We start from the raw sequence: 288,358 nt of genomic DNA on the forward strand, positions 1-288,358 counted from the left end.
GAAGAAGAAGAAGAAGAAGAAAAATTGCATTGAAAATTGAGAATTCATGATTTCAAAAATTGAGAAAAGAAGTTTCAAATTTAGAAGCTGTTCCCTAAAAGCTAAGGCAAATGGTGACTGAAAAAGCAACCCTCAAAATTATTCCCAAAGAAAAAAGAAAAGAAAAGAAACTCTTTAGTTTCTTCTCTCTTCAAAATTGTAATTGTAAAAAGGACATTTTATCACATCCTATAATTATTTTGCCTTCTTCTTCTTCTTCTTCTTCTTCTGTCCTTTTTTTCTTTTTTTCTTTTTTTTAATGCGGAGACCAAAGAGAATGGAAGGGGAAAAAAAGAGTTGAAGTTGAAATTGAAATTTTAGTTTGCTTTTTATGAAATAAGGAACGTTTAACGTTGGAATTATACAAGATTATGATAACAACCTCTACCTATAGTAAATATTATTTAAAAATTCTCAATTAGTTTCGATAAATACTATTTCAAAACCCTTCATTTGTTATAGTGTTTACTATTATAATTAAAATAATATACACCACAAAAACATATTATTATAACTCAAACTAAAATAAACTATACTCTAAACAAAACTATTATAACTCAGCTATAATAACTTAGAATTATAATAACTCACTACTTACTTCAAACACACCAAAATGTTTATAATTAGTATTTAAATAGTCTCTAAAGTAAGGAGTACGTTATTATAGTTGAATTTTAATGTCTTGTTTTTTTTTTCTTTTTTGGGTAAAAAAGATACAACTATCAACAAAAGGTTAAAAATCTATGTATTAGACATAAAATTTGAAAATTTAAAAACATATGAAATGAAAAATTAAAGACTTATTTGATACTATATATAAAGAAAGTTGAAAGATTGAATTTGTAGTGTAAAGAAAAACAAAATATTGATTATTGAAAAGTTGATTAAAAGGAGTGATGTTATTGATAGAGATGTAGGTTGAATAGTGGAAATTAAAAGTGTGTATAGAGGATAGGGGAGAGGAATGGAATTGTTGAATAATTGGTGATGGTTGGAGGAGTGTGTGTGTGTGTGTGTGTGTTATAGTATAGTATAAGGACAGTTTATAATAATTTTGATGCCTTTCTCACTCTCCATAATGCAAACAAAGTCAAGGGAGGAATCATTTATTTATTGTCAAAAATGCCTTAAGAATTGTCTCCAAAGTGATAGCTCTTGTTTGGATATGTTTTTCTTTCCTTTCTTTTTAATAATTTTATTTTACTTATTTATTTTTGGCATATAGCATCTTTTTAAACAATTTGTAAACTATAGTAAATTTTTTATTTCTTTTTTCTTTATTCCTAAAATACCTTTGTTTCAATTGTAATTGTAATGAGTAGCATTTTTAGAATAATTAATAAATGATATGGCAATTTTTAAAACAAATTGAAAATTTTATTTATATTATTTTTTTGTTTATTTCAAAAAATTATAGTTTTGATTTCACATGAAAATATCTAACGTGATTTTTTTACTTTTTAGGAGAATAAGTTCAATTTTCTTTCGGTCTATCAATGATAGAAATCGGAAATCTAACACTATCAAATACACAACAAAAACATAATAATTGAAACTATATATTTTCTTATTTTGTAGGAAAAGAAATTCAACTTTCTTCGATTCTATCACTAATTGAAACTAATCTCTAAAATGTAAAACGGTTAGTTAACTTGATTAAGAATGATTTCTATTTAACTAAATTGATTAATTTGATATTTAGGATCATTGGCTAGCTTTTATAATCAATTGGACTAGACATAGGTAAGAAGCTAAAATCATACATCGATAATTCGATGATCAAAATTGCATTTGGCAATTCTATTATATTACTCTAATCTAGAATGTTTTGATTGTTTGCACTTTTATCTTTATCTTTTTAGCACTTTATTCATTTGAATCTCAAACCACGCTAAAACCCACATTTATCACTTTAACTAAAGAATTAACTTTGAGAAACTTAGGGTGTGTTTTTGAAGTCTTTAATTTTTAAAATAATAAGTATTTAATAGGAATCCCCTCCCAAATCTCAATTTTTAATATGCCTTTTTCTATAGGGCCATAACCATGAACTTGATTAAGCAGTACGTTTCAGAGTGTGCTTCCTCTCTTTTTTCTTATTTTTTTCCTATCTATTTTTCATCCGGTCATTCCTTTTGTTTATTTGATTTTTAAATAACTTGAATATTTTTTTTAATGTTTTCATTAACATTTAGATATAAGAGTTTGCAAATGTTCATTTCTCAACCAAATCTAATCCACCTTAACACTTGTGAAATAAATCATGAATACGTCAATGGAGAACATGATCGTTCAATTCGTGAAACGAAGATAAATGAAAAATGTGATCAAATTGCACATATTTTATTTGTCTAGTTGATATTATACTGTCTCAAAAAAATTATTAATCTTATTTATATTTTATTGTTGGAAATTAATTATATTTTTTATGGTTATGTATTTACCTTTCTAGATATTTGTGCTTTTAAAATTGAACTGTCCAAAAAAATGAAATTAATGTTTAGTTTAAACTTCAAGTAGCTAAAAAAATTAATAATTTCAAAAAATAATTGCGATTAATTTCAAAATATATTTAAAAAAAAGATTCAAAATGTTTATTTCTTTGTGAAATTAGTTTATAATGTTTAATAGTCATTTTATAGTAATTTGCCTAAGTATAAACATTGTTAGCATGTGACAAAACAAACACAATTTTACATATAAACATTTATAAAGAGGTTGAACCAAAAAAATGTTTAGATTTTAAACTCATTTTATAAAGAATATTTAAAAAAAAAACGTATTCTTAAGAAACAGTTTTTTCAATGACAATCCAAATGCACTCTTAATCTTCGTGATTTTTTATGTGGATCAATCTGGTTTTGCCACTTATAAATCTTAGTACTTAGTAGTAGAGGATGTATAGATAAGTGTAATACAAATTTTATTTGATTGACCATTTACATGACTACATCAACTATTTTGAGCGTGGGACTTTGTCTCTTCTTAAACATGATGTTATTTGTTTATAAAAATAATCTCTACAATTTAAGTTTTTTTTTTAAAATCTAACTTTTTTCAAGGATAAAAATTAAATAAGAAATTCAATTAGAAAAATATAGTTCTATTTCATATTCTTAGAATTCATATTAAGGTTAAAGATTTTGATCGCTACGAAATTTGTCCTCTCTTTTCACATTGAAACAAGGTGTTTATCTTGTAACACAAAGATTAAGACCCATATGCAGTTCAATGGACCACCTTATATATATAACCACATTTTTTATATGTTGAATATGACTAAACTGAAATCTCGTGACACGAGTTCCCAAAAATTAAATTAATTTTTTCTTTCTAATGTACAGTCGTTAAGTAATTCGTTAAGTAATTCTTAATTAAAAACGAACTTGTATAATTATATTTAATCCCACCTCAATATTAAACCATTACTACCCTAGAAATAAAAAGTACTCCTTATAATTAATTAAATTCCTAAAAAGTAGAAGAGAAGAACTTAAAAAAAAGGGCAACTTTGATAAGAACAAAAGAAAACACAAAGGATTATTTGAAACTTAGAAAGTAGTTTTTCCAAAATCAACTTTATGTTTTATGTTTATGTTGTTGAGAACAAAAGTTGCATAAACATGTTTTGTAATGACATTTTTAATTTGAATATTCTTTCACAAATAACATTATTATTTGAATTTAATTAAAGATAAATTACATATGCACACAACAATCTCAATTCTTTATCTCAATTAATTTCTAAAAATAGTTAGGTAAAATATAAATTAATTAGTTTAACAAATTTAAAAAAGTTGTTAACATTTTTATATAAAATATATTTGTCAAGAAGAATTGAGAGAGAGAGAGAGAGAGAGAGAGAGAGAGAGAGAGAGAGAGAGAGAGAGAGAGAGAGAGAGAGAGAGAGAGAGAGAGAGAGAGAGAGAGAGAAGATGTTTGAAACAAAGGGTAAAGATTTATGGGTAAAAAGAAGAAAAGAAAAGGTATATTGTAATGAAGAAGTAGTGGAAGAATCTTTTGGGCAGACAATGCAAAAAGTTGTTGTTATCAATGGAAGCCAAAATAAAATGAAAGAGTTTGTTGAAAAATAGTGATTTAGATTGGACATATAGTGATGATGATGATGTTGGTGGGATTCTCATACCTAAGAGACACACTACAACACACTACACAATACACAATGCCCATCTCATCTTACATATAATTGCTTTGTAAAACTTTTATATAATTTTTTTTTTTTTTTTTTGGGCAAAGTTCTTACCTCTCATCTCTCAAATGGCCCCTCCCGTCACCACTTCTTAATATTCTACCCTTCCATCACCATTTCAGCGGACCCTTTACCATCCAGCAATGCCCCTTTCATTACTTCTCTACTCTTTTCTTGTTATATCCAACATCGTCTGTAATCTTATATTTATTCCCATCTGTTTAGATTCCACAAATGACTATATGTACTCTTGAAAATATCAAGTCTCGTCCATTTTGAAGGCTCACTCTCTGTGTGCCCACTTATTACTCGTATACTCCCGCACATCACGCGAACAAACAAAAAGATAAACTATGGGGTTTGAATATTCCTACACACATACAGTCAAAGACAACCATGATGGGTTTCTGATCAATGACAAGGCCAGTGTGAGTTGCCAGCAGATTCATGAGCGACAATATTTTCTTCATACTTTGACAAATAAGAATAACACATATGGATAAAAACCACTGCATTAATTGTTTTGAACAAAAAACTTTGAATCATTAAATTCAAAAATACCTATCCTGACCTGTCAAATGTTTCCTAGAGAATCCATTTGTCTGCCCACTACCGTTGATCATACACTCGTAGTTCATAATTGGAAAATATAGTAAGAAAAATATTTTACTATATATGTTAGAAAGAGACCACATGTTGTGTGTTGTAGAGATTTTCATATCATCAAATTATCAACGTAAATATAGAGATTTAGGAGGAAAAGGCTAAGAGTTTTTAAAAACATTATTAACACACGTAAAAGACTTTAATTTTTGTTTTATATTAAAAAAGTATATAATTCATTGTATCGAAAACATGTTCTTATCTGGTTGTAGATTATAAATTATGTGAGTCAAAATATAATGGACATAAAGATGAACAAAGAAAAGAGAAACTTTGATACTAAAAATCATTGATTAAATGGCACAATTCCTTTTAGACCAAATCCCAAACAAAAACAAAAATTATTCATTTAGAAAAATTAAGAAAATCCGCACATCAAAGGTAAAAGGAAATTGACCCATAAAATTAAAATAAAAATTGCCTTCTAAGATTTTCTTGGGAAATTGCCAAAAAATAGGTTAAAAAAAAGGTTTAAATGACTTTTGGCACAAGTTTTCAAAAGAAAGACTTTTAGGACAAGTTGGGTGTGAATGGACAAAAATACCCTTCTTTTCCTTTCCCTCTTCCACGTTTGCTTTCCCTTCTCTCCACGATCGATTCCTTCTCTTTCGCGTATAGTTCCCTTTCCCTTCTCTTTTCTTTCACGTAGAACACCTGAACCTACTCCACCCATCGTCGCTTGCCCTTCGTCGGTCGTTGTCCAGTGCATTTCGTCGCTCCTCTTCGAACCATTGAATCAACTTCGAGCATTTTCTCTTATTTGGGTGAGTTTCATGTCTAACCCATTTTCAATTTATTTGTTGTAAGTAAATGTTTGGTTGGGGTATTTGTTGCTATTTTCATCCGTAATTGTCTGGTTTTTGGAATTGGACTTATTTGCTGTAAATTAATTTAGTCAAAGTTTGGTTTTAGGTTCTTAGAAAGTTCAATGGGTAGTGAAAAATGAATTGAACTAGAGGATGAGGATTTAGTTGGATCAAATAGAGAAGGAGTAAGCAATAGGAATAGAAGGAATGAAGTTTTTTTATCTCGCACGTTTTTTTTTATCTCGCATGTATCTCGCACGCATCTCGTATACGTTCCAAACTTTCACTATTTATTTCAAAATCAAATTGGTACACCTCCTAATCCATTTAGAGCTATTATTTGCATGTTTAGTAACTCTCTTAGGCCCTCATGCTTTATCTCGCACGTATCTCGCACACATCTCGCACGTATCTCGCACGTTCCAAACTTTCACTATTTATTTCAAAATGAAATTCGTACACCTCCTAATTCATTTAGAGCTATTCTTTGCATGTTTAGTAACTCTCTTAGGCCCTTATGCTTTATCTCGTACGTATCTCGCACGTATCTTGCACATATCTCGCACATATCTCACACATTCCAAACTTTCACTATTTATTTCAAAATCAACTTGGTACACCTTCTAATCCATTTAGAGCTATTCTTTGCATGTTTAGTAACTCTTTTAGGCCCTCATGCTTTATCTCGCACGTATCTCGCACACATCTCGCACGTATCTCGCACGTTCCAAACTTTCACTATTTATTTCAAAATCAAATTGGTACATCTCCTAATCCATTTAGAGCTATTCTTTGCATGTTTAGCCAACTCTCTTAGGCCCACACACATCTTGCAGTTATTTTTGTTATTTCTTTACATCTTGCAGGCATCTTGTAAGTTCTTAAGTTCAAATCAATTTTTGAAGATAAAAAACTACTTAAGGTAGTTTAAGGATGACACATGTTTGGATTTTAGTGCGTCACGGTGGTGCATGGGATGAGGGACAAAGAAAATATGAAGGAGTAGTGTTAAAAGGCATTGTTGTCAGTAAAGAAATAACGCATAAAGATTTATAGTATGAATTATATGACCTTGCAGAAGTTGACCCTATAAAGTTCGACATAAAGATAAAATGTATATATGAGATAAAAGGGGAAAAGGAAGCTCCTCCATTTGAGTTAAGCAATGACCATGATTTAAAGTTTTATATTCTTAGTGAAAATCCATTGGAGGTCCCCCTATACCTATCATTTGAGCCTACAAGCAACCGAAGCATGAAAGTGTTAAACAAAGGTTACAATTCAGTATCTGGGAGCAACCAAGTTCAAAATTTAAACCCTCATCCTCTAATTAGAATGGATACATTAGATGAGAATGAAGTTGATATTGGTGAAGTTCAGGTTGGCTTGTGTGATAACATGATAGGGACTAATTCGGCTATATGGGAATCATATGAGTCATTACATTTAAAAGATGATACTTTTACATGGGAGTCAGTTGAGATGTACAATGAATTGTTTGACATCCCAGAACAAAGAGATGCTCCTACAAAAGATTGCAAAGGAAAATGTAAAGTTGACTACAGCTCCTCTAGTCGGAAGTTGAAGACAAAAGGAAGTGGCTGGTCCGAAGAAAGCTGTACAAGTGAAGAGTTGGATGTAGGACAAATCTTTTTTTGCAAGAGAGATTTGTCAATGAGATTATGTGTGTTGGCAATGAAATTTTTTTTCAGTTTGTTGTAAAAAAGTCTACAAAAGAGGTTTTTTTCGTTAGATGCATCGACAACAAGTGTGGTTGGAGATTGCAAGCGGTTAGACTGAAGGATTCAAATATATTCAAGATTAAAAAGTATGTGAAAGTTCATTCATGTTCCCTTGAGTTTTTGAATCGTGACCATAGGCAAGCAAAATCTTGGGTTGTTGGAGAATTAATAAAGTGCAAATTCAAGGAAGCCGATCGCATATACAAACCACGTGATATCATAGAAGATATGAGACAAAACTATGGCATAAATATGAGTTATGAGAAAGCATGGCGTGCCAGAGAAAATGCATATGAACGAGTGCGAGGGTCTCCTGAAGAGTCATATAATCTTTTGCGTAGATATGGTGAAGCACTCAAATTTACAAATCCAGGTACAATATTTCACATGGAACTCGAAGATGATTGTTTATTTAAATATCTTTTTATGGTTGTTGGTCCATGTGTTAGAGGATTCTTAAATTGCATTAGACCGGTCATAGTCATGGGCGGAACATTTCTTAAGAACAAATATCGGGGTCAGTTGATAGTGGTCATTTGCTTAGATGGTAACAATCAGATCTATCCTCTAGCCTTTGGAGTAGTTGATAGAGAAACAGATGACTCAATACAGTGGTTCTTAGAAAAATTGAAAGGTGCAATAGGGGAGGTGCCTAATCTAGGCTTCGTGACAGATCGGAAAACATGCTTCTCCAAGGGTATTTCATCAGTTTTTCCCTCTGCATTCCACGACCTTTGTGTCCAACATTTGAGTTAAAATTTGCATGATAAATATAAGAATGACACGGTTGCTACTTTGTTTTATAATGCATCAAGAACATATCGTGAATCAACGTTTGTAGAAGCGTGGAGACATCTTCTTGCATTTCCTAATGGTTCAGGAAAATATTTAAATGATGTTGGAATAGCACGGTGGTCTCGTGTTCACTGCCCAGGAAGACGATATAACATGATGACAACAAATATAGCAGAGTCCATGAATTCTATACTGAAAGAACCTAGAGATTTATCTATTGCTTCATTCCTTGAACATGCTCGAGCTTTGCTACAACGTTGGTTTTGGGAGCGTCGAGAAGAAGACATTAAAGTGACGTCTACATTGACCAAATGGGCAGAGTTAGTTATTCAAAAGAAACAAGAAGGAGCTTTGACAATGAAGGTCAACCCAATTGACTGTTACCAATTTCATGTCAAAGATTTAGATAAGGAGGAGGTCGTAAATCTTCAGACTAAAGAATGCACTTGCAAGGAGTTTCAAGCTGAGCAACTACCATGCTCACATGCCATTGCTGCAGCACGGGATCGTAATATAAATGTTTATAGTTTATGTGCTAATTATTACACTAATGAATGTTTGTTGGCTGCATATGCGGAGGCCGTGTATCTAGTTGGGAATCAGTCAAATTGGAAGACAGGCGAAGACTACGTACATATGACTGTTTTACCTCCGAAAGTAGTCAAAAGAGTTGGTCGACCGAAGAAAAAGAGGATTCCAAGTGTTGGTGAAGCTCCGAAATTGCATAAGTGTGGTCGGTGTAAACAAATAGGTCACAACAGATTAACGTGTACCAATCCAATTTCATATACCGACAAGTCGAGCATACAAGATTAGAAATTTCTCTACCAATGTACTAATTATTACACCAATTAATGAATGTTTGTTAATGATGTGTCCCAACATTCTTACTCTCTGTGCTTCCAGATGGATGAAGAAGACGAAAATAACAATTGGCTTATTCATTTAGGAACACAAGAAACTGGTTTTAGGATCGTTTAAAAATAACTAAACGTTCGTTTAAAAATATCTAAATGATCGTTTAAAAATAACTAAACGATCGGTTAAAAACAACCAAACCATCGTGTAAAAACAACCAAACGATCGTTTGAAAACAACTAAACGATCGGTTAAACAAAACTAAAGTAAATGATCGTTTGATAACAACTAAACGATCGGTTGAACAAAACTAAACGATCGGTTAAAAACAACCAAAACGTCGTGTAAAAAAAACCAAACGATCGTTTGAAAACAACTAAACGATCAGTTAAACAAAACTAAACGATCGTTTAAAACAACCAATCGATCGTTTCAAATTAACTAAACAATCGATTATAAAAAACTAAACGATCGTTTTAGTTTTAAGTGATATTTTAAAACAACGAAACACAACCGTGAATTATTTACAACTGCGATTCAGCATTTTAAAAAAAGTATGCGAATTTACAATATTGCCCCTTTAGTAAAAACAACCGATATATACGTTCCGCCTTCTTTGTTCGTTTTTCGTCACTTCGCAATACACAACTGCACTGATCACTCACCTTCGTTTTCTCTCAGTCCATTGTTCTCTCAGACCATTTTTGTCTCAGTCTATATTTTTCGTCAACGTCAAAAGGTATTTTCCCGAACTTTTCCTACTATAACGTTACACTTTTCCTTTCTTTATATTTCAAACGTTTCGGCTTCTGTCTTGAAAAACTATCATTGTGTTCTTAAATTATTATCGTGAAGCATTTAGGGTTTCGGATTCGACTTCTGTCTTCAATATAGTTCTCCAGATTGTTCTATATTTTCAGGATGGCTGTACCTAGCGACAAGTATTTTCCTGCCACTGTGTCATGCCAAGTGCACAAGATCGACAGTCTTATTAAGGATAAACTAACCAAGGAACAGCTGCAAATGTTCGACAAAACAATTTTTGGTCCATTGCTGAATGTGAACATGGTCTTCAACGGCCAGTTGATCCATCATTTCTTGCTGAGGCAGATACCTGAAGACGGTAATGCAGATGGAATCTGTTTCTCAGTTTTGAGAAGAACGTCCATTTTACCCAAAAGGAATTCAACATCATAACTGGATTGTGGCCAACAAATAATCCATTGGAGAAAGATTGCGATAGCAAGCGCCTATAAAGCCTTCTATTCGGATCAGAAAATAAGAAACTAATAACATGCTTGGAAATTAAGGAAATTTTCAAGAATTTTGAATTTACAAATGATGACGATGCTATGGTCGCCTTGGTTGTCTTTATAGAAACTGTGATGGTCGGGAAGGATAAGAAAACACAATTTGACATGGATATTTTGGGAAGAGTTGATGATGAAGAAGCATTTAAAAGCTTCGATTAGTCAACTTTCTTCTACACTCGTCTGCTCAATAGTTTAAAGACAAGTCTCCAAGGAAAAAAAGAAGCATACGAGCTGAAGAAGACAACAAGTTCCAAAGCAGTGTCATACTACAACATCAAAGGCTACGTGCTTGCTTTTCAGGTTATTTTTATTTGTTCATACACTTTAAGTAAATGCCAATTGAACATCAAAGTTTAACATGTTTGTTTAAATGTTGTAGGTGTGGGCTTATGAAGTACTCTCAACTGCAAATGAGCACCTGACCACAAGAAACAGTAAGGGATTAATCCCTAGGATATTGAGATAGAATTGTACACAAGCTCCATCTTACAAAATGCTGCAGAAGAACACATATTCAACAACAAAAATGTAAGTAAAACTTGTCAGCGATCGTTTAATACAATTACACGATCGTTTAATACAATTACATTGCAGACTGTTGTTCAACCTAAACTGAAGATGTCAACCCAAGAGAAGGCTTTCATGGAGAGTCAAATTCGAGGGGACGATAACATGCAAATGGAGGATGATGAATCCATTGGAGCAATGAACAACAAATCATTGGAGCAATAAGACTCATCTCCACAATTGTCACCCCAAAGAGAACAAAGTCAAACAGTGGCTGACCAGTCTGAAATGCATCCAATCACCAAGAAGAAACGTTGCAAATCAAAGAAGTCCAATGACAAATAAGAACAAAGTCATTCAAAATCCTACAAGAAACTGAAGAAGGAAATAAAAGAAGTTCGTAAGGATTTATCCACACTGACTTCTATAATCTGTAGGATGGATGACACAATCACAAAGCAGTCATTGAAGCTGTATGAAATGAAGCAGATGCTCGAAAGATTGGTCCAGGTAAAATTTATTTTCATAATACATTAGTTACACGATCGTTTAACTTTGATAGACGATCGTTTATCAAAGTTACGCGATCATTTACTTTTATATACACGATCGTTTAACAATACATTATTTTTTTAATTTTATGTTCGTTTTTATTTGTTTATTAGAATCAAACTGAAAATCAAGGGAATGATCATACTCATCAGAATGACAATGAGTATGTTGTTCAAGAACAACATACTGAACAACAACATATTGCACATGAAGAGGAAACCCAAAGGTTAGCATTTCATTCATTGTTTACTAGTTTATAAATACCTAACAATTGTATTTTTTTTTTCTTATTCTCATTTTTTTCTCATTTTGTTTAGGGAATATCAACAGGAATGTGGTAGTGATATAAGCATAGACGGAAGTGATGCAGACTTGCTAATGATTATAAGAGATATATCGGATAATTTAACTGCTAAAATTCAGAAAGAAAAAGACCTGTCACAAATGATTACTACCCTTCCACTTGTGAGCCAACCTCTTGCACTTTGTGAATTGGCTCCATTGGATCAAATTGTACAAATTGTAAATGAAGAATCTCAACTGGTATGTATACACAACAAATTTGTAGTCGTTTGAATTAATAGTTTGTTACTTGTTTAATACGATTACATTGCAGGAAACAACAAAACAACAGGTTGAGATTCAAAAAAATGAAGAAGCAGTTACTTTGGTTGAAAAAGAACAAGTAAATGTGCCTGATAAAGATGAACAAGAAAAACCAATAAAGAGAAGAAAGCTATGTAAAATAGAAAATAAAAAGGTGCCTGATGAAGATGAACAAGGCAATCCACCCACAACATCTACTAAGATCATATCAGAATCTACAATACCTGTCCCAGATGTGGAAATCAGAGAAGTAGATAAATATAATTCGATGTGGCAAGTGGATCCAAAATTATGGAAGGAATACTTACAATGGAAAAGATCAAGAAAAACAACCCATGAAGAAAGGAAAGTAGTCTCCACAACCAGAAAGAAAGACTTTTTCAGATAGCTTGAAGAAAACACATGGGTACTTGGAGACGTAAGTACTCTTCCCAAATTTCATTTTATATGTAAACGATCACTCGTATTTTCTAAACAATCGCTTCTATTAACTAAACGATCGCTTCTATTAACTAAATGATCGCTTCTATTAACTAAACGATCGTTAAGTTAATATTACACGATCGCTTAGTAAGTAAACGATCACATGTACATTTCTTAAGCGATCGCTTATACTCTCCTTTCATTCACTAAACTATCGTTTATTTTTTCTTTGTAGACAATGGATTTGCTATTATCCCACTTGCAGAAAAAAATGTGGCATCTCAAGCAACTTTGCAAGCGTTCTTTTAGAATATTACATTACTCGTTTATAGTAAGTTGTTATTCTTTAATTTTTTTCTTTTAAATAGAAGTTAAACTGCATCATTATATTCTAACTAAATTTTTCTACTTGTTCTTCAAGACTGGAATCAATAAACCAGATTGCATTGTTTGGAACCATATTTTCGATACTCATCTGGTGACACCAGATAATAACAAAGCTGAATGGACATACCCAACAGCACACCTAACTATATAAACAGAAAAAGATGTGGAATACTATTTCAACACAGCTGTTGCTGATTACGAACAAATACCATGGTGGGGAGATGTCAACTACGTGATTAGCTGCATCAACATAAAAGAACACTGGTTGGCTATTGCAGCTGATATGAGAAAATGCAAGATCTACGTGTTCGACTCAATGCAAAATTATGTTGAGCAAAAACTTGTTGATGAAGCTCGTCAAATGCCTGCACGATGCATCGCCTCACTCGTAATCGCAATTGGAGTCAACCTCCATTCATATCATTTCACATATGGCCATTGGCCAGTACGCAGATCGAATGCCACATTACAGAAAGGGCGTTCATTGGATTGTGGAATTTTCTGTTCTAAATTTATTGAATGTCTTGTAACTGGTAATGACCTTGGTTGTCTAACTGTGCCAAACATGAAACTGTTTAGACAGCAATATGTGCTGGAACTTTGGGCGAATAAATACTTTTGGTAAATAAATATATATATATTTGGTTCTTGTACTTTTGAGTTAATATTTGTATTCGTTTAGATACATATCACAAAACATTCGTGTAGAGAAATACTCATCGCGCACATATGTTTAAGCGATCGTTTAGTAAAGTCTAAACGATCTTCTTAATAAACATCAAAATATTAAACGATCATTTAGAGAAACCACATTGATATCTAAAAGAATATTAAGCGATTTCCTAAACGTTCAGGTGAAGAGTATTAAGTGATCGTTTATATGTATGACACTAATGTAAAAGATCGTGCACATATCTTTACACGATCGTTTAGTAAAGTCTTAACGATCTTCTTAAAATCATAAAAAATATTAAGCGATCGTTTAGCTGCAAGTAGTTTTGCAACATAGAGAATAATCGATACTACTAATTGAAATGTCAATTGATACTAATTGAAATGCAACATAGAGAATAATCGAAAAGCTAATTGATACTTTTGATTTATGTAAATATTTCAATACATAGGAGTGTTGGTCCATAATTGAAATGCTAATTGTTTTCTGAAGTAGGACATGTTTTCTTGACATAATGTATCTAAACCACACCAGCAGCTATGTACTCAAAATACTTAATTGCGAATACGCCACAATCACTATTATTTCGTTGAAGTGGAATTGAGTCAACAATGACAACTGGCCAAGGTTCCTTGTATGTCGATGATCTACCTCTCCTATCAAAGAAGCCAGTACTATCTAACAACTTTGACACCAACTCTCGAATGGGCAGTAATATGTTTGTCATCTCTTCGGCAGTTGTAAGTGACGGAAGCGAATCCCATACCTTGACTTGACAACTTACCAAGTCCAAGCATAATATAACCCAATGGTTGGCATGGACATTGAATGGAGAGTAAACGTAATCAACACTTACCCAAGGATCTTGGAAGTCCTCTTTTGACTCGACAACATAGTCAACCAACCTATACTCTTCCTCCTAGTCAAACAGACGATTCTCTTTAATACATTCTTTGTATAGGAGCCACTTCACAACTAAAATGCGCTACAAAGAAAAACATACAAACGCAAATATCAGACCGAAAGACAAATATCAAATGCAAATACATACATAAAGTAACGTGACGATTCCAAATCATAAAGATTGTGTCTGCAGTTATGAAGTTCTGAGAAGAAGGTATCCCGACTGCCTTAATCTTCAAGCGAATGAAAAGAAAAAGTGCATCCAAATGCTAATAGAAACAAAAGTAAGCAGTAAATGTATAGAACCATAATAATAAAAAAATTATAATGGCATAAATGATAAGATAATCCCTTACCTCATCCGCCAACCACCTGCGACACATAAATAAGTCTCTGAAAAAAACCTTCGATTTTTTCCCATGAAAGGTTTCACGTACCTCATCGTCTGTACGCTTGTCTGTAATCCAAGCTCGAAGTCTATCAAAATGAACGTCAAGTATTTTGTGCATAGGATCATAAACAATTGGTTCAGACTGAGAGGTGGTGGTGGTTGATGTCATAGATCGTTTAGGTAGAGTTGTGAATGGGGTTGATAGGTAAACACTTGCACGCTTCCTACGGGCGGGCCGAACGTGTGGTTGTTGAGTGGGAAATGGTTATATCTCTGTGACGTCTTCATCAAAATGAGTACGAAATTTTTTCCCATTGTCGTCAATTTCAACCTCATCGTCAACGATATCTATTGGCTCCTCTAAACCAATATCAACCTTCTTCTCCAACACATCGATTGACTTCTCTAACTCAATATTAAACCTCAACCAAGGAGGTGTACCGACGGTGTGAACATCTTCGTCGTCCTATGGAAGCTCATAATGCATTAGTGTGGATAATGATAGAAATTAAACATCAATATTAGTAAGAACATGGAACCAAACCTTCTTTTTAAGTTCAATGTGTTCATCCTCCTTTGGCATCCTCAACCAATTAGGGGTACCGCTTGTGTCAATATCTTCGGTCTTAGCATATCCACTTCTTCACTTTCTAATGTATGATCTATTAAGCCTTCAAACACCTTGCGGTCTCCTTTGTCACCCTATGGAACCTCAAAATGAATTAGCGAGAACATGCAACTTAACGTATGAGTAATTACCAAATATGAAACAGCTAACGTCAATACACTTAACAATTTCATTCCTAACCTTTCTTTGAAGTCCAATGTGCTTCAATATGGTTGACATCATGCCATTCAATTCGTCAATATCTGATTTTATACTAGTAAGTTGTCCTTCAACAACCGCTACTCGATCTTGGAGATTCCGAATAGCCTTTTTCATCTTAGTCTTGGACTTCTGTTTCTTACTCTTTTTGAAGTCATCTTCATCATTAACAGCTTCTCTTCCTCTTTTTGAACCACCATTCTTCGACTGAACAATGGTAGATAGGCGGAGGTTTTCAAAAAGTTCACCTGAAGCAATTTTTAACTGCTCCTCTTCAGGTGTCATCTCAATGACCGCCTTAATTATCAACTGCAAATAGAAAAAGGCAAATGTATTTAGGACAAAGAAATAAGCACAAAATCATGCGATACTTAAGTTAGTTACTATTGCTTCCAATCATCAGCAATCTTGAAAAAATCAATGTCGACTTTGGTTCGCCTATCTTTCTTAACAAAGATATCTCTATAAAGTAGACTAAAGCTAATTTCACAACATCATCGTCATCACCCTCGTATTCCAAAAATATATCCTCTAAGTCGCTAACATAAATACACTCCTTGTCTTTGAAAAACTTCTCCAACAGTCCACTATTCCCAACCAACTGAATATAGTCCTCTTTAGGACCCCATAGTCCAGTTATGATGTTAAACTCTCTCCTATCGAAAGTACAAACAACGCCCCCTAGTAAGAAACTTATAGAATCCTTTCCTTCATCTTCCACCTACCTTAACAGTAAGTAGTGGATGAGTGGCCCATTAAAGACAATATTTAGGTCCAAAAAGTGTCCAAACTTTGTTTTCCTAAATAAGGCTAATTGATCGGGTTTGAGTTTGGCCTTAATATTATGTGTTGTCTTTCCTAAATGAGACAAACAACTTACTAGGGAATAAAAATGATGGGAAGGATTAATCTTGTACAAGGGTTCGTCGGTCGATGTCGATGTCATGATTGAAGCCTGAAGAAAAAGGAACAAATTCCAACAAATAAGTCTATTCCAAAACCAAACATTTACAGCAAATATATTGAAAATGTGTTACAGATAAAACTCACTGAAATAAGAGAAAACGCTCAAAGTTGATTGAATGGTTCGAAAAGGAGAAGCGACGAAATGCACTGGAGGACCGACGAACAGTTAGAGTATCTTCGAAGAGCAGAGTCGGAAATTTCAAAAGCCAACGAAAGGAGAAGTTTTTTTTTTTTTTTTTACTTCAGGTGTTCTACGCGAAAGAGAAGGGAAAGCGAACGTGGGTAGTCGAAAAATTCAATGAAGAGGGATAGAAATTTAATGAAGGGCATTTTTGTCCATTCACCTAAATTGTCCTAAAAGTCTTTCTTTTGAAAACTTGTCCCAAAAGTCATTTAAAGCTCTTCTTTTAACCTATTTTTGGCAATTTGTCTTTATAAAAATTTGGATCTAAAATGAAAAACCGAAAATTCATCTATTTTTATGTATTTCATCGATTATTCGATTACAATAAAGTTTGTTATTTAAAAAACAAATAATTTTTTTCTTGAATATAAATAATGAGAACTAGACTATATTTTTCTCGAAAATAGAAAATTCTTATTTAAAATTAAATAAATGAGAATAATAGTATTTACCATATCCTTCTTCCTTTTTCTTTCCTTTTATTTTTATCATTGTTACTATTTTGGTTTTGCTTTTTCTCTTGTTTTTGGTTTTTCCGTAAACGATTATGGTAGAAGTTGAAAAAGAAATGCACTTATTGATGGTGAACATGAGCATTCTATTCAATTGTTTCCAAGTAGTGTAATAATCCTAATCTATACACCACATTTCTATTGGAAAAAGAACAAAAAGAGTGGGGTACAGTTGCCTCACATGCACAATAAAATTTCATGATTTTTTTTCTTTTCTTAAAATATTCAAATTGCATATTTGGTTGTTGCTTATAATTTTTCTAAAAAATTATCTTCAATAAATTAAATAGGATCGATTAGTATTTTAAAATCCAAAATATGTATTAAAATTAAATTTAGGGAAGGTAATATAACAAAATTAAAAATTTCAAAATTATTTTGTACTTCTCCAAAACTATGTAAAGAATCACCCCAACCAAAAACAATGCATCATAGTTGAAACCGACCATATTTTCAACACTCAATTAGTAGATCATGCAACAAAGTGGCTGTGGATTTAAGTTTTCAAGTTGAAAAGGTTAGCCAAAGTGAGCTTATTAATTTAGTGGCGATCAACGCATATTGATATTTTTCATGAGGTAGTCGGTTCAAATTATCATACTTCACTTACTAGAGATGCTTAGTTTACAAGTTAAGTTTGAGAATTTCAAGATTAAAAATGCTAAGCCAATATATATAATAAAAAAGTCTATCGATGATAATAGATTCTATATCATTGATAGATTTTAATAATAATAGAATCTATCTATATAAAATTTACTATATTTACACATTTAGGTGAAATTTGGGTGAAGTGTGCAATATCTACTAAAATGGAAAACTTACCCTGAAAATGTGTAACCTTAAAATGGTGAGAATTGGATAAAAAAAATAAAATACCTCCACTATATAATGATTTATAAAATGCATTACAAAGAAGTACATACATGACATCTGCAACGCTTTTGAGCATACAATATATAAATACACACTTGAGAACTTAGGACGTATCACCAATTGTATTTGTTTTTACATGCTGGCTGGGGATGGAAAAATAAAAATCAAATTCCCGAGCCAACTAGAAAAACCTTAAAACTCAAAAAGAAATTTGAAAGAAGAAACAAAAAGAGGCTCATGAAGAGGAAAAAAAAGAAAAAAAAAAACAAGGGGGGGAAGATTGAAAAAAAAAAAAAGGAAAAAAAAAATCGAAAACCACAAATGTTTAATACCTTTTCCCCAGATATATACCAAGTATAACGGATACGAGAGCTACTACCAAAACTAACTTCAAAGAGGAGACTGAAGAAACCTCAGCAATTTGAGTATGTGTTTCGGCAGCAGATGCAGATGGAGATGGAGATGGTGTTGATGCTGATGATGCCTCTCTGTTCTTCTTGTGTTTCCTTTTTGTTGGAGTTGAAAAGTTTAATCCAATGTCTCGAGATTTGATTTCTACTCCGTCCTTCGACTCCGTCGAGCTGCCTCCGTCAGCCTGCAAACATAGTTCAACACAACATCAATGCCTACACACTTTGCTTAACAACAGACATTCATAGTTTCTTAAAATTCAAGATTGTGAATAACTAGTGTTTCTTTGGCTGTTTTTATACTTTTTCATTGGTTAGAAAGTCACATGTTGGAATGTGTTGAATCTGTTGTCTATCTTTTCAAAGATCGAATTTAGAAAAGTGTGCTGTGTAAACTCTAACAGATGCGTCAATTTCATACTCACGATCTATTGTTATCCCTCCATCTGTGGATGTAGCTCCACTGTTATATGTTTGATTTCATAGCGCAATACTTACATACACACAATAGGAAAAAAGATGGAAATATTTAGAACAGACCGCGATCCAAACTGTGGTTAGATCATTGAGGGTAATCACGTCTAAGATAGGAAGACTTGAAGTCGGTTCATAAAAATAGGATTCTTTTAAGATTGTATATATATGAGAAAAACAAACCTTTTCTATAGGCTTAGCCTCAGCCAGGAGCAATTTCTGCTGGAGGTCCTTGATTTGTGTTTCTAGAGCAAGAATTTCTTTGCCCTTCGCTTCCAGATCTTGAAGAGACCGCTTAAGTGAATCCTCTCGTTCGAACTCTTTTTGAGAATCTTTCTCTTTCTGTTGAAGACAGCGTCCTAAGAAATTAAACTAAATTCATTGTTGATACAATCCAAGCAATTCAACTTGATTGTAACAGCATGTTTTTTCAGAAATATAAAGTTTATTTTCTGATTTGAAGAAAAAAGAAAGAGTCACGACGACTAACCTGTTCAGCAATTTCCGCCTTTGCTACCTGCAATTCTTTCTGAAGTTGAAGTACTTGTTCATTGAGTTGATCTCTATCTTGGACTTTTAGTCCATAATCTTCCAATTTGGAAATCAATTCTGACTCTTTTCCAGCAGCGGTTGCCCGGACACTTTCAACCTAATAACATAATTCAATATAAACAATCATTAAAGTTTCAGAACTAGAATTTTATCAAATGAGAAAATTAATGAAATCTTCATTTTGATGTACCTCATCTTTCCGTAGAGCTTCAGATTTACTTAGCTCGTCTTCAAGCTCCTTGTGGCGTATTTTTAAACCATTATTCTCCGCAATATCTGCCTTGAGATTTTCAATTTCAGATCTTAATGATTCTTCTACTTTGCTCTGTTCTTTCAATTTTTCTTCTAGCCGTAATATCTCTGACTGAAAATCGTTTTTGGTCTTCTGGTATGTCTCATTGAGGACGTTGTTGTCTTCCACAATTGAAGCGATCTGTAAACATGAGAAAGAATTCATTGCACTATCCGAAAATAACATTTTAACTAGCACCAATTAATTGAAAGATAAGCTTTTCTACAAACCTGAGACTGTAGCCTTTGTTCTTCAGAAGCCAGTTGTGATTTCAACTCATTTACAGTCTTCTCTGCAAGCTGAAGTCGTTCAGTAGTTTCATCCTTTTCAGCATTTGCAGCAGATAACTTGTTCTGAAGATCACTCAAATTAGATTCATATGAAGCTAATTCCTGTGAAAGTCTCAAATTTGCTTCATTCAATCCTGCATTCTCCTTTTCAGCACTAATTGCCTTGGTTTGCAGCTCTTCTAATATGCTTTCGAGATTCTTTACTTTCAAAACGCGCTCTTCGAGTTGACTCTTGTGAGCTTCAACGTCTGAAGAAGCTTCCAGAGCCTTAGCTTCAACCAATTTGATATGGCCCTCTGCTGTCTGAAGTCGTTCAGCAGTTTCATCCCTTTCAATGTTTGCAGCGGATAACTTGGTCTGGAGATCACTAAAATTAGATTCATATGAGGCTAATTCCTGAGTAAGTCTCAAATTTGCCTCACTTAATCCTGCATTCTCCTTTTCAGCATTGACTGCCTTGGTTTGCAGCTCTTCTACTGTGCTTTCTAGATGCTTGACTTTCAAAAGAGTCTCTTCGAGCTGACTCTTATGAGCTTCTGCATTTGTAGAAGCTTCCAGAGCGTTTGCTTCAACCAATTTAATCTGACCCTCTGCTATCTGAAGCCGCTCAGCAGTTTCATCTCTTTCAACGTTTGCAGCTGACAACTTGGTCTGGAGATCACTCAAATTAGATTCAATTAAGGCCAGTTCTTGAGTTAGCTTCAACTTCGTCTCGTTTAGCCCTGCACTCTCCTGTTCAGCATCAATTTTCTTGGTTTGCAACTCTTCCACTATGCTTTCAAGTTGCTTTACTTTCAAAAGAGTCTCTTCTAGCTGACTCTTGTGAGCTTCAGCGTCTGCAGAAGCTTCCAGACTCTTTGCTTCAAACAATTTTATCTGCTCCTCAGCTGTCTTCAGTTTCTCACTCAAGTCTTTAGCCTCGAAATCTCTCTGATCAAACTTTTGAATGGCTTCCTGTAATTTCTGGTCCATCTCCACTTGACGTGCTTCCGTAACAGACTGGAACTCTATGGCTCTCGAGTGCTTTTCTGTTAATTCATCAATAGAGCTCTTGTGAGAAGCAAGCTCTTGAGCAGAAGTTTCCTTTTCAGAAAGAGCAGAGCTCAGTAACTCCTGAAGTTCATTAACCTTTGTTTTCAGTTGAATGTTTGTATCTACTAATAATTCATTCTCCGAAGAAATCTGAGCAACTTTGTTTTCAATTTCCGAACTATACTTCTTGAGTTCACCATTCGTACTATCTAAAGAAGTCAATTTTGTTAAAGTCTGATCCAATTCTTCCTTCAATGCTACAGATCTTCCATTGGTTTCAGATATCTGATCTTCATAAGCTTTTATTTGTTCTTCAAGAACTTTGATTTTCTCCACTAGAGAGGTAGCTTCAGATTCTTTGTTGGTGAACTTCGCTACAGCTTCCAGCATTTTAGTTTCAGAGTCCTTGGCTAATGACTCATGTAACGACTGAAGTTCTAAGTTTCTTGTAGTAGTTTGCTCTATTGTTTGTAATTGGTGTTCTAGTTTCTCCTCCGCAGATTTCAGCTTTTCCAGCACTTCAGTCTCCCTGATACCAGTAGCTTGGAGATCGCTCTCAATACTTTCAAGTTTCTTTTGAGTAATGTTCAGATCGTTTCTTATAACTTCCACCAAATTTTCTGATTCAGCCAGCCTACTGCTGGACAAGTTCAATGCATCTTCCAATTTTTTCTTCTCTTCTGTTGCTATATCCAGCGATTCAGTTATTTCTTTTTCCTTTACATTGGCCGCATGCAATGCAGTCTCAAGGCTTGCTACTTGTTCTTCATATGACTTGATTTCAGATGCCAGGACAGCTGCCTGGTCAAAATTTTTCTTGGTTTCTGCTTCAGCATCCCCACATTTCTTTTCTAAAGTACTTACCTGTTCCTCAAGCTCTTGAATTCTGTACTTTTCTGCTTCAAGCAACAACTCCAACTCACTCACCCTTTTATCTGCTGCTTCAATTTTGTTGTGAGATGTCTGGATAAGTTCTTCAAGTTCAATGCTACGTTGATGATTCATGTTAGCTCGTTCTTCGTGCTCAGAACATTTCCCAATTGTGGTTTTCAGCTCCTTCTCCAGCTCTTGATGCTGTGACGTTGACTTCTCTATTGCAGATTCCAGTTGAAGTACTTTATCCTGATATGCCAACTTTTGGTCATTCAACTGCTGCTTTTCTTCCTCGACATCGATCAACTTAGTACTAAGTTTTTTTATTTTCTCAGATAATTCAGTCACTTCTCTCTCAGCATCATTGTTTTTCAATTGTAACAAATTTAGCTGTTGTTCAAGCTCCACATTCTTTTGTTCTGCTGATATAAATCGGGTCTCGAGTTCTCTTAATTTTGAATTTGCATCTTCCACTGAGGCAGTTGAAGCACGGACAATCTCCTCAAGTTCAAGATTCTTCTGAGTGGCAGTTTGAGCGACAACTCCAGTTTCATTATGGAGATCCTCCAAATTCCTCAACTTCTCTTCCAACTCCTTATTGTTGGACAGAGCTTGAGACAAAAGAGAATCAGATTTCCCAAAATTCTCATCTGAAAGCTTCAGTTTTTCCTCAAGATCGTTGCATAAATCTTTCAATTGTTTGGCATTGCTAGAGAGATCTGCTACAGTCACTTCAAGCTCTTCTTTATCTTTGATAGCTGCAGCAAGTTCCTTTTGAATATCAGAGACTTGTGCTTCCAGTGTTTTTATAGCAGATTCAGCAGATTCCTTTTGGTTAATTTCTTCCTGAAGCTTCAACCTTATTTCTTCCAGTTCAGACATCTTTACACGAAGATCCTCTTTAGCTGAAGCAAAATGACTTTCAACGGCTGAAATATCTTCCTTTATCTTAGATTCTGAAGCCCTTCGGGTTTCCAGTTCCTGAGTCAATTCTTCAACTAAACCTTCCTTTGTAGAAAGTTTCTTCTCCAAGTCTAGCACTTGAGTTCTTGAAAGCTCTAGATCTCCCTGGACAGCAGAAAGCTCAGTTGCTGTAGTTCTAAGTGCTTCTTCGACCTTTTGGCTTTCAGCAATCTTGTCATTTAAGTCCTTGATTTTTTCTTGCAGGGAAGAGATTTGATCTTCTTTTTCTTTTGCACTCAGTTTTTCTGATTCAAGAAGCCTCTCAAACTCTAATGCTCTGTTTGCCTCCGCTTCAGCATTCAAGCCACTTTGTTTATGAAGCTCTTCAAATTTCGATGCATCATCTCCAGAGACCTTCAGTTTTTGTTCCAACTCTTGAATCTGCTTGCGCGAATTCTCAAAATCATTGGTTAAACTTTCAAATGCTTCTTTCACCGCTATCAACTCCTTGTTCTTCGCTTCTTGAGCTTGCAATGCTTCTTGCAAACTGTTGAGCTGCGAACTATGTTTTTCTTCAGATTCAACAATTTGCTCTTTTGATTTCTTGTGATCGAGTTCAAGAACTTCAAACTTCTTTTCACTTTCCTCAAGCTTCTGCTTTGTGAGTGATACCTCATTCTGCAGCCTTGAATTATCTGACTCTAAATCTTTCAAACTTCCAGCTAATCTCTCAATTTCAAGCTCAAGATCTCTTGACTTCTCTTGGGCCTCCAATAATTCTCTGCTTGAATTGCTTGAAGTTCTTTCAACAATAGTTGGTTTATCTTCCTCTGAGGATGATGTTTTGGCTGGATGAGTATCCTTCGCGTCCAGAGGCTCCTTTTCTACTTTTATGAACTCCCCGTCCAGAGCATTGTCCTCCTCATCGTTCTTAATTTCTTTTCCTACTTGAGTAACCCCATTCGTTATCTGTCATAAGATTTTGGGAAACCATGTATGACTATCAAGAACTTCTAAGAATGAATAATCGTAATTTTAGTATGATATTTGTAGACCTAAATATTTCTATCAAGTTCACATATGGAGTTAAACAAAGCTCCATTAGTCATGATACCACAACACTAACATGGTTTGCTTTTGATAGAAAATAAAAAACAAAATCAAAGAAGTTGTGCGCATAACATGTCATCTGATTCATCACACAAAATTATATGAAAGTGAACATGTTACATAAATGTGTACACACACAGATAACCACTTGCTAAATTCATTATATTCCGCTTCAGTCATCAAGCTCAAACCAGATTGAAAGCTATTAGAATAACACAAAAGAATGCATTCCTCACCTTATCGCCATTGGCATCATTTCCAGTATCCTCAACTACCTTTGTAACAGGGACTTCCGAATTCTGAGGTTCGACTTCCATGATTAAGCCTATCTATAATATCTATTAAACAGGAAAAAAGAAAAGGTCAATTAGTCACCATATAGTAAAGCAAGCAAACGTTTCTTACTCATAGTTTTCAGTATTATTATGTGTTGAGTATCCCACCTTAAAAAGATGGAGACCTTACGATCTTTACAATATATATGAGTCAATCATTTCATAAACAGTTGACTTCGAAATGAAACGTTATACTTGTCAATAGGTTCTAGAGTCGATGAAACAGAGAGGTAAGCAAAAAAATTGCACAAAAATAAATATGAAACGAAGATGAAGAGCGGCTGACAAAACCAAAAACTCACACGTTTCTCTATCACTGTGGCATTCAGCAATACTTTACCAACACATCCAACTTTCAATTACATTTAGATCCATCGAATTTATCAGGACACTTACTGAGATCTAAAATTTTAACCCCTATCTTTTTAAAAAAAAAAACAATAGTTACCGAGCTACTTGATGGTTTTTGAACATGCAAAAAATTTGCGACACAAAGTACTAAAAGTAAATATTTAAAAACTATTCTGCCTTTTATTCAAAACCATGGGTCGTTGCACTATTTTGCTTTGGATTCTTAATTTGCATAAAAACAAAAGTTGGTCATATTTTAAAGAAGAGATCAAGTATCCTTCTAGGAAAGAGAACGTGGAGGTTTCAGCTTTAATTGATTACAATTAGACAATTGTTGCTTACTACTAGGCCTAGCCGGCTAAAATTAAAAACCTCATTATTACTAACTTATATTTCTGTCAATCTGATGATAATTACTAACCAACGATACTATAACTAATATAATGTAGTCATTATTGCAATTTATCATCTCCATCAACTAATATTCTAAGAGATACTCTATCTGTCTCTTTAAGAAAAGTTAAAGGCAACACGTTTTCTAGACTATTTTTTTACAAAGAACAAAGTTCTATATATTATAAAATTGAACATATCATACAAAAAGTCACCTGCTAACTAAAAAAGAAATTCATTTTTCACTAAAAATTTATTAAATAATAATTTAGTCTTTATACTATATAAATATAATAATTTAATGCCGTATACGTAGTTAAGTTGAAACAAATAAAATAAGATGAGATCAGATGATGGAGGAGGTGAAATAACACTACTTTACTTTGACCTTGAATAGATTTGGAACGATACAAGTAATTTTAAAAAAAAAAAGATAAAAATAAAATATTACAATAAAAGCATTTTTGTAGCATACTTATAATTTTAAATAAAAAACATCACACAATATAATTTTAAAGAGGTACAAAAATGATAATATATATTTTAAAAAGATGCAATATTTTAAATAAAAAACAATTGGGTATTTATTTTGCTACTTCAAGGCAAATCAAGACATGCTTCCAACAAAGACATTGGGGGTACAAATTAAGAAATACTAACATGAATATAGTTGCATTGAAATATACTTAAACAATCAACCTCAAAAAACAAAATCATATTTTATTTTCTTAAGAGATTAAAAAAACCCAAAAGAATTATGAACTACATTTGGAATAAAAAACGAAAAACAAAAACTAGAAATGTTTTATTTTCATCTATTATTGTCCCTATGGAGCAAAATAAATAAAAACCAAAACAATTTCCAACCTAGCTTGTGGGGCCATAAGCATTGTTTTTTGTGCTTAACAAGCTTTCAATTAAAGTATAACGCGAGTCAGGACCGTTAGCTAAAGATGGGACCCATTAAGTGGGTTTTGCCACTTGCCAGCCAATCAAAGTAAGAAGCCTTGTCATCACAATTTTACCATAAAATTCGTACGAAGTCTCTAAAAATATGGATCAGATGAGATCAGACGGTAGGAAATGAACATCTATTTTGTAGAACGTAGTCTAGGTGGCCCCCACCACGAAAACAGCCTATCGCCGGTTAACTGGTTGCTTGTTTCCGATAGGCACCAGCAGTAGCACCACTACGGCACTACCACCAAACGCATTACTCTCTCCCTTCCCTTTGTTCGGACAGCTCAATCAACGCCGTCCAAATCAGGTACCTTTTTCTTTTCTTTTTCCATTCTTCTAAATTTTAATAATTATCTCGCGAAATTACGACTGGGCCCTTCTCTTCTTTTATGTAATTACATACTTTATAGAAGGGCAAGTGTGACATTTCAATTTACCAGACCGGAAAAAGGCAATGGTTTTGTCAAAATGATTGATCATCATAATGGCATCTTTTTATTTTACCAAGTCCACTAATTTATTTACTGGCTGTCAAACTTTTAACTTTTTTTTTCAGAAAAAGAATTAAGTAATTAATGGGCTGAATTGATATTCACATTTATCTGACGTGGTAATCCACGTCATCATGTTAAGAATGTTAATCCATGCCACGTGGATATGAGTCAGATATTTAGTATAAATTATTCTCGTGTTTGAGCTTCTACCTAAAATTATATGTGCAGTAGATCACACAGTGAAAGCAACCAAAAAGAATGAGGGAGAAAATTGGGGGAATAAACTTATAATTTTCTGGAGCTTTCATCTTTAAAGATCTAAAGACGGAAGAGGAATGATATTTCACGATAAAATTATTGAAGATTGAAATTTAATTCAATTGATTATGAATTACGAGAAGGATTTATTCTATGCGACAGAAGTTACCGTACCGATGAATCAGCAAAAATGAAAAAAAAAAATCATAATAATCCTTAGATCAAAGTTATCGAATCGATGATTTGGTGAAGAGTAAAGGCGAAACGGAAATCTCATATGATCTGATGAAATTCTACCTTGATCCTTAAGAAAGCGATGAATTGACTTAACTAACAGTGATTAACACACGGCGATAATACTGTAAATTTTCAATTCAGCGAAGCAAAATTCAAGGAGAAATGAAGCACGAAAACGATCGTCAGAGGAAACCACGAGTTGCAGTATTTAACATGAGATTGAACAAGATCCAATTGCAGTAAAAAATTAAGCGGAGAATTAAAAAGAATTATCTAAAGAACGACGCACATCAACGAGACGGCTGCTCAACATCATCAATCAATATATCGATTCACCACTATACAACGAAGAGGAGATCAAGTGCAAAGAAAACAACATAATAAAGTGGAACAAAACAGAAAGTCGCCGATCTTCTCATGAGAGAGAAAACAGAGGTAAAAAAGAGAAGAGAGCGCGGTGGAGACTGAAGCAGCAGTTGCAGAAATTAATTAATTAAAGTGTAGCAAAGCCAGCAGAGAAGTGAAGCATCAAGACAAAACGAGTAAACAAGAAAGCAAGATGACGAAAAGAGAGGGAAAGATAGGGAAGTAAAGTTACCGGAAATTATGGTCGACGGTTGCGTTTTCAATACGATTTGTAAGGTTTCTGCGCCGTGGAAAATGGGGGAACGGCGGAGGAGATACCGATCGATGACGGCGGTTAGAGAGAGAGAAAGAGATTCTTTCTAGTAAATGAGTTTCTGAATGGGCTAGAATTGTTAATATATGGTTAATTATAAATATTAATATATATATGTGTATATTAATTAGGATGTGGGACCCGAGAAGTGGGTCCACATTAACAAAGAGAAGGGAGAATAGTTATAGGTCCAATTAGAGCAGCCGCGTTGGATATTTCATCCACATCAGCCCTTAACTTCGAGTTATATTACAACCCTACCATCTAACTCATCTCTCTAATTTTCTCCATTTAAAATTAAAACTACTTTTTTAGCCCTTTTGTTTTCTATGATTATCATTATTTTCTTTTGCTAAATATCTGTTTAAAGCCTTAATTTATCTTAATTTTTAATTAAATAATTTTTTGTTGTTGAATATTAAGAAAGTTGTTAGGCAAAAATTATGGAGTGTAATTGAAATTTCTACTAATTTTTTAATTAAAAATTATCAATACAACATAATTTCTCTGCTTATAAATCTTTATATTCCACTCATTGTATAACATAAAAGAAATTAAATAACTTCTGATCTTCAATCATAACTTAATTGAAGAAACACTCGGATGTAAAATTATACATATATGGTAATATTTGGAATATTTATATAAGATTAAGCTTTTAATAATTAAGTTTTTTTATATAAAAAAAAGCCTTTAATTAAGACAGGATAGAAGTATTTATTGACTTTTTAGATTTTTCTACCGAGAGGAATGTTATTTTTCAAGAAATTCTTGCGGATAGAAAAGAATTAAAACTATTTACCAAACATAGAAAAAAAGTCTTAAATGATCTATGAAAAATATGATAGGTTTTGCTATATTTTGTAAATAATTTTAATTTCTTTTCCTATATTTAAAAGTGCCTTTTTTTTTTCATTGATTTTTTTACATATATTGTCAATAATTCCATAGCAATGAATAGAAAAAGGTGGAGTTATTTTATAAAAACTTAAACCCTTCGAAAATAGAATATAGAACCTAATGTTTTAACATCCATTCAGTCGTAAAGTTTTTATTAAATTGTTTTTTAATTCAAACATAGGGTGGATGGATATCAAAGTGAATTATTCATTCTCTCATATGAATTGAGATACTCAACTATTGAATTTATTTAACATGCTGAAGCTAACATGATTGGTTAATTACAATGATGCTACAATTAATACATTCAAATCGTCATTAAGGAAATAATAAACATAAGGACAAAGTATAATTAGCCTTAAAAGTATATATAACATATATATGGCTTATGGGTGTATATGCACAATTATAGATCGATTACTTCTCAACGTAGAGAATACAATTATATGATATTGTTGACTTTGGACAAAAATCTTTCTCAACTTTATTTTTGGTACAACTTAAAAGATCTCATATGGTCAATAGAGATAATCGTCACCGTTCACATACCTATGATCTCTTTCTTTTCTAATAAGGACTTTGTTTACACTCCTAGCTAGTAGTGATGAGCCAAGGCAATATATACCTTGTTACCAACGGTGGAAAGTATATTACAAAATACGGTAATAAAAATGTGGTTCAATAATGTATGTATTGGTTTGCTTAGTACAATTATAACTTTCCTATATATTACGACAAAATATTGTCTTTCTTTGAGTTGTGGAAATTTGTCATTTGTAGTTTTCAAGAATGTCATGTGGAGTAGATGTGTAAAATACTATTGTTTATTTGATTTAATTTTTAAAGATTATTCCTATTTATTAGTTAATACATTTTTCTTTATGAAAGAAGAAAAACACAAGGACTAAAATACCCCTCACTAATAGCAATTGAGGGTTTGGAAAATGTTTTAGTTGAGTAAAACTTTTCCATTTAGATGCATTCCTCACACATCTACTTAACAATTTCTTCCTATACGAGCATATGTTATAGTTGAGTAAACCTACTTAGTACGTACGTAGGAACAATTCCTTTGCTAGAAGGTGAATTCAAGCATGCATATGGCTCCATCCATAAGATATCAATTATATATATATAATATTCACTTTCACATTTTAGTGAACTAAAAGAAACATATAAAAAATAAAATACATTAATCAAAAGTTTGACTTCTAACTTGAAATAGTTGAATAGATGTATGGATTCAAATCCAAATAAACCACAGTTACATTACAAAACTAAAAGAATACAATATTGTAAAGTCACAAATTATACCATATTTTCAATTTTAAAAAGAAAAACTCTATAATGTTATAATACAATTTAATAGACATTATCGGTCGATCAACAAATTAAAAAGGTTTGAACTTTCTCCCTCTTTGTCGTCGAATTAAAAAAGGTTACACAAACACATAAAAAATATATAAAGTAAATTATTGTAAATGATAAAATTATTGTCAATTAATAATAAATATGAAACTTTTACTATATTTTAATTTATTTTGTTATATTAAAAAAATTTTATATATAAATTATTGGAAATGTAAACGAAAAATGTATTCTATATTTGAATTTACTAACCAAGATTAAAAAAAGAAAGAAGTCGATTAAGACATCATTATTATTATTAATTTGCAATTTGAATGGAAGTAAGTAAAGGGAGAGGTCAGAAAGGTCAATGTGAGGAAAGGGTAAAGGGGTAGGCTTTTTGGTCTCAAAGTGGCGGCGACAAGCGTTGGCATAGTCCACCGACCAAACCGCCCATTGTATGTGTGCAAACATGACGACTCTGTCGTTTCTTTCCCTATGATATTGACGTTTACAATTTTGAATTTCCCTTTTGGCCACCTTCTCATTTTTCATATTCCCACCCCTATACTTTCTTCATATTCCATTTCTTTCCCCCAATTCCTGGGCTGCTTCTTCTCTAAATTGCTTTCGCAACCCTAACCCATTTATATCCAAGTTTGGAATTCGGGCAAACATCTATTTATTTACTTACCATACTAATAATAATACTTCTATCAATTTATATTTAATTTTGAACTTTTGCCCACAACTTAAACTTACATAATAGGTTACTTATTTATGAACATATTTTCACTTTATTCACAAAAATTATTGTTCTTTCTTTAAGGGTTGAGTAGTACATTCGCTTTATTAATTACTTTTCTTGTTTAAGGAATGACTTTCTGATTGCCTTAGTCTCCCTTTCATTTAGGAGTAGGTGGCGAAAGTGTATACAAAAATAAGTAAAAAAAGTAGAGAAAGGTGAACGAATGAAAATTGCTTAAATTCTATTGGATGTGTTTTTGATCAATTTTAAATTTATTCATTTTAAATAAATTTTTATCAAATTAATTAAACAAGAATTGATTTAATGTAAAAAGACACTGTATAAAAGTACATTTTCAGTTTGCAAAAAGAATGGAAATATAAACTAATTTTTTTAATGAATAGAAAACAACAATAAGCTAATTGCATGGATCAATTTTAAAATGTATTAAAAATGAAGGGATTACAAATTAGAAAACCCAAAAAAGAAAAAAACTCAAATGACAAGAAACAAAATAAATTTCTACCGAAGAAAATAAACTATTTACGATTAAATATTGTAGTTTGTGATTTTCTTTCTTAAAAAAATTGAAATAGATAGAATTGGAAAATAAAAAGGAAATGAAAGTGGTACTAAATGATTTGCTCTTTTGGATGGTTAAAAATGGAATGTTGTTAATTTTTAATTTGCACCTTTTGGGTTACTTTCCTGGTACATGCAATCATCGATAGGAAGTTTTAACTACAGATTTGGTGGTTATTAATACTCTCAGTTAGATATCTATTGAGTTAAGCTATTGTTACTTCTAGGTATAGTTTATAAGTTAGTTTTGTTCAACTTTCTTTTCTATAATTGTCTTCAAAGTGACCTATTAATTAAATGTGTAAACACCGAACCCTAGGAAAACTTGAGTCCTTTGAAAGTTTGGAAGATTAGGTTTGAATGAGTTAAGATGGACAATTTACTTAAAGAAGGTATTTGAGGGTGTGTTATGGTTGATGGAAGGAGGAAGAAAAATTAAGTTAATATTTCTAAGTTGAGTTTGGTTTTAAAGTTAAAAAGATTAGGAAATTTTGGCCAAGTCCATAAGTAGGCATTTTTGGCTTGAGTGGGCGACCAAGATGAAGTAAATTAACCTCTAAAAGGATGCTATGCCTAGGCGGCCAAGACTGATAATTAGTGTAGCATTAAGCGAGGAAACCCTCCAAGTACAAAGGTTAGGCAGCCAAAGTTAAGTGCGAGTGTGTGGTTGAGAAAGGTTGGGAGACCAAATTACCTCTAAGTGTGTTTAGGCAAGATGATCGATCATGGCTAAGCATTGAAGACTTGCTTGAGAGGTTATTTGGGCAGTGAAGAAGCACTAGCAAGGTGTTTTGCCTAGGTGGCCATGAGGCTGGCGAGAATCCTTGCATGCAAGGAAGGGGCTTGCGACCATGTATAGGGGTTAGTTGGGCATTATGTACTTTTAGGCGTTTTGCTTGAGCAAGATGGTGAAGAGATGGCCTACCAAGGCAATTCGGTTGAGTGTTTTCCATGCATTATTTGCATGCTTGAGTTAAATTTCGGCAAGCTGGAGGTGTAAAGAAATTTTCATGCAAGGTTCACTATAAATATGTCACTTTAGAAGGGAATTTCTCTCTTTTTATTCGTGTATTTTAGCTTAAATTACTCTTAACCGTTTCTAAATTGAGTCTAGTTTATATGTTGGAGCAGTCGGTCAATTTTGAGGTGAGTAAGATAAGGTTTGAACTAAAGAAAGGACAAAATGTCATTTTAAAGAGAATTTGAGCGGTTTTGATTTCCAGAAGGCTATAGAACGCATTTTGTGGAACTTTTGGCTGAAATTTGAACAAAAGCAAGTTAAGACCAATTTCAAGTAACTTTGTAGAAGAAAATTTTTCCAAAAGAGTTATGGATTTTTAGTTATGATTTTTCGTAAAGGAGTTAAGTTTCTGAACGAAAACGGATTATGGGCAGTGTTGGTGGCTGGAAGAGAGTGTCAAGGATTTCAAGGCAAAATGGGTATGCATGTTGATGGAGAAAGAGGTTAGTGGTGTGCTAAGTAGCCTGTGTTGGATGCATGGCCAAGGGTTGTGCGACACGACCTGCGCACGAAGGTAGGTAATGCGCAAGGCGTGCACGACCAAGTAGGCGTGCAACAACCCTACACACGAGGCATCATGCAAGTGGTTGAATGAGGCACGTTGCACACGAGATTAGCACGCGACAAGGCTGGACAAGCCTTGCATGCGTGTACCAAGCCCCGTTGCCCATGTTTGTGCTCCAACCTATGTTATTGAGCATTTTTGGGCTATTTCAGTGGTTTTTGGGAATGATAAGTTAAGTTTTAACATTTTCATGACCAAAGGGAATTAACTGGACTTATTTTCTATTATTTCAAGTCAAGAAGAGATTGAGCAAATTTACAAGCCAATGACCTAGCTACCATCTGTGAGTTACAAAAATGAGTTGTTCAAAGTTGATTTCTAAACATGATTTACTATCAAATATTTTAAACATGCATAGATGTTTGAATATTTGAGTATACTGATTTAGAAAGTGTTTATAAAGCATGCGTTTAGAAGTATTTTGACAAGCATGTGTATTATTTGATGAGTTTACTGATGAGATTTACAAGCAAGCATGCAATTATGCTAAGTTTCCAAAGCATTTAAGCTTGAGAATATTTTTTAGCATGTTTTAGTCTATACCAAGATTTTCTAAGATATATAGCAATCCTTCGGGGGAGATTTTCCTGTGCACATAGGTCCTTTCATGAAGGTATTCATTAGATACCTAGTTTTCCATCACTAGTACTAGTTTAGAGATGAGAGCTTCTACAAATGCCTAGATTCTCATCCCATGTTTACAGATGAGGGCATGTACGAATGCCTAGTTTTTCATCTCATAATAGCTATAACGAGATAGGACACTATTGATGCCCAGTTTTTCGTCTCGTAAGTATTATATCATGGGATAGGGCTTCTATGCCGAGTTTATCGTTTTCATCCCAGTGATTATTTATGTTTGAGTTTTAGATAAAGAGAAAGTTCTAGATAAGTTGTTTGAGTTTAATAAATTAGGTCAAAAGTTAAGCTTTAAAAATTTACTGTTTCAAAAGCATGTTTTATAAAACCGTCACTCATTGGGCTATTTAGCTCACCCTTTCCAAATGTTTTACACTTTCCAAGAAGAGATTGTGATCCGCGAATCTGACCTGTTGTCGCTAGTTTGTTGTGCCAGTTTGTTGTTAGATTTTGTCTACTTAGTGGTTAGTACTTCAAGATAAAGCTACATCATATACATATGGCTTAAGTTAAGTTAGTCAAGTTGTTTTAGTTTTCATTTTATTTTTGAAACGTTGATCTATATTTAATTGCATATAGCCTTAACTTGTTTCCAGGATTGTGTAATAAAATTTGTTTAATCTACAAGTTAGTATTTGCCCACTAATTAAATTCTAAAAATGTTAAGTTACTTTATTCCGTTAAAAGTCATAAGTTAAGGGTCAACTAGTGTTGTTCAGAAAGGGAAACGATATCACCTTTAATTCTATGTTCGGTTTATCAAATTTTAAACAAACCTTCTAAAATATTTATAAAGTTTGAAAAATGAATAGTCTCTACAAATTTTAGGATTTATAGATGACTAATATTTAAATGATATGATGGTTAAAAATAATGATGAGTTTTGTATTAAAGTTATTACCAAGTTTAATACAAAATTTCCTTTTTAAATACTTTACATAAATATAGGGCTCCTATTATTAGTTAGTTTATTAATTAGTAGAGTTATTTGGTCACATTGTACGATTTAAGTGTTTCTATGTTCTAAGTAGGTTGAGACTTCTTTATTGAGGAAATTCAAGGGAGTTTGTTTATTTTTTTTTTCTTTCGTTTGTTACATCAAGAAGTTGTATGGTCTAATCTTATATTACTTTTCAATATATATGATTATATATTTTTATTAATTAGTGGATAGCATATTGTGTAGAATTAAATACAATTTTGATTTTTTTTTTTTAAAAAAGATCAATGTATTAAATAAAAATGAAAATGCAATTAAAGAAAGCAAAGGTCATTATCCAAACAGCCCATAAGGCATAAGGCATAAGGAAACTTTTATAACGTAACGTCTTCTCACACCCAAACATCTCTTTCTACAAATTAACAATTTTTATTTTTAAAGAAGATAATGACAAAGAGAATGAAAAGGGGACTTAGAGACTTAATTAAACCATCCATGTTGATTGGGAACAAAATTAAATACAATTTATTTTCTCTGCTTACTTTTTAAATTAAATAATTAAGTTTGAAACTTATTTTATTTTTTTAGAAAAGGATACAATTAAACAGCTAAAGGTAATGTAGAAATCTAGTTTCACACAATGACTTCTAAAAATAGTTTTAGAACATAAAGAAAAACAGAGTACTATTAAAACAAAATATATTTATTTGTAGAACAAACTTAGATTTTATGTATATTTTCTTATATAAATGTTTTAAATTAACATGAGGAAGAAGCAAATAAAAAAAGGAAAGCAAACTATATCATTCAAAATTATTAAAACAAATTTAAAAGTTAACTTATTCGAAAGTTTATAGAGCCGAAGATTAAAAATCAATACTCAAAGTCAATGATAAAAATTTTATAAATTCGACTATATGGATTCATGTTCGCTAAATTAAACTATTTATTCAAACATCTTAACCTAACAAAACAAATATACTTCCTTTTATAACAAAACAAAAGAAAGAAAAAGAGAAGAAAATTGCAAGGTCTCAGGAATTTATTTGGTTAGGGCAAATAATGTATTGGGAAGTTTGACTTTGAAGGTTGAATTGGAAATTACCAACGTTAGACGGGGTAGTTATGGAAATTCGGCCAACTGGTACGCTAATTTTTCAACTTTCTCGTCATATCCTTATAATTTTCGTGTCTTCCAAATAATTTTACTAGTTGAACTATGGAAACATCAAATTGTATGATTTTAATTTTAATAATTATTGGCAAATTTAATATTTAATAGACTAAAAAATACGGTTGTTTTTCAAAAATATAACACAAAATATTTATACTAGAACAATTCTAGAAATGGAAAAAAATCAGAAACCTATCATAGAAAATACAAAAAATGTCTCGCATAATATATTTGGTACACTATTGTTTAGATTTATTTTTTCAATTCTATCATTTAATTTAGTTACACGATCGTTTATTAATTGAGTTATGCGATCGTTTAGATTTGGCTAACCAAAATCTAAAAGAATTTGATGATTATTTAGATTTCGCTAAACGATTTTTTTCAAAATTCTTTATACACAATCTTTCATATTTGGTTACATTAGTCTAAATGACCTACTAAATATAGATTTTTATATTTATGAAAATTTTTCTAAAAAAATAAAAAGTTGTGTTTGAATTAGAATCGTTATTTTATAATTTATTGTTACGTCTTAATTTAGTGTTTTAGTTAATATGAGAACAATATATGTCGCTATTATTAATATATATATATATATAGATATATATATATATATATATATAGATGCATTCTAGATTTGTTTTTAAAGGGTTGTATCAAATCTTTTAATTCAAATAATTTTAGAAAAAACTTTTATGAACAAAAGTTTATTCTTGGATACTTCATATAATTAAAAAGGTGAAATATCAACTCATTAATCATATATATTAATATGTATTGTGGGACCCACAAATATAAGGTAGGTTGTTGAAGTTGCCTAATTTTATTTACTCCAAACATTAATTAATGTCGAAAAGAAATATACTTGAAATGAAACCGTAAATCTAACAAAAACATCAACCTATTCACGGCTCGTATAACAAAATCTATCAAATTAATCATTTTTAAATATTCTAATTTTGTCTTCCCATCTTTTTTTGCGATTCGTCTTTCTCCTACTATTTCGTCTCGATTTCGTCTTTCTTCTTTCCTATTTTTTTTGCAAGTTCTTTCCATCGTCTTTCTTATTTTTCAATTAAAGATTTACGTCATTTAATCTTTTCTTCGTTTTTCTTATTTTCTTCGTTTTTCTTCTTTTCTTCCTTTTTTTTTTGTTTTTCCATCATCTTTCTATTTTTCCACTTCTTTTTTTTTCGCTGCGATTTCTTTCCATCGTCTTTCTTCTTTTCCTTTTTTTACGTTGTGTACAAAAAATAGCAAAATCTAAAAGATCGTGTATAAAAAATCTTGAAAAAAATCATTTAGATTAGAGTAGCCAAATGTAAAATATATATAAAAAAAAAATGTGTATAAAGAATCTTGAAAAAAATCATTTAGATTGGAGTAGCCAAATGTAAACGATTGTGTAAAAAAAAATAAAAGATCGTGTATAAAGAATCTTGAAAAAAAGATCATTTAGTTTGAAGTAGACAAATATAAACGATTGTGTAAAAAAAAAAGTAAACGATCATATAAAAAAAAAAGTAAACGATCGTGTAAAAAAATCTAAGCGATCGTGTACCAAAAGAATTAAAAAAATCGTTTACCAAATCTAAACGATCATGTAATTAACCAAATTAAATGACCGTGTAACAAAATTAAACAATGGAATTGAAAAGATAAATTGTAGTTATATTTAAACGATCGTGTATAAATTGTAGCCATATCTAAAAGTTGCAAATATATTAGGCGTCTATTATTGACGGTGTGATTGACGGGGCATTTTTGGTAGTTTACACGGTGAGCCCCTCTAGGCTTTTTCCATTTTTAGAATTGTTCTATAAAATGTAAATATTTTATCACTTTTTTATATTTTTGAAAAGACCATCCATGTAATGCAGTAAAATGTAAAACCATTTTTAAAACACAGCAATCAACATTAAATACCAGTCAAGTGATAATTAAAAACTAGGGACAATACTATTTTCTTTTTTATGATTATATAGATTTTCCAAGTTGCTTTATGTCATAAAATTCAAATATATACCTTTAATAGTTCTTATTATCATCAATTGTCTTGATAAGACTTTTAATTTTTTACTTTTGGACTACAAGTACAAGGAGGTCAAACCACTTGTTACTAATATTTCCTTTTTCTTAAGGGTTAGGATTAAACTTCCTTTATTTGTAGCAATTTTGAAATATTGTAATTGATCAAATAATTTAAATATTATTTATATATAATTAGGTTCATCGTGGATATTAAAAATTATTTAATATCAATAATTTTTAATGATGATTCTAAATAAATAAATAAATATCTATAAAACAAATCATTTACCTTTTGTAAAAAAATCGTTAAAATGACAAAAAAAAAAAAAAAAAAAAGAGATTAGATTTTAAAATCTACTACGAATAAACACTTTGTTTATTTTACAATTTTGAATAATTTCTTCCGATTCAAGTACAAATTATCATCTATTAATTTCAGTATAATATAAATACAAATAATGTAACTTATAATTTAGGTTAGGAGTGAATGTCTGGACCGATTTAGTGTTGAATTAATAATGATATCGTCTTTAAGAGATGGAAAAAATCAACCTTTGACAATTGACCGCCGGCGATTACAAGTCAGCGTCCACGTCGGCAGGCTGTGTAATTGGTCCAATATGGCACGCGGTACGTGTAGGACGTGGCCAAGTGAAGATTGACACGTGGAAATTCTAGAAATTGCCAAGTGGATGAAAAAGTCAACTTTGTATGAATTCAATCCAAAGTGGTTTGAAACTTCCAAAATTGAACGGCGATCCATTAATTTGCTTAAGCCTAAGGTAATCTAGAAGGAAAAAAAAAAGATCAATTTATACCGTCGAAGTTTTAGATTTGTATATATTTTGATGTTAAATTAATAATTGTATCAATTTAAATCTTAAATTTTAAAAGTTATATTTATTTAAATTCTAAATTAATAATTATATCAATTTAGATTCCAAACTTTTACAATTGTATTAATTTAAATCTTGAACTTATATAAATGTATATATTTAAACATTCAATTATGTTTTACTTGAATACACTTATGAGAACTGAGGGTTTAAATTGATGTCTATATGAAGGTTTTGATAGATTTTCGTCATGCACAATGAAAACCAAATCAAAATTTTACCTTAATTGCTCTTAATTAACATGAAACCCTAAATTAAATTGAATTAGGGTTAAGGAAAATTCTACGTTTGTACCCTTATTTACTCAAAATTCTTCACATGAACTCGATCGGACCACTACTAGAATTGACCTACTATCCTTCGGACTCAGAACTGGATTGTGGGACCCAATGAACAAAGAAAATCGAGAGAGATAAAAAGATGGAAAACTTAGATTAGGGTTGAATGTTGAGAGATAATCAAATTGACTTGTGAAGAAATTTTAAGAAGAAAATGGATAACCCAATTTCTATGAGAGCCCAAAATTCCAACCCATAAAATGAATTGTAATACTCTTTTTATAAGAAATTGACATGGTTCATGCAACACTATAGTCCAACAACACACAACCCATTAACTTAGTGGACTCAATGTCAACTTCTCAAGTCAATACATAGAACACTAAAGTTACTAGGATTATCCAATAAAATGTTAGGGTTTTCCTACTAACGTTAGTCAAAGGTCAAAATGATCATTTCCTTAAATTTAGTCAAGTCAAACTTTAACCAAAAAGTCAACATTTGATTTTTTACCATTTTTATTCGCATTGACTAATTTCGACCTCTTGAGCATGAATCTGCATTCATTTTCAAAAGTTTACCATTTGACTTTTTATAACTTTGATCATTTTCATCAATTTCAAGCTTCCGAATATGAATCCGCATTCATATTTTTTATATTTAAATGGGGTCTTTTAAAAAATATAAAAAAGCAGCAAAGTATTTACACTGTATAGAACAATTTCGAAAATGAAAAAAGCTCAGAGGTCCACTGTGTAAAATACCAAAAATGTGAGTCAACAATGCGTGTAATCTATTTGGTAACACGATTTGGTACACGATCGTTTAGATTTGACTATTATTTGGTACACGATCATTTAGATTTGTATTTTCAATTCAATCGTTTAATTTGGTTACACGATCGTTTAATTAATTTGGTTACACGATCGTTTAGATTTCTCTACACGATCGTTTAGATTTGGCTACCCTAAATCTAAATTTTTTTTTTCAAAATTTGGTATACGATCGTTTATATTTAGCTACACGATCGTTTAGATTTGGGATTCCAAATCTAAATGATTTTTTTTTTTAATTTTGGTATACGATCGTTTAAATTTGGCTACATGATCGTAAATGATTTTTTTTTCAAAATTTGGTATAAACGATTTTTTTTTCAATATTCTTTATACACAATCTTTTAGTTTTGATTACCTAATTTATTTCAAGATTCTTTAATTTGATTACCTAATCTAAACGTAAAAAAGAAAAGAAGAAAGACGATAGGATGCATACAATGAATGAAAAAAAGGAAAAAGAAGAAAGATGAAGAAAGACGTGCATGTACCTAAAAAAAGAGAGAAAAACAAGAAAGACGATAGAAAGAAATGGATTTGATTACCCAAATCTAAAAACAGAAAAAAAAAAAAAGAAAGATGGAAGAAATCGCATGAAGAGTATAGAAGAAGACGATAAAAAAATCGCAGAGAAAAGAAAAAGATGGAAAGATAAATCTAGAATATTTAAAAAATGACTAAATTTATGAACTTTGTTATACGAGCCGTAAATATTTCAGTAGTTTGTTATATTTAGGAAAGTTCACTAGAAGAAATTTGACCTTTAATGTCACTTGGCAACCGACATCTTTGCAAGCGTTATTAAAGGCCTTTAATGTCGGTTTTAAATCGACATTAAAGGTCTTTAATGTCGATTTTGAACCGACATCTTTGATAGTGTTATTGAAGCCCTTTAATGTCGATTGGACTGTGATGTCGTTTTAAAACCGACATTAAAGAGGCCAATAATGTCAGTTTAAAACCGACATTAAAGACTTGTTTTTGTCCATTTTTAGAAATTTATATTCATTTAATTGTTGTATTATTGTCCATTTTTTATAAACCAACATTGGATCCATATAGATAAATATTTTTTTCTCGCTCCAACAAATCAATAAAATTAATATTATCTTAGAAACTATAATATTTATCTTTTACATTTGTATACACAAAATGAAAACTTAATATTGTGTTTATATGTACATTCTACAACAGTACATGAAAAAAGATCCTAATACAAGACGTAAATAAGAAACATTCTAAACGTCTTCTCAATCTTCAATTTTCAACCTTCAACGATCGTCTGGCTATCTACACAATCGCTCAGCTTTCAACTCGATATAACTTCAATCATTCTACAAACAATACCAAAACAAAGCTAAATGTACGTTAGAGAATTTGGTAATGTCGTACAATATATTAACTTTAGAGAATACTGTTACCTCTGTCTCTGTTCATCAGTAGATTCCCTAAACTCAATGTCAAGTTGCCTCTACTGAAGCAAAAAAATATACAAATACACAATTGCAAGTCCTTGCAACCGAAACCTACGTAACTAGGTACCCATATCACAAACAAAACAAAAATGTAAAAAACAGAAACCAACTTATTTAAGAAAAAAAGGTCGTTCAAAGCAAGCAAACCACATATCACAAAGATTTTTTTAAAAAATCTTTAAAAGAAAAAATACCACACTAGGGCCATCGGTATTTCCTCCTTGCCATAACCTGACTGAAAAATATGGCAACAAACTATAAACAACAAATGAACTTTGTGAATAAATAATAAATATGGCATCCTGTTGGTTGTTACATGAAAAATATTTCCAGTATGCCTAAGGTAAATAGCTACAAAACATGAAAATGAAAAGGAAAAAGCCAAGGTTATCAACAACTGGGAATGAGAAATGGGGAGAAAACATAGCCAAGAATGATAAGTTCTTCAAATTTTTCTATGAATAGAGTGATATATTGCATTTGGCAATGAAGAGTTAAAATATTACTGGAAACCAAAATCTACACAAACTAAATTAGCTAAAGAATTGCAATTGGATGCACAAATGGTGATCTTTGGACAAGAAAATATGGGAAGACTGGGACTTTAAAATATTAAACAAGAGTGACATAAGGTGCAAAAACCTGTTCGTTGGCTGTTGGTGGTAGCGTGCCCACATAAACACGTCGTTTTTATTTTTTTCCAACTGACATCGAAGCCCATATTTCTAGTGCCTATAACCATAAGAAGTTATTTGAGAAATATCAATATATATACTTTATCATAATAGTGCAACAATGAAACTGTAAGTGGTAAAACTTCACTTTTCATTCCCTCACTAAAATCGCCTTCAAAATCATTAGGTTTGGAACTAAATTAAACAAAATTAAGGGAGGAAAAATAATACAGACAAAGTGTGATAAATAACGGGCAGAATCAATATCTAACATCATCATCAATTAATAAACCACTGCTCATTGCTGTGAAATAAATGCATCAATCCTAAAAGTAAATGTAAAGAAAAGACATACTCTCCCAAAAGAAAATATTCTTAAAAGTTAAAACTAAATGCAAAGATAATATGAATAATCTCAAGTCTCAGTTATGTTATGTATCATCTCCAATCCTTTTACCTTAAACTAGGTCGTTATGAGCTTAAGCTTTAGCATTAGGTTCCCTACTCGAAGAACCAGGCTCATTAACAGGCCTTGCAAGAGTTGTTCGATCAACTTTTTGTAATATACTTTTTACGAATGTACAAAAATATCAAAAAGAAATTTGAAAATTTAAAAAACAAAAAGTAGCATAACTTGAAGTTAATGTAAAAATAAAATACAACCTGCACCAAGTCTCAAGTTAAAATACCTTTGAGAAGCACCATCATTTCCAGAACTTGAAGCCACCTTTCCACTCTTCCTACCGCCAGCTGAAGCAGTATTTCCTAACATGCCCTTGGATTTTTTTAGGCCCTTTCTTTTCCATCAAGGGATTTCCCTTCATATTCAACATTGATTAGGAGTCTACAAAAGGAAAAAAAAAAAAGAACAATTATATCAAGGACTAACTTAATCCTTCTATTTCGGTCTAATGATTTTGTGAGTATTTAAGAAGGAATGGTCAGGTAAAGAGCAAATGATATTGATACGAAACCATGGAGAAAAAAAGATTCATTGATTTGAATATAAATATGCCTACAGTTACAGAAGAGGCTAAACTTTAAGCCATTAGTATTCATCGACATCTTCGTTACTATTCTAAGTGTTTGAATTATACTATTCTAGGTGTTTATGAATCCAAACAACAATTAGTATGAAATCAAAAAACCATATAGATAGACCTGCACTGAGCTTGACCAATCAGGATATGAAGGTGTTGGAGCTATTTCTTATGCGTAACAAGTAAAAAAATATCAAGGTATCAACAACTTGGGAATGAAAATAGGCAAAAGTAAGGAAGGTTAATTATATCACCTGGGATGAAGAGGGAGGTTTCAGAGTTTTAGAAGGTGTGCCCTCTTCCCTTGTCTCCATCAACCAAAGCTGAAATCAAACCACTATAATCCTCGCTAATCATAGAAATTAATATCATTCTGTCTTAAGGTTCAATTCTTCCAAATTCCTAATCGTAAGTTTTAGGAAAACTACTAAAAAATAATGTGATCGATCATATTTCTACATATGTAATTTACATCCCAAATCGGAAATCTAACATATAATACCTACACCTACCTATTAGAACACAACTTCCAATCTACTACAATCCCAAAACATATAGGTAAAATCACTCGAGCAAAACAAAAAATTACCACTGAATGAACGCTGCTAGATCGAAGAACTAGTGGACTTGCGAACATTATAGAACTCAATCAAGGAACAGTACAGAACTCTTATTACGGATATGGTCTAATACTAATAGATTCCAAGAAGGGCTAGCTAGATCTAAATTTTTTTATAATTGCAAATTCTTTTGCATTGAGTTGATTACTTTATTTGTAACTATCCCTACATCAAAATAGATTCATCCAACTAATTGCAATCCAATAAAATAGCAAACAAACTTAACTTGAACAAGATAGCAAAAATTTCACTTTATTACTGTTGGGTAAAAAAGTTTCCAATAGCAAGATCAATGGAAGCTCCACTTAATTATAGATCCAAAATAAAACTTGTTCTCACCTGCTACAATGGATCCACCATCACCCTTTAATTGCAAGCTATAACCTGCAAAAGTGAAATTTTAATTTCCTTACATATATACTAAATCACAAAGGAAAATATACACTAAACCGCCATCTTCCGCAACAAATCTCTATACAATTAGTAGCCACACAAAGGAAAATAGAAGATAGTTAAGAAAATTGTATAATCCAAACTTGGTGTCTAAACACGTTAGGTTATTCAATTCCGTGCATTTATATCCCTTAAATTGATAGTAAAATTAAAAGACATCAGCTACCATCTTACTCAATATGCCATGAAGGAAAACATTAACTTACCAAACAAATCACTATCTTGATATTCTATTCCATTTATATCCCTTTAAATTGTCTGTTAATATTAAACACATTAGGTTATTTTTTTCCTACATTGAACACGGAACCTTGGGAAGGACATAGGGAACATTCTCCTCAAGGACAACATCCCACCGTTTCCTAGCAATAGCAGTATTTAGAACACTAAATGAGCTTTTAGAATAGTCTCTAGCAATATAAAGAGAAAAAAATACAAGTGGACCTTTTTTTTTCAAGAAGAAGAGAGATAATATACTATCAACTTAAGAACATGAAGAATTTACTACTATTCTGCTAATTTTACCAAGTTTCTAAAATATGAATAACTGGATCATTAATAATGGTAATACATTAACATTTTAAAGGGTCACAACTTAGCGCTAGAAGCTAAATATGGAAGTCAAAACAATGTAATTAAGAAAAATTTTCAATCCTATAATTTCAAAATAGAGGATACCACAAAAGTTGAATCAATTACTCAACACTAAGACAAATCATGCCAAATTCTTCAAAAACAGTAACAAAAGTAGAAAAACACCATCAGAAAACTTAATTCTAAAAAAATAATATGCATATAAAAAGCAAACACTGTGGAGATAAATCTGAACAGCAATTGGAAAGCCACACATATCAAACACAGAATTCAGATATGATTATGCGCACCTGTAAGCCGTGTAAGAGAGAGCAACATAGGCTCCTCGTTTGGTCATGGAGGATCCTCTAGAGAGCTTCTCATCGCCTCTGATCAATGTTGCGAGGAGGATCCGACACCGGCAGCATCAAATTCTTCTCGAAATTTGATGGCTTCAATGATATCTTTGAGCTTGCCTTGGCTGTGAAGAGTAGAAATGGATTAGGAATTGGGATTTGGTAGAAGAACACGGCGATGTGGAGCGCGAAAATCATTTGGGAGACACAAAATCCTCAAAATCAAACGTCATTACGTTGTAAGGACCTAAGGAGGAAGAAAATATTGAGAATAAGCAAAACCCAGAGTCAGAAATTTCTTTACAACTTATAGGCATTTCTTCTCAGAACAAAGATGGAAGAAATTACCTGAAACTCTTCATTTATGTTATTCCTTTCTACCATCTTTCCAATCTCTTATTTGCTGAGAAAAAAATTGAAAACCATAAAAAAAAGGTTAGATCGAAACAAAAAGGGGAAAAGGAATGAAAATATAGAGGATAGAAGATAAAAAGAAAAATGGCCAGATTCGACGCTGTGGTCAGATTGAGCGCAGTTGGGAGACACGGCGACCGGCGAACGGATGTTCGATGGCAAGGAGAAGTGTCGGCGCTGGGTCTTCCTTCGGCTGAAGAAGATGAAGGAAAGGGGAAGGGAAAGGGAAATGGAAAGGGTAAGAGAAATGGAAAGCGGCAGGAGAGATGGTGATTTGGGGTTTGAAACCCTAAATATATCTTTTACGATGTATATGAGACTCCAAAAAACTTAAAACTATTATGTTTAATATATCCATAATGTCGGTTTGAAAAAAACAGATCTTTAATGTCGGTTTAAAACCGACATTAATCCTTCATCTTTGATGTCGGTTTAAAACTGACATTAAACATCCGCATTTTAAAAAGCGACATTAAAGATCCGTTTCCATTTTTTACAACCGACATTAAAGGTCATATTTCTTCTAGTGGTTTCCCTATTTAAATCATATTTAAACATAAAGTTTTATCTCTCAATTGATAACCGAGGGGTATATCACATATACTTTTTGGTTTCTCTTTCCTCACTTGATTTGAACAATTTTGAATCATTCCATCATACTGTTCTAAGTTAGTTCTATATGAGCCACCAGGGGAACCTAATGGACTTATAGATCATGAGCTCCAACGAACTGAGATTAACTAGCTAAACCCTTTTAGTTCGAACTAATTAACATTATTCGTTAACTAACAAATCATTCCACTATAGTGGTAGTTGCACTCATCTCACTATGGATACATTTGTGTCCATCTCATATAACCATGATTAGTAAGTTAATCATTCACAGATTGTTCGTGATTTCTATTGGATTAAAATTATCGTTTTATCCCCAAGATTACATCTTATTCCTTAAGTCTCACTGATCCATTATTGAACAATTGGTTTAAGGTTCATCCTATTAAACTGAATCGCTCCCGATTCAATGAGAAGGTGTGACCCCTTGCTCAAGACTTGAATTCAGTTTTTAAGAGAACAACATATCTATTATCCCTATAATGGGAATGAGTGAAAAATTTGTCTTGCACTATATGTCTCCAACTATCTACTTGGTCTTATCTTTGAAATGGGAGGCTTATTCAGCGCTAATGAGCTGTTTTCATCTATGCAGATCTAAGGATATTTTTCTGTGAACAGAAGTTCATAGTTAGGTCAGAATTAAGATTAAGTTACCTAGGTCATCAATAAACTAAATAGTTAATTTTATACAGTAAACAATGTTATAACGTAAAAGTGACTATTTGATGGTTCAGTTTTATGTAAACTCTTTACATAGGGTGCCCCCACTTTCATGTCTTCACATAAATGATTCAGGATCTCATTGTTTGTACTAACTGGAAAGAGTGACGCATCCATAGTGTTCCCAGAATGAGGCACCCAACATTATTCATATACTATAGATTGCTTAAGCTATATACTCGAACTTGATCTACGTTTATGTCTCTACATAAAGTTCAAATTTACTCAAGATAGCCTCGAGACCTTAGTTTATTGAATTCAAGATTATATTATTCAATTTCACTGATAATTTCTCAATAACAACCTTATTAAATAGAATATGATTTTAAACTATAAACTACGAGTTTTAGGACATAAATTTCAACAAGTTTAAGTTTAAATTGATGCATTTATGGAAGTTTATAATTTAGATTGTATTAGTTTAAAGTTTAAATTGATACAACCTCAAAATTCAATTTAAATTGATACAACATCTAAAGTTCATGGGTGTAAAATGATGTTTGAACTAATATTAATTATGTCAACATAAACTTTTAAATATTTAGCTCGTTTGGGGACTATTTTTTTAAAAAATAAAAACCTATAAATATTACTTTTATTTTCCAATTTTCTTCTTTTGTTATCTATATAAGTTATTTTTTGTTTTTGAATTTTTGCTAATAATTAAACAATAGGACATTTTAAAAAAAAGTAAAATATTGAAGTTATTTACCAAATATAGCAAAATCCAACAAACCTCCATAACTTATTTAAAATTTTGCTATATTTTGTAAACAATTTCATTTTTTTTTTTTGTTATCTATGACAATTCTCTGTCAACAGACCAACTTATTTAAATTGATATATGTATGAAAGTTTTGATGGATTTTAGTCATGCACAACAGAAACCAGATCAAAATTTTACCCTAATTACTCTTAATTAACATGAAACACCCAAAATTAAATTGAATTAGGGTTAAGTGAAATTTTACCTTTGCAGCTTTGTTTACTTGAAATTCTTCACATGAACTTGATTAGACCACCACTAAAATTGACTTACGTACTATCCTTTAGATTCAGAATTGGGTTGCCGAGAGCGAAGAAAACCAAGTGAGAGAAAAATATGGAAAACTTAGATTAAGGTTGAATGTGGGGAGAAATCAAATTGCCTTTTATAGTGAAGAAATTTTAAGAAGAAAATAGACAGCCAATTTCTGTGAGAGCCTAAAATTTCAAGGGCTGATAAGAAAAATAGCAAAATAGAAGGTTTATTTTGGATAAATGGCAAATTTTATTTAAATTGATAAAATAGTAAAATAAAAAAAATGGAAAACTAATTGTTGGAATAATGTCCTAAATGCCCCTATCTAACTGAAAAAATTGAATCCTAAATACAATTATTCAAGAAACTACAAATACCCTATGATTAAAATCAAACTCCCAATACATGATTGCCACATCAAAATCAAACTTTCATCTTGCAGAAACTATTGGAACTTCCAGTTCATCTCCTTCAAATTATCGTCTTGCTCCTTCTTCCCCCTGATTTCTTCCTTTTTGAACCCTTCTCAAATCACTCCCTCACCATCCTCCAATCCTTCAATTCCTTCAATCCCAACAACCCATCTCTTGATTTCCTCGAAGATCTTGTCGCCACTACCGTCAGCTAGTTTTTGGTTTGAAGAACATGCTTCGGCACATTTGGGACATAACCCAAAACTCAAGCTCGTTTACTTCTTCTGGTAAATGAAAGCTTTGAATAGGAAACAAGTCGATGTTGACAAAGAGTAGAAACAGAGGAGGAGAGTACGTATCTTTGGTGGGCTGTACGCATCTTTCATGAAGGAGATCGTCGAAAAAGCAAAGTTTAGGAATATCGTTCCGCCGGTTCCTCGGATTACCGCCATCATGCCGGAGGAATTTGAGACTGAGAGTAGGTTGATTAGAGAGAACCTTTGCCAATTCGCGCAGGATTTGAAATTTTGATTTCATATATATCTCGTCCCACTTCGAACTTTCCAGACGTTGTCTTTCAAATTGGTGAAATTAATGGAAGGAGAGAAGTCGACGATTCTCTTAAGAATAAGATTCAATTAATTACAAAAATGCCATTAAGGCATATTTAAGGCCATTTAATAAATTGTTTAAAATATAACAAACCCCATAAAATTTAAATTCAAAATAACAATTTATAAAATTATTTTTAAATCAACAAAATTTAGGAATGAAAATGGCGTAAATGAAGTTTGTGGTTTTAGCATTATTGTAGGGATGATAATCTACAAATTTAAGTTTGGTATCTTTATCATAATTGTAGGGATTCAAACTAATTATTTAAAATTAAAGTGTAAAAATTGGATTTAAAAATAAGGTTAAAAATTGAGATTAAAACTAACTATTTTAGGGTGAGATATATATTTCTAAACTCAAAAGGTTAACAAATATCAAATATGTATTATGTATAATTTATGTCTATTTTTTGATAAATAGTTTGAAGAATAAAAATGTGAAATAGTTGCATTTATCCTTGTGTTATTTTAGGGATATGAGGTAAATTTTGAATTCAAATTTACGATTTTAGAGGATAATATAAATTGTAGATTAAAATTGTTATTAAAATTTTGTAATATGTATTATTTAATAATTTTTTGATAAATAATATGAAATATAAAAAATTGTGAATTAATTGATTTAAATCCTAATAATCAGAGGTGTTAAAACTAGAGCCATATCTTTAGGAATGTTGGTGAAATATTATGCAACAAGAAAATATTTTTTAGTTTAGTTAAGATTTAGTAAAAGTGAATTTGTTTACAAATACACTATATTCGTACTTTGTGATATTTTGTTTGTTTTTTTGACCTATACAAATACACTGTATTTGTATGCAAGGAATTGTCCTTTGTAAAGGGTATGCCCAGGCAAAAAAAAAATGAAAAAAAAAATATCAAGCAAGCGGTTTTGTCATATCTTTAAGGATGGTAACTAATGACATATCTTTAGGGATTGTATGAACAATATAATATATTTTTTTTATTTAGTTAAGAATTATCGTAAATAAATGTGTTTACAAATATACTATATACACTGTATTTGTATATGGACAATTGTCATCCATGGAGGGATAAATTCGGGTAAAAAAGAGTGGGAAAATATTTATGACAGTTAGTTTTGCCATAAATCAAAATAATATAACAGTTTGCTATTTTTCTTTTTTCTATCTTCATATTTGCTATTTCCACGAATTCCCTAAATTCCAACTTATCAAATGAATTGATAAATATTTGACATGCAAAGTTGCATGTCCATGCAACACTCTAGCCCAATAACACACAACATATTAACTTAGTGGGCTCAATGTCAACACCTAACAACTAAAGTTAGTTAGATTATCCAATAAAATATTGGATTTCCCCCTAACTTTAGTCAAAGGTTAAAATGGTCATTTCCTTAAATTTAGTCAAATCAAACTTTGACCAAAAAGTCAACATTTTGACTTTTTAACATTTTATCAACCTCTTGAGCATGAATCCATATGCATTTTCTCGAAATTCAAATCACATTTGAATATATTTCTGGTCAAAGTTTGACTTTTCAAAATCAGAAGTCTACTCTTTGACTTTTTACAACTTTAACCATTTTCATCAATTCCAAGCTTCCGAATATGAATCCGTATTCATATTTTTTATATTTAAATCACATGTAAATATAAAACTCTATCTCTAAACTAATAATCGATGACTATATTACATATACTCGTTGGTTTCTCTTTCCTCACCTAATTCAAACAATTCGATTCATTCCATCATATTGTTCTATGTTAATTTCATAAGAGCCTATAGATCATGGGCTCCAACAATCAGTGGCTAAACTCTTTTAGATCAACATTCGTTAATTAGCGTGTCATTCAACTGAATTTAATATTTTATAGTATTCAATTTCACTAATAATTCCTCAATAACAACTTTATTGAATAGACTATAATTTTAAACTACAAACTACGAGTTTTAGAACATAAATTTCAACTAGTTTAGGTTTAAATTGATGCATTTATGAAAGTTTATGATTTAACTTGATACGACTATTAGTTTAAAGTTTAAATTGATACAACCTCAAAATTCAATCTAAATTAATACAACCTCTAAAGTTCAAAGGTATAAATTGATATTTGCCTTAAACTTAATTATGGCAACATAAACTTTTTAATATTTAGCTTGTTTTGTGACTATTTTGTTTTTTTAACCAAACCTATAAACCTATGAGAGTTAGTAAGAAATCAAAAAGGAAATTCTAATGTTAATTTAACTCTAAAATGAGCTTTTGATTTTACATCAAAATTTCAACTTGATTGATGGTGAAAGTTTGTTATGAAGAAATTATTTTTCTTTGAAATGTGAAATATAGTGTAATTTTAATTTACACATTTCTAAATTAACCATATTAGATTAGTTTGGTTGTTATATATGTTTTTTGAATTATTAACTTAAATAATAAAATCATCTAATAGTTAGAATGTATATGAGAGAAAGTTTGGTAGCTTTCATCTTTGTGCTTTCACGTTTATATAAATTATATATTTCTTAAGAATAGAAGAACACACAATATTTGAATATACAAATTTATATCATGTTATTATATAAATTCCATTTTTTTGTATATAAAATGATAAAGCCACATTCTCTCTCTATTCAAATAATTACAAGCAATCTTGAACTGCGTGACAAAAGATTTTGATTATCTCAAACTTATATTATAAAACAAGGAAAAAGAAAAGTTCTTCCGAAATTGAAAGGAAAAGAAAAGTGATAAAAATATCATAAATTGGTTAAAAATAGTAAAATGATCATTCATATAAAAATCAAAGTATAATCGATTCTTAAGTGGTTTTTTCTATAAAATGTAAATAGTTTGTAATTTTTTATTATTTTTTAAAAAGAAATCCAAAAAATATTTACTAGAAAAATTTGAAATTAAATTAACATCGAAAGTTTGAACTAAATTTGTTTTGATTGTTTAAAATCGCTGAGTTGTAAATTTCAACTTTAGAATCTTATTTGTTGTTAGATGATATATATATATATATATATAAATTTACCTTCATCAATTAATTAAACTTTTTGGTTAATCGGTAATTTAAGATGACATCAGAGTGTGGACCAAGATATCTTTCAAGTCTTTGCATAGTCATTTCCTCCCTATTTAAGGTTGATTTCCACTTGTGGTATCTTCTTCATGTTTCAAGTCCACAAGGTGAAGAGAATTGTTGACCGATATGATATTAAATAAGGATAGTTGTAATTTAATACTATTAATATAGGTTGAGAACAATTATCTCGCAATTGATGTGAGACATTTCTTTGAGTAGTCACGAAACAAACGAAAATGATCACAAATAGCTTTTAAACTTTTCACTTCTCTACTTTTATAAGCTCGTTGAATTTGTTTTTCTTGTTGCTTCTTGCTCTAGGTCGACACCAATATTTTGTATAAAAATTAACTTTTTAAACTTATATCCACAACTATCAATTTTTTTTAGCTATCTTAATCGATCTCTATATAAAATTAATTTAAAATATAGTTTGTAGATTCATGCAAATTTTTCAAACTAAAACTAACTTTTTTTTTTTTTTAATTTTTCCAAAAGTTTAAATTAAAGCATCAAATATTTTTAAAAATATAGGTAAACTATACATAGATAATTGATATTTGAAAAAAAACTATATATGTGATGTTGGTTCGAAAAAAATTGTACCGAGATCAATCGAATCTTTTTTAAATATTAAACAATCTTTTGAAATGTTTTATCAACAACTTGCCTTGGGATAATCTTTTAAAAAATGTCATCAAACTTTATATAAAAGTGTTGCTATAAATACATTTGTGAGTTTGTATAATCATTGAGAAATTATGTTAAAGAAAATATAGGAATTGATATAAATGAGAAAAATTAAAAAAATTAGTTGGGAGGAAGAAGATGCGATTGGGCTGGGCAAGGGAAAACAACTTGGGTGGAAGGGGACCGCAGCTCAAGACTCGGGCAGAAGGGGTCTCGACTCACAGCTCGATAGAAGGGCGCAATTCACAGCTCGGCGAAAGGGGTGTGGCTCACGGCTCAAAAGGAAGGTTGCAGCTCATGGCTCAGAGACAGAAAGGATTGGCTCCACGACCGGCAGATGCCACGACTTAGATAGAGGGCACGACTTGCGAGAATAGATGGCTACCGGAGCGGACGAGGAGGAAAAGCTTCTCGCGGTGGCTGGGCTTACAATTGACTGGGCGTTGCTAATGAAAGCTGTCCTCGAGTCGCGCTCTCCTTCCACTTGAACCTTGAGCCGCACCCCTTATTCCGAGTCGTGCGCCTCGCCCTTTCCGCTCGAGCCTGAGCCGCACGCCCTTCTGTTTGAGTCCTTGCCCAACCCAACCGCATCTTCTTCCTCCTTTTCTAGCCGTGCGGAGCAGTTTTCCCTTTATTTCTTTTTTTTTACTTGAACGAAGTTTGAGGCCCAATTACATCTTATTTTTAAATATATTATATTTTTCTCTTTCCTCTTAAATTCCAATTCCATCAACTATTTCTCTTCCCCAAATTTATTATTATTTTCCAAATAAATTTATCTTTACCTTTTCCATACTAGAAAATTTCAAACTGTGTTACAAGGAGAACCTTGAAACTTAATTAATTTTTTTATTTCAAAAAAAGTTCCATTGAGCATGTAGGTAGGGAAGATAAAATTGTCTCTCTGTTTTTTTTTTTTTTTAGAAATAGGTAAATATAATTTCGTAGAACAAACTAAAATATAAAATTACAAAATTCAAGGCTTTTATTAGACTTGACTTCACAATTGACAATATATTGTGTATCGTTTTCTTACTCTCTTACATACAAAAATCAATGGTTGTAATCATGTACTTAAAAAAAAAAACTAAAAATATTATCGAACTTGGTTTCACAAAATTGACATTGCATCATTTTTTTTGCTCCACTATATACATATCTTTGATCAATATTGCAACATAAAATTAAGTCTAAGAGCGAGAATAAGAAGAAAATTAAAAAAAGCTTAAGTAGAAGTAAATATTTAAATGTTTGCAAGAAAAATGGTTAAAGAGAGTTCTTTATATTGTTCAAAAAAAAATATAAGTTATAAAAACTTCCAAACTTATATGAATTATTTTAAAAATTTAATACTTGCATGGAGAGAGATTTTTCATGTAACTAAAAAGGTAATAAATAATTAATATTTTTTATTTTATTTTTTAATAATAATAATACTTAAATCATTTTAACTTTAATGTGTTATAAATAATTTTTGTATTTTATTTTTAATAATTAATAATTAGATCATTTGAACATTAATATGATGTTTTTTTTTTATCTGTTTAAAAGAAGACTCATCGTATTGTGTACGTGAGTGATTTTTTTAATTTAAATTACCAACCTACCCTAAAGTATTCAATAACAACAATTCTTATCTTTAAAAACAAATACTACATTTTAAATTTACGAATAAATGTTTTAAGAAATATATTATTAATTAATATAATTCTAAAACTTCTTAATCAATAAGAATATAAAATATTAACATAAGCAAGAATGAAGTTAAGAACATAATAAAAATTATGAAATTATCATTTGGACAAAAGGGTTTAAAAATGATTCTCCATATTAGGTAATAAGATAAGATCGGATAAGATAAATAAGATAACTTGATACAAAAATAATACTAAAAATGCATGTGTTTTTTAATAATTTCCCTTACAAATAAAATTTTTTTTATACACCAAATTCTTATTATAAAACTAACAAAAGAAAAGACATTTTTTTAAGCCGACTTTCAAGTTAATACACAAATATATTTTTTTAAAAAAAGAAATTGAATATAAGATTAAGATATACCTTGAATCAAATCACTTGATACAATTCTTCTTTGCTTAGGAATAAAACTCTTGGAAATATATGAAACTATTTATAGGGATGGAAGAGAAAAACGTGTCTTATTCGATTTGGTGTAGAATTTGAAAAATTAAAGAGAAATTTTTTAAGGATTTAGAATGTGGAGATATTTCATTCATTTACTTATAGACATAATTATAATATAATATTACTAAGTCTTTTCAATTGGCTTCAATGGTTAGGAGAATGCATAAATTAACCTTTTCAATTACTTATTATTAAGTCATAAAGTGGATCAATAATAATTAAAACCTCCACTTTCAATATGTAACCTATTTGATTATGGGTATGATTGAAATTTTCAATATGTAGAAGGGACAAAGAAGGCAAAAAAATGATTCTCCTAGATCCCTACTTTTAATATAGTAAAGATAAAGATAAAGATAAAAATATACTAAAGTTTATATTTCACGTATAAATAATATTAGCATTACATATTTTCTTCTTTACGTTTAAAATAACGTTTAAACAAAGTCATCCGATTTTTGACATATGAAAAGTATAGTAAAAACTAACTAAAAAAAATGACTTATATTCTGAAGCTATAAAAGATAACTCCAACAAACCAATTAAAGTTTATTTTATATTTTTACTTTTTACTTAAATAAACATTAATTCATGTATTTAGAAACTAAATAAAGTTTAAAATCAATCCATCATTGTAAATCATTTATCAAAAGGATAATTTTGTGAAATAAAAGAATATTATTGTTTTAGTTCAATTTTGAAATTAAAATTTATAAAATCATTTGAACTAAGAACAATTTTTCTCAAATACTTATTATTCGGAAAAATGTTTAAACATTTATACTATTTAACACGTTATAATATATTTGAAATAAAATAATATACAAATCTTTATTTTCATTGTAAATATTTAACTTAGTCTTCAATTCTAAATCTTTGATTTTTAGTATTTTTTATAATAGATATATTTTTTAAACTTCGACTTAATATTAGAGTTTTTTTCGATCTTTACATAACGTACGCTAGATATATGCTTCTTAATATATATGTCCAAAATATGAAAGATTTAATAATCATCCTTATAACTTAGTATCATAACAATAAAATCATAGATCAAGTACTAAAATTTAAAACCCTAAATCTAATCTAGTAGTAATATGTATATAACATATTATTTTAATACCACAATGAAATTAAATCATAGATCTACTAATAATATCCTTCTAAATAATTTTGTTACCATAACATTATAGATCAATATTAAATGAAAAGAAACTTACAAATTGAAGAACGACCATATTTTTTTTTCATTCTTTTTTTGAAAAAATTAATCCAAACACAAGATACTATATATATATATAAGAAATTTATTATAAATTTAGTTAAGTACAATTTACCTCTATTTTGGTGTGATAATTTGTTTCGTTCTTTATCTCCCGATCAATGACAAAATCTAAGAGTAAAATAGTATTAGGTAAAATCTATAGTTAAAAATTATATAAATTCAATAAAATAAGGAGAAACTCGTCAAAATAGCAAAATACTAGATAGCAAACAAAAAAATAGCATAAAAAAATAATTTGATTTATGGTAAAACCGCATACTAGATAATTTTTATGAATTTTTTTTTTGTTCGAGTATACCTCATTACAAAGGACAATTCCTCACATACAAATACAATATATTTGTATAGGTCAAAAAGTAAAACAAAATATCACAGAGCATGAATACAATATTTGTAAACACTTTCACTTTTGGTAAATCTTAACTAAATAAAAAAAATATTCTCTTGCTGCAGAAGATTACACCAACATCTCCAAAAGAAATGACTTTAGTTTCAACTAGATTTGCGAATTATTAGGATGTAAATAAATTAATTTACAATTTTTTTATATTTCATATTATTTATAAAAAAAATTATTAAATAATACATATTACAATTTTTTAATAACAATTTGAATCTACAATTTATATCATCCCCTAAAATCGTCAATTTGAATTCAAATTTTACCTCGTATTCTTAAAATAACGCCAAAGATAAATTCAACTATTTTGCATTTTTTATTCTTCAAACTATTTATCAAAAAATAAACATAAATAATACATAATACATATTTGATATTTCTTACCTTTTGAGTTTAGAAATATATATCTCACCCTAAAATCGTTAGTTTTAATTTAAATTTTATACCTTATACTTAAATCTAAATTTTACACAATAATTTTAAATCATTAGTTTGAATCCCTAAAATTATGCTAAATATACCAGACTTAAATTTAAGTTAGAGAATTGCGTTGGTAGTTCTTGGAGAATTGACGAGGCCAAAAGTGACGATGTTGCTAGTTAGGGGTTAACCCGACGTTTTCGAGCTGCGTTAGGAGATCCCCTTCCAATTTAGTTATGCATTCACAGAACATAGAGATACGTGAAGAATAAGAAGGAAAGAGAAAAGAGAGAAGAGAAAGAAAAAAAAGAGACGAGAGATCGATCGGAGAGCTTGCCATCGCCTTTCGTGCTTTTGTGTCCGCCGCCGTTGTTGGTCCTCGCCTACCATCCTCGTGTCGTTGTCTACTTCTTTCGTCGTCTCTATCGGTAAAAATATTGTATTGTATTCTTTTTTTCATTACTAAAAAATATATATTAGATTGTATATATAAATTGTATATTGTATGTATAAATTATATATTGTATATTGTACATATAAATTCTATATTGTATATTGTATAAATTTTGTATGTATAGGTTATGAAATAATGTATATTGTATAAATATTGTATGTATATGTTAGAGAATAATGTATATTGTAGAATGTACAAAATTTAGTAGATTGAAGAAGTAAATATCTTTTTAATTTAAATTGTAAATTGAAATTGTTTAGAGTTTTTTTATAATGTATATTGAAATTGTTATAATGTATATTTAATTGTTTAAGAACCAAATTCTACGTGTGAATGAAATTTTACCAATTGTAATTTGTTAGGGAATGATTATTATTGAAATTGTTATAATAATGATTGAAATTGTGATATTGATGAAATTTTTAGATGTATGATATTGATGAAATTGAAGATTTTGGAACTTTTTATTTATGTGAACATGAGTTGTTTGTTATAGTAGCATGTAGTTTATTATTTGTGAACATCAGTTGTTTGTTTGAAATAGGAGTGCATTTATCTAGTTAGAATTATGGTTGTCCTTAGTGTAAGATAATTACACGTATTTATGTTCTAAGTGTTTAATGATGGACAAGAGTTGGATGAACATTAGGAATAAGTTTTTGATTGAGTATAGAGAGGGAGTTTTCAAATTGTTAAACGTTGAGAAGTATCATGTCGATGAGTACGAATGGATAAGGTGTCCATGCAAAAGATGTATGAACTCTAATTGGGACTCATTAGAGGGTGTGTAGAGACATTTATGTCATTGGAATGTGCCCCTCATACACATAATGAGTGTATCATAGAGAGCTAGTGAACTTATGTAGAGGTATAAAAAGATTTGATAAAGAAACTAGTACTAACCCTTTCCATGAAGGAACTAGCAGTGACCCCTTCCTTATTGAAGGAACCATTAGTAATCTGTTTTATGAAGATAACGAAATGTTGGAAATGTTGCATGATTTAGAAGGTTTGATCGAACATGAAGAAGAAACAGTGAAGGAAGCATATTTGGAGAATGACATGTTGTTCAATAGTGGTGCAGAAGAGGAGACGGTAAGTATATTTGAGGAGTTATTAAACCAAGCTTGTCGTGAGCTATACCCCGAACATTTGGAATTTTCATCCTTTAACTTTTTAGTTACGTTGATACACGTCAAGGTTCTTAACGATTGGGCTAACAACTCATTCAATATGTTATTACAACTGTTAAAACGTACATTTCCAATGTATAGTACTACTATCCCTATTTCTTTCTATGAAGCGAAACAAAAGTTGTGTGAGTTGGGCTTGAGATACGATACTATTCATGCATGTGAAGGGATGAAAACCCTTTACTAGCGGAAGAATTACAGAGATCCAATTTTAATTGAAACCCTATTAAATATCAATACATTGTCAAAAATTACAAAGCTAATTTTTATGGTTAAACATGCTTTGAAAAAAATATAGAGAAGAAGAACTTACTCTCGTTGACGACTCTGAATCTATCAAACACCAACTTGGGGCACCACCACTTGGAAACCTTCCTATTCTCTGATTGAAATGGTTTGCGGGAACCAAATTGAATTGAGAAAATTTTTCTTTACAGAGAAATTTTTTTCAGAGAGAACGAGAAAGCAACTCAGTCTTCGTAGAACTCACCCTTAAAAAAAATTTCGTTACGCAAAAATTCCCTCTTCTTTAGTCGGAATAAGTGGGAAGTAGAGAGAATATGTGGGAAAGTAGGAAAACCACCCACGTTCCCTATTAATTTAATAAATAAATATTAAATAAATATATATTAAATTAATTAATTAATTAATTAAATTAATTATTAATTAATTAAATTAATTATTAATTAATTAAATTAATTATTAATTAATTAAATTAATTAATAATTAATTAATTAATTAATTATTAATTAATTAATTAAATTAATTATTAATTAATTAATTAATTAAATTAATAATTAATTAATTAATTAAATCATATTTAATTAATATTTCATTCAAATCATATTTAAATGAATATCTATCGCATAACCTATAGTTTAATTTAATTAAATCAAATTAAACTAAACTATTAATTAATTCTTCAATTAATTAATTTCTAAATTAAATATCTTATATTTAATTTAATCTAAAATTTGAATAGGTTCCGTAAGTTTAAGATCTCTATCACAAGAAGTGAAGCACCAGATCCATTTGTACATCTTGAACAATGTATATGAAATTGCTGAGCACCACATATACGTACTTCAAACTCTAAATATACTTCACTAGGGCTTTATGTTTTCTTAAACTATAATCATCACAGACTCACAACAATAAACTTTAGGAAACACTTGAGGCTGATATGTCGTCAGACAAATAGCACTATCGACTTATTCAAAAGACATTAGTGAGCATTTCCTTATTGGTTTCAAAACCAAGTATGTATGTGGAGTACATAAATCCATTTGAAATTTCTCGAGGCTTATTTCACAAATATATATAGTTGTTAACAAAACAATTTCAGGTCATTGAAATGTGTTTGAAGGACAACCTTTCGTATGATTTCTTCTCACTTGCAATGAGACCTTCACTTGATGTTTGATCCTATACTGGATGCATCGTGGGTGGGGTACAATTTCACATGATAAATCGCGATTTCCAACGCAGAATACAAAATAGTGGAGTCATGGTAGTCGGTGAAAGCAATGTGAGTGGAAGCGACGACAATAATTTTTACAGTGTATTAGAAGAGGTTCTTTTCGTGGAATATCTGATGGGCCGCTGTGTTTGTTATTGAAGTGTAGATGGTATGACACGGACAAGAACAAAAATCATAAGAACAAAAATCTATCAACACATCCCGTTTTTGTTTTCTGAAGAACTAGTCATTCTCGCAATCCAGACACATCAAGTTTTTTACATCGATGATCTAAAAAATGGTGCCAGTTGGAAGTTTGTTCAAGTGGTCCAAAATAAACGTATATGGGACGTACCCAAAGTGGATGATGTTAGGATCAACAACTAAATGTACAAAAAATTGTTGTTAGTTATCATGTTGCTAATCACGTTGAGGACGACATCTTATGCAGAGTCGACATTGATACTACACGTGCGAAAAGATCGATTGTACATCATGTCGATGAAGACTTTATAAACGATCAAAATGAACAATTATCCGTTCAAAGCGGATCAAGTGATGATGAAGAACAATAACTGACGAATCACATATTTATAGTTTTTCATTTTTATACATATTCAGTTTCACATACTCTTATATGTTTAATTAATTTTGGTTTATATGTCCACAAGTACTATGTCTTAATTCCCTGCCGGTTTCAATGAGAGCGATGACCTATTTGATTTTAATGTCGAGGAGTTCAACCATTCTAGGCATGTCATCAGTCGATGACACATCTAGTTAGTCATCGTTACATAAACAATTATTTACGCATAAGTCTTTTTGTTATGTTTATGAAATTATTCTATTTTTCTAGATGCCTCCCACTCCCACTGCCAGGAGACGACAACACTCCAAGAACCTAGAGTTCGAGAGATATGTTGCACATAATGGGAAGATCCTCATATCTATTGCTTCAGGCGAGGACAAGCCTATCTTGCCATATGTAGTTCGCTTTAGCAATACCATTGGTGTGTTAATCCGAGATACTTTTCCTGTCTACATTCTTAAGTGGACTGATGTGACACCATAGTACATCAAGCTCGTTAAGGACGGTTTATAGGTACATGTACATATATGTTACCGTACGTATATATACATACTCAATCCTAATATGTGTGTACTTTTCTTTTACAACAATGGTTCGTGCTAGATTTCATTGATCCAGCAATTCTTGGTTTGTTAAGCATCAGATGCTCAGCATTTGGAAGGAGTTCAGGGGACAAAACCACCACTATTTCAAGAAGTTCGCTGATTCTGAACAGGTTCATGCCAACCCACCCCTAAGATTGAACAATCAGGTGCAAGATTGACACTTCCTCTAAACCACTACCTCACTTGACATTTCCAGGTGATTTAGTACTTATAATGTTCTTAAATGGTACTTCATTTTTTATTTTATGTAACATTTTGATTGTTTGTATGTAGGAGCAATCTTCGATGAACAAAGTTCTACAATGAGGCAACCCTACAACCACAACAGCAGTGTCAAGTCATTTCTATAACAACAACACGAGCTCGCTGAACAGCAGAGTCATTCGATTGATATAGTGGAGTTATTCAGGGAAACACACGCTCGGGGTGGTCAGTTTGTTTTGCAGGCGGTTGTCGATGCGCATGTAAGTTTATAAATTGTCATTTGTCTTGTTTCACACATCAGTTGATTTACTCATTTGACTTAATTAACAAAAATTTTAATTGCATAATCAAATGTTGGAACTTCAGTCCTAGCCTATCCCAGAGGGTTCTCAACCACTCATTGGACCCGAGATATGCAAGATCGTTTTTGGTAGTTGACTGGGCTACTCAAAAGGTCTTAGGTGAGGTCCCAAGCCAAAGTCTCAACACGCTGCAGGCAGTTCTTCGTCTCTATCTGTAAAGCAAGAGCTGGTCCACGTCATAGAGGTTAACGATGAGCTAAAAACTCGTCTTGAGGTAGTAGAAGAAGAGAGTCATAGGAAGCATGAAGAAAGTACTTGTCTGATAGCAGCACAGGCTCGCCATATGGAAGAACAGATGCGCTATATGCAAGAACAGGCTCAATAGATGGAAGAAATGAGGAAGATGATTGAAGACCTCTTCGGGCTTCGAGAAGACCTTGATTTCATTAAGGTACGTAATTTTCAACTTTTACGTTCTTTAATTTCATATTATTGGTGATATTTATTTAAACTTAATTTCATGTCATTGTAGGTTTGAAGCCATGGGGAACTTTCATTTCATGGGACATCGGTGTAGATTATGTGTTTAGTTTTATGTTTTTAGGGTTTAGGTCTTTCATTTTCATTATGTATGTAATTTCTGTATTGGAACGTGTACTTTTAAATTATTTTTAATGTAAATTTCATTTGGTACTTCATTATATTTAAGTTTATTGTTTTTAGTATTTGAATGAATTTAAATCGAATTTGATTTCAATTTGAAAAAATAATAAAATTAAATAAAATAAATTTAAAAATATTATAATAAGGATTTCGCGATACACATTATGCGTTGCAAATGGTCGTTCTAACGATGTGGCATCGACACACGATCTGTCGATGCCGCATCGGTGGTTCATGTACGTGGACGTAGCTGACGACGTCGACAGTAACCTATTTGCGATGTCACCAGTAGACATCGGTAGTTCCCCAATGCCGATGTGTTGACCATGTTGGTGAAAACTGCTTCGACAGTAAACCTTTGCTGACATCAGTCTGTTAGTGCATCTGGAGAACCTTTCACGATGTTGTTCTCACAACGTTCTTGCTGTCATACGTTTCTACATCAGCATAGCCTCTCGCGACGCATTCCTTGCTTTGGCCCTTCTTCTTGTAGTGAATGATGCTATAGGTAACGATTAGGTTGGATGATTCAAATGCTAAAAATAACAATTCAGATTCTAAAGATAACTGACGGCTTCTTTATTAGCCTGAATTATTTATGAAATAATAATTTAAGATACAACGGTATGGATGATTTAAATTGATTCTGCAATTGTCTTACAATTGTGCATAAAATTAAAATTTGCCAATTTAATAATATTTTAGCATAATACTTTTCAATTAATTATTTTCACACATTTTGAAATAATCTTGCCAATCTAATAATTTATTCCCTCAGAGGTTGAACTACTCAGTAAACATTTTGAAATAATCCTGCCAATTTAATAATATATTTTCTGATCAGTTGCACTATCAGTAAACGTTTTCTGTTTTTTTGTAACGGTTTTTGTCGAAGGCTTTCATTATTTTCAGTACATCCCTTTGAATTTTTTGCAATGGGTTTAAAACTAGTGAAGATTGTGTTGGATGGTAAATAGATTGACTCTTCTCAATATATTGACTATCATATTCTTGATGTATATGTTCCAGTTTCATCATCGTTTCAAGAATTTGTAAACTGCATTCAAGGTAGATCTTTCCCAACTTTAGAACTTTCTATGTCTCGGTTGACCGTTTACTGGAATGGTTGCAACAATTTAAACCTCATTCGGATTGTTGACAATCTCACGCAGTCAGAGTTTCAAGTACCTGTGATCCACATTTTTTAAAACTAATAGTCATTCATTATAACAAACATATGCCTTTCATTCAGTACTATATTCATCAAACGTCGGATCAAATAAAGAGTATAGAATTCAAATACCCAGTTCTATGGAGTTTCAAATCACTAATGATGATAAACAACGCCAAATTCTAAATAACAAAAAAAAAAAATACAAATCATTAATTATCACACTTCCTAATACGATCAGCCTATTCCACGCAGTTAGAGTTACAAATACTATGTAATTGAGATACACACTTCCTAAAACTAATAGTCATTCATTATAACAAACATATGCCAATCATCTAGTACTATACCGTTTTCCTTATATCTTCTTTTTTTCCTTCATTTCATCATATATAACCTTTTTTTCGATTGACCATATGAGCCTGTTTATTTCTTCCTCGATTTCCTCCGTGTCCTATTATAATTACGTACATATGTTAGTTTATAAGATGTATTATAAACAGTCTCAACGGATTGTACTATATTAGGTTTTTTCTTTACCTTATGCGGTGAGCGATCTCTATCTTGTCCTTCGGTGGTAGGTGGTGTTCCTGATTTGTTTAATCTAGTTTGCCCACCAGCTTGCCTTCTGAAAGTTTGGGTTCGACTTCCAGCTATGCTTCCATTTTCGTTTTCTTCTTCATCGTCATCTTTTTTACCAAGCACTTTTGAATTGCTTGAATCCAAGTTCAGATCTTCATCGTCATCTTCTTCTCGATCCTCTTCTACATTGTCAAGGTGCTCTTCAAAGGCTCTTACTCCCTACATACCACATACAATTTATTTTTAACAATATGTTACATGTACATATAATATTGAAGTAGAATCCATTAGAAAATAAAATTTCAGTTTACATAACATGTTTACCATATAATCATTGGTGTCTTGGGCGCTCGGAGAACTAGGTTGCTAGCTCCTTATTTCTTCTATTATTCCATTCAATTTTTGTTCTAGTTCTTCAAACCTTGTATTCATTTTCAATTTTATGGATTTAATAAAATCAAGAATACCCTCCATACTCTTCTCCATCCTCTCATGGGTCTTCTCAATGTTTTCTATAATTCTTGTCAGCCCATCAATCTAACTTGTAAAGGGCATGCCTCTATTTAGCGAAACATGAGCCACACGGTCAAAATATTAGCTCTTTCAAAAGCTCATCTTCTGCTTCTTTGAGTATATTTTTTCTGCCTCGAGGAATGGTACAAAGTATGGTTTACCCACTTGTTAGGGCTATTTTAGACCTAACATTATTAGACTAATTTTTCCTAACATTTATCCATTTACTCACTAAAATGTCTTTTTTATGCAGAATATAAAACTTCACCCCGATACGAGCCAACGCCACTGAAATCACTTAAATCAAAGTTATAACGAAGAAGAACGGTAAAAAACAAGTTCAAGGGCAAAACCGAAAAATTGGAAAAGATCGGACGAACCAGATCGCACCACGTGGCATCATCAGATCACGCCATGCGTCTGCCTCAAAGTCGCATGTTCGAACCCTAGGCGCACCCCTATTTTTCCTTTCATTTTTTTGCATGACCTGAAACCCGATCCACGAACTGGTTCACAACCCGTGCCTAGTCTGCCACGTGTCGAGCCCTCGTCCGCGTGCCCTCTCTCCTATCGTGAGTTCGAATCTCAGCAGCCGCGTTTCTTTTTTTTATTATTTTTCTCTTCAATTGGGCCAACCCAAGACCCAACCCAAGCCCATTCGTGACCCAGTTCATCATCTTCCCCAAAATTAACTGCAAAATAGCAGTTTTTAACCTAGTTCCATTTTTTTTTCTCTCATTTTCTCTTCTATAAAATCCCTCATATTTTTTTGGAAAAAAAAATTCGAATGTAAAAAAAAAAAATCATCTTTCTCATTCAATTCTTGTAGCAAAATTCTTGAAACTTTATCAATAAAAGATTACTTTTGTCAAAGAAATGGATTCTTTCCTCAACAACTCTTCAAGAATTTTATTAATCTTCATGGGCTAAGGAAATCTTTTGAGACTTTTTCTCAAGAATTATTTGTTGTCACTAATCATCCCTCAATGCTTGTTCTTTACTATAGTTCAAGAATTACTTCTACAAACCCCCATTTTGTGTTTCTAATTTTCTTTTAGATCCTGAAGCTACTAATCGACCTTGTTTGTAAATTTTGAAGTTTTGAATCCTAAGTGCTCTCTAGGGTTCGACACCCTTCTTCCCCATACTACTCTCAATTTCCACAAAGGTAAGAAGGGTTAAAAAGATAACTTTAAAAGGTAATTGAGGTAATCCCACACCCTCATATTTCATCTAATCTTTCTCTATTCTTGTATTATTTTATTTTAGACTAGGAATAAATTCTTGTTTTGCATACTTACATCCATAACAACCCATCATTTTGATAACGACTTACATCAAGAAAAATTTAACCATTTCACCACTTCATTTGATGTGACGAGTATAGGGGACATTTCAAGCTATTTCAAAAAGAAACAAAATACTTTTTAAGTATTAAAACTATTACGAATATTAAAACTGTTATAAGCAGATTTACATACCGCTGGTGAATCGAAGACCTTCCGTTTCATATCCTTCCATTTTTGTTATGTGTTGGCTACCCAATTAATAATTCTAGGGACTTCATTTGAAATCCTCATTGCAAAGTAGTTGGGTGGGGTACTCAATGTTGGGATTACCTCGTAAGCCCAAGGAAGAATGGGAAAAATAAAGCCTCTCATCAAAATTCATGTTTGTCCCTTACTACACACAACCCTATTCATGAACTCTACTAGAAGGTCAAACGCAACTCTACCCCATGGATACCTGTCAAATAGTTCATTTTCATTCTATACCATAAGGATGTGATCCCACTCTATACTTAAACTTTCTTTCCTAGGGATCAAAAACCTCTCAAGGAAGTATAATTTTGTCATTTTTATTCGGTCTTCATATATACTACCTCATCATTCAAGTACTGCCTCATCATAGTTTTCAGGTGTTCAAAATATACTTCTTTTAACCACCCACCCCTTCTTATATCTTATTTGTTAATCTCGAAAATATCATTGCAATTTAGACCAGTAATAAGGGTAAACTCTCAACTCGAACTTAAGTACTCTCCCTCCTATTAGAAAATGAAGTTGGCTAGTTTATTTGGGCTTGCACATTCTCTGAATTATGTGCAATATTATTTGGGAGGACTGGTTTGTTATAGAGAAGTCTAGAAAGTGCCCAAATATCCCCTCTCTAAATCTATTGATCAACCTATCTCCAAAATTCTCTTTGATCTTATTTATTATCGTGCTCTTTGTGTGCAGATTAATCTTTAAAGGTTCATTCCTCCTTTCAAAGCACATTAAGTACATCAATATGCTACAATTAATCACAATCTCATTCAGCTGTTCCATAATTTACAAATAATTTTAAGTTCAAAGTAATAAAAATATATCTATCAGGGTTAATTGAATAACACTAAAGACATAATACACAAATACATTGTAATTATGATAATAAATTTTAGTCCATTCCTATAATTGAATGCATTATATTCAACAGAAGTCAAAACATACAACGTAATTTAGAAGATGGAATACATTTAAAATACAAAATGCATAACACTCTGGAATCAATACACAAATACATTGTAATTAAATGCATCATATACATCAGAATTCAAAACATACAGTGTAATTAAGAACATGAGGTACATTTAAAATATCATACTCCCGACCCAATACACAAATAGACAATAATTGAATCTATCACATATAACAGAAGTCACAAATACAATGTAATTACCATACTTCACATAGACGATAGTACCATACAACACATACCTCATATTTTTCTTGTTTCATCGGTGCTTTGCCTTTCCTTCTTCGATCTTCTTTTGTCTTTTGTTCCTTTTTAATAGCCTTTACATATGTTATAAAAAGAAAATTTATAGCAAAATACATAAAATAATTAACACTTTATAAAATGAACTATACGCTTACCTTCTTTCCCTTTTCCGTAATCTTTTTTTTCTTTTTATTATCTGTTGATCTTTCATTTTGTTCACTCATCCATGAATTTGAATCTTTATCTGCCGCCGTCTCTCCCTTCTCTTTTTCATCTTTATCTTCTTCTCTTTGTTTATCTTCTTCTCCTTGTTCCTCTTCTTCGCTTTTAGTATTTTTCTTTTTTTTCAACGTTATATTATCAATTTATATAATACAGAATTGAAGTACAACAAATGGTAAAACACATACCTTTTCTTCAATCTCTTCTTCTTTCTTTTCTTCATGTTTTCTTTTGTAAACTCGACTTTTTGAAACCTACACATACCACAACATCAATAAGCTACTTTTTAAAATGTACACATACCACATTTCATTAGAAAATAAATCTTAATAACGCAGTTTACCAAGCTTTTTATCCTTTGTTTTTTCAGTATAGTGGCATCTTCTTTTAGAGGTTCATTCCTCCCCCTATTTTTTGAATTTATTGGACTATCTCGCTTGCTTCTCGATCCCTCCACCATTGTATCTTCCGGTCTCTGCTAGCCATACGAAAAGTTACAAACATCTACAACTTCTGTCAAATTCTTAAGAACATACATTAATACCTCATCGGAAGAACTTGACAGAGTTTGAATCCCCGTTGACAATCGTTTTTTACGAACTAGTGATACTTACGGCACTTAATCGATCACTTGTTCTCGTTTTGACTTCTCCCTTCTACTTTTTCATCTTTAGATTTTCTACAATTTATAAAAACAATATGCATTTATAAGTACACAACAAATCCCGCTTCTTCTTCTTAAAATAAAGGGTACATCGGTTGCTATATTGTCTATATAATCTAAAAAGATGATTAAATAAACAAAAAAAAATATATCCATTCAAATGTATCTATAAATATAACGTATCATTAAAAAGAAAAAATTAGTAGTTTATTTTTAAAATACAAGAACATCAGACATCACAACAAAGGAAACTACTTAAAAGTTAAACAAATTCCAGTTAAATGAAGAACTATAACGCGAAGAAGAAATTCGAAGGAAAAAATACATTGAAGATTTTGTAGAACTCACTGAAGATTTTGAAGCAGACGAAGGTATGAGATAAAGGGAACGATGAACTGAAGCAAAAATTTAAGGATTTCTGAAGCAGACGAAAGGAACGAACTGAAGGAATCAGAGAACAGGAACAAAGCTTTTGCCAATGTAAAGGAAACGGTGATCCAAAGGAAATGATGAATCTGAATGGTCAACGATGAATGCAAAGGGAATGCGAAGGGAAGATTTTGAACGGTGAATGCGAAAGGAATGCAAAGGGACGAACGCTGAAGATATGAACGTTCAGTGTCAAAAATTTGAAGATTTGAACGTAGAAGAGATGAGCAAAAGGAAATGTAAAGAATAGGGTTGTCAAAATGTTGTGAAGACCCTTTGTTTCCAAATGCAAAATAATGGAGAATCTGAAATGTTGGCCTGTACAAATTGAATGGGATGTGACTTGTAGAGCTTTGAATGTAATTTGATGGGTTATTTTCTGGTTTTGGGGGGAAAGTAGAATATTCAATTGTCGGTGCAAAGTTTTATTTAATTATAGGGTATTTAGAGATTAGTAAACACGTGTATTTATGAATGACATATGTCACTTAGATAGGGACATTTAAGGCATTACTCCCCTAATTTTTTTTATTTTTCTGTTTTTCTATTTTGTCAATTTAAAAATAAATTTTTCATTTATCCACAGTAAACCTCTTATTTTGCTATTCTTCTTGTTAGCCCTAAAATAAATACTAACAACGTAAATGATCTAATGTAATTTTTTAATACAAAACGTAGTATTAAATCTTATAAATGACATGTAAGCTTTGGCCCATTTGCAAAGTTAAGATAAATAGTCTCACATTGATAGTTTTCAAATTGGTAAGTGGGTATACACACCTAAGCAATCAAAGAGTTATTCAAACTATGTTGGTGGTGATAGTATAACTCTATCACCACATGCGTGACGCCACCGCCGTCCATTCGGTAGGATGGACACGGGCTTGGGTAATCGCGCGCTTGCGCGAAAAATGATGTAATTTTTATTGTCTATACTTTTAGTAAATTTACTTTTTTATCACTTCCGTTCATTGCGAAGTCTAGACACGTGTTGCACTCTTACACAGTCGTTGGCCACCCGATTCTGTCGTTCAACGTGTGTGCGTTCGTCCCAATCTTACTCTTCTGACAATCACTTCGACCATACTATTCCAACGATCGCTCTCGGCCTTGCTTTTTCGATGATCACTCTCAGCCATATTCTACCATCCTCGGTCCTCTATAAATTAGAGGCGTTTCATTTGGTTTCTTCACACAGAAATCATTCATTCCAACTCTTTCTTTTCCATTCTCCACTTCATATTCTCTAAAAGTTCCGAGCTTACGGTTTTGGTTTTATTCCCTGTTCCAACGATGATCCCAAAAACTATTGATCTTCTTTAAGTAGCTCGAGGTCGACTACGTCCTTACCACTGATCCGTCATCTGTTCCTTCAGCTACCACTCCAGCACCTTCTGATCCATAATCATCTACAAGACCTCCTATCATTGTCGTCAACCAAGTGAAAAAGGACCAAGTGACCGATCCTGAGAAGTACACAAAAAACAACAAGACAGTTCGGGGGCATTTGTTGAACCACATGTCAGACTCAATGTTCGTGTGTTCATGGCTCAAAAATCTGCCAAGGATATCTAGAGCACCCTAGAGTCTTGCTATAGTGGAGATTATGCTAGGCAAAAAAGATACATTGTTGGAAAGTGGCTACAGTTCCAGATGACAAACGACAAGTTGATTGTGAAACAGATACATGAGTACGAAAACCTTGTGGCAAATGATCTTTCTGAAGGCATGAAGATGTGTGAAATACTCCAAGCAAATGTTCTGCTCAAGAAATTTTCTCCCTTATGGAATGACTACCAAAATCACCTGAAGCACAAGAAAGATTTGAAACTTCAAGAACTGATCAATCACATACACACAGAAGAAGCTAACAAACTGAAAGATAAGCTAATTGTAACGTCCCAAAATTTTGAGGTTAATTTCTTAACACTATTATCTTAAATTTGGAAGATTTTATTTTTGTTGGGTGTTATATTATTTGAGTTTGGTAAGGAAAAGGAAAAGGAAAGAGAAAGGAAAATATATTTGTAATTGTATAAAATGAAATAATATAATATGATATTATTATTATTATTATTATTATTATTATTATTATTATTATTATTATTATTATTATTATTTTTAGTATTATTATATTTTAAAAACCTAAAATCTTCTTCTTCTTCTTCATTCTAGCCGACAGCCCCTCCATTCTTAATCTTCATCTTCTTCTTCTCCATTTAGTACACCACCGTCGCCTCCAATTTTCTTCTTCTCCTTCGCCAACCAGCAGTCGCCCGCCGCCTCTAATATTTTCTCCTCTTTTACCGTCTGCACAAGCCGCCACCACCTCGCATCCCTTCGTCTGCTGCACTCACGTGAACTTCAGCTGCTGCTTGATCTCTGTTTGACCGTCATGCCTGTAGATTCATCGGCTAGATTTATCTCTGTTTGAGAACTCCGATAGTCGCACGTAATGGAGCACGATTTGTGTCCCATCTCCAGTCTTCCTCTATCCGTCGATCGCTGGCCATCTCAGTCCCTCTCCATCCTTCGTTCGTCGCATCCTTGCAAGACCCAACCACCACATCTGTATTTCTCCAAGCCGTACGTTAGACCCAAGTAGACCCGAATCGACCTGAGTTATTTCCTCTTTCTAGTCGAGCCACACTTGTTTCTCCATTGCTCACCGTCGTCTGACTCACTTGGTATTCTACCGCTTTTGCCCCATTGTAAGTCTCGAGGTAAGGACAAAATTGTGAGTTTTGTAGTCGTTTTAAATGTATTGGTCGAGTTAACTTTTGATCCTTGAAGGTGTTTTAGAGAGGTGACGCTCGAATTCTCGGATTATATAGCGGATTTGTTTGAAGTTTGACTCTCCTCTTGCTTGGGTGGATTCTTTGGACTTCAGTTTGATTAAGGAACGTCCCTAAATTTCAGGTAAGGGATTTCCTACTACTGGACTCAAATTTGAGATTGAAACATAGTAAATGATACGAAAGCATGTTTTAGAGGCTGCTCTGAATTGATGGTTATGTGCTCATATAGAAAGTAGTAATGATATACTATTGACTGGTTTTAGATGGCATGACTGTTAAGTATAGTTTTTATACATTGATGGCTCGTGCTGTTGACAGAATATAAATGATGAGGATTTGACTGCTATATGTAACTTGTATATGTTTTTGGGTTGTGCTGTTGATGGACTAAGGGTTCAGGACTGTCATGTGTAGGTTGTATATTACTGATGGACTGGGCTGCAGACTGAATATAGACGTTATGCATAGTATGAATCCCTTATAGTTTGTGTTATTGTTGGGCTGAGACAATGTGATTGTCAGGTGTAATTACATAGTGATGATTTGTTTTATTGATTAGATTCAGGTAGTGAGACTGTATTGTGTGAATTGGATAAATGTATAGTGACAGATAATACTATTGACTAAACCTAGATTGTCTGACTTATTATGCTTAGAGACTGGGCTGTTAGTTTAAGCTATATTGTGATGTGATTATTGTAGACTATTTAGAATGAACTGAGGGGTAACAATTAGCTTTATCTATGGGGTAAGGTACTTGCAGACACGGTGTCCTACGGATCACCACATGTTATGTATCCTTCGGGATTACTAGCTGATATGTGTATCCGACATGATCACTAGATTGATATGTGTATCCTTCAGGATCACTAGACTGATTGATGTGTGCGTCCTACAGGACCACTAGACTGTTATGTGCAGGATACCCTTAATAGGAAGCAAATTGTTATTACCCTAACGAGCTCGGTAGTGGGTCGCTTACTAAGTATATTTAATACTCACCATTTTATGTTTAATTTTTTCAGGTAAAGGTAACGTGCGAGGCAGACCGACGAGAGGCAAGAAGGATTCATGAATGCCATATAGGGATGTCTAATTTAATGCTTCCGCTAGACGTTTCTTTTTGTTTTGTTTTGTTGTGTTATTTCAATTATCTATTGGACAAAAAAAACTGAAAGATGTTTGTAAAAATACAAATTTTTCTCCCCATTGTTGTTTTTAAAATAATAAAAATTGTAATCATAATAATAAAAAAAAAGTTACAATTGTTATCTAAAGTAATAGAAACCTTGAAGAATGTACTAATTTTGATAGTTGTTTAAACTTTAATTAATTAATAATTCATTACCAACTCAATGGAAACAACATAACAGGATTAATTGTTTAATTTGAATTTAATATTTAAAAAACAAATATGATTGAGTGATTGATAATTGCCAAAATCAGTTAAATAAATCATATAAGTAATTAATAAATTAAATAAGATAAACATAAAAATATATTGATAAACCAATTAAAAATTAAATAATCATATAGATATTTACTAACAATAAAAAATGATAAAAAAAAAAAAAAAAAGAAGATTGAGTGATATAGACAATTTCCTAAATTAGTTATATAAATCATACAAGTAATAAATAAATTTAAAATTTAATAAACCTAGATATTTCAAAAATTGCCTAAAGAAATATATATATATATATGATATCTAGTCGAGATTTCAAAACTAAAAGGGCTCATATCATAAATTTAACTCTTCATTCCATTAGGTTGTGATGTCATAAACAATCGATAAAAATACATTGTATCCAATAAATATGATATACACTAATAGCACGGGTAAAACAAAAATATTTTTAAAATATGGCATGTGCGTGTACAGTACTCTTGCCAAAGTACCAACACTAGTAGAAAAAGGGCCTACGATGACAATTAAATTCTGTCATAAAAAGATTTCGTGACAGTTATTTGCAGTCATTGATGCGACAGTCATAGAAAGTATTTTATGAGAGTTCTACAAAACTATCACGAATTGTTTTTTTCATGACAGAGAATAAATGGCACGAATTCTTTATTTTATGGTAGATTATAAATGTCATTATTTAGATTTTACGACAAATAATAACTGTCATTGTTTATATTTTATGACAGAGAATAAGTATCATTATTAATCTTGTTTGACAAATATTAAATGTCATTATTTATCATTTATAACTTTTATTAACTGTCATCATTTCACCTACCATTCTTGCAAATATTTTTAATTGAAGCCCTGTTTTTCTTACCGCCATGCCATTACACACACCAATACAATCATAAAGTACTGTACAACACACCCATATGAAAAGAAATGGTGAATGCTTTAATTATATACTTTAATATATGCACAATTGTTCGTGAAGTGTTTGTATAATGAAGCAATGAACAAGCTATTTAAATAAGTACATTTGAACTAAAATTTTGCTACCAAAACTAAAAAAAAGGCCTATATGTCGATGAATTTCCGCAAATATGGTTTCATTGCTCCAATGGAATCTTGCTCAGAATAAGACTTGTTATAAAGACAGGAAATAACGCAAACACCCACAACGAACAAAGCAATAGTTAAACTTTTACGTCATTTAAACTGATAATAAAAAATAAAAAGATTAAAAAAAAACTCATAAGAGTAACATTAAACATAACAATAACTTGTTGTAAAATGACATTCATAATTATCATGTAAATGTAAATAACTTACTTGGTAGCTTCACCACTATAGTAGATCGGATTTGTGCAAGACCAAATAAAAACACATAAGTTACACACATTAAATTAAGACTATCAATTGGCTATAATCTACAATAGAGAGTTTTGAACTATAATAGCATACAATAAATGTCAAAGAAAATCCACAACTTCACATTGAGAGTGTTGAACTACAATAGAAACCAATATTAACTCTATGAGAACAAGAACATGCCTCCATAGGAAAATAAATGGGCTTTGCATAATGACGAGCTTGTATAGCTGGTAGAGATGAAAATTTGAGTGCCACACCATAATAAACTAAGAATAGCAATAAATTTAAAAAGTCAAAACAAAAGTGTCATTCATTCCTTGCTAGCCACTTCAAGTTGAAACTATAACACAAACACTTTTAATTTTATAGCTTCTTCAAAGTCTTCTTTCTCAACAATCTTTCTAATGAGGCAATAAAACTGAATTATCATCATCAACCAAGAAACAAATGAAACCTCACTTAATAAAATCCAAAAATAATAAACTGAAATCGAGAAACGAAAAAAATGAGAAGGAAAACCACAAAAAAAACACTGGAAAAAAAAGTATCAGTAACAAAGATGAACAAAACAAATACGAATGAATTAAGAATGTCCTAGCCTGAACAAATATCTTGCATGAGATAACTGCCAAATAGGTTCGAAAGAGAGCACCAATCAAAGAGAACGCCAAAAGCATGTCAGTACATATATTGGTTAAAAAATTGAGAACAATTTTGATATTAGTAACCAAAATTCCCATGATCAAATCCCAAGCTTCCCTTTAATACTTACATTTTCTTCGATGTAGTTAAGAAAACCATCATTTTGGACAAAGGCAGCAACATTCTTCCCTTTAATACTTGCAGTATGTGAGGTCAAAGAAGAATATGGTAAACATAAAAGTAGGGAAAAAAAAAAACAATAAGAGTGACTGAAAGACGAAAAATGATGGTCGTTGTCAAGTTACTATAATATTGTAAAAGGAGAAGGAAATAATGTCAACCATACTATGTACTGGTGAAGACTTTTTGACAAAAGGTGGCCAAAGATTATTTTATCTAAAAGGAACATTAAAAAAAAACATGATAAAGATAGCCACTGCATTATTAGTTACAAGTTTAAAATAAAAAATACTTTCAAATATAACAAAATTTCAAAGTAACAAAATTTCAAAGTAGCATTGAATATTTTTGACAATTTTGCTATTTTAAACAATTATGCTAAAAATAACAACTGAAACTTATTTTCTTTAAAAGAAAAAACGAAACAAAATTACCACCAACAAAAGAATTAACAACGGCCAACTTGAGCATAATTATCTAATAAATGAATAAAACACCGATTACTATTTCCAGAGTCGATAGTTTGATTATGACCCTAAACTTACCTTATCTGCAGGCAACACTCACACATGTAACAGCTACGTAGGACACCATATGTGCAAATTGACTTACTTGGAAAGGAGAATTACAGTGCCAATCACATCTTTGCATTCAAAAACCAGTGTACCAATGCAGAAGCTAAGTTAGCAGCCATAGTATACAAACATAAATCATATTTAGAATCTACTAAAAAATTGCCAACCTTTTCCCCAAGTTCCCTCCTGAGGCAAAGCTTCACTTTGTTCTCATTCGCATAAGGTAGCAGAGCTTCACTTTTCAGTGTATAAATCCCCATACCTAGAAATGTTAGAATGAATGCTTTAATCAAAATAATACTTACAAGGTTTATATTTTTAAGATAATATGGTTTCCATTAGTCAACCTTTTGCTGACGTTGAAAACTTGAGCATCATAAGAAAATATGCTCAGTAATAACATACAAACTGTGTTAAAACCTAGAACTTAAGAAAGAAACGTATTCAGCAGATAAGAAATCATTATCGATGGAGAAGAAGAAACATAGCATGTACTTTGCCTTCAATCTCTCAAGCACCTTAATTGTCACAATCTGTGAGGCCATACAAGCAACAAAATTGACATCTGCTACTAGTTCAGTGATGTCATAGCTTCCAAGTACTGTAGGATAAGATACTAATTGGAGAAAGAGATTTAGGAAACCTCCAGGAACTTAAATTTAGCTGACACAAATAAATGACAGAAAATACTTAAATCCCATTCCAACATATTTTCTATTTTGATACCCAAGTCTCCCATCCTAAGGAGCATGGTGATCTAGGATTTTATAATTTGAAGACGAGAAATTCCACCCTTCTTGCCGAATGTGTTTGAATGAGGTAAATCAATGAAAATACGCCCTATGGAGGAAGGTTATCGATCCACAATCATACCGTGGTGAAGTATCACAAACCTTAAAGGCTTTTAGCTACAGATTGCGACTTATTCAATTGTCTGACTAATTCTAAAAAACTTAGTATAGTACACCTAATTAGTTTTTAACTAATAAACTTATAATAGTTTCACAACAAGTAAATATAAAGCATAGGTTGTAAGAAGGCTCTAACCATTTTTCATGACCTCAAATATCATATCGTAGTAATATCTAAAAGGTGATATTCTCATTACGCGACAAACATACTCTGGAAGGTGATAAGGAAATAGCTGCAACATAAACATCGTCGCTTTAAACACTAATGGAAGGAAAAGTAAATAAGCAAATAAACAGGGTGGTGATATATGTATGCATGTTGGTATAGTTTTCTTGTACATAAATTCTAACATAGTACATATCCCAAAACATCAAGCAGTCATGGACACTACAAAAAATTAACCTTTCAATAATATTTTTTAATAACATAGTGTTAGACCACCAATCATTCATCAATATCAGAGGAGAAATAAAACAAATATAGTTTTAAGAGGCCCATAATTCTGTTAGAATCTCTTAGAAAAATTTGTTACAAAATCAGCATCTGTTAGAAGAGTTAGTTACAAGGGGGGACCACTTGAGAATTTATAAATAGGGAGAGGAGAGAAGAATGGGGAGAGGATATTTTCGATGAGGGAGAGGGCACTGTAGCTCTAGGGAGGGTCGCCGGTGATAGTTCTAGTATTTCACCACGGGTTACAATCCGTAATCCAGCCAGTTCGTTATTCTCATTGTGATCAACAAATTTCATTTCAATAAAGCTGATTGTTCTATTCCAAAAAGTACAGTGTTAAATTGAGATCCAACATATTGGTATCAGAGCATACAATTCTGGAAAAACCAAAGAAAATAGCGAAGAAGCAAGAACAACGTATCGAAATGTTGGAACAGGAAGTATCGGAGATAAAGAAGAACTTATAGAAATTACCGGTAGTAGAAGAAACGCTATCGACGATCATGAAGACGATTAAGCGAATGGACGTGCAAAATGAAAAACAGCAGCAACAGAATCAAGCGTTGATGAAGAATCTGGACAAACTGAATTTAAAGACCGATACGCAACAACAACAGTACCAGGTAATCTTGAAATACATGGATAACATTGTTAATAAAAAACTAGTACAACCCCCGAAATGGCAGGCTCGTCGAGGAAAATGAAAGAGGTAGAGCATAGCGATGAATCCATTGAGGAAATCAAAAAAGAAGCGAAGGACGAAGAAGGAGATAAAAATACCGAACGAAATAAATTTAAAAAAGTTAAAATGCTGGTGTTTACGGGAAACGATCCAGACTCGTGGTTATTCCGAGCTGACCGTTATTTTTAAATTCAATAGCTTACCGACGCCGAGAAAATGATTGTATCGGTTATCAGCTTCGATGGTCTGGCACTGGACTGGTTTTGCTCCCAAGAGCAACGAAATAAGTTCACAGATTGGACGAATTTAAAAAGCCGATTATTGGAACGATTTCGATCGATTTGCGAAGGATCGTTATATGGCAGATTTTTTGCCATTAAACAAACGACGACAGTTGAGGAGTATCGGAACTTATTCGATCGTCTCGTCGCACCTCTCTCCGATTTACCCGACAAGGTTATGGAGGAGACCTTTATGAATGGCCTTTTTCCGTGGATTCGGGCGGAAGTCGAATATTCTGAACCCGTCGGCCTACCTCAAATGATGCGACTAGCGTTGAAGGCTGAAATTAGGGAGATCATTCAACGAGAAGCTGCTGGAGGGAAGTATCTCTATAATCCGGCAAATTCCAATAAACCAAATGCTGCAACGAATGGGAACGAAGGAAGGAATAGTCAAACAACACCAATGAGAACCATCACCCTGCGAAATACTACTAATGGTGAAGCCAGAAGGAAGGGGCCGAGGAAACGATTATCTGATGCAGAGTTTAAGGCCAAAAGGGAGAAGGGACTCTGTTTTAAATGCGACGAAAAGTACCACTTTGGGCATAAGTGCAAGGAGCTTGAAGTAAGGGAGATGCGGATGTTTGTGCTGCACGAAAACAACGAGGAGGAAGAAATCATTGAAGAAGAATGTGCACCACCGAAAGAGTTGAATATGTTCGAAGTAGAAGGAGAAGTTAACGCAGTGGTGGAGTTATCTATCAGCTCGGTGGTTGGTTTAACCAATCCAGGAACTATGAAGGTAAGAGGCAAGTTGAAGGGAGAGGAAATAATAGTATTGATTGATTGTGAGGCAACCCATAACTTCATCTCAGAGAAGTTGGTGAGGGAGATGAAATTGTACACCAAGGAAATATCAGATTATGGTGTGCTCCTCGGTTCTGGGACGGCCATTAAGGGGAAAGGGGTCTGTGAAACACCTTTTTGATGCCAAAACTGTAGCAGAAATATTTGTGAAAGAAGTGGTTCGCCTACATGGGTTTCCTAAATCGATTGTATCAGATCGTGACAAAATCTTCTTGAGCCATTTTTGGAAAGAATTGTTCAGATTGGCTGGAACGCAGCTGAATAGGAGCACAGCTTATCATCCGCAGACGGATGGGCAAACTGAAGTGTTTAATCAATCTGTAGAGGCTTATTTGCGTTGTTTTTGTGGAGAGAGACCAAAGGAATGGAATCCCTTGATACATTGGGCAAAGTATTGGTATAACACGACATATCAGCGAGCTCTTGGAGTCTCTCCATTTCAGGCTGTTTATGGTCGAACACCTCCACCTTTGGTATTCTATAGAGACCTCAGCACGTCTAACTCTACACTTGGTGAGCAGCTACAATAGAGGGATATTGCCTTGGGAACATTGAAAGAACATTTGAGAGTAGCTCAAGAAAAGATGAAAACATATGCTAATTTAAAGTAAAGACACATAGAATTTGAAGAAGGCGATATAGTCTATTTGAAATTGAGGCCATACAGACAGGTTTCTATGAGGAAAAGGAGGAATGAGAAGCTGTCGCCTAAATATTTTGGGCCCTACAAAGTCCTTAAACGCATCGGAACTGTGGCACATAAACTGGAGTTGCCTTCATCAGCAACGATTCATCCAGTATTCCATATTTCCCAGCTGAAACGTGCCTTTGGCAGTTGTCAAAATCCGCAAGATCTGGCCCCATATATGACAGGAAACAATGAATGGCTAGCGGTTTCTGAGGAAGCATACGGTTATCAGAAAAATTCTAAAGGGGATTGGAGGTATTGATGAGTTGGAAAGGACTGCCAAGCGATGAAGCTACATGGGAGAAATACTATGATTTTCAGCAATCTTTTCTGGATTTTCACCTTGAGGACAAGGTGAAACTGGAGCGAGAAAGTAATGTTAGACCACCAATCATTCATCAATATCATAAGAGAAATAAAACACAGTAAAACAAATTAGTTTTAAGGGGCCCATAATTCTGTTAGAATCTCTTAGAAAAATTTGTTACAAAATCAGCATCTATTAGAAGAGTTAGTTACAATGGGGGACCACTTGAGAATTTATAAATAAGGAGAGGAGAGAAGAATGGGGAGAGGATATTTTCGATGAGGGAGAGGGCACTGTAGCTCTAGAGAGAGTCACCGATGATAGTTCTTGTATTTCACCACAGGTTACAATTCGTAATCCAGCCAGTTCGTTATTCTCATTGTGATCAACGAATTTCATTTCAATAAAGCTGATTGTTCTATTCCAAAAAGTACAGTGTTAAATTGAGATCCAACACATAGATTATAAAATGTTATCAAAAAAAGAAAATATAGGTGCGGGCGGGAATTAGAAAAAACGAAGGGCGCGGGACTAAAACGAACTTAGAGAAAAAAAAAAGAAAAACTCGTGTGACCTAGCCTAATTGGAAAGCAGAACGTGCACCTCCTTCTTCAATCTCTCTTCTCCGATCTCTCATCTTCTTCGGTCTCTCATCTTCTTCGGTCTCTCATCTTCTTCGGTCTCTCATCTTCTTTGGTCTTTCATCTTCTTCGATCTCTAATCTTTTAAAAAAAAATTGAAATAAGTTGTTTCACCTTTTCTTTACTGGAGAGGTTGCTCAGAAATATCAGCATCTTTACTTCTGCCATATGTACACAGAGAATATTGTTTTTGTTCCAAGTTGTAATAAACTTCTATTATTGCAGATTCTTTTCGGTGCCTTGTACATTATAAATCTGAGAATTGTCTTATTTATCTATGCAAAGACCGATGCAGTAAGCATTTATCTTCCCTTGCTTGAGCTACACTTACCTGATTGTAATGTTGAACAAAAAGAATGCAACACAGACCATACCACAGAAACATAACAGAAAATATCAGAATAAAACACGAAAATAAGAAGTAGGTATCGTTTAAGTTATCTAAAATAATCGTAGAATTTCCAACTAACCCATAAATCTACAATACGAAACGAACTATCAGACCAACTTCAACAACTCTCTTCAATGCCATTACTCTAGAGCTTACCAACCTCTTCTCAATCAAATCAGCAATGAACACACAAAACTTAGACTCAATGAAAAACAAGAAATTGAAATGAAATTCCAAATCAAACCCAGATACTAAGATCAAATGAGAACATAAATTATAGTACCTCAAGCCAGTTGAACAAATAAGAAAGTGTCTTATTCTTTAGTTAAAGTACGGTAGCAGCCGCGTTCGAACCGAAACCATAGGGATTTTGTGCAAGGGAGGAGATGGGAACGGGAGAAATTTTGCGTTTGAAGAAGGAAAGGTGATGAAGAGTTTTTGCGTGAGGAGATAGAGGGTTTTGGTCCCTTTTTTTTTTTTAATTTACAATCAGTTTTATTTTAATAAATTTGAATTAAAAAATATTTAATTAATTTTTTTAATGCCTTTACATATTATGACAACGAATAAATGTCATGTATTTGGAAATTCCAAAAACCAAAAACGTGCTTTTTGACATTTGATGACAGTTATTTATTCCCTCTCTTCAACTTGGGATGAAACCAACTGTCATAATTGGTGGTTCTTCTTGTAGTGCAAAATTTTGCCAAAATCATATATGAAAATGCATCGAGAAATGAAAGAATTTGCAGACGCATAAATGGTCGTTGGGGTCTCGCAAAATGCATCAGGAGAGGATCTGTGCGTTTAGAGATCTCTTATTTTTTAAAAAAATACCTTATATTATTAAATAGAAGATATATGTATCCACACTTGAGACTTGTGTACAAATAATACAAAACATTTATCATTATATTTTTTAAACAAAAAAAATGAGATGAATACCTGTTGGTAGATAGCTCTAGTCCAAATAACATAGTTGTATTTTGAAAATATTATAGCACTCTATAACCATTTATTTCAGTAAACATTATCTACGGTGATCTTGTATGGATTGACATTAGAATTCAGAAGAAATGTAATTCGTGAAGTTGAATTTTGTATATTGATTGATATAATGGATACAATCTCTAATATTTACTCCTTTGATGCTTTCTCTCGAATACAAATTAAGACTTAGATCTTTTTTATCTTCAATGTTCATGAAGTTATGGTTGCAAGTCTATTTGAGTTTCAGTCTTCAATCTTAGATCTTAGAATTCAAGGAAAGTTTGATCTTCCAAGTCTTCAATCTTTCAAAAGATAATGATCTCGATGTTGATAAGAACTTGCACGTCTTGAGAGCTTTTTTTTTAAGTTTGAAACTTCAATTCTTTAGACTTTCAGTTCTTCATAACTTCGATTCTTCAAAGTTTCAATTCTTCCTTCAACTAAATATCTCAAATGAATGGCCAATGTCTCTATTTATAGAGAAATTTCATGGGCTTTAGGTGGACTTGGGTTCATTTGCTTGTTGGGCTTGGGTCTTTTTGCCAGTTGGGCTTGGGCCCTTTACTTGGTGGGTTCGGGCTTGGGCTCGCTTGCTTCATGGGCTCAAGCTCATTTCTTTACCCAATTTTTATATTTAGGGGCTAATTGAATTTGGTATGATAAAACTTGACTACCTAAATCCTATCAAATTATAATAATCACAATTTTGTTGTGATGACGTAGTACGATTTAATTGGCCAAAATTTCTTGTTCAACGAATGTTTCCTTTTCGAGATTCGTGCACGTGTATGGGTGGGTGAATCTCAAAAAAAGGAATAATTTGTAGCGTTCAATTCTCTACTTTGATGAGAATATAGCCTAAATTTTTTTGTCTGAAATTTTGTTGACAAATTTTACCCCAAGTACGCAAATGGTGAATTTTAATCTTTTACCCTCTTGTTGGAGAGTGGACTTTAATTTGAATTAAAGTAGAATTTATGCTCTACTTTAATTATGCATTGAATTTTGGGTAGCATCCTAAACTCTAACCTTTTTTTTTTTCAAAGTTGGAATATATCCAATTGTTCATGCAAAATTTGAAGCATAATTTTGACTTCCTTACTGTCTTTACTTCCACTTTAATTTGGAGTAGAATCTCGACCTCCTTGAGATTTTGCTTGCCTTCGATCTTAATTTAGTGAAGCTTTTGATTTGGTGAAGCTTAGAGTATGCCTATAATTTGACTTGAGGCAACACTTGAATAATGACAAGGTTTTTGATTTTGGGGTAAAATTTGTGTGGTACTTGAAACTTGGCTTAAATTTGGAATATGATTTTCTTTCGATTCCTAAATTTGATTTAACATATCATATGAAGCATACCAAAATTTGGTTTAGAATTAGTTATATTTCAATGTGTAAAGATTGAAACATAATCGATTTTTTTCTTTTTCTTTTTTTTTCTTTAATAATTTAAAAGTTGCCCCAATTAAAGCTTGTAATTTTGCACAACCTCCACCTTACATTTAGCAACACCCAATTTGTTAAAGAAAATCTAAAAGTTTTGTTGAGAAAATTTGGCTAAAGATGTTATCCAACTTACATTTAGCAATAAATACAAAACTTGTTAAGAAAATTTAAAACTTTTGTTGAGGAAATTTGGCTGATTTGATTCCCTTTTTAGTATAAATACGAGAGAACACTTAAGAATTTCAACATCTCAACTCCAATATCTCATTTGATCATTTTTAAACTTTTTTTTTTTTGCTCCTTGTGCCTACTTTATTTCCTTTTTTTTCCTTTAAGAGACCCAAAATCAATGGAGAAAATTGATTCGGCTGGTTTTTGTTTCTTCTCATCTGAAAATTGAAATTTAGATTTTTTTCGTTATGAATTTTGGAAGAGAAGATAGGTTTGTGAGAAAATGATGCTTTGTCTACTTTTTAAAAAAAATGGCAGGGAGATGGATGAAGAGGAAACAATGAAGAGAATGAGGAAAAGAATGGAGAGTGGCGCAGAGGTCGAAGAAAATGGGAAAAAAGAATTTTTTTTTCTTAAATTTCTAAAAGATTTCTTTTTTTCTTTCGTTTTCATTTTTATTTTCAATTTTTTTCATTTTTCTTTTCTTTTTTAAGGATTGATTTAAGGAGCGGCTATCACCAAATACAGATCATACCAAGAGATGAATGGAAGACAGCCTTCAAGACAAATGAAGGATTGTTTGAATGGTTGGTAATGCCTTTTGGCTTATCCAATGCACCAGGTACCTCTATGAGGTTGATGAATCAAGTACTACATTCATTCTTAAACCAGTTTATAGTGGTTTACTTTGATGATATCCTTGTGTATAGCAACAACCATGAAGACCATCTGCAACACTTAAGAAAACTGTTTCAAGTTTTGACTAAAACAGAATTATATATTAATCCAAAGAAGTGCACATTTCTTACCAAGGAAATCGTCTTTCTTGGGTTCTTGATCAAAGAAAGGAAGATAGGGATGGAAGCTAAGAAGGTAGAAGCTGTACAATCTTGGCCAGCACCAACATCCGTCAAAGAAGTACAAGCTTTTCTTGGCTTGGTATCTTTCTACAGAAGATTCATCAGGATTTTTAGCTCAATAGTGGCCCCTCTAACCGACTGTTTAAAGAAAGGAAATTTCAAATGGGAGCATATGCAGCAGCAGAGTTTTGAAGAAATTAAAAGGAGATTAACTTCTAGCCCTATTCTTCAATTGCCAGATTTCGCATCACCATTTGAAGTAGTTATTGATGCTAGAATTGGAGCTATATTATCCCAACAAAGTCATCCAATTTGAGTATTTCAGCGAGAAATTAAGTGCATCAAGGCAGTCTTGGAGCACATATGAACAAGAGCTTTATGCCCTTGTTCAAGCACTTAAACAATGGGAACACTATCTCCTATGTAAGGAATTTGTACTCCTAACAGACCACTTCTCTTTAAAATATCTCCAAACACAAAAGAGCATCAGCTGGATGCACGCTCGATGGATCTCTTTCTTAACAGAGATTTGACTTCGTCATCAAACATCAATGTGGCAAAGAGAATAAAGTGGCAGATGTCTTATCCAGAAAAAGCTCCTTACTCACTCTCCTATCCATGGTGATTGAAGCATTCAAACACCTTCCTAACCTATATGAAGAAGACGTTAATTTTTCTGAGACATGGCTTAAATGTAGCAACTATATCAAAGCTGAAGACTTTCACATAATGGAAGGTTTTTTGTTCAAAGGAGATCAGTTGTGTATCCCATACACATCACTTCGAGAAGCTCTACTAAAAGAAGCCCATTCATGAGGATTGGCTGGACACTTGGGGAAAGATAAGTCCTTTGATATAATCTCTAAGAGATGCTATTGGCCTCAATTGAGAAGAGACTGCAACAACTTTGTCAAAAGATGCCCTACTTGTCAAAGAGCCAAGGTACAAGCACAAACGTAGGCCCATACTCACCACTCCCTACCCCACTTCCATTTGGGAAGATTTATCAATTGACTTTGTGCTTAGACTGCCCAAAACTCAAAGACAACATGACTCAGTCATGGTTATGGTCGACAGATTTAGCAAAATGACACACTTTATACCTTGCAAAAAGACAAATGACGCCATCTACATAGCAAATCTCTTCTTTAGAGAAATAGTTTGATTACATGAAGTACCAAAGACTGATGTCTCTGACCGGGATGTAAAATTTCTAAGTCATTTCTGGAAAACACTATGGAGAAAGCTTGACACAACACTTAAATACAGCTCAACAGCACACCCCCAAACAAATGGTCAGACAGAAGTGACAAATACAACCTTAGGCAACTTGATACATTGCCTTAGTGGAATAAAACCGAAGCAATAGGACTTAGTTCTTACTCAGGCAGAATTTGCCTTCAACAATATGAAGAATAGGTCTACCGACAAATGCCCATTTGAGGTTGTATATACAAAACAACCAAGGCTAACATTTGACCTAGCATCACTCCCTACAGTTGTGGACACCAGTTCAGAAGTAGAAAAGATGAGAGAGAAGATCCAAAACTTACATGATGACTCAATCCAACAAAGAGGCAACAGACAAAAAGAGAAGACAAGCTACCTTTACTGAGGGAGATTTAGTGATGATTCATCTTAGAAAAAATCGATTTCCAATTGGAACATACAATAAACTGAAGGACAGGCAACTAAGGCCATTTCGTATCATAAAGAAAATTGGAGATAACGCCTACAAAATAAAACTACCGCCAGACTTACACATTCATCTTGTTTTTAATGTGGCAGACCTAAAACAGTATTATGCTTCAGATGATTTCAACCTGGCCACCTAAGTCACTCGGGACGAGTTCAGTGCTAGGGGTGGAATGACGTAATAAGAACAAAAGCTATAATCGATTAGAATAAGATAAGCTGCTGTTAGTTAAATAGTTAAGCTTTAATCAGTAAGAGCTGTTAAAAACTGTAATTAGTTAGACCTCTCAATTGTTTCATAAACAGTTACTTGTAACTACTTACAAGAAACCTCAATAAATACACCTCATCTCTCAGCAATTAAGCAAGAGAGAATTCATTTGAGAATTTAATTATACTTGAATTACATCACACGAGCTAACCTTAGAATTAACTTCTTCAACACAAAACATTTCTCTACTGGGTGACTGATGACCTGATGATACTTGCAGTAATTGGTATCATCCACATTTCCTGCTTGCTCAGGTCGCTTACATTTCGGTAGCTGGATCAGCTGCTTCTCCAGTAGTTGCTCTAGCATGTCGGCAATATCTAAATCAGGAAATGGGTAAACTTTTTCCTGTCTTTCTTTTAAAATCAGACGTCGTCTCTCGCTTCCATCATCCTTCTTTTCGGCTCTCCTTTCTTTTCTTTTAAAGAACTTCAGTGGAGTCCTGTTTACGACCATTGATTCCTTCACGATGCTCTTCACTATCTTTTCAACACCCTTCGTCTCCTTCTTATCTTTTCTTACTTCAGGAACAGAAAATCCTTAGATCCTCTGCAGGCAATGCTCAATTCTATATCATGAGCGCGAGTTTCTAACTCTTCAAATGTCTGTGGCTTTATTCCTTGTAGAATGTAGAGGAGTCCCCAATGCATGCCTTGGGTGTACATTTCTACAGCCGACAGTTCGATGAGACAATCTTTACAGTCAAGACTTAGAGCTCTCCATCGATTTATGTAGTTGATGACTGGCTCTCCTTTTCGTTGTTTCGTGTTTGTAAGTGAAGGGATAAAAAGCCCTTTACAGGGGAAGAATTATAGAGACTCAATTTTAATTGGAATCTTAAAAAATACCAATACATTGACAAAATTACAAAAATAATTTATATGGCTAAACATGCGTTGAAGAAAATACAGAGAATAAGAACTTACTCTCGTTGACGACTCTGAATTTACCAAACACCAACTTGGGGCACCACCACTTAGACATCTTCCTATTCTCTGATTCAGATGGTTTGTAGGAACCAAATTGGATTGAAGAAATTTTTCTTTACAGAGAAAAAATTTTCAGAGAGAATGGGAAAGTCTCAGTATTCGCAAAACTCACATTTAATCTTGATACGCAAAAATTTCCTCTTCTTCAAACGGAAGAAGTGGGAAGTTGAGAGAATAAATGGGAACATGGGAAAACCACCCACGTTCCCTATTAATTTAATAAATAAATATTAAATTAATATATATTAAAATAATTAATTAATTTAATTAATTAATTTAATTAATTGATTAAATCATATTTAATTGATATTTCATTTAAATCATATTTAAATGAATATCTCTCGCATAACCTATAGTTTTAATTTAATTAATTTAATTTAATCAAATTTAATTAAATCAAATTAAACTAAACTATTAATTAATTCTCCAATTAATTAATTTCTAAATTAAATATCTTATATTTAATTTAATCCAAAATTTGAATAATATTCAAATATAAATTTCTGTAATAACCTATAGTTTTAACATGTATCACATACACATTAAATTTTAACCTATAGTTTTAATATGAATCTAATTCACACTAAACTAATATTTGAACTCATTCAAATATTTTATTCTCTCGTAATTTAATTTTGAATCATATCCAAAATTAAACTTATATAATAAAGTCTAATTTAAAATATAAACTTTATATTATAATGTATCAATATAGATTATATTAATTCCTAAAGTAAATTTGAACATTTCGAATTACAACTGTCACCACGTGATCGCGACGTGGAGCGGCCGACATCCCCAATCATTTAATCTTTAATATTTAAAAGGTTTGGAGTTGCCACCAATCATATTAAGGTGTGATTGGTCACAAAAAAAAAAATTGATCTACGTAAATTCAGATTTAAGGTTCGAGAATCAGTTGTGTGTAGGAAAGGTATTAACACCCTACAACACCCATAAAAATGATTACCAAAATTTATCTTTTAAACTAAATTAAAGAGGTTCACAAAACAAGGTTTTTTATTTGATATTTTTTAAATGTCCCATGGTTATCAGTTTGTATCTAAGAAAAAAAAAACTAAGCATGAATTGATGATTATATGGGTGGCATGAGAGCCATTACAAAAATAGAATTTAATTTTTATTTAAAAAGATTTTTTATTTACCTCAAGAATATTAAAATATCAAACTTTGATATTTTGATCTCCATCATAGGCTTTTAATGGAGAATTTCATGTATCTGAAGAATTGATGAATTTCGAAGAAAACACTACTCAGTCCCATTCTAAAATATAAAATTGTTAGATATATTTTGCTTAAAAATAATTTACTAATAAATTTTTAAAATTTGAGAAATTTCATGTATTTATGGAATTTTCACCATAAAATCCATAAATGAACATTAATCTTTCCCATAAATAATACAGTATAAGATATTTGACAAATATGGCAAATAATACAACCAACAACATATGTTGCCAAATAATACAAGTTGGAGATAATATCATTGGAAATAATATACTACATTGGAAATATATACAGTTTGAGAAATAATGTTTGGAAAGTAAATAATATACAAGTGGTGAAATAAGTCTTCTGTCATTCAACAAATCTAATCAATCAATATCAACATCTTTAATAAACAGTTAAAACAAATCCTAAATTTAACAAATTTAAATCAAATGGCTTAAAGCAGAGGTAATTTGATGTAACAATTTTCAAATGATCTAAACCTAATAAAATTAAAACACAAAAGCAGATTTGATGTGATAGTATTCAAATGACATAGGCCTAATAAAATTAAAATACCCTAAACCTAACAAAATTAAACGTAGTAAGCAAATTTGATGCAACAATACTCTATTGATATTCAATTAGTTTAACCTAACAAAATTAAAACACAAAGCAGAGGCATAATTTAATGAAAAATAGATTCGATTGGTATAAACTTAACAAAATTAAAACACTCTAAACCTAACAAAAATTAAACATACTACAACCTAGGCAAAATTTGATGCAACAATATTCAATTGGTTTAACCCAAAAAAATTAAAATACAAGCAAAGGCATAATTTAATGAAAGATAGATTCAATTGGTCTAAACCTAACAAAATTAAAACACCATAAACCTAAAAAAATTAAAACACAGTAAATCAAAGGAATAGATTTAATTGGTCTAACCTAACAAAATCAAAGGCTCGTTAAAATCAATTCAACGAATTAAAAACAAAACAATTTTGAAGAAGGAAGAACAATCAACTTTCTAATAAAGGGAAAAGATGGAAAGAAAAAAAAGCTCACCTTTTGGCAGAATAGTTTTTCGTTTTTCACCCTTTTAACGGATCTCTCCTTCTTCCAAAAAAATATCCCCCTCCCTTTTTTTTCCGTTGTTTTTATACGGCACTGAGATGGTAGCTTTTTTTTTAAGACTGCAAGATCGTCAAGATCATGTTTGTGATAGTGGAAAAGTGGAAAGAATCGTGAAGAGGAAGAATCGTGAAGAGGGAGGAGAAAAAATCGTGGGACTTGTGGAGGAAGTGGTTGAGAGAAAACAGGGAGGAGATATGAAATTTAATTATTGTTTTCTTTTTCTTTTTTTTTAAAAAAATAAATAAATTCAACTTCAAATCAACTTAATTTAATAAAAATAAATAAATAAATAAAATAAAGTAAAGTAAATATAAAAAATAAATGACCAAAATATGGTATCTACAGCTTGCCCCCCTTTGTCCATCCTGAAAATATTTAAAGGTGGACAAAGGAAATAGATAAAGTATTTGGGCCTAGTTTTATTTTTTAGAGAGAACTAAAAAATATTATCAACCTTAACTCTAGGGCCAGGATTGATAAATAAAGAACCTGATAGACAGGCTTCGGCCTCAGCTTCAGATCTGGGCTCGATTTAACCAAATTGGAAAAGACATCAACCTTAGCTCCATGATTAGGTTTGATAAATAAAAGACCTGATAGACAAGCTTCGACCTCAGCTTCAGATCTGGGCTCGATTTAACCAAATTCGAAAAGACATCAACCTTAGCTCCAGGACTAGGTTTGATAAATAAATGACTTGATAGACAGGCTTCGACCTCAGCTTCAGATCTGAGCTCGATTTAACCAAATTTGAAAAGACGTTAACCTTAGCTCCAGGACTAGGTTTGATAAGTAAAGGACCTGATAGATAGGCTTTGGCCTCAGCTTTAGATCTGGACACAATTTAACTAAATTCGAAAAGTCATCAACCTTAACTCCAGGACTAGGTTTGATAAAAAAAGGACTTGATAGACAGGTTTCGGCCTCAGCTTCAGATTTGGGCTCAATTTAATCAAATTCGAAAAGTCATCAACCTTAGTTCCACGACTAGGTTTGATAAAAATTGGACTCGTCCTACTTTAGACTAGGTAAAAATTTAATTTCAAAATAAAATATTGTGATTTTCAAAGAAATAAATAGCTTACTGCTTCATTCATCAATCCTTTTAACAATTGATCAGTATAGCCATCGGATAGAATAAAACACATATATCATGAAAGCTTTTTAAGCTGCCGAATTTGCCACTCTTTGAATCAAAACTGCGAAAGACTGCACTATGTTGTAAAGATCCAATATTGTTTAGTCCTTGGACATCACAAAACGTGAATCCCTTTAAGATGTAGACTTCCAATTACGATAACTCCCATCATAGTAAAATTTGTTTGGACTTGTAAACACCTATATTTCCTTAAATCTTATCAAAAGAAAATCGTAGCTTTTACTTGGTTTGCAAATACAATAAGTTGTACTAGATCCTTGCTAATTAATAAAATGTAGAATAATGGACTGATGAATCATGAATGTTTACTATCTTTTAGAAAGGATAAAAGAAAAGATTGGCAAATAAACATATGTTCAATAAATATAATAAGAAATGAAAAAAAAAATGTGACAACAATGCTTGAAATAGGAGTACAAAGAGAGGGGTGAGAGAGTTTACACATCTGGAAATAACATTATAAGAACTAAATGTAAGTTTCCTAGAAATTTTCACTACGAATGGACCTTCAAAATTAGAAGTCCATTTTCCTCGATGATCCTTTTGAAATGGAAGTATTCTTTTTAATACCAAATCTCCCTCTCGAAAGCTTCCAGAATGCACTTTCTTATTATATGCTCACATTAGCCTTCTTTGGTAAAGTTGCCCATGATTTAATGCTGCCAACCATTTTTCTTCAACGAAATTCAACTGCTCATAACGGCATCGTATCCATTCAGCTTCATCTAACTTAGCTTCCATGAGAACTCTCAATGAAGGTATCTCAACTTCTAAAGGTAAGACAGCTTCCATACCATAAACTAAAGAAAATGGTGTTGCCCCTATTGAACTACGAACTGACGTGCGATATCCATGTAGTGCAAACGGTAGCATTTCATGCCAATCTTTGTATGATATTGTCATTTTCTCAATGATTTTTTTAATATTGTTGTTAGTTGCCTAAACTGCCCCATTCATCTTTGGGCGATATGGAGTTAAATTTCAGTGATTAATCTTGAACTGCTCACAAAGTTCATCCATCATTTTGTTATTAAGGTTGTTGACATTATCCGTAATAATACCCTCTTGGAGATCATAACGACATATCAACTCTTTCTTGATAAACTTGAGCACTACTCCCCTTGTAACATTGCAATAAGATGCAGCCTCTATCCATTTAGTGAAGTAATCAATGGCCACAAGAATAAAACGATGGCCATTTAAGGCTTTAGGATCAATGGGTCCAATAATATCCATTCCCCATAAAGAAAATGGTCATGGTGCTGACAAGACATGCAATGGAGATGCTGCTACATGGATCTTATCCATATAAATTTGACACTTTTTACGTTCCCTTGCATATTTTATTCAGTCTGATTTCATCGTTGTCCAATAATAACCAGATCTAAGTATTTGTCTAGCCATCGTATGTCCATTAGCATGTGTTCCACATATTCCTTCATGAATGTCTGTCATAATTTGTTTTGCTTCCTCCTCATCAACACACCGAAGAAGCACCATATCGTGGTTTCTTTTATAAAGAACTTCACCACTTAAGAAAAAGTTCATGGCCAACCTCCTTATTGTGCGTTTGTCATTCTCTAAAGCTTCATATGGATATTCTCTACACTTTATGTATTCCTTAATGTCAAAATACCATGGCTTGTTATCATTTCCAACATTCATGCAGTATGCTGGCACATCTCGCTTTGTAATTTGGATTGGATGAAGTTCAAATTCAAGATTAAGATCAAACATCACTGCCAAGATGGCTAATGCATCTGTCATTCGATTGTCTTCCCTAGGAACATGGTCAAATGAAATCTTCTCAAAATTTTGAGACAATTTTATAACATATTGGCTGTAAGGCACCAATTTAGCATCTCTTGTTTCACATTCTTCCTTGACTTGATGTATCACTAACATCGAGTCATCCAAAACTTTCAACTTTTTAATACTCATATCGCATGCTACTTGAAGTCCCATAATGCAAGCTTCATGTTCAGCGATATTGTGAGTGCATTCAAAACATAACTTGGCCGTTAGGGGGAAAACCTTTCCTTCTGGAGAAATTAGCACAACTTCAATCCCATGTTCCAACTCATTTGAGGCACCATCGAAAAGCATAGTCCATGTCTCATGATCTCTAGCATTCTTTTCAACTAGAAATATGTTTTCATCTGGAAAATCAATCCTCATAGGCTCGTAATCTGCTACTGGTTGAGCAGCTAAATGATCGGCAAGTGCGCTTCCCTTTATTACTTTTTTAGTAACATAAACAATATCATACTCTGACAACAAAACTTGCCATTTTGCAATCCTTTCAGATAATGATGGTTTTTTAAAAATGTGCTTTATTGGATCCATTTTTGAAATAAACCATGTTGTGTGGTATAACATATATTGCCTCAAACGATGAGTGATCCATACCAAAGAACAACAAGTTCGCTCTAACATTGAGTATCTAGACACATAATCGGTAAACTTTTTGTTCAAATAATAAATGGCATGCTCTTTCTTCCTTAATAAATCATGTTGTCCTAGAACACCACGCATGGAACTTTCTAATACTGTTAAATACAAGATTAACGGTCGCCCTGAAGCTGGAGGTATCAGTACTGGTGGGCTCTGCAAATACTGGTTAATTTTGTTGAAAGCTTCTTCACAATCCTCATTCCATTTTCTTGGGTTGTTTTTACGTAAGAGCTTGAAGATTGGTTCGCATGTTGTTGTTAAATATGAGATAAATCTGGATATGTAGTTCAATCTTCCAAGAAAATCTCGAATTTCTTTTTCTGTTTTAGGGGATGGCATTTCCATGATAGCCCTCACTTTATCTGAGTCTACTTTAATCCCTTCTTCACTGATGATGAATCCTAGTAGCTTTTCCGAGGTTGCCCTAAATGTACATTTGGATGGATTTAATTTCAATTGACATTTTCTCAACCGATCAAATAATTTTTTGAGTATGGTTGTATGATCTTCATCTGCCTTGGATTTTGCAATCATATCATCAACATACACCTCTATTTCTTTATGCATCATATCATGAAAAAGTGTAACCATTGCTCACTGATATGTTGCCCCAGCATTTTTCAAACCAAAAGACATTACTTTGTAACAGAATGTTCCCTAAAGGGTAATGAATGTCGTTTTTTCTCCATCTTCTTCAACCATTTTGATCTGATTATATCCTAAAAAACCATCCATGAAGGAGAAAGATTAGTATCCTGCAGTGTTATCCACCAGCATGTCGATATGAGGTAAAGGGAAGTTATCTTTTGGACTGGCTCGATTTAAATCTCTATAGTCCACACACATTCTCACTTTTCTGTCTTTTTTGGGCACTGGAACAATGTTTGCCACCCATTAAGAATACTTGGAGACTGTGAGGAACCCTGCTTCAATTTGCTTCTGTACTTCCTCCTTTATTTTAATCAGTACATCGGTTTCATTTTACGTAGCTTTTATCTCACTGGGTTGCATTCTGGTTTTAAAGGAACTCGATGTACTATAATATCCATATTTAATCTCGAAATATCCTGATAACTTCAAGTAAAAATATCTGAGTACTCACGTAACAAATTGATTAGTTTTTTTCGTGATTCACTGGTCAATGATGTGCCAATTTTTACCTCTTTTGACTCCTCTTGAGAACCCAAATTGATTGCTTCAACTAGTTCTTGGTGAGGACCTAGAACCTCATCTTCTTCTTCTACCATTCTTAACAATTCTGAGGATATTCCCACATCATCTTCATCGTCACTTTTCTTGTCAGATTCCCTAGTGTATATTAAGGCATCAAGGGTAGAACTGGAATTACTAACATCTTCATTCTTATGAATATTGTCTATGAAAATGTTTAGACTTTTATGTTTAATTTGCAAATGCAGGAAAGAAAGCAGAGAGAAGAAGAAATTAGAATGAATGAAATGAAAATGCGGAAATTTTATTAAATAATAAGAAAGCAGTACATCAATGTTGTAAAGCAAATAAATACTATGGCCTTAGATAGAGCCATTCGAAAAATAAAAATTTAAACAAATAAAAGCTTAATCATTACTATTGAAAATCTCTTAAAAATGTAGTTAGATCTACAATATCCCAATTGTTAAGCTCAAAATCAGGAGGACATGCATAAACTGTGTTGCTTTCAAATGATGCTTCTTGTGTCACTGCTGCAAACGATAACCTTTCCATCTTCATTAACAAATCATCCTTCAAATCAGAGTTGTGTGATGAGTAACTTATACCAGCACTCTTGAAAATATCATATAATTATGGTATAAGTTTTATACTTGGATGAAACTCCCTCATCTCTAGCTTTGTTAAAGGCTTTTTCTTCTTTTCCTCCTGAAGCCTAATCTTGTCATATATGAATGGCTTATAGCCCAAACCAAACCTCTCATCATTGCTGGATGTTTTTAAAAGTGTTTCTAAGTTTTGATTCAAAGAATATCCTCCACCTCACATTATCCTAGTAGTCATAACTTCAACTTTAGACTTGTGTGGCTTTATCACTTCATCTACAATTGCTTCCATCATAGTTGCTTGAGCAATTTCAAAAGAGCGAAAAGAACACTCTAATGCTTCCTCTGTCGCTTCAACATATGGGGTTGACACCGGCTTTGTTATTAAGAAATCTTCCTCTCCCATCACACAAATCAACTTACTCCCAACAATAAATTTCAATTTCTGATGCAACGTGGATGGCACCACTCCTGCGGAGGGAATCCAAGGACGTCCTAATACAAAAACTGTATATTGGTGTTATCTCCATGACTTGAAAGACTATATTGAAAATACATGGGCCAATTTTAGTTGGTAGTTCAATATCACCCATTACTTCTCTAGATGACCCATCAAAAGCTTTCACAACCATAGTACTTGATTTTATGTGTGACATATCCACTAGAAGCTTCAATAGTATAGATTTAGGTATTATATTGAGAGTTGATCTGTTATCCACTAAAACTCTTGCAATAACGTAGTATTTGCACTTCACTTGAATATGCAGTGCTTTTGTATGGCCTAAGCCTTCAGGAGAATTTCGTCATCTGTAAAGACTATGGAATTTGAAGATGTAATGTTTCCAATGATTTCACTGAACTTTTCCACTAACATGTCATGTCTGACGTGTGCCTTGTTCAAAATATCTAATAACACTTTGGCATGAGGCTCTGAATTCAAAAACAACGATAATAAAGAAATTTGAGCTGGAGTATGATGCATTTGCTCTATGATCTTATACTCACTTTGTTTTACTATTTTCAAGAATTCATTTCCTTCCACATCTGTGACAAGCTTTTTATCTTCTATATCTTTTGCAATCATAGGCATCTCCGCATCTTGGTCTTTGTAATGCTCCTTCACATTTCTTTTCTCATTTTTCCTACCTTGCCTTTAGTATTAGACCATCTGAAGGGACTGTTAAATTATCTGGTTTGTAGCATCTTCCACTTCGGGTTATCCCGCTGATTCCTATAATGTTATCAACTGAAGGACCTGTTATGGCTCGGCACTTGGATTATGAGTTTTTTAGGATTGTAAAAGGTTGACTCATTACAACTTTCTTGATAAAAAACTATCAAAGGTCTTGGTAAAAAAAAATCTTCCTTTTCTGAAACTTCATCCATTAAAGCACATATTTTACTGTCTTTTCTCTCGTCTTTTCCTTGTCCTTTATATATCGTAAGTATCTTTCAATCCATTAGTTGTTGTACTTTGGATCTAAATTTTTGGCACTGTTGGACAACGTGGCCTGCAACTCCTTGATGGAATATACAATGTATGCTTTCATCATACCCTTCATATCTTATGTTGGGGTCTAGATATTCCTGACTAACATATCCTGCTTCAAAAAGACCTTCAATAAGTGATTCATAGCTATCACAATCTCATGGACTTCATTTTTGCACTTTTCAACAAGGTCATCCACAGCGTTCGCTTTTGGATTTTCATGATTAGGCAATGGATTTTCATTGACATTCGGCCTCTCACCAGATTTTTTGAAGCTCAACCATCCAACATTAATTAAAGATTGCACCTTTCTTTTCAAAGCCGAACAATTTTCAGTTGAGTGTCCCGCTTCTCCAGCATGATAATCACATCGAGCATTTGAATCATACCATTTTGGGTAAGGAGGTTGTATAGGAATAATTGGAATAAGAGCTAAATGTCGATTTTGAATTAGCTGAGATAAAAGCTCTGTATAAGTCATAGGAACTGGATCAAATCGCCATGTATCTGAATTGGTCTTGCTACCTTGACCCTGTACAAATGGTCGAGGAGAATTTAAGATAATGAGTTTTGGAGTTTCAGAGACGGTATGGACTGGTACATAGCTATTATAAGGAATATGAGAAACATTGCTTATATATGACGGAAAGTTTTGCTCATATTTTCTCTGACCAAAAATTGATTTGTGTTTCCCTGAATTAGGAAAACCAATTGCATGAACCTCTCCTTCTTTCTTCTTAGATATTGTTCCTTTCTTTATTCCACCATATTCAGTTGTAGCCTCTGTTAACCTCCCGTGTTTTATCTCATATTCAATTCTTTCGCCAATAACAATAATGTCAGAAAAATTTGTTGATGCATTACCAATCATTCGAACATAGAATGGAGCCCGCAAGATATTCATAAACATAGATGTCATTTCTTTGTCTGTTAACGGTGGCTGAACCTCGGCAGGCATATCTCTCCATCGTTGAGCATATTCATTGAAGCTTTCCGAACTCTTCTTCTCCATCTGTTGCAAGTCTAAACGATCTAGAGCCATATCAATGTTGTGTTTGTATTGCTTTAGAAATGCATCAGCTAAGTCCTTCCAAACATGAATGTGTGCATTATCTAATTGAATATACCATCGACTAGCTGGACCAGTCAAGCTATAATAGAAGCAATGAACTAGCAATTTATCATTATTAATATACGCCGCCATCTTTCTATAGTACATTATAAGATGACTCCTTGGACACAATGATCCATCATATTTATCAATTTCAGGAATTTTAAACTTTGTTGGAATGATCAAGCCTGACACCAAGCACAATTGTGTTGCATTTATATTTCCATAGACATCGGTTCCTTCAATTGCTCGCAACCTTTCTTCCAAAACATCCAGCTTTTGCTTAGCCGGAGTGTTCTCATTTTGTCTCATGTCTTGAATTTTAGCTTGAGCTTCCAAATGTTTTATACTTGGGACAAGAGGTGGAACAACATACAACAGATTCGTAGCAACATAGTGTTGAGTGGTTTGAGACTGCGAAACATTCATGTGGCATGGAGTGAATCCTGAAGGATAAATGGGATCATCTGTGTCTTGAACTGGATTTCTTGATTGTGTTGTATCTACAACGACTTTACAACGACTTTTCCTTTCTCCATTGAAAGCAATTCCAGTATTTTTGAAACTTGTTCTCCAAGATTATTAATCTCAACTTGTCTCATTTTATCCATGTCCTTATCTTGTTCTTCCATAATTCGGTTTTTAAACATAATATTGTAAGGATGGCGAATTGGAGTAGGACAAGCTATATTTTCCTTTTTAAAAAAAATATAAAAAATAAAATAAAAAATAAAAAATTGAAGTAAAAGAGAAGAAGGGAAAGAGAGAGAGAGAGAGAGAAGCAAATCTTAGTATATAAAATTCAAACAACAATAATAAAATCAAACAAACATAATGTAAGCTTGACAGAATAAAAGAAATCAAACTGAAACTAGAAACAAACAAAACGTAATGAACATCACTCTTATTGTCAATAGCAAAATGAACAATTAATGAAAACGACCAAAATGTTCTAGTTCTCTACATATCATCCTCAAGAATCTATTTAGATTATCTGCATGAGATTGCATTGAAAAAAAAATTAACCCTCAAATCAGCTGCCCATTCTGCAAAACCATTTGCTTTTTTGGACACCATTGTGATAAATTCAATCGTCTGATCTACACGTTCCACTAGCACTTGAAAATCTCTCGTTTACATATCATAATCAATCTTCATTTGCATGTAATCCGTCTTCAATGACTAATACCCTTGCATTATTCTCTTACTTAAATTTTGAAATGCAGTAAGTTGATAGTGTAAGGAATCGGCATAATTTTTCAGTATCTCATACTCTACAGAGCGCTCGGCCATCTTCAGATGTAGGATATCAACAGTTTGACGCAAACAATGATTGTGTGCTTCCAAATCCATTATTTGTGTTTTTCATTTTCCAATTGATGTATTCAAATCATTTACAAGCTCGAGAATATATTCCTTCCCACTTTCTAAATCTTTAATATATTCATCTTGCGACCCCACTGTTGCTTGTAATGTTGTCTTTTCATTGTTCAAACTTCTATTTGTTTTATTCATTTGCCTCATCTCCTTATCTAACGTCTCAAGATTCTTATCTAACGTCTCAAGATTCTTTTCTAACTTATCTTGATTTTTTAAGAAACTCTTAGTCTTTTCGAGTTCGTTCTGCAAATAAGTTGCATGATCCATCCATTGACTTGTCTCTTTACGAAGTTTCCCGTTCTTTTGCTCTAACAGTCGATTTTTCTCTTTTAGTTCTATGCTTTTCTCAATCCACTGATTTGGTTGTTCGAAGCTTGTCTCTTTTCCCCTTTCAACTACCTCCCTTAAGATATCTATTATATTCTTCCTTCTGTTTGCCTGTCATGCCTCGTACCCACTAGTAACTCCTTTGTAATGTCCTTTGTCTTTTATCTTCCTTACAGATTTCCATGCGCATACTGCTCGACGTTTTTTCCTTGACAATCTTCAGGATCGTATGAAAAGTCAGACTCTTGCAGATTATGAGTTGGTGGTATAAACTGTTTGAACCACATCTGACGTAAAACTAACAATGGTGTATAGTTAACACCTCTCCATGGTCCCAACAAAGACACACTGTAACGCCCCGAAAATTTAAGGTAAAATTTTCTCGTTTTATGTAAATTTTTTTGGAATTCGAAAATGTTGGTGTAAGTTGATATAATAATAATATAATATTAATTATATTATTATTATTAATATTTATTTTATTTGTTATAATATTAATATTTGAATTATTATTATTATTTAATATTATAGTAATATTATTAAACAATAACATTATTATTACATAATATTAAATTATTATTTATTTAATATTAATATTATTAATATATTATTATTATTACTTTATTATTATTATTATTTTTATTTAATATATATATTATTATTTATATTAAATTATTAATATTATATAATTATTAAGAATTATATATATATATATATATATATATAATAAAAATTATTTTTTATTTAAAAACAAACCCTAACGCGCGCACAGCCCCCTCCATCTTCGTTTTCTCTCCCTCGCGCCGCCGGCCATCTCTTCCTCTTCATTCTCTTCTCCGTTTTTCTCCTCCGCTTTCGTCTCCGCCACCATCACCATCCTCTCCGTCTCCGTCCTCTGTCCCTATCTCCATCTCCGTCAGCGTGTGTAGTTTCCCCGGTCGTCGTCCGCCGCGGCTCCCCATCCATTTCCGATTTCCTTCTCGGCCTCACACAACGGCAGACCTGCCGCCGCTCGTCGCCGCTCCACGAAACAGCCAGCTCCGTTCCTCGTGCGTCGTCCGCGAAGCGCCGCCGCCGTCGTTCGCCGGAAGAAAGGACCATCGAAACCGTGCTGCCCGTTTCGCCCAACCCGACCCGGTTCCAAGCTGACCCGACCCGAAACCGCTTCCAGTTCGAGCCGCGTGAGCCGAGCCGAGCGAGCCGCGTGAGCCTAGCCGAGCGAGCCGAACCAAGCCGAGCCGCGAGCCGCGTGAGCCGAGCCGCGAGCCGCGTGAGCCGAGCCGCGAGCCGAACCAAGCCGAGTCGAGCCGAGAACCAAGTCGAGCCGAGCCGAGCCGAGCCGAGTCCAAGCCGAGCCGAGCCGAGCCACCTAAGCCTTCCTTCCTCCACTTCGGTTCACGGTGAGTCTTCGGTAAGGATTGTTTTGATGAATTCCCTAATGTTACCTCGTCCGATTCGAGTTTGAATGTTGGATTAAGATATGGCCCTACTTTACTCCCTTGAAGGTAGTACAGAGTTGACGCTTAAGTTCTCGGGTTCCTCGGCAGGCCTGGTTGGAGATAGCTTCCTTTCCTTGGGTAAGTCAACGGATGTCGCTTCCGACCTTCTTAAACGACTTCTACTAAAGTCATCAACTAAAACTTTCGTGTTTCGTTAGGTGGATCTGTCGAGCGTGGATTTCGATCGATGGGCATAACCGAGTATCAGGTAAGGGTTTTTCCTACTACTGGACCCCGAGTCCAGGCTGAAACCGTAGTAATCCACAGGGGATTACACGTTAGTGACTGTACTGAATAACTGCATGCGTGTTGACTGTTAAGTACTGATATTATATTTTGTCTGATGTAAATATACTGTGACTGCTATTTGTGGATTGAGATTTTATGTTGATGGACCTTAAAGTTACGGTTCAGTATGTAGTAAAACACTGGTCTGGATGTGGTTCATGGAGTTTGGACGGGGAAGGACAGTGAGTCCGGTTTTTGGTTGGTTAGTCGATTGGATCTAGGGTTTTCCCTAATGGTGTGCGAATTGGTAATGCATATAGCAACTGAGGGTGTAGATGTTTAAACCTATACTATCTGACTGACAAAGCCTATGGCGGGACTGTGATATGAATGCCGTTGGGATGTGACTGATGTAGACAGTTTAGTATGGGCTGAGGGGTAACGGTTAGCTTCATCTATGGGGTAGTGTGCCTTACGGATATGTGCATCCTTCGGGAGCACTAGACTGATAGGTGCATCCTTCGGGAGCACTAGACTGATATGTGTTTCCTCCGGGAGCACTAGACTGATATGTGCATCCTTCGGGAGCACTAGACTGTTATGTGCATCCTTCGGGTGCACTAGACTGATATGTGCATCCTTCGGGAGCATTAGACTGATGTGTGCGTTCTACGGAACCACTAGACTGCTATGTAGGGTACCCCCGAATAGGAAGTTAACTGTTGTCCCCTAACGGGCCCAGTAGTGGGTCCCTTACTGGGTATGTTTATACTCACCCTTTCTCTTCTTTAACTTTTCAGGTAGGGGCACAGCGAGGGGCAGACCGACGAGAGGCAGGAAGGATGCGTGAAGGCCATATGGACGCGTCTGGTTTTCTTATCGCTTCCGCTATGTATTTTGTCAGAATATTTTGACTTGTGATTTTAAACTGGTGACTTGATATTTTTATTTTGTGACTTTTTTGATTTATTTAAAATAGGGCCCGAAACTGTCTTTTGTAAGGTTTCTAATGTTTTAATGAATCGTAACTGATCCGTTTTAAATTTTATGTTGAATGGTCGAGTTTTGGTATTTGGTAGTGACCTCAGCTTAGTCCGAAAAGTTGGGTCGTTACACACACTGTGAAAATCTCCGCATCTATATATCGCTGCCTTCAAAGGCATCCATTGAGCCTTCCATATGACATTTTCAGAAGTCAATTTTGCAAAGAAAGATAACCAAGCCTCCTTCCTTGGATATGTTGGATCCCAAACTGCCAAACCAAACTCACTGATTGTGTTGCGCATTAAGTTCCATGGGCTATTGAAATCTAACCTTCGACCACCTAAATTCTGCGGGAAATTTGATATGGCTATGTATCCAAATATATAATAAAGTAACATAACAATTCAATTTTCCTTCCCCTTTATTCCTACAATAGTTAAGAGATCGAAAAGTTTCAACCAGTATAGGTATAATAGAATTGACTCCTCGTTCTATTTCAAAAAACAATTTGATCACTTATCCATCAACATAACCCTCTACCTTAGGAAAAATCACCGCTCCGTAAATGCACAATGCCAAGAGTGTAAGACCTTTGTCTTCATCAATGTATGTTTGCATCATCATTATTAGATAATCAAATGGCACATTCTCTTCCTCACCCTTAACTTTTATATGCTTTTGAATTTATGTGGCCTTGACGGTTTCTAAAACTTTGACAAGGTCCTTGTTGTTGTTTGCTTTGGGTTAAAGAAATAAACAATTTCTCCTTTTTCAGGCATGCTAAGCATAGCTTGATATTCTTCTATGGTTGGCAGTAAATCACATGACCCAAACGTGAAACAACCATATGCTGGATCCCAAAAATTAATTATGGCTCTTAAGGCAAAATAATTAACCGGTATGTACATCAACTCTGCTATATGTCCATACTTCTTCGAGAACATGAATCTACGCTGAGGTGTCAATGCTTCCCAGATCATCTTTAGGTTTGCTAAATCATTTTGTGTAAAAGAGAGTTGGCACCTGGATAGTCCTGATATTTGAGAAAATTGTTTATATTGTCCCCAAATCTTTGTTGCATCCCTTAAGCCCATTTAAGAAGATCACTTGACTCATCAAACTTATACTCAAAAGATGAATGCATCGACATATTGAACATATTAATGTTTCACAACTGTTTCTTTTTTGCACAATTATGAAAAAAAGTAGTAGTAGTAGTAATAATAATAATAATAATAATAATAATAATAATGATAATAATGATAATAAAATAAATTTAAAATTTAAAATTTGTGAGTGTGTAAAATGCATGATGACAAATTTAAAATAAATGTACCGATAAAATTAGTACAAATATTCCATATAAATTAATTAAAAATAAATACATAGTTAAGTGAACCAATGAATTATAATAGAATAAGAATAAAAGATAAAAAAAATGTAACGGCTCGACTCTCTTATACATTATTCAAAAGTCCCCAGTGGAGTCGTCAAGCTGTCGCGACGTGATCACGACGCGGAGCGGCCGACATCCCCAATCATTTAATCTTTAATGTTTAAAAGGTTTGGAGTCACCACCAATCATATTAAGGTGTGATTGGTCACCAAAAAAACCTTGGTCTACGTAAATTTAGATTTAAGGTTCGGGAGTCAGTTGTCTGTAGGGAAGGTATTAGCACCCTACAACACCCATAAAAATGGTTACCAAAATTTATCTTTTAAACTAAATTAAAGAGGTTCACAAAACAAAGTTCTTTACTTGATAATTTTTAAATGTCCCATAGTTATCAACTCATATCTAAGAAAAAAACTAAGTATGAATTGATAATTATATAAGTGGAATGAGAGCAATCAGAAAAATGGAATTAAATTTTTATTTAAAAAGATTTTTTTATTTACCTCAAAAATATTAAAATATCAAACTTTCATATTTTGATCTCCATCATAGGCTTTTAATAGAAAATTTTATGTATCTAAAGAATTAATGAATTCCAAAGAAAACGCTACTACATTAGAAATATATACAGTTTGAGAAATAAATGTTTGGAAAGTAAATAATATACAGGTGGTGAAATAAGTTTTATGTCATTCAACAAATTTAATCAATCAATATCAACATATTTAATAAACAGTAAAAACAAACCCTACATTTAACAAATTTAAATCAAATGGCTTGAAGCAGAGGTAATTTGATGTAACAATTTTCAAATGACCAAAACCTAACAAAATTAAAACACAAAAGCATATTTGATGCGATAGTATTCAAATGACCTAAGTCTAATAAAATTAAAACACCCTAAACCTAACAAAATTAAACACAGTAAGCAAATTTGATGCAACAATACTCTATTGGTATTCAATTGGTTTAACCTAACAAAATTAATACACAAAGCAGAGACATAATTTAATGAAAAAAATCGTTTGGTATAAACTTAACAAAATTAAAACACTCACCTAAAAAAATTAAATATAGTACAGTCTAGGCAAAATTTGATGCAACAATATTCAATTGGTTTAACCCAACAAAATTAAAATACAAAGCAGAGGCATAATTTAATGAAAAATAGATTCAATTGGTCTAAACCTAACAAAATTAAAACACCATAAACCTAACAAAATTAAAACACAGTAAAATAAAACTTAGACAAAAATTTGATGAAGGAATAGATTTAGGGGCTCTTGCAAATATGACAATTATAGTATCATAAATTAGGCTCATAGCAAAATTGAAATCCAACCCGCATTTTAAAATTACGAAATTACGAAGTTACCCTTCAGTCATTACTGATACACCAATATATACGGTTGATATACCAATATATACGACTGATACACCAATATATATCGTTGATACACCAATATATACCGTTGATACACCTGATTTGATGTACTGCTTGTACACTTTTTTTTACTCTCTAATACTTCACTGATACATATTATTAGTTTAAAACACTTGATATGTTGTTGATACACTCAATCAATTAAATACACTTGAAGCACTAAGAATGATACACTTTATATATCGTTGATACATTTATTATTGTTTCCTGATACACTCGATAGATTTAATACACTTAATCACTTGCTAAACTTTATTGATACATATTATTAGTTTGATACACTTGATATGTTGTTGATACAGTTGCTCAACTGTTGATATACTCAATCAATTAAATATACTTTGATGCACTAGGAATGATACACTTTATATATCATTGATACACTTTATATATCGTTGATACACTTGTTATTTTTTGCTGATACACTTGATAGATTTAATACATTTAATCACTTGCTAAATTTCGTTGATACATATTATTAGTTTGAAACACTTGATATGTTATTGATACACTTGCTCAATTATTGATACACTTAATCAATTAAATACACTTGATGCGCTAAGAATGATACACTTTATATATCGTTGATACACTTGTTTGTTTGTTAATACATTTGATAGATGTAATACACTTAATCACTAGCAAAACTTCATTGATACATATTATTAGTTTGAAACACTTGATATGTTGTTGATACACTTGTGAAACTGTTGATACACTCAATTAAATAAATACACCTGATGCACTAAGCATGATACACTTTATGTATTGTCAATATAGTTGTTATGGTATGTTTACAATCTTAATAACATGTTGGACATCATTATCACCTATAGTCAACAAATTAAAATTGAAAGTTCAATACATGACTCAACCTGAATTTCAGTATGAATCAAGTTCACAAAAGAATCAAATGATGATATCGCTCCATCAACCAAAACACAATTTATTTTGTAATCCACGTAGTAATGTTGCTCATTCCATTGACCACTTTGAAAAACAATCACTGCCAATTTAACCATAACTACAATGAACTGTAACAATTTTAGAAAAATAAAAAACACTTAGTAAGTATATCAGTCAACTAATACATATAATATAAGTATATCATACTGTTGATATAAAAAACAGATACAAATTAAAATAAAATAGAACCGAACGTAACTAAATAAAACCAAACTGATCTACAAAGTTTCTTTCGATAAAAGATATTATGAACAAATAAAAGAGATGAGGAAGAACTAATCATAGCCGTAATTTTAATAAATAATATATGAGCAATTTACAGAAATAATATTAGGGCTTCAAAAAAGGGAAAGAAATACATACATAATTCTTATTTTCCCTGAAGAAAAAATGAGGAGAATAGGAGAAGAAGACGAGGAGAAGATGATAAAAAAAAAAAAAAAAAAAAAAAGAAGCCGACGAAGAGGGAGAAATCTAAAAGAACGAAACTGAAGAGAGAAGAGAAGAACGGTGGAGAAGAGGCAGAAGAAGACCAGGAGAAGAGAAGTAGGTGAATAGGAGAAATGGTGAAGAAGAACGATAGAGAAGAGAAGAAGAAAACGAAAAATGAAGGAGAACAATAAAGAAAAACGAAAGAGAAAGAAAAAACACCAAAGAAGGGTAATTTTGGAATAATAAAAAGAATAAAATAAGAAATATCAACCAAAATTAAAAAGTTGCTATGTTTACAAAATTGAAAATGTTAGTGCTAATATTGCTAAATTGGATTTTTATTGTGTCACCCAATACAATTTCCCATAGATTTAATTGGTCTAACTCAACAAAATCAAAGGCTCGTTAAAATCAATTCAACAAATTAAAAACAAAACAATTTTGAAGAAGGAAGAACAATCAACGTTCTAATAAAGGGAAAAGATGGAAATGAAAAAAAAAAACTCACCTTTTGGCAGAATAGTTTTTCGTTTTTCACCCTTTTAACTGATCTCTCCTTCATCCAAAAAAATCTCCCCCTCCCCCTTTCTTTTCCGCTGCTTTTATAGGGCATTGAGATGGTAGCTTTTTTTTTAAGACTGCAGGATCGTGAAGAGGGAGGGGGAAAATTCGTGAGACTTGTGAAGGAAGTGGTTGAGATATGAAATTTAATTATTGTTTTCTTTTTCCTTTTTTTTAAAAAAATAAATAAATTCAAATTCAAATCAACTTAATTTCATAAAAATAAATAAATAAAATAAAATAATAAAATAAAATAAAGTAAAGTAAATATAAAAAATAAATGGCCAAAATATGGTATCTACAACAATCAATATAAATAAATCTCTTTACTTTTGAGATAAATTAGTTAAACTCATTAACTACATTTAATCAATATTTGTTACCTGTGTGTACATTCCACTAAAGACTCACAGCTGAACTCTTCTCACTGTAGATATATTTCTGTGTCCACGGATATAGACCAATACCAGTAAGTTAGTCCTTCACAAGTGTTCGTAACACCAGCTGGGTCAAATTACCGTTTTGCCCCTAGGTTACTTCTAGTCCTTAAATACTAGTGCTCCTCTAATGAACAACCTGTTTATGGTCCAACCACTAAACAGAAACCCCTCTCATGCCATAAAGAGGGTAGGGCCCTTTGTTCAAGTCCCGAAAACACTATTTAAGGAAACACTTATCTACTTACCCTGAAGGTGGGGAGTGAATTCCATCTTGTGTGATTATGTTTCCAGCTCCCCACTCGGTCTTATTTCCAAAATGATAAGCATATTGAGTCGGTAATCTGGTCACTCTCATCCGTACAAATCAAAGGACAATCCCTCGCAAACAGGAGTTCATAATACACTCAAGATTAAGACTAAGTTACCTAGGTCATCCTAATGAAATAGAAACTCATCTAGTTAACGGAGTTACATCTAGTGATTACTATTTCGTGGTCTGATCTTATGCAAAATCATTGCATAGGATACCCTCACTCGCATATCGCATACATAAACACATTGGATCGATGTGTTTGTATCAAATACAAAGTGAGTCGTATCCATAGTGTTAACAGGATAAGGTACCTAACCTTAATCCTCTACTATAAAACCTTTAAGCTGATCTTGAACATTGATCCCCGTATGTCTCTACATATTGTTCAAGACTCATTAAACAGCTTAAAATGTTAGTTTATTGGATTTAGGTTATTAAGACAAAACTAATAATATAATCAGTAACACTTATTGAAATTATAATAATAAAACACTTTATTAATAACGGTCAATGGATTATATTTACTATCTACGAGTTTTAGGACATAAAACCCAACAGTAAGCTCCATCGTGCTCATGGTACACCTAGTGTTGTAGAAACGAAACTCATTTTCTAACTGTTCCCAACTGTCAATGACTTTTGACTCCAGATCGATGTACCACTCGAAAGCATTTCCTTTCAAGCTTCAAACGAACTTCCTGACAAGCCGGTCTCTTTTTTATCCTTCATTCTCACATGTTTCGACGAAATGAGCGATATGCTACTTTGGGTTGCCCTTTCCATCGAACTGCTGGAATTTTGGAGGTTGGTACCCAAGTGGCATCCTCAAGTTGTCGATTCTCTTGGTGTACGACTCAGAGTACCTGAAAGAAGTTTGCGGCAGTCTTCCATACTGAGCTCTAATGGAATTCGCGATCATATTCTGTAGCTGTTGAACTGAGAGAGAAGCAACATAAACTGATTATTGTTGTGGTTGGTTTTCCTGCACCGCATTCTTCCCTTTATCAGTAGCTTTGACAACAGGAGTTTAACTTAGCAGTTTCACGAGTTTGCATCTGCTCTCTCAAAGCTGTGATTTCGTGGTCTCGTTCCTCTACAACCTTCATCAAGAGGTTAATTTTCCTCTCCATCTCTTTCATGGTAGCCTCGACCGTTATATCAGCCATCATGACAAACATCACATCAGGGTATGCTTCCTTCTTTGATTTGCTAGAGGCAGAATCAGAATTATCATATAAAGGATTTTCTTTGAGGACAATCCCAACTTTAGGAGACTCCATTAATTGCTTAAGAATGCTCTGTGCTATGGTAGAACCTTGATCCTGCTCCTAGGTAATTTCCTTAGAACGACTACTCGTGATGGGTTCTATGTAAGTGTCGCTTGCAACAGAAGATTTGGATGTAGTCTTCTTGGATGTCATTGATTTTCTTGTAGATTTGGCTGACGAGAGAGTGAGATGAGAGGTAGAGATATCCCATTGGACATGCCAATTTGTTCACACGAGATTTCTAGAGAAATTTTGTTCGTGGAGTTGAACTTGTGTTAATATTATATTTACGTTGATTTGATGCGATGTGGTTCGATTTCTAGAATTTGTTCCTCTGATTCTCTCTCGGCTGGATGCTTATGCTTAATTTGAGGAAGCGAAGCACGTGATGTTCTTGAAGTTGGAGTCTTGGAAGAAAGTTTGTAATTCAAAGGAGCTTCAATCTTCGAGAGTGGTCGAAGCTTCAACCTTTGAGTGTGGTCGACTTCAGGAGTTGAGGAGTTTTCTATCTCTTGAGAAAAGACTTTCTAGACCTTATAGAGTCAAAAATTTCCAACCCCACAGATGAAGAGAACTCTTCTATTTATAGAGTTCCCTAGTGGTCTTTTATGAACTTGGGTTTGGTGGATTATACCCATGGACTCAATCATATGGATTTGGGTCATATTTAATTTTATGCTAAATTAAGCTTATTGTTGGGCTCAATTGAATTTTAGCTTAAATAAATAATAGTTAATTGAACCAAATAATTAATTTAATTCAATTGTCATAATAATGACATGTGACGTCATTAGAATTGTCCAATTTGTTTTTAAATTTAATTTGGGACACATGCGATTTTTTAGTTAATCTCAAATACAATTATTTTAGTAAATGAGGTGGCAAATTGTAATTGGTTTCAAAATTTCTTATTCAATATGAAGACTTTAAAGATTTGAAGGAGACGAGTTGGAAGCTCCAATAGTTTCTGCCACTGATGGAAGTTTGATTTTGATGTGTTAATCATGTGTTGGGTGTTTGATTTTAATTATAGGGTATTTGTTGTTTCTTGAATAATTGTATTTAGGATTCAATTTTTCCAGTTAGATGGGGGCATTTAAGACATTATTCCAACAATTAGTTTTTCGTGATTTTGCTATTTTATCAATTTAAATAAAAAATTTGTCATTTATCCAAAGTAAACCTTCTATTTTGCTATTATTCATGTCGACCCAAAAGAAATATTTGTTGACTTTCAACCCAGCCCATTGGAATTTTTGTTGACTTTCGACCCAACCTATTAGGTCCTAGACTAGGCAGCTTGTTATTCGGCCCATATTGACCAATTGTTAATGGTTAGCTTAGTTTCTTCCGTAATTAAAATGGATAGCAATTGTTAGAATAATTATTAATTATGTAGCAACATTTTAAAAAAAATTGCAAATATAGAAAAATCTATCGGTGATAGACTTCTATCGTTGATAAACTCTTATGGTTTATCAGTGATAGACCAAGATTTGCTACATGGTCTATCGGTAATAGACTCCTATCATTGATAGATTTTGACAAATTTTGCTATATTTGCAATTTTTTAAAATCAATATACTTAATTATTTTGAATATAATTGTTACATTTGCAACTATCCCTAGTTTCTTCCTATCCATTTGTTGATTAGGTTTAATCTCAATAATATCACTCTAAATCTAGGTTTCTTCCTATCCAATTGCATCATCTATCTTTTATGTCTTTGCTCACCCTAGTTTTGACTTATCAACATTACAAATAATAAACACAACATATTCATACTTTCATCAACATTTTCTAAAATTCACGTGACATATATGGTACTTAAAGTTGAAGGAGAGTTGTTGTCATGGGTTGAAACACAGAATCCAACTCCAAAGTAGCAGCCAATTCAGGCTCCAAAATGGCAGACACGGTCCACGATCCATCCCCTTTAGCACTCGGCCTTTGGTTCAAATAACTAACCCCAATTCTCTCTATAGTCGAGCCCACAGTTCCAAGCACTGGGCCTCCAAATCCAAAGTCCAATTCCGAAACTGGAAACCTCTGGCCCGATGACACTACTAGGCCCGGCCCACCAAGGCCCAATACAATCCTCGACATCATAAGCCCAGGCCTTCGACACTCAATCCAATCAACCAAGTCTAAGAAATGGGCCTTGTTCGTCGCCTTAGAGATCGCCTCGTGAACCACGTCAGCAATCTCCGGTATGGAATTACATTTCAATTCTTCAATACTTGCCTCTCCAAACACAACCGACAAGACGTTCCCTATGTAATCCGACATGTAGTTCCGATCTCCTCCTAATCGACTCCTCCCATCAACTAACCATCCCATTTTACACTTCGTATGCTCTGTTTCCATGGCGGAAACCATTTTTTTCCACACGTATGCAGAGAACGCTTCGATTTTCGTCCTCTTAACTCCGTTTGAACTCGCAAGCTTCTGCAATTGATCGATGCTCGTTTGATCGATGTAATAGAGTCTCTTGATTAGCTTCTTCAATGTCGGAATGTTGTTTATGTCTTCCATGGTGCATTTCACCATCGTATTGTTTAAATCTGGATGGTAAGTCGGAGGAGAACGAGGGAGAATGTTTCTCCGATGATCTGGTATGGTGGAAATTGGTTTTCCTCTAGTGATTTCTGACCAAGCGAGGAGGAATTTTCCAAATGCAGTTGCGTCACCAAGCGCATGATCGAATGTGAATGTAATTGAAATTCCGCCGCAAGCGTAACACGTGATTTGAATTTGGAGAGGGAAGTCTGGATTTACAGTGACGAGTTTTCCCTGGAGTAATTCGTTAAGATCATGAAAATTCAAGGCGTCTAATCGAAGATTGGCCTTTGCTTCTACTACCAAAGCACCGAAGTTATTGCAAATGATTTCAGGTTCGTTCGTTGTTGGATTTTGGACAATTTTACCTGCAAATGGATAGTAATGATTTAAGGTTTTTGCGAGGGAAATTTTGAGAGCGTCGATAATGCCGGTGGAGGAGTTGGTGGTGGGACGGCGATAGAAGTAAAAATATGTGATTGGAAAACGGCCGGAGAGGAGATCGAGATTTGAGAGATGCAAAATGAGCGGTTCGGATTCCGACAAGGGATTGTTAGTGGGTTTGACGATGGATTTGTTGGCGAATGTAACTTGGAGTTTGGGTTGGATTGAAATGTGTTCCATTAGAGCTGGAAGATGAATTAGGCAATTTGAGGATGAAGATTTTGAAAGAGATGCAATTATGGTAGCTTCTTGCTCCATTCCACTTTTGATTTGATTGAGCTGACTTACCCACTACTGTGTGCCTACAATATATAATATATACATTCTTTTTGTCATATGAGTTGGAGCATACTTTAGCTAGTTGGAATGCTAATCATATGCTTTTTTAAATGGAAATACTCAACAAAACTACCTCCAAAAACTACTCCAACTATTTTGTCATAGAAATTTTCAAATAAAGACCAAAAACATATACTAACTAATAGATTGATAGGGCTACTAGAAAAATATGGAACATAAATTACATAGTTAAGATTTAAACTTTAGTAACCCCTAACCTATCAAAAATTAAATAGTTTTTATATATATTATGTAAGGATGTAAAGTTGGAGCTCGCACACACTAGACCTATATTAAATTCGTTCATGTGTGTATATATATATAACTAACGACAATTTTAGATTTGAAAAAAAAAGTCATAAAGTTAAAAACAAAAATCTATCTATATCTAAAGAAGCTATAGATTTTTTAAAATCTTTTTTGGACAAAAATATCCTTCTAAATTTAGTTTAATTCAATTTATCGTATTTTTAATCAAATATTTCTAATTTATGCAATAAATAATCCTAGTGTCGTATATTAGTTTTAAATTAAATTTAAATTGGGAAAATGGTAAGAAAATGTTATTAATTCAAATACAGTCAATACAGTTAATGTTTTAAAATTGTTTTGGAGACAAAAGAATTACAAAATGTAACTATTTGTAAAATTAAATATTCCGATAAATATACATTATAGAAAAACTAAAATTAAATCAAACAAGTCACCAAAATGGATACTCCTTTTGTGACGAACCACCAAAAAAAGAGAGAGACTAAGTTAAGTTTTGGGTAACAATACCAATTTGATTATTTATCTACTTTCTTTTGTTTTAATTTTAATAATTTCATTTTCACCGTTCAATCAAACCTTCTTTCTCAAAAGATTCTAAAAAACAATTTATTTACTCAATTATAGCATTCGATAAAAATGCATTTTATACGGTCAAAGTGTGCTATAAAATGAGAAATATATGTAAATGAAGAATAGCAAGACGATCATTACAAAGTAACATGCATGCATGGATTGTCATCCAAATAAATGATGTGATTTTTCCAAATAGAGCGTGTTTTTTGGTGTCTTATAATGCTATTAATTTTCATTGTATTACATCAATTTTTTGTTTTTGTATTTTAATATAATTCTTTTTCTACTTTGTGTTTATTTTATATTCTATGAAATAATTTTTTCTTTTTTAGTTGAAATTTTAAGAGTTAGAAATTGAATTTTATTTAGAAAATTTTACCAAAAAATTTTGGGTTACATTATCAAGATAACAACAAATTAGTATATTACTTAATATCTTATTCAAACTCTAGAGAAAAAGAAATTATATCATATGCAATCTAATTACTTTTAAAAAAGAAAAAAAAAAATCTTTAGATTAGAGGTGTATCGGGTTGGGTTAGGAACTTAGGAGACATTCTTAATCCAACTCATATTTTTTGGTTGGGTTGGGTTGAACCAAATTTTTCAACTCCCAACTCGAAAAAATCCAAAATTTTCAACCGAACCCAACTTACCTTTTAAACTAACTCAACCCCAATCCATATAATATGGGATAAGTAGTTCGGGTTTTCGAGTTATTCAAGTGATTCTTACAACTTTGACTTTAGATATACACTCATATTTAGATTATAACTCTACAAATACAAGTGCTTGTAATAAAATAAAATAGATAAACCTAACTTTTAGATGGATTCTCGAAATTAAAATTGTAAATGATTAGTTTTTTAAAATAAATTAATTTATATTTAATTTGAAGGTAAATTTAATTTCATACCAACTTTTACTTTCAGTGTAACAATGGTGGGTTAGAATTGAACCGTCGACATTATTTAAGATGAAAGTTTAAGGTCATGTCAATTGTCAATCAACTAAACTCCTTTAACCCTTTCGTAACTAATATTGTTGTCAAACAAGGTTATTTTTCTATATAAATTTTCTAAAATTGTACAAATAATGCATTCAATCTTATTGATGGTTACATCTCTTTGATATTAAAATTCCGTAGGTCTAGATTCTTTGATAAACGAAAAATTATAGGGTTTTTAAAACTGTTTAAATAATACCATCAATCTTAACGATGGTTACATACTATTAGAATATTAAAGTTTTACAAATTTTTTTATAAATGAAAAATTATAGAGTTAATAGTTACAAATTTTTTTATAAACGAAAAATTATAGAGTTAATAGTCCAAATAAATTAGAGAACATAATACAAAATTTGTTGAAACAATAAAAAGAACTAAATCAAAATGTTAAAATCATGTAGACTAATTTTAAACAAAAACATGAGACTAAAACACGTGTTAGTCCATAAAGATATTCAATAGGATTATATTACAAACATATATATATATATATATATATATATATATTAACTTGAAGTCATTTAGTAGAAGTAATATATCTTTATTCTTATTCTTATCCTTATTTTTATTTTTATTTTTATTTTTACTATATTAAAAGTAACTTAAGAAAAATATATTTTTGACGATTCCATCTCATGCCAAATTTTAAAATTATAATATTATCATATATTTTAAGATATATATTAGTTATTATTTAAATTTTAAAAAGAAAAAAAAAAGTCCTTTATATTTCATGAATTTTCTAAAAAATTTATTAATTATATTATTTTGTAATTGATTTATTATTTAGTTTTATTTATTTAATATAAAGTATAAAATCTATTGATTATCTTCTCAAATTTTTAACTCCTATAAGAAAAGTTTTTATCTATTTATTTCAATAATTAAATGTATATCTATTTATTTCAATAATTTAAATTTTGATTATGAATTTATATTTATATTTAATGATAGAAAGGTTTTGTAACTATTTATTTTAATTTCTTCAACTATATATAAACACGTCTCTTCAACTATTTTCTTACAAACATTTGAATTTATTTCTATTTAGATTGATTTTCTTATTTTTTTTACTCGCTACATGTGTTTTTCTATGACAAAGGTATATGTTTTTTATAATAATTTCTATTATATAATATTGTTGATCCAACCCTCATCTTTATCTTTGGCTTTGTTTTTATGTTCCAATATATTTTTTGTGTTACAATATGTTATTATTTGATGATTTTAGAAAAAGACTTGAAGATATACACATAAGATAATAGAAAAAATGATATAATGTCATTTATCATTTCAAGCCCACAAATGCTTTGAATTATATTATTATTTTTGTTGCCGGTGTGAGAAAAACTTATTCATTCATCTTTTCAATAATAAGAAAACTCTTGATATATGTATGTGTATGTATATGTATGTATGTATGTATGTATGTATGTATGTATATATATATATATATATATATATATATATATATATATATATATATATATATATATATATGTCTTATCTTTGAAAGGAAAAAGGTAACTTTTCAAATGATTTATTATAATATAGTTTTATCTTTCGATAAATATTTCGTAGATAGAAAAAAACTAACGGTTTTTCTTTGTTTTTTCTTCTTCATTTTGTGGGATGGTTCAAGTTCAAGGTCGATTTTTTTATTTCTTTTCATTTTTGTTACATTTTATTTGAAGATTTGAATTATTCTATTACATTAAATTTGTGAAGTCATTTTTATAAAATTTATTTCTAGGTCACGTTAAAAATATATTTAGTCATGCATAATTAATGTGAAAAGGTGATCTAAGATTTTTCAAGCCACATTCATAGAAAGTTGTTACTATATATCAAGAATGAATAATAAGTAGATACTTTGAGACCCATTGTTATGGTTGAAGAGGTAATTTATCTCTCTATATATTAATGTTTACTTCTAAATTAGAACCGTAGTAATTTACTTAATTTCATTCTAAATTACTCTCGTAAATTACTCTTAGTGGTAAAAAAAAATAATTCATTTTTCATCGAAGTATACTATGAAGTTTGTAGTTCGAATCTCCCTACTTAAATATACTAAAAAGAAGTTAATTATTTAGTAATATTTAAATATAAAAAGTCTACATATAATCTTTACGGATGCAATGTACGTTAATATTTTTCTTTCTAGTTGAATAAAATTTTAACCAAATATTCTAATATTAAAATTTTAAATTTTCAATATGTAAGTACAATAATGAAGGTGGTACAACACTAGTAATGTTGGAGGGTTGAGTTTCTTCCACTCACTTTTTATGTATTTATATATTTGAATTGTATTATAATTTTTACACTTCTATTTGTTATATATACCAGACTTCTCTCTTAAGTAAATTAAATAGAAACCTAACATACATTTTTTTTATCCAAAAAACATGATGCAATCAATCGCTTTTTTTTTTTTTAGTAACTTTATTGTTTTTATTTGATGGATAGATGAGCATCTTTAAGTGGCTTGGGTAGGGTGGGGTTCACAAATATTTAAGTTAATGGGTTGAATCAAATTAATTGAGTGGTGTAGTTTTTTTCTTTTTTTTTTTCTTCTTTACAATATTATTATCAACTCAAACGTGACATATATCTTATCCCACTATGATATTTCATTCAACTCTCTTGGTAAAAGATAGAATAATAACCTTATCTTATATCATGAACTTCATAATCAAAATCTAATCACAATGTTATATATATAAACAATTAAACCATATACATATTGATATTTGTCGCAAAAAGGCTTGTAGTGGGAAAACTCTATTTCTATACAAAAGTCTATTGCTCTCTCATCAAACTTTGGTAGATAGTGTTCTCTTAAAGCTAAAATCCAACTGACAATTTGGCTGTTCTTTCCTCCATTATGCCACCCGCAATTGCAAGTTATTGGAAACATTCCTGAGAGGAAGATATACGTGGATTTACAAGTGATTGTTCAAGATTGCCTTAAGAATACGATCATCTTTGTTTTTTTTTTTTTCTATAATGCAAATGCTCATAGATGCAAAGCATATATGGAACATGGTCAACAGGATCAATATCATCTTCTATAGAGGATTATGGATTGCAGTACATAATCAACATAAAATGAGACTATCAGCAACAATGCCAAAAAAAAGAAGTTAAAACAAAAAATAGAACTTTTAAGAGAAAAATTGGAGAGAGACCTAAGTCAAATATATTCAGTCGAGGTTACGTTGAGCTTAACAAAATGTCTAACAAGTCATGGTTACGCAAGCCCTAGCCCAAGAAACATCATCCTAGGACCAAAACGGGCTCACTTTTGGCATTAATTGAGATCGAGCTAGAGAAATGGTCAATGAGGCATTCCCCCCTCCTCGACCAAAGGAGACAAAGGCTTATCCTTGTGTAATTTCAAAACTCCCTATGGATGATAACGTAGGCCATCTATTCCTATAAATACATCATTATAACTCCAAGGAAAGAATTAAATATTCTCACTCTCAAACTCTCAAGTTTCCACACTTTTGACTGACTCAAGCATCAATATTTGTAGCAAGTACAATATAGGTGTTTAGTTTTTTCAACATTTTGCAAGTCATATAATCTTCAGACTCAAAATTCACATGAGTGTGTCTTACCACACACTCATCCAAGCTAGTCCAAGGTCCCAATTAGATTTCATATCCAAATTAGGAATTAGTTATAAAATAATTACAATTCAATAAGAATCTCTCAAAACACATATAATAGCTTACTCTTGCTACTTCCAACCATCCAATGATGCAATACATAACTTAAGTATATATATACAAAAAGAATGAGAATCTACCATCGACGAAGGAAAGTTCAAGAAATGCTTGGTTCTTGACCGCTGCTTGGGGGGAGAGAAAAATATTGAAAACATGAGCTAAAACTTAGTGAGTGGCAAGTTTTTTAGAAATAAAACTAGTAAAACATACTCTCAAAACTATTTAAATAAGACATCAATAATGAAATAATAATTAAAACGTAAATATTACATGTTAATTACTATAAACCACAAGCATTTGCCAACAAACCCGTACCATGCATATGTAAGGATCTACCATAGCAGAGCACCCATATTCACAGTTGAGAATAGCTCGCACATGATCAAGGAACCATGCGGCCAAAGTAAGCTCACGCACATTTAGTACCTGCCACAATACCAACTTCCATCCAACCAACCATGGTAGAATACTAAATACACGATCGAGAATAGCTCACACTTGATCCATATCTACAATGAAACACGCGACCAGACTGAGCTCCACCGACGGATTTAGTATAGGTCCGGGGGGGCTTGAGCCCCCTCTCAACTTTATCATCTTTATATAATATATATAAAAAAAAGCCTATTTAATTTTTAATATTTATAGTTAGCTTAGTGATTATTTTAACTGTCAGCCCCGTTCCAACCTAAGTTCAAATCTTACTTATGAAGTTTATTTTTGCTGAGCTAAAGCCATATTTAGAATTTATCAAATGAGTTGATATCAAGAGAAGATAAAGTTTTTTTTTTCTCTCTCTCTTTCTTTCTCTACTTCTTTTTTTTAATTTCTTTTCCTTTTTTAGGTAGGTAGATTTCATTTTGTTCTTTTTCGATATGCTTATTTTGTATATATTCAAGAAAAGTTTAATATATTATTATTTTAATTAAATAAAAAAACCTTCGATGATGGATTTTTTAATATTAAAAATTTCTAAATTTATTTTTTAAGACTATTTTAAAAGATTGAGTGATCTCATTTAATGTTAAACAGACAATATTAGCATATAAATGATTTTAGTTTGATTTCAAAAGTCACGGTTTATCTTTAGATTAATGATATTATTTTTTTTAGTACAACAAATAGTAGGAACGAGAGATCAAATCTACGAGAACTTGAAAAATATCGAATCAATTACCATTAAACTAAAGACAATATTAAACCTTTAAATATATTTATAATAATAAAAATACAATTTTTTTTTTGTTGTTCTTTCCATTTTTTTTATAAAAGAAGAATATAAATTTAGACGGCACCTAAGTACGAATTTATTTGGGGATTTATAAAATCCACGACATTTTATAAATTATAGTTTAGGAGTGGCATTTCTCAATCTCTCGATCTCTCACTTTTTCTCCTCTTTCATTGAGGAGCACTTGCCTTTGTGCTCGCCACCACCAAACCACTACCATCCACTCTCCCATCTTTTCTTCCTTTTTTCCCCCTTCTTTCTATGCCTTTTTTCCTTAATTTATAAAATATTTTATGAATTTTATTGTATTGCTAGAGTGGATATAACTAATTACCATATCAATATTGACGGATCTATAATTTTATATTTGCGGCCGCAACTTTATATAAGTTTAAAATTTTAGTACATTAACTTCTAAATTTTTATCTTATAAAATTTGAATTTGTGTCTAATAATTTGTACAGTATATTTTTTTCATAAAAATAATGTGCTTATTAACTAAAAAATTAAAATTTTAATGTTTGTCTAATACAACAATTAATTTCTAAACATTATTTTATATTATAAGATTTTTTAATTTTAAATTAAAAGTGTATATATCTATAAGACAGATCTAAGTAATAAGTCAGAATTGAAATTTTAAATATTTATTAGTTATATAGTTTTAAAAATTAAGAATTAAACTATTTTAAATATGAATGTAACATTAAAATATTATTAAAGTAAATAATAAAGTAAAAAATTTACAAATGAAAGTGAAGTTTGTATGTTTTAATTTTCAAAAACTAAAAACCAAACAAGTCTACTATTTAATGATTAATTTATAAAAATGTAAAAAAAAAAACACTTGAGACCTATAGAATAATGAGTTAATAAGATATAGAATTGATATTTTTTAATTGGAGCAAGAAACTAATCCTCATTTTAAATAAGAATAGAAGTTCTCTATTTCACCTTTTTTAAGAGAAACTTCTTGACACAAATTTTGAAATGTATTTTTTTCCTAAAATTTAGAAAATGATTCTTGTGTAAACTTGACAGGCAGTTTACATATGAAATAATAATGACATTACATGTTGACTTACCAATTCTTTTAATATGATCAATAATTTTACCAATTATTTACATATAAATTATATGGGGTTTTCAATTTTTAAAAATCCTTTCCCCCTCTTTTTTAAAAACACCGATTAAAGGAGATCGAGAACTGTAATTCCCTATCTCGTTCTTACAAATTATTGTGTGAAACATTTCATTGATAACTTTTGTTTAATTTATTCCAAACTTGTAGGGTAAAATGGAATAAGAGAAATGTACGAGAAGAAAAGAAAAAAGAGAGAGAGAGAGAGAGAGAAATTATATCAAAGTTTTATTTATCAAAAATTTTATTGTTTTATTTTTAAATTTGAGAGTTTAATTTTATTTTTTTAGTTATGAAAATTTTGGAAGATTAATTTTAACATACGAAAAATCTTATCATTTGTGCCCCTCTTAACAACTTAAATTATTTTATTTTTTAATTAGGAAAAATACGTTAATTTCTTAATATACATGGGAAATTGCCAAAAATAGGTTAAAAAAAGAGATTTAAATGAATTTTGGGACAAGTTTTCAAAAGAAAGACTTTTAGGACAATTTGGGTGTGAATAGACAAAAATGCCCTTCATTAAATTTCTATCGCTCTCTATTGATTGTTTCGCCTACCCACGTTCGCTTTCCCTTCTCTTTCGCATAGAACACCTGAAGTAAAAAAAAAAAAAACATCTCCTTTCTTTGGCTTTTCAAATTTCCCGCTCTGCTCTTCGAAGATACTCCGACTGTTCGTCTGTCGTCGGTCCTCCAGTGCATTTCGTCGCTTCTCCTTTTCGAACCTAAGAATCAACTTTGAGCGTGTTCTCTTATTTCAGTGAGTTTTATCTGTAACCCATTTTCAATATATTTGCTTTTTCTTGGCTTGAATCATGACATCGACTTCAACATCGACCGACGGACCCTTCTACAAGATTAATCCTTCCCATCATTTTTATTCCCTAGTAAGCTGTTTGTCTCATTTGGAAAAGACAACACATAATATTAAGGCCAAACTCAAACCCGATCAATTAGCCTTATTTAGGAAAACAAAGTTTGGGCACTTTTTGGACCTAAATATTGTCTTCAATGGGCCACTCATCCACTACTTACTGTTAAGGGAGGTGGAAGATGAAGGAAAGGATTCTATAAGTTTCCTACTAGGGGGCGTTGTTTGTACTTTCGGTAGGAGAGAGTTTAACATCGTAACTGGACTATGGGGTCCTAAAGAGGACTATATTCAGTTGGGTGGGAACAGTCGACTGTTGGAGAAGTTTTTCAAAGACAAGGACTGTGTTTACGTTAGCGACTTAGAAGATATATTTTTGGAATACGAGGGTGATGACGATGATATCGTCAAATTAGCTTTAGTCTACTTTATAGAGATATCTTTGTTGGGAAAAGATAGGCGAACCAAAGTGGACATTGGTTTTTTGAAGATTGCTGATGATTGGAATTCATTTAATAATTATGATTGGGGTCGGATTGTTTTTGTACGCACGCTAAGTGCATTGAAAAGAGCCTTGGACAAGCAATATGCCAAGGGAAAGAAGAAATCAACACAGACAAAAAAATATACTATCAATGGATTTCCGCATGCATTACAGGTATTTGACTTCTTACTTCTTACTTCAAAACTTTAAAAAGATCGTTTAGTTATTTGAAACGATCGTTTAGTTATTTTAAACGATCGTTTAGTTATTTTAAACGATCGTTTAGTTATTTTAAACGATCGTTTAGTTATTTTAAACGATCGTTTAGTTATTTAAACGATCGTTTAGTTCTTTTTAACGATCGTTTAGTTATGTTAAATGATCGTATAGTTGTTTTGAAACGATTGTATAACCACTTGTTTATATATCTATATATATCTTGTGGCACTTTCTAAACTTGTTTGTCAAATGTGGAATAGGTTTGGGCATATGAGTCTATACCAACCATCATTGGATGTGGTGTAGATAAAGTAAACGATCATGCCATACCACGAATGCTGAGGTGGGTGTGCCAACAATCACCAAAGTCCCAAACTATAAGCCAGGTGTTTGACTCGCCAATGGTAAGTAGCAAGCAATAGTAACTTACTTAAGGATCGCGTGATTTTGTGCTTATTTCTTTGTCCTAAATACATTTGCCTTTTTCTATTTGCAGTTTATAATTAAGGCGGTCATTGAGATGACACCTGAAGAGGAGCAATTGAAAATTGCTTCAGGTGAACTTTTTGAAAACTTCCGCTCATCTACCATTATTCAGTCGAAGAATGGTGGTTCAAAAAGAGTACGAGAAGTTGTTAACGATGAAGATGAGTTGAAAAAGAGTAAGAAACAGAAGTCCAAGATTAAGATGAAAAAGGCTATTCGAAATCTCCAAGATCGAGTAGCGGTTGTTGAAGGCCAACTTAATACTATAAAATCCGATATTGACGAATTGAAGGGCCTGATGTCAACCATATTGAAGCACATTGGACTTCAAAGAAAGGTTAGGAATGAAACTGTTAAGTGTATTCACGTTAGTTGTTTCATATTTGGTAACCATGTTCTCGCTAATTCATTTTGAGGTTCCATAGGGTGACGAAGGGGACCACAAGGTGTCCGAAGGCTTGGAGGATGAACACATTGAAGTTAAAAAGAAGGTTTGGTTCCATGTTCATGCTAATATTGATGTTTAATTTCTATCATTATATACACTAATGCATTATGAGCTTCCATAGGGTGACGAAGATGTGTTGGAGAAGAAGGTTGATATTGGTTTAGAGGAGCCAATAGATGTCGTTGACGATGAGGACGTCATAGAGATAGAACCATTTCTCACTCAACGACCACACGTTCGGCCCGCCCGTAGGAAGCGTGCAAGTGTTTACCTATCAACCCCATTCACAACTCTACCTAAACGGTCTCTGACATCAACCACCAGCACATCTGAGTCTGAAGCAATTGTTTATGATCCTATGCACAAAATACTTGACGTCCATTTAGATAGACTTCGAGCGTGGATTACAGACAAGCGTACAGACGATGAGCTGCGTGAAACCTTTCATGGGAAAAAATCGAAGGCTTTTTTCAGAGACTTGTTTATGTGTCGCCGGTGGTTGTCGGATGAGGTATGGGATTATCTTATCATTTATGCAATTATAATTTTATCATTGTTATGGTTCTATACATTTACTGCTTACTTTTGTTTGTATTAGCATTTGGATGCACTTTTTCTTTTCATTCGCTTGAAGATTAAGGCAGCCGGGATACCTTCTTCTCAGAACTTCACAACTGCGGACACAATCTTTATGGTTTGTAATCGTCTCGTTACTTTATGTATGTATTTGCGTTTGATATTTGTCTTTCGGTCTGATATTTGCGTTTGTATGTTTTTCTTTGCAGCGCATTTTAGTTTCGAAGTGGCCCCTATACAAAGAATGTATTAAAGAGAATCGCCCGTTTGACTGGGACGAAGAGTATAGGTTGGTTGACTATGTTGTCGGGTCAAAAGTGGACTTCCAAGATCCTTGGGCAAGTGTTGATTACGTTTACTCTCCATTCAATGTCCATGGCAACCATTGGGTTCTATTATGCTTGGATTTGGTAAGTTGTCAAGTGAAGGTATGGGATTCGCTTCCGTCACTTACAACTGCCGAAGAGATGACAAACATATTACTGCCCATTCGACAGTTGGTGCCAAAGTTGTTAGATAGTACTGGCTTCTTTGATAGGAGAGGTAGATCATCGACATACAAGGAACCTTGGCCAGTTGTCATTGTTGACCCAATTCCACTTCAACGAAATAATTGTGATTGTGGCGTATTCGCAATTAAGTATTTTGAGTACATAGCTGCTGGTGTTGGTTTAGATACATTATGTCAAGAAAACATGTCATACTTTAGAAAACAATTAGCATTTCAAGTATGGACCAACACTCCTATGTATTGAAATATTAACATAAATCACAAGTATCAATTGGCTGTTCTATTATTGTGTATGTTGCATTTCAATTAGTAGTATCGATTATTCTCTATGTTGCAAAACTACTTGTAGCTAAACGATCGCTGAATTTTTTTATGATTTTAAGAATATCGTTTAGACTTTACCAAACGATCGTTTAGACTGTACCAAACGATCGTTTAGACTTTACCAAACGATCGTTTAGACTTTACTAAACGATCGCTTAATATTTTGACGTTTATTAAGAAGATCGTTTAGACATCGTTTATTAAGAAGATCGTTTACACTTACCGAACGATCGTTTAGACTTTACCAAACGATCGTTTAGACTTTACTAAACGATCGCTTAATATTTTGACATTTATTAAGAAGATCGTTTAGACATCGTTTATTAAGAAGATCGTTTATACATATGTGCGCGATGAGTATTTCTCTACACGAATATTTTGTGATATGTATCTAAACGAATACAAATATTAACTCAAATATTCTTTCTCAATTTTGGTCGCGTTTAATTGAAAATATCACAAAGTATTTATTTTATAACAAAGTTTAAAATTATAATATGTTATTCTCTCTATAAAAATTACATAAAAAAATTATATAAACGAATACAAATATTAACAAAAGTATTTATTGGCCCAAAGTTCCAGCACATATTGTTGTCTAAACAGTTTCATGTTTGGCACAGTTAGACAACCAAGGTCACTAGCAGTTACAAGGCATTCAACAAATTTGGTACAGAAAATTCCACAATCCAATGAACGCCCTTTCTGTAATGTGGCCTTCGATCTGCGTATTGGCCAAGGGCCATATGTGAAACGATCTGAATGGAGGTTGACTCCAATTGCAATCGCGAGTGAGGCAATGCATCGTGCAGGCATTTGAAGAGCTTCATCAACAAGTTTCTGCTCAACATAATTTGGCATTGAGTCGAACACGTAGATCCTGCATTTTCTCATATCAGCTGCAATAGCCAACCAGTGTTCTTTTATGTTGATGCAGGTAATCACGTAGTTGACATCTCCCCACCCTGGTATGTCGTTGTAATCACCAACAGCAGTGTTGAAATAGTATTCGACATCTTTTTCTGTCCATATAGTTAGGTGTGCTGTTGGGTCTGTCCATTCAGCTTTCTTATTATCTGGTGTCACCAGATGAGTATCAAAAATGTGGTTCCAAACAATGCAGTCTGGTTTATTGATTCCAGTCTTCAAGAACAAGTCAAAATTTAATCAGAATATAATGATGCAGTTTAACTTGTATACAAAAAAAAAAAATTAAAGAATAACAACTTACCAGAAAAGAGGAATGTAATATTCTAAAAGAACGCTTGCAATGGTGCTTGAGATGCAACATTTTATTCTGCAAGTGGGCGAATAGCAGATCCAATGTCTACAAAGAAAAAATAAACGATCGTTTAATGAATGAAAGGAGAGGATAAGCGATCGCATAAGAAATGTACATGTGATCGTTTACGTAGTAAGCGATCGTGTAATATTAACTTAACGATCGTTTAGTTAATAGAAGCGATCGTTTAGTTAATAGAAGCGATCGTATATCAAATATAAGCGATCGTTTGGGAAGAGTACTTACGTCTCCATGTACCCATGTGTTTTCTTCAAGCTGTCTGAAAAAGTCTTTCTTTCTGGTTGTGGAGACTACTTTCCTTTCTTCATGGGTTGTTTTTCTTGATTTTTTCCATTGCAAGTATTCCTTCCATAATTTTGGATCCACTTTCCACATCGGATTATATGGATCTACTTCTCTGATTTCCACATCTGGGACAGGTGTTGTAGATACTGATATGATCTGAGCAGATGTTGTGGGTGGATTACCTTGTTCATCTTCATGTTGCACCTCTTTATTTGCTATTTTACATAGCTTTCTTCTCTTTATTGGTTTTTCTTCCACATCTTTATAAGGCACAGTTACTGGTTCTTTTTCAACCAAAGTAACTGCTTCATCATTTTTTTTCATCTCAACCTGTTTTTTTGTTGTTTCCTGCAATGTAATCGTATTAAACAAGTAACAAACTATTCATTCAAACGACTACAAATTTGTTGTGTATACATACCAGTTGAGATTCTTCATTTACAATTTGTACAGTTTGATCCATTGGAGCCAATTCACAAAGTGCAAGAGGTTGGCTCACATATGGAAGGGTAGTAATCATCTGTGGCAGGTCTGATTCTTTCTGAATTTGATGACTTAGACTATCCGATATATCTCTTATAGTCATTAGCAAGTCTGCATCCCTACCGTCTATGCTTATATCACTACCACGTTCCTCTTCATGTTCCCTAAACAAAATGAGAAGAAACATGAGAATAAGAAAAAAAAATACAATTGTTAGGTATTTATAAACTAGTAAACAATGAATGAAATGTTAACCTTTGGGTTTCCTCTTGACGTTCAGTATGTTGTTCTTCAGTAGGTTGTTGTTGAGTATGTTGTTCTTGAACAACATACTCATTGTCATTCTGATCAGTATGATCATTCCCTTGATTTTCAGTTTGATTCTAACAAACAAATAAAAACGAACATAAAATTAAAAAAATAATGTATTGTTAAACCATCGTGTATATAAAAGTAAACGATCGCGTAACTTTGATAAACGATCGTCTATCGAAGTTAAACGATCGAGTAACTTTGATAAACGATCGTCTATCAAAGTTATACGATCGTTTATCTAATGTATGATGAAAACAAATTTTACCTGGACCAATCTCTCCAGCATCTGCTTCATTTCATACAGCTCCAATGACTGCTTTGTGATTGTGTCATCCATCCTACAGACTATAGAAGTCAGTGTGGATAAATCCTTACGAACTTCTTTTATTTCCTTCTTCAGTTTCTTGTAGGATTTTGAATGACTTCGTTCTTCTTTGTCATTGGACTTCTTTGATCTGAAATGTTTCTTCTTGGTGATTGGATGCATTTCAGACTCCTCAGCCACTGTTTGACTTTGTTCCCTTTGGGGTGAGAGTTGTTCTCTTTGTGGAGATGAGTCTGATTGCTCCAATGATTTGTTGTTCATTGCTCCAATGGATTCATCCTCCTCCATTTGCATGTTATCATCCCCTCGAATTCGACTCTCCATGAAAGCCTTCTCTTGGGTTGACATCTTGAGTTTAGGTTGAACAACAGTCTGCAATGTAATTGTATTATTGGATTGTGTAATTATATTAAACGATGACTGACAGGTTTTACTTACATTTTTGTTGTCGAATATGTTATTCTGCAGCATTTTGTAAGATGGAGCTTGTGTACAATTCCATCTCAATATCCTTGGGATTAATCCCTTACTGTTTCTTGTGGCCAGGTGCTCATTTGCGGTTGAGAGTACTTCATAAGCCCACACCTACAACATTTAAACAAATATGTTAAACTTTGATGTTCAATTGGCATTTACTTAAAGTGTATGAAGAAATAAAAATCACCTGAAAAGCAAGGACGTAGCCTTTGATGTTATAGTATGACACTGCTTTGGAACTTCGTGTCTTCTTCAGCTCGTATGCTTCTTTTTTGCCTTGGAGACTTGTCTTTAAACTGTTGAGCAGACGAGTGTAGAAGAAAGTTGACCAATCGAAGCTTTTAAATGCTTCTTCATCATCAACTCTTCCCAAAATGTCCATGTCAAACTGTGTTTTCTTATCCTTCCCGACCATCACAGTTTCTATAAAGACGGCCAAGGCGACCTTCACAGCATCGTCATCATTTGTAAACTCAAAATTCTTGAAAATTTCCTCAATTTCCAAGCATGTTATTACTTTCTTATTTTCTGATCCGAATAGAAGACTTTGCAGTCGCTTGCTATCGCAATCTTTCTCCAATGGATTGTTTGTTGGCCACAATCCAGTTATGATGTTGAATTCCTTTTGGGTAAAACGGACGTTCTTCCCTAAAACCGAGAAACAGATTCCATCTGCGTTATCGCAGTCGTTTGGAACGTGCGAGATGTGTGCGAGATGTGTGCGAGATACGTGCGAGATGTGTGCGAGATACGTGCGAGATAAAGCATGAGGGCCTAAGAGAGTTACTAAACATGCAAAGAATAGCTCTAAATGGATTAGGAGGTGTACCAAGTTGATTTTGAAATAAATAGTGAAAGTTCGGAACGTGCGAGATGTGTGCGAGATACGTGCGAGATACGTGCGAGATAAAGCATGAGGGCCTAAGAGAGTTACTAAACATGCAAAGAATAGCTCTAAATGGATTAGGAGGTGTACCAAGTTGATTTTGAAATAAATAGTGAAAGTTCGGAACGTGCGAGATGTGTGCGAGATACGTGCGAGATACGTGCGAGATAAAGCATGAGGGCCTAAGAGAGTTACTAAACATGCAAAGAATAGCTCTAAATGGATTAGGAGGTGTACCAAGTTGATTTTGAAATAAATAGTGAAAGTTTGGAACGTGCGAGATACGTGCGAGATAAGTGCGAGATAAAAAAAAAATGCGAGATAAAAAAAAAAAACCTTAATTCCTTCTATTCCTATTGCTTACTCCTCCTCTATTTGATCCAACTAAATCCTCATCCTCTAGTTCAATTCATTTTTCACTAGCCATTGAACATTGAACTTTCTAAGAACCTAAAACCAAAATTTGACTAAACTAATTTACGGCAAATAAGTCCAATTCCAAAAACCAGACAATTACGGATGAAAATAGCACCAAATACCCTAACAAACATTTACTTACAGCAGATAAATTGAAAATCGGTTATACATGAAACTCACCTAAATAAGACGCTCGAAGTTGATTGAATGGTCCGAATAGGAGCGACGAAATGCACTGGACAACGACCGACGAAGGGCAAGCGACGAAGGGCAAGCGACGAAGGGCAAACGACGATGGGCAAGCGACGATGGGCAAGTGACGATGAACAACTGACGATGGCCGGAGTAGGTTCAAGTGTTCTACACGAAAGAAAAGAGAAGGGAAACGGAACTATACGCGAAAGAGAACGAATCAGAGAAGGGAAAGCAACGTGGAAGAGGGAAAGGAAAGGAAGGGCATTTTTGTCTATTCACACCCAAATTGTCCTAAAAGTCTTTCTTTTGAAAACTTGTCCCAAAATTCATTTAAATCTCTTTTTTTAACCTATTTTTGGCAATTTCCCAATATACATCATGTTAATGTTAGAAAATATACATTTTTTTTAGCTAAGTTGGTAGGTGAAATATTCAAATTTCTAATTTTATGGAGGTAAATAATTCTATAACTAGTTGTGTTACCTTAGCCAGTAAAGAAATAGTTGAGAAATGGCAAATTATTTTCATAAAATCAAATAATAACATTAAATAATTTTATTTCATCTGTGTTATTTTCTCCATTTAAAAGCTATCAGATATAATCATTTAAGAGCTATCATATGTAGTAAATATATTAGAAACTAATAATTCAACTATATTATAAGATTAGGATAATCATTTAGGTTTTATTTAATAATCAATTTGAATTTTTATTTTTTTCTCAAATATTAACCGTATAGAATTATTTCCATCTCTAAATTTCTTTTATTATCAATGCTTTACCAATAGTTTAAAAAAAATAAAAAAAAAAAAAAAAACAACTTTTAAAATTTTATTATATTTTTAGAATTTGGTCAAGAATTCAACGATTGTATTTAAAAAGATGCAAATTATTGTAAAAAATAAAGAAAAAATATGTTAAATTTTCAAAAAACCAATAAGTTTTTGTTTTTAAATATTAAGCTTAGAAACTTGATTTTTACCCAATCTTTTAATAGACAATTTCTACAAATATATTCAAACACCAATCAAAATATGAGAATTGAAAAACTAGTTTTCAAAAACTTATTTATGCTCTTATTAAGAATTCAAATGTTTTCTTTCTCCTAAAGACACGTGGAATAGCATAGTTATAAAATTTGGGAGTAAAAACCTATCCAAGAGTCGATCTTATATACATCCTTAAATCATCGAAAAACACTTTTAATTTTAATGGTGTATAAACACTTGTAAAAGTGGAGGACCAAAACATACAAATGTTTGTATAAAAAAAAAAAAACATTTTCAACCAATCAATCTTTTAATTAAAAAAAAATGGCTATTTCTAAAAGCACTCCTACAACATTTCCTTAAAAAAGAATGATAGGAATTAAAATTCTAAAAGAGATAGAAATTGCATTAGAATTCAAGACACAACTGTGTAATTAATGCAAAGAAAAACACATTTGCAAGAAGTCGGAGATGGAGGTGTTAGGAACAAAAATTAAAATGTTAAAAGAATTTGTAAAAAAATGTTTTCCCATGGGGATTTGTTTTGATCAATAAACAAGTGAAATATATTTGGGCCAGATCATATTGAAAGCCCACATGTGTGGTTTGGGTTCATTTCAATATTACAGATTCATGATCAATACGTACATGAGCTATATTAGTTTTAAAATTTCAGTTAGAGTTTATTTTAATTGTTTCTTTTTTTTTTTCAAAATCCCGACATTTTAATATATTCAAACTTCAACTTCAACAAAAATGATGTTTGTGTTAATCTATAAAAGATTGCAAAGTTAATATCATTACGAAGTTTATCTCCTAACTTTTAATTAACTCACATAAATTATTACAATAATTATAGAGATGTTGATACATTTTCTTTTCTTTCTACATCACATTTACATTATTCCAGTGTTGTTTTCATTAAATTCTTTTTGTAAAAATAATGTTACAATAATTGAGTTGTGGTTGGTTTAAGAAACAAGGTGATGATCATAATAATAATAATAATCATAATAATAATAATAATAATAATAACAATATAACTTAGGTGATATTTTTACTTAATTATTAATTATTAGCAGACTTCCAAAACACTGATGCACGTAAATTTGTATTTTTTTTTATAGTCATGGCAAAAGACGATAAATAAGATACATTTATTGATATAATGGTTATCCTGATAGCAAAAAGAAAGATCTCTTATTTTATGGACACATATGAAAAAACGAAAAAATACATAAATTTTTAGATTTGAGTTTTGTTGACATTAAAAAATCGTAAAGAAAAACATTGCTTACATAGCAAAAATACCATATTACTTGACAGACATTGTCCATCAAATAGTTGTAGAAAAACGATTTAAAATAAATTGAAAAATAATTTCTCGCCAGTTTTGAAATAATTTGAAAAGTAAAATGATATTATTGATGTACATGAAGATGTTTTTTTTTTATGGACCTAATTTTTCTAAAATAAAGATTAATAGAGATATCTAAACTTCCAAGTTTGAAAAGGAAAGAAAATCAATTTAAAAAATGAATTGGTGTAAATCAACTTATAAAAAGTTTGAAAATGACTTTGATAAATTATAAATTGTGATTTGAAGAATTGACAAAGAAAAGAAGTTTGAAATTATTAAGATATTGTTCAATGTATAGAGATAATTCTTATCCACAAGAAATGAGAAGGATTATATTATTAATACTCTCTTTTTTGAACCAATTGAATTTGCAAATGGTAATTGACGAGGCATTCTACCATCCACTATGATACATATATATATATATATATATATATATATATATATATATGAAATTCAACCTATTGTGTGAGTAATAGCATGTCTTTTTTATTATATTAATTAATTATTGTTTTCTTGATGCATTTCAATTGAAATATAAAAGCAACAAAACCAACTAATATATACTTAATCATGCATCTATTTTATAAATTAATTTGAAAATCTTAATATTTTTTCACAATTTTGAGAGCCATAGAATAATAGATCTGTTATTTCAATTCTTCCGACTTCGAGATCCTTCTTACTAAGTCATGATAATTGAAATATGCTTATATTGGTTTGTATTAAAAATAGTAAAGAAAAAAAAAGAATATTAATATTCAATCATATTCATTTTAATCCCACTTATACAAATATTTACTATACGATATCGATCATCGCAAACAATAGATGGTCGACCTCATCTAGCTGACTGATTTAGATTGCCAATATCTTCTAAAAACTAATCGAGCTATTTCTGACTCATTTAATTGGTCTAACATTTTTTCAAGGTTCTTTCAAGAAAGAAGGTCGAGTCTTTTAATTTTGTTAGTAAAAATAAATGGTTAAAAAATTTAAAGTATAACAAAATTGGTAGATACCAAACTTTAGAAAGTAAATTGGTTATGAGTGCCAAAGTACCATAAAATAGTTACCTGCAGTTATAATATAAAACCTGAATTCTTGGTTTAGTGAAAGTTTTTAATCCAAAGTTAGAGCAATATTCCTCTAAACCAACTTTTTTTGTTTTTATTATTATTACTATGAACTTCATCCCTACTATCCATATTATTTTACAACTAATTAATCATTTATTTTATTAGACAAGCCTTTATTGTAACCTCGTTTTAACATTTGTATACGTAAACGTTATACCGTCATATTTGAAATTAGATATATAATTTTAGTATATTTAAAATTTACCATGAAGCTAACTAATCGATTTAGTATCGTGGCAGTTTGTAATATACATACGCCCGAATGGCATGGGCCTTTTTATGATTTTTCTTAATATATGTGGTTTTGAATTTAGAAGAAGGGAAAAAGTTGGGGACTTTTGATGGAAGTTAATTTGTAGGTAGATGAAGATCAAGTTCATTGCCATACAACTCATGTGAAGAGAAAAGATGCCTTTCCTTTATCCTTTTCATCTCTCTCTCTCCACTATAAATTTATTTATAACACTTTTTTATTTAATTGAATTCTACCCAAATATTCCCATTTAATTCACTTTTCTTTTTCTTTTCTTTTTTAAATATTCCTTTCTCTTTTATCTTTAATTAATTTTCTTTTCTCTTTTTTATTGTGACAACTCACATATTTTATGTGTTAGTAATTAATAGGTCTAACACATTTAAATTTTCTTTTGTTTATTGTACGAAAAGAAATCTTTTTTTTTAAAAAAAAAAAAAAACCTACTAAAAATTTAGGTTGAATAATGTTTTTAACCATCAATTCCATCTCCATATTTATTTTAATTATTTTAATTCTATTAATTTATTTTTCCAAATGTAATATTGACGTGTAAACCGTCGCCACATATATAATGATGTTTCATCCTTCCTTTCTTGAACTGATTTTAAAACAATATTAATCGTCTATAATGATTATACATGTTCCAAGCAGAAATATTAGGTTATTATTCGATTCAAATACTACAAAAGAAAAATTGATTTTAAAATATTTTAAATTTATGTTGAAAAATGAAAAGTACGAAGTGATTAGTTAATTATATGGTATGATAATAAAATTGTCACAAATTGTTATAATAAAAAAATACTAAAATTGTTTATAAAATTAAAAAAAAAAAAAAAAAAAAAAAAAAAAAAAAAAAAAAACTTAAGTAGCGTTGAAAAAGGAATTACTACCCTGGTAGCTTTTAGAGAGAAAAAAATGTGATGTAGAATGGTCTTTTATTTTAGGTTGGGATAATTGTCATTTTTATATGGATTGATAATTGTGGATTTCTAGCAATCATAAACCATTTATAGTGTTGTTTAAAGAAAAGGAAAATCACGAATGGAGCATCATGCACTCACGCAATGACAAGGACTTGCAATTTCCACACATTTATGAAAGTTGTTTAGTGCCATACAACCAAGCATATAACATGAACCTTTAATTATACAAAATTAATGTCACCTATTTCTTAGATAATTAAGTTAACAAATTTTGTACTATTATTCTTTAATTATATGTCATATTATAGTTTTAGTAGAATATGGAAAATGCATTTCTATATAGCTACTTCCATTTTCCTAATAAATCATGTGTAATAAGTAGTTTTCTTTTTAAATTTTCATTTTACCTTTAAAAAAATGGAAAATTACACCATCCAACATGATTCTTAAAAACCAATGATTCACGTTTTAAAGTGTTTAAATTTACAAAAAAAAATCATTTCGAGAAAGATTATTTATTTTGAAAAGGATTAGGGTGTTTGATAAGTTCATAAAATGTATTTTTTTAATTAGTTTACAGAATAATTAATTTTAAAGAAATCAATCAAGACCAACTTTTTAGAAAATGAATTATCAAATGATTGATCGGGAATCTTTGTATTATATTTAAAATACAAAAATACCTTTCATACTACCCCTTCTCCTCCCATCTTTCTCCCCCATTTTTTACATTGGAAAATCTTGACCGCGTTTTTGATCCCGGACAATCTTGACCAGACTCGAGCCCAAGATTGCTCGAGAATCCTTAAATATCTTTCTTTGTTCCCAATCTTACTCGAGCACTTCTCCAAGTTTGGCTCGAGTTCCATCTCAACAACCACTTTGTCCTTCAACTCGATCAAAAAGGCTTTAAGATATGTCCCGTGATCCATCATATTAAGCTTTCATGCCCTTGATCTCAGCCAATCATCACCAGGATTAGCCCCGACATTACATGATTTGGCATGAGAACTCTCAAAACTGTCAGGGATTTCCTTACTATCTTCAAATGATGAAATAAATTATGAGGATGTCAATGAAGAACATAGAGGTTCAGTTCGTGAATGGAGATGAATTAAGAACGTGATAAAATTGCACAGCTTCTCAAGTCTAGTTGGTATTATATTATTTAAAAAAAATTATTATTATGTTTTGTTTTTGGAGATCGATTATAGTTTTTACGATTATGAATTTAAATATCAAGATACTTATGCTTTTAAAATAAAATTGTGTAAAAAAATTTATGAAAAAAATTAAGGGGTCTTTTTACAAATAGAACAAAACGACAAAATATTTACACTGTATAGAACAATTTTGAAAACGGAAAACGTCCACAGGCCCACCGTGTAAAATATCAAAATTACCCCGTCAACGATGCGCGTGTAATATATTTGGTACACGATCGTTTAAATTTGGCTATTGCTTGGTAGAAGATTGTTTAGATTTGGTCATTTAATGTGGCAATTATTTTTTTAATTCTATCGTTTAATTTGGTTAGGTTAAAAATTGGTACACGATCTTTTAGATTTGACTAAACAATTTTTTTAAAAAAAAATTATACACGATCGTTTACTTTTTTTTACACAATCGTTTAGATTATTTTTTTACACGATCGTTTAGATTTGTGTACACGATCATTTATTTTTTCAAGATTCTTTAGTACACGATTGTTTAGATTTGGATAAACGATTTTTTTTTAATTATTTTGGTACGGGATCGTTTAGATTTATCTACACGATGGTTTGTTTTTTTACACGATCGTTTACAATTGGCTACTCTAATCTAAATGATTTCTTTCAAGATTCTTTATACACGATCTTTTAGATTCTGCAATTTTTTGTGCACGAAAGTTTAGATTTGGTTACTCAAATTTAAATGACGTAAAAAAAAGAAGAAGAAAATAAGAAAGACGATGGAAAGAAATCGCAGAGAAAAAAAAAAGAAGAGGAAAAGAAGAAAGATAATGGAAAGAAATCACAATGGAAAGAAAGAAAAAAAGAAGAAATATAATGAAAAGAAATCGCAGAAAAAAAAAAGATGATGAAAAAAATTGCAGCGAGAAAGATAAGAAAGACGGAAGGGCAAACCTGAAATATTTAAAAAGTGACTAATTTTATGGATTTTGTCACACGGGCCATAAATAGTTTGGTGTTTCGTTACTTTCATGAATATTACCCTATAATGCTTAGTTTTAACTTTAATAATTTCAATTTTTTATAAAAATCAATAATTTCAAGATATAGTACCCATTCATTTCAAAATATATTTCTTTTTAAAATATCATTTCATTAGTATTTATTTGTGAAATTTGGCCATAATATTTAGAAATTTTTTACGATAGTTTGATTTAAGTATAAACATTTTCTTGGTAGATGATAAATCAAATAAAATTATACATATAAATACGTATAAAAATATCAAACCAAACATATAAATATTTAAATTTTAAATCCATTTTCAAGAATTCAACATTATTTTCATAGATAATTTAAACCCCTTTTAAATCTGTATCACTTCATTTGTCTGCGTTGCAAATATGACAAGTTTTTCAATAATAAATTTAACTAATTTGTTAATTCATACTTATTAATTTTAAAATATCAAAATCACCGTCCTTTCCCTTTTGCACACGTGTGAGCCACAACCCTCCATCCTCCTTTTTCCCAAGCAATATTCTACGAACGCTGAACAGAAAATAGCCATTGGTCCAATTTTTCTTATTTTGATTTCGATCTTCAGCTTTGGTGACCCAATGGACGAATTTTTGTTATGAGGATGATTTCTACGAAATTGTTGACCTAGAGCTTCAATACGCAAATGAGCAGCAATCCCCAGAGACATGCAACCATGGATTGGGCTTCAAAGGTTGAAGATGAATTCTACGAAATTGGTGACCTAAGGGGTGAATTTTGTTGTGAAGCTTCTAGACAAATTATGACTATAGGTAAAAGAAAATGCAAACAACTATATTAATATTCTTCTACAAATCTAAACAACTGTATTCCATCTGGAAAAGAAATTGCCTCACAAAATCAGAGGAACTAGAGAAAAGACAAAAACTTATTTATGGTAATAAAACTCAATATATATCCAAAGAAAATTTTTCTTTTATTTATCTAATTAATTTTTGTTATTTCATTTTTAGGTTGCACCAATTTCCTTCTTATGTGCATCATGGTCAAGCCTTGAAAATTATGAAGTTGAAATTTATTTGCTAAAATAATTCATTGGCCTTGAGTTTGTTAAATCACCCTAAAAACTCAATCAAATACCAATTTCATAGTAATTATTAGAGATGTTAATTCACGTGACTATTGAAACCACCAATTAATTGACGACAATAGAAAGCAATCCTATGATGATGTGATAAACTACAACTATGTGGCAAACAAATGACTAAGAAACTACTCACAATTTGATAATCATATGGCAATCTAAAACCAATCAAATGATAATATCACTAAGTAAAATTATATAACAAAGAAAATCATATGGTAATCGGAGTAGTAAATAAACTATTAACTAATTGAATGGCAATCAAATAACAATTGGATAGAAATTAGATATCAATCAGATACCAATCGACAAGGATATTAGAAAATTTGTCAAAATACTCAACCAATTTGAAATTAAAGAAAATTTTAGTAATCATCAAAATACTCAAAGTCGACTTAAAAGAGCTTCATTTAGTGTTTGGTTGAAATTTTTTAAATCAAATTACAAAATATAAAAGAGGATATTTTAAGAAATAGTAAAATATCGAAACTATTTACAAAATATACAAAATTGATCAAACTGTAACTAATTTAAATATTTTGTTATATTCTGTAAATAGATTTTTTTTTCTATCTATAACAATTTTTAAAATAAAAAATTTGGTTCAAAATGCAATTATTTATAGAAAAATTGTCAAAAATGATAAAATAGACGAACTATTTACATTTTAGGTCAAAATCATAAGTAATGAGTTTTCGTTATAGAACATAAATTGTTTATATTTTTTATTATTCTTAAAAAAAAAAACTCTTATTTATACTCGCGGATAAAACACACCACCATTGTTATATAACATTAAACATAACCATTAAAAAAAACAAAACAAAAAAATTATTTTCTTATAAGATAGTTGCCAACTAAATAAAATTAAGAAAAGAATTGAATTTATATTTCAGTAATTTAAATTTATTGTGACATTACCATTAATGTGCACTATGATAAAATCAATCAAAACTTCAGAAAATAAATGTGAAACTGAAAATTAATGCACAATTCCGGCAACATCCACAAGATTGAAATAAACACACAATTCATTATTGCTGTGTTCTTTTCTTTTTTAAATTATTATTGTAGTCATCATTAATATATTCATAATCACATGAAAGAAAAACATTTCATGCATGTGGTTTGGCCAACTAAAATATTGGTGATGGTGAACCCTTTTTAATTTATCACTCTCTCCTCAACTACTTCAATCAATTCAGACAACTTAATTGTAACAAAAATTAAATAAATAAACGCATAATTTTCGTATATACTTACATCTATATATATATATATTTGAATATTTTTAAGTACAGCAAAATAAATCGAAAAATTTAGTAAGTATTATATTTTGTAAATTTTTTCCTTAATTTTATCTTTTTACGACAATTTTTCTATAGGATCTTGAATGTAATTTATAATAATTTTAGTTTGAGAATTTATTTTCAAACTCATTTTAATTTTTAATATAGTGTAAATGATTATTAGTTAAACTTAGATACGTATAAATAAAACAATATTTGTTGTTTGATGTATATATAAATAAATTATTCATGACAATTATTAGTAAACTGTCATTAAAAATTTGTGGCAAACATATATATGCATACAGTCTTACACATTTATTATAATTTATTAACTAGTTTAATCTTTTAAACTTAGCCATGACTTAAAAGGGAAGTTTTAAATATAATCTTTAGGTAGGGTGAAAGTGTAAATAAATGTGATTTGGAAAGTTAGTTATAAAAATGTGTAAAAGTAAAGTGCTTTGAAAGGAAAAGCATTTATATGATATTTCTTTTCTTGCAAAAAAGTGATTTAGAAAAATGTTATACACACACACACACCAACAATGTTTTAGGTTCAAAATCAGTGTGTTTGGTCTATGGATTTTGTTAAACTCGTTTGTATAAACCAACCTATGATTGTTTAACATCTATTCTACGATTAAACAACTCTGCATATATTACCTAAAGTGTCCCTTCAATGGTATGAGAAAGACAGCAATTGGAAGCTAATTCGAACCTAATTGAATAGGGTAATACACAAATTACCATTTAAACAGAAATTATTTGGTAAATCTCTTGTTTCTTGGTTATAAATTAATATTTAGTTTTGATTAGACACCATTTGAAAAAAAAAAAAAAAAAGTTTAGTATCCAATTAAGACAAAGGAAATAAGGGATGCTAAGTTTGTTAACCACGTGGGTGGGATGGGACATATGTCCTAATCCTTCACTGTCCGTAAGACTATGAGTAGGAACTTTCCTCTATCATCATTTCCACCATCCCTTATATTTATATAATCAATTAATATATATAGTGTTTCTTTAAAACCTTGCATTTTGACTTCTACTCACACATACAACCCACACTGCCTATTCACATTTATTATTTTTTTTTTAATTGAAAGTTCGACCTTATGTGTAATAAATTGTTTAATTTGAAATAGGGTCCAATTATTTATTACCATTTTTGACATGTAGTATACTAGGCTCAAATGCTCACTAACAGAAAGAATAAAAGTATCATATGGACACATTTGTGTTTTAAGTTATACCTTAGGCTCTGTATTAAAATCTTTTTTTTTTTATCAGTAATAGTTTGCATATTCATAAAGCAGAAGTATAGTTATTAACTAAATTCTAATGACAAAACTATTCTTAAATCTTTTAAATTTAACTTGATTATTAAAAAATAATAATGCATGAATGGAAGGATCTCTCAAAAAATAAAGAAAGGGAGTGGGGAGCAAAAATGGACGCGTTTTTATTGGACAACAGCTTTTCCAAGTTGATGTGTAGGGGCAGGAATTGTATGCGGCGAATTATAATATTGATGCACCGTCAATCGCTATCTCTCGTTCATCACTTATCACCGCCATCCACTTTCGTCTCCTCAAATCAATACCCTCCACGTTTGTCCAAATATTGATGCACCCGATTCCTCCCGCTTTATATCCACACTTTTTTCACAATTATATATAATGATAATCATCATATCATTTTTAAGACCCATAGTCACGCCTAATTTTAAAGATTAAAAACTATATTTAAATTTTAAAATTAGGCAACTAATTCAAAATTAGAGATCTTCAAGAAAAAAAAAAAAAAAAAAACATTAACTAAATTTTATTACACTTAATTTAGTCAATTTTTTTTTTTAATTTCTAATCATTTTCCTAAAAAAATTATGAGAAAAATAAATTTATACTGAATATCTTGAGAAATCTCACAAAATAGAAAAAACAATTATTAGATATTGCATTGGTGCATTTCACTTCATTAATTCTTACCTTTAAATATGTTGGAAAAGTTTGGCCATGACAATAGTGAAGTAGTTTATTAATGAAAGTGAGAGTTTTAAATTGACATGCCTTCAATTTTAGGTAAATAAATTGGTTTTTTTTTTTTTTTTTATATATCAGAAGAGCAAATTAAAATAGACTTTTATTTAGGGTTATAATATTTGGTAAGATGCTTTTCAAATCCATACATGGCTTTTATGAAATTTCTTATTATAGTTTTCATCTTTCTTTAATAAATGTTTTAATTAAACCAATTATTTTAGTTTTGAAAAAGCAATTTGATTTTTAAATATATTTATAAAAAATCTAGTACATAACATAAAAATTTAAATGCTTCATTTTTTTTAAAAAAGAAAGGTTACTGAACTTAGTAAGAAGCTTACTAGTCAGACCCAATAGCCTACTCTATTGCTCCCAATCTCTTATAGCCTATCAATTCCAATTACAAAATTTGGAATTTTTATTCATTTGCTTCAATAAATTGGCCAATGATCCATCAATTTTCATGGTCCTCCTCAATCAATTAAAAACATCTATTTATGTTCTTCAAAAAAAAAAAAAAAGTATTAATACTTTATTTCATTCCCATGGATAGGATTTAGTTTTCTTTTTCTCTTTTTTTGTTCAATGAAAATCAGATTTGTATTATATATGTGAAGTTCCTATTTATTTTGATGTGGTTGATCTATTTTTATATAGCTGTGGGATCTACTTATTAATTATAGTAGTTTTCTAAAAGTAAATATGAAAGTGACAAATTATGGTTATTTTTACATAGATAAATTGTTTGTAGGTTCGATTATCAATCAATGGATGATTTGAAAAGGGGAAATACCTTTCAAACAAACTAAAAGGGAAAAGTAAAAATGTTATTTCACATGTCAATCATTGTACTATTTTTTATTTCATTTCCTTTATATTATATAAGTTAGAATATAACTGAAGTTTGGTAATAAAATAGTATTTAGCCAATTATATAGTATTGGATGATTTCAATTATTATAGCTTATGATTAATTAAAATATTAGTAAATCTCTATTGTGCTGTTTTGTCATTGTATTTATCATTTTCAATCTAAATTAAAATAGTTTACATTATAAATATATATTAAACTAAAATAGTTTGTATCCATAACAAATTTTATTTTCAAAGGCAAGTATGTAATGGAATGGAGGATTTGAACATGATATTTCCTTTCTTCAAACACATACAAGTGACGATCAATTAATTGAGTTCAATTGGTAGTATTGTATATTTAGTTCTAATAAATTATATATTTAGTTTTAACAAATTTAGAACCATGCACTTTAAATTTGAAAATAAGATGCGTGTGATCGAAATTTAGATCGTGGAAATACAGGAGTTATATAATGTGGGATTATAGGCAAATAGACATATATTTGGGTTGTGAGTATAAATTAAAATCTATATAGTATAAATATAATGGTAAACTATACTTTTATTTGGACTGAATTATATCGTCATTTACTTTTCACCGACTACCCAATATATTTCCTTTAGTATATAATATATAGTTTGATTATTAAAATTTATAATTAAAACTATTGATTAAACATTAATCAATAGTTTAATTATTGATCCCCTACCGTGCTAGAAAACAAACATAATTGAATAGTCAATTAATAATTGGAGGTCGGTAAAAATTAGTAATGACATCATATTAGAATAGCGTGGCCCTAAATAATAATTTCATTAAGATTGTTTTTGCATGCTTGTATATAAAAACACATTTATTTTAGTTAATTTAACGTTCGATTATACAATTTCGAATTTTTTAAAGCATTTATTTCCCACAACTATAAAATATAAAACTATTTCAATTTATTTCACATCGACCTTCAACAACTGTGAAAGGTAAGTCTATTTTTATATAATATTACACCATCATTTTTCTTCTTCTTCACTAATATTGTTATTCATTTTTAAGTTTAATCTTTTTTATTGCTAGTTGTTGTTGTTTTTTTTTTTTTTTTAATTTGATCTTTTTACGTGGATGTGTCATATTTAAATATTTGTTACTTTGTCTATTCTTCCAGTTAAATAATGTTTTTTTTCCTCTCTATACTTTGAATGTAAGATTGTTTAGAAGTGATCTTCTAAACATGGACTTCTTTTATAATTTAGAAAACAATATTAAAATAGCATATATATATATATAACATGGACACTTGTTTATTTCTTACTGTTGTAATATAAAGAGAGAACGTTAAACAAATTATATTTTAAAAATATTTAGATGCATTTGTGTATTCAGTATTACTTTTTCTTTTTTTAATATTTTATTGTTATCTTTGTAATTGAAGATATGAAGAGGATGGATGCACTTCTTGAAAGGTGTTGTCCAACTCCATGTTAAGTCTTTAGAGAGTTAATGTAGTGTTATAAATCTTATTTAAGAGAATATCTTTAGTTATTTTTACCTATAATATTTGATTTGAATAATTTAAATAACTATAAATCTTTTTCCATACTTTTCATTTGCAAAATAGTTTTTTTTTCAAGCGATTAAATGATAAATATTAAAAATTATTTAGAAGTATTTAAAGCGAGGGATTGGTTATTTCCATAAAGAAAAAAACCAATTCTCCCCTCTATCCTTTAAAATAAAAAGATTGTCCTTTTGGTTTTTCTTTTTCTTTCTTTTTTTTTTTTCAATCTTCTTAAGTTTTAATTCAATAAACTCTATATATAAAATTTGATGAAGTTAAACCTTTTATTTAATTTGATTATTTACTTTTAAAATTTACAAAAGAAAAGCAGTGCATAAGTTATACGGTGGGCATCCATCCACCAAATAACTTCTCGTACTATTTCCTTTTTCAAACATTTCACTGCTACGTTGTAGACGAAACGCGTAGGGCCCACAACGACAAGATTCGTCATTCCATTTCCTGTCAGTTGTTGTTACCCGGGTCGGGCCGGGTCATAAAAACATTTGTTTATTATTATTATTATTATTTTTTTTTTTTAATTTTTAATATCTAACCCCTATTTTCAACCTTTTTTTTCTTCGTTAAATTATAAAAATGATTATGGGTTTTATTTAAGGTGTGAGGGTAATTTGAGTCACATGAGACACTTTTAAAAGTTTCATTTTAATATAATCCAATAAATTTGCACAAGCTATAATATTTTTTACTTGGAGGATGTTATTTGATTTATGTAAGGGTTATGGATTTAAAGTTGTTGTTAATATATTTTTATTTTACGAAAAGAGTTTTGATATATCTTTTTGTGTATAATTTTTTACGGAGTATGGTCAAGATTTTTTAATTTCTTTAGTAAAATAGAATATATTATGTTTTTCTTTTGTCAAACCTTCCGTAATAGCACAGATGTTGATGGAGTCATATTGCTTTGACTTATGTAGAACTATACTTGATTTAACAAATTTTTTAGTAGAAGTGAACTAAGCTTGATTAGTTGATTTAGCAATTTTTTAGTATTCTTTTTTTTTTTTTTTTCAAATTTAACAATTGTTTATTTTAATTTAATTTGTTTGGGCTGTTGGACTTGGAATAAGTGTCGAATCTCGAGTTCGACGCTCGAAATCCTAATGGTGTCTAAACATGAAAATACTGGCATTAACAATCACTGTAGTCTCCTTATATAAAACTAACACACATTTCAATTTATCAGACCCAATAAACGAATCAGCTCCCATTTTCCCCTTCTACGTTCGAAGATCCTTCAAAACCAAGAAAAAATAAAACCCATTTGATTCCCCATAGCTGACTTTTCATCTTCACTTTCTGCTTGAGGTATTTTTAGCAAACTTTTCCTCTTCTGCTTCCCCTTTTTTCTTCTTCTTTTGATAAATGCTGCTCGGTTCTTCTTGTTTCCAGTCACCATTTTTCCCTTTCCATGTGGGTTTTCTTTCTTGCGCTCTCTCTCTCTCTCTCTCTCTCTTTTTCCTCTTATTTGTTAAACTATTTCTTGTATTGTCGTAAATATATGCAAGTTCCTTTTGTGAATTTAGTATGTGATTATGTTGTGTAATATAATTTATCTTCTTTCTTGTCTCTTCCTCTGTGCTTTGCGTGTTTGTAATTTATTGATTTTTCAAGAGATTTCTTGCTTGTTGGTGTTTTAGTCCATTTGGGTTGCTTGTTAATTAAGCAAACAAGTTGAATCCATTTTTAGATTTTAAATCTCCCATTAAAAAGATTTCATGTTTTTGTTAGTTTAACAATTTTGTGGACTTCTGATTGTAACTGTTATTGCTTACCTGTTTTTGTTTGTGAATGGCTATCGGTTATATGTATGCAGGAAGAAGATGGGGTGTGAAAAGTTTGGGCTATGGCTATTTTTTGTTGCTTCTGTACAGTTTTTCCTTAAAGCACAGTGTATTAATGTAGGGATTACTTATGTTCAAGATGCTGGTATCAAAGGAGCTGGTAAGAAACTCGAGCATCTCGACTGATTGAATGTTTGATTTAATGTTTAAATTAAGTGCCTTGTCTTGAATTCACTTTTAATTTCATTAAGAAAATCTTGAGGAGATTTAGTTTTGTGATTTATGAACAACTGTGCAGTTTGTTTGGATGGAAGTCCTCCAGCTTATCACTTCAGCGACGGGTTTGGCTCGGGGATCAATAATTGGTTGATTCAACTCGAGGTTTGTTCTTTCTCTTCCACATGAAGTAATGAAGCCCTCTGTAGAAGTAAAATGAACTGAATTAGTTGCCATATTGGAAGAAACAACAGATACTTTGTGCAAGTTTTTTGTAAAACAAAACATTTGAATGAAATTATTATAAGCCTTTAACTTTGAATTCATTGGCAAGTGTAGTTGAAACAGGTTTGGACAAATTCGGTTCAAGAATATACTCGATACTAATCGACTGATTGTTTGTTATGCTAATTTCAACTTCGTATCATTCATAGGGAGGAGGCTGGTGCAACAATGTCACAACTTGCCTCCAACGCAGGGACACTCGTTTAGGATCGTCTAAGAAAATGGTAACCCAGCTTGCATTCTCGGGAATTTTGAGCAATAAACCGCAGTTCAATCCAGGTATGGCTTTGGCTGAACAATATGATTTTATTTGTTCAGTTCTATCTCAAATGAACGCCGTCTAGTGTTTAGTGAATAACTATAACAACAATACTTTCATGCCACAGATTTCTATAACTGGAACAGAATCAAGGTTCGATACTGTGATGGATCTTCTTTTACTGGAGACGTTGAAGCCGTTGATCCCGTAAGTCACAATTGTTTCAAGATTTGAAAGTTTAGATTCCTTTACTGACCAATATGGTTAGAATAAATGAACTCCGTCATTCCTTTGCGTTTCAATACCTTGGATTAGGCTACCAATCTGCATTTCAGAGGAGCAAGAGTTTTTCGTGCCATCATTGATAACCTACTCGCCAAGGGAATGAAGAATGCAAAAAACGTATGAACTTAACTTTCTTTTTTGTTACTACACATCATAATCTATATAAATATCCTTCCCACAGATCTAATCCGATGTTGCTAATATAGGCTATTCTCTCGGGTTGCTCAGCGGGTGGATTAAGTTCCATTCTGCATTGTGATAACTTTAAATCTCTACTTCCTCCTACCACTAAAGTGAAGTGCCTCTCAGATGCAGGATACTTTATCAATGCGTAAGCTCAAATCGTTTGTTTTATCTCCGCTTTCTACGTTCCTGTTGGTACATCTTTCCTATGTTGATCTAATGTAATAATGATAAATACCAGGAAAGACGTCTCTGGAGCACAGCACATCGAAGGCTTCTACAGCGATGTAGTTACCACCCATGTATGCCTCTCAACTATCTCCCTCACATTTTTACATGGATACAGTTACATTTAGTTCATATTTTGTCGTTATCTTTGATGTCGACAATGAATTTCTTTTGAGCAATAATATTGCCATGCTTTCTCAAAATTGTTCAGGGTTCTGCCAAGAATTTGCCTATATCATGCACGTCAAAAATGAAACCTGAGATGGTAAGTTGTACAAATTCTCAATTTCATTGCTTCTCAAGCACTCCATTTGGCAGGATATGTATTAATGCTTCTCAAGCAAATTTCTGCAGTGTTTCTTTCCTCAAAATGTGGTTCAGCTCATTCAGACTCCAATATTTCTTGTAAATGCAGCTTATGATTCATGGCAGGTTAGAAAAATCAATACTTCCTAAATTCTAGCCCATCTAAAAATATGTAAATCTTTCAACATTTGAAATCAATCGTTTTCTGAGTTGTCATGTTACTGAAACCATCCAGATAAAGAATATATTGGCACCTGGTGTTGCCGATCCACACGGTACTTGGCACGAATGCAAGCTCGACATCAAAAACTGCTCGCCGATTCAGCTTCGTATCATGCAGGGTAAGAGATTCAAACTCTGCAGTCTTCATACTGTTGGAAAGTGCTGTATTCTAATCTTTTCTTGTTTTGATTTAGACTTCAGGGTTCAGTTTTTGAGTGCATTGACTGGGGTTGGAAGTTCTTTATCAAGAGGATTGTTCATAGATTCTTGCTATGCCCATTGCCAAACCGAAATGCAGGAGACGTGGTTACGATCGGACTCTCCCATGCTGAGTAAGACGGTAAGCAAACATCAGTTATCAATCAATCACGTCTTAAGTTATTACAGGAAACATGAATGTCATTTTCCTTTGTTCTTCAAAGTACTAACTGTTTTCTCAAATTCGAAAATGCAGCCCATTGCAAAGGCAGTTGGAGACTGGTTTTTCGACAGGGCTCCGTTCCAGAAGATCGACTGTCCTTACCCGTGCAACCCTACTTGCCACAACCGCATCTTCGAATCGAAAGACCACCTCGAATGAGGGGTTTAGTTTATTATCATATTTACGTTATAGTTTACGATCGAAAAGATATAGTAATTTGAATGCAATTTATGAGAAAAATGTAGAGGGAATCATCATTCATCCAAGTGCTTGGAAATAAGAAACGAAGGCCATTGTGTACCAACCGCAGGGTGTGTCTTCTTTTACCATTGTTGCTATTTGCTTATCATCTACCTTATTGTTGAAAATTAAACATACTTCCATTCAATGTAGATTTCTCTTCCGAAATCAATTACCTTTTATTGTAATAATAATATTTTTTACCCTTTGTAGATTTCTATTATAAGAAGATTAATTTCACTTGATATCTCTGTCATTTTTTTTTTCATTCGTTTGAGCATTTCAGAATTGACCTGATAATCTTAAACCTTTTATAAGCCACATATATGGACTTGTTTATCTACTATTGCAAGTATTAAAATTTGATGCTTGGCATATAGTCGATTGTACTTTGACAATGTTGGAAGTGGAACATCAACCTTGAAGTTGATAGAACATAAATTATGTTAGATCTTTTAATGAAAGTTATACTCATGTTAGCGACATTTAACGGGCGATATATAACTAATTATCTAACTTGTTAAAAAAATCTTCTACTCGTAAAAAGTTTAAATTATCATGATAATTGTTTTGTAATTTGAACCAAAAAATCTCTTCAATAATTTTAGTTTATTTTGTTTTATTTTATTGAGGTATTATTTTAAATGATAAAATTATTGACTATTTGAATTTATCAAGTAAAATTTTGTTATATTTGTAAATAAATTGGTTCAATTTAAAACCATCAAAAGTTGTTCAATATTTATACAATCTATAACGAAAAATTAGAAGAATGAAAAATAAATAAATAAAAAAAAGAAAAAGCAGTAAAATTCAGCATCCCAACATTTTAAAATTAAACATTAAATAGGCAATACTACAAACAATCTCCTAAATATAAATTTGGTTTATGAATTTGGAAATTTCCATCTATTAAACTACAAATTCAACCAATTTGAACTTTTGATACTTTTAGAATAAAAAATTTATATTTAATAATTGAAATAAATTTGTTAGACACAAAGATTGAAAGCTACCAAATGTAAATCTACTAAATAATCAGAAGTTTATATATTGGGACTAAACTTCGACTTAGAAGTTTTCACTTTTCAGCCATTTGACGACTTGCGAGTTCTTTGCTAGAGCTCAGCTCACTCCTTCATTTCCATGGAAGCTTAGACACCCAGTAGGTTTTTGCTTAAATGGATTGGGCATTCGTCCACAAAGCTTGGGACAAATGGGCTTCCGGCAGCATTGGCACCTTCGGTAACTAACGCCGACCGACCACCATTTTCAATTCGTCGATATGCTCAAAAACGATTTTAATGGATATTTGTTTGTTTATCGTAGGTCAGCCATTGAAAGCTGCTCTGTTGATTAATTATGACCCAACTGGACCTTCCCGCTTGCTTTCAACCATGTAAGCTGTCTTCGTTGCCCTCTTGAATATGCTCATTGCTTGCAATTTCATTTGTTCCTTCTTGAATGTGTAGGGTTCTTGGCGATTGATATTACTGTACAATTCACTTTGGAATATTTTGTTTTATTGAGATTAAACAATCGTCAAATTGAAGTTGCATATTACGCGATGAATTGTTTTTATCTCCAAGTAGTTCATCGTTCTCTAAGTTGGATATATTATGCCCATTCTAATGTGTTTCATAGTTCTACAAGTTCTAGTCGCGTAGTTGTTCTAAGTCCAGATTTCGGATCAGAGGTAGGGCAGGAACTTTCTGACAGGCTAGAAATGGATTATTTAAGCTCTAATTTTTTGGGTTTCGTTGTGTTTTAACTGTTAAGCTTGTTGAGACTGTTCTATAATCGGAGATTTTGTCTTAGGTTTTCTGTTTTGGGAAATTGAAGCTTATAAAATCTTCAAATTTGCGCAATATATATGTTGTTCTTTAGTTTTGAAAAATGAGGGACATGTTTAATAATAAAACTTAGAACTCAACCCCAGCAGCTCCAAAACTAATTTGATCTCTAACCCTAAGATTGACTAGATTATTTAGTTAATCAAATGAACCAACGCTTGGATAAATCTTAAAACTCTCATCAACTCTTGATCTTCAAAGCACCCCACAAGTAAGATAGATCCATTCTCACTTGAATGCTCCAAATATTTATGCATTCTATCACAAAAACATATTGACATAAAGCTTTATATAGCATCAAAATTAAACTTTAGATATTCTATGGGCCATTTCAAGGGCTGTAGCCTCGCACTTTGTGACTATAATTAGCCATGATTTATATATAGCATAAAAAGGCAAAGAAAATGGCTTAAAACCGAAAATACATTTGATAAATACCAAAAATCCGAAATTCTTTGTCTTTTAATCAACGAACCATAATTTGTAACCATCCAAGAGTTATGAAGTCCTGCGTGAAGTCTTTGTTCCTAAAATGAAACTTTATTCTTCTTAAATGCAACGTCTTTTGATTGTAAATTTGGGCATGGTCTTATCTTCAAGTTCTTTTGACACAATTAAGATTCCTCCATTCGTATTATTTGAAAAATAGAGAAAAATATTGGTAAATAATTTTAATTTCTAAAAACAGAACCTCCCCCCTCCCCAAATGTAGTCAAATGGGGCTTAACTAACTTAACACTTAATGTATTTTGTTTCCCTTTTTGGTCTCTTCTCAAAATCTGCCCTCTTGAGCGTGCATGTAGGAGGCTGAAGGCCCAGGTTTGGCGCCTCACAAATAAAGCATGCCTAAGGTGCTCGCCTTTTGTGAAGCCCCGAGGCTCAAAGGCCTACGCCTTGGGGCTTTATTTTTAAAAATAGTAATAATTAGTTCAAGGCGAGGCTCACAAACAAAATAAGGCATGCCCAAGACGCCCGCCTTTGTGAAGCCCCATGCCTTGGGGCTTTTTCATTATTTTCAAAAATAGTCATAATTAGGGATTATACTTATTTATTAACTAAAAAATCAAATTTACTAAGCCTAAATGCAATATTTCTTGTGTTTAGGGTTTTTTTTTCATATTTCCACTTCAACTATGCTTTCTCTTCTTAATGTAGTACTTGTATGCCTAGTGCCCCTCACAAAAAAGGACCCACGCTTTTTTTTCACATCTTGCGGATAAGCCTTAGAAGACGATTGTGTTTTCATTGCTTCTTGAGCTTTAATGAACATTGTGAACATGAACCTGAAGCATCCCTGTTTTAGGTTGATGGAGTCATTTTGCATTAGACATGTTCTTGTGTCTAAGCTTTTGCTTTCAATCATTTTTCTCTATGTTTTTTCAGGATGCATTTATTTGTTTAAATTATTTTAGTCCTCAAGGTGGTTACAAGTTAAATTATCTCTGTTTTTCCCTAATCCAACATCTATCTTAGAAAGATGAATCTTGTGGCTGTGATCTTCTCTGTGTATTTGTTTTCATTTTAACCTGTTTTGGAAGCTCAAACGTTTGTTGGATGTTTATTGTTTGGCCTACAGTGCAGAACAAGAAGGAATATTGCTTAATCCCATAGAACTGAATCAGTTTGTCGATTTCATCAAACGTGACAAACCCCAAAATGAGAGTTTCAGCATTGGCTTAAATCAATGTAAGCATTCTTATAGGCAACAAAATTTAGAAGAAAAAAGAAAAAGTTAGTGCCAGTGGTCAAATCGACTTGTTTGCTTCAGAATATTGTGATTTTTGTCCTGTAACAATTTCCTGTTTAGCTGTTTTATTTTCTAAAATGAAAATCTCACAGGGAACTTCCTTTCTGCTTTTTATTTAGGAAAATTATTTTAAATGACAGAACTTCTAAAAATACTTACAAATATATCAAAATATTACAATCTATCATGGTACATATTTTGCTAAGTTTTGTAACTATCTTGGTTCATTCTACTGTGTTTGAAAATAGCTCATTATTCTTTTCACAAAGCAAGTTAATTTAAGATTAGTTAAATTTAGATTATGTCAGTTAATGTCATCCTTGAAAAACGGCCAATGCCACAGAATGTATAAGCGTATAAATTCTTTTCAGAAAAAAGAAAGTGTAATAATAATATCTTAAGGACGAGGGCAGGATAAAGTATTCTCCGTTAAGTCAAAAGGAATTGCGAAAAGAAGAAAACGAAAAGAAGAAAAAACCTCAAAGTGAGTTTGGATTACAGAAGAATAAAGCCTATAGGGAAGTGTCGATACTCTAGAGATAAAAGATTATCTAAAAACCAAGAACAGCAGAAAATTTCTGATATCAACTCAGCTTTTCTATCTTTACCTTTAAAGTTGGGATGGGTTCTTTTAATATAATATTCTTGTGAAATAGCAACCACATAATGGACGAAAGGGCTTTTACAAAAAGAAACTGTATAACAAAAATTAGCTTTGCAATTGCTTCCTGTAATTCATGCTGTATTGTTTACAATCTATATATATAGTTTAGTTTTCATCCGGGCGAATCTTACCTTGATGGAACTTTATTTCAGACATAATGACATCAGTTCATGAGAATTGGTTTTGTGCAAGGTGCATGAACACTATAAAGCATGCCGGTGAAGGTGTTATTATAGTGCAAACAACAGCATTTATTTTGATTGCTATGTAAGTATAGTTTACTGCTAAAAGTGCTTTGTTTTTTCCACTTATCCAGCTACATTTTAAGTTTTCTTGCGTTGGTAGAGAATCGACAGAATTCGTAGTGTCTTCAGCCATAAGATCCTTAAGATCCTTATATGTGAATACTATTTAAACTTTTTTTTTTTTAAAGAAAGGTTCTCTTAATTTTTATAGGTATGATGGTTCAATTGCAGCAGCATCTCGGGCGATGGCAGCGGCCGATCAGTTATCGTGGGTATTAGCCAGGAAAAATCTCTAGTTGCGTTAAAGTAAAACCTTGTGTGACAAATCTTTCTTATAGAAAAAAATGACAAGTCCTTGACCCATTGTCTAACTGCTGTAGAAAGCACCAGAGTTTTTCCTACCATGATGCAAAATTTTTCTTTAAACAAATTATAAAAATATAGGACTGCTACGAGTGTTATCTAATATAATTTTTCAAATGTTAAATAGGATCAAAGTTGTAGTGTGGATGTCTATGTAATACTTTCCTTTTTGGGATTTGAATTTTATTGATTGTGATTCAATTTTCTTTGTCTGACGTTTATATTATATAATATATAATATATAATCTTTTGTTCTATAAGTTGTCTATTGTGCCAAGCAGGAAGGTCAAAAGAAATTAGGTTCAACTTCTTTCTGAAGTGCTGTGGTTGCAATGTCTTAATTGTAGGGAGCTTGCTGCTCAAGATAAGTTTTTGGCAATATTATTTTATCAGACGTTTTCGAGAAGAAAAGTATCTTTTGTTTTTTAGTTAAAAATGGGCCTTTGATTTTTTAATTGAAAACATATGTCTCAAGCAATTGAGTTATATCCGTGGCTATATCATTATAGTTTATTTAAAAAACGTAATTTTACCAATTACATTATTAATCAATACCTTGGAGTTGTTTCATATGAAACTACCACTAGTTTAATAAACATTTTATAAGTTGTAATTGTTAGTCGGGAAAAAAATCCATGAAGTGGTACGCAGGCAAAGTAGTCTCAAGAAAATAATAGTCAAGCTTCCAAATCTTTATTATCTAATCAAAGTTTAAATAAACTTAAAAGGGAATTTTATTTGTAGACAATAAAATTAAGGAATTAAGGGGTTCAGTCCTTATTTATAGAGATTTAATCATCATCCTTAAAAGATTCTATATAGCTTATTTCAAAAGGGTATTATCATAGGGTGAAAAGGAGTCAAAGTCTCATTCTTTCTTTTCCAAAAGTGAAAATGATCTCAAAGTCAAATTTCTTTCTTTTGTAGAAGAAATCTTTCTTCTCCTACTGAATTTGCTTTAGGTAAAGATGGATTCGTGGAATGGAAAAAGATTGGTGAAGAAAATCCAATATACTAATGTGTTTGTGCACATGAACAACCAAACATTTTTCAAACATCTTCTTTAAAAGAGAAAAAAGAAGAAAAAGAAAATGCTATTTTTCAAAAATTCCTCTGCTAACTAACGGCTCATTCAGATTTAGTATTGCATTTTTCTTTTTATTTCTTCCATTTCCATTTATCGAATCTCTTTATTATAAAAAAAAAAAAAAAAACATCGGACTTGTTTTTCTTTAAAAATAAATGTCATTTTCACCTTGAACTTATCGGCTTATATCAAATTTAATCTATCTAAATATCAAATTTCTCTAGCTAGTATAAAATTTTAATCTCGAAATTAACAAATTGTATCAAATTTAACTATAAATTGATATAATTATCGGTACACTTCAAATTTACAGCCTACCAATAAAAATAAAAATTTTCTTTTTGTTAAAGAAAAAAAAAAAAAAAGCAAAACAATTTGTTCAAAAAGAGAAGATGGAAGAAAAAGGTCAAATATCCAAATCATATTTCATGTGACCCAAAAGAGAGATTATAAGAAATACACAATCATTTCACTAAAATTTGAAGATTGGCTCTCATGGATAAAGATTCTATCCATGTGCCCAAAAGTTTCATTCTTTTCATTTATTTATTTCACATTTCTTCTTTTGTATTTATACATTGAAACGCTAACACTTTTTTTTTTCCTATTTTGATTCATTTTAAATTATATGTTTTCATATAACTATAAACCATATCTTTATAAAAAAATCCTCAAAAGATTTGATGTTTGTATGATAGGTGTTTGAATTATAGTTCTATTTTCACATAATCCCTCTTTTTGAATACATTTGCTTCACTAAACAGGTGGATAATGATTCTATTCTAGTGGCAATATTTAAAAAATTAAAACTTAACTAAGGGACCTTTTGCTACTTGTTTTAGAGGTTATTAATTTGAAAAAAAAAATATTATTAGAAACACTTTTGAAATCGTGTGTGTTTTTTTAATTAAATAAATTGTCACCATAGTCTTGATTGGTTGTTAAATGATTTGCATATGTTTTAATAAGATGTCGAAAGAAAATATTGTGTGGTGACGAACTACTGTCCTGAAAGCAATTTTAGCGTTATCATGGTGTCAATTAAGATGTTGGTTCTCTCCAAGGTTAACACGACTTCTCTATTTCAACGTACACTTGTCGAAGTAAGAAATAAAATCAAGATCAAGAAAAAATAGGAAGCACAGTTACCCATCCAATTAGAAGGTGATATAGGCGCACGCGATAACAGGGTTATGCTATCACCATAAACACATTTTAATCTTACACCTCGACTGCCTTAATATTTATACCTCTTGACATTAAAAAAAATTATTTAAACATATTTTTTAATTACAATAAAAAAGTCTTTTCTAAAAAAATATTTACCCAACCTTTTTGCTTTACAAAATTAAGTAATGCAAATCTATAGTATATTTGTATAATATGTAATGCAAGTACTATAGTATATATGTATTTTTTTTTAAAAAAAAACCCATAGTATACGATATTATAACTATGTATTAATCAATTCGATAATATTACTATATATTTGCCCACACATTGATTGACTAATTACTTAAATAAATTTTCAGAAAAAAAAGAGTTATGACCAATATATCTATATTCATTAATGTCTGACTTGAACAACCAATTAAAATGTACACTAAAAAAAGATTTTAAAACATATTTTTTTATTAAAATTGTTAGAAATTTTTACTTCCACAAGTAATTATGTATATACATCAACTATAATTATTGGCATAACTAACATGTTGATTAACTTTAATAAATGATACACCAACCAATAGATTAACAACCATCATTGATGAACTTTGATTAGCTGCTATTATTCATATACCTTTAACAGATATAATGACATTGTGTGGTTTTAACTTTGGTTATATTTATGTTATGAATTTAAATTTCACTTTTTAAACAATAGTTTTATGTAAATTATACTAGATTTTCAATATATACATGCATATCAAAATCAGGAAATTTTAATAAAAGCCAACCCAACATCTCAGTCAAAATTAAGATATCACATATAAAGTGGTCTTTTATTTTCCAAATTTGATATAAACAAGAATATATTTGAATTGAAATAATTAAAAAAAGAGTTGTTATTAAATATAAAAAACAAACTAAAATATTTTACGAATACAATAAAATAAAATATTATTGTAGACTATTATCTATGTTGATTATACATATAGATAGATAGATGCATAGATAGATGCAGTAGTTTATTATATGCTTGCATGTATATGTGTATATATATTTTGTTATATTTATAAATATTTTAAAATTTTTATTATTTAAAATAAAGTGATATAATTTTTTTTGCTGGGATTAAAAAAGAAAAAGAAAATGGGAGTGAAGATCCAAAAGGGAAGGCCCAATTCTTGGGCCCGGTGGCCCAGTGGTGCAATTTTCGAAGGGGGTCGGGTCAGGTGTTTGAATTTTTCCCCCAAACGGAGGCAGAGAAAACGCCATGTTCTTCGTTTTTCAATCTTAACAAATTCAATAATCATTAATTCGTTCTTTAAGTCCCACACTCAAATTTTCTCTCTACTTGGGTTCCTTTCATTTGCTTTGCTTTGCTTAGCATTTGGATAATCAAATAATCTATTCAACAACAAGAAAGGGACTCCATTTCCATTTCCATTTCCACATCTCTGCTCTGCAAGTTACTTTGTCTCTTTCTCTCATCTACTCATCACTATGTGCTTCCCAATCCCACGCTTTCTCCTTTTTCTTACTTTCCCAATTCTTCTTATTCTTTCCCTTTAATCTTATATTGATCTCAAATTTCCCTATAATGGACTCCTTCTAGATCTGGGTTGTTTCAATCTTCCCCCTTTTTCTCATTTTTCATGGACTAACAATCGGTCTTCCTTCCGAGGGATGGGATCCAGTGGAAGTAAATCGTCGAGTAGTTCGCTGCCGGCGCAGGAGACTCTCTCGTGTTCTGGGAGAATCCTTAGGGGGAGATCCAAAGGCCGGAGAGTTTTTCAGTCTGCTTGCCTTGGTACCCCCTCTGGATCGCACCATAGCGACAATGACGATAGTGTACGTGATTTCCCCCTTTCTCTTTGAGATGGGTAGCTGTTTTTTTGTTGTTGTTGTTGATATTGATTTCATGGGGCTGGGTAATGATTTTTGAGATTTGAATTACAGCATTTTTGTGGGTTTTTGTTTTTGTTTTGTTTTAGCTGTTGGTTTATTTGAATAGTGGCTTGCATGAGATTCTGTGATCATGAGTGCTGAATCATAAAGAGACAGAACTTTGCTTCACTGTACTTCGTATTAGTGAAGCATTTTGATAAGCTTTCTGAATTAATTTGATGTATTTTTCAATGGAGAAGTCAACTGCTTCATTTTCACTGTTTGTGATTCTAAGGTACGAAAAGGGGACTTCCTATTTGCAGAAAAATTTAAAATTTCTCTTATGTTGTTCCACTATAAATTTTTACATTCGAGTCTGAGTTTGAGTTCGTGGTATTTTAACTTTGCATTGTATGTTGTGTTTTGATTCATGTTAATTTGATTGTTTATATTTTGAAAGAAATGATGTTTTGCCATTTAAATTATCGATTACTGAGGACTAAAAAGTGTTTCTCCCTATTTTGCTTTATTTTCTGATGTGCAGTCTTCATCTGTATGACCAACATTGTGGGCTGATACACTATATAATTAAGTTCTCCTTGTTTTTGGGTTATGCTGCAGGATTCTGAAAGTGAGAACAAAAAGAATGCTCAAGATTATTCATCTACAAATCAGACTGCTCAAGCATTAGATCAGATGAAAGTTGAGGGCTACAGGAGGGTAAAAGCTGAGGAATCTGTTGAAATGCCTTGCATATCATCGAATTCTACGCTTAATGGATGGGATCAAGCAGGTGTTGCTGTTACAGCCCCCAGAGCTGGAAGCACCTCTGCTCGTGTAACTTCCCTGCAATCGTTGAACACTTCGAGTAACTTCCTTTCTCGCTTTAGTTTCATTCCTGGTAATGTAAGCTTTAGACTTAGTAGAGCAAGCAGCTTAGGATCATCTAGATCTTACCCTGTGTCTTCAACAAATCTCTCAATGTTGAATGATGAAAACGAGCCTCATCTATCAGACAGACCTGCTAGACGCTTGGATGGTCAAGATGAAACTCAACAAGGTAGGGACTTGCTTCCTGCATCAGTAGCTAGTGAAACTCATACTCAATGTTATGGAGACAGTCCTGCTAATTTTAGGTTAAATACACAATCTTCTGGTCTTTCTGATAACTTACCAGAGAATCAGTCAATTTCTTCTACCCATGACATGGCTGGTGCTTGTAATAATTTTGGAGTAGGGTCAGGAAGCCTTTCCCATCCTCGAACTCTACCTGAAAATGAAAGCAGTGAGATTAGACAGTCTGACAGGCGGACCGGATCTAGAGAACCGGTTGAGCGGAATTTTCGTTTTAGTCGGACACTTAGTGTTGGAAGACTCCGTGATAGAGTTCTTCGGAGATCATCGCTATCTGACTTCACATTTTGTCCTCCTCAACAAGAGGGAGATGAGAGAGATGCAAGTCATAGTGGCGATGACCAACATGTATGGACTGCTGAGACAAGGGGTTTGGCATCTGAAGATAATGTTATGAGCTCACCAACAACATCAGGTTTTCAAGCTTCTAGTCTATCCAGTTCCCTTTTCAGCACTCAAGATTTTGAAGTGGATACTATCCGACCTAGAGAAGCTAGATATCACGATCTGCTGGAACACAGGTCAAATTTCCTTGAACGGAGAAGAAGAATACGGTCCCAGGTTTGTAATTGTTCGTTGTGGAGTTCATTTTTATGTTATGAATCTCATGATAGGGACAATAATAGTATACAACTAATGTAATGTTGGTTATATTTCATAATAGGGGCAAGTACAAAATTTTGCTGAGTATCTTACTTTTCCTCTCTTAAATTCACTCTCATGCAGGTTCGTGCCCTACAGCGGCTGGGAAGTCGCTTTGAGAACCTATCTGGGCATGAGAGATCATGTATATTATCCGGTCAACATAGAACCGGTCATTGTACTTGTCGTATCAATAATCGTGACACAAATATAAATGATAACACCAGTGCTAGAGCCAGTATATCAAGAATTGTAATGTTAGCTGAAGCCTTATTTGAGGTAAATTAACATGTGATCGCCTTCTCTGCTTAGTTTCCTCACATTTTATCTATACTAGTTGAATCTCTGTACTTATTTTAATTAGGTTCTGGATGAAATTCACCAGCAATCTGTAGTTTTATCCTCCCGCCCTGCATCATCTATTGGCTCTCTACCTGCACCGAACGATGTTGTAGATTCTTTGCCTGTTAAATTTTATTCCAAGTTGCAAAAGCATCAAACCGAGGAAGCTGCCCAGTAAGCCTTCTATTTTCAACACAATAAATTCTCTTTCTTGTTTAGCACATTCTTACCACTTACCTCTTCTTTTCCTTTTTGCAGTCTTTCATGTTTAGTCCTACGTTTGTCTGATGTGTTCTTTTGTCACTGTTTCACATAAATCTACAGATGCTACATATGCCTGGTTGAGTACGAGGAAGGAGATAGCATGAGAGTGTTGCCTTGCCACCATGAGTTTCACGCCACATGTGTTGACAAATGGCTGAAGGAGATTCACAGGTATTATTGGGTCCATGTACCCTTTTCTGCTTCTTGAATTGTTTACAAGTTAGCATACATAGAAGGAATGCTCCCATTTTCTGGTATTTTGGAACATGTCTATTACACATCGTACAGTCTTTCAAAGATATCATATCTCATTGGGTGGGCCTGACTTCACATTTCTCAAGCATTAGATACATTGTGCCACGAGTCAGGACACGCTGAATAAATGAATCTTACTGTTAGACTCGGTCGATGTGCATGTTTCTAATGCTACTGAAGATCGATCGTTCTCACTCGCTTATCTGCGTTATTATGCAGGGTATGTCCACTTTGTCGAGGGGACATATGCAGCAGATCTGATGCGTTGTCAGACGATGTCAAGTGAAAGCGATTCATTTCCCAAACACGCTGTCTTCTGTATATCCTTAGAAATCTTGAGCGATGGTTGGTAGCTAGAAAAGTTTAAGGGGAAAGATGATGGGTTTGAAAATGATGGTGAAATTCAGGTTTTTGTTCTATAGTTTGTGGTGCCTTTTTAAAAGAATCAACTTGCTAGAGTGTTTTAATGAGAATGGATTCAATCAGTTGAGAAAATGGTTTTCACAGAGAAATATATTTAGCTTTTCTCTTGCCCTCTTGTTCAAGGATATGAATAAGGTAATGAAAATCCCTTTCCCCCAAATTTTGTTTTCTTATTTCCAAGTGATCCTTTATAAATGAAGTTAAGAAATGAAGCCAAATTTCTCCACCAATATCTATATATATATATATATATATATATATATATTGATATTTTGGGCTATTTGGTGAGAATGATAAACTAAGTGTTGCTCCGCAAGAATTTGAAGATTGTATTAATTAAAAACAAAGTTATACGAGGTTTGGTAGGAGATTTGAAAATTGAAAATAATTAAAATAATAACTATTATATTTCTTTTGAGAAAAAATATCACCTATTATTAATCAATTTATAAAAATAATTGAGGTTAAATCTTTTGTAAAATTGTTATTTTATTCATATAATATTATAATACATATTTTGATTTAACAAAAATGAATTGACATTGTAATATGAAATACCATATGTGTTCATTTTACAAGGGAGGGAGGATAAAAATATTAATTAATCAAATTTTTTATAACTATTGAAATATGTAAAAGCTATTTGATCACCTAACACATAGTTTTGAGTTCATTCGTAAAAGTTATGTGCAAAATATTTGTTGGGGTAGTTGAGTTCATATTTTTAACAACTCAATACAATTCTTTACTTTTAGAAAGTTTGCAATTGCATAATACAGGGTTGATGAAAACAATCTTTTGATTTCAAGTTATTATTATGATATTTCATAGTAAAATCTTTTGGTGTTAAATTTTGAGTGTATGAAATATGTATATCATAGCATATGTGTTGGATAAGTATATATTCAAACTTAAATTCTATTTGATGTATATGTATAAATATGAACTTGGTTACTATTTTAGACCATAGACATTTTTCGTATTGTTGAGGATATTCTTTTTCAAGGTTGCTATGTAAGTTTGAGTAAATAATAACTAAAAAAATTATGAAATTTAAATTATAATAAATGTAACTAAATTTATCTCTTAGAAACATCAATTCATGTATGTTGTATATGTTTAAAATTGTTGCATACAAAATGTCATGCATTTAGATTAAGAACTATCATAAAATGCAAATTAGTATATCGTATTTTTAAATTTAATCTTATAATATTTGAAATATTTGATTGAGATATTTTTCTAATTAATTTATATGAAAGTTTAAATTAGAATATTTGTATTCCTAATTGGATTCATTTTATTTGACAAATACTATGGTAGTATTTATCTCTTATATACATTAAAATTATATAATGTTAATATTATTTTTCAAATATGAGAATAAGTTTTTAATATTGTCTTTAATTTTGTTTGTTTGTCATGCTTGCGTTGAAACCTATTTGATTGTTAAATATTTAAACTATTCTCATGTGAATTTTGTGAGTCTTGAAATTTTATATATAGTGATTATATATTTTGATTAAATTCTCTTATGACAAAGTTTATGAAAGTTATGTAATTACTTCTTAAACCCAAATATGATTTAATGCACATGAAGTTGCATAAATTAGTTAGTGCTCATTGTTTTTGTTGTGCATTCATAGTTGCACATGTCAAAACATCTTTGCTCTTGGCAATAACAATTTGAGAGAGAAAGTTTGAAACATTATATTAGCTATTGAGCATATGTTTCTATAAAAAAAATATATGGTAAATTTCAATCAAATAATTTAATAACATTCCCTGAAGTGAATGTTACAATATCTAGTAAGATCGAAATTATGTTAATAAGAAAGAAATGTTTATTTGATTAGAACCATACATATTTATACGAGAATTTTATTTTTCAAATATGTTTTGGAAAATATACAATAATCTTGTACTTGTCGTACGTTAAGAATCTATTTGAAAAATTAAAATCCTTAACGTTGAAATAGAGAGTGACGTATGAAAGCAAATTTTGATAAATTATTTGTATTTCTCGAAGAAATCATGTTTTTTATTTTAACCTTATAAATATGATATTATTTGGATATCACGAGTAACTGACAATCTCATAAAGAGATGATTATTCTTTTTACCGATTTATATATGGATGAAATATTTAGATTTCCTTTTAATCTCTTTGAGAGAATAAGAACAATTGATATTTATGTGTTGCATATAGTACATTTATGCATATTATACTTAAAACTAAACAATACATCTTCAAGATTTGATAGTCTTGATATACTTTACTATCTTTGTAAATCTATCAAAGAAAAGTTTAGTAAAATGGAAAGGAATATGTTGTAATCGATAACATATCTACAGAGATTGATTATAAGAATAATATATGATACATATATATTATATATAATCTTCTGCGGTTAGTGCATATATGAAAAATTTGTCTACTTTTACTTCTCAATTATATTATGTACACATTCGTGTAATTGATATATATGCAACAATGAACCTGAAGTTCATTGATCCAAATATAATTTTATTTGACATGAGAGTCATTTTGGATAAATAATGAAATTATTGTATGATTGGAAATATAAATTGACATCCATTGAAAAACTAGAAGATTCTTTCATATAATAAATTGTCAAGGGGTCTCTTGTTCTCAAGAGGTTAGTTATCAAATTCTCACTAGCAAAATTGAAATTGAAACTCTCATCTTTTTAGAAGACATTCATGGTTTATTAATTCTTGTTGGCGCATCTTATTGATGGCTACAGATATACTTATTATTTTGTTTTAAGAATGCTAGTAAGTTTGCATCTCAAACATTTGATAATTGATTGAGATAAGTGAACGAACATCTTGTAGCTTATGTTTGAATAGAAAAGCTTCTAAATCTGTATGAAATTATGTTTAAGATGATGGAACTATTAAACTTTGGATGGATGATGGATGATATATTTACTATGCAATTTGTTAGTTCTAATTAATGAGACAATTTTTCCAACATTAGGGGAAGAAATTAAGAAAATTTTGGAAAAATAAATTGAATGAAATGCATAAGTATTGTCTTATTTTGATCATCATACACATTACTTTGAATTAAAAGTTTAAAATATATCTCATTTGTAATAAAATGATATCTAATTAAATGCAGATGCATTTACAAAACATTTACAATTGTAAGAAAAGTGATCGAGTTATAGTGGTTACAAAGATGTCATCTAAGAATTATATCGTAGTGCAACAAGTTGTCAATACTACACGCTTGAAGCGTGATAGACAAATTGGAGTTCCAAAGAAAAAGATCTTTGAAGAAGTAGTAATTAATGACTCAGTTAAGAATATGGATATTCTAAAAGAAATCTTGAATACGAGTACTCATGAGAATCTTAAAGTAAGTAAGGAAAGTAAAGAGATCTCGATAAAATTATATGTCACAACAGGAAACGAAACTATACTTAAATAACTTGAAACATTTTTGCTTACAATGTTGCTCACGATATTATTTATGAAAATAAGTGATATGTACTTAGACATATCGAACAATGTCACGACAACACATAAATGATTGACTTATGTGAAAAGAAACAATCCAATCAAAATAAACTTATGCTACAAATCATGAGAACTAGTAGTTTAGACATTTAGAGAATGTCAAATATGGAGAATACAAGTAAGTATTTGTAAGAAAAACAAATAGAAAGCGGGACCCATAATAATTATCGCGAAGAACTGGTATTGTTTATATGAAACATAAATATTCTCCTATGGTAGATACAATACCATGAGATATCTAACATATCTTACTGTGTATGAAAAGCTTAACATACATCTTATGGATGTAGTCATTATACATTTATATGAATCTATTAATAATTCTATCCCTAAAGGATTAAATGTTATAAAATCATATGATTCAATAATAAGAGAGTTACAAAATACTCTAGACATATCATCATCTTATTACATTTTTGTTGATATAAGGCCCCTATTTGTCCATATGTTTTTAAAAGAAATTACAATTTGAGGATTTGAGTAGAAACTCCGGAATAGGTTTCAAAGACAATAGAATTTCTCTATAAAGAATTTGAGATGTTTTGTCTTAACTTGCAAATAAAACATGAAGCAAATGAAATTGAACTAGTTATATCGTTAAACTTTCCTAGGGTGGTTCATTCACTTGGCCATGTGAAAAACAAAATTATATCATCTGGTATCAGAAAGATAACGAAGAACTTGAGGTCTTGAAGAACCACAATTTTGAAAAATAAGTGCACTTATATCTTTACTAATTTATACACTACTTGTTTAATATCTTTAGTAATTTTGTTACATAAAACATAATATTTCTTCTAAAATATTGAAGTATAATTAAAATATGTTATGTTTAATTTAAGAATTATTAGCTCACATTAATTTATTTTATTCTAATAAATCTAATTGTGATCATAGTTAATTATGAAGATGAAGGTTATTTATCTAACCATGCAAGCTAGATCTTACACGAGTTACTTAGTACATATAGAAGATTTTTTGTATCATGACAGCTTATGAAGCAGATCAAAACAATTACGTTAAATCAAGATGCGATATTGATGATGTACAACAGTAGCCAATATTGTTCTTATATGAAGACAAAGCTGCATCAAAATAATGACATCAATATTTAACAAAATTCTTTAAAAGACAACTTGACAAACTTACTTATAAAGGCACTATCAACTCCAACATTGAAAAGCTTAAGCACAACATTGAAATGTGACAACTCGAAGAATTCAAGTGATGTACTTATGAAGGGAGTAAAAATACTGCATTTTTTTCCCCTTAACTATGATTTTTTCCATTGGGTTTCTTTAGCAATGTTTTTAATAAGGCAATTATTAAAGTATATAAAATGATGTACTCTTTTTCCTTCACTAAGATTTTTTTAAATATTATTAGATATCCATAATTTTTTTAGGTTACAAATTCATCAATTAACTTCCCTAATAATCTTCTTAACTTATAAATAGAGGTTATAGAGATCTTTTTTATACACACCACACTACAATTCATGAGTCCAATTGTCTTATCATTTACCTTTCTTCTCTATTATTCCCTTTGGTTGTTTCATTGTTTTTTATTTTATAACAAAATTGTTTTTTTAAGTGGCTTACTTATTCAAAATAATATTAAATAATTAACATCGTGTTTAAAAATAAAAAAGTATTTATTTAGACATTTCCGTCGTATTTTTAAACCTTCTTTATATAATATAGTTTTCTTTTTATTCTTTAAATATATATATTTTAATATTTTATTATTTTATTATCAGTATCGGAAAGGGAGAGATTTGTTGTTTGTTTGGTAGCATCAGCTATGAGTAGGATGGGATGGCCCGTCGTCTAGCCGGAAGAAATACAGAGGTGTTCAGCAATCGGAATTCTTGAGGGCTACTGATTCAAACGAATCAATGTAATTCGCAATTCCTTGTTAGCTCCAAAAATTCGACCAAGATGAGCGGCAGCTTAAACGACGATAGTTTCCATCAAGATCTTCAATCCCAAGCTAATCATGCCTCAGACTACTTATCGCATCAACTTCAACCTCCGCCGCCGCCTCGTCGTCCTCGTGGTTTTGCCGCCACCGCTGCTGCTATGGGACCGACAACTACCACAGCTGCTACTACCGGCGGTAAGGCAAAGAGAGAGAGAGAGAAAGAAAAAGAGCGGACCAAGCTTCGCGAGCGCCATCGCCGAGCCATTACTAGTCGGATACTGGCGGGACTTCGCCAGTACGGTAACTTCCCCCTCCCTGCTCGCGCGGATATGAACGATGTGTTGGCTGCACTTGCTAGGGAAGCTGGCTGGGTTGTCGAGGCTGATGGCACCACCTACAGGCAGTCCACTCCGCCTTCTCAGTCCCAAGGGGTTGGCATTTTTATTCAACTCTTTGTGCATTTTAAGTGTTCAATTCAAGAGTCAATGTGACGCTAATCTTTTTGTACTTAGGTATCTTATATGGATTTTTTTCTAAAATGATGATCGATTGATTTCTGATGCCTCTAAAAGAATCGAAAATTAACGAGTAATGGAACATGAGAAGATCGTTTCTCTGTAATGACTAAAAGTGAATGCTGCAAAAGGAAACATCGAAGATAAATGCTGTATTTTAGTTCTGGATATCTGGCAATGTTTCATAGCTTTCCACTGTCCTTGAAAAACCTTCGTGTAGCTGTCATATATGTTTTCTTTATGCTAGCAGACATGTTGATGATGCTAGAGTTTTAACATGGGGAAGATGATATAGGCAGAACATTTAGCCCTCTATTCGTCTTGCAATGAGGATTGTCGAGTATAAAATATCTCGTCATTTGATAAATATGATTGAATTTGGTCGGGCTAGTTTCTTTGATGCTTATATCCTTTGTACTATCCATTCTTTCTAAAGCCTTATTCACTGTTGGTTGCAAATACTTCACAGGCAGCATTTCCTGTAAGGTCAGGTGAAAGCCCTATCTCATCCGGTTCTTTTAAGGGTTGCTCTATTAAAGCAGCATTAGATTGTCAGCCATCTGTTCTCCGAATTGATGAGAGTTTGTCTCCGGCATCTTTAGATTCAGTTGTGATCACGGAGAGAGATGCAAAGAATGAGAAGTATACAGCTTTGAGCCCTCTTAACGCTGCTCACTGCCTGGAAGATCAGGTGATGTTTTCCACTAGCTAGATATTTTCCCGTCCAACATTATTGTCCCGAGTTTAATTTCTTAGGAAAGCAATGCATTATGACTTACATAACTGAAATTTAAACCTTTGTTCCCTTTCACACCGATGAGTGATGTCTAAGTCTAATAGACATTTTGTAATTCTATACTATAATTAATGGAATAAAATGAGTTAATTATTACAGGAGTTATTACGAAGTTTTCTGGCTAGTATCAACATCTTGTGATGTATTAAGCATATTCCACCCTATTTGTCTGCTTACCTGGTTTCTTTTGAAGCTTTCACATCTGAGAAAGTAATTTTTTGGTTACTTTGTTCAGCTTATACAAGATATTCGCTGTAGAGAGAATGAGAGTCAGTTCAGAGGCACTCCTTATGTCCCTGTTTATGTAATGCTTGCTGTAAGTGTATTAATGAGTTTTTACACCATTTATTTTTCCAGATTTACCTTTTATGTCTTGTTTATTTCGTCAAACTTTTGTTTGCTAATTTCTTCTAACTATTGTGGCAGACTGGTTTCATAAACAACTTCTGTCAATTGATTGATCCCGATGGCGTCAGACAGGAGTTAAGTCATTTGCAATCACTAAATGTCGATGGTGTTATTGTGGATTGTTGGTGGGGTATCGTAGAAGCGTGGAACCCACAAAAGTATGTGTGGTCTGGTTACAGAGACCTTTTTAACATCATACGTGAATTCAAGCTGAAAGTGCAGGTAGTTTCCCACATAATGCGTCGAACACATGACTCTTTGTACTATGGTCAGATCATATGAAATCTAAATCAAAGTAGAAAGTAGGAACCCCATCAGTAAGTCTGCTATTGATAAATGCAGGAAGTTTCCTTGAATTTTATTACCAACACAAAAATATTTTCATAACTTATGCTGCCTGAGGCCCCGATCTATTAATCTTTATGAGATTGAATGAATTTTCTAATTCTATAAATACTTAAACGATCAAAATCTTGTCCTATTTAGGGACCGTTTGTGTATTCTAATATCTCAGGCACCCATTTCCACTATTGTCACCTTTAGATCTTTGCTGCTCCTCAAACTTCGGTTTTTGTATTGTCACCTTCAGTTTAGTTTAGAGGTCTTTCTTTGAGACATGATCTTGCTTGTTAGAAGGGATAGCTTGCTGTAGGGAGCATTGGGATTAATGATTATTGTCTAAACCTCGCAAGTCTACCATGGTTAATTGTTGTAAAAATTTTAATTTCTAACAATTCTCAAGTCATGTCTGGATTCAATAGGTTGTGATGGCATTCCATGCATCTGGAGGAACTGAATCAGGGGATGCATTTATCAAGCTCCCACAATGGGTGCTGGAGATAGGGAAGGAGAACCCAGATATATTCTTTACAGATCGTGAAGGAAGGAGGAACAAAGATTGTCTATCTTGGGGCATTGACAAAGAGCGAGTTTTAAGAGGAAGAACCGGGATTGAGGTGATGAAGTATTTTATGTGCTATAATTCCAGTGTATAGGATGTCGAGCTGTGATAACTTTCTAATCTTTTGTTTGATTTTACTTGAGTACTTAAACAATTTCCAGTTCTACAGATGTCTATGATGCATTTTTCTTTCCACTTTTTGGTTTTCAACTTTTCACCATGAGCTTCTTTTCCATTTTTACCCTATTAAAGTCTGGCTTTATGTGCCTGATTTAATCTCAATTATTTGCAGGTATACTTTGACTTTATGAGAAGCTTTCATACGGAGTTCAATGATTTATTTGCTGAGGGTCTTGTGTCTGCAATTGAAGTAGGACTGGGGGCATCTGGAGAGCTAAAATATCCTTCTTTCTCAGAAAGAATGGGATGGAGGTACCCTGGTATCGGTGAGTTTCAGGTATTTATTAAAGATTATCCCTTCATCATATCGTTAATCCCCTGTTCTTCAGATTTATTGGCAGTCCAAGTATCTTTTCATATCTCATGAAAATCCTATCAGGTTGGACAGAAAATATTGGGCTTTATATTGATTTGAAAGTTTTAGGTTACATTTCTAAGTCCCAGTGGAAAGTAATGAGCCTACTCATAAAAATGTACCTCAAGACCCAATCGCGGTTAACATCAAGCAGACTAATTTGTAATCATTGGATGTTATAGTTTGGGACCTTAATATCTGATTGACCTTCTTACTTCTTGTAAATTTAATGTGCAGTGCTATGATAAGTATCTACAACAGAGTCTGCGCAAGGCTGCAGGCCTGCGCGGTCACTCATTCTGGGCGAGGGGACCTGATAATGCTGGCCAATACAATTCTAGGCCACACGAAACAGGGTTCTTTTGTGAACGAGGTGACTATGATAGCTACTATGGCCGCTTTTTTCTCCAGTGGTATGCCCAGACGCTGATTTATCATGTAGATAATGTATTATCTCTTGCAAGCCTTGTCTTTGAGGAGACAAAATTTATTGTTAAGGTATGAGTCGTCTCACTGATCAATCTTATATTTATGCTATATTCTTTTCCACTGCTAATAATGACTTGTCATAGATATACTGGTTAGTTTTTCATGAAATTGTTCTTTTGGTCTTCAGGTGGTAAATTCTTCATGAAATTAGTTTTAGTATCACTAGGTAGGGGGTCTGGACACGTCACATTCCCATTCCGAAATTATTTTTCAACAATATTGTAATCAGATGTGGCTCTGTTAAGTGGGCATGTGTTTAAATTGTCTTCTCTCTCGTAGCTATACAACACTGGTTGTAGGATGTATATAATATATACCCTATATTTATGATTTATGCATTTTCTACTTGCTTAGTTAATCTTCAATCATGGATACAACTTCCCTAAGACAATCTGAATGCCATATACTTATTTGCCAACTTGGGTTGAATTTTCTGTGTTCAATTCCTTAAATATTTGGTGTTCAACGATCAGTCATATTGCATCTGGTCATGATCTTATTGCGTAATCAGGTCTTAAATGGATGTTTTTGATAGCACAGATTCCTGCAGTTTATTGGTGGTACAAGACATCTAGTCATGCAGCAGAGCTCACCTCTGGGTTCTATAACCCCTCTAACCAAGATGGTTACTCCCCTGTTTTTGATGTTTTGAAGAAACACTCTGTAATAGTCAAACTCGTCTGCTGCGGCATGCCAGTTGCCGGTCAGGATGTAGATGATGCGCTGGCTGATCCAGAAAGTTTGAGTTGGCAGGTGGAGGATTTTTAAGTATCTTTTTCTTTTTCTTTACACCATTGAGCTTCTATGGGTGGTGGCTATGATTTTTCTGGCCATTGATTAATGCCTTAATGTGGGCGTTTTCCAACGTTTTCTAAACAAAATTGTGTTCAATTATTTTAAATTTTTATAACAAATGGGGTGGGGGGATTTGAATCTCCAACCTAGGGACTGGGGAGGGAGTATATGCTAATTGCCGCTGAGCTTATCATTTTGACAAACGTGTTCAAATTATTGTTTCTTAAATTGTTTCTTCTCTCTTCTTTTTTAGTTTTCTTTTACTATTGTTTTCTCTCTCTTTCCTTTTATAATTGTAAATAAATTTGTCAACTTACATATGTTCAGCAACATATGTTTTTAATCACAGTTCTCAAATATAATCTATTTGTTTATTTATAGAGAAACAAATTTGATCTATTTCAAAATAGGTTTTCGGACAGCTTATCTGGGAGATTGTTTGGAAGGAGAATTTCCACTCAATGGTTACTAGGAAACCGACCATGAAATACTTTTGTGTTTGAATGAGTTTTAGAAAAATACTGTTTTTGTTTTTCTTATACAAATCCTACAAAAACATATTTAAATATTTTTCAACATCTCAAATTTGTAAATTGTAATAGATTTCAATATAATCAATAACATCGATTGTATATGTTCATTGAATTTTTTTTATCACGGACAAATTTAAAAAAATTGACAGAAAACAGTTCTCACAACAAATTTCCTTTTTTCTCGCTATCTGGTATGTTCAATTCCTTGTCCTTACAGCAGGTTGTAATATAACTGTTTAATTTCTCTATAATGTTTTCCTTCTGTCTTTACCAATGGCTTTAAAGGGAAATCTCTATGCCTCGTCTACAGATATTAAATTCAGCCTGGGATCGAGGCTTGACTGTAGCTGGTGAAAATTCTCTTTCGTGCTATGATAGAGATGGATACGTGAGAATCATCGATATGGCAAAACCAAGAAGTGACCCTGATCGCCGTCATTTCTCTTTCTTTGCATATCGTCAGCCTTCTGCTTTGATTCAAGGAGCGGTTTGCTTTCCAGAGTTAGACTACTTCATTAAGTGCATGCATGGTAAGTATCTAATTCGCTCATCTTTGTTTTACGGTAATGGATCGTTGCATCTAGAGATTATTAATGGATATGTCAATACTTGGATACATTTATGTTATAATACACACATATAGACAGCCCTTAATGCATAGTTCTTTCTAGTACTACTCAAACAGCCCCTTGTCCTGTTTTTCAAATCACGAAATCATTTGGTGTGTAGGTTTGTCTTTTACAATAATTGTTGAAGATTAGTAGCAACTATAATATTTTCAGACATACACTAATAACCGATAGTAGTTATTTGGTTGTTACCTTACCTATTTTTCCAGTAGTAGGTGATTGATTTATTTTACTCTTGTATTGATAAAGACCATTACCGTATCTAGTATTTCACGTATTATAATTATTTTTGGATATGTTATTCTACAATAATAGCTCTTCCCTGTGTAATACTGAGTCACTGACAGTCCCTATATCAACCTATCCGACTTGTTTCAAGTCCAAATTTGATCCCGAGTGATGGGATTTCCGCACTGTCGTGCTCTCATATATTCTTTTTAGTTGTGTTTTAGAGGGAAAGAAAGATTTTCGTTTTAAGTTCAAGGATGCCTATTTAACCATTGAATCGACTGATAGTGTACTCCTTCATTCATATTCAAACAAACAAAACACAGGAACAAATTGGAGGGGGGAAAAAAAAGGAAAATTCGTATATCATTAGCATAATTTACTCTCAACAGACTTTGAAGAAACTTGGAATTTATAATATTTGTTTCTCTGGTGCCATCTTAACAATCTTTTGCAGGGGAGATAGAAGGCGATATTGTACCCAGTTGAAGTGCAAAATTCTCACCCCTACATTGATTTCAAATCGGCCATCATTCTAGTCACGATCAGGTAAATTGTTGTTGTCTCTCGTAGAAGAGCATAGTGATTGTAAATTTTATCTTCTATGCGTTCCGAATTGCTAGCTTTGAAATTACCTTTTAGAGGTTGTTAGTGACTGTTCAACTGGGAAAATTCAGTTGGTTTAAAATATGTATCATGGTTTCAAATCTTCTACCCCATGTACGTCTTTGTCCAACAAAAGAAAAAAGAGAACCCCTCAACTTATTTTTTTTTATGCCCCCAACTCTTATGGAAGAGTTATTGTGGACCTAAAATCTTCCTTTCCTCCGTGACTATCCTTAAAAAAAACTAGTTTATAGGTGTGTTTGAGATACATCCTAAGTGTTTAATTTAAAAAATGTCATTTTAGAAAAAATAAAATTATTTAACAACCACTTAAGATAGTTTTTGAAATGTATTTTAAACCCTTTTTATTAAAAGAGTTCAAATAAAAACAAGGTTTTTGAAAAACACTTTTTAAGTCAATCCAAACCCTTAATTATAGAAAATATCCTTTCCTTTACATTTTGTTTAAAAAATATCATTACTACTTTGAACCTTAAAATAATATTAACCATGCCCTAAATTTTTGGTTTTTTTGTTTGGAGAACCGTTTAGTACCTTGTTTTAAAAATACCACAATTTTATGAAATTTAATCAATAACTCACATTTAACTACTAACGTATTATAGTTTTCATAAAAAATTGACGGTAATGGTGTTTCTGAATTTTTTTTTTTAAAGTTATTTAATGAAATTCTTAAAAGCTTAGGATATTCTCTACAATTTAGCAAAAGAAAAAGAAAACATTGCTTTTGAGGTTGGTGCGTTCATCTTCTATGTCTAGAAGTTTTTGGGCAGTCACTCAAAAGGAGAAAATTTAAGCACAAATACGGACACGGCGACATGCCAATGTAGTTGGGCCATATATATTTCATTCAGACCCGTGTCAAGATGTATCCATGGCTGTGCTTGATATGGGAGATTCGTGAGTTTTTTTTTTCTTCCAAATAGGATACTCTAGGGATCAGATTTGTAGAAAAAAATTTGCCAATGGTTTTGGTGATCAGTTTCGATAGGATTAATATTTTGTACGCTAAAATATATTTTAGTTCCTAAAATTTGGTTTGAGGTCAGTGTATCATTAGGTATTTTGATTTCGAAAGGAACCTTAGTTTCTATAATTTGGAAAAAGGTTCTACACAGTCTTCGTATCGAACGCATTTGGTCATTGTTATATAGCAGATTGATGACTAGATTGTTAAAGGATGATGTGGACTTGTCATTTTCTTTAAATTGTGGCGAGGAGTTCGATAATTGACATAGTTTATGGTGGTAAGAGTTTGAAAAGAAAACAAAAACATTACCTATAGCTAAGCTATCTCTTCTTTCTCCCTGCGTTGTGTTGGAATCAATCTTCCCTGAAGAACATCTAAATGCTTTGTAAGATGAAGAATTTAAGGAATAAGGCCTTATAAGATGGAGATTTTCTAAACAAGACTAATGCTTGCTGGCTGCTGCAACTGAGACTTGCGGCCGCCGTTGCAAGGCCAAACCTTAAGATGCAAAGACTTGTACGACCTTACCCAGATGAAACTGGGTGGACGCTTCAGTCGTCGGTTACTAGTCTCAGTTATTGTAAGTCTAAGATGTGGCAGTAAGCTCCATGCTGAAGCTTGGGTGTGTTATTGCGCAAGTCTAGTGGTTCACTCTCATGGTTAGGGAAAGCTTCATCCCAACGAATGGCAAAAAAGGTAGTAAAGAAATAGCATGGTTTTTGTTTTAGAACTTCTACCATTTTGACTTATCGCCGTGATATGCCACATCAGCATTTAACAGCGTAGCTATCTCCCAGGTAACTTCTTTATACTTTTTAATGGTGTGGTCTGCCCTAATTAATATTATTCATTAGTCCTAGGGAGAACTTTATTGAGTGGGCAAAGGGTTGCTATGGTTTTTTTTTTTTTTTTTTTTTGGGTGGGGGGGGGGGGGGGGGGGGGGGGGGGGGAATTGGTTTGTTTCTTATATTTCTTTTATCCTTGTTTTAAAAAATTGGACAATCCTTTTCATTGGATTTTCCAAAAGCATTTCTATGATTATTGAAAAATTGACAACTAAAAAGACTAGTATAATTTCTCGGGATCCGATGTTTTCTTGTTTAACATTGAACCAAAAGAATTAAAATAATGTTTACGTGTTTTTACAAATAAGGTTGTTTTGTTGAAAACTCAGAAACCTGTCAAACTTTTTACCCCTATATGGTTTACATGATTTGGAAGGATGATTTGAAACCCTTCCATGTGTATGGATGCAAAACAAGAAAATGTAGTGAATTTGAAATATTTCAATTCTTCCCTATCGAGTTATAAAAAAAAAAAAAAAATTATTTTTGTTTGCGATTGTGTTCTCTATTTTCTTTTTAATGGACAAAATTAAAGAAATGCTTACAAAATATAATAAAATTTTAGACATTATCAATAGTAAATTTGCTATACTTTAAAATTGTTTATTTTATTTATTAGCGTGGACAAGAATATTTTGTATTTTTTATCGTTCTGTCTTATTTATTGTGTCAATTTCTATTATGCCATAACTTATAATGAAAACATTTAGTTTTACAGACATTCCTAAATTTGAAAATTATTGTCCTGAAAAGCAGAAAACAGGTAATTTCTATGTCAAATCATGTTGAACTTGTATAGCCTTGGCTCAAAGGTTGTCATTAAAGTTACCAATAAACCAAAAGTCTAAAATCCATTCTTTTAAGCAAAGTGGTAGCTATGTGTAAAGCTGAGGAATAAGAAAAATAAAAGCAACATTTGACAATTAGGCAAATATGCTTGGAAAAGTTAAAACAACTCCAACTCGTTATATTGTACTGCTTTACATGACAAGACACTAGTATAGTAGAATTAATAATTCAAATTTTCTTTTCACAAGATAAGCTTTTATACTAACCACTATGCTTTCTTTTTCATTTTAAGGACTATAAGGCAGCAACATTTGTAATATGCATATCATTGTGATTTAAAAGTATTAAAGCTATGTTATTCAGATATATCTAACCATCAACTGAATGATAGTTTATTGTCTTGGTACACTTAAGAAATTTAATACTCAAAATGGAAAATCGAACCAAATCAAGTGATTTGCTCCAGTTATTCATATTTAAATTGGACACTCTTGATTGTGATCTCAGAAACCGATTTTTATTTTTTTCTTTATTCTTCAAGGAAAGGAATGATGCTATGTGGTAATATTTCTTTCTCATTTTGGATAAAATTATATATATTTTTCTAACTTTTCTTTTCTTGGAGATGCATGAAGTTGAGTGCTATCAAATTGAAGTATTACCCATCATCGTCCGTTCTTCCTTTCATTTTTAGTCATTTCCTCCTTAACTTACTCAAGGTTTCCTCCTATTTTCAACTCTTGATTGTGTATAAATTTTCTCTCTTTCAATCCCTCCCTTGACATAGGCAAGAATATTTTTAGTATTAAGGTGGTAGCTTCCACAAGACCAAATATAAACCATAAAAGAATAGCATGGCATGACCTCAATATTAAATCGTTATAAACCAATTGCTCTCCTAAGATTATCACAAACATCTTATCTTGAATCGAATTAGGGTTGAAATCAAAAGAAATAAAAAAATTATCACTACATGACAGAAAGAACAAAGAAGCTATTTTGTGTTCTGTATTTTTCAAGATCATATAACAAAATATAGATTTTAGATCTGAGATCAATTTCTCGGTTTTGAACGTTTCAACAAATGATAATCTCTTGATAAAAATTTAAAAAGAAAAGTTGCAATGAAAATACTTTTCTATATGTAAGCACGATTACTCGAAGCAACCAACCAAGTGAGAAAAATTTCTACTTCCACCGCAACCACAATTTGAAAAGCTCTCGTCCAAGCCCATATATATTAACAAATGTTTTTCTTGGCAAATCAATTTTTTTTCCGGCCACTTTTAGCAAATAAAATATTGTCGATGGGAGACACCTTAACATACTACTTTTTAACCAAAATGCATTTTTTTCCCTATGGTTGTCTCCATTCATCATAGACGAATGGTTTAAGAATGATGAAGAATTCATAAAATATATTGTTTAATGACATGTGGCACATAGACTTCTATTTTTCTCTCCTTCACTTTATTGCCGCAAAAGGATTCGAACTGAAAGAAGGGAAAGAAGAAAATCCATCCACCAAGTTTCCCGGTTTACTTAACAAGACATCTGTTTGCTTCTTAATTTGTGTATCTCCAAACATAGTCTATTGTACCTTCGATGTATTAGCGTTAAAGTTGTAATTTTTAAAGAATAAGAATAAAATCACAAGAGAAACACAAAAACACATACATTTTTTAGACCATTTAAGTTGTGTTTGATTGGCATACTTTAAGAGCATTCCTCCACCCAATAAGGCTAAGATTCTTTATTAAGAGACAACAAGTACAACCAAGGCCATTAACGTCCATAATAACTATGTTGAATCTAATTGACTGGACTCTGAAAATCATTAATTTGATTAACGACTTTATGGCCCTCCTCGCTGAAGGATCTTCTAGTGCACTAACTTGCAAAACGGAAGGTGTACAAGTTTTTCTCCTTAACTTCGTGGTTTATTTTGTTTGGTAGTTTTATATGTATTTGTTGTTTGTTGTTTATTCTTAAAAAGGAAAAAAATCAGGGCATTGAACAATACTTTAAAGATATATAATTTTAAGTAATTCTTTTGTTGGTTAAATTAAAATCTCAGTCCTAGAGTTTATGGACAGTTCCAACTTAGTTAAATTTTCAAGAGTGTTCAATAAATTTCTGAACAGGTCCTTGACGTATTTAGAACTTTTTTAAAAAATATTTGATAAGTGATCTATTCAGATTTTTTTTTTCTTTTTTTAAAAAAGAAGATAATGATTCACCACATACAAAGTTTAAAATTTTGAAGGTCTATCATACACAAAATCACTTGATTTATTATACGCTTTCAAAACTGGATTTCATTTTAAAGACACACCTAGTTGTTTAGGGTTTAATTTTTCTTTTTTTTTAAGAAGAAATACCCCCTATGAATCAAAAGACTATCCAAAAGACTATATGCTATTTTCTACTACGAATAGAAACAGAATCATCACGCTCGTGTTTTCTTTTTCAGAACCAAAGAATCCATTCTCACTATTTCCATAGGATATTACCATGGAGTCATTCAACAAATGGAGACAAACTCCCCCCATTTTTAATAAACAACTTCCATTATTCTTAGTTCTGCTGTTGAGACCATTTAAAGAAATATGATAATTAACAGAGGAATAAAACTAACAGCAGCTCCATACTTTTTTCTCTATTTCATTTGTAATGTTCTTATTACATTCCACAAAATCTTATCAGAAAATTGTGCATCTCACTTCTTTCCGTTATGGTGTTTTAGCTGCAGCAGAGCATGAATTAGAAACAAATTCTATCGGTTCAAATTTTCTTACTGACAAAAGTTCTAGCAGTTCCATTCCTATATGGACTGGAATCAGACTTTATGTCAAAATTAGAGCTATTATCTTTCTATTGAACGAAGCAACCAAACGAAAACCAATTAACTTCAATGATTATGAATTAGCTTTATGAAACACAAAATCATTAAACTCAACTGAGAATCAAGCTTATGCTCCTTTGTCTTCGACAGAGGAGAACAAGAATCAAGATTCAGATACACAGAGCAGATCGATTGAGCAGTTTTCAGATTGATTGATTTCGTACATGTAGATAAATCGAAACTAGCAAGGAAAACCTACAACAACGATCATAAAAAACGCAAAAATTAGATTAACTAGCTCTTTCTCGAAAGTAAGAGAAACTTCGTACCTGAGATCTGGAGGAAGGAAAGAATCCAAGCAATCTTCACCACGGTTTCCGATTCAGTTGATGCAAGGCGGGATCCAATTCGCCCACACATTTTCGCAACAAGATAACACCGCACAGCGGCAAAGAAATTAAGCAAAAAACAAAAGCAGAGAAGAACAAAAAAGGAAAATGAAGAAGGACCGGCCAACGACAAAACGTAAACCGTAGGCTGAGCGAAGCGGTTCCCGACCTGCACCAAGCGAATTAGAGACCGCCGGTGTTGTAACCGAAAAGAAACAACGCGGTGAAATTTCCAGTAAAGCTTCCCGCTGCGGCGGCAAGCGACGGTAAGCTGCGAGAAATGACGTAGATTAAACCCTATGAAGTGCGAGAAGAAATCGAGCCGGTTCACGAATATATATAGCAACTAGAATGGAAGAAGATGAGAACACGTGGCATCGTGGACCAAGAAAGCCGCATCGATCCAACGGCCGTTATAGGATGAAAATTAGGGGTCCACTGGCACTTAATGATCGTCTCTACACTATATCATGTGACAGCGGAGAGCTACGGTGAGTTCATGTGTAAGCTTCTTTCCAACTCCAAAATCTTATTGCAAATCTCTTTTAATTAAATTTTTTTCTATTATTAAATACAACTCTACAGGTGCGTTGAATATCCAATTTTCTAACCCAAATTTGTAAGAGTTTAGGTGAATTAATTTTGATTTTAGAGTCGTTAAATTGGTTTTTTTTTACATTGAATTAAATCTAATTTCTGATTCAACATGAGTGTAGGTAAAACTACACAAAAATTACCTTCCTAATTAGTTTGTAATCACTACAATTTCACCGAGCATCAAAAGGTGTTTGGCAGCTTTGCAATCACTACAATTTGACTATGCATCTAAAGGTGTTTGGCAATCAAGGGACTTGGGAAAGAGGGTTGGTTTTGTGGGTTGGCCAAGTCAATGTGCTTAACGCTTAACAAAGTGATTAGCGTGAGTTTGTGTCTGTCCCACTCAAGAATATTTGTGCTAGGACCAAAATGGGTTAGGGAAGGTGCTTTATTAATAGAGGTCGAGCCTAGTAAACTAACTAATGAAACATGCCTCTCGCATACTTCAATCTATGAAAACAAATTATTATCCAAATGTAGCTTTAGAATTCCATATGGAGAATAACCTAGGTTATTCATTTCTTTAATTAAAACATCGCTTTGGCAAAAATTAATTAACGTTCACTTTTAAATTCTAAAGTTTCCACTTTCTCTAACTTAAGTATTGAAGTTTGTGTGGCCAAGCAACATTCTATACGTGACGTGCTCTTCTTCCATCTAAAAAAAGTTACAATCGTTGTTACTAATGACGAATTCAAAAATTTTGTTGATAAGGGCTTTATAATTCAATAAAAATAATGTAAGTAGTGAGACTTCAACCTAAGTCTAAAGCCTAGAGAAGACTAAAAGACATTCTTACCATTGAATTAGCCATTGATATTGGCATTATTTTAGTTTATGTGTATATATAATATAAAGCATAAAGTTAAGAGGATACTCAAGATCAAATTTTTTTAGTAGTTCAAATTTTGGCATTTTAAGACCTTTTTGTTTCCTTTAAAAAAATTGATTAAGAGAGCTTGATTAAAAAAGAACTATTCTAATAAAATCAATTGGTTCCTTACCTCTAAGTTATATAAGATAAAAATGAAACTTGTAACTAAACATACCCTAGTTTTACTAGAATAACTTAAATATTCTCTATATTTGTCACATGTATCACTATTTTACAAGTCATACCCGCACATGTACTTTTCATCTTGTTATTTTACTAGAAAAGTTGACCAGAATGTCAAAGAGTATATAACTAAAATCTTCGTTGAAATTGAGAGTATTTTGTATAATCTACCACATATTATATTCTTTATTTTTACTAAATTTTGAGGTGATTTCATCTTTTGAAATAATAACTAATGTAATTATGCTCAAATTTAGCCCTCTCTCTTTTTTTCTTCTAATATATAGCGCAAAGAATCAAGTTTTTAATAGTCAATTGGTTGATATTACAAATTTTTATGTCATTTGAGGCATCTTTATGTTGGTTTTGCTTTGTTCTTTTGACGTGTTGTTTTTAGAGTTCGTTTTATTAAGAAAGTAAAAAGAGTTGAAAGGTTGAATTCTTAAATGTGTTAGATAATATTCATATGGTTTTTCTTTTTTCTTTTTAATTGTCTCCCTTACTATTTTTTTACTATATCTTTTTGTCATTAAACCTTTATATTCTTAACTAAATTCTAAAAACAAATCAAAAAAAAAGTTTTCAACTTAATTTTTGAAAATATTATCCAATGAATAATATAAGAAAACAAACACATCAAAAGACTAAAAATGTAATTTACAAAACTTAAAGATAACAGGTCGAGATTGTAGTGTTTCTTTGGAAAAGATAAACCTTTGTTGGCAAAATAAAAAAAAACCAAAGGATTATGATAAGGTATCTGAAATTGGGTTAGTTTAGATTTAATGGTTTTGAAAGAGGCAGCCAAAAACAAGAATTGAAGAAGTGATGAGAAGAGAAAGCACATGGAGTTTGAAGCAATAGGTTAGGCCATGAAATTGACACAAAGCTTCCAACTGTTTCCACTTTTCATTTCCAATCATAAAAGCTTTCTTGACAAAGGGGGAGGGGCAACATATAACCAAACATCACCTTATCCAATCTTTTTTGCCATTTAATATTAAAGTCATATTTTGAACTTATCTTATAATATTCTTTTTTTTCATCTTTTTTCTTTACTTTAGAGCTATTTTGTATGTCTCTAGCAAAAAAAAAAAAAAAAAACAAAAAAAAAAACAAAAGTTCATCATCATCATATATAAAATATATATATATATATATATATATATATATATATATATATATATATATATATATATATAATACTAAAATATATGATTTCTCTATTTTTTAGAATAGTTATCTTACACCACTTAGATTTAAGGACTCAACTTTATATAAAACAACCTTATCAAGTGGCTAACATATTTAATTTTATTCCTATTTAGATTATTATTATTAGAATTTTTTTTAATTTAATAAAATAAACTAAAATATTTATAAAATATAATAAAATTTGGATTTTGTCCCTGATAAACTTTTATTATTGTCTATCAATGTCATTGATAGAAACATATTAGTGTCTATTATTGATAGAGTTTGAAATTTTGCTATATTTTATCAAATTTGTCATTTTTTACAATTCCTCTTATTATTATTTGGTTCTCGAAAACTATTTTAAGTTTTTCACACTTCTTTCCATATTAGAAAGGGAATACTTAAATTTTTAGTCTAATTTCAAAAACACAAACAGTTTTAAAAGTTGCATTTGGTAATTGTATTTTTAAACTTTTTTTCTTAGTTTTTGGTTTTTGAAAATAAACATGTTTTCTCTCAATTTCATGTTATGTTTTGTATCTTTCTTAAATACGACGTTGGAGCTCGTAGAAACAAATTTTAAAAACAAAAAAAAAAAGATATAAATTATTTTTCTTCAAAATTAACTTTATTTTAAAAAATATTGGTAAAAAGTAGATAACACAAAAAAAAAATTGAACAAAATTGTCATTTATAGGCCTATGTAGTTTTAAAAAAACGAAAACTAAAAAGTAGATATCTAAACAAAGAAACTAATACATAGGAGTAGTATTCTTTGCAAGCTTGATTTTTCAAAAAACTAATACTCTATAATGTAATTTTTTTTCTAATTCTCAGACTTTAAAAGTTGTATATAAACACCCTCCTTTTAGATTTCTTCTTTAGGTATTTTTTGTTTCGTTATTTAGGGCCCGTTTGGTAACGTTTTCGTTCACTGTTCTCTGTTTTTTGTTCATTCTTTTTTTAGAACAAGAAACAGGAATGTGTTTGATAAACTGTTTCTGTTTCTTATTTCTTGAAAAAAAGAAATATAAACAAAAAATGTGTTTGATAAAGTTTTTTTGTTTTCTGATTTTTTTCGAGATTTATTTTTTATTTTATTTACATCTAATTCAATTAAATATTAACCAAAATTAAAATATATGTCATCCATTAAACATTAAAAAAATTATCAAAAGTTTATTTATTTAATACAAAAGTAGCGGTGCACAAATAAAAATAATAACATAAACATAAAATTGTATTTATCCTTCAAATGTTGTCAAATTTGGTTGAGAATTCTCACTCAGGCCATTTCTCTTAGATGATGTGGACTTACTTCTTAATCCATCAATTTCAACAACCTCATTGATATTTTATGACATCTAGAATGTAATATTAATTTTAAAATAAGTTATTATGTCCTCAATATTCAGAATTAAAAAATATAATAAAATAAAATTTAACATTCAACTCTGCTACCTATAATGCTTGAGAGAAAAACCCACAACGAAAACTCAAATCCGTGCAAAGAGAAAGATGAAAACTATGAATCTGACGAAGAGAAAGAGTCAGACAAAAACTATGGATCCAACGAAGAGAAAGAGTCCGGATTGTAGAGGAAGACAATGAGAGGCAAAGAGGAAGATAACTTCTAGAGGAAAACGATGAGAGAAAGAGGAAAAGGATAGTTATTTAAGGAAGACGATGGAGATAAGAGGAAAAGGAAACCGACAAAAATAATTGAGAAAAATGAAAAAGAATCAAATAAAAATAATTGAGAAAAATGAAAAGGAATCCAAGAAAAATAATTGAGAAACGGGAAAAGGAAACCAATAAAAACAATTGAGAAAAAAAAAAGGAAACCAATAAAAATAGTTGAGAAAAAGTAAAAGGAAACCAATAAAAATAAATGAGAAAAAGGAAAAAGAAACTAATAGAAATAATTGAGAAATGGAACAGAAGAAAATATTTTTTTTCCTAATAATTCCTTATAAAATGGAAAACGTTTCTATTTTTTTCGAGAACGAGAAACATGGAACATTACCAAACTTCTCAATTTCTTAAAGAACAGAAAACAGGAAACGAGAACGTTACCAAACGGGCCTTTACTAACCGATGTTTCAAAAAAAAAAAACCAAACCAAAAGCTTTGAAAACTAAAAAAAAAACAGTTTTTTAAAAATTTATTTTCTTATTTTAGTTTGACTAAAAATTAAACATATTTATTTTTAGAAAGATGAAAATCATTATAAAAATTTGAAAAAAAACAATCTATCATAAAATCAACAATTACGAAATAGAGAAAATGCACAGAGATGGACACATAGATATACGTGATTAGAATTATATTATTAGATCTAAAGAATGTTTTTGCTAGATACAAGCAACATCACTATGTTAGAGAGTATATATATTATACCTCTTTAAACTTTAAAATCAAAATCGTAAATAACCATATATAAATAAATACATATGCGGAGACTTCCATACAATGACTTTGAATCATTTCAATTTAGTAATAGCTTTTAAAAATCAAATAGCTATTCATCCAACGTCTAAATTTACACTAGAAAATAAGCCTTGTCCTCGATTAGAATGAAAGTGAAAAAGTTTTGGTCCTCATCCCATGCTCAAAACTTTATGGAATTTGTAAATTGAAACCAAAATCAAATTAAAGTTTTGTGGTTTTCTTTGTCAAATAAATAAATAAAATGGTCCCTAAGAAGTTATTGTTTCCATGGAGCAATTAAAACACAACCTACACTTTTACGTTTGTGCTTCGATCCATCATCTTGGCAAGTGGCAAATATGAAATAGCCTAAAACACGAGTTAAAATCATTTTTATCATGTTTGAAAATTATTCTAAAACATAGTTTTTGGATCCATTTAAACTTAACCAAAAAATATTAGTTTTCAAAAAAGTCATTTTTATTTAACACCATTTAAAATAAAATTTAAATTTATTTTAAAAGTTATTTTAAGTAGTTTAGAATTCCTTTAAAAACAATTTTAAAATAACTTATTTTCAAAATTAAACATCAAATAAGTTGAATCAAACATATCTTTAATAATTAAAATCAATTTTGATTGTGTGAAAATTACATTTAAAAGTATAAAATCAAATGCTAAACATTTTTTAATGAACAATAACGTGTTTTTACGACGTTTTTAATTATTTTAAAATCATGTTAAACTGATGTCGATCCTCTAATATGATTTCTCTTGTTTTAAAAAAGTTTAAATATTAGTTTAATTCTATATTTTCAAATATGGTCTCATAAAAAAAATTAATTTCAACTATAGATTTTAGATTATGCTTGTATAAGTGAGTTTATTTTTTTAATTTATAAAATACTTTTAAATTTTAACACAATGTTTAGTTAGATAATTAGAAGTGGCTTAGAAATTTGTAAGTTAGTTATTTAAAATTGAAGAGGCATTAGTATTGGAAAGAACTCCCATACTTCAAACCAAGCTTTCTTTTCCTTTCAAAATTTGTCACAAAGTCATAGTTGGTATTATCTGTTAATATCATACTGTGTACAAAGATGGAAATTGATTTTGTATCCTTTAGTCCAACTCAAAAAAGATTGAAATTTTGTTTTCGTTTGATTTAATAGAGTAAATGGGATAGGGATATGAAGATTTGTAAAACTTCAATATCAAAAGAAAAAAAACGAAATATATGTCAATTGTCGTTGAGTCGAGTTCAATAGAAACTTTTATTTTATCATTATTTTTTTTTATAGAAAGCATCAATTTTTTTAGTAAATAAGAGGGAAAGATCAAAATTGTAGAAATATTGTTGTATGATAATTGAATCATGTTTGCTTTTAAGAATTGAAACAATACCCAACCAAATCATTTTGTGACACCATATTTTCAATGTTAAATATATGGTCTTAGGTAAAATCAATATTTTTATTTTATTTTATTTTATTTTGAATATTGAAAAGTACAAAAAAAGAAAAAAGAAAAAAAGAAGTCCACTTATTATTATTGAATGGTGGGGTTGAATTGAATAAAAAGATAATGACATGTCTCAATGTTTATTATTCTTTATGAGTTGGGTATCTTTTGTGTAATAATTAGTCCTTTTAATTGATTAAGATAGGAAGCTCAAATGACCCTACTCAAATTAAATAACCTTACCCATCCTTACTCTAATTTTTAAATCTAATCACCCCTCTAATTACCTCTTCCTCTTCCTCGGCCCTCATCTTACGTGAATATTTTGTAAATTAAACAAAAAAAAAGAAAAAACCATTTTATTGATTTCTATTCAATCGATTTCGAAGTATTACTCAATTTTATGATTAGATTTGAGTGAGATTATAATTTAGTTATAGATTAATCTAAAATAATTGAATGTATTATAATTAATTAAGTTTTACTCTTCTTTATATACCTATTAATTAGTTTAAAATTTTCATAATTCATAAATATTTAAAATAAATTAATAGACATTAATGTCTGCAAATTATAATTGAAATTGAAAAAAAGAGAAACTTTATCCAAGTAGACTTGTTTTTCAAAAACTAAAAACAAAACATTAAATGGTTATTAGTCCTAAACATTTTAACTCTACAAACCATGAAATATAGTGAAAAGGGTAATAGAGAAAAGAAGAATATGGTCAAAACTAAAGCATCCAATTACATAAAACACATGAAGTTGGGATTTGAATTGAACTATAAGCTGATGGGTTTGACATCGTTACCAGAAGCATATTTTCTACATGCTATTTATTTATTTATTTATTTATTTCATACTATATATAAAAGAGAGAATTGAATTCTTGAACTCAGAATGTTAAGCAAGTTGAATTTGAGGTTAATATTACGTAGGTAAGTGAGTTAGTCAATTCTTATCTATTTAGATCTTAGACTTTGACCACTTTCTTTAAATTTTTGCATAAATTCATCAATGACCAATTTTAACCTCAAACATTTAACTATACTCAAAAAGAATACACCTCCATCATTATTATTGATTCGTATTCACTTCTATGACTAAAATCAACTAAATTAAAACAATGTTCAATCTCTAACTTACTAGTTACTAGTGCTATTATATTCAATCAATTTATTTCCATCTTACTATTTTTTTTTTCAAAATACTTAAATATTTTTCATTCATCGTAACGGTAATATTCAAACATAAACATATTAATCAATAGGACACAGGTAAAAGAATAGAAATATGTAATGAGAATAGAAAGAAGTTATCTCATCAAAGAGTTGTCTAATACAGAATGGGAAAAAAATTGTGATGAAATTATTTCAGGATTTCAAATTTTATTTTTCACTAATCCAAATTGGTTTAAGAAGAAGAAGAAGAAGAAGAAGAAAAGAAAAAAAAAATTGATTCTAAAGAACATAGAAGAAATCATTTAACTCTGGAACTGCATGGAGATCTCAAATAAGTTCCATTAGAAGGATGAAATTTAAGCTCACAATGAAGATGACATTCATACTTCACAGATCCAAGCAATCCAACCCGCCATTGAACTCTCGTATTCCCTATCAAAGTAAATGGACTCAGATCTGCCTTCAAATCATAATCAACGGTCTCCATTTGCTCTGGATTCAGAGGAATTGAATTCGAGGCAACAGCGTAATGGAATTTCATTGAACTGTTCTTCTTCACTTCGAATGGATCCGCCACAAGTTGTGCGATCTTGATCTCTAAGAAATGGAGGAAGAAACTCGAATCCGAGAAACTGGCGTGAGCTTTCGCGTTATCATTCTTTGCTTCAACGACGATCGTTAACTGAACTTCGAGGCGGCCGGCGATGTCAATTTGGAAATTGTCGAGATGAGCGTCGAGAATGGAGATGGTCGGAATCCTAGGGTGGATGACTAGGTAACCGATGAAGACGACGATGCCTCCGATTATGACGGCGATTGAAACTACGGTACAGAGTAAGGCAGCGAGCCAAACAAGAGGATGAGTGCGGCGCTTTGCGTCGGAGATTAGTTTCGGTGGCATTGGGCGGGGGCGGTCCACATCCGGCGGTGGAGATTGTTATCTTGTTTTTTGGTGTCCCCTTTGAAATTTGAGGTAATTTGACTGAGCTTTTGAATTGAAATTTTTTGTTTTAATTTTTGAATTTTTATGAAGAATTACAAACTTGAATTTGAAAGAGATGGTTTTGGTATCTCTACCTTTCCTGCTTCTAAAGCATTAGAGTTATGAACTCCAACAAAAAAAAAAAAAAAAAGTTGAAATTTGAAAAATGAAAAATCCTGTTGGGATACCAGAATTTAGAGAGATGGTATAATTTAACTCAGAAGAATCTTTCTTATTGGAAAGTAAAATACCAAACTTGCTCTTATAATTTCTTGCCAATAGCTGGAAACTTTGGAGGAACTATTGAAACCTCAGGAAGCTATTCTATTATTACACACCTTTTTTTTTTTCATTTTTTTTTCTTCATGTAAACTATATAAATATAATTTTGAAAGTTAAGGAATACTACTTCGTGTTAGGGTGTAAATTGGTCGGTCAAAGTCGATTTCTAGACAATCCTTTCATAGGACTTTCTAACGAATAAGACTGTGTTTGCTTCTTATTTAAGAAAGGAGACAAGATGCATCTCCTTGGGTTTCGGGTTCTAGTTAAGGTTTCTTATCCTATTCCAATGCTTAGCTTACCATCACCTGAGATTCTTCTTCCTTGGCATGAAAAATGAGGTAAAGAGAGTTTGAGCATATAAGAGAGAATGACGAGTCATTGACTCGTCAGTCTTGTATGTCATTCTTCTATTATTATAGTTTATGAAATAAAGAATCTTTGTTTTCAAATATAGTGATTATACTTGCTTCACTCGTCACCTCGTATCTTAACGAGGTTAGCCCCTCGTCTCGATGAATAGGAACGAATCAAACCGTTATTACTCGACCTTCTTTAGACATGGAGTCAACCGTCAGGCAAGGAATTTGTCCCTCTTTCATTTTTTTAATTATGGTATTAAGAAGGAACTAAGCTTTTGACAATGCCGATAGAAAATGAACTATTTGGAACTTCTCTTTCTCTTCTGATTTAGCCTTTGGTTTGCTTTGTTAGGGTTTTGAAGGTTGACTATGATTGATTTAGTAAATGTTCAAACCAACTTTAACTATTGAGAAGTACAAACTGTTTGTCAAATGGTTTTGGTTGGTTTAGTTCTCCAAAAATAAGTTTTGAGAAAGCGAATTTGAATTTCTTTCAAACCTATGTCGAATGAGTTCCTCCTTGTTTTCAATTTATTGTCTTTTGTTCGGTTTTTTCAACTCGATTTTTCAATCTATTATACTTTGGGGTAGCTACAAATTTCCTTTCTTCTGTTACCTACTTTCAATAAATATTTTTAAAAACCAAACAAAATTTGAGAAACCAAAAAGAAAAAAAATTACTTGAGGGTTCAAATGTTTGCTTAAAAATGTGATAATCATAGTATGGAACTTTAGAGAAAAATAAGTATAAATGTCAAAACTAGAAAAACTAAAAGCAAACTAGTTATCATAAGAATTGGTTTTGGATTTTTAGAACATTATTAGAAAGCAAGCGACAAAATAAAAAACCTATGAGACATAAACTGTCTCTATAAACTTGATTTTCAAAGATCAAATGACTATCATAAGAAGATCCAAAAATTTGTAGACTAAATACTTATTTAAATAGTTGTTGAAATGTATGTGTCACTTTTATAATTCTTACATGTAAACAATAAATACTACATATAATACACATAATGAATTTTATATTTGAATTATGGTAGTGATTCCCAAAATGAGGTAGCAAAAAGAATTCTTCAGTCTTCCTCTTCTTTACTCAACAAGAACAATAGCTAGTGGCACCTATGGAGGTCTCCCAGTGTTTAGCAAATTTGAATATATAGACAAAAGGTACAAATTAGACTTTCAAGTCACGTCGAGTGATGGATACAAATAAAGGAGGAGGAGAGTAAGATTCTCTATTCTTTTTTCTTTTCATTGTTAATCAATACATAATATAAAATATGATAAAGTCTCAACTATGTCTCTAAACGTCTTGATGCCAAATTTTGGATTGACAAGTTGACTCTAATACCAAAATTAGAGATGGAGAACTCTCAAATGAAGAAACTTATAGGTTTATCTGATTTTATCTTTAGCTATTTCCTAATTTTGTATGTTTTACAATGTTGATTATTCATTTTTTATTTGACCCCTATTTCACTGGTCTAATTTCATCTACAACAATAAGTTTTGTATCTTTGAAATTTGAAATTTATTATAAACATACTTCTGGAAGGTGTAAGATGGAGATTTGACAATTTTTAATCTCCTTTTAACTTCAATTAAATGAGGTTAAATTGAAACGAGTAAAAATGTGAAAACCATAGTATGAAATTCCAAACGAAAAAGAGAAAATGATGATTTTTTATAAGAAAAAATAACATGAAATTCAGTAACAAATAATGCACTTTTAAGTAGCATTCAATACTTCTGCATATTATCCAATGTATTTATAAACTATTAATTTCATTTCATTCATGAAGACAATGAAAAGATCAAATACATACTTAAAAGTATAGAAAACTAACAAATCTTTAGTAGCACTACACAAATCGTGCAACAAATTCGGCCCATTCTACTCGGACTGCATCGATTTCTTCTTGTCCATAGGCATGTATTGTGTTAAACTGGAAAAAGGGATAAACATATTATAAGAATAAATCATATGCAAATCGTAACACAATGATAAATAATAATACGTACAAGATTATTTATGCGGGTGTTAGCGTTTTTCACTAATTCCCGTAGATACTTTTGCACATAGTACCCACACTCTATAGAACCCAACGGACGGGGGCACTGCATGTAAAAAGATATCGAAAGAAAGAAACGTACTTGAGTCGTACACTTATAATGCAAGTTTAATATGGTATAGAAATCAATCCATGCAAACTTATAATGCAAGTTTAATATGGTATAGAAATCGATCCATGCAAACTTACCTTTATAGGTTTCCAACGTATACGAGAGCGATAGTGTTTAGGGGAGTGTTCAAATTGCCAATGTTTCAACGACCTACATAATTTGAAACATTAGAATAACATAATTGTAAATATTAACCATAAGAGTTGAAGACACTTACTTATTTATGACTCCTTGAAATTCTGGTAGAATCTTACTTCGTAAGGGATCCATGACATAAACACAATTTTCTTGAAGATCGATAATAATCAATATCCAATGACAAGTACTAGTAATAATCAACGTTATAATATTATTATTTATGAAACTTTAACCAAGTAGAAACAATTCAAACTGTCATTACTTACCCAGTGTTATAAGGGATGAGCACTAGCTGATCCAAGTTTGCCATTTCTAACCTGTTAATTAGATTTCTAGAACGATTTTCTTGGGATTTTATATGCGATGAAATGGTTGCTTGGTCGACTAGTACAAACCTTTTTGTTATCTCAGACTCACATACATTCCAAAGACACCTATAAGAAATAAAATTTATTATAAAACATTAAAACGTAAACAAACATAATCTATGAATCAAGATGGGTAAAAAATCTGATATACTTACGCAATGTATGTAAGTATACATGAATAACCAATTTCAGTCATTCCACAATATTGTATGATGTCGTCACGGCGCAAATAAATTGTTTTCTCCTTCCCAAAGATATGCTCACTCAAACTGATTTGAATTATATCCTCCACTTGCATTGTTTGCATAGCGTATCTATTTAGGAGCTTAATGGTAACGTGGACGTCCGTATATTTGGAAGATTGTGTAGTACTCTCAGATGCAGTCAGAGATGGAGCCTGCCACAACCAAAATTGCACACTCAAATTGCAAAAAGATAAGGAAAAAAACAAGTTGAAAAAAGGCGTACCTTTTTCTCCTTGGTCACAATTACAAGTTTGCGAGGCCAAGCCACGAAGTTACCAATAGCTTGATTTAAAGTCTCTATATCACCCTTTAGAGGAATTGGTAGTGCAACATCTTCAACCATGGCAATATCAACCGTCACTCTAATATTCTCAGCTCCTAGTGGAATTCCATGAATGGTGGGACATTGAACATCAGACTCGAACATTTTGCCTACAGCAACAACATTGTCCAGAGATCCTATAGCCAGGTGACACGGTATTCCCTTCAAGATTTTAAAAGGAAAAACACGATTAAGGTCATGCCCTATGGTTAAGTTTCAAAATCAAGACACACTTAGTACCTTCGAAATATTTTCAGGCTCTTGAAGAACCTGTACCTCCAAAGTTTCTTCAGACTCTTTGACAACCATTTTTCCTTTTGGACCCTTTTTTCCTTTCTGAACCTTCTTTCCTTTTGTCTTCTTCCTCGAGACACTACTTCGAGATTGTTGAGTCTCATTTTCGTCATTAGATTGTTGAGTCTCATTTTCGGCTTTAGATTGTTGAGTCTCATTTTCATCTTGAGATTGTTGAGTCTCATCTTTGTCTTGAGATTGTTGACTCAATTTCAAATTTCCTCTAGCAACATTGACATGTAAGGCTGGTGAAACAAACTCACCCACTCCCCTTATACGCCCTCTATGTTCTGGCGTGCCTAGTGCTTCAGTCAAAATATCTTGTCCCTTACGTATCGCAGCTAATTCATCCTATCACGAAATTTTCAGTTGGCCCATCATATATATCACATCACGTCTAAGACACTTATTCAAGTACATCATTCGAACCTCGTTAAAACAAAGACATATATTCTTACAATTCGCTTAACACATTCTCTAGTGGCATCATCAAAGCATCCATTATTTTTTCTTTTACGCGCTTCTTTCCATAAAGTTGCTCGATTGCAAGGATCACTTGACAATTCCTATATGAACATACACATCATGCAATTAGCATAACCATATTATCATAATACATTTAATTTAATTAGCATAACTTACCAATTCCTGGGCAAGATTTGCATATCCCTTACGAGAGATGTGATGATTATATATGCATTTCGCCCTTCTTTCCCTTTGAGCGCAACTAAATACCTATATAATAAACCTTTGACTTTAAATTACCAAAAAACTATTCACAATTTTAGAAATTAGAATATAATTACCTCCCACTCTTCACTTAGTCTTGCTTTAACAAATGACTCCCATTGTTTCTTATCAATATGTGAATATTTTTCAGGAGGATATTGCAAGCGAGATGGTTCGTCTTTATATGGAAGTATGTACATTTGAGTTAATGTGGACTTAAAAGATCGAAACTTCTTTGATGCAGATTGAAGAATATAATGTTTGGAACTAAGGTCCACCACGAACGACATCTGGGTATTAAAAATCAAAAGATAATTAGAAATCGAGTAAACTACATAAGTTTGTTACCTTAATGTTATAAAATTCTTACTTGTATACAATCAAAAATTGTATCTTTAAGTTCCTGTGGAACTTCTTTCCAACTATTGTAAGTCACTGGAATTTGTTGTCTAACACACACACCAATGAAACTTTGCATTTTCTTTGCATTTTCTCCAACAGGTTGACCACGATCATTATATTCAATTGTTTTGCGTTCCCCAGAATTTCTGATGTGTAACAACTCGGGCATAATGGTTGGGCCACGTCGAGCAGTCCTCTTGACCTCATAACGAATAAGAACATTTCCCTCATCTTGACTGCTGCTACCCGAATCATCCATTGTATGAATCTGCAAGAAAAGTGCAAAATATACTATCATAAGATGTACCCTCACAGTCATGTCTAGGTCCTTGAGAAAGAAGATGAAAAACTGAACAATTGAAGAGTTCATTGTCCACTCAAGTTCATGATGTTGGGACAAAAGTCGACAACGTGATATGGATTCTAGTATCAAAAAATATTAGAACAAAGACAACAAAGACGCAATAGGTATTAGATATAATCCCTAGTTATTAAGAAATCACTACTTAACCTTAAGTACGTAACTTCATATAACGGCATCACATATCCTAACTTCCTACATACACAACATATTCATTACATACTTTATATATCCACAACATACTGAAAGATAGCATCACATACCCTAGCTTAAAAATACAACACCTGGAAATAAGTGAGGACTAGAAACGATAGGTACAATAAGAATAAGATAATTCAAAGTTTTTCGGTGTGGTTTAAAACTACTTGCATATACAGCAATAAGCTAAAGTTTTCAATAAACGAGGAACCAATAAGTAATAAAAACAGCACATTGAGATTTCTTGACATTCTTAGGAAGCCTTGTAAACAGACCGTCCCATTATTAAATATTAAGATGCTGATCAACATGTTAAATATTAACACTAACGAACATGCTTCCTTTTCTCTAGGTAAATGACAATTTCACATGGTAAATTTTTTCTAGCATGATAAAATCACACAGTCAAACTCGAAGAATAATAAGCGAAAAAATGTAACAATCAATTTTTCATAACAAGTAAATTCATGTCCGACCAATCTTAGCATAAGCTTTTGACAAATCTAGGAAATGGCAACCATGAACAGCTACTACATGTGGGAGACGGAGAACAAAGCAGCGAAAAAACGACACCACAAATTATCAACACACATAGTGAACAAAAACCACAAATAACAAAGAGTGGCGGCAATCCATGTTGCACTAAAAAGGAGCCCACGAAAAACGGCAGTAAGTGGTGACATATCTAGACAACATAGAAAAACCCACTGCACATCTACAACGATGACAAATATGAAGTACAATCACACTGGTTAACAACAAATACACACGAATAGCTGTGATCATTGACTCACAAAAGAAAGAAAAAGATAGAATGCCACAGAGGAAAGAGGTGAAAAAAGACAGTGAAAATGCGAAGGAAAAAAAACATTATGGAATAGATCACATAATCTAGGCCAACGACCGACATTATTGACCGACATTGTATCTTGAATTTTTTGCATTTTAAAGTTTCAACATGTTTTCCCATGTCCGTCATTGTATCTCTTTAAGAAAACCATTGAAGGTCAAGTTTGTTGAAGTACACACTGAGGTAAAGAAAAAATCACTTGATCAAAAGGGATTGACAGAGGAAATGGTCTTCACCATTGAACCTATACTACTAATTTTACACGCACAAATGGTCTTCACCATTGAACCATCTCTGATTCTAAGGTTAAGATCAAAGTTACTCTCTTCCTCATGACAAGGGTTGAACCTTGAAAAGAGTAATATCAAACCTTCAACCTTAAAGAAAGCCATAGATATCTTAACTATTTAAGGATGTAATATAATGCATGAGATTGTTAAACTTTTTAGAAGTGATAAAGTAAAGAGACACCGAGTTGTATAGAAACCGAAGTACCGGGAGAAAAACCACGACTTATTTTTCTTATTAATTTCTCATAATCACAAATGATACAATGGGGAAATAAATAGATTACAGTGTGGTATAAAAAATGAAAGAATATTAGGTCAAATGTCCCTTTGGGCCAAGCCCACTACATTTAACACTCCCTCAAGTTGGGACGTAGATAACAATGAGACCCAACTTGCTAACAAAAATGTCAAAGTTCTGTCTGAGAAGCCCCTAAGAGAGGACATCAGCAACTTGTTGGCTTAAAGAAATGTACGGAATGCATATGCTCCCATTGTCTAGCCTTTCTTTGATGAAGCATCGATCAATCTCAACATGTTTATTTCTATCAGGTTGAATTGGATTGTTGGCAATGCAAATGGCTACCTTGTTATCACATAATAACTTCATTGATATCTCACAATTCTGATGAAGATCAGACAAAACTTTCTGGAGCCAAATTTCCTCATATATCCCCAAACCCGTAGCCTTATACTCGGCCTCAGCACTGCTCCTGGTCACGACTCCTTGCTTCTTACTCCTCCAAATTACAAGATTGCTCATACAAAGATACAATAATCGAAGGTAGATTTCCTGTTAACCACATACCCTGCCTAGTCAGAATCAGTATAGACCTCAATAATTTTCTATCTGCCTTTTTGAACATCAATCCTTTACCAGAAGTCATTTTCAAGTATCTTAGGATTCTATTAACGGCCTCCATGTGTTCCTTATATGGAGCCAACTGCCAAGTATGAACTGGCTCACAACACTCACACTGGTCGAGTATGGAACAAGTAAATCAACTTACCCACAAGACGCTAATATTGTTCTTTATCAACTTGAATTGTATCACCTGAAGTTTACAGTTTACAATTAACCTATCAAACCATGCTCCAGGTGATTGTATTAGACCATATAAAGATTTTTGAAGTTTACATACCTGATGCCCAAACTAGGCTTCAAACCCTAGAGGGGGGCTCATGTAGACTTCCTCCTTCAGGACCCCATTCAGAAACACATTCTTAACATTCAGCTAATATAGAGACCGATCTTTGTTCACAGCAACAGATAGCAGGACTTTAATTGTATTCAATTTAGCAACTAAGGAAAAAGTTTCTGAATAATCAACACCATAGGTTTGAGTAAACCCTTTTGCAACTAACCTCGCCTTGTGTATGTCAATGGTTCCATCTACTTTATATTTGAGAGTAAACACTCATTTGCAACCCACGATTCTATGTCCCTTGGGTAGAGCGTAGATCTCCCAAGTCTTATTCTTATCAAGAGCCCTCGTCACTTCCATGAAAACATTTTTCCGAATATCCAAAGAAGGATCGTACTCATCAAGGTTCCCTAAATGATCCTATTCAGCCTCATCGCCTATAGTTTATGCTCTAACCTTAATCTCATCACGGTTCCCTTTTCTTTTACATTTTTAGGAACAACAACATCAAACCTATCATTCTCACTCATTTTACTATCAACACATAATTCAATAGGGTTCATCCTACCTTGATCTCGATAAAGTTTAGAGTCTTGGACCGAAGCCGACTGATCAGTAGAGGACTTAATTTCCTTTCTAAGATTTCTCCTATAATATGTTTTCCAGGAGACTTGGTTAGTGGGTAGGACTATGAGTTGAGGATAGGAATCAAATAAGATACTAGGAGTAGGTTCGATAAACTCTAATGTACAATTAGACTCTTCACTCGCACTCTCCCTATTAAGAAGGGAAGGGGTCTCTATCCAAGTATACCACCATAAACAATGTCAAACCTAGGGTTAAGTCTTGCAAGGAAGTCATAAATATTGTTAGCTTCTTCAAGTCTAGCATACTATCTATCGTCATTCGAAGTATCCCATATTGTTTCTCTGCACAAATCCATCTTTTTCCAGAGAAGAGAAAGCTTATTGAAGCAGGAGGTTACATCTAGGGTTCCTTGCTTGCAGTTACGGACTAGTTTTCTTAGCGTATACAACCGAGAAGCGTTCTGACGCTTCGAATAAGTTGTCCCATGGATCCTTTGCAGTAGCTGCATAAAGTAGAGGCTGCCTATTGTGATTTCTTACTATTAATCAGCATAGACCGAATAAAGGAGTCCCCCCTTTCTAGAAGCATTCTAAGGTATCACCTGGTGGAGGACGGACAGTCTCCTCTGTCAAAAAGCCAAATTGGTGGCAATCCTCGAGAAACATCTTGATCGATTGGGACCAGGAAAAATAATTTTGATCATTCAGCTTCTCCCCAGGAAAAATTCCAATAGATGGCGCCAGAAAAGCAATTATATAAATTGAGGACAAGTTAAGGAGCGAAGTTATCGAGTTCTTGGAATACATCGGTAAGTTGGTTGATTTGGATTGCGTCGAGGATTCACCAACTTCAAATCCAGATTTATTTTACCCTCTATCAATCCTAGAACCATGGATATGTCGATGGCTAGAAGGGTATTGCGGTTGGACTTGGGATGACAGATGGGAGAAAATTGGCTGGTTTCTGGAGGTGTTCGATGGTGGCGCGTGAACGGTGAGATGGACCGCGTGCAGCTGGTCTCTGGTGCTGGGCGGGCTGTGCGGCTGAATCCGATGGTGGGTCCATTGTGACTGTCGACGTCTTTTGAAGCAGGTGGAGTAGCTTCTTCACGACAGCCTCTGTCTCTATCTGGGTTTCACCTATACCGGTGTCTAGGGTTTCGTCTTTATCTCACTCTGAAACCATATTAGAAGCGATAAAGTAAAGAGACACCAAGTTGCGTGGAAACCCGAGTATCGAGAGAAAAACCACGATTTACTTTTCTTATTAATTTATCATAATCACAAATGATACAAGGGGAAATAAATAGAATACAGTGTGAAAAAAAAAAAAAGGAAAGAATATTAGGTCAAATCTCCATTTGGGCAAAGCCCACTAAATCTGAAAAAGCTCATCAACAAGGATAAGTAAATCCACATGCAATAGACGTGGTCTTTCAGTTCTACATTGTATTAATCTAACTTGACTAAATATCTTGGGAAAAAGAGTTCAACAATTAAGGATGAAGAGGGGAGATAAATTAGAAAACTTAGTATCTTGAAAAATATACATAAGTATCAAATATTATATGTGGTTTTTGGCCAAATGATGGAACAGTCAATTAAAAAACTGTTCGAACTACATCATCCTTTCAAGAATTTAACCTGAGATAAAAAAATCTTTTGAAATTTAAAGTAGTTTGTTTACAAATTCCCTTTTAAACTTGTAATTTACCTTCATTCATTTTCAGTTTTCACATACATCTATCTACAACCCTATTGGAATAGCCAGTTCTGTTCAAGTTGTTCTCAATTAAACCAAACAGGTACCTCTCTTTCCAAGCAACTGAAAAAAGGCTCTTGAAAGAAAAATTTGAACTACCAACACAAAAGTAACAAGCAATCCCATGCGAAAAGGCACCTAAGCTCCCAATTCCTCTTCAGTCACGTTGAAGCTAACCATTCCTGTGTTTTAAATTCTTCCTCCTAATAACAACACAGCCTGCCATGGGAAAACACTGTTTTGGCTACGCCTTAAGCCTCTCCATTGTTGTCTCACTAGCACTCATTGCCTTTGTCTCGTGTGTAGCTGCAGAATTGCACAGAACAAAGGTACAGACTCAAAATTCTCTTTGTTAAATAAGATTTTGGTTTTTGACTAACATTCCACTGTTTTTGGTAGACGAAAGACCTCAAGTTGGATGGGAAGTTATGCTATTTGCCAGAAAGTCAAGCATTTGGATATGGGGTTGCAGCTTTGGCCTGTTTGGTTATGGCTCAAGTTATTGGGAATATTTTACTTTGCACGAGTTGCAGTATCAATTCAAGAGAGAAGAAGAGAAGTGAACAACCTCCTAAAAGACCAAATTTAGCCACATTTTTTCTTGTTGTTTCATGGTAGGTGTGATTTTATTTCTCTCGTTTTAACTCATTCATCAACCCCCAAGAATTCTTCCAAATCACCAATCAATAGGCATAATTTTCAATTTAATCTCCCATATACTCAAGAGCTCATCATCTGATCTCATTCATCTTCAAATGAAATTTAATTTGATAACATTTCATTCTTGATTCAGAATCTTCGAAGAAATTCTTAAGATTTACAGAGAAAATAAGAATCGAAATATGATTGAAGAGTGGATTTGATGTTCTAGGGCAAGCTTTACCGTGGTGATATTGCTACTGATTGCGGCGTCGAGTATGAGCAGACAGCAGCCGTACGCAACGGGATGGTTGGGCGGAGAGTGCTACTTGGTGAAAAGCGGTGTATACGTCGCCGCAGCAATTCTAATCCTCATCTCGATATGCACAACCGTAGGCTCAGCCGTAACAGTTCGAATGAACGAATCCAGAAAATCTACCACGCTTCCAAAATGAGAAAAAAAAAAAAAAAGGCTCAAAGAGTAGAGAAAAATAAAGGCGTGGCAACGGCAACGGCAATGGCAACGGCGGCGATCGGCAGCCTGCAGCAAAAAGCTCCGGGTTGCTATGCTCGTGTGATGGTGCCTCAGCCGAAAGGGCTGTTGCTCGGGTTCACAATTTTTAATTCGGTGAAAATAACACTTCAAAAATACTTTCGTGTCCTCAAAATTTAAGAAAATTAATCCTCTTAGGTAGAAAATAAATTTGAAATCTAGCAATTTAATTAAGGTTGCTTTCTTCAGGGTATGTGTTTGATTCTAATTTTATTTCCTTGGGTGTGAAGTGAGGTTTAGAGATTTGAATCAACCTTTTTTTTCCTTACATATATATATGTGTGTGTGTTAAGCATATTCTAAATTAAATTTTAATGAATATGTCCATAGGGAGAAATTTTAATTTTCTTTCCCCTTTTTGGTAATTAAATAATTTCATACTAAATACAATGTTAAGAAAATAAGTTTTATTTAAAAATTAAAGTCCAATAATAATAAAAAAATTGTATTTTATCTTCTTCCAATTCAAGTTGAATGATAGTCTTGTAAATTAAAAAAAAATCGAAAAGTATATTTTCATAAACAAAACATAGATTCAATCACTATAAATTTTTTTAGAAAATCATTTTATCTAGTTTTAATTGGAAAAATATTTTTCTAAAAAGAACTCATTTTGTATAATAATCTTGGTTAAAACAATATTTTCCCTCTTATTAATATATGGGATATTTTCATTTTAGTAATCATTTGTAATCATTTAGATTTATCTTTAATTTTAAAATATTGATAAAAACAATAAGGACTAAGATTATAATTTAACATAATCCTTATTGTTTCAAATGGCAGATTTTGTATCATATTGGCCTTTTTTTTAAAGAGTAATCTCATAGCTCAAAGTTAAGGTGCACACAAAGACACAATAACAACGAGAAAAACATCGTAAGCAACAATTAACAAAAGGAAAGCATAAACAATTAAAGGAAAAATGTCTCGAGGAAAAGATATTGTTTTGAGTCCCTCAAGAGAAGCTCCAAACCATCAAACTAACACATAAAATTCTCAACCATAATAGTCTGAATAATAATCTAGAGAGCGTGTAGAGTAGCATCGTAGACATGCATATTATGTTCATGCAAAATATGATAAATAACAAGAAGTACACCAAAACATGATAAATAACAACACGTACACCAAGCACCTCTCCAAGCACATGCTTTAGCTTATAAGTTTTTTGGATCCTTAGTTATTTTTTTGATATCTTTAAATATTAACATTAAAATACAAAGACAAAAATAATTACATTATAAAGTTTACGAACTAAATTATATTGTCATGAAATTGAAGTACATAAATTGCAAATCAAAGTTCATAAATGACATCGTTGTTTAGTGACCAATAGTTATTTTTAGCCAACAAAATTTACAGGAGTGAATGCGAGTTAGGTTGGGGAATTGTTTTGGGCAAACTCGAAAGACTCGACTAGAACTCAACCCATTCTTTAAATTTATGTGAGATTATGTTCAATTGTTGTGTTAATATTCATGTATTACTTTAAAATTCTTAAATTTAAATCCTAACACGTGACGAATAATTAAAGTCTTATTAAACTTGAACGTTAGATACCAAATATTCATAATATATATAGTACAAGCTTTAAATAAAAGGAACTCTTGCAAATATTATCATAAATTAGGCTCATAGCACATTATTTTTACATTTGTAAAAATAGCAAAATTGAAGCCCAGCCCACATTTTAAAAATACGAAATTACGAAGCTACCCTTTAGTCATTTCACATATTTTTCTTCCCTTCACGTTTTAACTTTTCATCTGATACCAATATATACAGTTGATACACCAATATATACTGTTGATACACCTGATTTGTTTCACTGATGTACTACTCATACACTTTTTTTTACTCTCCAATACTTCACTAATACATATTATTAGTTTGAAACACTTGATATGTTGTTGATACATTTGCTCAACTATTGATACACTCAATCAAATAAATACACTTGATGCACTAAGAATGATACACTTTATATATCATTGATATATTTGTTATTGTTTGCTGATACACTTGATAGATTTAATACACTTGATCACTTGCTAAACTTCATTGATACATATTATTAGTTTAAAACACTTGATATGTTGTTGATACACTTGCTAAATTGTTGATACACTCAATCAATTAAATACAATTGATGGACTAAGCATGATACACTTTATGTATTGTTGATACGATTGTTCTGGTATGTTTACAATCTTAATAACATGTTGAACATCATTACTACTTATAGGCAACAAATTAAAACTGAAAGTTCAATACATGACCCAACCTGAATTTCAGTACGAATCATGTTCACAGATGAATCAAATAATGATATCACTCCATCAATCAAAACAAAATTTGTTTTGTAATCCACGTAGCAATGTTTCTCATCCCATTGACCACTCTGAAAAACAATTACGGCAAGCTTAACCATAACTACAATGAATTGCAACAATTTTAGAAAAATAAAAAATACGTAGTAAGTGTATTAGTCAATTAATATGTATAATATCGGTACATCATACTACTGATATAAAAAAATGATACAAATTAAAAAAAACAAACGTAACTAAATAAAACCTAACGGATCTGCAAAGCCTGTTTCGGTAAAATATATGAGGAACAAATAAAAGAGAAAATAACAAATCGTAGCCTTAATTTCAATAAATAATAAATATGAGCTATTCACAGAAAGAAGAAGGAAAAGACAATGATCAAACTCTCTTACCAATTTCAGACACCAAATACGTACATAAGTATAAGAAAGAATATTAGGGCTCTAAAAAAGGGAAAGAAATACATACATAATTCTTGTTTTCCCTAGAGAAAAAATGAGAAGAATAAGAGAAGAAGACGATAAAAAAAGAAGCAGACGAAGAGGGAGAAATCTAAAAGAAAGAAACAGAAGAGAGAAGAGAAGGACAATGGAGAAGAGGGAGAAGAAGACGAGGAGAGGAGAAGTAGGCGAAGAGGAGAAATTGTGAAGAAGAACGGTGGAGAAGAGGAGAAGAAACGAACGATAAAAGAAAGAAAAAGAGAAAAAAATGGAGATTAAAAAAAGAACAATTTTGGAATAATGAAAAATTAAAATAAAAAACATCCACCAAAATTAAAAAGTTGCTATATTTGCAAAATTGAAAAAGTTAATGCTAATACTGCTAAATTAGATTTTTATTGTGTCACCCAATATAATTTCCCTTAAATAAAAGCAAGCATCTAATGATCCTAAAATAAAAAAAACTGATAATATGTGTACGCATGCAAGTCAGGTTTACTTGAAAAATCTAATCAACCCGAGGCCCAATCCAACTCGACAAGAAAAAGAAAAGAAAAAAAGATAACTGTTGAAATAGTAAGTTCTTAAATAGCAAACTAAAAAAGGGCAAAAACAAGAAATAATAAGAATTATAGCAAAACTACTATTTGCCCCCCCTTTTTTTTTAAATTATTTTTACCCGATTATACCCATTAAGATAGGATAATCATTTACTTCAAATACAAGATACAATGTATTTGAGTAGTTAAAAAAATGAGGCAGAATATATCACAGATTTATGAAGACACGGTATTTTACAAATAACATTCTAATTTAATAAATCTTAACTAAATCAACTATTTTGATGCTAGAATATTGTACCAACATCCCTTAAAAACAATGACATTATTTATTACCAGATTTTCGAATTCTTTATGTTTCAAACAATTAATTAACACTTTATTTGGATAATTCATATTATATATGATTAATAACAAGTTTAATAACAATTTGAATTTAAATTTTAGATCATCTTTCGAGTTCTTTATATTCCAAACAATTTAATAACAATTTGAATTCAAATTTTAGATCCTTCCCCTAAAATAATTGTAATTACGATTATCCATTTATTTTTATCAATTTAATAACAACTTCAATTTTCTTAATTTAACAAATTTGATTCATTTGTTAAATTCAAGTTTGATTGCATTGATTTTTTTATAGAGTTACAGTGTATATACTACATGACAATATTATTATTTCCAGATTAGTTCCACAGCATTTGACAGAATGTATAACGTATATTGCTGACACAATTATATTGTAATATATGCTTTTAAATAATGTGAAAAACTATTCATTCTATATCGTAATCACATATTCAAATATTAATATTTATTTGCTCATATAATCATATACTTTTTCAATCCAAAAAACTTAACATTAAGATGGATTTGTTACAAAACCAACAATAAGAACAATTTCCTAAATAGTGTCATTGAATCATAATCAAGATTGTTTAACTAACCAAACTTTATAATAACCAATAAAATTAAGATTTCCCAAACATAGTATATGTCAAGTATGAATGATGTTATAAACAACAGATTTGGGACACAAACAAAAAGGTAAAAGAATTTGGTCATCAAGATATAGTATCATTCTCCTGGGTATAAGATAATTCATATATTCCAAGTAGTATTTGAATAGCTTAAAAAACGAGACATGATATTGGAAATAGCACAAAGATAGTGTATTTTGCAAACAACATTCAAATTTGGTAAATCTTAACTAAATCTGTTATTTTCTTGCTATATAAAATTGGACAAAATTGTAGCAACCTCCCTTATAATAATAGTGACAAATACATTTACAAGATTCTAGAGTTTATTATGTTTTAAACAATTTATTAATAATATCAATAATTATTACAATTCCTTAAATGACCTTAAATATTTTTTTCCCTTTTCTTCATTTTTTTACCTATTCATTAAGCATTATAATTTCTAAGTTAATCATTAAGATAGCTCAATTTTAACAAATCACCAATCTCGAAGAGAAGTAAATTGAAAAACATTAAAACATAAAAGATTTCAAAAGTATCTCAAAGTCTATGTAGAAAAATGATAAATATTTAAGTGTTTTAAAATGGGTTTTATGGTGAGGGCATAATTGTAATTATGCTTCAATGGTACTTTTGTAATTAATTAAATCTTCTTCTTTTAGGTTTTATTTGAGAAAAGAAAAGAAGGAGATTGAGAGAGGGGCCAACCGACGCAAGATATAAACACAGTGTGAGAGAGAGTTTTTCTTGCAAACATGAGAGGAGAAAAATGTGGCCAACATAGAGGAAGACGTCAGTTTCGATGTTAATGACGTTGGGCTTTTTTTAGCAATGCTTGACAGCGTCTAACGTTGGTCGTGGGTTTGCAGCGGGTTTTGAAGTTTCAGCGTTTATTGAAGTTGGGTTCAGTCGACTTTCATGGGTTTAGCTGTGGGCAGGATGATAGAAGGGTTGAGCAGCGTTTCTGACGAGTTTCACAATGAGTTTCATTGTGGGTGTTTTGTTTTTTAGTCGTGGTTCTTCTTGGTATTTTTAGTAAGTTGTTCGACACGCGAGTCTCTAGTCAAAGGAGTCGACAAGAAGAAAATTCCAAATTCTCTAGTTAGAGGAGATGAAGAGAAGAAAATACAGAGGAGTCGACGAGAAGAAAATCCAATTATGAAGACTTTGAAGGGGACGAAGCTAAAAGCTCCAATAGCTAAACTACAGAGGTGTTAATTTTTGGATTTTGGGGGAATTTAGGATCTTGATAGGCGTTAGTTGTGTGTTGGGAGTTTGATTTTAATTATAAGGTATTTGTGGTTCTTTAATAATTGTATTTAGGATTCAATTTTTTCAGTTAGGTAGGCGCATTTAAAACATTGTTCTAGCAATTATTTTTCTATATTTTTCAATTTTGCTATTTTATCCATTAAAATAAAAATTATTTAAATAAAAATTTGTCATTTATCCACAGTAAACCTTCTATTTTGCTATTATTCTTATCAGCTAAAAAAGAAAAAATAATCAGTCCAACCCAATCATTATAGTTTGGGTAGAGTAATCTAGACTTTTCGAATTGTTGGGTCATTTCAACACACCTAAAACATTTTAATCCATATATTTGATGTTCATCTCATTTTAGTCTATTTTTTTAATACAACCTTTTTTTTGGTCTTTTAGCTTTGTTTTTATGAAGCAATCAAACATCTTAGTATATTGAATTACAACTAACTAGGAGATATAAGAATGTCCCATTTAGATATTATTGACATAATTAGAGTATCTCTAGAAAATATTATTCTTAGGAAATATTATATTATTCTTGTATATTCTTTCCTTTATTGTGTTTTAATATGGTTTTATATAGGGCTGTAATCTTTGATTATAATCAATAGATATCAATGAAATATAGATATTCTATACAATCTAACAGGCACTATATGTTCGATTCTGGACATGAGAGTAAAGGTTTTTTAAAAAAGTCATTTTCATTTAAAACTATTTTGATAGAAATTATTGTTTTTTCTTTTCAAAAACTTGAGTCAAGCATTTTAATTTTTACTAAGATAATTTATCTTCAAAATTAAAAACTTAGAAGAACCAAGCCAAACACACCCTACAACACCAATTAGGGCAAGGCTTTGGCATTTAAATATTCTTCCTTTTGGCAAAATTCCTGAATTTGTATGGAAAGTGGTAACTATGGAGTAACATGTGAGAATAATTGTAAAGGAACATTTTCTATACCAACATTTAAAGAGAAAAATATGTTATAACAGAAGAAAACCATAAACTTTAAATTTACCACAAGTACGTTTTTTAATTACTTTGTGTGCTATTTGGATGCTTGGAATATTGTCATTATCCATTTGTAAACGTATCAACATTGTTTTACGCTTTTTCATAAATCCCACTTTGAAATAGAAATGTGTTAGAAAGTTAGTTGGATACAAATGTTAGGATTACTTTCAACGGTATAAGAATAACTTAAAACGAAAATTGTGATTGAGAACTCAAAGTAAGCTTGGTTTGGTGAAATTAATATGATTTTCGTTCTTAGAATGAGATTTTCAATTTCGATTATGCATTTGTTGTTGTACTAAGAGAAGAAAAAAGTTGTCACTAGGGAATGGTAGAAAAAATCCTAAGAGATTGAAACATTACAAAAATCAAAATAAACCTTTTTTTGTTGTGCTTCTTCCATATTTACCTTTCGTGTTTGGAAGTGATTTTTGATGAAGTTAAAATTGAAATGAGTTTTATTTCCAAAACAATGTTTGTAGAGAAATACTCTCTTGGCTTATTGTACTCATTCTACTACAATGAATCTTGTAGTTCATGTGAATATATTTATGGATTTATGTGTTTTGACTCTTACAAATGAACTCCGGTTTGCTAAGTTTTGACGTTGTTTGATGATGAAGCAACACATTGTTAGAGTTGACTGAAAATGCATAACTTTTCAATTATTTTGCTGTCGTTGGCTCTTTAGCAGTCCATTGAAGTGGGAAGAAGAAGAAAAGAGTTGCAGCTGGAAGAAAAACCATTGAGGAATTGGCTATTTTGGAAATTATGTTGGTGAATATAAGCTTTGGTCTTACACACTTACTGAAGAACTTGAGCATGGATGCCTGCTTGGAGGTTGCTTAAGTTGCTCGGAAATATTGAAACCAAGTTTAGTAGTGTAGCTGTCAAAAGATTTTCTGCTGTTTTTTTTCTTCTTAAATTGGTAACAAGTTTCAAAAGTAAAAGCAAAATATGTTTGATAATGCATTACCTAATGTAATGGTATATTTACATTTTTTAATATGTTTACCATGAAAAAAAAAAGTCATTGTATATATATCTTATGAAATATGTTTACATTTTTCAATATATAATGTTTGAGATTTCAATGAGGGAGATGGATTGGTATTGAGTTAAAAGTATGAAAAAAAATAAATGAAATCTCATCAAATGAACAGAATGTTAATTTGGAATATCATGTATCTAATTACAAGATTCAACTTTCTATATATAAAGAAAAATTATTATTAGCACTTATGGGTTGGTTTGGTTTGGGTTAGTTATGGATTTGGTCTAAAAATATCCCTAAACCGGACCGACCCAACCAACAAACACCCCCGGCCACTCTTTATGATTAGTTTTTCAAATATTTCTAATATTCTAACACCGACCCTTTACTCCTCAAATGTTACATAATTCCCACCGGGCTTAAGTTTCAATCTCCCGCTAACTACTTCAGAATTTTCGAACTTCAATTTCTTTGTCAGCTTGCCGTTCGTCTATTCGTCGCCGCGAACAGACGGCACTGACCGGGGTCAACTCACCAACTCGTTTCACTTTCAGTCGCTTTCTAATTTCTTCTTCCCGTCGCTGTTGCGCCATTTTTATAAATTTAAATATGTCAGCGCAGATTTTAGCAACATAGGGTTGGGGATCGTAGTGTACAAAGGCTTTGAAAATGGGGAAGAAGCACGAGATTGATACTCCGGTGACCTCCAGACAGATCGATCTGAAGAAGTCCTTCAAGCTTGCCGTTCGTTCTCTCCTTACTTCATGTTCCAGGGAGGTAAGCACGAAATGAGGATCTGCTATGTGTATAATGTTTTGGAAATGGTGTGGAATTGGTACTTAGAAATTCGAATCTGCATTCTAAGTGGTAATTTGGTCATGATATATACTTTTTTAGGTTACTTCTATAAGATGCTAAAATTTGTGTAGTTGTGTTTTTATGTTTCATAATTTAGGAGTTTCGGGAATGCTTTTCGAGATTTACGACCGCAGAGCAGGATTATCTTCATCGTCTTTTTATTCAGGTACTACTGTGCTTCTTTTGTATGTTTTCTCTCATCATCACCGGGAAGCTGAGGTGAAAACAAATTAGCATCATATGGACAAATTAGAGATACTGAGTTTCTTGCAATCCAATTCTAGGACGTTTTCTTGTCTCCATCCTTCTTAAATTTGTTGCATTTGCAGATCCTATACCGTATTTAATGGTTAGCAGCATGTAATTTGCTTTACATCATTTCGAATTTGCGTTTGTTCTTATTACTTGTAGTATTTCTTGACATTGCAATAATGGATTCTGGTGTTCATCAAACTTTCAGGTTATAACTTCTCTCCATGGAAACATAGAGGTATATTACTCACGGTTTTTCTTCATAGTCCATCCTGATAATTGCATTTTGGGATTTCCTCATTAGTGACGTGTGATTATGTTTTTTTTTTTAATCCTTTTACTCAACGAGGCACGTAATGAGATAGTGCTTATTTTATGCTTAGGCTTACTGATGTTCTACTTGGATTACTTTTCTTATACCCAATCATCATGTCACAGAATGATCATAGCTCTTCATTAAGCTCATTAGATTTTCTCTCCAATTATATATAAATTTTTAGCATGGAAGTTTTTATCTAGTGTTTTCACAATATAAGGTCCAGTTTAAGTTGACAAGCTCGTTGCTTGTCTGATGACGGGGGCACATTACAGGCCATATTGGACTATAACTAGACACATAATTTAGAATAGAAATAATATATATTGTAAATAGAAGATAGGAGTACATGCGAACAATAAATTTTATTGCTTCTGTCCCTAAGAGTTAAGGAATGGGAAAAGTGATTTTCTAAATAATATGAAAAAATTGTTTAAGATGTTCTTTCGGTATAGTGCACGTTGCCTTGTCAGTAGGGGCAAAATCTAAAAGCAATACACCAGGTGCTTGTCATAGACTACTAGTTCAGTCTCTATCGCCCATTGCTTTGGCGGGCAATCTCTTAAGCTTGTGTCAAAATAAATTTCACATTAAAATTCTCTATTTTTACGTTGTGTGGTCATCAATAGCATTTGATTTTAATTCTCTTTTTACATATAGAAATTTCTGGTCAATAACATCATCTTTATCTGAAATGTACAGGACGAGTTTGAGTCATTATGTGTTGAAACACAGGTAATGCTCTTGTTTCTGTCAACTTATTATGCCCAGGTTTGTCTTCTTATTCCTTTTTTTAGTATGTGCATATGTGTGCGCACATACGTATTTTAAGGTATGGGCATGACTCCTTGGATAAATTCAATATGAGTATGGGGGACCTTCATTGTAAATATTGATATAGCAGTTTTGAAAAACTTAACATAGTTTGGATTTGTCGGTTATCAGATGACTGAGTCCAAAGGGATGATGGCAGGCTTCAATTAAAGAAGATAAGAAAAACATGAATGATTAGTAAGAAATAGTGAAAATTGGTGAATTGGCAGCATGATAGGAACTGCGGCATTCTATAATGTTTCATGCTATGCAATGATTGTCTACATTCTAAACTTCCGACCTTGTGTCACACGTACTTTGTAGCGGATAATTTTAATATGTTGAGATTTGTTTTAAGTGGTGATGTATTGCTAGCCATTTGTGTCTATATGCACTAACCTTCCCACTACGTGTCACAGTTTTCCTTGCATTCTAATAGTTTTGCTTTATCCAGGTGGGACTTGTACTTGATAATGTTGAACAACTTTTGGAAGAGCAAGATCTAGACCCATTGTATTCAAAGAAGTAGGTATCTTCTGCTGCAAGGTTATTTTCTTGATCAGATTTGGTGTTGTGCTTAGATATAGGTTCAAAAGACACTTCTAATCCTTGAACTTTTATGGAAGCAACCATTCCATCCCTGAATTTTAGTTAGGAACAACCTGGCCTATACTTTCAATTTTGAAACAGCTTAGTTCTCTAACTTTGTTTGCACTTCAGAATTTATACGATAACAAATCTCATCAAATTTGACTCCCAATTTTTTTCTTTAGAAGACTTATTCTTGGTAGGTTATAAATATACTTGGTTCCTAATCAGTTGATATATCTGCAAATGAAAAATTGTGATTAAGTCTTCACAGTAATTTTACAAATGGGACCAAAATATTATAAATTTAAGTACGGGCCCATGTAGTGAAAAACTAAAGTTTAGCAAAGTTAAGGGACTAAAAGTATTTTTGAATCTTAAATTTATTGTATTGATGAAGAATCTGAGCATCATTTAATGGGATGGGAAGGGGCTTACAGAGTCAGGCTTCCGTAGGTTTTACAGATTGAATTTCTCTGGTGGAGTTGACAAATGACAACCTCTAATGCAGGACCAATATTGTGGAGATATCTAATTTTCTGTCCATGAAAAAGATGGAGGAGATCCAACACTTGAAGGACATGCTAAAAACGGTTAGCTACAATTCACTTGTAATTGTAACGTTTCTTCTAAATAAAACCAACTTAACTGATAATTTCTTCATCGATAAACCTACCTAATGGTACTGTTCCCCTTTCCACATCAAAACAATAGTTTTATATTCAATGGCCTATTATTTTCTATGATCTGAATTTGATACAAACGAGTAGGCATTTGTGTTGTTTCTGTCACTGAGCATGCATCCTAACCATTAGGTAAAAAGACTCGATAATGCATTTGCTTTAGTGCAGTTGTAGGCTCAGGCTTTGTTAAAGTCATAATGTGTGAACTGCAATATATTTGACCAAAGTAAACTTAGTTTAACGATAATAGACATGACCTTCCTCTCTAAAGGTCGAAGATTTGATCTTCCATCATCGCAATTGTTGTGCTAAAATAAAATATGACCTTCCTTTCTTTAGCTTGTATTTCTTTGTTGTTTTTTTTTATTACACGTGGTACTCATTTTACTATGTATATTGTGCATTTCCTTGTCAGTTGTACCTAAATTGTACGTGGCTCTCTCCTACCTTTCGATAGTTATATATATTACCTGGCCATTACACTCTTGTTTCTGAAAACAATATGTGCTGCCTTTTTCTGTATGGCCTGAGCCAATGGTTTCTGTGTGGCTTGACAAAGAGTCATTAGAAAGATTTATTAATTAACTCATCCATTAAAGTTCTCTTTTTACCTAATTATTCTTAACAAATAAAGTTGGGAAATTTTCTTATGATTGAAATTTTCCGTAGGCTGAGGAACAGAACCGGGTTATTCAAGGCCGTATCGATGTTCTAAGGAAAGGAGTGCAAGATGCCTCGGGCATGGCAGATGCTGTTAAAAAGGTGCAATTTGTATTTGGGGATCTTTTCCCATCTCTTTAAAATGGATAAATAATTTGAAAATGGTTGATAAAGTAAAAAGTGGCTGACTAAAGCAAACTTAGATGGTTGGTTAGATTTGTCAATGGCTCAGTTGGTTTTTTGATCCGTCTAAATAAAATGTGTTAGTACAATTACAATCTGCTTTTGGAATTGCTTTTATTATAAGTTTCAAAGAGTAATTAAGTAAAAATCTTAACTGCTTTGAATGTTTGATAAGATTTATTGCGAGTGGATTCACACATTTCATTCTCACAGTTCATAAAATTTATTTCCTCCTCGCTTTTAAAAGTAAATTTTTGTGTAGAATCAACAATTATTTCCCAACAATTTTTAGATTCTCCACCAAACAGTCTCTAAACAATTAGGAAATAAAACTCAAAGGCCTAGTTTCTAACCTTAACAGCTAACTAACTTGTAAGCGTTTGCAGCTAAGAAGCGAATGCAGATCTTATGGAACTGATGGCGTTAATGAGACCTTGGATATACTTAACTGAAGCTGTTAAATAGCAAGGCCAGTATGTAATTTAGTAGATCATACTCGGGTAGTTATATGTGTCAATTTCCTCAGCTTAGCTCAAGCTTGATATTTACTTCTTATTTCATGTCTGCAATTATACATGTTTTACGCTGTGGAACATGTTTTCTTCTGTCTAATGCCTTCAATCTGTCTTGTTGTATCAAAGAATTATTCAATGCCTCATCAAGAATTAGCTATGTTGGAGCTCTATATTGCTGTTGTTTTTTCTCCGCTCTCTCTAGGGACATTTTTGGTTGGCTTTGTTGTCCTCTTTGCAATGAAGATTGTAATCACAATCCAGTTGCACCTATCAAGCACAAAACACTTTATTTAGGTAGAGTGCCTGACACGTAAGTGTGTGATGTCCTATTTTTATTTAGGATAACTGCACTTGGTATCATTTTTGAATAATTAAATGTATAGGAACATTTTTTAAAAATTAAAATTTATTAGGATTTACGAGTGATGGACTCTATCATTGATAGACTTTGAAAGTTTAATTTAAATTTTGTTATATTTGCATCTAGTTTTGCATTGGGTTATATTTACTAATATTTTGGATTTGGTTGTTATATTGCGATTGTTCTAAAAAGTACATTTTTTTAATCAAAGATATAACATATACATAAAAGACTGAAGTTTGAATCCAAAACGTTTCATCTCTTATATCTTAAATAAATAACAATAGAAAATAATGTATACCAACATCTTATTTATTTAAATTTAATTAGCGTATAGCCGTGTTTTGTTCAAATTCGTATCCATGCTTCTTAGAATGCCACATGTAAAGATTGTATTTAGGTCTATTCATGATGGTTTGAAATTTTGTGAAAAATATATCTCTAAGTACAACCTAAGGGGAAATATATGTATTTTTTTATTTATGCAAACATTCCACGATTGGATATTATATATATATATATACCTATCATTGGCTCTCTCTTGGAAAAGGGGGTGATTGACTTTTTTAGGCATGGTATGGTAAAACGGCATGTCTGCCCACGAAATGGTTTCTCTCAATTAAGTTAAGTGATTGACATTTGAATTTTTCTAAATTTATGTTCTTTGTCACCATTAGATTGTAATTTAGCATGATAAGTACGAACCACAATCTCAAATTCATTGAACTTAAATTCATTTATTATTGTTTGTTGGTAGATTTGAGTCTCTTTGACCGTATACGAGAATCTCACATTGAAAAAATCAATAGGATTTATACTTCTTCTAATAGATGGAATCTTATTATCATATTTGGTATGAGAGTCCATTAAGTCCAGACGGGTATTCGATCTAAGATTGGTGAACCTTAAGATGCACTATGTTAAGATGTTGAAAATCTCCCCTATATTAGAAAAACTAAGAGAAATTGCTTTAAGAAATGTATTTAAATAATAAAAGTAAGAAAAGTATAAAAAAATTGAAAAAATAAGTTGGTTTTGACAGAAACTTAGCAATTTGGATCAATGAACTTAGCAATTTCATCAGATATGAGTCGGGAAAAGTCAAATAAGCATCGTGATATTTGGTTAATTTCATTTTGGTTGATTTGCCCAATATTTTTATCCAAAAATAATATAATTATAATAAAATAAAGCTAATTCAAATTTAGCTCTGATGAATGCACGAATCAACCATGCCAATATCTTTGCCATTATTCATTAATTTCAATAAATTCGTTGCTGTCATAAATTCTCACAATTCAAAATTTTAAAGTATTTAATTGTTAGAAAATGTGCATAGCATACTGATAATTGACATATACCATTAAAGTCGAGGATGTGAATATTTGTTGAGCTTAAAAAACGTTTCAAAAGTCAGTTAATTTCAAATTGTTATCATTAACGTGAAATAGAAATGACATCTTTGAACATTAAAGTGGTAGGAAAATAAAAGGTTGGATTGAAAATTATCATAATGAAATGAGTTTAGTATTACAAATCAAAATCGAAATGATCATTTCAGTCGTAAATACATTCTATTATAGTTAATCAAACATAACTTAAAATGTGTGGAATAGTTATAGCATTTAAACTGATTCTATTCTAGTTCTGTCCTTGATGATTATTATCAATTAAACCAAGTCTACACTTACTCTAAACACGTCAAAGTTGAGCAAAGTTTATACGGCAATTAATTGACATTTAACTCTCTTAATAAATTTAAATTTACCTAGTACTTAATCTTTTCTTTTAAATTGTTCGAACCAAAAGGCTTAGCTTCTATTACATACGTTCCCTCCCATATTTTCACAAGTTCATCAGGTTAACACCAACCTACGGGGTAAGAATTGACAAAATACAAGAAGATGAACAACATAATGTTACTAATATATAAACATCATGTATAAATATAATAGATATTTTAAACTTGTTTCAAAAGGGTAAATTATTTATTTATTGGCAATTAGAATATTTTGTGATTGATCTCTTTAGAAATTTCTATTGACATTGACATTTTCTCCCCATTTCTATCAACACTCTTACAGAATTAGGACTTCAACATTTCTCTCAACATCGTCATTCCTTTATAGCCCACATGGGAGGTGAGTGAGCCTTATGTATTTTTATTTTCTTTTTAAAGTTATTTATAGCATTCAAGGAGGGAGAGAAAGGGAGAACCAAATAACATTTGGAACAATAAACAATATGATTAGAGTATAATTAATTGATTAAGTTAGAAATGGAATTATTAAAAGTGTGATGTAATGTATAATTGAATTCGGAAGTTAAGTTTGAAATTGATCAAAAATAATGATTCAATGCAACAAAATGTCAAAAACAAACAAAAACTTGACACTCAAGATGACGAAACAATCGTAGAAGATTTTATAGAAGGAAGCTCCATTACGATAATACAATTAAAAGTCAAATTTATAATTGATTGGTCATCTCTCCCAAATCTACAAAATTTAGAAAAGAAAATTCTTTTTTTTTCTTTTTTTTGGGTGAATGAGTTGTACATTTATAAGTCTTCTTATGACTTTTTATTAGGAAAAAGAAAATATTAATTGAAGTGAAATCAAAGAAGTGGATTCTATAATAGAGTTGTTTTATGTTACTTATACACGTGTCAATATAATTGTGATTTTATATAGGCTATAGCAAATCAATTGAGGACTTTATTCACTAAGTTAATTGAAACAAAATGTTAAAAATAGTTTAAATATAGTTTATACATACATGTATAAAATGTTGGTATCGATGGAAATGCTAGCTTCAAACCTACAAAAATAATGACATTTGATGTTGAAATTTAGACAACTTACTTATCATGTGAAAATAACGATAAATATATAATTTTATAAAGAGTTTTATTGATAAGATAGAAAGGTTTGCATGCATGTATAGTTTTTGTCACAGACTCAGATACTTAAGTCAGAAAGTACACATGTGATATAAAGAGTTTTAGTATTGTACTGGACGTTTTTTAAAGTAATAATGATGCATGGCCTAAAACATCATTATGAGTTCTTAAGTTATTGAAAGGTTATCCTCTTCTCAAGTATCAAATAGGTCGTACTATATTCTATTGATCACCAAATAGAAATGGTTGACCTTAACTTCATCTTTGGTCGAGGTAAAGGTCGGTCTTCACTCCTTCCTCTTCTTGTTGTATCACTTCTACCATATATACTTTTTTAAGAAAAAAATTATAAATATAAAAGAATATATTGAAAATAATGAAATTAAGGAATTATTTGTTAGCATTAGATTTTTGAGATGAATGATATTTTTGTTATGAACCAAGAAAAGGAAGGTTAATGAATGGAAATAGTAAAAGAGAATGGAATGGAAATGGAAATGAAAAATTAAAAACCGTAATAATAAAGTTTGAAATTGGACAAGTTGTGGCCAACTTGATTTAAAATTGAATTGGAAATAATAATAATAATAATAATAAAAAGAAAATAAAGCATGCAATCTTTTTTTGTTTTGATATGAAAGATGGAAGCCACGAATGCAAGCAAGACCAATTTCACTTCCTCCCGTGTCGCCACGTGTCACTCCCATTTATTATTTATTATTTTATATATGTCTCTCCCACTCTCTCTTACAATTATAAGTTTACAGCTACCAAAGATATCATTTTGTTTTATATTTTTTTTATATATTTGTTTTATTTTACTCCAACAAATATTGTGAATATATTCAACTTTTGACCTTCAAACAAGGACTACATGGAATTACTAAATATGTTTCCTATGCTTCCAATTATCATTATCATTATTCTTCTTGTTGTTCAATTTTGTTTTCTTTATTGTGTAATTAACATATTCTTCAACTTTATTTTTCTTCTTTATTTCTAAATTTCTTTAGCTTAACCTATAATAAGTTTAGTATATAAATTTTAAAAGCATCGAATAGATAGTTTGATTATAATTTTGTGTTTGGAGTTGCTTTTTCTGTGTATTAAACCTATTTAAAGTGATAATAAATTTGATATGAAATTGTTTTTTTTTTCCTTTTTTTTTTATAAAATATTGATTTAAAATGTCAAATAATTATTTAATCCAAAATTTAAAAATTCAAGTGCCAAACTTGCATATTTTGTTCATTTTTTAAACTTGGAGGGTACAAACATATTAATATATTAGCTGATACTTCTTAGTTTATTTAAAGAGAACAAAGTAAGTTGTTTGAGCCTCTAGCATAATGAAAACACAATCAAATTTTCCATTTCAACCTATTGAATTTAGAAAATATGGGATTGTACCGATCAAAATCTTAGAAAGTAATGTTGTATCAATTTAAACATTTTACCGTTAGATTTATTTAAATAGAATATTGTTATTAATATGACTCATGATTTTATTAAATTCATTAAGTGAAAAGATAGGGAAGGTGTCTATATAAAGGACCATAGGAATGGTCCTCTTTGTGATTCATCCAAGTAGTTCCTTTTTTTTTTCATTGAAAAATTCAATTAAAGTTTCAAAGAAAGGTAAACCACAATTCCTTAGAAGATAATTCTAACTAAAATTTATGGTAAAAGTTATGAAGTTCAAATATCTTAGAATTTATTGTTTTATCCCTTTATTAGGGTTTCATTGTATAGTCATGAAAATAAAATCTACATTTACCATATTTAATACTTTCATTTGGAAAAACATGATGTAAAAAAATAGAGCTCATCATTCAACTCTCACACTTTTCCAAGAAAATCAACTGAGTTTCAATTAGAATTTTTGTTTGAAAATCAACTTTAATACCATTTTCCTAAAATTTATATTCGAAGAAGTCTACATATATGAGAATGGTTTCATGGATAGTTATTATCAAAGATAATCAAAGTAAGTAAAGTAGATTCACTATTAAAAAATAACAAATTTAGTTGACACAAGCTTACCTACTAATAATTATTACCTTAAAATTGTAATGAAAAGAAAAACCTTAAAATATAAATTAATATTTTATATATATAAAAATGATTTGAAGCATTTAAAATGACGTGGAAGTTACACAAAAATCTATCAAATTACAAACTTGAATTAGATGTCAAAGTGAAACTACAAACTTTCAATTTTGCATATTTGCCAAATGCATGAGTTTATAAAGAAAAGAAAAAAAAAAAAAAACGAAGAACGTAGAAACTAAGATCCTAATTTAACTTTGTTTTATTTTATTTTTATTTATATGAAATATCTATTTGCTCTCTGAATATTTAAAAATAAAATTTGTAGGCATTGGAAAGTAAAGTCAACGAAAGCAGCTAACGAAAGGGTTAGTGAAGTACTTTGCACAAAAGTCCCAACCATTTAATTCTCCACATGATGTGGATGGAAAAGATATATATAGCTGCGATTCACAACAAAATTTAAATATCTTTTGTGGTAAAATCCAATGAATATATATATATATATATATATATATTCATGTTTATAGCAATTCTTTCATTTCTTTAGCATCGTACCATATTTATAACGATGAGAGATGGATCGAATATAATTTTTGCTATCCAAAGAAGAATATCATGTCACTTATGGTTGAGTTATATTCGATGAGTAATGTTTAAGGTTTGATTTGATATTGTTAAATTGTCTTTCACAAAAGCATCTTAATGTACAATAGTATTTCTTCAAAAAAGATTTTCTAGTTATTGTCTTAATCGTAATTGATGTTCATTTTTTCCAACGGAATAGGAAGGGTATGGACCACCTCTTTATCTGGGCTGCAATTTTCTACTATCCTTTGGTCCCGACTAGTTAAACACCACGATCACGATCGGGCAAAATGAAGAGGAGCTTTTGCATGTGTATATTATGATAAAAGAACTCAACTCGTAGAAGAATGATTATTATCTTCAAAGCATCTATTGTTATTATATGGACCATTTGGTATGAGCTTAATAAATACACCTTTACAGATACTCGCAACAATCCCCACAAATTAATTATGAGAAGATATATGCATGTTAACAATGAGTTGTTGATCTTATAGATATGGGCTCTTCAATGAGTTTAGTCGTTCTTAATTTAATCATTTCCATGTTACATATTTTAGGCTTTCCTCTATTCTTTTCTACTAATCTTTTTCTTGTGTTATACGAATATATTTCAAAAAGTGGAAATATTATGAGAGTGTAGATAATTTGTGTCAACCTAATCGGACTGATCCAATACTTCTACTAACACACACTTCATATCTTTTTTTAAAAACCTAATCAATGTGCTAACGTACTCATATACAATTTTTATACATAGTTTTTCCAATAAAACACTCTAATATTTATAATTAAGTAGAATTGGAGCCTATGATTTTGACAGTGATAAATTAACATTGAGGAAACCCCTCCCTACTTTACAACCACTTCAACCTTTTTCTAGTTTTAATATTTAACTTTTACTTATTTCAAACTTGTCAAATTTAATACTATTTTACCATATTCAAATATTCTCTAGAGTGTAAGAATTCAACATATAGAAATTTCTCCTCTTTTTATTTTCTCAAGTAAATGAAAATTCAAATATAAAAGTAATATAAGAATTTCGATTCATAGATATTTGAGATATTTCCATTTGAATAGTCAATAATAATTAGACAAACATAAGGCAAGTCACGTGGCCTTTTCTCATTGGAAATACAGAAGAATCTATTTAGTATAACATTAATTTTTTTTCTTAATTTTGAATAAATATAATAGTCATGAGAAAGTCAAACCTGAGAGAAAGAGAGAGAATTAAATTCCCTAATATATATATATATAGAATATAATATAATTTTGTTGTATGTGAAATATTCAAAAGGGTTATTTATAGGGTTAGATGAGATGATTTATTTCCAACCTTTGAAGTCAACACGTCATGGTCATGTTTGGCTGTCTTCTTCATTATTCCATTCATCAATACTAAATTAAGCAAATATTCACTGCATCAACAACTTCTTTTTTCTTAATTTATATAAAATTCTATTTTAATTCCTAAAGTTTTTTTTTTCTTTTGTTAATTTTATTTTAATCACACACTATCAACTTTTTTTTTAAAAAAAAATAATTTAACTTAATATTTTCTTCTTATATAAACACATGTGTTTGATATCATATATAGTGAGTTAACATATCAAATTTCAAAATACATCTTTTGGATATTTATTACTAAAGTAGAATTCTATAAGGTTTAAATAATGGAATAAAACATTTAGAAGAATATGATAATAAAAGATTTGAATATATATATATACACAAGTTGAATCAAATTCAAATGAATCATAAGTGAACAAATGTATATATCACATATATGGTTTAGTAGAAAGTCGTTATTAACGACTTTTCAAGACTCGGTTTATGAACCAACCTCTAGAGGATGTGAATAGAAAAAATATTGAATGAAGTTGAGATTATCATGTGCCACTAATTATTTGAAAATTAAGGTCATCAAGCGTGTATATAATAAATAAGTCAAACTCACAAAAGAACAAGGAAAGACATCTTCATAGAAAAAAAATTAAAATCATAATTCAATGACTATTGATATCTTATTTTCAAAACAAAAATACGAACAATCCATCCATACCATTACAAGTCGGAAAATAGACTTTTATTATATATGATATTATTAGCCTTGCGGCATTTTTATGGTTACAAAAAAAAAAAAAAACAAAACAAAAAATTGGTATGTGAAAGTAAATACATCAATCATTCCTTGAGGACTTTTCCTCTTCATCTCATGAAAATTTGTAAGCTTTAACAAAAAAAAAAAAAAAAAAAAAAGAAAGAAAAGAATAAACTTCAAAAAGATTAGAAGCGTTGATTTTTTGTTGTTTTTGGAGATATTGTTTGTGGCTGAATTGGGGTTTTAAAGTATATCCAAATCTATAACTAATAATGACTCTCTTGTGAGTCAGAAACTGTCCCCTTTTGCCCAAAATTCAAGGTGGCTTTTCTTCTTCTTCTCCTCTTAACAAAGAACAGATTTTTCTTTTTCTCTTTTAATGCTTGGAAAATTCTTGTTTTTGTTTGGGGGGGGGGGGGGGGGGGGGGGGGGGTTATTTCTGTCTTTTTTGTATTTACTTCTTGAGAGAGATTCTAATAGGAAGGCCATTGAGAGGAAGTGCAAAAGGACCATATTGAATCCCTTCTTGTTCACCAACTACATTCCACCTACATTCATTTCAAATTCAAAAACACAAATTAATCACTATAATTAAAATCAATTTTGTTTTTGTTCTTATGGTAAAATAATAATAATTAACCTACCTATACTTTGTGGTTAAATGATGGAGTAGAACCAACATTTCCAGCTTGGCTAATTCATTTCCTGGACATGAGTGGGTCCCATTGCCAAATGGCATGTATGTATTGGGCTTCTGTGAAACCTGTTCCAATCATATCAAAACAATCATTGAATTTTTGGCCTTACCAAATTTGTTATGCAAGAACGGAAATTTATAATAAATAATAAAATAATAATAAATAAAAAAGTCCAACAATTTCCATCAGAATCATTTGTTTGTGTTTTCTAAATGAAGTAAGTAAAAAACAATAATGAATATTGTCCTTTTTTTTTTATTATTATTATTATTTTTACCTCAAATCTTGAAGGATCAAATTTTTCAGGTTGAGGGAAAATTTCTGGGCTGTGATGAATGTTTCTGAACAAAGGTAAAACTTTCCATCCTTTTGGAATTAAGTATCCTGCAAAATAACAAATTTAGAAGAAAAAAGATTTAAGTAAAGAAAAGGATTTTAATTTCATAATTTAAATAACTAACTTTTTTTGGGTTTTCTTTTTACTTACCATCAAATTCAACATCTTCCACTGCTTCTCTAAAAGTAAATGATAAAACTGAAGCCACTCTTAGAGTTTCTTGAATTACTCTTGAAGTTATTGGCATATTTTTGGTGTCAGCCCATGTGAGATTATCTTCTCCATTTTCTTTTGATTTCATTATTGATTCTTGTTCAGCCTACAAACCCAGAAAACAGAGGAGAATCAAATTTCTGAACTTTTTCAAAGAATGAAGTGGAAATTGGTTAAGAAATTGAGAGATCATTCTTACTGTTACAGCTTGAAGAATACTTGGGTTTTCTCCTAGGTATTTTAAGATCCATGTTAGGACACTCGCGGTGGTGTCGCGAGCAGCGAAGATGAGACCGATGACGTTATCGGCGATTTGTGTGTCGGTGAGGCCTTCTTTTTCGCCCATGAAAGATCCAAGGAGGTCGTCGTAGTCGCGCTTCATTTCCCTTCTTGTTGAGAGGATTTTGTTTAGTATTTGTGCTAGCTCTTTCCTTGCTTTCATGGCCTTGTGGAAGAGTGTTCCGGGGAGGTTAATCGGCATCGAATTGTAGCCATTTTCAAGAATGTAGTAGCATCGCTTGAGGTCTTCGAAGTAAAGAGCTTCGTCTTTTCCGAATATCGAAAGCAACGAAACCTCGAATGCGAACTAAAGAAGAATGGAAAGAAATAATCAGCTAAAGACACCAATTACTCAAAATGGGGATAAGAGAAACAGAGTGTTTTTAACCTAAAATAAACAGAGAGGCTCTGTTTCTAAACGTACCATCTTCATTTCTTGAAAGGTGTTAATCAATTGTCCATCCCATGATTGAACGGTGTTTTTAGCAATGGATTCGATACTCGGGACGATGTTTCGAATCGCCTCAGGCATGAAAGTTCGAAGAACAAGACGTCTCAATTTGGCATGGTAATCACCTTGATGAAAAAAAATAGCATTTTTTCCCAACATCCTCTCTTTACTAGCTGGAAATGTAGGCTTAAAGAGATGAGCTTTAGTCACCAATACAAACTTAACAGCTTCAGGACTAGAAAGCATCACGCAAGGATACCCCAATATATGCGACTTAAAAATTGGACCATATCTGCAAAAATCAAAACAACAAAACTCATCATCAAAACCCCCCCTTCAAAGAAAAAAAAAAAAAAAAGCCCCAAAGCAAAAGGAAAATAAGAGTAAAAAAAAAGAAAGTGACCTCTTCTTTTTTGAAGCAAAGAAGACATTGGGATCTTGAGAGTAGAGTTGGAGGGTCTCACCCAAATAGGGCCAACCCATGGAACCCGGGGGAAGGGGAAGTTTCCGGGTAGCCGGAGCAGAGAATTTGAAAAGATAACGAAAGAAAAGAAGGAAGAAGAAGGCAACGAGGGAGAGGAAGACGTACATGGTTAGAAGTTAGAAGTAGTAGGAGTTGTTTTGAAGGGAGGAAAAATATAAGGAAGGAGGATGAAGAAAGAAAGGATTAAGAAAGGGGTATATATAGTGTTTTTTGAAATGAGTTGAAAAGAAAAGGAAAGAGGGAAGGAGGAAAGAAGGGGAGAAAACAGAGCAAAGAGAGGAAAGAGGTTTTCAATACAGCTCAAGGCGCACACACGGAATCTCCTTCCAGCTCATACTTCTCTCTCTCTCTCAACTCTCTACTTCTAACAATTCCCTTTCTCTCTTCTCTTTTTTCTCTTTCTTTTTTTTTAACCAAAAAATAAAAAAGAATGAACGAGTCGGACGTGGATTCGAAAATATGTTAACTCGATCTCGATGGATGGATAGTGGTGAGATGGGTGACAATCTCTCATGTCTCAGGCTTCTAGTTTCTCTTACGAACATTAAACAAAAATTACAAAAACCGTCTTTTGTTATAACTACACTCCTAAACTTAATTTTTAATTTCATCTGTTAGTTTCTCCTATTAGTTAAATGTAGTATTTATCCTTATTTGTAAATTATATATATATATATACTTACAATTTCTTATAAACGTTGTTATCGTTTCATATTAGGTATGAAATTAAATTTTATAAATATATGAATCTTTATAGAGCCAAATTAGATAGATAGAGTTTAAAGTTAATTAGTATAGTTTGGAGAAAAATGTATAAAAGAAAAAAAGAAGAAGAAGAAGAAGAAGAAGTAGAAGAAGAAGAAGAAGAAGAAGAGTTAGAGTTGAGTGTTTTAATTATGGGAGGGAAGGAAAGGGACATTAGAGAGCACGTGTCCCAACCCAAAAGGGCTACAAAAATAGCGTGTGGGGATCCTCAAATATTAAATTTATTTATATTTCCTTACATAAAGAGTGGCGCTACTGATTAGGAGAGGTTACTAATTCTAATCAAATTCATTTTCTTAAAACAAAATTAATTGTCCTTTGGCTCAGACAAAAGGGGACTTTCTATTCTAAATATTTATCAAACTTTACTACTATTATTATTTTTTATATACACTCACTAATCATACTCTTATTAAGATTATTACTCATCTCTCTCTCTCTCTCTCTATATATATATATATCATCCTTTTGACCTTCTTTTGTATTCATTCTACACTCTCTCACCCACCTTTCCAAATACACTTTCTAGTTTCATATATTTTCTTTTCATTCATTATTGTGAATAATATTTATATGATATATATGATGGTAAGTTAACTAAACATATAATCCTTTTACATGTAAAATACATATATATGGCTCTTACGTAATCCATCTACGTGTGTTTAAGGTATAGTTCTTTTTTCTTTTTTTAATAATCGACAAGTCTTTTCTTTTTCTTTAAAAAAGAATCGATTTTGGGTTGAAATATGTATTACTTTTATTAAAAGTTTTGTAAAATTACAAATATAGTCAAATTGTTTTCACAAAAATGGGAGAGAAGGAGATATAGGTCATGTATTGGAAGTAGTCATAAAACTAACATTTTTTAAAATAATAATACTAACAAAGTCATCTTTTGTGTGGGATTTGTTAATTGTTTCACAATCTCCTCATGAACTTTTTAATCCTATCAATTTCAACCGAAAATTCTTAGGTGTGTGAGAGAGATAGTTAGATCACGCAACCAATTTTCTCTCTTTTCTTTTTTTCTTATTTAAAATAGTATACGATTCTTTGGTTGTAAAGTATTTTAAAAAGCATAACTAATTAGCAAACTTCATTGCTATCGAAACTCTCTTTTTTATAGAGGTGAAAATATATCTTCATACAAAATGAAAATATGGCATAGATGGGTTAATTGATATACAGCAAATTTAAGTACCTATATCTAAGAGGTTTCAAACTTTAATAGATATGATAACGTCAACGTATATTTTGAAAATAATTATGTATTTTTTAAAAAATTTACTCGGGAAGTTTTAATAAGTAATAACCAATCATTATTATTAGTTCTTAATATTCGTTTAGTTGACAATTGTTTTTTAAAAAACTACAAAATATAGTATATTATTTCAAATAAAACAAAAAACATCGACATTATCTCGACGTCGTCGAACTCATCAAATTATTAAATCGTTTGAACATCTCAATAATTTAAAAAGGAAAAAGAAAAAGAAAAACATCAGCCCCCATAAAATTCCAAAAACTTATAGCTTATGATCTTAAACAAACACCCAACAACTCAACTGTGGAAATTATATATATAATTTCATCAAACCCTTATCCAATTAGCATGCATGCACAACTAACTAATATGTAGTTGACTTTTGCTTCCTCAATAATGGAAATTAATTATATGCATATAAGAGAGTCAAAATATTAATTTATATTAGCCCTAAATTTAATTAAGAAGTGTTCATTGTCAATTCAATGATTTTTCTTCATTCATAACCATGAAAAAGAGGGGTTTTTTTCCCCCACTAATAGAATAATGATTTTATTTAGACTTAAAGTCTTGAATATTTTATGTTTTACTTTTAGAACATCAACTTGCAAGATTTCATTCAAAAAGTCTTTTATGCATTGTTTTTGTATTTTTATTAATTATCCATGATTAATCTTTTAAATTAAGCATAAGAAACTAGTTATCCAATAATCTTCTTCTCTACATACACTTTTATCGAGAAAAGAATTTAGTTCAATTGGTATTAGAATGTTAATCAAAATCAAAAGATTTGTAGTTCAAATTTCAGCTGTGACCTCATTGTTTGCACTAAAAAAACTATACACCTTTCGTTTGGGGTTATGTATGACAAAGAACTAATACTACTTTACTTTTAGGGATAGGAACAAAACATATGCACCTTTCCTTTTGTGGCATATGAAAGGAATGAACTTCTTCACCTTTAGAATTAGAAATGTAAGACTCAAATAACTGAAGCTATTAGAGATTATTCCAAATGATATAGTACAAATACGCGTCTCTCCTAGTTATTAAATACGACTACGACTGTTGTATTTATCACCTTGAGTAATCTATATCTAAATCTTTTGTATATCAAAATGAAAAGAAAAAGGTATAAAATAATACACTTCTACATTGTACGCGCAATTCACTCGTATTATGTAATTCACTGATACATGACCCTTTAAATGCTCATAAATAATTGAAAGGTGACGACCTAAATTTATTTGCCCGCAAAATAAATGCTAACTCCCATCCCTTGAAATTCAAAGGACAACTCTCTCCCTCTCACAAATGGTGATGAATTTTGCCTTTGTGCATTTATGAAGGCTAAAAGCAAGGGTGTAGTAGTTGCATCTACCTCCATCAAGTTTGACCCATATGGAAAAAATGTCAATGTCTTTGTATTTGGACTAATTTATTGCAACTCCTTTATTTTTTTTTTTTATATAAATTGTGGTGTGAGGAAAAAAAAAAGAAGAGGGTTTCTATTATTATTACTAAAGAGAAAAAGGAGTTCATTCTCATACCTTTGATCTTATTATTTTCATGTTTGACTTTTTTTTTTTATTAAAAAACATTTAAATAGTTTTTTTTTTTTATTTCTCAACTTTCGAATATTATTTCATTTTGAGTTTTTAATGGATTTTTTGAGTAATTATTTATTAAATAAAATTGACTTCAATTTGAAATCAAGTGCTTATGGTAGTATAGATGTGTAGTTTTAAATATTTTTTCACTTAAAATTTTCATTCAGTCAAATATAATATGTGCCACATGCAAATTTCTATCATTAAAATAATCTTTTGGAAAATTTAAAATTAATAGGTAGGATTAAAATAATTGATTTAATACAAGATTAATTAAGGAGACAAAATAGAAGCTGTGGAAGTTAATACTTTAAAAAAAAGAAAAAAAAGAAATAGACAGACAACAAGAGCCTTTGCTTAACTGTTCTATTTAGTCTTTAACTTAGTAGTTCCATTTTTCTACTTCATGTTGTTAAAATAATATTAATGATACACCAATAAATTAGGACCAAAGTTAGATTTGAAATTTGTTATTTTAGGTTTCAATTTGCATTTCCATCAATTTCGATCCTTTCGGTATGTATACTTTAAAATGTTTCATTGTTTTTATTACCTTACAATTTTTAAAATGATTATTATTTACAAAATTTAGTATTTAGTAAGATTTTAGATTTTATTAATAATAGATAATTTTAGATATTAACAATGTCATTAGTATTAATGTTTACGAGTATATGTATATAATTTAAAATTTTATTATGTTTTGTAAAATTTTGATTTATTTTGTAATCATTTAAAATATTCTTATATTTTTTCTGTTTATTGATTTTTTTTAGAAAAAATTGTGTTAAACTTAAAAGCAAGTTATTTTGTAATCGTTTAAACTTATATTTCTGTTTATTAATTAATTTATTTATTTTGCCATTGCATTACATTCTAATGATAAAAAAGAGAAAGTTATTTATAAATGATTGTAGACTAATTATAATCAAATTAAAGAAAATCTTAATGTTGGTTTTAACTTTTATTATATTTATCTTTTCACTGTATATTCAATAATATGAATTAAGTTGACCTTCACCAAACTAGTTAAATTGGTTAATTATTTAGACATACGTAATTATTACACCATGATATGATGATGTTTTTTGTTCTACCTACTCTAGTTTTTTTTTTTTTTTTTTTTTTTTTTTTTTTTTTAATTTATATATATTAACCTTTGACTTTTGTTGAATTAAATGGAAAAAGTTAGAAATGATATTTAATCATTATACTAATTTTGAAAATTTCGTCTCTTCAATATTATTTTCATGCATGGCTTCTCTCTTTTCCATACCTAATTTTCAAATATGCTACACTTATGTAAAAGAATTTAGATTAAATTATAAATTTCATCTATGAACTTTTCTTATTAAACTGTGTTCAATAAAATTTACGTTGACTTTTGACCATCACAAAATGACACATATAAAACCTCTATTCATTTATGCAAATAGTACGATATTGTTTATTTTCAATATATATATATATATATATATATCATAATAACTTTACTTTAAAATCAAATAAAAAGATTGCATATCAATAAAATTAATTGTCCATACATATGTGTCCATAATTAGTTCCCTTCCTTAACCCGATTATATTTGCTCGTAACATTAAATACTTTCCAAAAATACCCATTTAGTCATCAATACTCTAAAACTCATTTTATATTAAAAAAGAAAACTAGCATTTGTAACTCTAAAGAATTTTGAAATCAATCTCTAGGATTAGATCAAAGCTAACTTTTATTGAAATTGGTAAAATAATAATAATAATAATAATAATAATAATAATAATAATAATAATAATAATAATAATAATAATAATAATAATTTTCATTTAATTAATATAAGACACAATGTGAGAATATCTTAACAAGATTTTTTCAAAGGAATTATAATATTAAAAAGTCATGAATAAGCTAAACGAGAAAACAAAATTTAAATTTAATTAAGTAAAATTGTAGACATTTATTAAAAAATAGAAATGAGAAAAATGTGATACTTCAAATTTAAATTTATTGTTAAAAGAAAAAAAAAGGTATTTTCCTTAGAAGAAGAATATGTTGGGGGAAAAGACTTAAAAAAGTTTTGAAGGGGCCTAAAGTCAGCAGTCATAAATAAGAAACACTCAAATGAATATATATATATAAATAAATACAGAGTTTCTGTTATATATCTGTGTCATAATTAGTATACAAAATAAATAATAATAATAATAATAATAGTAGTAGTAATAAATAGGAGAAAATAAGAAAAAGAAAAGTACAGAAAATTGTACAACAAAGAACACACCTGCATCTTATAATGTGCCAAAATCCAGAGAACCTAACCCACTTGTCTTTTTTTATTTTCTCTCTTAAATTCATTTTCTTATTTATTTATTTATGTTAATTGGAATGGATATGTACGAGGCAACCAAATTACCCTAAAACCCTCTACACTCCCAATCCAATCTCATCTATCCTCTTTCTTTTATTTTCCTCTTTTCAATTTCACTGTTCCATTCTTTATTATTACAATACCCCACCCCTTCATTTCCTCTTCTTCTTCTTCTTCTTCTTCTTCTTCTTCTTAATTTTATTTATTGACAATTATGGATTAATAACATATGCTTAATTGAAACCTAATAATCAAAAAATTATGATGCTTTTTTAGAAATATTAAGATATATAACATTTTAATCCATTTTTTTATATGTTCGATGAGCTTGATATTCATAAACTATTGTACAACGACATTTATCTATTATCATAATAAGTTTGACTAAATGATAATTTTACTAAATAACCATTGATATGGATATTTTTGGATTTGGAAGGATGCCCAAACTAGATACCTTGTTAAATTGCTTATTCAACTCAAAAGTCTCTTAAGATGATGTGTGAAGTCGTACGTCAAGGTATTATCTTGCTATTTGAGAAAAAAAAAAATCTATTGCATTAGTTAATTCTTCCAAATGTTTTACACTCTCTACTCTATTTGTATCAATTCATTTATCTATCTCATTGTTTGTTTTTATGAAACCATTAGTTTTTTCCTCTTCTATCCCCTGATCTCTAATTAATCTCTTCTTAAAATTATTTCGAGAGAACTTAGCTCATTTGACATTTAAATATATTTAAATTGCTTGTACTAAAAAAATCTCTTTCCAAAATCGTTTCAATGATTTTTTTTTTTTTTTTTGGTTTTTTTACTTCTTGGTGGGTCGGCTACGTAACTTCTTTTCAATGGATTAATGTAGATGTATATGTTGTCAACCCTAACCAACCTTAAAAGATAATATATTACAATAAAAGTTTTTTTTTCTAAACCACAATATTTTTTACAAACTAGGTTTTTAAAATTAAATATACATATGATACTCTTCACTATTCTATTAATTGATATTAGTTTCTTTTACCTTTTAATTTTATTTTACTACGGCACTATATGAGTCTAATGAATTGAAGTTTGATTTAAATAATACTTTTAACTTCACTATATACATATATTTTTTTTTAATTTCACTCGTTATTTCATACTTAAATTCGGTTCATTTTTAGTGTTTGAATTTTTAAAAAGTTTATATTTACTGTAAAAATATTTCTACATTAATTTTATGCATAATAAAAACCTTTAAAACAATTTGATGGCTAACATTTTATTGAAATTTAGTCAACATAGTGTAATACTAAAAATTTTGATAGAAAAATCATGAAATTAAAAATAAAAATGAAAGAACAAAATTGATCATCCACTAAAAAACATATATGAACTAAAGTAGACATTTTTTCTAGAAATTACAAAAAGCAGTATTAGATACTGTATTTTCTTTTTTAAGAAGCTTGAGAACCCAACAATAATTTATATAGTAATAATAATGAATTAATTTAAATAAAGTTGGCCATGACAATTAATATAATTTAGCAGATAAAAAAATGGTAGAGAGATGCATAAAACTTGATTGGTACAACAAAACGTCCAATCGACACCATAATGAAAGAAATTCTTCCCATGACCCCAATATATACATAGTTAGAGACCTATCCAATCATTCTTTTCAAAATATTTGAATGGGAAAATTCAATGAGACATTTGGAAAGACAAAGAAGAAGCATCCATGTTCAACTGGTTGGGTGTTGAGAGGCAAAAGCTCTTTCAATAGACAAAAATGAGGTCAAATGTAACCTAACCTTCCTTACCCAATTTATATATGTGTGTGTATATGTATCATAAATATATTGGAGCCAAAGTCCAAAAACATAGATGGGACAAACACAAAGAAAAATCAAATTATTGAATTTTTCTAATCTCTTACCAAAAAAATTTAATATTCTTTCTAAGTTTTTGCAAAATTTGAATATGAGATTTACTTTAAAATTAGAGTCCATGTATTTGATCAATTCATGTAGATATTGAATTTAAACGTTGAAAGGAAGAAAAGTATTCATATATAATAATAAAATAATACAATTTTTATATACTAGGAAGAATAATGTAATATCCACGTATCACATCTAAAATGTTGTTAATCTTATATAAACCATCATATTTTTAGCTAGCATTAGATAAATAAAATTTACGTTAGAATAGTTTTTATACATTCAACATTTAGTTGTTGAATTTTAGGTAGAGTGATAGCTGTAATCTAGTATTTATAACTGTGATAATGCTATGAATAAAGAAAAATAGACATAAAAATGTGTTTAACATGGTTTGATGTTGGAATACAACTTTAAAAACCCCCTGCATGGAAACATGAGGTTATGAATTATCACATTTAATTAAATTTTGGCTTATGTAGTAATAAAAATGATTTCTTTTTTCTTGCTCTAATTAGGGTTTCTTGATTTGATTGATTTTTTATTTTTTCTCAATTATTTTGACCGCTACTTCAAATGTTATTGAGGGTGAACTTTTCATAGAAGTATAAATTGTGATAGGTTGAATGTATATTTAATTAAGATATTTCAAATACGAAATAAATATTAAATATTTTCTTGATTAAATTTGTGATGTAAATTTAAATAATTAAAATGAGAGTAGGGCAACTATTACCCTTTGTTTTTTGGAATTTGTTGCAAATATTACTTTCATTCAAATGTTTTTTATTTTATTTTAATTTCTACATTCAAAATAATTTCTCACAATTTAAAATGTTTTTCATATTGTTTTTAAATTTGTTTTTTCTATAATTGGATTAAAAATACAATTTAATTATAAAATAAGTTTGTAAAAATAGTAAAAATACCACATATATAATTTTGAGATTGAAAAAAAAATATATCTCTAAATTACAATAGAAAAGCTTATTGTTTTTTATAGAGTGCATAGTACATCTCAATTTTGTCATATATTATAAACTTAGTTTTTAGTCTTAGCTTCTAAGTTTAAACATTTCGAGATCGATGGTTATGATTATATTTAATTCAAGGTAATAAAATGATGTAATAAATAATCTCTTTAAAAAAACTTTTAATATGTAATATTTTTTTTCGTGAGGAAGAAAGATTTAAATTTGGATATTCATAATTTCTTGATTTTGTTATTTACGGTTTATACTTTACATGCTTTATGTATTTTTTATTTTCTTGTCAAATTTGTAGAGAGATATTTGAAAATCCAATCTCTACCTTTCAAAATATTATAATTTTATCGATGATATTTAAATATTATTTCAACCTGATTCTTAAATTCCATATTTTATAACTTTTAACCTCAATTTCTTTTATAAATGAACACTTTAATTTCAATCTTTAATGTTTTTATATATTACTTAATTTTAAAAATTATAACTACAACTCGAAGTGAATTTATAACTGAAATTAATTGTGGGTACCTAATATTTTCCTTCACTGTTAAATGAATTAATCTTTTCCTTCACTGTTAATATAATTCATTTATAATAAATTTTAAAATAATTAATAAACATCAATTTGAAACTAAAAAAGAATAATGAGGGAAAAGTTTAAGGTTATTAAAAGTATCAAACTTGAAAACCAAATTTTAAAATATATAAACTTAATTTTTCAAAAACAAAAACAAAAAACAAAAATGATTATCAATTAAAATCAAAATCATAACAATTTGAAATTTAAAAACTAAATTAAAATGAAACATAAAATTTAAGAGATTAATAAAATCTTAACCTTTTGACCCTACGAAGGATGGAATAACTAAACCAAAAATTTACAACTAAAAGTATACTTTTTTGTAAAAGAGAAAACATGAAAAGTACATATACATCCGATAATCCCAACAAAGAATTTACTAAAGTAACTTTACATTACTTTTTTAAGTTAAGATCAAAGACTTAACTAAAAGTAACTTTAAATCTTAAAAAAAAAAAAGAAAAATCAACTTTGGAAGTGGGTAAATTAATTAATGATAAATATAATATTATGAAAAGATTAATTTGTGAATAATTAACAACACATAGCCACCAAAGAATTATGGCCCACAACATATTTTCCACCAAAGACCCAACCGATTATATACATATTAACAAACTATATATTAATAATACCAACATCAAAGTTCAATTTAATATTTTAATTGTCCTAATTAGTTATGTCATCAAACTAAACTTTTTATGCAAAATCCATCAATTTGACAAGTGGTACAACCACAAGTGGAGTTCATATTCTCTCATTTTTTTCTTTATTAAGAGACTTTAATTTCTTCGCTTGTTTTATTAATATATATAATTTACTAAAACTTGCTCATATACAGCTTGATTACCACTTTATATATTAATTAAATTATAATATGTGGACACTAACCCACTAGTGATAGTTCAGTGATTTCTATTTAAAGTATAAATTTCTCTATCTTAAACTAATAAATAAATAAATAAATAAATAATAATAGATTAATAAATAAAATCTTTACTTCCACCAACATGCATTACCTTTATATATAATTGATTAATTTATGTTGATAGGGTGAAATATAATTATGTGGGATGACCTTGGATGTATACACACACCACTCTTCTTGATTATTATTATTATTGTTGTTATTAAATTTACTATTAATGTTTGAGTTCTTTTTTCAGTCAAATCATTGAATTTGAATAATAAAATGATGATGTGATACTTAAAAGTTATGCAATTGCTATATCTTCTTTATCTTTTTTCTACGGAGTTTTTTATTTGAGGAAAATATGAAGTACTGTTTTGCAATTATGCATATTTTCAAGACCAATTTGAAAATAAAAATAGGACTGGAGTTTAAGCTTCCTTTATTGTATTTTTTAGAAGAAAGGCTAAAAGTAAGATACATTCATCATCAGGAACAATTTTATCAGTCTCGATCAAACGAGAAAGCCAATCAAAATAAGAATGAGTTCATCTTGGAGAAACACGTAAAGACAAGAAAATTTAACCTAAGAATGGACCACAACGTTACATCTTCTAAGGGAGAGAGTCAAACCTCGAACATTTAACCAACTAATAAAAATAGTCACGTCAATGTAAAGAATCCTTCAGACATATAATATAAGAGAGTAAGAGATTCAAACTTTTAATAATTTAACTAATATTATATCTTAATCGAATGTCACTATAACGATTATTGTCACGATTTGTACTAGGATTTTTAACCTAGACATAAGGGATAATTTTTTTTAAATGATGCAAAAAAGAAATCTAACATAGGAGAATTGAAGGAGACAAATTGAGTAGAATAGAATGGTGTTTTTTTCTTTTTTTTTTTTTGGGTAGAAAAGAAAAATAATAATAAAAAAGAAGACATGGCATAAGAAAACAAAACCTTAGTTGGATAGAGAAAGTCAAATAATTGGGACAAAATTAGTGAATTGGATTTGCTTGGGGAAAGCTGTTTTTCTATAATTTTGTTGTGTGGTTTTTGGAATTAGATGGAGAAATCTAGTTTGGGTTCCAGCTATCATTTTACTTTTATTCATACCTTTTATAGTGAAAGGAGAAAGGGATATAGAGATCTTCCACTTGCAATAATTTTAATAACATATCCAAGTTTTCTCCCCCTTTGCTTATATGGATTCTTACATCTTCCTTTTTAAATCATATATATCCTTAACTTCCTATCACCTTTCTTTCAACCAAACCAAAAAAAAAAACCCTCTCATGATTTTTATATTTTAGAATGCCGACATCAACTTCTACGGAGCAAGAACAATTCATTTGACAGGGTAACATCTATATTGAATTTATTCTCTTCAATTCTTCATTTTTTAGTATAACAGTATGTTGTAGTTCAGATGAGTTGTCATACTAAAATTTTTTAGAGAAAGGGAAGTCCTCTCGAATCCAAGATTTTTAGATAATACAGTTCAACTATTATAGCTCTCAACTTAGTGCTTTCATGTAATTGTTGGCTTTCTCTTGTGGCTTTTTGTGAATTTTTTCACGATTTTTTTAAATATCAGTGAAGGAAAGTGGGAGATGATGAGAGGGATACTAAAGTTTTTGCCGACCTCAATTTTTTTTTTGGAAAAGATACGATAATGGTTAGTAGGTGCAATGAAACATCTCCACTAGGTGTACACCTCCGTAGCACCATCATCATTCCCCCTTCATATTATAAATACATGAAGCAAGAAAGCAAAAAGGCTAGAGGGAAGCTTGAGGAAGACCTAAAGTCAGAAACAATCTCGAAAAAACACAAAAATTACACAAAAGCACTGACGTTTAGAGCAATAGAGCTAGCCAAATAGTTTGACAAGAGAGAGGATATGTTTGTCCAAAGGCCCGTGAAAGTAGATATTGACAGGTGCTACGTATCTTTATTTAGAAAAAAAAAAGGACTAAACAGATCGATGAATAACCAAATCTTTGGACATTTTGAGAAAATAGTGATACCAAATATCATTGACCTAAATTTACTTTGATCCTTAAATTCTTTATTAAAACCATAATCTTTTTTTGATCGTGAAACGTCACAAGAATTGGATTAGTCATAACTCCATACCATACTTGAGGTCCCACGTGATATTAATATCAAGGCATTCACTTTTTGGATGGGAAAGATTTCATCATACCATAGATGTGGAACCACAAATGGTTTTTGGATTCAAGCATTTTGTTTTTATAATTAATTATAAAGATATAGCGCATGTAAATTATTGTTGAATAAAATGATTTGAAAATGACATTCATAAACATAATATTGAATTCGGTATATCCTTCTTTCTTCCTACGTTACTTTAATTAAATCTATCACTTTGTAATTTTCTTTTTCTTTTTTTTTAAAAAGTGCCAATTATGATTTATCTACCCTATATAATTAATTCTTTTTCCTCCTATAATGAATTTATCATATCCTTATTATAGATTTTTCTAACCAAGTGTTTATATAAAATGATATAATTTCAAACATTATTCCTATTTCACGGGAGGGAGGATTTGGCACTTTGATAAGTGTGGGAGAGATCAACTTGGGTTGCGTTGGGAATTAAAACAAAATGGTTCATTTCCATTTGACTTGTTGTGATTGCATTTTGAGGAGGTTTTTTTTCAACTACTGTTGATGAACTAAACTCATTTTGAATAAATTTTGAAATACTTAAAAGAAAGTTAATTTTGGATTTCACATTTATATGGATGAAAATCTCCAATACTATGTTTGATCCTTTCTGTTATATGAATAATATCATCAAAATATGTGAAAATACATATGACTTAGTATATATGAAAGAATATGAGATCGGTGACTTCACAAAAAAGTAATTGTTTGTTAGGAAATGACGAAATTACCTTAAAGTTGTAAGTTTGTAACACCTCATCCACAAATTTTGAAAATGAAGAAAAATTTTAAGGAAAAAAATGTTGATGAAAAAGGTGAAAAAACCCAATTTGAATAAATGTCATATTAATTCATAGAATAATGTCATATTCAAAGAAGCCTGGAATGAGAATATTGAAGACTAGGATATAAAAGCCGAGAAGACCTCTCCGTGAGAGAGAACAAAATTTATGGAACTCCATTAAAGCGTCTTTCGCAGCTTCTTCTAATTAAAGCAGAGGTTTTGATCACTACAAGAAATCGGGGTTATCCCAACGCAAAAGAAGACGTCGAGCGAACCATCGTAGGAAATGAATGGCTCTTCCTACGCCCAGTGTAAAACGTTGGGAATTATACGTTTCCCGACGCAATGCACCATGCGTCGGGGTAGGCGTCGGGAATTACATGTTATCCCGATGCGTCATGTATGAGTCGGGAAAGATCCGTCGGAAATTAGGCCACATTAGATTTTTTTAAAAAAATTGTTTTAGGATTTTGTTTTGGTATAGATTTTTGTTTATAAAATCTATTGTTGTATTGAATGTGTGTTGAATTGAAATTTGAAGTGGGTTTAGTTGAATTTAAATTTTGAAGGGGAAGTTTAAAATTGAATTGAAAATTTAAAGGAGGGGTGAATTTAAATTTTGAAGGGGGTTTAAGGTTGAAGTAAAAATTTGAAGTGAGGGGTTGAATTTAAATTTTGAAGAGTGGGGGGAGGGAGGGGGGGTAAATTGAAGTTTTGAAGGGGGTGGAGGGATGAATTGAAAATTTGAAATGAGGGAGGGTTGAATAGAAATTTTGAAAGGGGTGGGGGGTTTGAATTGAAAATTTGAGAAGGACAATCCAATTTGTTTGTGTTAAAAATTTTGTAATATGTGTTAAGATTTATTTTGGCTATCATGCAGTTATGATAGCCTGTTTATGTTGAATAATGTTGTTTATTTTAGATGGCTATCCTACAGTTATGGTAGTCTCTATAGTTTAAAGGGAGTAAGTTATGGATGTGAGATGAGAGATATATGTTTCTAATCAGACCTATTTATGTTTTAGGGACTTAAACGATAGACAAGGGTTAGATGAAACTTAGGAATAAGTTCTCTCTTGAGTATCAAGAGGGAGTGACCCAATTTTTAGAATTTGCCAAATTTCACGTTGATGCCTACGGACGATTAAGGTGTCCATGCAAAAGATGTGTGATCAGGTGTTGGGTAGACGACCAGGCTATTCAAAAGGCCTTGGTTGGGGATCCAAGTTGAAAGTCCGCAAGACGAGAAGTGCGAGCAGTTCCTCGATGCCATGTTTGCAATCTACAGAAAGAGAGATTCAATTACAAGCTAAGCTCGATGAAGCTTTGGAATGGATTGAACATATTGAAGAGCATACAAGAAATCATCAAGCATTAGCTTCAGAAGTGGAACAAATGCGGAAGCTGATACAAGACATGACTTGGGCACAGCAAGGACCACCACATAATCCCTAGCTTTGCGGTACGTATATATGTTTCTATTATTTTTAGGTTTTTGAAATGACAGTGATGATATGGATATATATGTACTAAACTTATCCACTTTTGTATCATTGTAGAACCCGTGGTGCAGAATGACGTATGAGGCTCGTTAGAAGACGTACAACTTTCTTTGCACTTTTTTCTATCATGAACATAATTATATTTTTTGTATTATGAACGCTATTATATTTTTTGAACTTTTTTGTATTATCTAAATTATCAATATTCCGTAATTTACTAATTTATTTTGAATTTTCTAATTTAATTCAAAACGAATGTGATTATTTCACAAAATAGAGACTTGATTCATTATAGTTTATTTTAGAAAAAACAAATAAAAATTACATATTTAAAAAAAACATATAAAACGAATTTCCGATGCACAAAATGTTGGCAATGAGGATATCGGGAGTAGGTATTTTCGACACACAGGCGACGTCGACAATGAGGACGTTGGGAATTCCCTATTGCCAACGTAGTGGCAGCGTTGGAAAATGGTACATCTGGAGACTGTTATTCCCGACGCGTCAGGAAATGTTCCCGACATGACCTTCTGCGTCGGAAAATCATATCTCGACGTGTTTAACATTTTCGTCGACGTGTGTGCACGTTGGGAGTCCGCCCAATTCTTGTAGTGGATACTTCTATTTGAAAGATAAATGGAAACGGTATATTCTCCACGTCACCTATCAAGCAAGCTCTTCACTCTTCCAACATGGAAAACAGTGAGTCATTATATAAATCTTCGTGGAAGTCTAAAATTCCCACAAGAATAAAAAAATTTCATCTGGACTCTGATGCATAATGAGGTACACTTTTGATATTCTCGAAAGAAGGTTGAAAAATCATTGCCTTAGTCCAAAATGGTGTGTGCTTTGTCAAAAAAAGTGGTGAGACTATTGATTATCTCTCCACCTCTTGCAACACCTCAAAGTCCCTTTGGAACAAGATTGAAGCTTCAATTGGATGGAAAACAACAATCAAAATTGCTGCAACCTCTGTCTAAATCTTTGCTCCATCGACACCAAAAACAAAAAATAAGGCATTATCTATTTCGGTGGCAACTTTATGGAACATTTGGCTGGAGAGAAACAACACGATCTTTAACAACAAATTTTCTAGCACTATTAAGATGTGGGAGGATATTTACAATCTTATTGGTTTAGTACTTTTACTTGATTGTCCCTTTCTGTATTTCAGGGCTTATCTCTATCTCTCTTTTGATCATCGTTTTGTGCCTCCTTTTGATTCAATGAATATATATTTGAAAGGGGATAATGAGGGTACTAAAAGGGTGTGCACCTAGTGGAGATGCTTACGTGCTCCTATTGACCCATCTTGTATCATTTTCTAAGAAAGAAAGAAAAAAAAAGAACAAAGATGTGGTTGAGTTTGAGCCTGATGAAAAACTCCGATATATTAGATATGGTTGCAATATGCATGGATTTGTACCTTCCAACCATGTGTTTATGGAAAGCCTTAGACGTATATGTGATCCTACCATGCAAAAGTTTTGTCAAATGCAAGAGAGCTTGGCTTAGGAATAAAAAGGTAGATCCTTATGTGAAGAGTATTTTTTATTTTTAATTTTTTTAAAATAACAAAATTATTTCTGTCAATTTCTTAATTACTATCAAACATTGTATTTTAAGATTACTTTTCTTATGAAATTTTAATAATATAGTTTTTAAAAGCTAGACGTTGGATGTGAAATTCAAAAAAAATTACGTTCAAATATCATCCAAGAGTTTTTATCTAAAGTTGTTTTTGGCTATCATATCAACTACTCTATTTCCTTCCCTATGAACATGAATAAAAGAAATTAAATGCGTTCAAATTTTAAGTATATATTTTATACTTAAATAAATGCCATAAATTTAATTTTAATAGCATACATTAAGATATGATTATCATATGAACACAATAATATTTAGAACAATGATCTAGTGAAGATTATTAAATCCAAATTCTAGAATTCTTGTGCACGAAAATTGAATTGCAAAACAGTTTCTTGTCTTGTTTTATTTTCTGAAAAATAATTTGAATTTTCATTTTCTAATAAAATGTTTGTGTGAAATATTAATCAGGTTTATTCAAAATAAATTCAGTTTAATGATAATATTATTAGAAGCAAATTTTCTTTTAATAATAAAAAAGAGAGAAAATATGCAAATTTCAATCAAACAGTTAGAGAGTGAAGACAAGAGAGATTAGAAAATGACAAGTTGGGAATTATCTGAAACAATTTGAACAGATAAAAAAGTGGAAAGAACAATTAAAGTTTTTTTCTTTTAAAAAATGGCTTTTAAAAACTATTTTGATTAAAAATAAATAATAATAAAAAAAGTAATTGAGAAACCAATAAATCAATCCCAAAGTGCTTTGGAACAAGTTGCATCTTTGACTAAAAGAATCAACACACTACAAGTCTATATAAGATTTTATTATTGTTGTTGTTATTATTATTATTTGAATTTAAACCATTATTTTATTTAATATTTAATTCATATAAGTCTACAACTTAAACCATTTTACTTTCTGATGTTTGTTTTAGTCCCTTAAATTAAGTAAATGGATTGATAAAAAGAGATGGTCATAAAGATAAAAGTGATTAAAATAACCACTTTTAAAATATAAAAAAATAAAATAAAATAGATGTTTTAAAAACAATATGAACTAAAATAATAATAATAAGATATACGATTTAAATGTACGAGATTGAAATGAACTATAACGGACCATAATGTAATACTTCTCCATTAGAAAACTAACTAACGGAATTTAGTTTATCTGCTATCATGTTATATGTTTACCTCTAATTTAAGTATTATATTAAAAGCTTTTTTTTTGTTTTATATATGATCACTACAAAAAATCGGAGTTTTCCCGACGCATAAAATGTCATCGACTAACGAAACATCAGGACAAACGGCTATTCCCGACGTCGTGATCCATTGGTCGGGACACGGGGAAAACATTAATTTAATATCATCTTTGTCCACTGTTTCATAAAGAATGTCGGGAAAAAAGAAGTCAATCCCGATGCTTCTAAAACAGCGTCGAAAATAGGAATACAGTTCCCAACGCATTTCACGGGACGTCGAGATAAACTCGAACGTTTATTATCTGTCAAAGCAAGATCCCCGACACTCCATGCATGGCATCGAAAATAGGTTTATAGTTTCCAACGGGTTGCACGAGACTTCGGGATAAACTCAAACATTAATTACGTGTCAGAGCAAGATCCCAGACGCCATGCATGGAGTGTCGAGAATGGTTTACCTACTTCCAAAGACATTAGTGATTCATCGGGACTTTGTCTAACTATTCCCGACATATAGATAACGGCGTCGGGAGTTCCCCTATATATTTCATTTCAGTTTTCTAAAAAACGGAACTATATTTTCGAAGACGAGACCGTCTTCGCCTCTCTGTCTGTCTCGTCTTTGTCTCTCTTTGTTTAACCGGTGAACCTGTCTCTGTCTTTGTCTCTCTTTGTCCGACCGGCAAGTCTCTCTCTGTTCGTTATCTCCGTCACACACAACCGTCGTTGGAGATCCACGTCTTTATCGCGTCTCGTCCATCCGTTGTGCACCAACGTACCATTAGTTTGGGTTCTTTTGTATGTATGTTGATGCTTTTTAATGTAGGTTGATGGTCGTTCTGCTGTATGTATATGTTAATACTTTGAATATATATTGATGGTTGTTCTGTTATTTGCTACAAATGTATGTTCTGTTGTATTGATATCAAACTTGTTGTGTATTTCAACATTATGTGCAATGGAGGAACTCAAATAGAGGAAGGGAAGTTGAGCATTATTATAGCTAGTTTGATTTTAGATACATGGGCAGGATGAGCAAAGAGTGTAGTTGGACATTATTACGAGCCGTGTCCAGAGAAACACGAGGTTGCTTGAAATAGAAAGAACCCTAACTTTGGTGGTTCAGAAATTGATTATGAAGAAATGAGCAGAAAATGACAAGATTGAGAACCGAATAAGTAAGTCATAGAAAGTTCCTTACTTGCATATTAGGTAATATGCAAGTGAGAAACTTTTTATGGCTTATCTGTTCGGTTCTCGATTTTGTTACTTTCTGCAACTCTCTTCCCAATCAATTTTCTGGAACCACTCGAGTAAGGGATTGTTTCTATTTGAAGCAACCTCGTGTTTCTCTTTACGCAGCTCATAATAATATTCAACTTTCCATTTTGCACATTCTGTCTATGTCCCTATGATCATACTACCTACAGTGATGTTGAGACAATGTGCATTAAGTTGAGAAACTGGCGTCATCACTTTGAATTATGTTTAAGTTTTTATTTTTACTTTGTATTATTGATGTAATTTATATTTGAACTATCTAGAATGTTTACTTTTTTAATATTTCAATTAATAATAAATTTGATTTGGTATTTTTGTAATTTTTTTCAATTTTATGTTGATTCTAATTCAATTTAGAATTTTAATATTTTTTTATTAAGTTTACGTTAATCAATAAAAGTTAGAAGTAAATTAATTTTTTTTATCAATTTTACGTTAATTAATAAAAACATAAATTTGATAGCACTGCCGACGTTGCGTACTAGACGACGTTGATGCCGGTAGTAAGGTATTTGCAACGTTGTTAACATGTGTCAGTAGTTTCGCACTATCAACGTGTTGACCATATCAATGAAGAGTGTGTCAGCAGTAACCTTTGCCAACGTTATCCCATTATCACGTTAGGAGAGGTGAAGCCGACACATTTCTCACGACATCCTTGTCGATGTCGATTTCGACAATTTAGAGTAAACAATTTTGTTTTGTATTTATAAGAATCCAAACTTATAATACCCTCCAATATTTAAGATTCAAAATTTAGATTCAACACTTAATGACTTCAACATTCCCCTCCTTTTTATTGTGCGAGAGTTCAACGAGTATATATTAACTAATTTATTTATGTCTATATTCCTTATACTATATAATAAGTAAATTTTTGTAACTAGACAAAAAAAAATCTAGTAATAAGAATCATAATGTTCAATAAGGCCTCGTGTTTAAGATTCAAACTTTGGATTTGACACTCAATAGTTTTGATATTCTCTTGTATCTTACTCATTGAGTTCTTTTAACATAGAATTACTCTAAGCTAATTATGTATTAGTAATTTTCAAAAATATTAAATTTCAATTATGTGTATGATATATCATCTTTTGATCTTAAAATCGTGGTTACTAAATTATTGACCAAGTCAATATTTTTTAAAATTAAAAAATCTACTTAAAAAAAACATAAAATTTCAGTAGGTATAAAATTTTAAAATTAATATCCAAGTAGATAGGTTGATTTTAAAAGAATAAACAAACATGAATGTCAATACAAAATTTGAAACTTAGATATACTTATAGGAAAACTTTTTAAGTTCAAAGACTTACTATAATAATAAGAATGGAAAGTTTTCAAACACATAAATGAGACAACAATAAGTACTACCAGACAAAGCACCTAAATATATATTATTTTCATTTATAATATATATACTAGTCTATGGGCAATACCAGAGAAGCCCTAGTTTGTGGAAAACCACTTTTAGACTATTTGACAGAAAACCAGGGGGAGGAGAAGAAAAAGTCTACCTTTTTATTATGAATATGAATATGAATATGATTTTAGCATGATTATGATTATTGTATTATTATTTTTGGCAAATTTAAGTTATGAGGGGGCAGCTTGGAATCAGATAAGTTTAGCAACTTGAGGTTGAGGCAGCTTCCAATATTAATAATAATAATTCCCATCCCCCACCATATCTCTCTCAATTCCTTCCCCCCCTTTTTCTTTTTTAATTTCTTTTTCCTCATAAATGCATTCAATTTCTTTTATATATTTTTCTAATCAAAACCCATTTATTTATTTATTTATTTATTAGAAGAAGAAGAGGTTTTTGTCCTATCAATACATATATTGTTAAAATTATTTGATTTGATGTGACCTTGTGGTAAATTCAGAGAACATATTATACATTGATTATTATTGCATAAAAATCAATCATTTTATTATTTACTATGGTAGAAAGTAGATCTTTTTGTATGGGAATAGGACAAATTTTTTAGCTGAAAAAAAAGTGCATATATTAGAAAAAGACAAATCAAATATTTTGTTACCCCACAATATTTTCATTATTATTATGAAATATAGTTTGGTGTTTTCCCACTTTCTAGGGTGGCAACCACTTCAATATTAGAAGGCCTTCATGATTGGAAAATCCCATGTAATGTGTGTATCTGTATGTATAGCTAAGGATTTTCTTTTTCTTTTTCTTTTCTTTTTTCCTTTATATATTATAATCTTTAATTTCCGTAATTACTTTTTTCATTAATCATTTTCTGACTTTTGGGATTCAGCCCATATTGCTCCATTTTTCAAAACAATAATTAATCGCTTTGATGGCAAAATGTGAACAACCAACGTTACAAAATTAATTTTACAATATGTCTATTAATTCTATCAATATCTACTGTAGATATTAATAAATCTAAAATTTTGTTATGTTTGAAAAATATTCTTTTTCTTTATCATATGTAGTAGCTTTTTCATATTTGTTCAACAATTTCATCTATTTTTTCATTTATGTTGAATAAATCTTAATATTAGTCTAATTGTTGATTATACTATTACAAATTTTAAAGTTTACGAACATAATCTTTACAAATTAAAGTTTAAAGACTAAATGGTAAGATTTTTTCCTAAACGTTGAGGGAGCTAGAAAAAGTGTTCTCTTTGGTCTAAAAAGAAAAAAGGGGAAAAGAAGTCATCTTAATTGAGCTCTTTGATATGAAATTATAAGTAGTTCTAAAGCCACCCTTAAAATAGTTGAATATTAGATTTAAATATGTGGGGACAAAAGACCACTAATTTAATTTCTTTGAAATTAAAAAGGGGCCGATATGATATGAATAGGCTTTGAAATTCAAACTATTTATTAATGGGTTCTTTTTCTAAGTTTGATAGAAATTAATACTAAGCTCATGAAGCATCTTTTTTGACCGACGAAAAATCAAACCACTAATTTTTTCAATAAATTAATCGATTTGTACAAATTTGATTGATGTTTTCTTATTCTTAAATTTTAGATGACAAAATTTACGTGTAATTTAATTTTTAGTGATTGATTAGACTTATCTTTAAAGGTCAATAAAAAACACCAAAAACGTTTGTTAGACATCGAAAATATCTAATTTGTTTTATATTTGTTTCTTAACGATCTATCTCCATCATTACGTACATGCAACTTTTCAAAATTTCAATTAATCAAATAAATATTTTTAAAATTTGTGTTAATCTATAGCACAAATTTAAATTGTCTTGTTTTTTATTAACTATTATTAGTATTTAAATCTTAAATTCTTTTACCACATTTACGGAATATTCAAATAAACAAGTGCAAAACCTTAACTATAAATTTTTTATAAACATATTAAGTTATATAAATATATTTAATACAAATACTCATTTTTAATTATAACTAATAATTCTCATATTTCAAGTTGTTTGTAAAGTTATGTTCTCTCCTAATTAGGTAGACGTTCAGATGACAAATCAATCAAATTGACATACTCATAATATTATTATTATTATTATTATTATTATTATTTTATAATATTGACCCTTTCATATTTCAACGCTAAAAGTTATCAAAATAATTTTAAAAAATAAAATCAATGACAAATAATAAATTAGTAAAAGGTTGAAGATCAAAACTCAATAATTATAAATATACACATAAAATATGACTAAATAGAAACGATTTAATTAGAATCTATCCTAAGTTGATTTGATTGTATATTAATGTTAAAAAGCAAAAAAAAAAAAAAATTGATGGTTGAGATGAAAAGGTTAGTATTTATTTAATATAGGGATGAAGAGTCAAGATCCCTCAAATGTTGATTAAAGAAATAATTAAGAATTAACAAATAAAAGTGATATCTTAATTAAATTTATTAAAAAAGAATAAAAAGTCATAGTAAGTTAATACACGTGGTCCAACCAAAAACACGTTGGGTGGGGACTTACTAAAATTACGAAAGGGTGTGGCGACCCATGCATTCTGGGACACGTGTTTCAATGTGATTTGAAGTACACATGCAGGTACATCTTGTGTACGTACGTCAGTCTTCATAATTGAGATTCAATTTAAATTATTCAAACAAAACAAACAAAATAAATAAATTCAACAAATCATTTTCTTTTTATCATAAATTAAAACAGACTTTTACTCTTACTATACCCATTTAATTTTAAGGTTAATTAAACTCGATTTAACCTATTTTTGTATGGTTCAGACTTCAGATTATACTATGGCTAATTTCATATTCTGATATATATATGGGTCGTTTTTATGTGTGTTTATTATTATTAATTTAATAATGAAAAATTGGTTTGACTAAACTAAAATTTAAGGAGGTTTAGTGATAGAAAATTGTTATGGTTGAAAAAGCATATATTAGGCATAATGCTCGAAGTTTGAATGAAATATAATTAAAAATATATTTGTATTTTATTAGAGAAAAAGAGGAGTGAGTGAGATGAGAATGAGATAATGGAATACAGCAGGGAGAGTGTGTGACAATGAACGAAGATTTTGGAGTCACGTGAAATAAAGTATTAATTAATTACTTTCATTCAATTGATTAATACTAATAATTGAGATAAGAGTAAAACAGGCAGAGCCAGTTGGTATTGTATTCCTTCCATTCTCATTTCTTTATATACATATATATACAAAATCAATTTCTTTTATTCGTACTACTAAATTTTCCTTGGAATATTGAAATCAATATTTTTATTATATTGTAACAAATTCATCAAACACATTAATAATTATAAATAATAAAGATGTTAATTGGTTTAAAACACATAATACACTTACAATTTTTCATAGAAATATGTTAGACCTTTTTTTCTAACTATATTTTTCTTTTTTAAATTAGACATTATGGTTTTATTTAATATAATTTTTAGTTTTCTTTTCATAAATAGTAAAATAGTCAACCTATTTACGGTATAATAAAACAATAAAAAAAATCATTTTGTTATTTTGCAATTTTGCTATAGTTGCAAATATATGAGTGGTTTTACGATCTAAAAGAATTTTGTTTTTTCTTTTATAATTTTATTTTCATTTAGATTTGGAAAATTGAAGTTGATATAAGAAACTTTTCATTAATTGTACTCTTTGTCAAGAAAAAAAAAAGGGTACAAATATTATGAGCTGTCGAAGGAAATATATTTACTAAAATGAAGATGAGATAATTTTTCACGTTTTTATTAGTTTTTTTCTGAGATTTGAAAATGTCATATTTGTTTGAGTGTTAATTGACCTTAATTACGGTATTGGTTTCCTTAATTAGAAATTTGTATGTGACATTAATTCCAATTGAATTCTTACGTATACATCAGTTGTATGCATTATACTATAGCATTTTAGATTAATTAGATTATTAGTTTCATTTAAGTCTCTATTGTTATCTTTTTCTTTCATTATTATTATTATTTCATTTTGATTCCAAGATTCTTAATCTTTTTCTTGAATAAAAATTAGGATAGCATAACAATGTTAGAGAGATAATATCATCTAAGAGTATAGCAACAATTTTAAAAAAATTGTGTAAATATAGTAAAGTTTATCTATTATATATTTCTATTGATATCTATGCTATTATCCAATGCTAGATAACATTTTAAATAAATATTTACAAAACTTCATTAAAAAAAAAAAAATTATTCATTTAACAAGTGAATGAAGTTTTTCTCATGCTTACACATTGTTTGAAAAAAAATGGTTAGATATCATTTTTTGTTTTGTAGTTTGAAGTTTTTTTAATTTTAATTCATCTACTCTCAATAAACTCCCTGTAAAATCTCTACAAAGCTAATTAAATTTGGTTTATCAAAATTGGTTATTAATAATAATAGTAACATTCATAAAAAGCTATAAGGTTATCAAAATTTTATAGTAAAAATATTAATAAGCAACAATTTTTTTTCTTAAAAAGGAATTCAACAAAAAAAACTAGAAACTAAATTTAAGATGGATTGAAAATACACCATTAAAGCACCGGAAGTAAATAAAAAAATGATATAGTATGTCAAGTTTGGATTCTTAAAAATAAAATTGACAAATCATAAAATTTCCTAGGAAAACTTTAAAAGCTAAAAAAGTTGTGACTTTGAAATTGAAAAATAAAATAAAGTATAAAAGTTTATAATTAAACCCATGACCACGTTTCATTTTTATAATTTAGTTGAATATATCAAATAAAAAAAATATAAAATTTATTAAGAAAATTGCATAAAACTCATGGGATTGTATGTGTAATTAATGATTTTAAAAATAGTAGTTTAATTCATTAATTCAAAGAAAAAAAACATCTCGAGTGAGTGAATAAGTCAACTTTGACAATAAGCAATCCAAAGATGACCTAATTCTAATTAATTAATTAAAATATATATTGAACGTCCCAAGGTGTTTGCTTGTATGAATAAATTATGAATTTATATTAGCCAATTAAAAGCATAGGAAATAGGTTGTTTTGTCCAAATATATATATATATATATATATATATATATATATATATATATATATATATATTATGTGTGTGTGTATGTATGTATAGAAATTAATGTACTAAAATTTTGGATCGGGTGCAATGCTACATGTCCTACTCACTTTTTTTAAAATTATTGCATTGATTAAAAACAAAAATTATATAGTTGACTTTTTATAAACCCAAGAACTATTTCAAAGGTTACTCTTGTGTAAACTAGGGTTATGTTCAACTAAGTTAACTAAGGTGTCCATCTTTTATTAGGATATTGTCACATTATCGAATTTGTAGAAAAAAATATATTTATGTTTACTATATATTTGTTTATATCAAACTATACGAAAATCTGTAATACTAATGGAATGATATATTTAAACGTAACTAAACTTAAATTTGGTTAAAGAATTATATAGTTAATAGTTATCTTTTGAGTTTATTGTTGTTTGAATCTTTATCTTTGATTATTGTTGAATTTCTTATTAAAAAGTATATTATTTGGTAAACTTTATTGTAAAATTGACAAGAAAATTATAAAAATATAGTTGACTTTAATTTAAAATTTGATATAATATGTATAAAATAGAGAGAATCCAATATAGCAAAAAGCTCACAATTAACTTAATGCATGATAGTGAATAAAATCATTTGACATTTTCTTTTTAAAAAATTATTTGACATTTTATTGTCTTTAGCAAAAACTTTGACAAGCTTTAATAATTATAAAATTAACAAAATCAAATTCAACTCATTAACTTGCAAGTTATACATTTGATTAAATTGCACGCCATTAATCTATTATTTAAATATGTATGTATGTGTGTATTTAATGGTTGGATAGACACAAACAACTTAATTCAAATTCGTGAAGGTTGATTTGAATTACAAACCAATTACACGATTGTTCTTTTTTTTTTCTTAATCTTTCACGTTTTGATAGGTATAGAAATGATCAAAATTAAAATTAATATTTTTCAAGTACATGGTGTTTTAAAATAAAATAAAGTGATCTAAAGTACTAAAACATAGATTGTACTTTGATTTTGTTTAGGTCAACCGTATGCGATATTTGAATTTTAAGTTTCTAATTTTATGATCAATGTTATAATGTCTCGACCGATGTATTAAGATTGTACTCAAGTTGAAATATTAATAAAATTACCGATTGACTACTATGTTGACATCAACATGATGACAATACATTGCTTTTTAGCATATTTGGTGTCAATCAATTTTAATTGTTTAATCTTTACATTATATTTAGTGGTTGTGCATGTTAAAATTATTTCTACAAACATAGTTAGATTGAAATTGAAAAATAATTTGTTCTAAAATAAACTTTGAGTTATATCCATCTACGGGTTTAGCTTAATGCTAATTGGCATATACTCTCTTTTCTCTTTTAAAATCGAAGGTTTGATCCACTATTCTTGTAATTTATACTATATATATAAAAGTGTCTATTGGGAAAAACTTTTTCCCTCTATTTTGCCTCTTTCATTTTAATAATTTTAACTATAACATTAGTAGTAATTTTATCAATTTTAAAACTTGTTGAATAAAAATTTAAAAGAACGTGATTTGTTAAATTAATTCAATAAATATCTAAATATTAACTACATTTAAAATAATCCTATAACATATCGTCATAGGTTTTTTAGTTATGGATATTAATTACACTTTATTTATTCTTTTTAATTTCAAAAACCTTTTAGCCTTCCAGATTATCATTCATCCTTTTAGAAAATGATTTTCATTAATTTTTTCATCGTTACAAAACCATGCACTAACTACATTGATTAGGCCGTTCATATCAATCATAAATAAATAAACTTTTGGACCTAAGGTCATTTTTCATTCTACAAATTTAATTCACTATATAAAATTTATTATGCTTATTGAAAAATATCATTCTCTCAAGCGTGAAATGATGACAACAATATAGAAATATGAGAATTGTTTGAGGCCACGCTAGTGGAGCATTAAGTCACATACAAGCCAATCCATTGAGACAAAAACCAAAACAGAGGAATGAGGCAAAATTAATAGAGATTTTCGTATTGGAGTATTGTTGATTGAGATAAGTATACACAATAGTCATTAGAGTAATATCAAGAATACCTTATTTAAAATTTTCTATTCTACAAATAATAAACAAAAGATTTTTGTCATGGCCATGTCAATTAATTTCTACTCATGATAATTACATTTTGACTACTTATAACATTTTGATTTGGAGATTGTGTCTTTGCCCTTATTTTATCACATGAAGATGAATGAGAGATTCTAGAATTTATTTTCATTGTATTTCTTAATATGAGCTGTCTTTAAAAAAATTAAATAATTAATACCTTATGGTTATTAGTATGGAAAAAAATTATTAGCAATACGTACAAAAAAGACACGCATGCGTACTTCTCACAAACATTTTTTCTATTTAAAAATTTATTGTTCTAATAAATTACTTTACTTTGTATTTGTACTATGTAAGAAATATTGTATTTGTACTATGTAGAAAATATTTTATGAAAAACATACTTTAATAAGAATAGAATAAAAAGTATAATTTACGTATTTGAAAATATGATTGAACATATTTGATTTATGGTGTATATTACAATATATTAAACAAATAATTTATTAACACAATTTCTACACTATTTTCTTAAGCTCTAAACAAATTTATAAAAATAAAATTAGGATAGTTCTTTTATAAAATAAGCCATATACTTCCAACTTTCATTTAACTTCGTTTGTCTTCTTTTTTTTCAATCCCCAATTATCCCTATAGGCCCAGGCCCAGCCCAAGTCCAACGATCTTATCCAAAAGACCAAAGGCCCAATACTTTTCAACTCACTCCCTTAACTTTCAACCCACTTTTCATATCAAGCAAACAAAAATAAACAAATAAATAAAATGCAACATATTTGAAAGGAAAACTATAGTGGATAAAAATAAAATGTATAACAATATTTTTAAAAAATTATAAATATTGCAATATATTGTCGATAGACAATATTTGCAATAGTAATGATGGATTTTTAATACAGACTCATTTTTATTAGATTTGTAATTTTTAGAAAGTGTTGCTATATATATTAAAGTTCCGTTCATAATTAGATATGTCTCTAAATAGCATATTAATTTATTTATGACCAAAGTGGATTTTCTTTTAAAAATGCCTAAACAATAAAATAATGAAAAATAGATCAATTGGGTTTCATTTTCCTTCTAATGGTCTAAATTTAGTTATGGCTAAATTGGATCTCACGTTAATTTGAAATTGAAAGTTATATGACCTTAATTTTAGTTCATTTTCTCCTTCAATTAAGGAAATGATTTTGAATTTTTATCCTAATACATCCTCAACTTTTTTTTTTTTTCTTTTTTTGTGAACATAGGCCAAAATGAATATGACTGTTGCAAAATCTGGCTAAATACATTTGAAAGAAAAAAGAAATTATCAAGAAATTTGATCACCAATTTAGATAATCATTGTACATGGATAAAGAAGTTATAAAGTCACCCTTTGATAGGTGCACTATGTGCAAATTCGAAAGGGAAAGTTCTGAGGGAACCAGTAATGTCATTTTTGGGTTGAAACTTTGGAGCGTTAAACTCGAAACAAAAAACACAAAATTTGATATTAGCATTGCTTCCTATAATTTAAGCAATGAAAAAACAGATGATACATCTTCATCATTTTAAATTATAGGTTGAACCAAAAGAATTTACAATAAGAAGTAAATAAGGTGAAAACTGGAAAGATGGATCCAGATTATTAATGTCCAACCAGCGAAGAGTAAAAGGAGTACACAAGCCATTAGAAAGGTAGTTGAGACAATAAGAGTAGATACGAAATTCAGAGTCTTAAGACATTATGGAAATTAGAGAAAGAAGATGGCAACGCCGCTCGCTATCTGCACCGACACCATTCTTGAAATCAACCGACGAAGAAGGCTCGGTGAAAAGAGATGGCTGGAAAATCACTTCCACTTCTTGAATTTTCCACCACCAAACATGCCGTGTTTCCCATGTTTGTGTTTCCCAAACTTTCCGTGCTTGAACTTCCCATGGTGCTTGAATTTTCCACCATGACCGTGACCATAATGAGCAACACCATGGGGGTAATGACCGGCGCTATGGGCCACATGATGAGCTCCATATGCCGCTGCTGCAGCTGCAGCACCTCCGGCGAGCATTCCTGCTACACCGTGCCCTGAATTTAAGAAGATTTGGAATCAGCAACGTTGTAAAAAGATCTTCAATCAAAACCATCAATAGAATCCCTTATGTGACAATTTTGTACTTGTATGAGATTGCTTTTAAAAAGCCATAGTAAGGAGCAAAAATCCACCACAAGAACAATGGAGAGAGAGAACATCAAAATTTCTAAAATGAAATGTTTCAAAAGCCTCCTGTTACAACCTAAAAGTGGCTTGGTTATAGATGGTCTAACAAAATTATCTAAATTATCATTAATCCCTGTATCCTAATTGACAAATTAATAGAAGTAACTAACTAAATTAACAACTTAACTAAACTAATGATCTAATAATAATACACTTCCTACTGATGTATGTAAACTTGGATCAATACCTGAATGGTGTGGAGCAGAGGGTCCAGGATAAGCACCAGGAGGATATGCGCCCGGAGGGTAGCCAGCTGGGGGATATCCTTGGGGTGGATAGCCATGAGAAGGAGGATATCCTCCGGGTGGGGGATACCCTCCAGGGGGTGGATACCCACCAGGAGGTGGGTATCCATGGGAAGGATATCCAGCTCCATGAGCAACACCATGAGCCAGATGGGAGAATAAACCTTTGTCAGATTCATCATGTTTATCTTTTCCACCCCCCATGGTTTATCAGCTTCTAATAACAACTGAAAATTGATAAGCAAACAGTTACATAAACAAAACTTCACTCGAACCAAAGAAGTTAGGAACACAACAACACTCCTCATTTAGCAAAGAGGAGAACCACTCAAGATAATTACAATTCCAAAATCAGCTTCCAGGGCAAAAGGAAAGTCGATTGCTACACAATCGACGAGATGCGCTAATTTGTTGGCACTTATAAGACATTTAAAAAAAGACTTCACCCCAATGACTCGACAGCCTCTTAAATTATCTCCATAGGGTCTCTCTCTCTTTATTGCTTTTCCAGAAAGATCAAGACAAAAAGGATTGATCACATTTAACAAAACTTGTTAACGATGTGAACATGCCCAACATAAATTAGAAATGAAAATATATATATATATATATATATATATATATATATATCTTCAATGTTCGAGTAAAATGCAACTTCTATATTGATAAACCAAACAGGTCTAAGCTCGGTAGCGTAGATAATATCTTATGATCATGTCCCAACACTTATAAAAAGGAGCAAAATTTGCATTCCAACTTTTACAGATGTAATCTTTCTATTATGAAACTTCAAATAGGACAAAATAGAGAAAAACTCAAACATCTATAAGTTGAACCTGCCCTATCCTTTCTTCTCCACATAATATACCACTTCCTAAAAAAATTTAACACACGACAGAGAATGATACAACCATAAACGCGATCACAACCGATCGCAAACCATCAAGAACACGAAATGGATCACCAACTGTAGATTCACGATCTCCCGAAGCGTAAGACACATACAAAATCATTTGAAATCAACAAATAACACTAATTAAAAACAAATCCCTCCAATGAAAAATCAATTCCAGCGTATTTCAACAAAAAGATTAATCTACAATCAGAAATTCCAGATTCACAAACAAAAAAGCAAAGGAAAGCAAAGCAATCATCTGCTATTGTAACATATTTCGAGTTCCGATTTCTGTCTAATACGCAGATCAAAAGAAAATTCCAATTCAAAGAAAACGCGTAAACGAGAAAAAGAGAGAGAATTTACCGATCAAATGGATGATTTTGTTGTTGGAATATGAAGATAGAGACGAGGAGAATTGAATTCTTGAAGAAATGGTTATATATATAGAAAAATAGAAAATTAATTATTTTCCATTTCTCGTGGGAAAGTAATAAAAATAAAAAAAAAAGCAAACACGCTTTGGACGCGTTAGAATATTCAACTTACACTCCTTACGACACGTGGCGTCCATGTATTCCTCCAATTAACATATTGGGCTTTTGCTTTCTCCTTCCCATATTTTTGGTTTATTTCTGAATTTAAATTATCTAATACATATTCTTTTTTAGGAAAGGGTTTTTTTTTTTTTCTTTTTGGATAAAGTTCTAATGACTTAGCTTAGTTTTTTTGTCTTAGATTACAATGTCATTTTGATCATAATATAAATTTAGACGAACATATGCGCAAACCACCTCTAATTTTGCCTTACCTCTTGAATTTCTCTAATTTGAAATTTAATTTGGTTCTCTAATTTAAGCCTTTTCATATACATATACATATACATATATATATACACACACATACACAGTGATTTTTTCTCTAATTTACACCTCGAAAGAACATTTTATGTAACAAGTACTTGCTTGTTATTTTTATATATAAAATTACAAAAAGAAAATGTAACTAAATCTTCTTATAATGGTGTTCCATCCATTATCCACGAATATAGGGAGGACTTTGATTTTTTGTTGTATTATATTTTAAAGTGTTTAAACTTGAAAATAAAAATCATTTAAAAAAATTTGAGATGTTTGATAATTCTTCAAAATGCATTTTAAAAAAAAAATGAGAATGAAAAATAATTTATTTTAAAAAAACATTCAAAACCAAAATGTGAGAAAATATGTTTTTAAACAAAATTATGTATATAAACATTTATAAAAAGATCTAACGAATAAGTGTTTAAATTTCAATGTCATTTTAAAAAATATGTTTTAAAAAATTTGTATTTTTTAAAAACTTTTTTTTTCATAGATAACTCTAACTCTTAGTTGACGATTAAGTAAGTATTTAAATATACTAATAATTTGTCATAAAGGAATAATAAGGTGATCATATTATAGTATTATATTATCAATATAGTCAACCTAAATATTGAAAAAAAAATAGGGATTGTTTATATTGTACCAAAGTCATGCCTACTTTTCATTTATTTAATTTTTTTTCAGGTTTTATTTTTTGCATTTCAATCTTATCAAAATTTCTTAATACATAAGCTAAGATTATTCTTTAAGTATAATATTAAAATAAAATGGAATAGATGGTTGAACTCAGACTCCCAAAATGGAATATAGTTAAATAATCAAACCCACCAACTAATTTTTAATTCTTACCAATTACAAAATCAACTAAGTTCTTGAAGATATCCGTTGGAAGAACAAGAAAAAGATGAACCAAAAATTTAAACCAAAAGAATTGAAACTATTTCTTTCCTTTTCTCACAGTTGCCTGAACTCGTCCGTTCGAGAGTGATAACAATATGTTTAGGTTGGAAAAAGGCTCTCTACTACTATCCGTCAAACCACTTTTACATGTTCCTAAACGTGGTTTTGTATATATTATATATGTATACTCTATATTCACTCAGAGTAATTTTCAAATAGCATAAATTTATATATCAATTTAATCTTAAATGATTTGTACAAAAGGTTGTTTGACTTTTTTAGAGTGATTGGACTATGTAATTGAATTACTCATAATCGATTAATTGTAGTATTATGTTTGTTTTAGTTTTTAAATTATGGTTTTCGCATATCAACTGATTTTTAAAATGGACATTTTAAAAGATAGTAAAATATTAAAATTATTTACGAAATATAACAAAATCCATCCAACTTTCATTTGAGTCTTTTTTGTTATATTTTGTAAATAGTTACATACCTATACTATTTTTAGTGATTTCAAAATTTCAAAATTTTATTTTCAAAAACTCTAGTAAAAAGTTAAAATAATTAAATAAAAAAAATAAATACAAAAATAGTTATCAAACAAAATATCTTGTAAGGAAAAAGAATCGATACCTTCCTTTGGATCCAACCAACTTTGGAAAAAGCCATCAAGAACTTTGACCACAAAACAAAAAAATGCTTAACTAAAGTAGTTGTATATTTTTTTTAATAATATAAAGGACGATTACTAACAATAACAAAAAAAAAAAAAAGTTAATTAAAGAATAGGAACTAAAAATAAATTTAAAATTTTCATTAAAAAAACAAAATAAATTTGAAAATACTTTTAGAGGCACCTCCAATATTTTAAATTTATAAGAATAAAATAATAAATAAATGTTTCTAAAAGCACAAAATAAATGTAGAAGTCTAAAAAGAAAAAAAATAGAATTAGATACTATGTCCAAAATAATAATAATAATAATAATAATAATAATAATAATAATAATAATATTATGTACATCCAAATCAATACATAATTAATCCAAATATTGAAAGAATATGCGATTTCTGATGGTGGGTGTGGGATTGGTTTATATATAACTTTAAAGTAGTTTCCAAATGAATTCTAATTATAAATTAAAAGTTGCGTTGAAAATTAGGAATGAATTTAGTCAACATAATAATAAACAAACAAACAAACAAACAATGTTTTATGCTATTAAGTTTATTCAAGTGGTTCATTACTTTAATCAAAATCAACTTATCTTTTTTTTTTATGGATAATCTTTTTTTAGAAGATAAAAGCTATTTATTATTTACCCTCTTGTGATTTTTTTATGGAGAAGGTGGGGTGAAATTAAAATTTTAAAAGTATGGGTAAAGTTACAAGTTGTATCTATAAATCTACGTTTTTTTTTAAAAAAAAAAATTCTATATGATAAATCTAAATTTAAAAGAAAAATTTCTCCGTCACCAACCATCATTAACAGCGATTACAACAATGACATTTAGACACAAACATGCAACACTAGAAATCGCTGTATACAGGTTGGGTCCATATGTTAAATGACCTAAAAACTTAAAGTTGATACGTGAAAGTAAACTTAATATTAATTAAATCCAACACTCTCTTAAATTGTGGGCTTAAAATATGTAGAAAATAATATTTCAAGGATTTGAATATTCGGTTAACACCTACATCGATACCATAGTTCATGGTGTGAGGTAAATAAGAGTGAGATACTTTTTCTCATTTCACTGAGTACAAGATATTGATTCATAACAAACAAACCGTCAACATAGTAACTGTAATGCACCAAATATACTAACAAGCTAACTATTAGGGATGTAACTAAGTTCCTAAATAACCCAAAAATCCGAACTACCCAACCCATATTATATGGGTTGGGTTAGTTTAAAATGTGGGTTGGGTTGAAAATTGTGGTTTTTTTCGGATTGAGTTGGGTCTTGGATTGGGGGTTGAAAAATTCTGTTCAACCCAACCCAACCCGAATTAATAATATAATATATATATATATATATATATATATATATATTTATTTATTTATTTATGTTGTATATATTTTATTATTTATTTAATACAAGTAAAGTTAGGAGTATTTTGTTAAACGATCATGTAGAAAGTTAAACGATCGTATGGAAAGTATATAGCCAATTGTGTAAGAAGCAAATGACCGTATATAAAGCTAAACAATTGCTTAAGATGGTAAACGATTATACACAAAACTAAACGATCGTTTACTTCTTACACGATCAGCTAACTTTCTATACAATCGTTTAAATTCTTACACGATTGTGTAGGAGGTTGTAGGGTAAACAATTGTGATATCATTCCCACACAACCAAACATAGTTTTTGTGGGTTTTATGTTATAAAACTCGTAGATAGTAAATATAATCCATTAATCGTTATTAACAAAGTGTTATTATTATAATTTCAATAAGTGTTGTTGGTTATATTATTAGTTTTTTCTTAATAACCCAAGTCGAATAAATTAACATCCTAAGTTATTTGATGAGTTTTGGACAGTATGTAGAGACATACAAGGATCAATGCTCAAAATCAACTTTTAAAGAGTCTATAGTATAGATAAGACTGGGTATATCTTATCCTGGTAACACTATGGATACGACTCACTTTGTATTTGATACAAACGCAATACTTCAATGCGTTCGTGTAGGTGACATGCAAGTGAGGATATCCTATACAATGAGTTTGCATAAGATCGGACCACGAAATAGTAAGCACTAGATGTAATTTCATTAACTAGTTAGGTTTCTATTTCATTAGAATGACCTAGGTAACTTAGTCTTAATCCTAAGTGTATTGTGAACTTCTGTTCGTGAGGGATTATCATTTGATTTGTACGGGTGAGAGTGCCCAGATTGTCGACTCAATATACTTATCATTTTGGAGACAAGACCGAGTGGGAAGCTAGAAACATAATCACACAAGATGAAATTCACTCCTTCCCGACTTTAGGGTAAGTAGATAAGTGCTCCCTTAAATGGTGTCTCCAAGACTTGAGTAAAGGGTTCTACCCTCTCTATGGCACGGGAGGGGTTTCTATTTAGTGGTTGAACCATAAACTTATTGTTCATTAAAGGAGCACTGGTATTTAAGGACTAGAAGTAACACATAGGTAAAACGATAATTTAACCCAGCTAGTGTTACGAACACTTGTGAAAGACTAACTTACTGATATTGGTCTATATTTGTGGACACAAAAATATATCTACAGTGAGAAGAGTTCAGTTGTGAATCTTTAGTGGAACGTAAACACAATTAACAAATATTGATTAATGTAGTTAACGAGTTTAGCCAATTAATCCCATATCGTTGTAGCTTCTGACCTATAGGTCCATTAGGTCCCCTCTGTAACTCGTAAAGAGTAATGAGATTTAATTGTATTTGTTGTAATTTAAAATATTCAAATTTATTTTGGAAATTAATATAATATATGGTGATATATTATAATATAAAATTTATATTTCAATTAAATATTATTATATAAATTTAATTTTGAATATGATTCAAAGTTAATTTATAAGAGAATAAAATATTTGAATGAGTTCAAATATTAATTTAATGTGAGTTAGATTCATATTAAAATTATAGGTTATGAGATAGATTTATATTTGAATATGATTCAAATTTAAATTAAATTAAATATAAGATATTTAATTTAACAATTAATTAATAATTTATTTTAATTTGATTTAACTAAATTAATTAAATTAAAACTATTGTTTTTATTTTAATATTAATTTAATTGGTTAAATTAATATGGAAACGTGGTGGTTTTCCCATGTTTCTTGTTTTTCTCTCTAACTTCTAGAAGAAGAGGGAGATACTGGTACGGTACATCAGAACAGATGTTCTATGATTTACGTATTTTGAATTCTCTCAGAAAAATCTCTCAAAACAAAATTTTTCCTTTTCTAATTTTAGTTCCCACAAACAAAATCTCAATCGAGAGAGTTAGGAAGATTTTCGAGTGGTGGTGCCCAAATTGACATTTGGTAGATTCAGAGTCGTCAACATGGGTACGAATTACTCTTCTATGTAATTCTCTATAATGTAATTTTTAGCATGCTTAACCATAATAGAAATTAGTTTTTGTATTTTTTTTTTTTGCCAATGTATTGGTATTTTTTTATATTTCCAAATTAAATTGAATAATGGTTCTGTAATTTTTCCGATTTACAAGAGCTCTTATCCCTTCAGTTATGAATGTTGACGGTTGATTAGTTACAACAATTTTAAACTTTACAAACATTAGGAATGAAAAAAAATAATACAACCAGAAAACTCAACAAGACGGGTTGGGTTAGGTTGGAAAATTAATTCGAGTTGCCAATCCAACCAACTCGAAAATATAGATTGGATTGAAAATGTCTTCTAATCCAACCCAACCCATTTATACTCCTACTACTTAACTAGAGAACCAACGAAGAAGAATCGTGTAATAGATGAAAATTGTCCATTAATTGTTCATATCTAATATTCCAATCTATTGATATTTGTTGCATAAGAGCAGTTTTTCACTATCATTTTTTTTATTAACATCTCATTATATTTACAATTGAACTTAATACTAATAAAGGAGTTTGTTGGTTGGATTTGACTTTTGGGCGTTTATGCACAAAAGGAGGAGTAGGGCAGCCTTGGGTCAAAGATGTCTTCTCGTCCTCATCCCAACCTTATTTTTCATGAATTGGAGCATAATTCAATGGATAAACTCTTTAGTTTTTTCCCTTTCTGTAGTTCGTTGCTTTTAATAAACTTTTTGCAATTTCTCATTCAATTTAAGGTGAACACGAACAAACTCATCCATCATTTCTCATTTGTGGATTGTTATATTCACGATTGTTTTGAAAATTGTTGCTTAGGTGAACCCAATTTGTTCCAAACGATAAAATTGGCACCGTGTCCATTAGGAGTTTGGGAAAAAAAAAAGGCCAAAAGTAATTTTTCCATTTTTCTCAGTTGAGGTTCATTAAATTTTATTATTTGACATAAAAAAAAAAGTTGAAAACAACCCTCTAACATAAATATTAATTGCTATGAAGTTGGACGGATCATAATGGAATGGGTTGAGATAGAGCATCATGATCGAAATGAATTTGGGTTCTAATTTTGTACAAAATGAGAATAAGCTATTCTCATGCATCATTTATGCCCGTTATCCATACTCATTCAAAATGACGAATTTTCTTCTTTTCCACTCTCCTTTCTCTTTTAATATAAATTAACTATCCCCACATTTTACTTCCTCCTTCATCTCGATTGGGAAGTACCGAGATTAACTTCAAGATTTCACTTATGTCTTTCATCTTGGCTAGAAAACAACGAGATTAGCCCCAAGATTTCACTTCTTCCTTCATCTCGACTGGGGAAACACATGTCACTTCTTCCTTCATCTCGATCGGGAAACACAAAGATTAACCACGGGATTAGCCCGACCAATGATCACCCCAACATATGCACTCATATTTACTTTTAAATAAACGATCTTATTTCCAGATTTACTATCCCCAGGCATCATTGGTCTCATCCCTATTCCCTTAATCCAAATGGTCCCTAAAGGAAAGAAATGTAATATTATTTATGATGAATCGGGAATGTTAGAACAAGTAATTGATAAGAAAGATTCCTCCAAATTGATGCCTACAATATATTGTAGATTAAGTTTCAGTTTCAACAACTAACTCCAGATGACAAAACTATACTGGATCTTGAAAGAGTTTAACTTTAAAGTGCTCAACATTTGGGATTATTCATTCAAGCTTGGATGAGCCTTACTCATCTAACAAAGATGTGAGAGAAAAAGAATTATTTAGGACTGCATAGTATCTTTAGTACTTGAAAGAAGAAAGAAGTGGAGCAGGTCCTTTATCTATCTAACCTAGGTTAAATTTGAGATCGTTTTGTTGTAACTTTTAAAATAATTGCTAGCAATTATGTAGCAAGTTCTCCAGCAAATCCCTATACTTAGTTGATCACATCCTAAACCTGTTTGTTCTATTTTCAATATATCAAAATAAATCTATTTTTTCTAGGTTGAGGGCAGTTTAGAGCAGCTTTCACCTTATTTAGTGTGAATCCCCAACCAAGAAGAAATAGATTTAGGATGTATAACCAATATTAAAAAAGTTCCATCTACATTGTCACAAAAGATGAGTGATTTCCAACTAAGAAGTCTCTAAAATCTCTTTCCAAATTAGAAACTCACGAACCAAACACGAGTGACACGAATCGAAGTTCATATAACTTATTCCTTCTTACAACCTAAATATATGTTATACAAATCAAAATTTCTTAACCCAAGACGTATTAAATCCTAAGCCAAACATGGCCTAGAGAACTCTGTGTATATATTCAACACTTGTCCATACCAAGAAATTTAATTCAATACCCTCAAAAGTCATTTCAGAGGGAAAAATAAGACCCTAAAAGTAAAAGCTTTAGAACAGTGGGACCATAGAAATATAATGAAACATGGGGCCTGGATTCTCTGCAGTAGTATCTCGGGTTAAATTTAGACCGCCCAGTCTTAATGGGTTCTTCATTCCACTTTTTTAATTTTTCTAAGAAAAGTTGCATTAAAAACAAACCTAGATTGTCCAATTAAAAGAAAAATAAGTAGATATGTAGATGGCCTAAAAGACACCAGAGAGAATCCAGATAGATTATGGATATCACGAGTGCAAATGCTAAATTTCAAGTCAGATCAGTAGATGCCATAAAGTAAAAGTAAAGGGACAATAATCTATTCTTACAGATTCAGCAAAAGTACGCTTAATTTTCAGGTCAGAACAACCTTCAAACGCACTTGAAATAAAGATTGTCAAGAAGAACGAAAAGCTACACTTTTGCCGCAGTGACATTGATATTGAACAAACTAACATGCAAGATCAAAAATATGAAAAGCACAAGGGTTTTGAAGATGTATAGAAGAATAAAAAGATGTTACCAAAAATTGATCATCGGTCAGAGCTTATCCACTTTGTCCTCATCGGTTGTCATGCCTAACATGTAGGGAAAGGAAAAAAGAAAATGATGTTTATATAGAACGAAGTTTAGCAAAGACATAATTTAGGAAAGAAAAAGAGCAACGATGAATGAAATTGATGAACATTGGTGAAGAGGAAATTTGATTTAGCCATTTATGATATGGAAATAGATCCAGTGAGTTTAAGTGTGGCATAAACATACAAAGAACAATGGAAAAACAAGGTAAATCCTTGTTGACCTGTTATCTTCCTGACGTTCCATTTCCTTATTTCTTAGACTAGGATCATTGAATTGGGGAGAGAATAATTTTTAATCTCTGCCATCCCGACTCCGTCTTTACCATGTAATATGGCCTTTAAGTTTTCCTCCCATATCTTGTCCTTTCTGATCCCAGGGCTCTACAAACCAAAGAACTTTTAAGCACATCAACCATCCCATCTCAAAAGGAAATACACAAGCAAGCAAATACTTGTGAATTCTACCTTTTAGTGAACAAACAAAATCTAGAATGAATGTGAGGCTAAGCAAGGTTGATTGGAAACAAAACTTTAGTTGAAAAAATCTCATTTGAAGGATTAAATCTAGAATATTTTCCCCGATAATTAAAAAGTAAAAGGCATCATGATTGTTAATTTCAGTGTTTGAGGGGCATGCCCATAATTATTTACAGCAAACATTCATTTGATTGTAGGATTACTTCCTCCCAGTTTGAGTTATTTAGGGAGTTTGAGTCTTACTAAACTTCTCTCTTCTTCTATCTGTCTGCACCTCTCATCCTTAAGTAATACTTGCTTTATTTTTCAGTAATCCAAATACACAGAAACTCATCTGTTCAAACAAACTAACCACTGAATTAATAAAGCTTTTTGCACTGCAAATGCAAACACATTCTCCCTTTCCTTTCTGAAGTACAATACAACAACCATCTTCCACTAACCATTAATCTTAAAGGCTTAAAAGTTGTCCCACAACATAGTTCAACATTAAAATTAGAATATCATCATCTTCCCAATCACTCTCAACCAACTTGTCCCTCTCCACTTGATCCTCATTCACTAAGATAGGAGATAAAAATAAATCTCCTCAATTGTCGCATCTTAAAGCAGTATGATACAAATACTAAGGTAGTGGGAACAGGAATAAAGCGAACCGATCCCTTATTAGCAAAGAACTTTAATTTAAGTAATCTGATAAGACAATATAACACGTGAATAAAGATTTACATTAAGGCAATAGCTAAAAGAGAGCAGTAGATAAGACAACAACAACAATAAAAACGAAGTAGAATATAACTTATCAAAGTGGTGATGCAGTAACATCAAGACAACAGATTACATGATCAAAGACAAGTTTCAAAACAAGCAATAACGGCAGTAAGAGAAAAAAGAGTGTGTTAAAAAAGAACGGGAAGCAGAAGGTAGAAACAAGTTGTTAAAAACTAAAAAATTGAATCTAATTTACTCAAACTACATTATAACCTCAGCTCGAAAACTTAAAGAAATGGAAATCGTTGCTGAAATAGCTTTAATTTTTTATTTTTTTAATTTATTTACAAAATCATGAGAGATATCTGAGGCTGATAAATAGAGCTTAAGGAACCTGGAAATCAGGATGGGACTATCGCCGCGGGGAGAGACAAGAGAAATGCCGAGGAACTTGCAGAGACGAGATTTGAGTTGAATTTTTTTTGGGTTAGAAGACGAGCACTGGCACTAATCTTGGAAGGAGCCATGGGGAATTTGGAGATATGAATGGGAATGTTTTCATATTCGCCGGACGAAGCTTTAACCTCTTGGTTAATGGGGTTTAATTACTTTGGTTAAACATTCAATTAAATATATAATAAAGGAAAAATTAGACTTTGTAGCAACATTTAAGTTTCATTATGGACATAACCCAATTTCTTTAAAATATAACAAGGACGTGGCCTAGCTTTTTACATTGGTGTATTTTAAATTGGTTTGGTTAATATTATTTAAAAAAACAAACATAATCTGTTCAAGTATGCGTAAATTTTTAACCATGTAATTTCTACCATTTGAGTATTTTTTTTTACACGTTTGTTAATTATCTTAGAAAATTGAGTGAAAGTCCTCTTTTTAAAGTTCAAATTAAATTACTGAGATTGATTTAGTCATCACACAGTGAAATTATTGTAACTTTTGAATCATGTCTAGTATTCATTGACATTTGATTCTCGCTATTCACTCTTGCTCATCTCGGTACTCATTCTTACTAACTCGACACTTTCTCTCACTCTATTACTCTTTCTCGATTCTTGCTTCGTTATAAAAAGAGTTGAAGATAGTATAACGAGAAAGAAAAAAGGTGAAACATTATGTTGTTTGTTCAAATTCAAAATATGCAAAGTAAAAATTGAGAACGAAGCATAAAAGCTAATCGATGGAAGTGAGTCAAAATGAGTAAAAGTGAACAGTGAATATCAAGAATCATCGTGTATGCTTTACAAAATTGTTACATTAGTTTCATCATGTGATAGATAAATTTCTTTTTTTTAAAAAAAAAAAAGTAGAAGTAAGTGGAGATATTTTATCATAGTAAAACCATTAATTTGTACAAGAATATGCATTTAATCATTTTTATAAGAAAACATTATTTAACTCATTTCCCAAACCCAACTATTTAAATATAGTTATTTTTGTTGGTCTTGTTCACTTAAATAAAAGGGGGAAGATTTGTGCATTGTCGTTTTTTTTCTTCTTTGAGTCCAAGAGAAGCCCAATTTAAACGACATGTCGGCGTTGAATCTCATGCTTACGTGAGAGTGATTATGTGATTGTGGGCGTCCTTTTTAAGCTACAAATTATTATTATTTAAAAGAATAATTATTTAATAATAATAATAATAAAGAATAATTATTATTATTTAAATTATTATTATTATTATTATTATTATTATGTATAATTATATTAATTGAAACTAAATACAATTATTTTTTTCCAATGATCAATTATTCCTTTTCTTCCCACTTGCAATAATTGGAAACAAAACCTAAGACCTCCTTTTATTTCTTTTTATTATTTTTTTTTCTTTTTGGAAGACCACTCACTAGTCAATTAATAATACAAAGTGATAATGACAACACCAACTCCATCCATTTTTACATTACTATCATATTATCATAAACAAAACTAATATATCTTTTACTTTTAAAATTATCAAACTTAATTGTACTCACTTATATATCATAAATCTTCATCTAAACATATTAATCATTTAGATCAAACAACGAAGAGAAATAGATGCTATTGTCTAATATGAGAGAAGTTTGTTTTCGAAACCACATAAAAGTTTCATATTAGTGGACACAATATTCACTATATATACAACATTCATCTTTCTCTTCAATAACAAATGTGAAAACTTTGTTTGCATCTAGTGGTTTTTCTTTCAAACAAATTGTATTGCCTTGAGCATCTGTCATTTGTCCACTCTTGATGTCCTATGACGACTTAATTTCTCTTATCAAGGTCTGAAGCAAAAGTCAGATAGAGCATAACCATATATCACATTATGCATGTATTTGGTGTCGGCTAGAAGTCGCATCTTTAATATCTTCCCCTTCAACAAAGATGTACTCCTACTACATTAAATTATCGAATTTGGATCGTTACACTTTAGTTTCCATCCAAATCCATCTTCCAATTGATAGAAATGTATATTTCTTTGCCCCAACTCAAGCTCTTTTTTTTTCATCTAGGATTTCATCCACGAGGTTTAATATTTATGTTTGAAATGAAATCTTTTGGTAAGTTTAGACCGTGGTATGATAATGTTCACTTTTGAGAATAAACTTTATGGATTTTGCATTTGAAATTGTCCGGACGATCTTATACAAAAGAAGATAATTGACCTTTACTTATATGTCATGAATCTCTATCATCTCTAGCTAATATAGAATTTCTCTAATATTTTTTAAAATATATTCATGAATTCAATATCAACACCGAAACGAGACTACACTCAACATTTTTATTATTGCATAGCTAGAATCAACAAAAACCTAACTAAAACATAATCAAAATACAAATTATGTTGACCTTATTTATATACTAAGGGATTAAGAAAATTTGAACTTAATTATTAAATTGGTGAAAATGTTTAATAATATGTGTTAATTTATTTTAATTTTATCAATATTACACAGAATTCAAGCTATAATATTTTGGTTCATCAATATTGAGATACAACACATTGTGTAAGCAATATATAGTGCTTATATTTTTAACTTTCCCAAACCACATACCTTTATTTAATATAGAATATCAAACCGCCTCACTTCTCTCACAAGAATTACTCTACTGTATATGTCCTCATCTCACATATTAAAATAAATTTTTTCACCTATATCCCAATACTAAGATATATATATATATATATATATATATATATATATATATATATATATATATATATATATATATATATATATATCCATGTTACATATCCCTCTGATTTAAATTATTTTCAGGAGTCTCAGTTAAACTCAAACTCTTCCACTAAAGTCTTTATCTCTATCATGATTGTTGGTCACCTCTTAATCCAATAAAAGAATCTTGCAACTAATATCACACAATCAAATAAATAAAATCAGTCAAATTTGTCGGAAAGAACAAAAAGTAAGTTTTGTTCGGAAGCATACCCCGTAGATGTAGGGATGAGAAACCTCAATAATGATATAGTTGAAAAATAGAAAATAGTAATTGTGCATTGGTTTTTTTTTTCTCTCTCTCTCTCTCTCTTTTAATTTCCCCCCCCCCCCCCCCCCCCCCCCTCTTTAACAATAATGTAAAAGAGATATGGAAAATATTGAAGCAATAATAATAAGTGTGTGTATAGCTCAATCAACATCAAAAACATGGTGGAGTATATATATTAATTTCAACAATAATAACTACCAATTTAAATATATATATATGTATAGAAGCACAAAGAAAAAAGAAAGCAATGAGCTAGAGGAAACAAAGAGGAACACACGCGTGGGATCTTTGGTGTTATATGCTATAATATGTTTGTGTCTCTACAAAATCTTTATTATATATATTGTTAGTATTAATATTAAAATACAATTTTATTTTTCCCTTTATAAAAAAATATATATTTTGCTTACTTGTCATTCCACTCTTTTTCTTCACTTATGGTGGACATAGTTTGGTGCCTATACCACCATTATTTTTCTCTTTTCTTTTTCTTTTTTTGCATGTAAAATGTGTCACACCTTTATTTCTTACTTCCCAAATTCCCCCATTTTCTTCCCAAAACCATACTTTTAACTATTGCTATGCCCCTTCACTTTCACTTTTATTTCAATGGTATCTCATGTTCTTCCTTTTCTTGAAAACAACCATAAGTTTTCTCATCCATGATATAAATATTTAGGTGTGTTTCATATATGTATTTGATGATTTAATTTTGACAAAGGGTTTGAAATGCATAGGTCAAGTTGGTTCAAGAAAATGACTGGATTCAAACGTTATATAAAAGGAGTTTATGTCTTTGGTTTTAAATAATCATCTCAATTTGAAACATGAGATTCGTGTACCGACTTAGTTATATGTGACTTTGAATAATGTTTTGAGAGGGCGGTTTTGTAAATTAATCAAGTCAAAGAGAGAATATTTTTGTATATACGATGGTAATAAATTTTTACATAGTGAAAATTTTATGATTTGAACTAATTAGTTTGAAGTGTTTATGACTCAAGCAATTTGTAGGTTTCTTTTAAGCTCGTCACTTCTTTTAATTTTAATGTTTTGATAAAACTCAACAAATCTCTTCAAGCTACTTTTTTAATTTTTTTAATTAGAATGAAATTTAAAAAAAAAAAAGATGCTATAGTGTGTTTGAATACACTTGTAAGTATTGCTTTTTAACTCATATTGTTTTAACAAAAAAAAATGGAGATTCTTTTATTTCATTTTATTTTGTTCGGAATTGAAACAAAATCTTAAAATTATTAAAGAATAGAAACCGTTATAGTATAGTTTAATGGTTTTTTTTATACCCACAATTAGGAGGTAAATGAACTCTCATCTCAAGAGATAGATGAACCAATTTTGACAAGTATTTTAGATGTTGCTTAAAAGATTTAGATTTAGGTATAGTCTCGTATGTGATTTACTAAGATTAGTTGTAATTTTAGGTAAACAATAAGTTCAATTTCTATTTCCACAATTATTACATTAAATGACAACACGTTCATAATCTTTGATTTCAAAACTATATTATAAAAAATAAAATTAAATGACATTAATACGTTATCAAACATGGTTATCTTCCCTTGCCTATCTCAATTTATAAGAATATATAAAGCAATGGTTATCTTCCCTTACCTATCTCAATTTATAAGTCTAAGATATATATATATATATATATATAAAGTAATGTTTGGACAACTTTTTTAATATTTCACCTTATAAATAGTATTAAGTTCGATATCTTTCATTACTATATATAAAGGGTACAAATAGATTTTTTAATTTTTTAAAATTTTTCTTGAAAACTGTTGTCATCGTCATTTTATGATGTAATTATAAATTATTTGATAAGCATAATTGGATTTAAATATATATATATATATAGAAATAATAAAGATCTGACTTTGAACAAATTCTCTTATCTCATATCGTCATCTCTCCATTACCCTAAAACTCCCTTTTCAAGTTGATTAACCATTAAAATACAAAACTATATATATATATAGTTTTAATTTAATTTGGTATAAAAAGTGAAATATGACATAGTTGAGGATAATGTAAATAAAATGAGAAGCAAAAGGGGGTTGGCAATAATAATCAGTTGGAGCATCATTTCCATCAAAATTTTAAGTGCCCATCCACCTCAAAAATGGGATTTGAGATCCTCCTATCGTATGCATCATATATGTTTTGTTTATTTATTTTCGATGTAACTCCATCGAAGATCGCTACTGATGTGTAGGAAAGACATATATAGATATAGAAGTATTGAAAGCAAATATATATAGTTTACTCTTTCTTTTTCGCTCCCTCATCATGAGACTCATCGCGAATATTATTGAAGATTTGTCTTCATAATTGAACGCAAATTGAATAAATTGACCGTTCCAATTTTTTTTCATTTTTTCAATTATTACTTTTTTTTCAAATCAAATTTTAATTCTTACTTAAAATTAAAAATGCTTTTTATTTTTGAAAATATTAATATATATATATGATTAATTTTAGAATGATATATGATTAGATGGGGGGGGGGGGGGGTCAATGAGTCAATTAAGGTTGTTAAGCTTTAAAAAAAATGATTAGATATGGAAAGCTATCAAAGAGATTTGCAACCACAAACAACAAAGTCATTAATGAGAGGGAATTCCATCATTATCTTCCATACACACACACACACACACACACACAAACATACAATTAAAATATATATATATATATAGTTTTTTTTTTTATAGAAAATAAAAAATAAAAATGAGTGGGTAGGGCCCAAGTGAGGTTGGCCCACCACCACAATGATTGGGCCATTAAGGTATAGATGTGAGAGTAGTGAGAAAATGGCTGCGTCTATATTGTAGCAATATAGCTATGAAATACCAAATCCACCCTCAACAGAAAATTAGAAAAAAGGGATATTTCCTATTTTTTTTAAAACTCTCTATTTCCTCTTTTTTAAGTTTTAATGAATTATGGACGCATTTTGTTACTAACAAACTGCCTACACTAAACACTGAAATAATAAAGACTTATACAGCTTTAAACACTTGTGAGTCATCAACCTCGAATATAATATTAGTGTTTATTAACATTCAAAACTATTAGCTTTTTGGACCAAACAAGAAGTGAAGTTTGCAACTCATATTTTACAATTTTCACAACCCCTTGGATCAAGCGCATATCCTAATAAGTAAGTCTAGTGTTATAACATGACTTTTTAGATAAACGTAAAAAATAGATTAATATAGAAAAATATGAAGTTAATCAATAAATGTAAAAAGTAAAAAAATAAAAGAGAAAAAATAGTTTTTTTTTAAATAAATCTAAAAAATGTAGAAATAAATGAGATAAGATATAGTTACTCGATAAATGTGCAAACTTTAATAGTATTTATTATTAAAGTTGAGTTGTTTATACCAACTTAGGTCAATAACCCCATATTTCTTTTATGTTTAAGTCTCTATTTAATTTCTATTTGGTTATAGTATACTTTAGATATTATAATTTTGCTCATGATTAACTAACACTTATTTTGATATTTAGTGCTAACTTTCCACACTAGTTAATAAAAACATGATTGTTTTTTTTAAATAGAAAAAATTAATAAGCTATTTATATTTCATAGGACAAAATTATTAAAAATCAAAATTTATTATACCGGAGAATATAACAAAATTTTGATCTATAAGTGATAAATGTGTAGTAATGACAGTGATAGATTATAAACTTATCTTATATCTTATTATAAGAGTTTTGTCATTTACAGCTATCTTCCAAAAGAAAATAATTATAATTAATGAGTGAAATTATATACTAAAGAAAATATAATGTAACACGGAAACAAAAATGAACTCAAAATAGTGGAATTTTTAAGTAAGGAACCATAAAGATATTAAAAGAAAAAGGGAAATGGTTGTAGGTGGTGGATGACACGTGTTGAAATCCTAACTAAACTCTGGAACTGACTAAACGACAAGGCGCAATTACTGCGGAAAGACGATCTCACCCTCCCCACCACTTTCAAATCAAAAGCTGTCGACTGATTTGTGACCGTCCGATCCGAAAAGAAAATCCAATTATTAAAATAAACAAAATAATTGAGATATTCTTGTGTTAGATTTAGATAAAGATATGCGCATGATGCAAATAGTACTGTGGGCTTGGCCCACGGCCCACTAACCACCACTTTATAATAATAATAATAATAATAATAAAATTCAACATTACTTAATTCATTATATATCTATATATTATATATAATTTACATATTATATTAACATGCACTGAGATCGTACGGCTCTCCATTTCTTTGTTTGGCCCCCACCAATTTCTGATTTTGTTCCCACAAATATATTATTCTTTTTCCTTTTTATCTTCTTTTTTTGGTAATTTTTTATTTTAGACAACTCTTGAGGTGAATTAGAATTATGTCTAATCTTGTTTCAGCCACCTAGCTGTAATTTGAGTTAAAAGAAAAAGCAAATAATAACAATACCAATAATTATTATTATAATAACAATGGGGCATGCTCCTTTGTGTCGACTTTTTATTGGCACTCACTTTAGTTCAAATATTTTAAAATAGTATATAGTCAACGTGGAATTATTCAATTTCTTTTCCAACTTTTAGAGATTTAACGCGGTTTATGAATTAGTCAATATCCATCTTTTAGAATTAAAGTCTTTTAAGATTTTGTCCACGACATAACGTAATATATGTGAAAGGTGATTTGATGCAAATATGTAAATACCATTAGAATATAACGTGAGAGATAGTAAACTCAATTCTTTTGTTATTATATTTATCATGGACGAACATGTGTGATGATAATAAGATGCTCATGCAATAATATATGCAATGTTTGTTAAATCAACCACTGCGGTCTATATTCTAATTCAACAAACTTTAGAATTGATAGAGTTGGCAAGTTGAGAGATTTTGGTGGGAGGGTAAAATAAATGATAAGATATATACATTACAATAAATAGAATATTCTAACCCAATAAGAAAAATTATCCACCATATACATCACTTTTTTAAAATAACAAAATGTCGACCTTTGTCTTAAAATGGCAAATACTTTATTTATAGTATCTTTAATTTTTTTTTTATCGATCATGAAAGGAGCTAGATTAAGTGTGAATATATGAAAGACGTTCGATCTATCATATATTTAATTAAAACATATCTTATCTATACGTAAGTTTTCAAAATTATCCAATGATTATTCTCTAATGTGTATGATATATAAAATGTCGTGATTTTCTTTTAGTGAAAGCTTCATTCGGGAGAGCATTGAGAAAGAAAGGTTCATACCCCATTATTGAATAAATCTTGTTGGTAAATTTACTTGTCTTCTTCTTCAAATATTCCTTTAAATAGAATAAATAGAAAAGAAAAACTAAATGCCCTTTTCATATAATTTTTTTAATATTTAAAAATATATGTTCTTTGCACATATATAATATATGCTATATCTACACAAAAATAATATATAGTTAAAAGAGAAGAGCATAATTAGTCAGTTGTTTGTAAACTATTCCATTAAGAAGATGATACAATTTGACCAAAAGAAAAATTATACCTTAGGGTCCAATTAAACACGGAAAGAAGGAAGTTTGGGCCAAAGTTCAATTTAACTAACTCGACTTTAGGCAAGGATGAGGTTGAGGCGAAGGCCGACCTTCCTTATTTGACAAGCTTCGAGAAAAAGAAGGGTTTAGGTAGAAAACTCAAACCAGTCGCCTAAGATCGTTAACCACAGATGAGGTAGAGGTTGAGTCTGAGCTTTCAAATTTTGTAAACGAGACAAGGCAAATTCATGACCTGATCCATTTAGCTCAAAAATTCATTATATTAAAACTAAGTTTATTTTAATACTCAAACTTTGCATTTACTAAAAAAATTATATTTTGTGACTTAAGCATCAAAGCTCGTGTCACAAGGATATTATAAATTTATGATTGTCGTTCATGTGAAGATCATTCGATACATTTTCTCCCATTCAAATTTTAGTATAAAAAAATATCTTTTATCCAAAGAAAGTAATATATATATATATTATATAGAAAGAAAGAAAGAGAGATCAAATTTCACTTACAATTTTGATCATTGTCTCCTTTCATTCATGTCATAGGAATTTTGTCTTTTATTTTTAAAATTATTACTTTTACCTCTGATTTATTTTCTTGTATAAATTTCTTTTATATTGTTTTTCTAAATTCAACTTAGTTTTTTAAGAAAAAAGTAAAGTATTTTTGTCGTAAAAAAGAGGCCCAACGAAAATATGATACCAAGGAAATATGATATTATATAATATTATAATAAATAAATTGAAATAAAATATCTCTTTGATATCTATGTTCCCGTTGTGCCTCATTTCTACAATACGTTATCAGCACAAGCTCTAGCCGACTCCTCTACTGAAGGTATTAGGTCCTGAAGGTACGTCGGATTTTCTCACTTTATTACAAAAATGTTATTTTGCATATTTGATGTGTTTTAAGTTTCTAATAGAGTTACAATATTTTATGATAGTGTTACCATGAAAAATCTTACAAAACTAGAATTTATAGCCCTTCACATCAACGATAGATTATAACCGTATACGTTGATGATTTAGGTATAATTGGAACTTCTGAAAAGATTTCAAAGACAATAAATTAAAGTATCTTAACACTACAAGAAAAGTGACCCTATTATGACAGTTCATTTCATCCCAAATTGGAAGGAGGAGAGAAAAAAATGTCATAAAATGTCAAAAAGCGCATTTTTGCGAGAAAAAATTGTGTTTTCAGATTTCACTAATGCATGACAGTTATTTGTTGTCATAATATGTAAAGGCATTAAAAAAATTATTAAAATATTTTTAATTCAAAATTATTAAAATAAAACTTATTTCAAAATAAAAAAGAAACAAAGTGCAAAAACACTCCATCTCCCTTCATGCAAAAACTGTCCATCCCCCTTTCTTTCTTCAAACACAAAAACGATTTCTCCGTGAACGTCCCTATCCTCGTCCCCATCTCCTCCCCCTGAACACCGCTAGCCGCTACTACCCTTAACTTTCCCATCTTTGAATGCTGCCGGTCACTGCTACCGTGAATGTTCGAATGCCACCGCTTGCTTAACGTCCCCATCCGCGTCTCCTCTCCCTGAATGTCGCTGCTACTTTCGAACGTCGCTCCTACAATCAAACGTCGCTACTACAATCGAACACTGGCGCTCCCTCAAACTCTTTGGATGTCGCCGCTCCCTCAAACCTTTCATAAGTCTTAGTTTTTGAATACCTTTTCGTTTTCACCACTTTTTTTTTTTTTTTTTTTTTTATCTTTTTATTATTATTCTGATTGAGATTGTAGTTATGACGTTGAGATTATGATTTAATGTTGTTAAATTACTTAAACAATGGTGGGATTTTGAGTTTAATTTTGTGTCTGATTTTATTGTTAACTAATGTGATTTCTCTTGTTATTGTTTTTTATTAGCTTTTGGCTTGATGCTTTAGTGGCTTCTCTCTGGATTTAATGCTTAAATTGTGCTGGCTTCTCAATTATTATCCAGGCTTTAATCAAACGAAATGTAATGATTTTAATGGGTTGGATTTGATTGTGCTAGCTTCTCTTTAGTGGGTTGGATTTGGTTTTAATCAAATGAAATGTAATGCTATGCACGTAGTAGTTAGTTAAGTTTATGGCTAGAATACTGTGATGAGTTTGATATCAATTATGATGCTATTGATTTTGAAGGTTGAAGGTGAAAAGACATACCATCTTAGAGTAACTGCTATACTTGGGAGGTTGAAGCAGAGGTTAGTAGCTACTATCCTTGGGGAGGCTAAAGGTGTGTACAATTCAATTTCAATTGTAAAATGTACTATAATCTTTCATCATTATTGTTCTTTTTTAGGTATATAAGTCTAACTTTGTTCATGGCATTGATTGCACTGCATAAACTGTGACATATAGAAAAGTTGAAGGTGTTTTCTTATTTATTTTTTGAAATCTTCTAAAAGGAGAACGTCATCAATCAATTCTATCTTGAAACTTAAACATGATTTATTTTTTGTGAGATTATAAGGAAATATGATATTAGTTTGTACTTGTAAGGTGTTTGACGATATGTGTCAGAAGCTTTAGAAGTCTTGTTCTTTTTGTTTTGCACTGTGTGAGTGTGTTTTTTTAGAGTTATATTTGTGAATGTGTTTTGAAATGGATAGGATATGATAACTCCTATTGTTATTGTTTTGCATTGTAGCGGAAACCATGTGATTTCCAAGTACTGTTGTCCTTAATAGTACTCACTTATGTTGTCTTTTGTTTAATATTATTTCCTTGGATCCTATCCTACAAATGTTGGTTCAGGAGCCATTTTTATGACATTGATTTTTGGGGTTTGTATAGCTTCCTTGATGAGCTATCAACACTTGATCTTGATCTCTACAAGAATCTCATGTATGTCAAGGTAAATTCTACATGCTCATAAGGACTAATCAATGCGATGTGTCCTGAAGAGTATTTATCAGTATTACATGTTTTATTTTATCCTCTTGTATATTTTATCACTATAAGTCTTCTAAAGTTAAATGTTTGAATATTTTTTACATAATTAGAATGGAAAGATACATGAACTCATGAAGGGATATGCTTTTGAAAAGATATGAATAATTTGTGTTAATAAACAATAGAATATATGAGTAGCTTGGTTGGATAGATGTTGAGGAAGAGTAGTCAAACTTTGTATGTTCGACCCATGTTGGCGTTAGTTGTGAGAGTTTATGCTTTTGCAAACTTTGTATGTCTAATTGAAGAATCATTTGGCAAACGACATGTTATTGTGCTTAAACATGGTGGCAAGCACATTTTTGTTACAAATGAGAATAAGATGCAGTATGCTCATGTTATTGCTGATTATAAACTTAATCGATATGTCACTAATTATCATTCACTCTATTTCTTTATCTTTGGTGATAATTCATATCTAATAGTATTGTTGCTTATGAAAGAAGTAACACTGACCTGTTTTATGGTAATGTGGCTGAGAGAAGTGAACCTCACCTATGTTCGAGTTTAAGTGAATCTTTTCCATGGTTTGAATTCCATAGAAAATATAAATTATTCACTTAACTAAAAAAAAAAAGTTGAGCAGTGATTTCTCTTTTCAGCTTTGCAAAGATAACTGTTTTGATTCAAATTTATGTTCACGATTTCATTCTCTGTTAAATTGCAGATATTACCTTTCGTTTAACTGATCTTATACCACCGTCCTAGTTAAAGTTATTTAATGCAAGTGAATTCAATAATCAGGTATATATAATGTGTGCGTGTTTATAGATGTGCATTATTTACTCTCTTTATTACGAACTTTGCTTCCTAGTTAAACCATAGTCATTCTTGTGATTCCTTAACATAAGCTAATACTAATTCTTTGAAAATCCTCATAGGGACATGTAAATAAGGGGGCCTCCAAGGGATGATCCGAAAAACCTTTTAAGGATGATGTGAAGTGAGGGTGTGTTTGAAATATTAAAAATATAGAAGGAGAAAACTAGAAAATGACAATCATATAAGTAAACTATGCAAGTTATATGACAATTTTTACCCCGTTAATTTACCTACTAATTTAAGGGAAAAAAACACTAATTTCAATGAAATTGAGTTTTGCTCAAACTTAATTTGATCCATTTGCAATATGTAGTTGTCGAGAAGGTGTACCAATTTGTTTAGAACACTTTATTTTTTGTTTTATTTTCTTACACTTTTGCGCTGACCCTTCTATTGGTAAGGTTTTGTATTAAGTTGACTGGTATTGTGTATGTGTATGTGTTGTGTTGTGTATGTGCTGTGTTGTTGAAGTAAATGTGCTGTGTTGTTGAAGTGAATCTGTGTATGTGAATGTGTTGTATTGTATGTGAATATATGTATGTGAATGTGCTGCAGTTAAATGAATTGAATGTAAACCTTTCTTATATATATTCTTATTTTTATGTGTAGAGTCATACTCTAAAATTTTATTTTGTTTTCTTATTAGGTTTTGCAAGAATTAATTGGAGCACTGAAACCATATTTGCGCAATTGATTGATTAATAGGCCTTTTGTAGGTTTGGTAGAAATTTTTTTGTTCAAATGTATTCCAATGCGAGTTCGTTAACTAGATTAAACATTCCAATGTATTCCAATGCGAGAAAACACATCTATTGAACATTTCAATGTGAGTTCGTTAACTAGATGTGCAAAGATATATTTCGATATCGAGACGATAATGAAGAACTCTTTGGTCTAGAAGTACCATATCTTAGTGCAATTGGTGCTCTTATGTATCATTGCTAATAATACAAGACCAGTTATTGCGTTTTCAGTAAATTTATTAGCTAGATATAGTTCATCTCCGAGGAACAATTGATATGATATATTTTATTCAAATAAATCAAATTTCGACTTAGTCGGTTTTACAGATTCTAGATATTTATCTAATCTACACAAAGTTAGATTTCAAACATATTATCTATTCATATGTGGAGGAACTGCTATATTTCATGGTGATTAGTGAAACATGCAATAACCAACCACTTCTTCAAATCATGCTGAAATTTTTGCAATGCACGAGATAAGTCGAGAATGTGCATGACTAAGATCAATGACTCAGCACATTCATGGAACATGTGACTTGTCTTCTAGTAAAATTCTTCAAACAATACTATATGAAGACAACACAAACATTTATAACTCAAATCAAATGAGGTTATATTAAAGGGGATAGAACAAAGCACATTTCACCAAAACTTTTCTACACTCATGATCTTGAAGAAAATGTTGGCATCACAATACAACAAATTTGTTTAAAGGATAACATAGCAGACTTATTTAAAAAATCATTACCTACCACAGCTTTTGAAAAATTGATGCACAACATTATTGGAATGCGGTAACTTAAAGATCTCATGTAATGTTTCCATGAACTGAGTAGATCGCATATTTGTAAGAGTATAAATTATATGAAATATGTACTTTTGTTTCTTCACTAGGATTTTTTTCTCATTGCATTTTTTTTTCTAGTAAGGTTTTAATGAGACATATTTTATATAAAGGAATGAGCATCTAATGGGAAGTATTATAAATATTATGATAACATGTGTTAAATAGATGTCTATCTTTAGTGTCTACTGCCAAATGACAATTTATAACTATCTCATTTATTATCCATGTGTCTTAATATGAACATCATTAGTGTTCATGTAAGTTACCACCTACTTGTCATTTTGAAGGTCTTTACTGGGTTTGTAAGTGACATATATTTGGTTAAAATCCCAAATAAAATTGGAATTATTGGAATTAGCGGAGAGAATTAATTTCTTTAGTCGTATGCATGTTTTTAACCCAACTAACAGATCTTTTTCCATTTTTCTATAAGACCAATCAATACGTCTTTGAGTTCAAATTAAAATAAATATATAAACATAAAAAATCAAAAATCAAAAAATCAAAATTCACAAGCTATTTCGTAATCGTAAATTTAATTTTTTTTTTCTTTAGCTTTTGATGGGTAAACTTGTTAATAGGTATATTTATACATTATTTCAAATATAAATTTAAAATTCAAATGTTATTTTAAGCTTGGATTTTAATAGCAAATAAAACGATACTTATATATATATAAATGTTTGGGATTAACAAATGGGATTAATGAAAATTTCGAGACCAAAATTTCAAAAGGCAATAAAATATAGGAATTAATTAAGTTTAAAGCCAAATAAAATTGTGAACACCTATGGATATATTATTCTTATTATTGTTTTTGCCTTTGATGATAAAACTATAGCTTAAAATGGAACCATCCTTTAATCAACTCTAACCATTTAAGGCAATGAAATGATTGAAAAAAGGATATAGTGATTTTGACCAAAAGATAAAATAATAATTGGAGAGTGAAATGAAAAGCTCCCACATGAAAATATGCCACCAACCATTATCTCAACTTCAAAGATTTAATGTGAAAGCAAGTTGATGGAGATAAAATCAAAATTTCAACTTCTAGAGAACAATAATATATCCATTTATCATTAAGTTAAGTTTACTTTTTCAAAATAGATCGACAGAATGTATAACTTTGTAACTTTTATATCATAAGTTAACTAAATTGTAAGTTTAGTTTATATTGAACATTTAAATTTGTGTATCTATTTGATTTAGGGATCTTTTAAAAAATATAAAAAAAGACAAAATATTTACATTGTACAGAACAATTTCGAAAATAGAAAAAGAAAATGCCCTGTCAACAATACGCGTAATATATTTGGTAACGCGATTTGGTACACGATCGTTTAAATTTGACTATTGTTTGGTACACGATCGTTTAGATTTTTTTTTTCAATTCTATCGTTTAATTTGTTACACGATCGTTTAATTAATTGAGCTACATGATCATACTCCAAATCTAAACGATTTTTTTTTTCAAAATTTGGTATAAACTATTTTTTTCAATATTTTTTATACACAATCTTTTAGTTTTGTTTACCCTAATTTAAATGACTAACCAATTTTTTCAAGATTCTTATACACCATCAGATTTGGTTACCTAATCTAAACGTAAAAAAGAAAAGAAGAAAGACGATACGATGCATGAAAAGAAGAAGGAGAAAGAAAGATCTAAAAAAAAATAGAAAAACAAGAAAGACGATAGAAAAAATAGATTTTGGTAAAGAAGAAATCGCAAAGAAGAAATCGCAAAGAATACAGGAAGACGATAAAAAAAATAGCAGACAAAAATAGATTTGGTTACTCAAATCTAGAAAAAAAATGGAAAAAATCGTAAAGAGTAGAGAGGAAGACAGATAAAAAAAAAAAAGCAGAGAGAAGAAAAAGATTGAAGAGCAAATTGAAATATTTAAAAAATAGTTAATTTTATGGCTTTTGTTACACGGACCGTAAATATTTCACTAGTTTGTTAAATTTAGAAAAAATTTTCTTTTAACAGTGTGTTTGTCAAATATATGTTTGAACTTTAAAATTAAAAGTATTTAATAGCTGATTCTTAAAACTCTTAATTTTATGCTGTTGTAGATTTCTCAATTATATATATTTTAAAAATTTTAATTTCATATATAATAGAGATCCCCTAGAGCCAACTATGTAATGTTTAAAACAAGTTTTTTAAAATTATGACTATGTTTGGTAATGATTTGGTTTTTAAAAATTAAGATTATAAATAATGTCAATTACAAAATAATTTCTTTTGCTATCTACATTTTTACCATTTATTTAACTAGTCAAGTCAAAGTTTGAAAACTTAAAAACGGTGATAACCCTTAGATAAACAAACTATATACCAAATATAAAATATATATCCATGTTTACACCTGTATAATCTTTTTTATTAAATCGTATAAATGCTTTTCTAATAATAGAGATTAAATTATTACAAATTTTAAATTGCATACAAAAATTCAAAGATTTAATTATATTGTTACAAATTTAAAAATATACCAACTAAATCACTTGCTAACTAATTAAAATTCACTTACTATATTGTATTTGTTAGTTCTACGAAATTAAAGTTTGAGAACCACAATTTTCTTTTTTATTATGTGAACTTTGCACGACAAGTTGATTTTAGAAAAACGTTGTTTAAACTAATCCTTCTTTCGTTATATATATATAATTACTTTTCTATTAGCCATTGATTTTCGAATCGATAATTTATGTCTAATATAATGTTTGGATGGGTAGAAAATGAATATAGTTTTAATTATTATTAACAACTAAGGTAAATATATTACTTTTCTCATCATAAGAAAATAAACGGAATTTTTTTTAATAGAATATAGAGAATTTGATAAATTTTATTATATTTTATAAATTTTTCTTTAAAATTAAATTTTACTATTTTTAAAAATATCTCTAATAGAAATATATTAATAAGTTTGGTAAACGTATTATTATGTTTTTCATATTTATAATTATGTAATTAGAGATTAATAAAAAACAAACTAAAATATCAACATCTAAACATTCGGTTTGAAACTTAAAGTTTACTACTTTAGATTCATTTAACATAGATGATTACTGAGAAATATATTTTGAATAGATCAAGTTATGTTACATGTTCAACTATTAAAACTTTTAACTTAATTGATTATTAAAAGCTACCAAAGTAATAGAATTAGAATAAGTATAATAATATACAACTTGAGAATGAACTTTGTTGCTTAAGATTAGTATATGGTTGAATTTTTTTTTTTTACCAAATTTAATTTTCAAAAACATTTCCCAAGATTCCAACTTTTGCTTATTCTAATTAAAACCCTTTCTTATGTTAGGTTCAAACGTGTTTTATTTTCAAAAAGGAAATTCTAATCTTTTTTAATTATCCATATTTCTTTTAATTACCTTAAAGAATATGCCTTTAATTTAAGTGAGTAAAAAAAAAAAAAAAGAAAGAAAGAAAAAAAGAAAAAAAGGAATAAGGGAACGATGACATAAACAAAAGTAAAAATTGATCATTTGACATTCATCAACTTATTTAGTTCAAATATGCTAAGCATCGCCGACATTTTCTATTAAAACAATATCACATAAACATAGGAAAGGAATTTTATTTTTATTTTTTTCTTAAATTAATTATTTTAAAAAGAAAATAAGAAATGTTCGAGAATCATTTTGTTTTTATAAATTAAGTTTATATACACAATATTTCCATCTCCAACTTTCTTCTTTTGTTATCTACATTTTCTATCAATTGTTTAAAAAACCAAGCCAAATTTGGAAGAAAAAAAACTAACTTTCAAAATGTAGAGGAATATACTTAATTTAATAAATAAAAAAAGACAAAATGATTATCAAACGAGACTTAATTGAGACGTTTGATAATGATTAAAGATAGATAATGGAGTGAATATTTTTTAAAAGAAATAAAAATGAATTTTTTGGAAGAAAAAAAAACATAAATATTTTTGAATAGAAAAATGAGGGTTTACTTTGGGGTCACTAAGTTGAAAAGGAGAGAATATGGAAAAGGGGGGGAAAGACATATAGATAGCTTAAGAGGAAAATAGGGGAAAAGTGTGGACTATATGGATGGGAGAATCACCCATTATATTTTTGGTTCTACAAACTTATAAATTAATTAATAAATGTGTGCAAGTTGCATATTGCTAAAACAAAAGTGAATTCAATATAATATATTTTACCTATTTTTTTTTTTAATCCTAAAATTAATTAGAAAAAAAAAAAGAAAAAAAAGAATTGTGACCCCATTTCCTCTTTCATCCACCTGACTATGCTACTCTGCAAAAAGGGAAGAAATATTTATTATTTTTATATGGACAGAAATCAGAATCAGATTTATTGGGGTTTTTTCCTTTTCCCTTTTAATTAATCATATTCTTTTTTCTTTAAACTTTGTCTCTCTAGAAAATCAGGGGAGGAGAGAGGGAGAATATTAGGAGTATAATAACCATAAAATGGAATGAAAAGGAAAGAAAATGAAATCCTATTTGGAATAATTTAGAGAGATATGAATGTTGAAAACTACAGGAGTTTAAAGCATTAGTAGCTGTTTATAATTAAGGGAATATAAGAATCCCTATTAATTAGTTTTTTTTTTCTTTTTTTTTTTGTTTAGTTTTGCTTTTATTTTATCTTGTTCAATAATTATTTACTCCTTTTATAATCAAGTAATATGTAAAATAAAAGAGAGAATTAATTATCAAACTAAACATAAAATAAAAGAGAAGAGTTAGAGAAGAAATAGCAATATGTAAAACACTTATGTTATCCCATGGTTCCATGCACGACAAATTTAATATAGGTCCACAAGATTCGAGTCTCTCTCAATTTTATTGTATTTATATAATATATATGTATGTATAAAAAAAAATTATTTAATTTTAATATTTGTAGGTAACTTAGTGATTATTCTATTTTGATCGGCCACTGTCAATAAATTTTCTGAATTCGTGTTCTATGGAATATGTAGCTATAAAATTTTCAAGAAAATGCTATTTTTATTAAAGAAAGTAATTAGATAATTAGTAAAGAGACTATATTTACTCTCCCATCTAAATAACTTTTATTGTTACTTTTTTTAAGAACATGTATGTGTTTATAATAGAACTAATTTTAAATATAATAAAATGGATTAAAATATTTATGAATATTATAAAATGTTACACTCTCTTTGATGGTTTAAGATAGATTGTGATACACTGACGTTTACTAAATTTATAAATATTTTCAAAAGTTTTATCACATAAAATAAAATTTTCATTTTTGAGTTACCTGTCTTTAAAATTTATGTATGTTATCTTCCTAACACTTTTTAATTATAGTTTACACATTTATTAAAGAATGATTGAATTCCTAATCAAATTTGAAAAACAGAAACAAACTTTTAAAATAGGTTTTTTCAAAAATAATAATAATAAAAAGACAAACTATTTCCACTTTATGACAAAAAAAAAAAAAAAAAAAAACCATTAACACACTAAATTGTTAGGTCGTTAAGCGCAATTGAAGGAAAGTTAGTACTAAGTTTGGTAATTAATTGAAAAGTCTATATATTGCACCATTCTAAATTGAAAGCGGAAAACAAAGCATAGAAAAATAAGAGTAAGACCAACGTTCATAAACAAATGATCTTCGTCTTTGGTTTTTAGTTTTTGAGAGTTATGATTATAAACACTACTTTCACCTATTAATTGTATCGTTTTGTTATCTATTTTCAAGAATTCTTTTAAAAAAAATGAAACAAAGTTTTGAAAACTTAAAAGAAAAAAAAAAGCAGAGAAAATGTATTATTTAAAACTTTTGTTGTTGTTTTTAGAATTTTAACTATGAATTTAAATGTTTAGTTAGTTAGGAAAGATGAAAACTAAATAAACAAAACATATATGAACCAAATTTAAATAAGAGGAATTAATTATAAAGCAAGTATGAAATACATTTTTGTTTAGGACTTAACACACATTCAAAATATAAAAAAAGAAAAAATCACCAAAAAGGAATAAATGGACTCAAATAACTTTAAATGACCCAAAGGACAAACAAAAGATGCAACTAAATAACATTCAAAACAAAGAGAGAGAAAGAAAAATCAATGTCATATTATTACAATAATTCAAACCAAATTCAATTAATCTTTGCCTTTTTTTTGTTTTTTTTTTTGTGCCTTTCCCCTCTCCCCATAAGCAAACTTACACAAACTATGATATCCTAAATTCCATGCACCATTCCAAGTTTTGTTCCTTTCAAACTTATATTCTTTGATGATATAAAGATGGCCCCAAAAATAAAAGCTGTGCCATAAGCTAACCCTAATTATAATAGACAGGTATATTATATGGAAAAGAAATTGATTTCTTTGGATTCATAAATAAGAATCGGACACGTGCGATGCGTGTGCTTTTTTATTTGACATCTTATTCTATGTTTGACCATCAAATTTTTTGTCTTGTTGAAACTTGTATCAATAGACTCTAGAAAGTCCTTTCCAAACATGCGTATATATCTCCTACTATCATGATCTAGTCTAAATTTGTTTGCCTTCAAACTCTATTTTCTAGAGTGTCTTTTAACATATGCCATCATTGAAAAGTTACAATGTGCCCATTTGATTTATTTAGATTTCCTAGTTGAATGGAAAGTATTCTCTTTCCTCTTAGGGTTATATTATTCGACAAACCAACGTTGTTTTTGGTGATTTGTTGTTAAATTTAAATGAAGAATAATGTGAGAAGTTGAGAGTTTCAAACTTTTGACTCCGTGGTGGATTAAGTATGTTCAAGTTAACCATTCATTTTGATCTTTGCACTAGTTTTGTTTTCATTACATTTACCCACTAAATTTAATTAAAAAGTAATAAAATTTCTAATTTCTCAAGAATTTAAAAAATAAAGCTTGCATTTTATAACATTGACACTGTTCAAAACATCAATTAAGCTGAGAGTTTATGGTTAGATAAACATTAAAAATAAATTAGACTAAAAATTTTGAACTCCACAAGAGAGAGAGAGAAGCGTTGATATGTGATTAAATTGATGAAAATTGCCAATATACTTCTAAAAAACTTGTATCAATTAAAATTTTGAATTATAAATATTTTCGACTTTTATAAATCTATTAACTTGTACGCTTCTTTAAATACCATTTGAAAAATATCATATTAGAATTATAATAATTCTTTTCAATTTAAACTCTTAAAAGTGAATCAATATAGGTAGATTTGTCATTAATCCCTCTATAAAGGAAAAAAACTTAAAGATGAAGAAATTTGTCCATGGGGATTCTTCAATATGAAGGAAGTTTAATTATATCTCTATCTTCCCTGTGTTTAGGAGGAAACAAACAACCTTTGCAAACATCAAAAGAGTGAAATGATGTTGTCTTGTCTTCCTACCACAAACAAAAAGGAGGGAGAGATAGCAAAAAAACAAAAAAAAAAAAAGGTTTTTGCAAATATAATCTCCCCTTCATCTTTAATTAGGATAAGAAATTGGTATATATACATAAAAACATTAATGAAGTTTTAAAAGAAGTATCTTGAGAGCAGGGAAGAGTGATATTTTATTTTATTTTGTGTTGATTTATTAGAACTTTTGAAGCCATAACTTCAATCCTATTCGAATTAGATTATAAGTTTTCAATCTATTTTAGCTCTAAAAAGTATTTAATAGATAATCACCTTTTGTGTTTGAGAGGTCCCTAAATTCTAAAAATATCTTGTAATTTTTAAAATTTTTTTCCTTTTATGTTTAATAAATCGATGATATATTGTAAAATTAAATTTTATGTTAGAAGAAAACCCAAAACATTTCATCTTTTGTCTTGAATATAAATTTATATATAAAAACATCTACAAAACCATTTTTAAAGTTCATAAACAAAATAGATTTGACAAAATTGAAAATTTATAAGTAGATTTATAGTTTAACTTGAACTAGAAAAACAAAAGGACACTATGATATAGAATTTTTAAAAAATTGTAATTGATTTATCATAATTTCTTAATTTGTTTCACCTCTCCTACCTGTAAACTTTTGAGTTTTTAATTATTTTAAAATTTTAAAAGCACTTCTTAAATTGTAAACAACAAAAATAAAGCGAAAAATGCAATTAAATTTGACCTTAGACATTAGATTTTTCTACTAATAAATAGTTCAAACTTTTATTTATTATTATCTACATTCTTTTAAATTAAAAGAAAAGAAAAGTTAAATCCTAACAAAAAAATTAGAAAATAAGAAATGTTAGTTATGACTTTTTATTATTCCTTTATCATTATTATTATTATTATTGTTGTTATTAAAAATATAGAAACTTAAAAAGTTGTTGGATTCTCATGATTCGTATATGGTTCATTAAAAATAGAAAGAGGAAAAAGAGAATTCCTATGAAGTTTCTCGTTGGAAACTTATATATATATATATATATATATATATACATATTTGGTTTAGTCAATAAGGACAATTTTATTTTTTTATTTAATTTATCCATAACCTTAATTACCAAATCTATTAGGTATGTGTATATGACATTAGGTTTGTGAGTTTTACCGAATGTAATTTTCTGTTAAGGATAGATTAGCCAAAATATTTATAGTTTTGGAGACATATTAATTAGATATTAACTTAATTCAAACTTTTTTTAAATGCATCCACTTATTTGACACCAAGTTAAAATAATAAAACTTTTCAATGTTTATAAATTAAACTTGATATTCTTATATATTCTTATTTTTTTTTCTTTTGAAAACTTACTATTATCAAACAAATCTTAGTGAAAAAAGAAGAACAAAAGCCAATCATTAAGAGAAAAAGAAAATTGTTTACATTTTATATCTTCATGTTAATTATTTTAGTGTACCATTCAAAATGGAAGAATTGAAAACATAGACTCCGGTTTAAGTTTAGTTTTTAATTTGATAAGCCATAAAAAGAAATAGGAAATTTATGTATAAAAAATAATGAAAATAAGTCATGGGTTTCGACAAATCTCTCCACTCTAATAGGAAAAGATATGGTTAATATATATTATATATAAAGGACGAGGAATCGCATGTAGATTGTTGACTACGTACAAACAATAATATAATAATACTGCATCTAATTTCATAACACCCTAATTTTCTTTTTTTTTTTCTTTTTAAAAAAAAGAACTTGACAACAAACAACATTAATTTTTTGTTAATAAGAAGATAACTTTAATTATATAATTTCGAATCTCATACCTCCCATAAGGTTAATCTCGTAAAAAGAAAAAAAAAAACATAAGATTTTAGTTTCAACCCAATTTAAAAGATTGGCCTAACAAAATAAATAAATAAATAAATCAAACTATCTAACAATAAAAGTAAAAATTCAAAAAATGTATTTAATTTAATAAATAGACTTTTTTTTCAATGTATTGATATATTAGTTAAAATGTCTATTATTTATAGTATATAGTTATATTAATGATATTTTGTCCATTATCTTTTATGTTTTATGGACTTTTTCTTGTTCATACAACAATACATGGATTCACATCGTAGTTTATTGTCTAACTTAATGAAGAAAAAAAAATATCGATAGGAATGTTCGATATCTCCACCGAATAAAGGAAAAAAAAAACCCTTAAAAAAGGGCTTTTTCTCTAAAAGAAGAAGTAAAGCCATGGGAACCGCCCAAGAGGCCCCTTCTTTGTTTGTCAAATTAATATGCATCCTTCGGTATATATATATATATTATGTTATTGACAATTTCTTTTTAAAATAAAAATGAAAAGAAGAAAAAAAAAAATCTTCCCTCTTCATGTGTTTATATATTTATCCGTCGGAATCTGAGTCATGTGTGTGTTGCTTCTTTTAAGTTCCTCTCTTTACTAAATTTAAACGAGTGGAGCAAATTTAAATAAATACTATTTCAATTATTTATTTATTTTTAAATTTTAATAATAATAATAATAATAATAATAATAATAATAATAATAATAATAATAATAATAAAATCCTCCATTGAAGCATTTCATGATCATATATAGTATAGCATAAATGACGAATATAATATATATCTCTTTTAAAAGATTTTCCTTTTGTTAAAATATGAGTGATCCATAAATTCTTTATAGTTCCATCCTATAAATTTCTAATTAATGTGACATTATTAAAAGTGTGACAAAACAATTATATCATTGCTTTACCACCCATTCACATACTCTTCATCATCTTCTTCATCATCTTTATTTAATTATTACATCTTTCTATATATGAATTATATGCTTCTTAATTATAATCTAATCTCTGTTGTGTACTTTTTCTTTATCCTAGCTACGTGTATCATTTTTAATCATCTCATTGTTCTTTGTCATCACACCACATGACGTTTAGAATTGTGGAAAAGAGGTGTATTTGTAATGTTTTTAAGTTTGTCTCCATTATTTGAAATGCAAAAGCCTTTCTATTTAATAAGATAGTAGTTTGGAGATGATCCCCCGAGACAAAAGTTAAAAGGGCATGTGTGGAGTCTCACAGAGAGACAATATATGAATTAATCAAGATCACATTAGAAAATAAAGAGAAATCTTGAAGGTATACGAGAATATATATGATCATAAAAGGTATAAAAGAAATGATCATAGTTACTACTTACATTAATAAGTGAGTTTTTTCGGTGGTTTAAGCATGGAACACCGAAATTTAAGCTCTCTTGCTTTGAAGCAAATATTTTATATGATAGACAAGTTCTTGGAATATTTTCTAGAAAAAACATGTGAGTGAAGATAAGTAAGTGAATTTAGAAAACCCAGGTGATGTTACAATTTTTTAAAATCACTTGAAAACATACTCTAAAGTGATGTGGCTAGATATATAACTAAAATTTGAATTCTTAATAGTGCTGCAATTCTTTTTAGTATAACAAAATTATAATGGTGCAAGAATCAAACCTTCAACTTTTAGAAATAAAAGATCATGTTAATTACTATTAATCTAAGCTCACATTGACGGAGTTGTCAATATTTTATCAAAATTTATAAGATATTTAAAATTTTCTTTGCGTTTTTTCTTGTAATTTTTTATTGAGAGTAATAATTATAATGGATAGCAACTTTAGGAACAAATAATTAAGTGTATAATAATATTTTTAAAAAAATTGTAAATATGGTAAAATTTATCAGTAATAGACTTCTATCCGTTAATAGACCCTTATGATTTATCAGACCAATATTTGTAACATAGTTTATTAGTGATAAACTCTTACCATTGATAGATTTTGACAGATTTTTCTATATTTATAATATTTTTAAAATGTTGTTAGGTTACATTCTCAATTATTTTGAATTTAATAGTTATATTTCCTACTATTCCTTTTATTAATTAATTTTAATAGTTTTTTTTAAAATACTTAGAAAATTAAATATCATGCAAAACTTATACCAAACTCACCTCAATATCTTATATGTCCCCAATCAAATGAAATCTATCATTAGCAAAAAGGAAAAAAGAAACAAAAAATTATCACACAAATATTGAAAATACACCCAAAAACAGGTCATACATAGTTTTCATTATCCTATTTTAATTAATTCATAAGATTCTAAAAACCTTTTTGGAAAACTATATTATCAATAAAACAAGTTATTGGCATATAAGATAAAAATCATATCATGTTCACAAAATGGTTTTGAATAGTGTAGCTTAAAAAGAAAAAACAAATAAAATAATAAGCCCTCAACTAAACTTTAGTTAGTGAACTTAATTTATTGGAAAATGATCATAGTTAATTAATTAATGAATATAAAAGTAAAGATGAATGGAAGGCAAAATGAATGATGATTATGATTTACTAAGTTGAAATATATAATCTATTTATTTATTTTTTTAATCTTTTCTTCTTCTTCTTCTTCTTCTCCTCTCTCAAGTCTTCACAATATGATCAAATAGAGGAGACTTGGATTCTTCTTCCTCTCTTCTACTTTCCAATATCCAAAGTGTATCATAATTATTAAGTGAATTGCCCTTTTTCTTCATGAGTGTTGTAATCATTAACTCTTTTTTTTTTCTTTTTTTTTTCTTTTGATTTTAAATATATATAGTGGTACATTTCATTTTCTAGTGTTTGTGAGAATTTTTTTCTAAAAAAAAATTGCTTGAAAGAACTGATCTCTTTGGAGTTTTGAGTTGAGTGAAAATTTTTAATTAAAGAATTGAGTAAGTATTTAACATAAAAAAAGAGTACACTTTGAGATTTTCTTTTTTCTTTTGTTAGTGACAAAAAATATATGTATGTTGGAGCTACCTATTAGTAAGAGTAAGAAAGATGTTAAAAACGTTGATGTTGATGATGAGATCAAAATTTCAAATTTTCACTTATATATATATTGACATATAAAATGTCGACACATGGGTGACAGATGTTTTTATCATTGGAAGAAATTATATAGAAGTTATTTCAATTAATTAATAGCGAAGTAAGTTACCTTATATGGTTCCAAAAAAGCAAACTAAGATATTTCCAAATATTAGATATATAATATTATTAGT

At 30.7% G+C, this 288,358-nt stretch overlaps 17 protein-coding genes, 2 long non-coding RNA genes and 1 other non-coding gene across 32 annotated transcripts; 8 read left to right on the forward strand and 12 right to left on the reverse strand.

The window, feature by feature from the left end:
- Positions 1–18,218: 18,218 nt before the first annotated feature.
- On the reverse strand, positions 18,219–28,144 carry LOC103493020 (uncharacterized). Of its 2 annotated transcripts, XM_008453636.3 has the most exons (7): positions 27,795–28,132; positions 24,405–24,506; positions 20,191–24,027; positions 19,859–20,101; positions 19,607–19,765; positions 19,300–19,458; positions 18,219–18,827 (listed from the first exon to the last, which is right to left on the reverse strand). In XM_008453636.3, the coding sequence occupies exons 2-7, from the start codon at positions 24,483–24,485 to the stop codon at positions 18,558–18,560; spliced, it is 4,749 nt and encodes a 1,582-aa protein (XP_008451858.2). In that variant the 5' UTR covers positions 24,486–24,506; positions 27,795–28,132; the 3' UTR covers positions 18,219–18,557. The 2 variants fall into 2 exon arrangements, with proteins under 2 accessions (XP_008451858.2, XP_050943019.1); XM_051087062.1 differs by having other exon boundaries at positions 18,740–19,475; positions 27,795–28,144.
- Positions 28,145–92,092: 63,948 nt separating this feature from the next.
- On the reverse strand, positions 92,093–93,790 carry LOC127143810 (uncharacterized). The gene has a single exon (XM_051088115.1). The coding sequence runs from the start codon at positions 93,788–93,790 to the stop codon at positions 92,093–92,095; it is 1,698 nt and encodes a 565-aa protein (XP_050944072.1).
- A 2,761-nt stretch (positions 93,791–96,551) lies between these two features.
- Positions 96,552–98,003, reverse strand: LOC103493254 (uncharacterized). The gene has a single exon (XM_051088116.1). It carries the CDS (start codon positions 98,001–98,003, stop codon positions 96,552–96,554), a length of 1,452 nt encoding a protein of 483 aa, XP_050944073.1.
- A 12,434-nt stretch (positions 98,004–110,437) lies between these two features.
- On the reverse strand, positions 110,438–112,157 carry LOC103493021 (coniferyl alcohol acyltransferase). The gene has a single exon (XM_008453637.3). The coding sequence runs from the start codon at positions 112,072–112,074 to the stop codon at positions 110,641–110,643; it is 1,434 nt and encodes a 477-aa protein (XP_008451859.2). The 5' UTR covers positions 112,075–112,157; the 3' UTR covers positions 110,438–110,640.
- A 10,811-nt stretch (positions 112,158–122,968) lies between these two features.
- Positions 122,969–124,008, forward strand: LOC127150157 (uncharacterized). Its single transcript, XM_051087063.1, has 3 exons — positions 122,969–123,146; positions 123,234–123,329; positions 123,421–124,008. Exons 1-3 carry the CDS (start codon positions 122,994–122,996, stop codon positions 123,964–123,966), a joined length of 795 nt encoding a protein of 264 aa, XP_050943020.1. The 5' UTR covers positions 122,969–122,993; the 3' UTR covers positions 123,967–124,008.
- Positions 124,009–124,546: 538 nt separating this feature from the next.
- On the reverse strand, positions 124,547–127,905 carry LOC127150158 (uncharacterized). The gene is made up of 8 exons (XM_051087064.1): positions 127,422–127,905; positions 127,196–127,342; positions 126,698–127,129; positions 126,373–126,500; positions 126,056–126,281; positions 125,575–125,982; positions 125,278–125,373; positions 124,547–125,189 (listed from the first exon to the last, which is right to left on the reverse strand). Exons 1-8 carry the CDS (start codon positions 127,647–127,649, stop codon positions 124,599–124,601), a joined length of 2,256 nt encoding a protein of 751 aa, XP_050943021.1. The 5' UTR covers positions 127,650–127,905; the 3' UTR covers positions 124,547–124,598.
- Positions 127,906–143,599: 15,694 nt separating this feature from the next.
- LOC103493023 (pectin acetylesterase 8-like) lies at positions 143,600–147,158 on the forward strand. Of its 2 annotated transcripts, none has more exons than XM_008453638.3 (13): positions 143,600–143,897; positions 144,301–144,428; positions 144,567–144,649; positions 144,919–145,048; positions 145,156–145,235; positions 145,344–145,430; positions 145,520–145,644; positions 145,738–145,798; positions 145,936–145,989; positions 146,079–146,156; positions 146,266–146,371; positions 146,447–146,592; positions 146,707–147,158. In XM_008453638.3, coding segments are annotated over exons 1-13 (1,206 nt in total). In that variant the 5' UTR covers positions 143,600–143,895; the 3' UTR covers positions 146,833–147,158. The 2 variants fall into 2 exon arrangements, with proteins under 2 accessions (XP_008451860.1, XP_008451861.1); XM_008453639.3 differs by having other exon boundaries at positions 143,601–143,792.
- Positions 147,159–147,927: 769 nt separating this feature from the next.
- LOC103493024 (uncharacterized) lies at positions 147,928–151,991 on the forward strand. The gene is made up of 5 exons (XM_008453640.3): positions 147,928–148,158; positions 148,243–148,312; positions 150,343–150,452; positions 151,330–151,444; positions 151,634–151,991. The coding sequence occupies exons 1-5, from the start codon at positions 148,095–148,097 to the stop codon at positions 151,716–151,718; spliced, it is 444 nt and encodes a 147-aa protein (XP_008451862.1). The 5' UTR covers positions 147,928–148,094; the 3' UTR covers positions 151,719–151,991.
- Positions 151,992–155,301: 3,310 nt separating this feature from the next.
- Positions 155,302–159,069, forward strand: LOC103493025 (uncharacterized). Of its 4 annotated transcripts, none has more exons than XM_051087066.1 (7): positions 155,340–155,884; positions 156,542–156,980; positions 157,158–157,615; positions 157,781–157,975; positions 158,082–158,212; positions 158,363–158,473; positions 158,777–159,069. In XM_051087066.1, exons 1-7 carry the CDS (start codon positions 155,720–155,722, stop codon positions 158,841–158,843), a joined length of 1,566 nt encoding a protein of 521 aa, XP_050943023.1. In that variant the 5' UTR covers positions 155,340–155,719; the 3' UTR covers positions 158,844–159,069. The 4 variants fall into 4 exon arrangements, with proteins under 4 accessions (XP_008451863.2, XP_050943023.1, XP_008451865.2 ...); XM_051087065.1 differs by having other exon boundaries at positions 155,342–155,884; positions 158,061–158,212; XM_008453641.3 differs by having other exon boundaries at positions 155,302–155,884; positions 156,542–157,615; positions 158,061–158,212.
- A 5,210-nt stretch (positions 159,070–164,279) lies between these two features.
- LOC103493026 (beta-amylase 8) lies at positions 164,280–171,056 on the forward strand. Of its 2 annotated transcripts, XM_008453644.3 has the most exons (10): positions 164,280–164,883; positions 165,437–165,658; positions 165,999–166,079; positions 166,190–166,393; positions 166,933–167,127; positions 167,365–167,529; positions 167,845–168,105; positions 168,637–168,849; positions 169,735–169,954; positions 170,739–171,056. In XM_008453644.3, exons 1-10 carry the CDS (start codon positions 164,470–164,472, stop codon positions 170,768–170,770), a joined length of 2,007 nt encoding a protein of 668 aa, XP_008451866.1. In that variant the 5' UTR covers positions 164,280–164,469; the 3' UTR covers positions 170,771–171,056. The 2 variants fall into 2 exon arrangements, with proteins under 2 accessions (XP_008451866.1, XP_050943024.1); XM_051087067.1 differs by lacking the exon at positions 170,739–171,056 and having other exon boundaries at positions 164,284–164,883; positions 169,735–170,347.
- A 4,916-nt stretch (positions 171,057–175,972) lies between these two features.
- Positions 175,973–178,157, reverse strand: LOC127150405 (uncharacterized). The gene is made up of 3 exons (XM_051088118.1): positions 178,143–178,157; positions 176,687–177,092; positions 175,973–176,612 (listed from the first exon to the last, which is right to left on the reverse strand). Exons 1-3 carry the CDS (start codon positions 178,155–178,157, stop codon positions 176,599–176,601), a joined length of 435 nt encoding a protein of 144 aa, XP_050944075.1. The 3' UTR covers positions 175,973–176,598.
- Positions 176,729–176,938, reverse strand: MIR168 (microRNA MIR168). The gene has a single exon (NR_120689.1). It is a non-coding gene; the product is annotated as a microRNA MIR168 (primary transcript).
- Positions 178,158–184,780: 6,623 nt separating the features above from the next.
- LOC103493029 (NDR1/HIN1-like protein 12) lies at positions 184,781–185,714 on the reverse strand. Its single transcript, XM_008453648.3, has one exon. It carries the CDS (start codon positions 185,568–185,570, stop codon positions 184,968–184,970), a length of 603 nt encoding a protein of 200 aa, XP_008451870.1. The 5' UTR covers positions 185,571–185,714; the 3' UTR covers positions 184,781–184,967.
- Positions 185,715–187,963: 2,249 nt separating this feature from the next.
- On the reverse strand, positions 187,964–197,206 carry LOC103493028 (uncharacterized). Of its 6 annotated transcripts, none has more exons than XM_008453646.3 (13): positions 197,057–197,206; positions 190,952–191,251; positions 190,659–190,871; positions 190,495–190,587; positions 190,311–190,418; positions 189,799–190,203; positions 189,460–189,720; positions 189,147–189,388; positions 188,890–189,057; positions 188,703–188,810; positions 188,563–188,635; positions 188,324–188,419; positions 187,964–188,247 (listed from the first exon to the last, which is right to left on the reverse strand). In XM_008453646.3, the coding sequence occupies exons 2-13, from the start codon at positions 191,240–191,242 to the stop codon at positions 188,164–188,166; spliced, it is 2,142 nt and encodes a 713-aa protein (XP_008451868.1). In that variant the 5' UTR covers positions 191,243–191,251; positions 197,057–197,206; the 3' UTR covers positions 187,964–188,163. The 6 variants fall into 6 exon arrangements, 5 of the variants coding, with proteins under 5 accessions (XP_008451868.1, XP_008451869.1, XP_050943025.1 ...); XM_008453647.3 differs by lacking the exon at positions 197,057–197,206 and adding an exon at positions 196,312–196,457; XM_051087068.1 differs by lacking the exon at positions 197,057–197,206 and adding an exon at positions 196,273–196,414.
- LOC103493027 (protein MODIFYING WALL LIGNIN-2) lies at positions 196,390–197,608 on the forward strand. Its single transcript, XM_008453645.3, has 3 exons — positions 196,390–196,502; positions 196,573–196,787; positions 197,045–197,608. The coding sequence occupies exons 1-3, from the start codon at positions 196,398–196,400 to the stop codon at positions 197,265–197,267; spliced, it is 543 nt and encodes a 180-aa protein (XP_008451867.1). The 5' UTR covers positions 196,390–196,397; the 3' UTR covers positions 197,268–197,608.
- A 7,712-nt stretch (positions 197,609–205,320) lies between these two features.
- LOC103493030 (uncharacterized) lies at positions 205,321–209,999 on the forward strand. Of its 2 annotated transcripts, none has more exons than XM_008453650.3 (9): positions 205,321–205,486; positions 205,583–205,738; positions 205,917–205,985; positions 206,280–206,309; positions 207,090–207,122; positions 207,655–207,725; positions 208,300–208,381; positions 209,141–209,233; positions 209,701–209,999. In XM_008453650.3, the coding sequence occupies exons 2-9, from the start codon at positions 205,631–205,633 to the stop codon at positions 209,764–209,766; spliced, it is 552 nt and encodes a 183-aa protein (XP_008451872.1). In that variant the 5' UTR covers positions 205,321–205,486; positions 205,583–205,630; the 3' UTR covers positions 209,767–209,999. The 2 variants fall into 2 exon arrangements, with proteins under 2 accessions (XP_008451872.1, XP_050943028.1); XM_051087071.1 differs by having other exon boundaries at positions 205,338–205,486; positions 207,090–207,158.
- A 7,807-nt stretch (positions 210,000–217,806) lies between these two features.
- CYP707A1 (abscisic acid 8'-hydroxylase CYP707A2) lies at positions 217,807–220,633 on the reverse strand. The gene is made up of 7 exons (XM_008453651.3): positions 220,218–220,633; positions 219,788–220,106; positions 219,284–219,670; positions 219,022–219,190; positions 218,812–218,918; positions 218,481–218,599; positions 217,807–218,384 (listed from the first exon to the last, which is right to left on the reverse strand). Exons 1-7 carry the CDS (start codon positions 220,403–220,405, stop codon positions 218,291–218,293), a joined length of 1,383 nt encoding a protein of 460 aa, XP_008451873.1. The 5' UTR covers positions 220,406–220,633; the 3' UTR covers positions 217,807–218,290.
- A 14,000-nt stretch (positions 220,634–234,633) lies between these two features.
- On the forward strand, positions 234,634–235,419 carry LOC127150159 (uncharacterized). The gene is made up of 2 exons (XR_007822172.1): positions 234,634–235,158; positions 235,256–235,419. It is a non-coding gene; the product is annotated as an uncharacterized LOC127150159 (long non-coding RNA).
- Positions 235,420–249,518: 14,099 nt separating this feature from the next.
- LOC103493032 (glycine-rich protein A3) lies at positions 249,519–251,851 on the reverse strand. The gene is made up of 3 exons (XM_008453652.3): positions 251,689–251,851; positions 250,370–250,654; positions 249,519–249,989 (listed from the first exon to the last, which is right to left on the reverse strand). The coding sequence occupies exons 2-3, from the start codon at positions 250,629–250,631 to the stop codon at positions 249,757–249,759; spliced, it is 495 nt and encodes a 164-aa protein (XP_008451874.1). The 5' UTR covers positions 250,632–250,654; positions 251,689–251,851; the 3' UTR covers positions 249,519–249,756.
- Positions 251,852–259,449: 7,598 nt separating this feature from the next.
- Positions 259,450–261,931, reverse strand: LOC103493033 (uncharacterized). Its single transcript, XR_538372.3, has 3 exons — positions 261,732–261,931; positions 260,371–260,530; positions 259,450–260,146 (listed from the first exon to the last, which is right to left on the reverse strand). It is a non-coding gene; the product is annotated as an uncharacterized LOC103493033 (long non-coding RNA).
- Positions 261,932–288,358: the final 26,427 nt, after the last annotated feature.

The sequence above is a fragment of the Cucumis melo genome, chromosome 7 (assembly GCF_025177605.1).
Source record: "Cucumis melo cultivar AY chromosome 7, USDA_Cmelo_AY_1.0, whole genome shotgun sequence".
Taxonomy (NCBI): Eukaryota; Viridiplantae; Streptophyta; class Magnoliopsida; order Cucurbitales; family Cucurbitaceae; genus Cucumis; species Cucumis melo.

What these genes read in the sequence shown, in the direction of transcription:
- LOC103493020 (XM_008453636.3), bottom strand. Translation starts at nt 24,485, where the DNA reads ATGGAAGTCGAACCTCAGAATTCGGAAGTCCCTGTTACAAAGGTAGTT. An exon ending in AAGCTCTACGGAAAGATGAG is followed by an intron (nt 19,766 to 19,858) that starts GTACATCAAAAT and finishes TTATGTTATTAG; the next exon opens with GTTGAAAGTGTCCGGGCAAC. An exon ending in AGGCGGAAATTGCTGAACAG is followed by an intron (nt 19,459 to 19,606) that starts GTTAGTCGTCGT and finishes TGTCTTCAACAG; the next exon opens with AAAGAGAAAGATTCTCAAAA.
- LOC127143810 (XM_051088115.1), bottom strand. Translation starts at nt 93,790, where the DNA reads ATGGTTACACTTTTTCATGATATGATGCATAAAGAAATAGAGGTGTAT.
- LOC103493254 (XM_051088116.1), bottom strand. Translation starts at nt 98,003, where the DNA reads ATGAATGTTTCGCAGTCTCAAACCACTCAACACTATGTTGCTACGAAT.
- LOC103493021 (XM_008453637.3), bottom strand. Translation starts at nt 112,074, where the DNA reads ATGGAGCAAGAAGCTACCATAATTGCATCTCTTTCAAAATCTTCATCC.
- LOC127150157 (XM_051087063.1), top strand. Translation starts at nt 122,994, where the DNA reads ATGCACAAAATACTTGACGTCCATTTAGATAGACTTCGAGCGTGGATT. An exon ending in GCCGGTGGTTGTCGGATGAG is followed by an intron (nt 123,147 to 123,233) that starts GTATGGGATTAT and finishes TGTTTGTATTAG; the next exon opens with CATTTGGATGCACTTTTTCT. An exon ending in CTGCGGACACAATCTTTATG is followed by an intron (nt 123,330 to 123,420) that starts GTTTGTAATCGT and finishes TTTTCTTTGCAG; the next exon opens with CGCATTTTAGTTTCGAAGTG.
- LOC127150158 (XM_051087064.1), bottom strand. Translation starts at nt 127,649, where the DNA reads ATGGTCGGGAAGGATAAGAAAACACAGTTTGACATGGACATTTTGGGA. An exon ending in TAAATGAAGAATCTCAACTG is followed by an intron (nt 125,983 to 126,055) that starts GTATGTATACAC and finishes ATTACATTGCAG; the next exon opens with GAAACAACAAAAAAACAGGT. An exon ending in ACACATGGGTACATGGAGAC is followed by an intron (nt 125,374 to 125,574) that starts GTAAGTACTCTT and finishes TTTTCTTTGTAG; the next exon opens with ACATTGGATCTGCTATTCGC.
- LOC103493023 (XM_008453638.3), top strand. An exon ending in TAAACCGCAGTTCAATCCAG is followed by an intron (nt 145,049 to 145,155) that starts GTATGGCTTTGG and finishes TTCATGCCACAG; the next exon opens with ATTTCTATAACTGGAACAGA. An exon ending in ACGTTGAAGCCGTTGATCCC is followed by an intron (nt 145,236 to 145,343) that starts GTAAGTCACAAT and finishes ACCTTGGATTAG; the next exon opens with GCTACCAATCTGCATTTCAG.
- LOC103493024 (XM_008453640.3), top strand. Translation starts at nt 148,095, where the DNA reads ATGGATTGGGCATTCGTCCACAAAGCTTGGGACAAATGGGCTTCCGGC. An exon ending in CGGCAGCATTGGCACCTTCG is followed by an intron (nt 148,159 to 148,242) that starts GTAACTAACGCC and finishes TGTTTATCGTAG; the next exon opens with GTCAGCCATTGAAAGCTGCT. An exon ending in TCCCGCTTGCTTTCAACCAT is followed by an intron (nt 148,313 to 150,342) that starts GTAAGCTGTCTT and finishes TTTGGCCTACAG; the next exon opens with TGCAGAACAAGAAGGAATAT.
- LOC103493025 (XM_008453641.3), top strand. Translation starts at nt 155,720, where the DNA reads ATGGGATCCAGTGGAAGTAAATCGTCGAGTAGTTCGCTGCCGGCGCAG. An exon ending in CAAACCGAGGAAGCTGCCCA is followed by an intron (nt 158,213 to 158,362) that starts GTAAGCCTTCTA and finishes ATAAATCTACAG; the next exon opens with ATGCTACATATGCCTGGTTG. An exon ending in TGGCTGAAGGAGATTCACAG is followed by an intron (nt 158,474 to 158,776) that starts GTATTATTGGGT and finishes GTTATTATGCAG; the next exon opens with GGTATGTCCACTTTGTCGAG.
- LOC103493026 (XM_051087067.1), top strand. Translation starts at nt 164,470, where the DNA reads ATGAGCGGCAGCTTAAACGACGATAGTTTCCATCAAGATCTTCAATCC. An exon ending in CTGTTTATGTAATGCTTGCT is followed by an intron (nt 166,080 to 166,189) that starts GTAAGTGTATTA and finishes CTATTGTGGCAG; the next exon opens with ACTGGTTTCATAAACAACTT. An exon ending in AGACAAAATTTATTGTTAAG is followed by an intron (nt 168,106 to 168,636) that starts GTATGAGTCGTC and finishes TTGATAGCACAG; the next exon opens with ATTCCTGCAGTTTATTGGTG.
- LOC103493029 (XM_008453648.3), bottom strand. Translation starts at nt 185,570, where the DNA reads ATGCCACCGAAACTAATCTCCGACGCAAAGCGCCGCACTCATCCTCTT.
- LOC103493028 (XM_051087068.1), bottom strand. Translation starts at nt 196,299, where the DNA reads ATGGGATTGCTTGTTACTTTTGTGTTG. An exon ending in GACTAAGTGAAGAGTGGGAG is followed by an intron (nt 190,588 to 190,658) that starts GTAATTATATTC and finishes TTTATTATATAG; the next exon opens with GTATTTAGTTGCGCTCAAAG. An exon ending in CAAATCTTGCCCAGGAATTG is followed by an intron (nt 190,419 to 190,494) that starts GTAAGTTATGCT and finishes ATGTTCATATAG; the next exon opens with GAATTGTCAAGTGATCCTTG.
- LOC103493027 (XM_008453645.3), top strand. Translation starts at nt 196,398, where the DNA reads ATGGGAAAACACTGTTTTGGCTACGCCTTAAGCCTCTCCATTGTTGTC. An exon ending in CAGAATTGCACAGAACAAAG is followed by an intron (nt 196,503 to 196,572) that starts GTACAGACTCAA and finishes TGTTTTTGGTAG; the next exon opens with ACGAAAGACCTCAAGTTGGA. An exon ending in TTTTTTCTTGTTGTTTCATG is followed by an intron (nt 196,788 to 197,044) that starts GTAGGTGTGATT and finishes TTGATGTTCTAG; the next exon opens with GGCAAGCTTTACCGTGGTGA.
- LOC103493030 (XM_051087071.1), top strand. Translation starts at nt 205,631, where the DNA reads ATGGGGAAGAAGCACGAGATTGATACTCCGGTGACCTCCAGACAGATC. An exon ending in TTACTTCATGTTCCAGGGAG is followed by an intron (nt 205,739 to 205,916) that starts GTAAGCACGAAA and finishes TTCATAATTTAG; the next exon opens with GAGTTTCGGGAATGCTTTTC. An exon ending in CTCTCCATGGAAACATAGAG is followed by an intron (nt 206,310 to 207,089) that starts GTATATTACTCA and finishes TGAAATGTACAG; the next exon opens with GACGAGTTTGAGTCATTATG.
- CYP707A1 (XM_008453651.3), bottom strand. Translation starts at nt 220,405, where the DNA reads ATGTACGTCTTCCTCTCCCTCGTTGCCTTCTTCTTCCTTCTTTTCTTT. An exon ending in GTATTCTTCAAGCTGTAACA is followed by an intron (nt 219,191 to 219,283) that starts GTAAGAATGATC and finishes CTGGGTTTGTAG; the next exon opens with GCTGAACAAGAATCAATAAT. An exon ending in CATTTAACCACAAAGTATAG is followed by an intron (nt 218,385 to 218,480) that starts GTAGGTTAATTA and finishes AAATGAATGTAG; the next exon opens with GTGGAATGTAGTTGGTGAAC.
- LOC103493032 (XM_008453652.3), bottom strand. Translation starts at nt 250,631, where the DNA reads ATGGGGGGTGGAAAAGATAAACATGATGAATCTGACAAAGGTTTATTC. An exon ending in CTCTGCTCCACACCATTCAG is followed by an intron (nt 249,990 to 250,369) that starts GTATTGATCCAA and finishes TCTTAAATTCAG; the next exon opens with GGCACGGTGTAGCAGGAATG.